The sequence below is a fragment of the Mesoplodon mirus genome (assembly GCF_964341445.2).
Source record: "Mesoplodon mirus genome assembly, chromosome: 2".
Classification (NCBI taxonomy): domain Eukaryota; kingdom Metazoa; phylum Chordata; class Mammalia; order Artiodactyla; family Ziphiidae; genus Mesoplodon; species Mesoplodon mirus.
In genome coordinates this window covers 173,248,395-173,536,752 of record NC_138977.1, presented here as the reverse complement: position 1 = coordinate 173,536,752, position 288,358 = coordinate 173,248,395, and the positions used below count along the sequence as shown (strand labels likewise).

The following is a 288,358-nucleotide window of genomic DNA, read 5'->3' as shown; positions in this document are numbered from 1 at the left end:
TGCTCCATCTTTCCTTAGGCATCTTGTTACCTGTATGATTGAAGCTGGGTTTCTACCAAATCCAGTTTCCAGCCATCAGGAAGCAGATGGAGAACAGGGAGGAGGCATACTCACATTTCAAGGGCAAGAACTTTGCCATATGAAAAAGTGTAAGTAACTGGTCATCCACATATCCAGATACAACTTAGTTACAATGAAAAAGATAAAAGGAAACATTGACTAGAAAACTAGCCATCTCCCCGACAAGAGACTTTTAGAACCATTTGCTGCTACTTTTTTTTTTAAGAACACAAGCACAGGTCATAAATGTGAAATGTGTTCCAAAAAATTAAAATAGAGATAGTCCAACATTCTAAACGTTTTCTATGTAATAAGTTTACATAGGTTAGAAGTTCTAAACCAGAGTGAAATAATACACTGGGACATCTTAAATGTTTGTGAAATGTATCATAAGGAATCTGTTAGTAATAATCTTCAATGTATTAAAAGTTGAAAAGAATTTATTTTTGAAAAATTAGAGCCAATTCAAGATTATTCCTATAGCAATATTTCCTAAACTTCTATCATTCAATTAGTACTATCAGGATTTTCTCTCTAACTATATTATTATTGTAGCATATCTGCATTATTATGCATTATGGGATATATCTTTACTGATATTTACTTAAATCTTTTTCTTTAAATGGACTCACTTTTTGACTTAAATAAATGTATTTATGAAGGAAACTTTATGTCACTAATATAAATGGAAAACCAGTATCACTTGCCAAAATAGAAAATAAAATTTAAAATAAATAAAATTAATTAAAAATTAATAAAATAAAATAAAAATTAAATTAAATTTAAATTAAAATTAATAAAATTACCACACAATGTTGTTAAGTTTTACTTAAATACTGTTACTCACTAGAGACTGCTGCTATCTGAGAACTCTGAGTCAGAGCTGGGTTTTGATCTGTTCAAAAGGGAGATAGTAAAAGCTGAGATGTTTAAAGAAACACTGGTAACAAATTGAGTTTTTCCCCTTGATGTAATCTAAGAATTGAAAGAGAATTTAAATAGGGTTAAGTGGCTATTTGTGTCAATATTATTTGATTCCTATCTATGAACTACCTAAAATCACTCTTTGCGAAACCTGGCCCTAAGGAAAATGCCACTTTTACTCATTTGCACATGGATACATTTTGTGTGTGAGAGAGAGAGGTGTGAAGTTACAGTTAGCACACAGAAGTTCTATAATAATAATCCTGCCAATGCCATGGGTTGTGAACATCATCATTCACCTGTGTCCAGGAGTAAGAGGAGACAAGGAATTTCTGTCCTAAATCCAGCTATTGTCTCAGAACCATGAACTGGCAAAAAAAGTGCCATAAAAGATTAATCATTCATACCCATGGTCCTCATATATGAATGGCATCCCAAATACCATTTGGATGAAGTTTGACTTCCTGACTTCACAGGGCTGTTTTCCACTACCAGATCTCCTTGACATGCTCTCTGGAATGTTTGTGTCAGATGCTGCCTCAAATGTTTTAATCAACCACACACTCCTCCCATGAAAAGAAGATGATTTGAATATCTGGTTGGCAAAACTAACCTATAATTATGCTGAGTATCTGACTGCCTTTGATATTCCTAAACTTATACTGCACTCTAGGAAAACATTTTCCTTTTAGAAACAGACAGTCATGAAGCATGAAAATAGTTGTGGCAGCCAGTCTGTCTCTTCAAGTGGCATCCAGCTATTGCTAGTCATCAGGGCTACAAAAGGGAAAGACTTCAACTCTCCAAAAAACTGGAACAATGGAACACTATGGCCGCAGGTAGACTAGACAATGCAAGGAAGTGTAGCAGGATATGCCACCCCAAAATGTGTCACTTTGACATAAGGATTATTCTGAGCTGAAGCCAGTTGAGAAGAATCAGATACTAGAAAAGCTCTCTGATCTCCCTCTATTTGCCTAACAGTGGGACATAATTTGTAAAAGTGTCCCTTCTTCCCTATCAGGAGGGACAGAAGTAAATCACTGGAGACAACTCTAGGACTTTACCAGCCCAGACACCCATCAGAGGAAGCTACATAACAAACCTCCCTAAAAGCAGCCCTCATCTACCCTTAGTTTCCCTATATATTTTCTTTCCCACAATGTGTCACCCCTAGAAGATCAAAGTCCTTTTTCTTTGTCTTGTCACTTCTCTACAAAATTATTATTCTTTGCTAAGATGCTACATAAGCTCAAGTTCTAATGATTCCCTTTGAGTTACTCATCACTGAGGGCTCCCATGTATGTGTGACATACATGTTAATAAACTTCTGTTTGTTTTTCTCTTGTTAACCTGTCTCCTGACAATCTAATTTACAGGGCCCCAGCCAATGAACCTAAGATGGGATAAAGAGAAAAGAATTTTTGTCCTCCCCTACACAGAGATGCAAAGACTAGATGTACAATTTCTCAGCGATAGGGATCAAGATTTAACTTAAGTATCTGGTTACCATAGTGAGACACCAATTTAAATGTGACATTGAGATGCATTCAGAGATAACTGAGGAAACAGTATTGATGATGGGGATAAAGGGACGTATTCTAGTCATGTGTTATGTACATTATAAAGGTTAGTTCATTTGTTTCTCCTAATTCTTTGAAGATTTGCAGAAGAATATGAGAATAATTTATTGCAATTTTTCTCCCTAGTGGTAAGCCAATCAGACACTCAGCATCAGCAAACTGCAGGTTCAGGAATTATCTCAATTTCAATCATCTATCATTTGCTCCCTAAACCATTTATTCTCAACTTGGAAGTGATGAGGTATAGTGAGGGAGTTACTATACGGGAGCTATAACACACTCCTCCAAACCCCCAAGATTTTGATATTCCTAAGTGTTCCCTTTCCACACCATTGAGAAACATTGCCTTAGTAAATTACTCTTACTAAGGGTAATTTAAAATATTCTTCAGGTAAACTCTGCAGGTAAGTTGAGAACTATTTCAATATCTCAATTATAAATGGTCCCTGAAGATCTTATATTTCAGAGACTTGGGCTACATGTCTAAGACTGCTGCTTACAACTAAAAATAAGAGAGAAACCATTTTCAAACCATATTATGCTCTCTATCTTTCCCTGAGTAGAGCCCAATGCTCCAAATTTTGTGTCTCTCCATTCCATCTAAAGTAGTTTTCTTGGTGTCCCAGGGACATGTACAGGAGGACATTTCAACATGTCCTCCACCTTCAGATATCTATGATCCCATAATATAATCAGAATAGAAAACATCATTAATATCTGTCAAGTAACTGAACCCAAATATCTCAAAACTTTAAAGAATCCTATTATAGCCTTCCCAGTATTTCTCAAATGAGAAGAAATGGACCTTATTTGGGGAATTATTTTCAGCTGCAATTTTTAGCCACTATAAACCAGGCTCAAAATCCAGAGCGGTTGGATAAACATTCTTAATTTACATTTGGAAAAATATATTTAAATCTCTTCACACATGTGTATGTATTTATTGTGTATAACTAACTTATCTGATAAGAGAAGGCTTACCAAATGCTAGCAGTGGGGAAGAGTTGTAAGTGGAAAAATGTTGCATTAGTCTGGTTCTTTAATTACAAGCTGTTTGCACTGTGGGTTGCTTATCGATGTATTTTTGTTTGTGTATATATAGGTTGATCCTGGATATTTGCAAATAAACTTGTGAATAAGAATAGTAAAGATGGTTTTGTTATTCCTCCTAAAGGGAGTCTCATGATTTGATCCTTTTTTCCAAAATCACAAAGATGTAAAAATTTCAGGGGTAGAGAGGAAGTTATGCAATCCAATTATTTATTCAATTTTCTTCCTACAATATGCTTGACAAATAGTCATTCAACCCCCATCCAAGTGCTTTGAATCAAAAGGAATTCCTGGAACAGTCTATGCATTTGCAGCAGATGACTAATGTTTTAGCTCTGCATCTTGCATTTCTTCTTCTTCCAAAGGATACACCTTGGTTTTCCTTTGGGGAATTGTCCTTCTGCATTTAATGTTGTCTTAACAGTACCATCAGCTGTGGTGTTCTCTTCTCTGTTAGCCAAGGAGTGCTCATGTGATCCAAGCTATGACAATCCAAATCTACCCCCCAGGGATTTAAATTCTGAGTGTAAGGGGCTAAGACAGAAAAATAGTTGGAACCAATTTATCCTAATGGCAGTATCTTGAAGAGCCTGGTTTCCTTAAAGAACAGGTTCTTCAACTTAAATTTCAGATCTGTGAGCAAGCAATACTTTCTCATAAATTTGATTTTTGCCTAAAACTAGGTAAAAATCAATTTATATTATTTTCCACCAAAAAACGTATTTGCTACCCTACTGGTTTATCCACCTGGAGAAATGTAGACAGGCATACTCCCTCTTTAATATTACAGTCTTTCATATGTGTGACTAGTTAGCATGTTCTTCAATCAGCTTTATTTCCTTGTATGACTTTTTAAGAGGCCAACTCACATTTCCTCAACTTCTGCTATGTGTCATATGTTTACTTTTCTGCCTTCATTCTCTCTTTTCTCCCCCACTGTCAGGTATTCCTGAAAATATCTGAAATACAGGATGATAAATGCTTGCCCAATTTTTATTCCAGCACTTTTGCAATGGTTTGTAAATGTTGTACAGGAAAAACTGTAAAACTATAAATACAATAACCAATGAGTTGACATACAGTGAGTGGAGGCTGGATGGAATTCCCCATGCCACAAAATTTCACTGTTCTGTACATCCTTTTTTAACTCTTGGTGACTGAGGTATCTCAAGTTTCCTTGACTTGCTTACACTTTGACTTCCACTGTATACAATGTGGTGTTTCTGGCCTTCATTATCCTTGGGGCTTTAGTCATTGGCATTATTTTCCAAGACTCAAAGAAAATCCCTCCATTTTTGGCATAAATTCCATTGTATGTTTGGATACCTGAATTCCTTTGAAAATACATGGACACATATTGCCAAATGGCTGGGAAGAAGAAAGTAATCTCATAACTTCTTTTTTTTGCATCACATAATTGCTTTATCCCTTTACATATAGCTTTCTCATTCTTGCTCTTGGAACAAGGTAAAGAGTACCTCCCGGCTTCCCCTGGAGTCTCTCTTCCCAGTCAATTTACAGACCCTTTCCATAGTACTTCCTATGAGGGGATGATCTCATCCTCCCCTTCAAGGAAGAAGCCCACTACCGGTCAACTTGCTAACTTAGCATGACCTGACTCCAGCTGGGTTTCAACACGACTTCAAGTCCTTTCACCTTTCTACTTGATCTTCTCCAAACATGCTCCAGCTGGTCTGTTTCTCTCAAGTCCATAAATATGTACTGAGCCCCTACTAAGTGTCAGGGTCTCTGGGTAAAAAATTGAATTAGACCTGCATTCTGCCTCCAGGACAGATGGACACATAAACAACATGGCAATGAAAAGTGATGAATGTAATAGTACAACTGAGTCTGCTCAAGATGGCAGTGATTAAATCTGGTGAGCATGGGGTCAGGAAAAGTGTCATAGAAGACAAGAGGTGATCTTGAGCTGGCTTTGGAAAGATGAATAGGAATCTACCAGGCAGACAAGGGGACATGCCATACACTTAAAAGGGAATGTGTTGCTCCAGGTGTGCAGAAAAAAGGGAATGATCACTTTCTTCTATCCTCTATAATTGCAGCCTATGATCATATTAGTCTTTTTGGCAGCCACAACACACGGCTGGCTCACAGAAGGCTAAAACCACATCTTTCTTTCATTGTTTTGCCATATCAATGCTCATCGTTCATGCCAGTGAGTCATTACTCTAAATCAAGGAAACAAAAGCAAGCCCTGAGCTTCTTTGTCTGTCCCTCCTTGATCACTGCTTCTTGGTTCTGTAAAACACAGCCTCATCTCTTCCACACTCAGTGTGAGAACACCTCCTCCTTCGCCAATTTCCCCTTCCACTCTCCCTCACATGACTCCTTCAGAGATGACATGTTCCGAGCTTTGCAGGAGGCAGAAATCATCTTTTGACAAGTTTTACAGACAGTTAGATGCAGTTTCTACCCAGGTGTTGTCCAGTGTTCTCTGAAACCATTCAAAAGAAAAGAAACCAAAAACATGTTTGCAAAAATCAAATTAGAGCCCAGCTCTGAGGGAGATGCAGCTATCTACGACCCTACAAGCTGCCTGCCAAGGATGTTTTTAATGTAATAATTGCTCATCCATAGACCCATAATAATTGATATTTGCAATTTGATAGTGCTTCTTAACAATTTTTTATTTGTTTCCAATCTCTCTGCTTCTCTCCTCACCTCATCTGCCCAACAACCCCCTGTGTCAGTACAGTCATGGCTCTTAATGACCCTCTCAGCAGCTACTGATCAAAGTCAAATTTTAATTACAAGTCTAATTTTGGAAGTTTGCTTCCTTTTAATCTGAACTTTTAGAAGGTAGTCAAATGTGTGCTTGCAACAACTCACAGGAAAGACATCAAGATCTAGGACTAGTTAATTAGAGATGACCAACTAGTTTTGAACCTCATGCTTCCCAGTTTGTATCTACCAGGTGATTACACATATAGAATGTGAAATACATCACTAATGACTGCAGTATGACCTGGGATATGGGAAGAGTGGAAACAAGATGCAATTGTGTGACCACAGAACTTTAGCCTCATCATTTGAGAATGGCTACTTTTTCTCTAATACTCTTTTCTTTCTCCAGTTTGGTCTGAGCCTACACCAAGCTTTCTCTGCATCTCGGCACTGTTACCACTATCCCTTCAAGAATATCTCACTTCAGCCTTTGGAAATCTTAACAATTCTTACAAGACCACCTCAAAAACTCCATCTTCTGTGCAGCTTTTTTGAGCCCCCCCAATAAAAATGACCTCCCTCTGGAAATCTCATAGCACTTTTGTCATCATCAATATCAAATAGTAATCACAATGATAACTAGCATTCATTGAATGCACACTATATTGGTGCATAGGAAACATTATCTGACTTTATTGTCCCAACAATTCTATTGTGTACTATTTTCATTCCCACTTTCTAGATAAAGAAATGAGTCTCAGACATGTTAAAATATGTTCAAAGTGAAGTAACAATTTAGTGGTAGATTGAGAATTTGAATGCCAGGTCTATCATAGCAAATCACAAGGATTTATATTCCTCCTACATGCACAAAAATAATCATCATTAGAATGTAAGCTTGTGCAAGAAAGAAATTACATCTCATATTTCTTTGAATTTTCTAATGTTCACCCAAGTTGTCATTTAATAAATATTTTTGGATAGGATGACTCACTCTTAGAACAAATACAAATATATTTAGAAACTTGTTCATGAGGGGGAAAAAGTGACTTTTTAAAAATTATGTCTCTGCTTCCCAACATCTTTATAAATTTGACACTTCAAAGAGACAACAGAGGTGATGCCTATACACACCACAGCAAAGCTCTAACAGAAAGATAAAAGTACAAACTATGCATCAATAGTGTCATTATTAGACAGTAGTTATTAAGGACCTAATATGTGAGCAATACCATGCTAAGTACTGTAAAGGACACCAAGATGAACAAATTTTTTTTTCCATCAAAGTAACTTACTCTCTAGTTTAGGGGCACAACAAAGAAGAACAGTATTTGCTTTGGCTAATCCAGATTGCCTTCTGAAAAGGTTAGATAATGATAAAAGCAGAGATTTTTTTTCTAGAGAGTACTTAGATGAATAAGTGGGAGACAGAGGGAGAACTCAATTGCTATGAATAACAGAAGGAGAATTCCAGATAGACTCTGGACTGAGATGAGAAGGCAAGAGAGAAAAACTGTCAATAGCAATGTTTTAGGGGGGGAAAATGTGAGCTGTGAATTGCAAATTGTTTACTGGTGGGTACATAGTATATAGCCCTCCTCTCTGAAATCTTCAGTAGGGTCTACACTGATCACTCATAATCTTAGGTAAGTGAACTTTTCTGGGAAAAAAAAGATGCTCAATTTTACTGCTGTGTCAGAGCAATAGAGTCCAAGAACAGCATGAAGGCTAGAGGGGACCTAAGAGATTTACTAAAGCTAACAGTACAGGACAGATGCTGTTCAAGATGATCACAGGATCTGCCCCCCACGCCCACTCCTTTGTATAGAAGTGCCTGTACTTACTCTCTTCTCCTTGGCTTTGGCTTCCTGCTCCTTTATCACAGGGCCAGTGCCCTGACCCTGGACCCCACTGTTAGAATGCGGAATTGGTGGAATTCTCTTTTAGCTTCTCGGGCTCTATCCTGGGTTGAATAGTGTCCTCCAAATATTCGTATCCCAGTCAGAACCTCAGAATGTGACCTGATTTGGAAACAAGTTTTTTTGCCCATGAAATCAAGTAAAGGTGAGGTCATACTGGATTAGGGTGGGCCCTAATCCAGTGACTGATGTCCTTGTAAGAAGAGAGAAATTTGGGCACTAACACTCAGGGAGAACTCTGTTTAACAATGGAGGCAAAGATTGCAACGGTATGTCTACATGTCAAGCAATGCCAAGATTTCCAGCAATCATCAGAAGGTAGGAGAAAAGCACTGAACAAATCCTCCCTCAGCATTTCCAGGAGGAACCAAACCTGCCAACACCTTGATTTTAGACTTCTGACTTACAGAACTATGAGATAATAAATTCCTATTGTTGTAAGCCACCCACTTAGAGCAGCCCTAGGAAATAATATAGACCCTTAATTTCCTAACAGAGGTTCTGGCAACCCCCAATACTCAACAAGACAATATTTCTCAGTCCCAGGCCTCAGACCAATTCTAGCCAGATCTACCCTGAAAGAATGAGAGGATTCAGTGGAGATCCATACAGAACGAGTTTAGTTTTTTCTAAGATCCTGACAAGGAAAACCATAAGACATATTTTTTTCTATCACAATGCTTTCTGATTCTCTACATAATAACAGCTCAGGACTCTTCAGAGGTTTAGGGCTCTTGAGTGATAAAATCACTACAGGAACTCAATAACCCAGTCATGTTAACAGACAATAAATACAATGTGGCAAACTTCATTTATACTTGAAAACACAGATGATAGGACTGTCACTGTCCATGAACTCACATGTGCTCACTCCATACCCTGCAGACAGACAATAAATGCACACTGCCTAGAGTCAGGATGTTGCTCTGGCATGTGGACATCTCCATAAATGACCTAGTCCAAGAATTGTTATGTGAGATGAGCACAAGATAAATACTATGCTGCTCTGAGAAGTGACTCCTTTCATCCATTTGACAAATATTCTTTTCCTTTCCATTATGGTTTATCACAGGATATTGAATATAGTTCCCTGTGCTATACCGTAGGACCTTGTTGTTTATCCATTCTGTATATAGTGGTTTGCATCTGCTAAACTCAAACTCCCAATCCATCCCTCCCTACCCCTTGGCAACCACAGGTGTGTTCTCTATGTCTGTGAATCTCTTTCTTTTTTGTAGATAAGTTCATTTGTGTCATATTTTAGATTCCACATGTAAGTGATATCATATGGTATTTGTCTTTCTCTTTCTGACTTACTTCCCTTAGTATGATGATCTCTGAGTCGATTCATGTTGCTGTAAATGGCATTATTTCATTGTTTTCTTCTTATGGCTGAGAAGTATTCCATTGTATATATGTATACCACATCTTCTTTATCCATTCATCTGTCAATGGACATTTAGGTTGTTTCCATGTCTTTAGTGCTGCTATGAACATAGGGGTGCATGTGTCTTTTTGAGTTATAGTTTTCTCTGGATATATGCCCAGGAGTGCGATTGCAGGATCATATGGTAGCTCTGTTTTTAGTTTTTTGAGGGACCTCAACACTGTTTTCCATAGTGGCTGCACCAATTTACATTCCTGCCAACAGTGTAGTAATGTTCCCTTTTCTCCACACTTTCTCCAGCATTTGTTATTTGTAGACTCTTTAATGATGGACATTCTGACCAGTGTGAGGTGGTACCTCATTATAGTTTTGATTTGCATTTCTCTTAATAATTAGTGATGGTGAGCATTTTTTCATGTGCCTGTTGGCCATCTGTATGACAAATATTTTTAAGTGCATTGTTTTGGAGACTTAATTCTTTTTTAAAAAAAGACATGGGACTCAAGGTATGGGTATGAAGGAAGAGACACAAACACTCATTTATAACACATGGAGATAAATGCTAGAGCATGGGCTTTGGGAATTCTTAGACTTCACTGAGGTTTCACATATTTAGGAATGAGATGAAGGCACTTTTTACACAAATTTGTATTGTCAGGTTTAGTTGTTTATTTGGTGGGTGAGTCTAGCTAACTGCCCAACATCAGCAACTCAATACAGGTTCACTGTTCTCTATTCATCTTGTGCACATAGTTACTCTAGTGAGTGATAAAACCTTTGTTTCTTTGAGATAAAACTTTGGTGTGAGCTGAAAAGGCGTATAACTTGCCTTGTGCTTCTAAAGATTCCAGAACATCTACAGACATGGAATTTAAGAGAAACCAAGTAACTTATTCAATATTGTCATTGTAGAAACTGAAGATTTTAAAAGACACCATGAGGGACCACAGATAAATGGCAAAGGTCCACTTTAGTGAAAGAGAGAGAGAGAGAAAGAGAGCCTTTGAGTACAATTAAGTAATGAAAGTCTGATGCTCCTTTGTTTTGGGGTAAGAAATCTGTAAAAGGTTCGGAAGAGAATCTCCATCCTCCTGTCCTTGTATTCTCATGAGAAAAATTCAATTAAGGTGAAAATGCTGGTCTCTCTTTCCTGTTCTTATGGATCCTTCAGAAGAAGGACAGACAGGGGATTCATAAATTAGGCAAAGACACTAGGCAAGTGTGGCTTAGTCCTTTCTGTCCTCTGTTTTTCAGAACTGTTTATTTTTAAGATGCACTTCTGCAAGAAACCAGATCCTGGTGAGGCAGAGCAAGACAGCAACTGCCCCCTTTGCCTTCCACTCAGTGGGTGACTGTAATTCAGTAAAAGCAAGTCTTAGGAATTCAGTTGAGGTACAAACACCCAAGCTGCACCACCAATCAGCTTTATCAGTCACAAAGCTGATTCAGATTCTAACTCCTGCATTTCCTTCTCCATTGGCTCCAAACTCAGGAAGGAATATATCAGGTGTGATTTACCAACACCTCAGACAGTCACTCCTTACTGACTCGCTTCTGCACTATCCACTGGGATTGCTCCATGCCTCTTCTTATCTCCTTAACTCTGCAGCCCTCCCTGCCAGGTTTCCATTATGAAACGTTTTTAGGCTCTTTTTAATGCTGGCTTGACATCGTGGCTTGTCGTGAATGTGACTCTGTGGCAGTTTTCATTCTGCTTTGAGTTGTAGTTTTAGAATTTATTTGATCTGCCCTGCTAAACTCGACCCACACACCACCATGCCATCAACTCCAACCTCATCCCCTTCTTCACATGACTGAGCTTCAAGTTCAGGGATGATGGGGGACTCAAATCATCTTCACAGTTCCTACAGTACCTGTGACAAGGTTTGTCAAAAGGGAGCACGTTTCATTAAGAATCTTTATTCTGACACCCCTGTGCCCTGCCTCCCCAATTTCAAGGTACAAATATCATCACACATCCAATCAACTATTCAAATATCCCTGTGCCTATATTAGCAGTGAGTCCGGGGGTCTCCTCTGGAGGCTGTCTTCCACCACAGGCTTCAGTTTAGAGGGATGCACTCATCTGAAGATGTGGGTCAGCTCTGCTTCCAAATGGCAGTGAAATGCAGGCTCATGCCAGTCACATGGCAACACCTAGGCATCAGATGATTCCATCACTCACCCGTCCTCTTTCTTTGTGGAAAATGTGGTCTCTCTGAGGACCTTGGGGCTCCTTTCTGCCAGTCAGTTGGGACTATCTCGATCCATCAAAGAGATTCTAGTTGCAATCTGCTCTTCTAGGAGATACCTTGGCCCCTATGTAAACTTGCCGCCCCACACTTGTCTGATCAACTCTGCATTAGGAGGGGGTAGCCTTGGTCAGGACTCAATATATTCAGTCCCACACAAATGCATCCACACTCATCACACAGTTGCAAAACTAACTCTTCCCTGAAAATACAATGTTGCTCTAAGCTCACTAGCTGGGTCCACCTAACAAAGCACTTCACAGCCCCTATAGCTACAATCTAAAGTTAAGTAAAATAAAATAAATTTTCCCTCACAGGCACATCACCAAAATTACTTATGCCCAGAAAATATGTGTATGTGTCTGTCTGTCTGTTTGTCAATGCAGAGCTTAGACTTTTTTTTTTTTAATACAAATGCCTTTAGGAAGGATATATACACTCTTGTTCTCCATGGGATTCACCTAAACGTGGAAGCTGAGCTTTCGGCCTGGGCTCTGTAGGCATTCGAGTTTGAGCACTCTGCTTTATGAGCCCACATGATTAGTTACACCCCTGGGGCTGTGGGGATACACACACACACACACACACACACACACAAGGCCACATGAGCTGAGAGAAAGCATAATCTTCACAATACTTGTATGTTTCTGCTATTGATCCTGGAGCTCTTTTTAGCAAACTTGTCTTCTGAACAACCACAGGTAAAGGGGTGGAAATTGAAGCTTACCTGCATAGGAAGAGAAGATGGCCCTACAATCACAAATAGGACCAAGGCTTTTCCCAGTCATGCATGTTATTGTGATGGTCAGATTGTCTGTTGGATAGTTTAAAATTCTACTCCATGGGATGTATTGAAGTCGGTCGGTCACTGTCCTGGGGGTGGGCGTGGGCACAAGGGCCATCTGCAAGGGATGTGCGGCCTGAGGGGTGATGAATGGGAGCCAGGGTCCCCACCACCACCTTCTTCTTTGGTGAAGGAAGCTCTGTTTTCATCCGTCTTACCCAGTGATGATCCCACCAGGAGAAAATGAAGCAGACGAGAAAACCACTGGGATAAGTTAAAATAATTTTTTTAAAAACACTCTCTTTAGAAAACCTACACTTCATTTATTTTGCTTAAGTGAAGTTGAAGTGTAGTGATCCTCAACCTTAGAAGTGCATTAAAATCATCTGGAGAGATTTTTTTAAATACTGATGCCTAGGTTCAACCTCCAGAGATTCTGATTTTTAACTCACCTGGTCTGTGACCTTAACAATGAGGTTTTGTAAAGCTCCCAACAGATTCCAATGTGCAGCCAGGATTAAGAACAGCTGCAGGAGAGGGAAAAGACCAGATTTTGGAGTTAGGGAGATAGAGTGGACTCCTGACTCATCTCTAACTGTCTATAACATAAGCTTATTATACAAACTCTCAGATCCTCCATTTTATGCATTGATATATTTATATATGTGTATGTTATTATTCACTAACACCTTTTTTAATCCTCAAAATAGCTGCAGGTGCCTTAAAGAGACACATGTAGTATAGCAAGGAGCTTTGGGAAAAGAAAAATGAAGCAAGAGTAGAATATTCCCTAATGGTTGTCAGATAGACCTCTACACTTCCTAGAGCTTCTTAGCAATGAGGATAAGTAAAGAGGGACACACAACCATTTGCAAAATATACAGCTCCCATAAGCCACTGACTTCTCAGTGAATCACTAGCAACAAGGTTTTATTCTGTGGTTCTCCAAAGGGATCACTGTGTGATGTGATAAACAAAATCCTTAAAGCCACAGTAAGAATAAGAAGGAGGCCTACAGGATGAACTTTTTGTTTCTTACCTACACCTATAAAATGGAGACCATGGCAGAGATTGCTAGTACCTGCCCCATAACCAGTGTCTCCTTCCTTACTTCCTAGCAAAAGAACCATGGTTTTTGGAGGCAACGATGTACCCAGGTATGGAGGAAGAGGGGGAGGAGGAGGCCAAGAACAAGAACAGGAACAGGAACAGGATGAAAAGGAGAAAAAAGAAGGGTAAGAAAAGGAGTAGAAGAATGAGAGGAAAAGGAGGAGCCCTATATCTTCCCCATTTGCTTGCAGATGGTGGTGGCCAATGGGAAGTAAGTAGAAGTCCTTAAAGACAAGCTTATCAAGGATATCTCTTTAAAGGGAGATGCCCTAGGTGGGAAAAGTGCTCTTGGTCTTTTTCCTTTCCATTTATAACAGGGTGTGATGGCTGGACAGCAGCAACCACCTCAGGACTACTAGGAAAAGCAGAAAGGATTGCAGAACTCTTGGTCTTGAACTATGAGCTCGTAAGCGCTAGTCAGTGACACTTGGACTCCTGATGACATTAAGCCTTTGTTGTTGCCATCATTATAGTCAGGTCTCACCAACTTGCAGCCAAACTCAATTCTTAACTAACATAGGGACAATTATATCTTAAGGTTTTGTGAGACTTGAAATGAACATGAGCAGAATTTCTGGAATTTATTTGTGCTAATCATGTTATTTATCCATTCCATCAGAATTTATTAAATGCCTCCCCTGGACCAGACACCATTCTTAGTGCTGGAGAACATGACCCTACCCTTATGGGGATTACATTCTACTGAAGCATTACTTCTGTTTGCCCAGATGTTTCCTGTTTTATCTCTATATTTTTTTTTGGTAAATTTTTGGCTTATGAAAAATCTGGATTTAACTACTTTCATGACACTTTTTTAGCATTAGATCCATTGATCAAATCAGATTTACATGTATGTGTGTCTGTTGCTATGTAGGTATTGAATATTTCTAAACCACACTCTTTATTTTCAAGAATTAAGATTTCTACTGGGAGACATAAGACATGAAGGGATAAAAAAACAAAGCCAGAAGGGCCAACAGACAATAAGTCTAGTTGCTAACATCCACCAACTTAACTTATTATGTGCTAGACATTTTTCAAGCATGTCACATGAAGTATCTCATTTATTCCTCACATCAGTCTCTAGAGAGAGTGACTAATATTATCTTCATTTGTACCTTAAGTGCCTCCAAATCACAGAATTCCTAAGTGGTAGTGCCAGGATTCAAACACACTTAGTCCAATACTGGAACCCATGGATTCCACTGCTACTCTAAACAGTCTCAAGTAACCAGAGATGACAAAAAGAGGTAATGACAGCCATCACTGGAAAGTTTATTCAAACACTATTCGCGGAGCTCCTTCTGAATGCCAAACATTGCTTGGAATACAAACAAGTACATCAGAAAACAAACAAAAATAGAAAAGTAGGAAGGAAAACTGTCCATCAGCGGGATCATCCCTTACACTATCACGATATCAGTAATCACAGTGAGGAAAGCAAAGATTTTATGTGGGGAACAAGAGGGATGCTTTCAGTATTGTTTTTAGTATCTTAAATACCTATAGACAAAAAATTAGACCATGTTCCTCAGTAATCCACCCAGTTACTGAGAAATCTCACCTCTAGTGACTCTCTCCCTCTGCTCTTCCCAGATCACTTGTGGAAAAGTTAATCTTCTGTTCTTTTTCTTTCCCTTCCTGGAGACCTAAGTGATGACTGATTTTTTAAATCTCCTAACATTTCCTTTCCTCTTCTTCCTTAAAAAAATAGGTGTCAAAATGAGAGTCTGTGAGGGCCTGCCCAAATTTGGTGAGATGTGAGAGGCAGTGACCAGCATGACAAACCAGAATGGTATTTCAAGGACGGCTCTGCTAGGAGGGAATCATTTTCAAAGAGTGTGGTCTCCAGTGAGAGAAGGGCCCACAGACTCATCCCTAATAGAAACCCTTAGCCACAGGCTGTGATCATGCTTTTAATCCTGAGGTCTCTTCACTTTCACAAACCCCAGTGAGTCATGTTGAATGACTGTTCGTTTCTCTTTAAGAGTAAAGAATATTCTCAGCTTCACACCTTCACTCTTTAGGAAAGAAAAAAAAATGAAGGTCTCACATCTTTTTTTGGAAGTAAGTCTCTTGGGTAAATATGTTGTATCCTTTACAAATAATAGCCACCATTTATGAGGCATTGACTTCTGGCATGTACCTGCCATTGTGCTAGTGTTCTCTGAGCATTTTCTCATTCAGTCTGTCAGCAACCTTGTGAGGTGGAGTCTTTTGTACACCCCATTTTACAGATGAGAACAATGAGGTTTATAAACTATGAAATACAATTTAGTGGTTCCTGAGAACATTAAACATAAAGTCACCATATGACCTAGCAATTCCACTCCTGGGTGTATATATACCCAAATGGCTTGAAAATGGGTATTCAAACAAATATCCCTACACAAATGTTTATAGCAGCATTATTCACAATAGCCAAAAGGTGGAACAACCCAAATGTGTGTCAATGGATGAATGAATAAGCAAAGTGTGATGTAGCCACATAACAGAATGTTATTCAGTCACAAAAAGGAACAAAGGACTGATACACATGAATACGATATGAATGAGCCTCAAAAACATTGTGCTAAGTGAAAGAAACCAGGTACAAACATCACATATTTTATTACACCATTTATATGAAATGTCTATCATAAGTAAATCCATAACAATAGAAAGTACATTAGTGGTTGCCAGGGGGTTGGGGAGGGGAAAATGGGGAGTAACTGCTTAATGGGTACAAGGTTTCATTTGTGGGTGATAAAAATGTTTGGAACTAGGTAGAGTTGATGGTTGTATGCAAGTTGTGCACGTAATAAATGCCTCTGAAGTATATAATTTTAAATGGTTAATTTCATGTTATGTGAATTTCACCTCCATTTTAAAAATAATAAAAGTTTTTAAATGAGACAGAGTCTGTGGTGGCCATGGAGGTACTCCACTCAGCTCTTGCTCTAAGAGGACTTGCTGCAAGGGAGGTGGTTGGCTGACAGCCTCCAGTTACCACAGTGTTTATGCCCCAACTCCATGCTCTCTGTGGGTTGTTCCCAGTCAATGATGAGGCACAGCAGGGGTACTGGAGCTACACCAGTGCTGCCCAATGCAGGACCCCCCTCACAGGCGAGCTTTGCTTACAGTTGAGCTGCAAGCTGAGGTTCCTTCCACTCACTTTTACTTCCCTCTCTTCTTTTTTTTTCGGTATGCGGGCCTCTCAGTATTGTGGCCTCTCCCGTTGAGGAGCACAGGCTCCAGACGCGCAGGCTCAGCGGCCATGGCTCAAGGGCCCAGCCGCTCCATGGCATGTGGGATCTTCCCGGACCAGGACACGAACCCATGTCCCCTGTATCGGCAGGCGGACTTTCAACCACTGCGCCACCAGGGAAGCCCTTCTCTCTGTTCTTTAACACATCAGATGTGTCCTTCGCTCCTCCACCTACTCCTGCTCCTCATCGCTTATCCATGACAGACACTTCCCCCCAGTGAATCTTTGGCACATCTAATCCCATTTGGTGTTCACTTGTTAGAGAGCCCAAACTGACACAGCAAATAAATTGCCCATAGTTACACAGGTAGCTGGTGGCAAACCCAAGACACTGTATCTACACAACGAATCTTCATCAACTGAACAAAAATACAAAATAAGATATATTTGATGATGAGAGCTACCTCAGAAGAATTTTCATGTATTTCTGGTGGAATGGTTCTGATTCTCTCATTAAACAGCTGTGATTTTGAGCAAACCACTTACCTTTCTGTATCTCTGTGTGTTTTCACTGCTGTGGCCTCTCCCGTTGCAGAGCACAGGCTCTGGACATGCAGGCTCAGCAGCCATGGCTCATGGGCCCAGCCGCTCCACGTCATGTGGGATCCTCGTGGACCGGGGCACGAACCCGTGTCCCCTGCATCGGCAGGCGGACACTCAACCACTGCGCCACCAGGGAAGCCCCTGTATCTCTGTGTTTTAAAACGGAACAATGAAAGGTCACCCACTTACAGCTCGTAAACCAGTTCTCTCTCAGGTGTCCATGGTTGAGCTCATTAATCCATCTCAGCCCTTTCTCACACTGAGCCTCCAGGCAGCTATTCTGATTAATTAGATCTGGGCATGTATATATATGATGAAACACTTGCCTCAGATGAGTAGGGTCTACTACAACTAGTCCAGCCCAACGTGACTAAATCATCACGTTCTTTTTGACCTTGGCACTACCCAGAGCAGTGAGTTCTCTAAGCAAGACCTCCACTCCTTCCTGCCCAGCATCCTCACTGCCCAAATTGGCCTAAACCAGGACATCTGGATGAACTGATCTTACCCTGCATCTGTATTTATGTCAGTCCACACCAGATGCCCCATCTCCCAGGTCATCTTTCACCACCCTATAATTCTTCATGTCTTCTATGTGACTCCATCTACCACTCCTCCCCATGAGCCTTCTAGAATTCATGGCCCATTGTCAGCAAACCCTTCCTTTTATCTGCATTCCTTTCTGCTTCTCTTACTTACTCTAACTGAAATCTTGCTCTTTGCTGAAGACCCCAGCTCCCTCATAACACTCTTTTTTTTTTTTTTTTTTTTTTTTTTTTGCTGTACCTGGGCCTCTCATTGTTGTGGCCTCCCCCGTTGCAGAGCACAGGCTCCGGACGCGTAGGCTCAGTGACCATGGCTCACAGGCCCAGCCTCTCCGCAGCATGTGGGATCTTCCCAGACCGGGGCACAACTCTGCGTCTCCTGCATCAGCAGGCGGACTCACAACCACTGCGCTATCAGGGAAGTCCCCTCATAGCACTCTTAAGTACTTGTTCCTTTCTCTCCCATACTCCTTATACAATTGAACCTAGGGGCAGGCTGCTGTCTTTGTACCTCCTAGCCATTTCTAGAACATTGTCTCTTCTTCTCACTGAAATGCCCAGGTTTGAACTTAGCTCAGTTGGACAATGCTACCACTGCCACCCACCTTCTTAATCACTTCTTAATCACTCGCTCTTAGTCACTCCTCCTTAACAATTTCAGTACCTGACTCAAGATTAGTCTCCAGTATTCTTCCTGTCATGACTCTTGGTGACTTTCCATATCCATTTAGAGAGTTCTTTTATTACTCTAGCCTCTTGGTTAGATGTTTTTTGACCTCCCCTCTCCATGCTATTGTCTACTCAACTTCAGCCATCCAATCCTCAGGCTATTTCCTGAAGTTAGTCATCACCATAGTTTCCATTTCAAGTATCCTCTTCTCATACCACACATTCTCTCTGTGCAGCTTACTCACTCTTATGTCATGACTCAAATAATTAACAACCCCCACAGGAACCAGTAGACTGTCCATCCCAGCACTCATTCTTCTTTTGTCCTCATTTCCCCACTGTCCCCCAACTTAAATTCCATGGTTCTTTGCAAACAAGCTCAAGTCCCTTTCCCTATCTTCCTCCATCATGATTCCCGGGCCAAGCCCCAATCTTGAATAAATGTAATCCCCCACTTTCTCTGTGCCTACACCAGGGTAATTGAACTTAGCTGGAGAAAAACATACACAAATGCTCACTCATGTCACTTACAATCATTACCATGGCTCTCAAGAGGGTCCTTAAAGCTGCCCGACAGGTCCCAATTCGGTTTTCTCTCCCATGATTCTAGGTGACAATTTTATACCTTCTCTTTAAAATTTCAATGCCTCCTTCCTCGTCTTTACTCCCCACAATGATGTCACTTCCAAGTGCACTGAGAAAATAGAAGTATCAGAAGGGAACTTCTTATGCTCCTACTATCACTCTCCTCACTCCTTTTCTTTTATTCCCATGTTGTCCCACCAAGGACCTGATTATTACAGAATGATTATTTATGTCATCATTTCTTTATTGCTTTGTCATCCACTTTCCCCTGTAGAATCTAATTCCCGAGATAGTAGAGATTTGTCTTTGTTCACTGCTATATCCTGAGCACCAGAGTAATGCCTGGCATATAGTAGCATTCAATAAATATTTTCTAATTGTTCAGCCATTATGTTGAACTGACAAAATTTATGTATTCAATCCCCAAACAACCTTGCTTTGTCTCTCATTGCCCTTTTAAACCCACTCTCATGGTTCTAGTCCTGCCAGGAACCTCTGCAGGATTCATGACTTTTTTTTTTTTTTTTGGTCATCCTTCAGTTTATAATTAGTTTTATTCATTTTATGTAACAAAACACTCTCTCAGTTCAGTAATTAAAATGTGTAGTTCCATGTACATCTTCAATTAAACAGTACATCTTCAATTAAAATTAAAGCTTCTCCCTCGCCTCTGCCTCAGACTTTTCCCTTTCACAGTATTTTTCCCTCTTCCCCAATTTGCCATACAGGGTTTTTGATGGCTTCCCCCCAAATCCAACATTTAGGGACGTAAGAGAAGAAAGTAAAGGGAGAAGGACATTTCTTATTAGCTGACACTATCAAGTTGACTTGTCATTGACTCTTTCTGAAGTTGTTAGCTGTTGACAACTGACTCTCTTATGAAGCTCTCAAGAGTCATTTGGTGTCCTTCCACCACTGAGGATCTCACCTGCAGTTCCATAGATGGGGTGAATGTGTTTCTGTTTTAGCTGACTCTTACTCCTTTTCTCAGATCCTAGGAATCCTGTAGCATCTCCAGCTTCTCTCTGCTTAGATCTGCTCACCGCTTTTGGACGAGACTTAAGACGGTTCCTTGCAGATGTCTCTTGTGTGTAGCCACATGGATTCATATAAAATATTAATTCTGGGGCTTCCCTGGTGGCGCAGTGGTTGAGAGTCCGCCTGCCGATGCAGGGGACACGGGTTCGTGCCCCGGTCCCGGAAGATCCCACATGCCGCGGAGCGGCTGGGCCCGCGAGCCATGGCCGCGGAGCCTGTGTGTCCGGAGCCTGTGCTCCGCAACGGGAGAGGCCACAGCAGTGAGAGGCCCGCGTACAGCAAAAAAAAAAAAAAAAAAAAAAAATTAATTCTTCCTTTACCCTCACAAACTCTTAAGTGCCTGTGGCTCAATGCAGCAAACTTGCCTTTGTTTTACCAAACTGATCATTCAGCCAGCAAGCCCATTCTTGCTGGAACTTGACAGCAAACTAGAGTCTCCAAACAACCATGTCATAATAGCTTAATTTGGTATTTAATATATGCCAGCTGCATTTGAAGTGCTTTAAATATATTAATTTATTTAATCCTCTAACAGCCATTAAAGGTATGTATTATAATCATTTCTATCTTACAAATGAGGAACTGAGTCATCCCCTTTGTGGCAAGTCCTGCATGATGGATTCTAGCCCCACTCTTTGGGGTATGATTTCTAGTACCTTTAGCCTTAGCCAAAACAACTCAACTGGTTAACTAATAATTCTAGAGTAGATAATTTCTCAGGTTATTTCCAGTACTTATAATTTAAAATTTTTAATGATATCATTTTCCCATCTATCCATGGTGAGGAATAGGAAAGGGTTTAATTCATGGTGGTGATGATGGTGCTGACAGTAGGAGATTGGAAAAGGATTTTCCTGGCCTAAATCCCTAGAAGTCCCCCAATGTGATTCTGGCTATGACTTTGTAGTTCAGCAGCAGACTAGCATAACATAGAAGGTATTACTCATGGAACCATGGAGTTATAACTCTTCCCTGGTCCTATTAACAGATGTTTAATTGACTATTCAAACTTGCACCAAACTGCATGAAGCAAATGAAAGCATAGTGCCAGAGAGACTAGATACGAAGTCCTGCTTTTTTAAATGTATACACTTAAAACCAAGCTCCCAACTGTTTATGCATCTCTGCCCCCATACAATTGCAACATTCTTCTATTGCAAAGATTTCAGGAGAGTGGGAGCAAAAATTAACTCCATGATAACTAGTTGGAGATTTTCTGATATAGGAAAAAGAGGCAATAAACATGAATTTTATGACAATATTTTGGTACTTGCTGCTGGGGCATCTCCTGCCTGAAAGGGAAGAAACAAGGGAACTTAATTATGCATTCAGAAAGATATTTAATTTGTGTTCCTGAACTTTGGTCTGTGATGATCACAGACCTTAAAACTGTGTAGCTGAAGAGCATCACCATGATGTAGAACTAAGGAAAGCAAGGAAATATTAAAAATTAGAAAGGTCCTATGCCTCATGTCTTGGATTTTGAAGGCTCTTCAGTGCACCTGGAGAGCAGAGTCCCCTGTCTACCACTGTGCAGTTGTAACTGGTGAGGTATCTGGAACTCATAAATAAACGCCAAAGAGAATCCATGAAAGTAAGTATGTAATAATAAGGTGGGTGTAGAAAGAAAATGATACCTGGTTCTTTCCTCAGTATCCCCACTACCATTGTCTTGACATTATCGTTATTGCCTAACTCTTTTCTCTACTTTCAGCCTTCCCTACTCTTATCCAAACTCAACTTCACAGCCAGAGTCATATTTCTAAAATGCAAATCTGATCGTGTCACTTCTCTGCTCAGAAACTGTTGCTCCCCACTGCCTACAGGCTAGAGTCCAAACTCATTAAACTGGAAGTCAATGTCTTGAAAAGCTGACATCCACTTTCTGGCCTCATTTCTTAATGTAACATTTCCAAACCCATCATGCCCTCTTCTCTGTGAACCTTTGCACATGTAGCCCTCCTATCTAGAATTCCCTGCAGTTAGGATAAATCAGTTGCAAGTAACAGAAAACTCAGCTCAAACAGGCTTCAATAATGAAGCATATATATCAGCTCACAGATTGGAAAACCAAGAGGTGGACAGGATTCAAAGTTGGTTTAACCAATGACTCATCGGCATTATCAAGTGTTCATATCTTGCCATCCCTTTTCTCTGTCTTCTACAGTATCTATTTCAGTACCTGGGAGGTTCATCTTGGGGTTACAGGATGAATATCAGCAGCAACAAGGTCTACATGGGATGGAACATAGATACCTTGAGGAAAGAGTGGTTCCCCAGAGAAAAATCTGGATGTTGAAAGGAGAAACAGAGAAATAAATTAAGTGCATCTTTCAAGTCTCAGCTCATCAGCTGTGGGGAATCCCCCTATCCCCCAGACGAAGCTAATAGTTTCCGCCTTAATGCTCATCTGATTCATTATACATAGCTCTTTCCTATTTATTAGTACTCCCACAACTCATAAAAGTTTTCATGTTGGCCTATTATGTGCTGACTATTTGATATATGTTAACATATTTAACACTAATAGTAAAACTTTGAAATAGGTATTGGTATCCATGTTTTACTTATGAGGAAACTGTTCTGAGGCATTAAATAACTCTCCCCAAACTCTCTAACTTCTGAGTTCATATTCTTTGCTCTATACTATGTAAATGAAAGCACATTACAAAATATTCACTACATAGCAGTCATCAGAAAGGTATGTTGAATGAATCATATTTTATCATATCTTCAATTCAATCATATCTTGAATGAATCACAGCTTACCATATTGTCATATATTTATGTATCTCTCTTCCACACCAACCATAAAATCCTCATAAAAAGGGATTATATTTTATTCCATTTGAGAGCTCCAAAGTGTCATGATTGAAATCGTGGGCTTTAAATACAAACTTCCTGGTTTAATACCTGAGTTCCTTCACTTCCTATGAGATTTGGGGCAGATTTCTTTTTCTTTTCTTTTCTTTTTTTTTTTTTTTTTTTTGGCCTCATGGCCTGTGGGAACTTAGTTCCCCCCAACCAGCGATTGAACCCGCACCCCCTGCAGTTGAAGCTCATAATCTTTTTTTTTTTTTTTTTTTGCGGTACACGGGCCTCTCACTGTTGTGGCCTCTCCCGTTGCAGAGCACAGGCTCCAGATGCACAGGCTCAGCAGCCATGGCTCACCGGCCCAGCCGCTCCGCGGCATGTCGGATCTTCCCAGACCGGGGCACGAACCCATGTCCCCTGCATTGGCAGGTGGACTCTCAACCACTGCGTGACCAGGGAAGCCCCTGAAGCGCAGAATCTTAACCACTGGACTGCCTGGGAGGTCCCCCAGGCAAATTTCTTAACCTTCCTATGCCTCATTTGCCTCGTGTAAAATGGGGATAATAGTAGTACCTATATCATGGAGTCGTTATAAGAACTGAATGAGGTACAGAAAATCCAAACAACTATGCTTGAAACATTGAACGACCTCAGTATTACCTATAAAGTATTCCTATTTATCTGTTGTCCCCTTAGGATAATGACTGATACAAGGTAAAATAGTCAATGAAGTATGATCAGTCACGGGTAAGATCCTTACCCTGCAGAAAATGTTTAACCTTCCCTCATATTTTTCTTCCGTCTTCTAGTTTCAAGGACACAGAACTATTTTGTTAACCTGCAAAGCAACCAGGACTTGTTCAGCACTGAACAATGACCTTTTGATGTTCTGGACAACACAACATTGGGGAGAAAAAAATCATGTTACGGTGAGATGGAAATTAAACGTCTAAGAATCAGGAGATTTCAGTTCTTAGAGTTGCTTTTTTTATTGGAGTATAATTGCTTTACAATGTTGTGTTAGCTTCTGCTGTACAATGAAGTGAATAGGCTATACATATACATATATCCCCATATCCCCTCCCTCTTGAATATTTCTGCCACATCCACCGCTAATCCTACCCATCTAGGTCATCACAGAGCACTGAGCTGAGCTCCTTGTGCTATACAACAGGTTCCCACTAGGTATCCATTTTACACATGGTACTGTATATATGTCAATCCTAATCTCCCAATTCGTCCCACCTTCCCTTCCCCCCACCCTCCGTGTCCACACGTCCGTTCTCTACATCTGAATCTCTATTCCTGCCCTGGAAGTAGGTTCATCTGTACCATTTTTCTAGATTCCACATATATGCGTTAATATACGATGTTTGTTTTTCTCTTTCTGACTTATTTCACTCTGTATGGCAGACTCTAGGTCCATCCACATCTCTAGTTGCTTTAAAAAAAAAAAAAAACTCTGTGGGACACAGGTGAAATCAATAGAACCAGATGAATGTTGGGATTGAGAAAGAAAAAGAAAGCATCATTCTCAGTTATTCTGATCTAGTTTGTTCTCTATATCTATGAGTGTGTTACTATTATATTCATTCTTTTATTTTTTAGATTCCACATATAAGTAATAGTATATAGTATTTGTCTTTCTCTATCTAACTTATTTCACTAAGCAAAATAACCTCTGGGTCTATCCATGTTGCTGCAAATGGCAAAATTTCATTTTTTTTTTTTTACCACTGAGTAATATTCCAGTGTGTATGTGTGTGTGTGTGTGTGTGTGTGTATCACATCTTTTTTATCCATTCATCTGTTGTTGGACACTTAGATTGCTTCCATATCTTGGCTATTGTAAATAATGCTTCTATGAACATTGGGGCGTATGTATCTTTTCCAATTAGTGTTTTTGTTTAATCAAAATCTTATTTAAAATGGAGGCAGGAGGCCAGAAAAGAGAGTTGTCATGCCCTACCACTCCACCTCAATTGCAGACCCAATAGGAGGAGATATATTTTGCATCTCCAACAAAAAGAAGGTTATTACTTAGCAGGAGGAAGGAAGAATTTCTTCTTCCTTAGCAACACCCCAGCCAGTGAGAGACTGTCACAACTTTAGATGAAAAGAACAAGTAGCAATAAAACATGTTATAACTCCATTTGTTTACATTTCAAAACCCAGCAAAACTGTAATAGAGCCAATTCTTGGTATCCACTGAGGATTGGTTCCAAGACGTGCCTTGGATATCTAAATCCAGGGATGCTTAAGTCCCACAGTCTGTCCTCCTCTCTCCGTATCTGTTGATTCTGCATCTGAGGGTTCAACCAACCTGGAAGGGATTGTAAGCATAGCACTATACAATTTGTGGTTGATTGAATCTACGAATGCACAATAGCTAATAGGGAGGGCCAACCTTATAACACAGTTGACCTTTGAACACCATGGGTTTAAATTGTGTGAGTCCACATACATGAGGATTTTTTTCAAAACATACTACTATGTTTACGGTTGGCTGAAACCCTGGATGCAAAATCCCTGAATAGGGAAGGCAGACTATGGGACTTGAGCCTCCACAGATTTTGGTAACTATAGCAGGTCCTGGAACAAATACCCTGCCAATAGAAAGGGATGACTGTATAATATATTGTAAAGATACATATATATGTGGCAGAACTGTAAAGAAAAAAAGGGGATCATTAACAAAATGCAGGATAGAGGTTTTCTCGGGAGGCAGGGGCTCATGCAATCAACATCTTCAAAGATGTTGGTGATTCCAAAACCTTAAACTCGTTGATGGATACAGGGACGTCATTTTATTATTATCTTTTAAACAATACATTTAAGTCCTCTAAGTTCTTCTATTATATAAAATAGAATGTGTGTATGCTATATTTCACAATGAAAATGAAGAATTAAAAAAGAGTCTATTGTCTTGGTCCAGTGATTGTGGCTTAGTCCAAGCTGGTGGAGACTAAAATATGGGGTCAGATTGGTAATATATCTTAGAGGCAAAAGGGACAGGACTTTGTGATGGTTTGCATGTTAATGTTGGGGGTGGGAGTGTCAAAGATGACTCCTGAGGATTTGGAATGAAGACTGGGTATACAGGGCATTAGGCATTATTTCTTAAAATGAGACGACTTGAAGTGAAGCAGAGTTTGGTCCTGAGTAAATTTGGGATGCCTGTGAGATACCTGGGTGGAGATGGCTTTAGGCAACTGAGTATGTAGGTCTTGTTCAGAAGAGAGACTGAGACAGGAGGACTCAGTAGGGAGTGGTCAGCAAGAAGATGACATGTCGTGCTGTGGGAGTGGATGGGATCAGCGGGTACTAAGCACAGAGGAAGGCTGTTTGTTCAGTGGTGAGTGCCTAGGTCTCAGAGTCAAATCCATCCTCTGCCAGAACGACTTGGGAGAGTTACTAAATACTCTCTGGCTTAGTTTCTTCATTACATGAAGACAAAGGCAATTGAGGCACATTGCTGGTGCTTGATTAAAGGTAGCCCTTAACTAATATTATTACTCATTAAGGTCACAGAAAATGTTGACCCAATGAACAAGTAAGGAGACTAGAGAAAGCGACCCTATTCAATTCTGCCCTTTTCATTCTTGCTGGAGAGAAACATCCACCCTTTTACCAAAACTGTACCTTTTATTCCCAGCCTAAGGCAAGTGGAAAGCTGTGGGGAGAAACCAAGGAAGGAGGAAGGAGGGAGGAAACACTGGCTCACTAGATTATACTGCATTTTAACACAACATAAATCTCACGGAACTTGTTTCCTGCCTATTAACATTGCATCCTGCTCTCTCTCTGAGTAGGCTGCCCAAGTCTGTAAATGTATCTGAACCATGCATAAACTTCATTTTCCCTTTCTCTTTTCTTTACTTTTCATTGAGCTCATCCACCCACATCATTTTCTCTCGATGAAAGCCACCATTCTCATCTAGAAAAAACATTAAGCTCTCAGTATTGTCTGTCACTGGGAAACATTTTCAGAAATTTGGTACGAAGATTGCTGAAGAAAAACAAATTCTCTCCAACCTGCCAGAATGACTGTTGCTATATCAAAGTTAGTGAAAGATTGCCATCAGGTGTCTAAATGCTTAAGCGACCCAAAGGTCAGAGGATGCCTTTATCTGCTGTTGCAAAACCTAATGCAAATTACAGACTCCTAGAATCAAGGGAGGGGGAGTAAACAACAGATACAATCATGAAACTCCTTCTCCTTTGTCTTGTCCATATGTTCATGCAAATTTTCAAAAATATTAATAATATAAAATATTTTCTATGAAAAATGTGAAATTAAAAGCTCACCTTTTCCATTACTGCAATGTGTTGCTACATCTTCTGAAACTTAAATATTTTCTAAAATTATTATTATTAGGAATGAGCTCTTTAATTGTAAAATTATTAACTGAAAACATCATTCTTTTTGAGTGAAAGTGAAATGATATAAAATATTGAAGTGGTTTTAACTCTCAGGAAATTACAATGCTATAATTCAGTTTGAAACATAGTAATCCATTCATTTATTCAACCACTATTTAATGAGAACCTACTAGGTGTTAGAGACTGTTCTAGACTCCAGGAAGAAGCAATAGAACTAAATAGACAGGGTCTATACAGGCTTAGAGTTTGCATTATAAATGGGGGGCAGGGAGTTGAAGTAAGAGAGGCTGACAATAAGTACAAACAAATATACAAACAAAGATTTTGATTTCAGAGCATGAGAAGTGCTTTGAGGAAAAAACAAACAGGGTAGGGACTCAAAGACCCCGGGAGCAGAGCGTTCAGGAAAGGAAGCAAACCCTCTAGGAGATGGTTTTAATACCAGAAGGATGGGAATAAGCCATTCAGGTGATGATGGGAGTGAGGGAAGAATCTTCCAGGCAGTGAGATTTGGAAATGCAAAGGCTCTGGCTGGGAGAGTACTTGGAATGTTTACATATCACAAAGTAAGCCAGTGGGTGGGGTATTTATGTAAAGAAAGTGACTGTAAGAGTGCATCTGAAAAGCCTCATGGCCAATGAGAGGGTTATACTCAAAATCAATCCATTACCTTTGGACCCAGGATTCTTGCTATTGACCTAAAACAATAAAACAGCCAGGTATTTTAACCAGCAAAATGGGTTTATTCAGCAACAGCAAAGAATTGCAATTCGGAACATGCAATCTATGGCGAACCACAGGCAAGTCTGGAGAACAAAGGAGAGGAACATTCTTTACAGAGGAGAAAGGGGAGTTGGGAAGGGTTATTATAAGTCCATTGGAGGAAACTGAGAGTTTGAAGTGTAGTGGCTTTTCAGTGGCTGAGATGTGACAGTCTCTCATTGGCTGGGGTCTTGACAGGCAAGGGAAATTCTTCCTTCATCCTGCTGAGCAGTAAAGTAGTAACCTTCTTTCTGTTGGAGATGCAAGATATATCTCTTCCTGTTGGGTCTGCAAATGAGGTGGAGTGGTAGGGCATGACAGCTCCCCCTTCTGGCCTCCTGCCTACATTTTAAATAAGGTTTCTGTGAAGCAAAAACACTAATTGGAAAAGATACATACACCACAATGTTCATAGCAGCATTATTTATAATAGCCAAGATATGGAAGCAACCAAACTGTCCATCAACAGATGAATGGGTAAAGACGATGTGCTATGTACATACAATGGAATAGTACTCAGCCATAAAAAGGAATGAAATTTTGCCACTTGAAAAAACATGGATGGAGAGTATTATTCTTAGTAAAGTAAGTCAGACAGAGAAAGACAAATACTGTATGTTATCACTTATATGTGGAATCTATAAAATAAAAGAATAAGTATAACAAAATTGAAACTGACTCATAGATATAGAGAACCAACTAGTGGTTACCAGTCAGGAGAGAGAAAAGGGAAAGTAGGGGATTGAGAGGAACAAAATACTATGCATAAAATAAGTAAGCTACAAGGATATATTGTACAACATAGGGAATATAACCAATATTTTATAATAACTTTAAAAGGAGTATAATCCATAAAAATATTGAATCACTATGTTGCACACCTGAAACTAATATAATATTGTAAATTATAATATTTATAATATATTGTAAAATGTACTTCAGTTTTTAAAACTGTATCCACAAAAATAAATAAATAAGGTTTCTGTTTCTTAATTTTCACATTACCCACTTGTGATCAATCTGAGGAGAAAACTACTACGAATCTAGCAGCTGTTTTGATTTCTCCTTTTTTGTCAGCTCTGTCTTATGGCTGATCAGGTTTACTTATGCAATGTTTTACAAATCCCACCCAAATCTCCTGGCCTAATTTAGGTCTTCAACATTTTTCGCCTGGCCCATTGAAGAAGCCCTGGGCTCTGGCGTCCTGCTGTCACCCTCTCCTGCTTCAGCCTAAAGTTTTTCCACTCTGCTGCAAAGTTAGCTTGTTAAGGTACCTCTAACCAGGCTACTCAGCCTCATACAACCTCAGAAGCTCCCAGCTGCTCAGACTGCTGGGCACACAAATGAAGGGCTCTCACAGCCTAGCCCCAATTTACATTTCCTGCTTCACCTCCTGTATTAGTTTCCTAAGGCGGCCCTAACAAACTACCACAGACAGGGTGGCTTTAACAACAAATTTTATTGTCTCACAGTTCTGGAGGCTAGAAGTCCAAAACCAATGTGTTGACAGAGTTGGTTCCTTTTGAGAGCTGTGGGAGAAGGATCTGTTCCAGACCTCTTTCCTTGACTTATAGATGCCTGTCTTCTCCCTGTTTCTCTTTACGTCACTTTCTCTCTATGTGTATCTGTGTCCAAATCTCCTCTTCTTAGAAGCATACCAGTCATATTGGATTAGGGCCCACCTTAATGACTTTGTTTTAACTTGATTGCCTATGTAGGGTTCTATCTCCAAGTAAGGTTGCTTTCTGAGGTACTGGGGCTTATGACTTCTGCATATAAATTGGGGGGAAGACACATTTCAACCCATAACACCTCCCATCTCCCATTCAATATTTTCTTATCCTATGCTCTGACCCCATTTAATATTCAGGTCCCCAAATCATCCTATACTCTTTAACAGCACCAGGGGTTTCCCCATTCTTTTCTCTCTGCATATAGAATTTCCTTCATGTCTTATTCAATTTGGTGAAATCTTACTCACCAAAAAAGCCAATCTCAAAAGCCATGACCTCTATAAAGTCCTTTATCTCCCCCAATACACACATATCTACAATTGGAAGAAATGGCCTCACCCACTTGTGTTTTTGTAGCAATTTGTTTATAAGTTGACATGACTTGTAATGCATTGTATTAATTAATTTGAGGCTCATCCATATCCCCAGATAGAGAGTGGTGAGCTGCTCCATGCTCTACATGTAGTAAACCCTCAATAAATGCTTGATGGACCACACTGCATGGCACTGCTTTTACTCTTACTTTTTTGGTTTTCTTTTTAGAAATATTTTTTTGGAGACAGTGACAAATGGCACTATCAAAATGATAATGGAGACAATGTGATGAATCATGTTGTCAGACTCTACAGTTTCTTTTATATATGAGGTATTGACCAGCTGTGTGATTGAAGGAAAATAAAAGTATTATCCATTGGATGAGTGGTTGGACTTGACAACCTTTAAGCTCTCTTCCATCCCTGCCATGTTATGATAGAAATTTCAGTTGGATATGAATATGTAGCTGTTTAATTACTAACCCATCCCATAACCCCCATAAGTAATACTTTATTACCCAGCTTTTAAACATGCATGGCAATGAATAATAATCCAAACCATTAGCCAATGAATAAAGGTGTTCCATGGTCAAATGAGTTTGACTAAAGTTAAATTCCAAATCTCCCTCTTGAAGATGAGAATGATGTCAACATATTAAAGACTCTGAAAAATCCAGCATCAAAGAAGATTTTTTAAATGTATTCCAACATTTCTGTCATGTATTTGATTACATAAAATTTTGTATATATAAATATATATATACAAATATAAATAATGCATAAATTTATAAAATGTTTATTTGTATGTAAATACATACACATGCATTTACCTATATTATAAAATTCATGTTTTGTATGTAAATGCAGATATAAATGCAGATAGATATATAAATAACAATATTGCAAATAGACATTTCATCTTAAGAAACTAGTGCTCTGGATTGGTTCAAGATGGCAGAATAGAAGGACGTGAACTCACTCCCTCTTGCAAGAGCATCAGAATCACAACTAACTGCTGAACAATCATTACCAGGAAGACACTGGAACTTACCAAAAAAGGTACCCCACATCCAAACACAAAGGAGAAGCCACAGTGAGATGGTAGGAGGGACGCAATCACAATAAAATCAAATCCCATAACCACTGGGTGGGTGACTCACAAACTGGAGAACAATTATACCACAGAAGTCCACCCATTGGAATGAAAGTTCTGAACTCCACATCAGGCTTTCCAACTTGGGGGGTCCAGCAATGAGAGGAGGAATTCCCAGAGAATCAGACTTTGCAGGCTAGCGGGATTTGATTGCAGGACTTCAACAGGACTGAGGGAAATGGAGACTCCACTCTTGGAGGGCACACAGGACCCAGGGAAAGGAGCAGGAGACTGAACCAGACCTACCTGCTAGTGTTGGAGGGTCTCCTGCAGAGGCAGCATGGCTGTGGCTCACCATGGGAACAAGGACACTGGCAAAAGAAGTTCTGGGAAGTGCTACTTGGTATAAGCCCTCCTGGAGTCCACCATTAGCCCTACCAAAGAGCCTGTAGCCTCAAGTGCTGGGTCGCCTCAGGCCAAACAATAAACAGGGAGGGAACTCAGTCCCGCCCATCAGCAGAAAAGAGGATTAAAGTTTTACTGAAGTCTGCCCAGCAGAACAACACCCAGCTCTACCCACCACAAGTCCCTTCCATCATGAAGATTGCACAAAACACTTAGATAGCCTCATATAGCAGAGGGCAGACAGCAGAAGTAAGAAGAAGCACAATCCTGCAGCCTGTGGAACGAAGAACACATTCACAGAAAGACAGACAATATGAAAAGGCAGAGGACTATGTATCAGATGAAAGAACAAGATAAAATCTAGAAAAACAATTAAATGCAGTGGAGATAGGTAACTCTCCAGAGAAAGAATTCAGAATAATGATAGTGAAGATGATCCAGGACCTCGGAAAAAGAATGGAGGCAGAGATCGAAAAGATGCAAGAAATATTTAACATAGACTTGGAAGAATTAAAGAACAAACACCTAGAAGAATTAAAGAACAAACAAACAGAGATGAACAATACAATAACTGAAATGAAAAATACACTAGGAGGAATCAATAGCAGAATAACTGAGGCAGAAGAACGGATAAGTGACCTGGAAGACAGAATGGTGTAATTCAATGCTGCAGAACAAAATAAAGAAAAAAGAATGAAAAGAAATGAAGAGAGCCTAAGAGACTTCTAGGACAACATTGAACGCACCAAGGTTCACATTATAGGGGTCCCAGAAGGAGACGAGAGAGGGAAAGGACTGGAGAACATATTTTAAGAGACTATAGTAGAAAAAGTCCCTATCATGGGAAAGGAAATAGCCATCCAAGTCCAGGAAGTGCAGAGAGCCCCAGGCAAGATAAACCCAAGAAGAAACACACTGAGACGAATAGCAATCAAATTGACAGAAATTAAAGACAAAGAAAAATTATTAAAAGCAACAAGGGAAAAACGACAAATAACATACAAGGGAACTTCCATAAGGTTAACAGAGGATTTCTCAGCAGAAACTCTACAAGCCAGAAGGGAGTGGCATGATATATTTAAAGTGATGAAAGGGAAGAACCTACAACCAAGATTACTCTACCCAGCAAGGATCTCATTCAGATTCGACAGAGAAATCAAAAGCCTTACAGACAAAAAAAAAAGCTGAGAGAATTCAGCACCACAAAACCAGCTCTACAAGAAATGCTAAAGGAACTTCTCTAGGCAAGAAACACAAGAGAAGAAAAAGACCTACAAAAACAAACCCAAAACAATTAAGAAACTAGGAACATACATATTGATAATTACCTGAAATGTGAATGGATTTAATGCTCCAACCAAAAGACACAAGCTCAATGAATGGATACAAAAACAAGACCCATATATATGTTGTCTACAAGAGACCCACTTCAGACCAAGGGACACATACAGACTGAAAATGAGGGGATGTGAAAAGATATTCCATGCAAATGGAAATCAAAAGAAAGCTGGAGTAGCAACACTCATATCAGATAAAATAGACTTTAAAATAAAGAATGTTACAAGAGACAAGGAAGAACACTACATAATGATCAAGGGATCAATCCAAGAAGAAGATATAACAATTCTAAAGATACATGGACCCAACATAGGAGCACATCAATACATAAGGCAAATGCTAATGGCCATAAAAGAGAAAATCAACAGTAACACAATAATAATGGGGGATTTTGACACCTCAGTTACACCAATGGACAGATCATCCAGATAGAAAAACTAATAAGGAAATACAAGCTTTAAATGACACAATAGACCAGATAGATTTAATTCACATTTATAGGACATTCCATCCAAAAGCACCAAACTACACTTTCTTCTCAAGTGCAAATGGAACTGTCTCTAGGATAGATCAAATCTTGGGTCACAAATCAAGACTTGGTAAATTTGAGAAAATTGAAATCATATCAAGCATCTTTTCCGACCACAATGCTATGAGATTAGAAATCAATTACAGAGAAAAAAATGTAGAAAACACAAGTACATGGATGTTAAACAATATGTTACTAAATAACTAAGCAATCAATGAAGAAATCAAAGAGGAAATCAAAAAATACCTAGAGACAAATGACAACAAAAACATGATGATCCAAAACCTATGGGATGCAGCAAAAGCAGTTCTGAGAGAGAAGTTTATAACAATACAATCCTACTTCAAGAAACAAGAAAAATCTCAAATAAACAATCTAAAATTACACCTAAAGGAACTAGAGAAAAAAGAACAAACCCCAAAGTTAGAAGAAGGAAAGAAATCATAAAGATCAGAGCAGAAGTAAATGAAACAGAAACAAAGAAAAAAACAGCAAAGATCAATAAAAATAAAAACTGGTTCTTTGAGAAAATAAACAAGATTGTAAACCTTTAGCCAGACTCATCAAGAAAAAGGTGGAGAGGATTCAAATCAATAAAATTAGAAATGAAAAAGGAGAAGTTACAACAGATACCACAGAAATACAACGCATCAGAAAAGACTAATACAAGCAACTCTATGTCAATGAAATGGACAAAGTGGAAGAAACAGACAGATTTTTAGGAAGGTATAAACTTCCAAGACTGAACCAGTAAGAAATAGAAAATACGAACGGACCAATAACAAGTAATGAAATTGAAACGGTGATTAAAAATATTCCAACAAACAGTCCAGGACCAGATGGCTGCACAGGTGAATTCTATCAAACATTTAGACAAGAGCTAACGCCCATCCTTCTCAAACTCTTCCAAAAAATTGTAGAGGAAGGAGCACTCCCAAACTCATTCTACAAGGCCAACATCACCCTGATACCAAAACCAGACAGAAATACTACAAAAAAAGATAATTACAGACCAATATTACTGATGAATATGATGCAAAAATCCTCAACAAAATACTAGCAAACAGAATCCAACAACACAATAAAAGGATCATACACCATCATCAAGTGAGATTTATTCAAGGGATGCAAGTATTCTTCAATATATGCAAATGAATCAATGTGACACACCACATTAACAAATTGAAGAATAAAAACTATATGATCAGAGACCTTCAGGATGGCAGAGGAGTAAGACGTGGAGATCACCTTCCTCCCCACAAATACATCAGAAATATATATACATGTGGAACAAATCCTACAGAACACCTACTGAACGCTGGCAGAAGACCTCAGACCTCCCAAAATGCAAGAAACTCCCCACATACCTGGGTAGGGCAAAAGGAAAAACAGAGACAAAAGAATAGGGGCCTACACCTCTAGGAGGGAGCTGTGAAGGAGGAAAAGCTTCCACACACTAGGAAGCCCCTTCACTGGCAGAGACGGAATGTGGTGGGGGGGAAACATCAGAGCCACGGAGGAGAGCACAGCAACAGGGGTGCAGATGGCAAAGCGGAGAGATTCCCATACAGACCAGTGCTGACCAGCATTCACCAGCCCGAGAGGCTTGTCTGCTCACCCGCCGGGGTCGGTGGGGGCTGGGAGCTGAGGCTCCAGCTTCGGGGGTCAGATCCCAGGAGGAGGATTGCGGTTGGCTGCATGAACACAGCCTGAAGGGGGCGGGTGTGCCACAGCTAGCTGGGAGGGAGTCCGGGAAAAGGTCTGGACCTGCCTAAGAGGCAAGAGACAATTGTTTCAGGGTGCACAAGGAGAGGGGATTCAGAGCACTGTCTAAACGAGCTCCAGAGACAGGCATGAACTGTGGCTATCAGCATGGACAAAAGAGACAGGCCTGAAATGCTAAGGCTGCAGCTGCATCCACCAAGAAGCCTGTGTGCAAGCACAGGTCACTATCCACACCTCCTCTCCTGAGAGCCTGTGCAGCCTGCCATGGCCAGGGTCCTGTGATCCAGAGACAACTTCCCTGGAGAACACACAGAATGCCTCAGGCTGTTGCAACATCACCCCAGCCTCTGCCACCACATGCTCACCCATCATTCGTACCCCTTCCTTCCCCCTGGCCTGAGTGAGCCAGAGCCCCCTAATCAGCTGCTACTTTAACCCTGTCCTGTCTGAGCAAAGAACAGATGCCCTCAGGTGACGTACATGCAGAGGTGGGACCAAATCCAAATTTGAACCCCGGGAGCTGTGCAAACAAAGAAGAGAAAGGGAAATCTCTCCCAGCAGCCACAGGAGCAGTGGATTAAATCTCCACAACCAACTTGATGTACCCTGTATCTCTGGAATACATGAATAGAAAACGAATTACCCCAAAATTGAGGCCGTTGACTTTGGGAGCAACTGTAGACTTCTGGTTTGCTTTCTACATCTAATTTGATTCTGGTTTTATGTTTATCTTAGTTTAGTATTTAGAGTTTATTATCATTGGTAGATTTGTTTATTGATTTGGTTGCTCTATTCCTTTTTTTTGTATATAGATAAAATATATTTTTCTTTTATCTCTTTTTGTGAGTGTGTATGTGTATGCTTCTTTGTGTGATTTCGTCTATATAGATTTGCTTTTACCATTTGTCCTAGGGTTCTGTCTGTCCTTTTTTTTTTTTCAGTATATTTTTTACTGCTTGTTATGGGTGGATTTGTTCTTTGGTTTGGTAGCTCACTTCCTCCTTTCTTTTTCTTTTGTTTCCTTTTTTTACTTTAAAATATTTTTTATTATAATAACTTTATTTTATTTATAGATTTTTTTCTTTCATTCTTTTTTTCTCCCTTTTCTTCTCAGCCCTGTGGCTGACAGAGTCTTGGTGCTCTGGCTGGGTGTCAGGCCTGTGCTTCTGAGGAGGGAGAGCCAAGTTCAGGAGGTTGACTCCTGAGACCAGAGACCTCCACCAGAGACCTCCCAGCTCCACATAATACCAAACAGCAAAAGCTCTCCCAGATATCATCATCTCAAACTAACAACCAGCTACACAGAATGACCAGCAAGCTACAGTACTGGACACCTTATTCCAAACAATTAGCAAGACAGGAACACAAACCCACCCATTAGAAGACAGGCTGCCTAAAATCATAATAAGGCCACAGGCACCCCAAAACACACAACTGGATGCAATCTTGCCCACAAGAAAGACAAGATTCAGCCTCCTCCACCAGAACATGGGCACCAGTCCTCTCCACAACGTAGCCACCACAACTCACTGAACCAACCTTAGCCACTGGGAGCAGATACTAAAAACAATGGGAACTACACACCTGCAGCCTGCAAAAAGGCGACCCCAAACACACTAAGTTAAGGAAAATGAGAAGACAGAGAAATAAACAGCAGATGAAGGAGCAAGGTAAAAACCCACCAGACCACACAAATGAAGAGGAAATAGGCAGTCTACCTGAAAAAGAATTCAGAGTAATGATAGTAAAGATGATTCAAAATCTGGAAATAGAATGGAGAAAATACAACAAATGTTTAACAAGGACCTAGAAGAAATAAAGATCAAATGAGCAATAATGAACAACACAATAAATGAAATTAAAAATTCTCTAGAAGGAATCAATAGCAGAATAACTGAGTCAGAAGAACACATAAGTGACCTGGAAGATAAAATAGTGGAAATAACTACTGCAGGGCAGAATAAAGAAAAAAGAATCAAAGGAATTGACAACAGTCTCAGAGACCTCTGGGACAACATTAAATGCACCAACATTCAAATTATAGGAGTCCCAGAAGAAGAAGAGAAAAAGAAAGGGACTGAGAAAATATTTGAAGAGATTATAGTTGAAAACTTCTCTAATATGGGAAAGGAAATAGTTAATCAAGTCCAAGAAACAGAGAGAGTCCCATACAGGATAAATCCAAGGAGAAACACGCCAAGACACATATTAATCAAACTATCAAAAATTAAATACAAAGAAAAAATATTAAAAGCAACAAGGGAAAAGCAAATAACATACAAGGGAATCCCCATAAGGTTAACAGCTAATCTTTCCTCAGAAATTCTGCAAGCCAGAAGGGAGTGGCAGGACATATTTAAAGTGATGAAAGGGAAAAACCTACAACCAAGATTACTCTACTCAGCAAGGATCTCATTCAGATTCGACAGAGAAATTAAAACCTTTACAGATAATCAAAACTAACAGAATTCAGCAGCACCAAACCAGCTTTACAACAAATGCTACAGGAACTTCTAAAGGCAGGAAACACAAGAGAAGGAAAAGACCTACAATAACAAACCAAAAATAATTAAGAAAATGGTAATAGGAACATACATATGGATAACTACTTTAAATTTTAATGGATTAAATGTTCCAACCAAAAGACATAGACTGGCTGAATGGATACAAAAACAAGACCTGTATATATACAGTCTACAAAAGACCAACTTCAGACCTAGAGACACATACAGACTGAAAGTGAGGGGATGGAAAAAGATATTCCATGAAAATGGAAATCAAAAGAAAGCTGGAGTAGCAATACTCATATCAGATAAAATAACTTTAAAATAAAGAATATTACAGGAGACAAAGAAGGACACTACATATATTTATGCACCCAACATAGGAGCATCTCAATACATAAGGTAAATGCTAACAGCCATAAAAGGGAAAATCGACTATAACACAATCATATTCGGGGACTTTAACACTCCACTTTAACCAATGGGCAGATCATCCAAAATGAAAATAAATAAGGAAACACAAGCTTTAAATGATACATTAAACAAGATGGATTTAATTCATATTTATAGAACATTCATTCCAATACAACAGAATACACTTTCTTCTCAAGTGCTTATGGAACATTCTCCAGGATAGATCATATCTTGGGTGACAAATAAAGTCTTGGAAAATTTAAGAAAATTGAAATCATATCAAGTATCTTTTCCAACCACAACGCTGAGAGTAGGTATCAATTACAGGAAAAATATCTGTAAAAAACCCCAAACACATGGAGGCTAAACAATACACTACTAAATAACAATGAGATCACTGAAGAAATCAAAAAGGAAATTTAAAAATACCTAAAAACAAATGACAATGAAAACACAATGACCCAAAACTAGTGGGATTCAGCAAAAGCAGTTATAACAGGGAAGAAAATAACAATACAATCCTACCTCAAGAAACAAGAAACATCTCAAATAAACAACCTAACTTTACACCTAAAACAATTAGAAAAAGACGAACAAAAAACCCCAACATTAGCAGAAGGAAAGAAATCATAAGGATCAGATCAGAAATAAATGAAAAAGAAATTAAGGAAATGATAGCAAAGATCAATAAAAAAACTAAAAGCTGGTTCTTTGAGAAGGTAAACAAAGTTGACTCGTTAGCCAGACTCATCCAGGAAAAAAAAAGGGAGAAGGCTCAAATCAATAGAATTAGAAATTTAAAAGAAGTAACAACTGACGCTGCAGAATTACAAAGAACCTTGAGAGATTACTACAAACAATTGTATGCCAATAAATTGGACAACCTGGAAGAAATGGACAAATTCTTAGAAAAGCATAACCTTCCAAGACTAAACCAGGAAGATATAGAAAATATAAACAGACCAATCACAATCACTGAAATTGAGACTGTGATTTAAAATCTTCCAACAAACAAAAGCCCAGGACCAGATGGCTTCACAGGTGAATTCTATCAAACATTTAGACAAGAGCTAACACCTATCCTTCTCAAACTCTTCCAAAATATAGCAAAGGGAGGAACACTCCCCAACTCATTCTATGAGGCCACCATCACCCTAATACCAAACCAGACAAAGATGTCACAAAGAAAGAAAACTATAAGCCAATATCACTAATGAACATAGATGCAAAAGTCCTGAACAAAATACTAGCAAACATTATCCAATTGCACATTAAAAGGATCATACACCATGATCAAGTGGGGTTTATCCCAGGAATGCAAGGATTCTTCACTATACACAAATCAATCAGTGTGATAAGCCATATTAACAAATTGAAGGAGAAAAAACATATGATCATCTCAATAGATGCAGGAGAAGCCCTCAACAAAACTCAACACCCATTTATGATAAAAACCTCCAGAGAGTAGGCATAGAGGGAACTTGTATCAACATACTAAAGGCCATATATGACAAACCCACAACCAACATTGTTCTCAATGGTGAAAAATTGAAACCATTTCCTCTAAGATCAGGAACAAGACAAGGTTGTCTGCTCTCACCACCATTATTCAACATAGATTTGGAGGTTTTAGCCACAGCAATCAGAGAAGAAAAAGAAATAAAAAGAATCCATATTGGAAAAGAAGAAGTAAAGCTGACACTATTTGAAGATGGCATGATACTATACATAGAGAATCCTAAAGATGCTACCAGAGAACTACTAGAGCTAATCAATGAATTTGGTAAAGTAGCAGGATACAAAATTAAGCACAGAAATCTCTAGCATTCCTAGACACTAATGATGAAAAATCTGGAAGAGAATTTACGTAAACACTCCCATTTACCATTGCAACAAAAAGAATAAGATACCTAAGAATAAACCTACCTAAGGAGACAAAAACCTGTATGCAGAAAACTATAAGACACTGATGAAAGAAATTAAAGATGATACAAACAGCTGGAGAGATATACCATGTTCTTGGATTAGAAAAATCAACATTGTGAAAATGACTATACTACCCAAAGCTATCTACAGATTCAATGCAATACCTATCAAAATACTAATGGTATTTCTCACAGAAGTAGAACAAAAAAATTCAAAAATTTTATGGAAGCACAAAAGACCCCGAATAGCTAAAACAATCTTGAGAAAGAAAAACGGAGCTAGAGGACTCAGGCTCCTGGACTTCATACTATACTACAAACCTACTGTAATCAAGACAGCATGGTACTGGCACAAAAACAGAAATATAGATCAATGGAACAGGACAGAAATCCCAGAGATAAACACACACACATATGGTCACCTTATTTTTGATAAAGGAGGCAAGAATATACAATGGGGAAAATACAGCCCCTTCAATAAGTGGTGCTGGGAAAACTAGAGAGCTACATGTAAAAGAATGAAATTAGAACACTCCCTAACACCATACTCAAAAATAAACTCAAAATAGATTAAAGACCTAAATGTAAGGCCAGATACTATAAAACTCTTAGAGAAAAACATAGGCAGAGCACTCTCTGACATAAAACACAGCAAGATCCTTTTTAACCCACCTCCTAGAGAAATGGAAATAAAAACAAAAATAAACAAATGGGACCTAATGAATCTTAAAAGCTTTTGCACAGCAAAGGAAACCATAAACAAGACGAAAAGACAATCCTCAGAATGGGAGAAAATATTTGCAAATGAAGCAACTGACAAAGGGTTTATCTCCAAAATATACAAGCAGCTCATGCAGCTCAATATCAAAAAAACAAACCAACCAATCCAAAAATGTGCAGAAGACCTAAATAGACATTTCCTTAAAGAAGACACACAGGTGTACAACAAACACATGAAAAGTTGCTCAACATCACTAATTATTAGAGAAATGCAAGTCAAAACTACAGTGAGGTATTACCTCACACCAGTCAGAATGGCCATTAACAAAAACTCTGCAAACAATAAATGTTGGAGAGGGTGTGGAGCGATGGGAACCCAAATGCATTGCTGGTGGGAATGTAAATTGATACAGCCACTATGGAGAACAGTACGGAGGTTCCTTAAAAATCTAAAACTAGAACTATCATATGACTCAGCAATCCCACTGCTGGGCATAGCCAGAGAAAACCATAATTCAAAACAGCACATGCTCCCCAATGTTCATTGCAGCACTATTTAAAATAGCCAGGACATGGAAGCAACCTAAATGTCCATCAACAGAGGAATAGGTAAAGAAGTTGTGGTACATATATGCAATGGAATATTACTTAACCATATAAAGAAACAAAATTGAGTTATTTGTCTTGAGGTGGATAGACCTAGAGTATGTCTTACAGATTGAAGTAACTCAGAAAGAGAAAATCAAATATCGTATATTAATGCATATATGTGGAATCTAGAAAAATGGTACAAATGAACTGGTTTATGAGGCAAAAGTAGAGGCACAGATGTAGGGAACAAACACATGGACACCAAGGGGGCAAACAGGCAGGGATGGTGGTGATGGTGGTGGGGTGAATTGGGAGATTGAGATTGAAATATATACACTAATATGTATAAAATGGATAACTCAAAAGAATCTGCTGTATAAAAATAAATAAATAAAAATTTAAAAATTTTTAAAAAAGAAACTAGTGTTCTGGGGAACCAACTTTAGGAAAGGTGGACCCTGTAACATTCATTGACTCTAATAACAAAATAGTATGTTTTATTAGAAATAACCATTTATATTTCTTTTTTAATAACATATGTTTGTATTTTTCTCCCACTCTACACACACATGGAATTAAGGGAGTAATATAAAACTCATTTCTCCACCTAATTCCTCCCTAGAGACATACCAGCAAGAGTCCTGAACTTCTGAAGACAAGGTAAAACTAGTGATTGTAATTTCGAGGTAAAATTGTTATCACTTTAGGTAACAGATTCTCATATTTGCTCATCAGTCACTGTGATTTTGCAAGAGCTTTACATTAGATCTCTGATTCATGAGGATTTTGCAAATGATGATTGTGATAATCAATTTTATGTGTCAGTTTGGCTGGCTCTAACCCCAGGTTATTCAATCAAACACTAATCTAGGTGTTGCTCTGAGAGTATTTTGTAGACGGGGTAAAAGTCTATAATCAGTTGACTTCAAGTAAGAGACTTTGTTTCAGGGTGGACTTGATTTAATCCATTGAAAGGTCTTAATTGCAGCTGGGGCCTCCTTGATGAAGTATCAGTCTACCTGTGTCATCAGCTTCACTTGATCCCATGGATTCCAGCAGGCCCTTCCTGATGGCCCATCCTATGCATTTGAGACTTGCCTAGATAGTCTCCACTTCTTCAGAAGCCAATTCTTTGTCATAAATCTTTTAATATGTATCTCCTGCCAGTTCTGCTTCTCTGACTAAGCACTAATTGATATCAAGGTAATGTGTTTTCTGTGGCCACCACCTTACACTTTATTTTGCCTTTTTTGATCAGGAGACTTTGAAGGGTAGGGAGCAAATCTCATTCAAGTTGGTGATCCCAGTACCTATGGGACTTGGCAGACTCTAGCTTAGTAAATGTACATTGAATGAAATAATTAATCAACATAGGCTGAACCCATGACAAAGGCACATTTAAATATGCTTTTCTGTGCCTCTGTGTGATTTTAAAATAACCCACTGTGGTCATATTTTTTCTGGTTTTGCTGATAAAGAAAATAATTTTGTTTTTCTCTATCCTTCTATGGAATGAAAGAAAAATATAAAAGCACTATAAACACAAGCATTGGCTAATTTTTAGGGAAATTATATGGAACAAGCACAACAAAATAGTTTCAAGGGTAATAACACCGTGGCATTTTATATAACTATATACTTTTGTAACGGAAAGGTTTCTTTCCAGTCGTATGATAAAATTCCATAATTTTGTAACTAAGATTAATTTCTTTTAAATCATATTTATCACACTCTAAAATGCAGGTGTATCATAAGGAAAAATACCCAGAGTTTCAATGGGGCTGTGTTGGTGAGAAAAAAAGAAAAACAACATAATTTTCATTGAATGTGTATATGTTAGATGCTGCCCTGGGTCATTTGTATTCCCAGCAAACATGTCCTCCCTCAACAATAGGTCAAGTGATTATGATAAAGTTAAATGGGCTTATGAATGTACAGAAGATGTGTATGTGAGGGGGTGGAAGATAAATAAATGTTACTTGTTCAAGAGAAGAGAAATGAGGAAAATAATTCAAAGTAGAGTTCTACTATATGCCAGCCTTGGTGATATTGAGAGATAATGAAGTTATACATTTTACATCATTTAATCTTTACAATCCTGTAAGATAGGTTTGTTTGTGATATTTCACAGATGAGGCTCAGATAGGTTGAATAATTGGGTAGATAAATGGTTAGGCAAAGAGGCAAGGTTTGAATTCAAGGCTGACTCCAAGGTTGATGCTCTTTTCATTACATAAATGTTTCCCTTGCATTTTATCACACTTTTTTTTTTTTTTTTTTTTTGCGGTACGCGGGCCTCTCACTGTTGTGGCCTCTCCCATTGCGGAGCACAGGCTCCGGACGCACAGGCTCAGCGGCCATGGCTCACGGGCCCAGCCGCTCCGCGGCATATGGGATCCTCCCAGACCGGGGCATGAACCCGTATCCCCTGCATCGGCAGGCGGACTCTCAACCACTGCACCACCAGGGAAGCCCTATCACACTTTTTACTGGACAAAATCTTTATTATGTGTTTGGGTTAGGGTTCATAAATAATCACACCTATTTCCCACATCCATTTCTTAAGAAAGGAGAAGAAACTTTAGGTAGATGGAGAATAAGTATCCCCTTTATTACAGGTAAAAGTGGAAGAGAGAAGCTAGCTTAAATGGGCCTCCACATGAGGGCTTCCCAATACTGACCCCCCAAATCTGGACCTTGGGAAGACCCACCTGAGGGAGAATGTAGACATGCAGATCAGAAACTGTTACTCAGAAACTTTGGACCACATGCCTTTTTTCTTACTAGTAGGAAGAGTCAGAACTCCAGCCCACCTTTTAGAAACCAGGTTTAGCCCTGATTCACATGTACTAGTCATATGGAAAACCAAGGCAGAAAACAGCCAAGCTGTAGGCAGGCAGATCCAAAGGGAGAAACCAGAAATGGATTCGCCTATGCATGTTTACCCTCTTTCCAATCTCAGCAGTCAGAAGAGTCACACTTCTCCAAAGGAGAGGAGTGAGTGAGTGATGGAGAAATATCAGAAGCATACCTTTTAAAATTTTCCCTCTGGCAAGTGTACTGGAACCCCACTCTACCAGCATTCCTCACCCTGCTAGTCACAGAAATTTAAGGAGTGAGAATTGAAGCCCTTTCTCATACCTTTCAACAATGTCAATCGGAATGTAGCTACCTTTCTGGCTGCAGATAAAGGATGAATGGAAGATTAGCATTTTATTTGGAACAAACTTACTCCACTTTCATGAGATGGTTCCCCTCACCATTGCTTCTTTGGAAGAGCAGGAGGACAGCTGAGTTTTTCCTTAGAGAAGGCTCTGAAATATTTCTTTTTTAATTGATTAAACACCAAAGCCAAGTCCCACCCACGGTTGCAAACTCATTTCTTAGTCTATTTATCATCCAAAATTTTGCCCAGTAAATTATTCTGCACGGCTTCCCAGAGCTATACAAAGTGTATTAGTTTCCTAAGGCTGCCAAAACAAATTACCACAGACTGGGTGACTTAAAACAACAGAAATTTCTTTTCTCGAAGTTTTGAAGGATAGGAGTCTGAAATCAGTTAGAGCCATGCTCCCTCTGAAACCTGTACAGGGAATCATTCTTCTTCCAGTTTCTGGTGTTGCTGGCAATCCTTTAAGTTCCTTGGCTTATAGATGCACCACTTCAATCTCTCTCCCCATCATTAAATGGCTGTCTTCTCCATTTGTGTGCTTGTGTCTTCACATGGTGATCTCTTCTCTGTAGTCCCTTTCTTCTTGTTATAAGGACACCAGTCATATTAAGTGCCTAACCTACTGCAGGATGTCCTCTTCTTAACTCAACTAATCACATCTGCAATGACTCTTCCAAGTAAGTTCACATTCTGAGTACTGAGAGAACTTCCACACATATTTTGGAAGTATACAATTCAACCCATAACACAAAGTTATCACATAAATACATAAAGGTAGTAAGATGATGCAACATCAGCAACCTACCCAAAAGAGCTCCAGATTTAAACAAATCTTTCCATTCCTAGAGAAAAATTAAGGCTTCAAGATTAAATGTTCTTGCCTTTCAAGTTAATGTCCAATGATATTACAGTCCAAAAAATCTGAAATTCAGGTCCCAAATTTATCTCATTCTGCTGCATCTCAACCAGAACATCTCTCCATGATTTGTTCCTCCAGGAGTCCTATAGTACTACCTGGAATGGAGGTGATTCGACCATGAATTAGTTCAATACAAAGAATTAGTTCAATACAGTTTTTTGTGTGTGTGCTTTTTTCTCTCAAAAGTCTGAAGAGTCAATAGGGCAAACAAATAATCACAATACCCCTCATGTCCACACAATTTAGAGAACAAGACAATCCCTAGTACCAAAGGAAAAGTTACATTCTTCTAATCCAGCAGTGGGTATAATCCTAGTAAAGGAGGAAATATCCAAATAAGAGAAGACATCCAAGTGAAAGAGGAATGTTAGTGGTAAGATGGTTACTACTATGTTTTATGCTTTCCAGCAGGTCCACTCCTAATAACTATGGGGCTCAGAGCAAGAATATATACAAATGGAAGCCCTCATACCATTGTCTAAACATTCAAAAATTACAGATCAAGTTAACAAACTATGAAATACAATATGTTCTATCCTCCTACTTAGATAAAAATACAACCTGGAAGTCAACTTAGAATTCAGAATTCTCAAACTCTTCTGTGTTCTTCTTCTAGTAACACTTTTAAGAGCAATTAGACCCTGTGGCATCCCCCCTTTTCTCCTGTACCATGTGATCACAGAGCTCTTCTCAGCAGCTCCCTCTATTTTTTTTTTTAACTTTTTGGTTCTACCTCAGTTTCTCTGCTGTTTCCAGAGCTAAACACTTTGCCTGAGTTCTGGTTCTAAGTTCATCTAAAATATCTTCAATTTGGTTTATCTGCTCTCTCAGGTCTTTGCTCTCTTCCCATGTTCACCTGATTCCTGAGAGAAGACATTCCAGATAAAAGCTATCTTTGGTAAATTTGTGGCCTTTGGGTTTGTGATGATCTCATGCAACTCTTTTCCTCCTTTGTTCATAGAAACCTTTCCAGTGGATCAAGAGCACCACTAATCTCAATTTATTTATCAATAAAACACACAACTTTTCCATGATTGAAGCCAGTGTCCAGGCTTCTGGAATAAAAACCATTGTCAGAACTTCTATAATTTAAAAGTCTAGAACCAAAGTGGAACAACGTGATGGGGGGGGGCATGGGGGGAGAGAATTAATGACTCTAGGACTCTGTGAACAATCCACATGCAACCAAGACGTTGGCCCTTCCAGAGTCCTATCATTGACCCTCTTTATTGGTAGTTCACAGAAAAGAGGAAAGAGAGTGCGAGAGAGAGAAAAGAAACAGAATTGGGACAGCTAATTTATTGTCCTTTATACCTAGGAAAAATAATTTAAAGGCTCAAATATAAAATATAGTTTTTTTCTGTTCCAGTGGAACTTAGCTGCCCTTTGCATTTTCAAGTCCTGTTCTGAAGTTCTAAGTGAGAACACAATAAAAGCAACAACAATAAAGATATTGTGACAAATACTGATAGATAAAAAGTCAGCTTGTTGCAGATCTACTCATTTGAAGTGAGCTTTAACAAAAAATAAAAATAGCCTTTTCCTTATAATCTAATCACTGTCTCAGTTAAGCCTGAAAGGTCAAAGTCAGCTTTAAAAGTCAGTTCATTCAATCCCCAGTTGACTAGGCTCAGCACAGCTCAAGTGAGTTTCAACAGCAAAAACAACAACAAGGATACACAATTTTAAAACTTGTTGTTCTCTCTGGGCCTTACTATCACAAAAAAAGGGTCAATTCCTTCCAAAGGAATTAAGATAGGTTGAAGGAAGAGTTAACCTTGTCCACTTTCAAGATGACATTGTCTCTCATGGTTTTACAGGCAAGAAAATCACAAGCTTTTGTTTCACAAGCTGAACACACACTGATTATACTGAGGATGAGCAAAGATCTACACTCGTACCTTGAGCTATACAAGAACAAATGAAAGACTTTTCTTCCTTCAAGAATTATCTTGTGGAAATGACAATACTTCTAAATGATGACCCTTTTTAATTCTGAGAATCTATGATTTTAGGGTTACCAATTTCTATGAACCAAGACAATAAAAAGTAGGTTATGTTGGAAACTTCTTTATGAGTAAGAGAAAATATTCAACTGAAGGAATGGACAAGATATCAGGGAGAAGGAGACATTAGAAATAGGACAGGGTGGATAGAGGTTTACACTCTTTGATGCATGTAACTATCTATAACTCAACTTAATTTGCTCATGAGCCCTAATTCCTATGGTTTTGGTGCCAAAAGACTCAATCATACCATTTCAAGGTTGTTCCATCAGTTTTTATTGAAACAATTTTTTCCAGTTTAACACTTTCTTTTGGTTTGAACAAACTTCAAGGATGGTCTGTTTTGTTGTTTGTTATTTTCTTTTGTTCTCAGCATCTCTGCCCACCATTTTACTTTCTTTTTCCCCTTGGACTTGATCTAAAATCCTAGGAAGTCCAACCCTCATGGTATTACCAGAAGGAGCAGTTGTTGGGTCTGTTTTCATCCACACACTCTCACGTGGTCCAACTATTCCACCAGGCCATGTGATGTCCTGCCCCAGAATCCACTGAGGTGTAGGTGGATACACCTGAATCCTTTTGAAATGGCACTAACACCACCACTGTGGTCCGTGGTCTCCTTTGTGCCCTACACTCAGAGCATCCATCCTCATCCGCACCTCAAGCCCCTCCCACTCAAGCAGTCTTCTCCACATTTCCCTACAACCAAAACAAACTCTGATTTTGCCATGTGCTGGCAACTATTTACATAGCATTTACATTTTATTAAGTATTGTAAGTAATCTAGAGATGATTTAAAGTAGATGCGAAGATGTGCTAGGTTATATGCAAATGCTATGCCATTTTATATAAGGAGTTTGAACGTCCCAGGATTTTGATGTCGGCAGGGGAAACTGGAACCAATCCCCCCAGGGATATTAAGAGACAACTGGATGTGATAGCCTGCCTCCTCTACAAGCTGTAGCCTTGATGACCTCTGAGAGACAGGCTTGCCTCTTCATATGTAAAACCCATCTTTGGCAATAAAGCGGAAAATCACTTTATCTCAGTACAGCCAGGCTCATGGAAACACTGAGCCTCATTGGTGGCAAGGTAAACCAGGAGAATTATAGTTGTCTGGCTGCTTGGGGCTGTACAGGGGTTAGGAAACTTGGAATTGTGTGGGCTTCTGTGGATGCCTAGCCTAACAGGCTCAGCTGAGGCAAGGACTCATTGTAAGGGACTTTTTCATTCCAGTTAAGGCTCCTCTCAAAATGGGCAGAGCTGCTGTATGTTGCCTTTTTGAACACTGTTTTCTTTTTATTTTTTTCGAATGCCACTTTTATTATGTTTCTTAAACATTATTTGAGGCCCCTACTTTAAGTTGCAAAGGGTAGAAAGTGCCACTGGGCTACAAACTACTGGCCTTTGAGGTTTGAGCCTTATTTTAAGGATACAGATATGTAATATTAAGTACTTTCCTTTTTTATATTCTTTTCCATTTGGGTTTATTACAGGATATTGAATATAGTTCCCTGTGCTATACAGTAGAACCTTGTTCTTTATTCATTCTATATATAATAGTTTGCATCTGCTAAACCCAAACTCCCAGTCCATCCTTCCCTCACGTCCCCATTCCCCTTGGCAACCACAAGTCTGTTCTCTATGTCTGTGAGTCTGTTTTTGTTTTGTAGATAAGTTCATTTGTGTCATATTTTAGATTCCACATATGAGGGATATCATACGGTATTTGTCTTTCTCTTTCTGACTTACTTCCCTTAGTATGATAATCTCTAGTCGATTCATGTTACTGCAAATGGCATTATTTCATTCTTTTTTTATGGCTGAGTGGTATTCCATTATATACATGTACCACATCTTCTTTATCCATTCATCTGTTAATGGACATATAGGTTGTTTCCATGTCTTGGCTACTGTAAATAGCACTGCTATGAACGTATGGGTGCATGTATCTTTTCAAATTATAGTTATGTCCAGATATATGCCCAGGAGTGGGATTTCTAGGTCATATGGCAACTCTATTTTCAGTTTTGTTAGGAACACCCATACTGTTTTCCATAGTGGCTACACCAATTTACATTCCTGCCAACCATGTAGGAGGATTCCCTTTTCTCCACACTCTCTCCAGCATTTATTATCTGTGGACTTTTTAATGATAGCCATTCTGACTGTTGTGAGGTGGTACCTCATTGCAATTTTGATTTGCATTTCTCTAATAATTAGCGATTTTGATCATTTTCTCATGTGCCTCGTGGCCATCTGTATGTCTTCTTTGGAGAAATGTCTATTTAGGTCTTTCTGCTCATTTTTTGATTGGGTTGCTTGTTTTTTTATTATTGAGTTGTATGAGCTGTTTGTGTATTTTGGAAATTAAGCCCTTGTCAGCCGCATGATTTGCAATTATTTTCTCCCAGCCCATAGGTTGTCTTTTTGTTTCATTTATAGTTTCCTTTGCTGTGCAAAAGCTTATAAGTTTGATTAGGTCCCATTTGTTTATTTTTGCTTTATTTCTATGAGGTTTGAGCCTTTAACTGATATTTTTGGGGATAAAGAATTGGTGTTAAGTTTGCTGCCTGAAGTTCTGGAACTTTCCATCCCTTTTGAACCACCTGTATACAGGCCCTGTATACAGGGCCAATGAAAGGACTGTGGAGGGGCTACCTGCTCTTTCCATGCCACCAATCCACCCCTTTCCTTGTTCCCAATCACCACATGGTTTCAAGCTGGCTCTGACTGGTCTTTCAAAATATCTTCAAGTCAGACTATTAAAGGGCTTATTCTAGGCAGGAAGAATAAAAGTGGCAACACTGAGTAAACAGTAGTGGGGTGGGAGGAAGAACTAGAACTTGACTAGAACTAGAGTTTGACTTCAGTTTAGGTTTAGACCATACTGTTAAGGCCATGATTACAGAGTTTATTCAATAGACAAGGAGGAACCACTAAAACGTTTAGGTTTTTGAGCAATATAACTAAACCAAGTCTGGGAGAAAATACTTAATGATCTGAAACAGTCCTCTGTAGGAGCTCAGAATAGATGTGACTTTGGGGAAAAAAATCATAATTTACAGACACATTATATGGACAAAGGGGCACTGCATCCTAGAAAATGTCTTTTTCCCAAAACCTGAACCAATAACTTTTACTGAAAAGACCGTAGAACTCTCTCTAGTAAAAATAGTTATTTATATCATTAAGGCATAAACATAGCCTTGAGAAATACAAAACGCATCAAGACACTTTTTTAAAGAATATTAAATATAGGTCACTCACAAATCTCCCTGGCCGATCACACCGAATGCATTCAAATTACACTCTGATGACTTACACTGTGCCAGCCTGGCATGACTTCCGAGTGGCAGCAGCTGAGATGTGCTTTAAAAATAGCTTTTCTTTAATTGGATTCAAAATCAATTAAAATCCCATTAGGAACATAATTGTAGTGATACAAATCATAAAATCATATCTTTTAAAATAAACTAAAAAACGGGGGATGCTGGCATAATTAAGGTTAGGTACCACATGGACAGCATTGTATTTTTCAGTCACCACCTGCCCAGATGCAGGTAGATGCTTCCTTTACTGAAGAAGGAGCAACTGGAAGAGCATGTCAAATGCAGGTGTGGACACCAATAAAAGGTATAGATTCCCACTGGTTCTCTTCTGAGAGCCAAAAGCCTTATGTATATCCCATCATGGTTCCAGACACATTCTACATCTTTTCTATCAACTAATTAACCAGTTAAAACATACTAAGCAACACTCCCTTCTATTTACTTTATTCAAGATCCAACTCAAATGTTGTTCTTTTGACAAAGCTAAGCCCGCTTCTCTCAGCTGCAGTTACTAGTTGGCTTCTTAGAACAACCATAACACAGTCCTTTGGCATTTATCACTTCAAAATTGCTTCCAGTATAGACTCTGTCCTTGTTCTCAAAGGGTTGTCTTCAAACCAGTAGCATTAGCATCGCCTGGGAATCTGTTAGAAATGCAGAGGCTCAGGACACACTCAGACCTGCTGAATCAGAATCAGCAGTGTGACTAGATGCTCAGGTAGTTTGCCTAGACATTCAAGTTCGAGAGACAGTACACTTTGCCTTGTTCTTAGGAGAGTGCCTTGGAAAGAACTAATTCTCAGTGTACAATTTTAAATAAATTATTTAAAAATTTTGATGTATTAGCAAAATTACATTTAAAAATTGAGCCCATTTTTTTTCTATATTGAGGGCATCCTTTGCTTCTGAGTGGTAAGAATTAAGTGAGACAATTACATATAATGTGCTTATACAAGGCAATTACATTTAAAGCACTTAAAGTGTCTATCATTGAGCTTATTAAATGCTAGTTAATAACATCATTATCTAGACTATTATACTAATTGGTTTCTTTACCCATATAGGCATGATCTCCCTATTTTGGTCAATGTATTCCAGTATAACTTGGCTGAATTTTGCTTCCATTTTAAAGCTGAGATATGACACAATATTGTAGAATCATTATTTTAAAAACCAGTGGGAAAGGCAATGGAAATGTGAACTTTTTCTCTTGTAGCAGATGACTGTGAGCTTTAATGCGAGGAATACAATTATTGTGGTCATCGTAGAGTACATTTAAGTAGCCACTGAATATCTGAGAAAATTCAGAGCCCACAGAAGATGTATGTTCAATTTAGCGTAGTGCTACAAAAATGGTTTTTGTGGAAGGCGGAGTGGGAGGAATTCTCCTTCAACCAAAATAAATTCTAATTTTCAGTCACTGCCTTGTCAATCTTGCTTTTAAAAATCTTTTTAAAAGAAGATATTTAGAAAAAAAATCTGTGTTAGAAAAGCACATTTCCAGTTTCTGGAATGATCCTTGAAGTAAAAGCCTGTATAAAAATGAAGTACATAGTTTAATTGTCCTTTTATCAGATTGGGGGTGGGTGTGCCTGATAAGATTCCCTTTAGCAGACTATTGACTCTTTCAACCTTGCCTCTTGAAACCTTTCTGAAAACAGGAGCTGATACTGCAGGTTTTATATTTATAATGATTAATTAATTCTGCGCTAAGCAATGTTCTTGACTGCAAGAACAAAATCCACTTTAGAAAGTCTAAATGACAGCTTGCCTAAAATAATTAACACCCATCCTGATAGAATTGAAATGTTCTTACTCTACCCAGGCAGATTTCAGCAATTTAATTACTAGTATTTCTAGTTGTTCTAGAATTATAATAAAAATAAGGAGAGTTTGATAAAGCAATGGTGTAGATGAAAAAAATCAAGCAAGGGATAGGAAATGAAGAAACAACATTTAAACGAGGATACACCTAAAATTATTACATACAACCCAGGCACAAACAGGTATTTTGGTTGGGTGAACTATAGACATAAAAATGGAGCTGATTATGGTCCAGGTTTGTAGAGAAAGCTCTGAGAACATCATTGTAGCTCTCTGGAACTATTAAATACCCCAGTGAAGTATTATGTAACTGTGGCTTCTGAATGTCAGAAGTTTAGCATTTTCTTGAAACTCCTTGGCCCTGTCAACTTTATTATGTAGTTCATCGGGACTTAAAAATCTCCAAATTTAAGAGTTCTGACGTCTGGTTCATGTGACATAAGTAAATAAAAGAGGCAGAATCATGTGATATTGCCTCTTGCCTTTTCCCATGAATTTCTGAGTATAGTTCATAAAATTACCTTACAAGTGGATGCTTTCAACCAAAGCAAACTCAGCTTAGGGCCTGTCAGATTATGTCTCTACAAAGTGACAGCTTTGCTGATAAAAGACTTTGATGGCATCCTCACAGTTTTCATTCTCCCATCTCACTGTTTCGTATTGCCTGAATATCCGGTAAATGAATTCTAAGTGGAGCTTCCCTGGTGGCGCAGTGGTTGAGAGTCTGCCTGCCGATGCAGGGGACACGGGTTCGTACCCTGGTCCAGGAAGATCCCACATGCCGTGGAGCGGCTGGGCCCGTGAGCCATGGCCGCTGAGCCTGCGCGTCCAGAGTCTGTGCTCCGCAACGGGAGAGGTCACAACGGTGAGAGGCCCGCGTACCGAAAAAAAAAAAAAAAAAAAAAAAAAAAAAGAATTCTAAGTATTTCCTCCTGTTCCACATAAAATCCTCACTACCTTTTTAAAGTTTGCTTTTAAAAAAGTAAAAGCAACCGAGTTCCTATTCTGAATGAACAAATCAGTTTTATTTCTTAAGAGCAAAATAAGTTAGACTCTTCTTTTCTTTGTAAATTTAGCGAGTGTAGTCCAAAATTTCACTGACAGGATTGATTCATAAAATCTTTGATCACATTTTCCTTTTTGTTAGTTTTACTAGTTATACTGTGACAATCTTGCTGTGGCTACCAACTTCAGTGCCTTCCATAGCTTGGAGAATCATCCAAATTTACAGAGCTGCTGTCTAAAGCTACCCTATCCAATGTGGTAGCCACGAGCCACTTGAGGATTTCAATTACTATTTGAAATGTGGTTAGCCGCCCCTGAGATGTGTTGTAACTATAAAATACATAATGGATATCAAAGACTAAGCACAAGGGGGAAAAACAGAATGCAAACACCTCATTAGTCATCTCCATATTGATTGCGTGATTACATGTAAAAATATTTCAGATATATTAAGTTCAATAAAATATATTAAAGTTAATTTCACCTCTCTCTTTTTAACTTGTTTTAAGGTGACTACTAGGCAATTTTAAATCACATCTGTGTCCTGTTTTTGGGGCTCACATCCTATTTCCATTGGACAATAGTGGTGTGCAGAGGGCTATACACTCAACATTTTACAAAATACGCATCTGTGTGTTCTTTTTATTAAATAAATTTATTTATTTATTTATTTATTTATTTATTTATTTATTTTTATTTTTTTTTGGCTGTGTTGGGTCTTCGTTGCTGCGCGTGGGCTTTCTCTAGTTGCAGCGAGCAGGGGCTACTTTTCATTGCGGTGCGCAGGCTTCTCATTGCAGTGGCTTCTCTTTGTTGCGGAGCATGGGCTCTAGGTGCACGGGCTTCAGTAGTTGTGGTGCATGGGCTCAGCTGCCCCGTGGCATGTGGGATCCTCCCGGACCAGGGCCTGAACTGGCAGGCGGATCCTTAACCACTGCGCCATTAAGGAAGTCCCTGCATCTGTATGTTCTCAGTATGGAAAGAGAGTAGGCTTTGGAATCTGAGAATTATGGCTTTAGATCCTCTTTCGGGGATTTTCTATAAATGAAAAGCAGAATGCCTATGTCTCAGAGTTATTGTAAACAATAAATGAATAAACTATTAAAGAGTCAAAGATGATGCCTGGCAATGCTGTAGAAGAAAGGGCTTGGAACATCTTTGAGTACGTGTCTCTCCCAGCATCATGGTTGTGGGTCAGGTAACCTCCAAGCATCAATTTTTTTTCACACACAAAGGAAAGGGATGACACAGCCTTGCCATGTCATGATGGTGACAACGAAGCTCTCAACAAGTAGAGACCATTATCAATAGTCTCCATAAGCACAATTATATTCCTTTTTCTTTCTACCATTTACGGCTTAGCAGGTGCCAGGTATTGTTTTCAAGAATTCAGATACATTTTACCATTTAATCCTCACCACTACCACCACAATAATAATACAGTAACAGCCAATGTTTGTAGAGATTTGACCAGGTGCTGAGCAAAGCAGCTCATCTGTGTCATCTTACAGCATCACGATGGAGTGTGCACTCTGGTAAGGAAAGTGCAGACACCAAGCATTATTAGACACATTTTATGGATGAGGAAATTGAGGTTCAGAGAGGCTAAGTAACCACCCAAAGTCACACAATTAGTAGGAGACAGAGCTGAGAGTCCAATACATTGGTTTTAAGTCATTCTCTTAATCACCACCAGCATCCTCTCTCCCTTCTCGACTTTGTTCCTTTCTGCCTTTTTCCCTTTCCTGTCTTTTCCTTTCTCCTTCCCATCCTACTCTTCCTTCCTTTATGTCTCATTTTCTTTTATTCTTTCGTCTCTCCAACCACTTTTAAGATGTCAGTTTACATGTAAATACAATTTTTTCTCTCCCAGTAACATGTAGTTCAGTGCATCAAATAACTGTTTTTCAACTTTTTTAAGCATCTCTGCCAAAACTGTCTCTGCCTGCGATGCGGGGTTTGCACTTTTAGTTGTAAATTAAGATCTGGTTACTGCTCCTCTAACATATTAACAGTGGATTCATGCAGCCTCTTGGAGTTGCAGTTTAGGACTGTCAGATGTCCCGGCAAACCAGTCACATAGCACTGCTGCTGGGTTCCAAACTGTCAAGAATATATATGATCTCATAGTATAAATCCTAGAATTTAGTACTGATCAGCATCTTGGACGTCATCTAGTTTCTCCATTTTACATCACCATCATCATCATCTCTATATTTTACAAATAAGGCAATTCTACCCCAGAAAGAGTTTGACTTGATTTTATTTTTCACATAGCTATTTAGTCATTAAGGTCTACAGCTAATCCTGGGTTCTTTGTATTATACTAGTCTATCTCCAAGCTTATTTACCTTTTAAAAAATAGCTAAAATTGTACTTTTAGATACAAAGCTCCATTTGAGAAAGAAAATTCAGGGAAAGCAAAGCAGTATTAAAATTTTTGTGGCTGAATCCCATTATTACTTTTTTACCTATATTGCTCTATTACTATATTATCTATATTACTACATAATTATCTATATTACTGTTTATCTATATCTCTTGACCCTATTTTAAACTGTATCCTGTCCCATAGCCAAGCTTTCCTTGGCTCCAAACTTCAGTGCACAAAAGAGCAAGCAACCTGACGTTTCTCCGATGCTTGACCTTCTAGCATCCAATCGAAAACCGGTTGCTTGGTTTCAGAGCTGCAAATCCACACCTGCCTAGTGTACAATCAAAACAACAAAGGTATCAAGTTTGGCTAATGTCTCATTTGCACCTGTCTCCTTTCACAGATTTAAACCCTCAGTACATGTTAGGTATTATTGTTATACTTAGGACTGGAGTTTTACCATTTTAAGTCTACTCTGGAGGAGATATGGGGATATATGTATATGTATAGCTGATTCACTTTATTATAAAGCAGAAAGTAACACACCATTGTAAAGCAATTATACTCCAATAAAGATGTTAAAAAAAAAAACTACTCTGGGAAAACATACACAGCTGAGTGAAACCCTTTAAGCATTTCTGATCCAACTTTAGTAATCATTTCTCTGTATACCTCTAATAAAGCTTTTCAAACTTGGGAGCATCACTTCCTGTTTATCTACTCTCAGTAACAGTAAGCCATTGTGCAACACTGGGGGGAGGGGTGATTATTTGAAAACGCCTTCACAAGTAGAGTTGTCTCAATCTGAGAGAATACTTACAAACTCGTCGTTGTGGCAGCTTACTCCCTCTGTGTTTCTTACAATACCCCCCCACCACCTCTATGTCTTGTCACCTTCCACAGTCAGTTACTGTCATTATATCTTCTAAGGAAGGTGGCAGAAATGATCGTTTATTGTTCTACATCTTTAATATCCTGATGAGAAATGAACTACAAGTTTATTAACCTTGACCAGACTGTAATAAATTTGATGGAAATAATGTTAATTTGTAGTGACCACAGTACACGTTGACATCCCTCTGATCTCTGAGGCTGGTTACCAGTCCTTCTGATCCATACCTCTAGCAGGGGAATCTAAATCTTTCATATCTCATGGGGTCATTAGTTCTTAGGAGAGTTAGATATATTTTCCAATTGTGCTTTCTGGTGAGTGAACAGAAAGAAATCACCAGCACCAGTAGCTTTAAATAGCATCAATGGAGTATCCATCTACTCCCAGCAGAGCTCTGGGCATCATATAAAACCAGATAAGTAGAGGCCATCCTGCCCTCTAGGAGCTTAAACTCATACCAAGTCTGTGGATACATATAGGCTTCAAGCGTGCACTTCTAGCTCCTATGTGATAGACACAGCACTCAGCTATATAGCATAAAAATATTGGGTTTCAACAGCACTTATTACTGTGGTCTTTACTTATAGCAAATTCTGTAGAAGTGTATTAAGTGCTTTCCTAAGAGAGTATGTTCTTAAAACTTGTGTTGACTACCATTTTGCTTCAAGACTGAGCCATAAATTGAACTTGAATTATAACTCAGTGCCATCTACAGCCTCTTCCTTTCACGTCAATCAAACTCCGGTGCAAAGATGCAGATTTCTGAGCGATGTGGGGTGGATGTCCCAGGGAATAAATACCATACAATACATCAGGCATATCCTTTCTATAATATAGAGAGAATTGTTCTATTATTTCTATAATATAGAGAGAATTAAAATGAAATAGATCCCCATTTCTCCCATAACCCCAAACATAGCAGACTAAGTGTGAATATGTTCCCTTTGAGAGTAATCGTTCTTGGATGCCTGATGACCTGACGTGCATGTAAAAGGTATTTCAATTTCCGTCCTCTAAATTCTCTCTTGGTTATTTCTTGAGGTCTCCCGGATGTGTAACATACCCTCTGAAGCATTTTCTTGCTTCACTCCAGCCCATTACTTGACACCCTATTCTTCTAGAAGCTTCTCCCATTTTCACTTTATCCAGGGTCCTCAGTGGGATCAAAGATGTCCACCTGGGGGTCAGAGTCAGAATGTCCCTCCTCCCTACATTGTGAGCTCAGGGGTCCCAAAACAGCACTGCCACCCTCTCAGGCTTCGCAGAGGTAGAGGCACCAAGCCACGTTTCACACAGAAACGAAGAGAAGGATCACCCACCCAGGTTATCCACGCAAGTGCTGCTGAGACCCCGGCATCTAGAATCCTCTCAAAGTCGACAGAAAGTAGTCAACAGAAAGCATCTGAGGTTTTCCCCGGCCTCCCTTCACTCCCACCAGACTTACCCTCCCACACAAAATTAAATTATGAAAACTAGATGTCTAGCTCCTGAACCCAAATAGAGCTAGGCAGGGGATTCCCAGGAAATAGCAGAGGAACATCTCACCCTTTCTGAGCACCTAATGTAAGCCAGGCATTGTTCCAAGCGCCTGGTGGGTTCAAATCCTGACTCTGCCACTTCTGACTGTGCGACTTCAGGCAAATTTCTAAACTCCTCTATGCCTCAGACTCCTCAGCTGTAAAATAAGGATAATAATAATCGTAATAATGACAATACCTTTATCATAGGTTGCCCTGAGAACCAAAGGAGTCAGACATAAAAGACTTAGAGTAACACCTGACACATAATAAGCAGGATGTTGTTTTTAATTGTTAATCATTCTCACAATAACCCTCCTAGGACTCACATTATTCCCAACTTGCAGATGAGGAAACCGAGGCCCAGAGAAGTAATGCCACTTGTCCAGAGTAACCCAACAAGTAGGTGACAGACCTGGGACTCAAAGTCAGAGATTCCAGAACCACAGCCCAAGCTTTTAACCCCACCTTCCGGACCTGTTGTGTGCAACAAAATTCAAACCTGCAGATTACCTAGCAAGAGTTTTGTAAAATCCCCATTTTAGCGCTTCTGCTTGATTATCTCCAGTTTTTGCATAGTGGTGGCAACAAGGAATAGTAAGCAAAGAGCCCTCAAGCACCAAATACCCTAGCAGTGCCCTCTGCAAAGACGTCTTTTCCTCTCAAATGCAGTCAGTATTACATCTTTAACACCTGGTGCCACATCACTTCAACACCAGTAATCGCCAAACATTCCTCTCTGATTTTTGTCTTGTGTTGTCTTGTTTTGTTGTCCTCCAGTACCAGCACTGCCTTCACTCCCCCACTTCTCCACTGCAACTGGGCATCTGCCCTGAACTTTTCTCTTTTGCACTTTATTCCATCAAATAACCTATAACCAAAGTTCTGAAGCAGAAAACTTGGGCAGTGCAGCCCTCCCCCTAGTGGTGATGCAGGAAATATCCTAAATTTGCCTGCGTTACAAATGAGTTGTTTTGTTAAAACCTACCTACTTCTTTGAAAGATATTAAAAAAAGAAGCAGCAGACGAGTGTGGAATGTCAAATGAGGATGAAACAGGTTTCTGAGGCACCCTAAAAACATAGGTACTTCAGTCATCTGGAGGCTAAGTGGAATTCATAAGTTGGAGTAGGGGGAGGGTAAGAAAACTCAAATTTACAGGGGAGGCCCTTATGGTGCATTCAAAGTCCCTGATGCAAAAGGGAGTAAGCTATGTGTGGGCCGGAGGAGGGAATAAAGGAAGGCCAGTGAGGCTGGAATTCACAGAAGAAAGAAAATTAGCAGGGCCAGAACATGCAAGCTCTTCTAGGCAAAGTTTAGGATTGGGGAGTTTTGTCTAAAAGCAATGGGAAGCAATTAAAAGTCTTTAATCAAGGAAGGAGCATGCTCAGACTAGAATTTTTAGCCAGTCCCTTACATCATATCTATGCCAAGTTAGAGCTGGGAGTCTTTCCCAATCCAGTGATTTTGTGATCCCCATTATCTTCATTTCATATTCCTTGACATGAGTGAGCCTAAACCAATAGCAGTTGAGACCTGCTCGCTTAACCCAGACTGTAGGAGAGACGCTGTCACTGGGAAGCAAGAGATATTTATAAGTCAGTGTTCCCTCCTGGGCAGATGTCAGCTCCATCTGGAAATGGCTAAACTTATTTGTTGGAATAACAAGTGTAATAATTCCTTGGCAATCTTCCCCTCAGTGAAAGGAAAAACTGTTCAATATAAATGCTTCTCTGTGGTTATAATACATTTGCTTATCCCTTTACTTATCCAAATGACAAGGGAGTCCCAGAGAAGCCTGGAATTTAATATTGCCAAAACTCTACCCATCCTCGAGGCACTTTTCCATGAAACCTTTCCGGCTATGATCTGCCTCTTTCTTCTGTGCTCTCCTGAAGTGACTGGCATCACTCCTTGGAATCGAGTAGTCAAACCTTTGTTAGCATAGTCAAAAGAGAAACTGTGAGATCTCCTCCCTGCCCCCAGCCTGCTAATGCCATATGGAGACAAATGCAGAGATAGGGAGATGCATCTACAAGCCAAGGAACACCAAGGATTGTCAACGAACCACCAAAAGCTAGGGGAGAGGCATGGACCAGATTCTCCCTCACAGTTCTCAGAAGGATCCATCCGTACCAGACTTTGATCTAGGACTTCTAGTCTCCAAAACTGTGAGACAATACAGTTCTGCTGTTTAAGGCACCTGGTTTATAGTACTTTGTTAAGACAGCTCTAGCAAACTCATACAGATTTTTGTCTCAGTCTTGCATGTCTGAGGAAACATCACCCGTATTTCCCAAAAACCCAAGGTCACAAAGTTAAGAGTCATCCTTGATTTGTTCATTTTCTTCAACAACTCCCTGTATTCCAACCACCAATCAATAAGTAGTCCGTCAGTGAGTAACATCACCCCCTTTCCTCCATTTTCACTGTTATCTGCTAATCTAAGCTTCCATTACTTCTTGTCTGGGCTGTTACAAGAGATTGTCTTATTTTCCTATTTAAAACCTTCCAGTGGCTTCTATTGCATTTCAAGTAAAATCCAAACTCTACCCAGTGGCCTCCTGGGCGTCACATGACCTTGCCCTGCCCACATCTCTGGCCTCCTCTCTTACCCACCTTATACCTCATGCTTCAGCATGCTCACCTTTTTCTGTTGATAAAAAATCACAAAACCTACTCCCATTTCAGGACCTTTGCACTAGCTGTTCATTTCTGAATGGAACGTTCTTCGTCCAGGTATTTGCATGGCTGACTTCCTCTTGCCTTTCAGACCTCAGATCTAATGTTGAACTCTTCAGTGAAGTACTCCCTGACTAGCTAATCTGAAATAATCCCTCAATCCCCCTCGATCACATCTTGATTTTGTTCTCTACTTGTTATATTCTATTACTTGGTAATTTATTTTTGATTAATTGAGAATACTGATTGAACTCTTACTCTGTGCTGAGAACTCTTCCAGGTATTATGGAATACTGTCGTGGACTGATAAAGTCTTTGTTCTCAAGTTTACCTTCCAATGGGGAAAGACATATAAGTGACTTATCCCTACCTGATGTTTTTCTGGTTTATTCATTTCTTAACTGTCTGCCCAGCCCACTGCTCCTCCCACTAGAATGTAAACTATAAGACATCAGGGCACTCTTCTACCTTGCTCATTTCTGTATCTCCAAGGCCTTGAAAAGATCCTGGAACAGTTTTATTTAGATAAAAGTATTGAACAAATAAAAGGAAAAAAAAGAATGAATGATACAGTACTTGCAACATTGCATTGCAAACTTAAATCCCAACTCTATCATTGAGCATGCCAGTTCGCATAACTGAGTCTCAGTGAACTCACCTGTAAAGATGGGAGCAATGATAACTACCTTCAGGGTTATGTGCATTAAAGAAGATTCTGGTTTGTAATATTTTGCACAGTGTCTCATACATAGGGCATACACAGTAAATGCTTAATAAATTAAAATTTATGAAAGTAATTAGGAGCCTTTCTTTGAAACCTAAAAATTATGACTGGCTTCCCAGGTAAATTTTTAGATTTTACTAGTACCTTAATGCTGCAGTCATCTTCCCTTTCTTTTTACTCCTATACAATCTCTTTCTTGCAGATCTTGTGATTTTTTAGTTTAAACCACAGGTATTCAGATACATGCTTCATCATAATAAGCAACGCCACTTATTTTTAGAAAGAATTACACACAGCCTTGTATTAATTAACAATTCCTGTTGGTTATAGGCCATCTCTTCAACTCCACTGCAATTCTCTTGGGAAATGGAAATGACTCACACTCATCTTTTGGCTGCCATAGAGCCCACTCATCACTGCCACACAAAATCTCCTTATCTATTGGGTAGCCCTAAGGAGAGGCCCACATGGCATGGAACTGATGTCTCCCATCAACATCTAGGACCTGAGGCCTCCTCATGGTCATGTAAGTGAGCTTGGCAGTGGACATTCTTGAACCTGTCAACAGCCATGTGAATGAACCTGGAAGTGGATCCTTCTCCAGCTGAGCCTGAGAGGACTGCAGCCCCCAAAGATACCTTCATTTCAGTCTTGTGGGAAACCCTGAATCTGGGGCATCCAGCTAATCCACTCCTAGATTCCTAACCCACAGAAACTCTGAGATAATGAATACGTGTTTTTTTCAGCCACTAAGCTTGGGGATTACCTATTACACAGCAATAGATAACTAATACACTGATGTAGGGCACTTGGTAGTTGCTCAATCAATGTTCTTCAAGTAACCAAATGAATATCTTCTGACTCTTGATTGACAATTAAGACATATGAATTCAGAGATTTATAAAAGCAATTTTTTTTACTTTACTCTGCAATCTGAAACTACAAAAATATAAGTATAGAAATCAGAGATTCTTATTCAATTAACAAAATTTTTGAAGGCGCTAAGTGTTAGAAAGTGAATACGATACATTCTCTGACTCCAAAATGGACCTTCCAAACTAGAAGGAACACAACAGTCTTCTTATCACTCCATATAGTGGCACCCTTTATAGAATTCTGAGCAAATGAGAACTTAATAAATCTGATAATGATTTTAAAAGAATATTGAACCAGACAAGCCTGTATATAAGACTTGACTCTCCACTGACTAAAAAAGATATCTGGAGGAAGTGAATAAATCTCTCCAGGGCCTCAACTTCCTTATTTCTTTCATTGTAAAATAGGTATCATGATATCTACCTTTTTAAAGATTTATATGGTCCAAACCCCAGGTTCAGAATTTCTAATCCAAAGAAGCAAACAAAAAAAAAAGATTTATGGCCTCATTTGCCATAAATAAAAACAGTATCGTCAAGTAGGAAAAATAGGATCCCATAGAAAAGCAAGTGACTCATGTTGGGAGATCGAAAACCTATAGGCAGGAATTTCTGACCAAGCATGACTGTAACTAAACCTTTAACTAAACCTTTAAAATGAATTGGGATACACTTAGATCTCAGACTTTTCTCCACATCCTCCAAGCCCATATGGAAGCAGGAGTCACTTATTTTCAGAAAAATAAACTTTAAAAATGACTGTGTAAAATAGGTAATAAACATAAGAAACCAGTAAACCTGAGAAATGGCATGGGATGAAATGGAAATTCAGAAATATAGAACTGAAAGGGGATTTGAAAACGCAGAGCTTATCTGAAAATCTTAGAAAAAGAGAAGAAAAGTCCAGTAAAAGAAAGAATGTGTCACAATGTTTATTCATGAAAATTTGTCACTTTTAGTGTCTTGGTGCCTGTTTAGCTTTTGTTTACACACAATTCTAACAAATATGGAAATGTAATTTTTCAATCCTCTCTAGATTAGGCTCAGTTGCATAGTCAAACAAGCTAGAAGTACTGGGAGGCACTAGTCTGACAGAAAGAAGACAAAAGACCAAAAATCAGACAAAACCTGAAAAACAACAATGAGAGCACTCCGAGGCCATTTAATGAAGAGGAAAGAAGTCCTACTTAACACATAACATCAGTGCATCTCTATTTTATAGAAGTATATAAGTATTCTGATTAAACTGAATCTTTCCAAAGATGAAAAAAATTATGTTTTGCATTTTCTCTCTCTAAACGTGAAAGTGTGCCATAACTTAAAAAAAATTTTATTGTTATTTTTCATTAAAAATTATATACAATGCCACATTTCAGTCATCCAATGAATTCAAATATAAATCCCCCTAACTTTGTGACAGCAGGTAAATAAAATATTAAATAAATGCATTAAAAAAAGATCTCAGACATCTAATGAATCACTGAGGGATGCTAGGCTGCATGAAGTAGCCCCTAATGTTTGATTTTGACATCCAGAAAGATGGGCACATCTATGTTTCACATGTCCCTTGGGACTATCAGACAGAGGGTTCTGCAGGTGAGAAAGAAGTTTCAAACTATGATGCCTGGATTTTTCTTTCTATGTGCAGTGATGGGAAATACAGAGGCACACCATGGATGACTCTTTTACAATATCACACTGTATTTTCCTGGTATAGACAGGGTCCCTCAATCAATTTACCCTGTATTGTCAATTGTCCCATTTGCAAGTCATTTAACCAAGAAGTATTTTCCTACCTAACATTTTTCTCCCCAGTGGTTCTTCAAGGATCTCCCATGGCATGAAAACATCCTGTGCTGGATATTCTCCACTTGTTCCTACGGATCTCTCCCCCACCCTGCTCTGGGCCCCAAAAGGCTGACCTCTAAGCCCTGCCTCACTGAACTTCTGGTCCCCTGGCTTCTGGGAAGCTACCCTACCTGTGAGAGATGATGGGAGGGGAGGAAGATTGTATTTTATCCCCCCAGTTTCCTTTCTGCTGGACCTATCATTAAATGTGGCTTCCTTCCTTCCTTCCTTCAATCCTTCCTTCCTTTCTCACTCTCTCCTCTCACTTTTTTCTTTTTTCTCTCTCTCTGTCTCTCCCTGTCTCTCTCTTCCTTTTTATCAGCTTTATTTGCCTGTTATGAAACCCCTTTCACTTGTACTGTTCAATGCGTCTTAACAAATGTGTAACTACCACCTGTGTAACCACCACCGCAATCAAGAAAGAAAGCCTTCCATCACCACAAAATGTTATGTAGTCTCCCCTTGCAGTCAGTCCCTGCCTTCCTGGGTGCTGGTGACTATGGATCTGATTTCTGTCTGTATAGATTAGTTTTAGCTTGATTAGAATTTAATGGAAATGGAATCACAGAGTACGAACTCTTTTGTTCAATATAATTATTTTGAGATTTATCTACGCTGTTGAGTCTATCAATAGTTCATTACAGGTTATTGCATTGTAGTATTCCATTTCAGGCCTATCGCGACAAAGACGGACATTGGCTACTTTCATATAGGTTCTCCTACAACTGATATTTTCCCTGGTTCCACCACCCTTTTTGGTTTCCCTTAAGTCTTCTGCCATCTTTTTAAAGAACCACTTTATGAAACTCTTATCAATGATCCCCTGTGGCTATGCCCTCTGTCTCCTGCTGGGCCTCTAATTGAACCACCATCACGTAGGAAACACGATATGAAAAGAGCATATACAACGTTCATAGCAGCACTGTTTACAATAGCCAAGACATGGAAGCAACATAAGTGTCCATCGACAGGTGAATGGATAAAGACAACATGGTACATATACACAAAGGAATATTAATCAGTCATAAAAAGAATGAAATTATGTCATTTACAGCAACATGGATGGACCTAGAGATTATCATACTAAGTGAAGTCAGAGAAAGACAAATATCATATGATATCACTTATATGTGGAATCAAAAAAAAATGACACAAATGAACTTATTTACAAATTAGAAACAGACTCACAGACATAGAAAACAATCTTATGGTTACCAAAGTGGAAGGCGTGGGGAAGGGATAAATTAGCAGTTTGAGATGAACATACACACATTACTATATATAAAAGAGATAAACAGCAAGGACCTACTATATAGCACAGGGAACTATATTCAATATCTTTTAATAACCTATAATAGAAAAGAATCTGGAAAAAAATATATATATATATCTGAATCACTTTTTTGTACACCTGACACTAACACAATATTGTAAATCAACTATACTTCAATTTTTTTAAGTGAAGAGAAAAGAGTATATAAACTTTTGTTCTCTAAAGTTGTGAATGTTTCGATAGACATCATTTTATCATCCTTCATTGTGTCCCACTATGGCAAAGAAAAGTAGATATCAGCCTTTTTTAACTGCAAAGAGAAGAGAAATGTAGAGATATCCAGCTCCTTGCCTGTGGTAGGTCAAGAAATAGTAGGTAGAAAAGGGTGAGAGCAGAAGAGTCTGGAGCCCTTAAATTTCTAAACCTTGTGTCCCTTTAATTATTTAAAAATAGCCTATTTCTTCAGCTAATAGAGATATGGATGTCAAATAAATTTTTGAAAAATGTGGGAAAATATAAAGAAGTAAAATTTTAAAAATTCATAATCCCACTTTCCTAAAATAACATACCTTATTTCTTTCCAGCCTTTTTTTCAGGTGTTCCATATGCAGCTGTTTTAAAGAAACAGGGTAGTTGGTTTTCTGCCTTTTTGCATCTAACTATATATTGCAGTATTTTCATTATCATTAAATATTATATGTAGAGATTTTTTTAATGGCCACATAAATCTTATATTGTATAGCACATGGGTTCATCTTCTTCCCTATTGTTTGTGATCCTTGGCTTCTAGCAGGGAACTACACTTTGCAGAAAGCAAACCAAGTTTCAGTCCACTCTTTGGCCATTGTGATGGTGTTCTTTGACATTTAGGGCCAGCCTCAATCCTAAACAGAATTTAAAATCAAGGGACTTAAGAACTAAGAGAAAGGTGCTTGACAGCTAGTGGAGGCATTTGGGGAATATTCACTGTGTCTAACAAGAAAAATGGTGGGGTTCTCAGTCTCCACCTCCAGATAACTTCAAAAGCCTGCCCTGCTGAGGTTCAGTTAAGATGAGAATGATCAGGTAACTTCACAGGAAGACCATAATTCCTGCAATAACAAATGCCAAATTCTGCCATTTTAGCAGTTCTGAGTGACTGCCTTGTTATTTCTAAGGGTTTTAAGGGTAGTATTTGTCAGTGGTAGTCACACTGACTTTTCATAGTATTTAACTTTGTATCCAAAAATAAACTTAATTGTTTAACCACTGATGTGTCAGGCACCAAGGGAGGGATGTACCACTTTCTTTGGAAATAAATCTGATTCCTTCAGCCTCTCAATTTCTTTCTCCGGGAACCATGTTATTGTCTTGTAAAATGGGCCACCCCTCCCATTATCTCCTAAGTAGCAGCTAGGCTGGGGAGAAAACAGTTATACTGATATATGAAGTTGGAGGCAGATGCCAAGCTAATTGATTAATTGAGTAGGTTAAATGGGAGAAAATACTTCCAAGAATCAATAGAGGTGCTAATTCGGCTAATTGTTGGATAGTGTTCCTTTTTTAAGTGAGTGATTTTCCCAATTACTGTTTATCATGTTGATTTTTTGTTTTTACCCTGAGTTTATCAGCTTTAACTTTACTAAACCTTCTATGATATTGGCTTCCAATGTGTCTTGTTCCCAAAGTTTTTATCTCCAACCTGATGACAGGTAGTTTTCCTGGATGTGCTGCTCTTACAGTGCAAAAACCAGGCTTGGTCTTTTACCAAAATGACTCCAGCAGGGACAAGTTTCTTCTAATGGCATCTAAAACAAAAACAAAAGTCCTGGGCTTCCCTGGTGGCGCAGTGGTTGAGAGTCCGCCTGCCGATGCAGGGGACGTGGGTTCGTGCCCCGGTCCAGGAAGATCCCACATGCCACGGAGCGGCTGGGCCCGTGAGCCATGGCTGCTGAGCCTGCGCGTCCGGAGCCTGTGCTCCACAACAGGAGAAGCCACAACAGTGAGAGGCCCGCGTACCGCAAAAAAAAAAAAAAAAAAAAAAAAAAAAGTCCCTGTCTCACTAGAGTGGATGGACCAGGAAATAAATGATGAAGCACATTACTTAAATTTGCAAAGGTAACCAATAGACAAACTGAAGATGAATATCTTACTAATTAAAAACAGGGAAGAGAAATACAGAGGGAATGGATAATAAACCAATGTCTTGCCTTTCTAAAGGTGTTGGGAAGGGGGTTTCAATAGATTTTGCTCAATATTGGTAGTTCAAGACTTTGGTCAACAATGGATACAAAGAGTGGACATAGGGAATGGAGTGACAGGACAAGAAGAGAGAATTTTCCCTCTTTTATTTAACCTTTCTATGTAATAACTTAAAATTAATAATAACATGACCACAAAGGTGTTAAGAGTTTGGAAAGAATAGTGAGCAGATAAGAAGGGAAGAGGAAACCTGGAATCCTAGAATGTCAGTGAAAGAAGGCAGGACCTTTTGGTCCTCGCCCTCCATGTCCTCTGCCTGCCTTTTGTCTGTGGAAAAACTTAAGCCAAAGAATAAGTTTAATAAGAGAAGTGAGAAAATGCAGAAGCAAAAGAAAGCAGTCAAACTGGACAAAATAATAATAGTGTAGTCAGTAAGCAAAGTCAAGGATGTTTAGTTCCTTCTCAAGGGCTGTAGATAATATTCTGAGCCATATCCTATTCACTTGTGAACTGTCTAATAGATGCTGAAACCCCCATCAAGTGGAAGAAGTTAACTACATGATCATCAGACTGTAGCCATGACCTAAGATGCCACAATTCTGAGAACTGGCCTCAAGGAAAAGGGAACAAACCGACCCTGGAACTGAAGATTAACTGTACTTACAACAATCAAGATGACACTGGTCAGACCACTGCATGACCAATTTCAAGATGACTGTCAGAGCTGACTGTGCTGTTTCTGCATGTAGCCCCCTCCCTCCATCTATAAAAGCTCTTGCCCACTGGTTGTCAGTGAGGGGGAGTGAGCCTTTGGACAGGATTCTGCCCTCACCCCACCCCCTGTGGCCGGCATCCAATATAAAGCAAACTTTCCTTTCCACCAACTTGCCTCTTTAATGGCTTGGGCAGCAAGCAGCAGGACCCCACTTTCGGTTACATCAGGACTAAAAGAGACCCAGGAGAACAGTCTTTCCCCTCTTACCTCCTTTACAAATGACAGACTGAGGGACAGATGGTTGACTAACAGAGATTATTACAAACTTTGAGATGCAAAAATAACAAAGCAGAGTATAGTCTATTGATACGTGTGATATTTTCTTGGAATAATACTTGGAAAATTCTCCTTGCTAATCCCCACTCCCAAGCCTGCTCACTAATGCCTGAAATTCTTTTAAGACAGGACTAAGCCTTTCATTCCAAAATGAGGGATACACTAGGGAGAAATTTACACATTAACTCAGGGTTCTGCTTGAGTGATTCTGACCTAATTTGAAACAAAGGTTTAATGTCTGCTATTAGAAGAGTACAAAACTCTGAATGCAGAGACAGAGGAAGCCCTATCAACATGAGCTCAAAAAGGTATGACCAGAGGCATCGGATACAAATATCTTACATCATAACTGTTTCCTGCTGTCAGCTCTTTCTCCAGCCTCCTTCTTTCTTTCTGTGCAATGGCCCATGATATTGGAGTTGTTTTTTATGGCGAAAATCAGCATTAGAACTGGAATTTCAAAGAGTTACTGTCAAGAGTCTGGTTGGCATCTTTTGGCAGATCTCCCTGCTGGAGTGTTCACTGTCATATCAGGGTGGTAATGATAAACTGGAACCAACATATCAGCTGGTGGCTAACCTGGAGCAGAGAAGAATTTTTCAAGGCCTTTCTCAGGGAAATTGGAGTTCACTGATTAAACAAATTCACACAAACATCAAGGCACCACGACACCACCACCAGGTGTCTCCTTGCAAGTAATGCGGAGACATCATCACCATCATCACCAACACTGCACTTGGGTTGCCATGTGACCTAGAACTTATTTCACTTCTCTGAGATCAGCCCGCTCATCTATAAAATGGAGATGTTGACCATGGCCCCGCCCACCTTGTAAAGAGACATAAATGTGGATAAATAAATGAGGCAAAGATGCATAAGAAAGCCATGAGAAAGCACTAAGCAAATCTGAAAATAAACAGAAATGATTCCAAGGTCATGAGCTGTTTGAGGTCGGAGACACCAAAGAGCATTGCATGGAGTGTTGCACATTGTAGATATTCAAATGTGTTTTATGCACATGTAACAGAGAAAACAGGGCAAAAACAGACAAGAATGTAAATGATAATATAACTGATTCTAAAAGGTGGCATATGATTAGTGAGGGGTATGAATAGTCAGTGCTATAACTTTAGAGGATACTGAGCCCTCCCGAAGGATTCTGGAGTGAAATTATGGAAGAGAAACTTCAGCTGAGCTTTCAAGGACAGATCAGGTTTAGCTAGCTATTGAAGAAAAGAAAAGATGACCAATGGTAGGGGCAACATATAACTGGCAAATTAATCCAGTTCTTATCATATATCCAGATATGGTTACATATCACAAATTCATTTACTGGGTTTGCTAACTCCTCTTGGGAATGAAATTGAAGTTGGAGGCAGGGATAGAGGTGAAGAATGGGATGGACGGACAGTGTCCTGAACTAGATGGACAAGCATAGATGGGTTAGCACAATAGTGAGGGAGATGGTGTCAGGCGGAGCAGCTAGATAGAGTCGGGTGTGTGAGATTCTGAGTGTGAGACACTCTAAAAGGAAGCAAGGGGGGGACCAGTGAGCACAAGCTTCCACTTCTCATTACTTTGTCTTTGAAAGAAGGACCACTGTACATAGCTGTATGGGAAGTGGCCATTGCAGTCAGTAGGAATTATGCAACATGACCACCCTCTCCCTGAAAGCCTAGTTAACTCTCCAGTTTGGGCTTACAAGCTCTGCAGTCTCCTCTTCAATATCTTTGGCTGAGATTTGCCCATCCCGGTCTCTGCTTCTAAACCATCCCATGGAGCCAGTGCCCATCACGTCAAAGGAATGTCTAGGCCTGGAGATTGCCTGAAGCCACCTATCATCAAGGTTCAAAGCTTCTTTGAGGGTTTATGTTTTATCATGGAAATTCAGAGACTCGGGTGAATTTTGTGTTACACTCTATAATGGACCTGTGCCTATGAGTGCAACAAAAAACTAACAAAAAATTAATATTTTAAGAATAATAGTTAATCTGTATGCAACACTGATCATGAGCCAGGCTCTGATCTATGCCCTTTACTTTCATGGTCTTTTTTAATCCTCACAGTATGAAACAGTATGATTATTATTGTCATCCTCCTCCTTTTACAGGTGGAGAAATGAAGGCTTGGAAAGAATAATTACTTTACCCAAGCACACTCAGCCAATCAGTGCTGGAGACAAGATTGAAACCCAAGCTGTCTCACTCCAGAGCTCAGGTGGATCCTTCAAGGCCCAAGCAAAGTTTCTCCTCCTCCACAGATCTCTCCACATCCCATGCACTGAGCTCAGTGTCCTCTGAAGTCACTTCATTTATCATCCATCCTCTTCTGTAATCATATACCCCTTATGGTATTAAGTATATTGTCGTTCACATTTTTATGTCAACCTGCCTACCCCAGGGTCTCTAGAACTCCCAATCCCAAGACCTCAAGTTTGAGAAGGACAGAGCTACATGACTAGGCCTGCCAGGGAAAGTCTTAACATTGTCTGAGCTAAGCAGTAAGCTTCAGCATGTGTCACAGCCTGAAGGCCTCCAATGAGGGGGAACAAGATAAAAGAGGGCAAAAGAAAGTGGTGGTGAGGGGAACAAAATTAAAAGATTTAAAAAATCTAATAGAGGGAAAGGAAAATGGGATAGAAAGAAAAATAAATACAAGTAGTTTATTAGCTGGGTGTGTTAGAGTGAAAACAAGAATGAGAAAGGTGTCTGCTACCATGCATATCCTATGGGTTACCCAACTCACATGGGCTGGCCCAAGCTCAAGGCTAGTCATTAGAAAACAAGAGCTCTGACCCTGCATTCACTACTAATTAGTTAGAAAATCTTTAGCAATTCAACCAATTTCCAATCAACCTATCTCACTTAATCTCAGTCTCTTCTACTCCATTACCTCTCCTGACAACTGCATTAGATGACTGGAAGACCCAAATGGAATTATGCAACATGTGAAACGTTGTGTGAAAACATTTTGGGAGAAAAATGTGTTCGGCAGAATATTCCATTGCACTTCTAGAAAGTAATGTACATCAGCCATGCTCCATGCCGAGTGTTAGAGATCCAGAGATGGGCAAGACCTCATCTCCACCTTCAAAGGACCCACAAGCCAGGGACGGAGACAAGATGGATTAACAAGTGTACTACAAAACATTATGACAGGTGTAATAAGAAAACACATTCCAAGAGTAGGGAATGGTTAACTCTATCAGAGGATGGCAGGGAAAACATCATAGAAGAAAACACAGGCATCAGTATTTGTTTTATGGGAAAAAAAAAGGAAAGTGATGAAAGAAAAGACAAGAAGTAAATAAAAATGTCCAGCTTTAAACCCACCTGATTCAGTATCAGAGTAACAATGTATTTATTAATGTCCGACTTTTTTTCTCTGCAATTTTAATCAAGTCTTAAAAGACACTTGTGAGATTAAATCACCACCCACAAGACCTTGATTTATCCAGGGAAAGTGGACTATTTCAGCCTCCATTCCCTGAGCAGAACAGACAAGCCAATTTTGCCTTAAAAAAATCAACAGGTAGGGCCTCCCTGGTGGCACAGTGGTTGGGAGTCCGCCTGCCGATGCAGGGGATGCGGGTTCGTGCCCCGGTCTGAGGGGATCCCATATGCCGCGGAGCGGCTGGGCCCGTGGGCCATGGCCGCTGGGCCTGCGCGTCCGGAGCCTGTGCTCCGCAGCGGGAGAGGCCACAACAGTGAGAGGCCCGCGTACGGAAAAAAAAAAAAAAAAAATCAACAGGTAGAGGTATAACAAAGGTCGTATATTATGAGGCTGCAGATGGAAATTCAGCCCCAGCAGTTACATCGACACAGTTATTACTGTTATTACAGCTAGCCCTCCTCATTCCACTGACATCATTAACCAAGACAAACATGGCCCTGCAGCTTTATTTCATGGGGAAGATCACCTGTTAAACCAAGAACAATATCACTGTCTTTTGTAGCCCTTCCAAATCTGCTTCCTGCCTCTAAGAGATTTCCTGGGCTGTTTTTCCCTTACCCTCAAAATAGACACCATCTATCTTGTACGTGTTGTATGGCCAGAATCTGTTTTGCATACCCCCGTATATCCCCATGATATTCAGTCAGGTAAAAGATGTGCAATTGTTGGGATCATTTGTGAAACCATCAACATGCTCTCTGGTAATATTATTTAGGTGCTTACCAAGTGAATCCACCCCTTAAAAAGCTCAAAATTTATCAGGGTATTTTTTTCTCCTCTAACCAAAAATGCACATTTCAGAATCCATGAGAGAAATTCACCCCAGAATTTGAGAGTGCTACGTTCGTCTAGAGGAAGAAACCGTGCCCCAGACAGTATAAATGATTTGACCAGAGATACACAGCTATATGTGGCTGAACAGGGACTAAAACTGAGGTCATATAAAATGATTTTTGCCTATTTAATCTAGGAAAATTGGCTACTCTTTTGAAACAGGACCACAAATCCTTATTTGCTATGTGGGTGATAACTAAAATTCCAACCACCTTTATTTGGCTGGTAGGGTGGGCTAATTTTTGCATGGAAATATCCCTCATTTAATTATACTTTTTTCACCTTACTTAATATATTGAGTAAATCATTCCCACACTCCATGTCATGTGCCTCAGATTTGTTTCAATTTGAGCATGGTCCCTTCTTGTCAAAGGGGGAAAAAGTCCCCTCCAAGCACTGATGATCCTGGAACTGACAATACTGACTATTTTTGATGTAGCCCTAGGTGCCCTGTATAATTGTAAATAAAAACCCAGACAGAAATAATTACAGTAGTCACTCAATAGCATCCTTGGTTTTCTTATGAATGGTACCCTCAAGAGGCAGAGTCCAGCAAGAAGTTTAGGACAATGTGATCCTTAAGAAAGGGGAAATATCTTCTTGGTTTTGTAACTCCAAATGACCAAACCTTTCCCAGGAGGTTTGCCATATGGCTTGGGCTTTTGCATGTCTTTTCTTGAATTTTCTTCTCTAATAAAACACACCAACATGTTGCTGTTGAACGACAACAAAATAGCAGGACTTGATGTTCCAGTCGCGTCAAGGTCGGAAGCCTGAACTGCGAGGACCTCTGCCTTGGCCTCCACTCTCCCTGCCACGCTGGCTGCCAGCAGACAAGCGGGATGAGCGGGGGCAGAGCCTGTCGCCTCACTGGCTCCTCTGGTCTGTGTGCAGCCAGACTGATCCAGGGCCAGACCTGGCTCCCCAGCTCTCTGCCTTTTGGCAACCAGCCACCTGGAGTCTGTTCAAATGAACAAGCTGCCTTTTCTTCCTACATATTGGTTTCTCCTCCATTTGAAAACAAAACTCTTCCCCATCTGCTTGCTTCTGGGATCGCCATAATTGCATGGATAATTGGCGGCAACTCAATCTGAGGAAAACCCTGTTGATTCAAAGCACAGTCTCCATAAACGTTTGTGTTTCATCGTTTTGCTAAATGGAGCCTGTGTCCCAGCCAGCTTTGCTAACGCAGGAGAAGAAATTAATGGGAGGCATATGAAGAGGAGGGGGAGCATTGAGCGATATTCTACCATGATCTCTTTGTTTCTAAGAATTCTCAACTATCAGGGGATCCGCTGATTTGTCTGGAACGTGCCCCGCCTCCAACCCCATCCATAAAGCACCAAAGTAAATGACATCAGAATGGAGCCCTAAAAACAATGGCACTGCCAAGAATAGGGCTATTTTCCTGACTCCATGTACTAAACTGTGACCCTGGATATAAGTACTGAGCCAGTCAACTTCCATTAAAAAAAGAAAAATCATTGCCTTAATACCTAACATTTGCTTTCTGAAATAGTCCTTGATGCCGTGAAATAAACCTCTCAAGTTTGTGCATAGTCCAAGCGGGGAGTACAAGAGAATAAACTTGTCATTCATGAACCTGGGTTTGAGTCTTGACACTCACCAGCTGTGTGACCTTGAGCATGTCCTTTAATCTCAGCCTCAGGGTCTCATCTCTAACATGGGAGTGAAGAATAATTTCAAACTCACTGGGTTGCTGTGAATGGGATCGTTCATGTAAGGATTACATCAGTCTCTGATGCATAGTAAGCTCTGTAACACTGGACTATTATTGCTTATTACATTTGGTGTTCATTCAACAAACCTGTACTGAGCATTTCCTATCTATCAGGCACTCCTTTATGTTCTGGAAATACAGCATAGAAAAAGATAGACAAGGGTTGGCAATCATGAATCTTAGAGACTTGGAAGGGAGGCAGGCAATAAAGCAAGGAAATAAATTAGTAAAAAATATTGTTTGAAATAGTACAATTTCTATGATGAAAATAAAACAACCTAAATATCCATTGACAGATGAATGGATAAAGAAAATGTGATATACACACACACAATGGAATATTACCTAGCCATAAAAAAGAATGAAATAATGCCATTTGCAGCAACGTGGATGGGTCTAGAGATTATCACACTAAGTGAAATAGACCAGACAAAGGAAAATATCATGATATCACTTATACATGGAATCTAAAAAAAATTATATAATGAGCTTACATACAAAACAGAAATAGATCCATAGACACAGAAAACAAATCTATGTTTACCAAAGGGGAAAAGATGAGGGAGGGATAAATTAGCTGTTTGGAATGAACATATACACACTACTATATATAAAATAGATAACCAACGAGGACCTACTGTTATAGCACAAGGAACTATACTCAATATTTTGTAATAACCTATAGGGAACAGAATCTGAAAAAGAGTCTATATAACTGAATCACTTTGCTGTACACCTGAAACTAACACAACATTGTAAATCAGCTATACTTCAGAAAAAGAAAAGAAAACAAAGTAGAGGAGTAGAGAAAGACTAAGACAGGGAGACAGGGACTACTAGTTTACATAGAATATTTAGGAAAGACCTCCCTAAAGAGGAAATATTCGAATTGCAACTTGAATGCTTAAGCATAGGAAAGAGTTACGATGAAGGTCAGTAGTGGGAATGACCTTGACATGTTCAAGGGGAAAAAGGTAGACCAGTGAGGCTGGAACATAGTGAACAAGGGACGAGAGACATGAGATGAAATCAGAGGATTTGGCAGGACCTTGTAGTTCAAGGTAAGTGTTCTTTTGTAAACTGTGGAAGGCTCTGGGAGGAACTGGTGTTTTGTGATTTTTCATGTTTAAATGCTTACTTGGCTGCTTTGAGAACAGGTCATGGACAAGAACAGGAGCACACCAATAGGAGGCCGGTGCTGTGAACTTGTTGGGATGTGATGGGGACTTGGACCAGGTGGAAGCAGCAAGATGGAGAGAGGTAGACAGCATTCAAGCCATATTCTAGAACAGCAATCTCTATCAGCCTGGCACTTGCTTACTTTCCCTGATCTGATTACACTCAGGTTCTGAATTTCAGTCATGAGATCACCTGTCCAGCAGCATTCACACAGACATAGAGAGAGTTGAAAAGAGGTATATTCAAGGGACTTCTTTTTACTATGCCAAGTAGGCACCATAGGGTAGAAGAAAATACCCTGGGCTTTTAGTCAAAAGAACCAAGAATGAGCTGGACTCCACCACCTACCAGCTGTGTCACTTTGATCAAGACAGTCAGTGTCCAGCCTCAACTGTTACATCATCTGTAATATGAGGGGGTCATACCAAACTCATGGAATTGTGGATGATAATGTATGTGGAAACTGTTCTGTGAACTTTAATGTGGTATTAAAATATAAGAAAGTATTTCCAAACAGAAAGCTGGAACAGATGGTTTCTGCTTTTCTTGATGTTCGGTGCCCAAGCGTAGGGCCAACTGGGCCCCCATCTTGTTTGAGTTTCTATATGTGTTTCCTACGCCTGCAGTAACAAATTAACACAAACTGGGTGGCTAAAGATAAGAGAAATTTATTCTCTCACAGTTCCAGAAGCTAGAAGTCCAAAAACAAGGTGCTAGCAGTGCCATGCTCTCTCAAAAGACTCTGAGGAAGAGTTCTTCCTTGCCTCTTTAAACTTCTGGTAGCTCAGGCGTTCTACACTGGTAGAACACCAACTAATGCTGGTAGTTTGGAGCAACATTACTCCAATCTTTGACTCCATCTTCACATGGCCCTCTCTCCTCGATGTCTGTGTATCTCCGTCTTCACAAGGTGTGCTCCTTGTGTTTCTGTTTTCTCTTCTTATAAGGACACAGTCATAGTAGATTAGGGCCCACCTTAACCGAGTATGACCTCATCTTAACTTGATTACTTCTGCAAAGACCTTATTTTCAAAGGGTACCAGGTATCAGGGAGTAGGACTTCAACATATCACTCAAAGGAACACCAAAAAGGAAATATGCAGATTTGGACTATCTTGGTATCTTGCTAAACAAGAGAGCAATGCCCAGTTTTGAGTTGCGGGAGATAGCTTGGCAAGAAGGCAAAATCAAGAATCCAGGGTATAGGACCATTGGTAGATGGGATAAATGGGATAAGTTTGATGTTAAGGTTAAAAATTAAGCTGGAGCCATCTGGTGGCCCTAAGGAGGGTTGTCAAGTTGGAAGAACTGAGGAAAAGAGGGACCAGAGAACATGCCAGCATTGTTATGGGGAAAGGAAGAGTTGAACTGGTACAACTGGGGTCTGGGGGCAGTTGCCACACACAATGGACACTGCCAAGGCATTCCATTTGTCAGGAAAAGAGTATGTTACCCAATAAGAAGCAAAATGATTCAAGGAAAGCAGGTTTCAAGTTCTGCAGTTCATTAATTGAGCACAGGTGGAAGCCCTAAAGAAATTAGACTGTAAGTCACTCTGAATTGTATGTGTGTTAGATGGTGGCTCAGTCTGGCAGGTAGCCCTGTTCCTAGGCAGACAAAATGGAGAATTAAAAAAAAAAATTCATCCTTTGTTGGTTTCCTTTTTGGTTTTTGTTTTACTAAAACTTCAGTTTAAACCTTTCATGAATATATGCTTAATTTCACTAAACAGAGACAGTAAGCAATAATCCAAACTTACTAACATTTTCCCTTTCTCAGCTGGGGGAGGGCCTCTAATCCTGGAATTAACTAGATACATTAAAAAAATATTCAGATGGAGCTTCATGTGATGTCTTCTGAAAGAAATTAATTCAAGGAATGTCAAATTTTATGTAGAAAAGAAAGAACTGGAATATTCTCTTTCCACAAGAAATCATAGTGGCTTTCAGGGATCAAACAGTAGGCAAATCATTATCCTAGTGCCCCTGAAATGAAGCGTGCACTTTGAATCCATAAAGTGGAACTGATAATGTTTCTTTCACGGCATCAAGTACTGCCATGTGAATTTCACTATATATAATTTCACCCACATATGTCATATCAAGCCACATTAGCAGACATTTAGAAGCACCAACACTGTACCAACCTCTGAGATTCAATAAGCTAGTGTAGTTGTATGGCACTGTTATATAAAACATAAATAAATATATGTGTTATATATTTACTCACCTATCTCCCACCGTAGACTGAAAGCCCCCTAAAAGCAGGGGCTGTCTTTCATTTCCATATCTCTGGGCCACTGTTTAATCAAAACACAAAGAATGAATTTACCTGGCACACAAATATCTCACGTCCCCCTAACTCTAGGAGAGAAAGCTCTTGGGGAAGATAACATCCAAATTGCGGTTTGAAGGAAGAATAAAAGGACATTCCAAGCAGAGAAAATGAAATGAGCAAAGGCACGGAAGTAGGAAATCATGATGTGACGATTAGAAGAATATAAATTTGGGGCCTCCCTGGTGGCGCAGTGGTTGAGAGTCTGCCTGCCGATGCAGGGGACACAAGTTCGTGCCCCGGTCTGGGAAGATCCCATATGCCACGGAGCGGCTGGGCCCGTGAGCCATGACCGCTGACCCTGCGCGTCCAGAGCCTGTGCTCCACAACGGGAGAGGCCACAACAGTGAGAGGCCCGTGTACTGCAAAAAAAAAAAAAAGAATGTAAATTTGATGTTAAGACCAAAAAATTGTCTGGAGACATAGAGTGGCCCCATGCAAGTGATCCCAGACTGTCTTCCAGGCTTCAATATCAGTTGGAGTTCCATCTAGAAAGAGAAAACACCCTAGGTGTTTTAGTCAGGGAGGGATTTAACATAGGAAATTGGGAGTTTATAGGATTCTTGGAGCTGCTGGACTGTATCTCCAGGAACATCTGCTGATCTATACAGAATTAGCCACCAGGAAAGCTTGAATACCTGAGAACCCTGGAGCTATGCCAGAATCAGGAAGCTGGAACTGCCTCTCATGCTCCACCGTGATTTCCTCCAAATGCCCAGGAAGCTGATGGTGGTCAGTGGAAAGTTTCTGCAGAAACACCCACCTATCCAGGCCCTTGTCCAAGAAGGGCAGGAAGATAGCACCTTCCAGATACCGCACAAAATCACTCATTGGTAGCACCTAATTCAAACCCAGAGCCCTATCCATAAAGAATTCTAGGAAATGTAATTTTAATGTAGTTTTCAGCTTTTTAACCTCTTCAACTAGAAGGTAGCTGGTGGTTTGAGTGATCAAAACCACAGTATTCAGAAAATCTATTACAGGATTAAAGTGCTGATGATAAAAATGATGGTTTGAGAAATTTTTCCAGGATGAATTAAACAGAGTCTGAAAACAGAGAAACCAACATGAACAAATGAAAAGACTTATTTTACAATGTGAACTAAATATTAATCAGAGATTTTGTTGATGACAAAAATCTTTTTTAAAAGAATATCTTTCCTGCTTTGGAGTGTGTGTGTGTGTGTGTGTTTTAAGGAAATTGTTTTATGACTGATAAGGGCATTTATCAGTAGGGAACAATGAAATGCTGATAAGGAAAAAGCGTCCCTCAGCTCAGAAGGACTGCCTACTGTTGTCATCTTACACTGTAGCTCACTGGATCCTGGAGCCATCCACGGGATTTCTTGAATTCATTTGGCACTTCAAATATCAGCTGCAGTTTTAGGTCAAGCGTTGGCTTCAGTTTCTATGGGGTTTGCTCAATGTGGTGTCTCAGGTTTGGGTATTGGCGAACTGTCATTGTAATTGTGCATCTAATTTGATGTGACTTCAGTAGGTACCTTTCACTAAAATCTCCTGAGCAGCTTTTAGAATCCCTGATTAGTTTAGGGAAAGAAAAAAGTTTCTCCATTAAAAGAAAGAAATAAAAATGGCCACATTAGTCACGAGGCTTTCAAGATTTGTAGTTGTGAAAGAACAAAGTTTCCATCACTTCACAGCTACTTTCCAAGTAAGCTCCTCTCCAATGCACCATCAGGCAGTGGGGACGCATGTATTCAGCCTGGACTGAATCCCAAAGCTGCTCTGTACCAGCTAGTTATTTAACTACTCCAAACCTCAGTTTCATCTTCTGTAAAATGGGCATGACACTTATTTTATAAGATGGTTGAGGGATTAATATGATATATAATTTCTGGCATATAGTACATAGTTTATACTATATACAGTTATAGTTTCAATAAATGTTAATGCATGCTTTCTCTCTCTCTCTCTCTCCTTTTCTACTTAACTATGTGCTTAAAGAGCATACTGTGTGTCCCCTTGTTCCTAGTACCTACATATATACCTGGCATATAGTAGGTTTTTGATAACTGGTTTTTGGATAATTAGTTAATGTTAGGATGGACAGGTGGGTTGCTCACAGCAGCCACTCATACCATGAGCCACTGTTAGTTGATTGTCCGGGCTGTACCTATATCTCTGTAATGCTGGGTAGTGAGCTTATAGTGCAGGCTCCAGCCCATGCTAAGCACAGAAGTAAGAGTCAAATTTACTCCTGACTAGAACTGAACAGGACCCTCCCCTTACTGCCTCGGGAGGCCTGACTTGCATTTGAGGCCCCAGGAGTAATTGTCCTTTCCAACAGGCTTATTTCACAGTCGATTATGCTGTGGCAGCCCCAGACATCCCATTTTAAACATGTATAGTATGTCCTTGAAGAACCCAATTGCTTCAACAAGAAGCAGTCACTCAAAATATTAAATATCACTCCATCTTCAAAGCAACTTATCGTATCATCCAGCCTATCCTCTGGCAAGATCTCCTACTATCAAAAAATAAAAGAAAAAGAAAAAATACTAGGCTTGGAGATGCAGTCAGACAATTACCGAGCTATGGTAGCCGTAGTGCTGGACATCATCAAAGAAACGTCACCTGGTGAAAGGCTCAGATATAGCCATTTGGCCACGAATATCCAAACTAGTACTTTGCGCCAAATAAACACAGGGCTCCGATTCGCCACAACATGAAAGAACTTAGATGTGCAGCTCCCATGGTCCTGGTGGGAGTTCCATGACTTACTCTCACCTCCCGGAGCCTCCAAGGGGTTATTTACCTTGGCTGCCTAAGCCACTGCTTGTATCACTAGTGACTGCAGAAAGAAGTGCCAAGTCTACTCCGCTGCTTCCAAGTCACTGTGAACCACAGAGACAGGGTGGTTTGGATAACTCCTGAGAAGCAGGCTGCTAGATGAGGTTTTCTCTCCTCCCTGAGAAGTGAAATTATGCGAGCCTTTGATCTTACTTTATTTTCTTTCTCTGAAGTGAACTTTTTTGCCTGTGGAAAGTGCCAGACTAACAGGCCAGGAAAATGAAGGACTATACTTGCCAATAAGAAAGGTCAAAGAGGAGGAACAACCTTGCTGTCAATGGTCAATTTTGCCTGCTCCCCACCCGCCCTTGTCTAGGGAGTTTAGGAGAAAACAGTCCAAAAATTAGATGGTGTCTTCTCCCTGTTTCAGTCTAATTTGAAAGCTTGGCCAACTTCCTTGCTCCCCCTCAATTTTCCTTTCTGTTGAGTGGGCAGAGTCACTCAGATTTTTATTCCTAGGAGAGATACTCGAAAACAAAGGTGCTTTCAGGTTTGAAGTACTTCTGAGTTTACCAGAGCACAAGCAGGACAGTAACTCAGTCAGTGAGGACCGGGTTTGCTTCTGGGCTAGGAGGAGTGTACACAAGGGAAACCATTCATCTGCTGTGTTCATCAAGTTCCCACTCTGTTCCCCAGACTGTGGTTACCTCTACATGGAGTAGACAGAGACATAGGAATGGAATCCTGTCCTCAATCAAGGATTGTCTCTGCAGTTTCTTGATTTTTCTGAAAATGGAAATATAGATCTAACCAGAAAAATAAAACGAAGCCAATGAATAACTGAAAAGGAAAAATGTTAAACCAGAACTGACTTAGCATAACTTAAAAACTGTGAAGTATCGTGGAGGTAGCAATTGCACCAAGTAACTACCACCCATCGGGATGGGAAAACTAAGGGAACAGATTAGCATCATTAAAACAGAACAAAGACCCAGTAAGGCTGAAACTCAACTGAGACTTTCAAAGAGGGAGTGCTGCGCAGCTAGAGCTGGTGTCTCTGAGGGTATGTGACGGGATTGGTCCTACAAGGGTTTGAAAATTTTCAACATGCTTTCAGCTGCTGGGGTGAAGCAGCATCCCCTGAGTGATACAGACAGGGACCGGAAGGTGAATAAAGCAAGCAGGAAAAAAACAGGAAGTAGCAGGTCCCTACACCCCTCCAGCCTTGCTCACAGTCTCCCTCTAGTGTCTCCTTTTGGCAAAACAACAGAGAGGAGAGAGCAAAGCAGAAATGTGGTTGCAGAGCCCCAGTGCCAGCATGACAAAGAGGAAAAGATAAGGGTCAGTTTGGAGTGGAGAGACAATTCCTTAATAACTGGCCCTCGGAAATAACCAACGAGAGAAAGAGATATGTACCATTTGGGGGGCGGTGCTATAAAGACAGAGGGTAGAGAATGAGACTCAGGAGAAGCAAAAAAGTGGAACAAGAGGTAATTGGTAAAAAATGTAAGCCTTTGGATTTCACAAGCAAAATCTGAAGAGAGAGTAAACATAACACAGAATGTAAGATTAGGGCGAGGCCACTGGGGCGGGGACAGGTGGCAGTGAGACAGATGGATCTTAACATCAGAGGCATGAACTTTGATTTAAATACAAGTTCCATCAATTATTCAATGTAGGACCCTGGGCAACTTGCTCAAACTCTTTGAGTTTCTTTGTCTACACCTGAAAAGTGGGGATGATAACACTATCTATGTTGTAAGGTTATTGTGAAGGGCGAATGAGATAGTTTTGCAGAAGAGCTTAATGGAGTGAATGGCATAAACCAAGGTCTCATTGTTTTGTTTTGTTAACATATTTCAAATCTATTTACATTTATTATTCTCTTTAGTGATGCTATGGAAGAAACGGTTATTTGTGTCCCAATATCCACTTTTCTTTCAGTATGATAATTTTTTTTTTTTTTTTTTTTTGCTGTACGCGGGCCTCTCACTGCTGTGGCCTCTCCCGTTGTGGAGCACAGGCTCCGGACACACAGGCTCAGCGGCCATGGCTCGCGGGCCCAGCCGCTCCGCGGCATGTGGGATCTTCCGGGATCGGGGCACGAACCCGTGTCCCCTGCATCGGCAGGCGGACTCTCAACCACTGCGCCACCAGGGAAGCCCCAGTATGATAATTTTTAGCTGGGCACATGGCTATGCAGAGTAATGAGTTCATCTCTCATCTGTCTTATATCTGTACCCAGTAGACTAAGTTCTGACCAATAGGATAATAAGTCAAGTGATGGAGCAATTTCCAGCTAGTGCCTTTAAAAGAACAGGGCACCCTCTCCTCTTCCCTTTCTCCCTTCTGCTGGCTGGAATGTAGACATCACGGGGAGCCAGCTTCAACTTTATGGATGAAGGCAGCACCTTCAGGATGGCAGAGCAACAACATAAAAGAAACCCACATGACAACATAACACAGCCGTCACAACAGGTCAGACTTTGTGTAAGAGAGAAATAAACTTCCACTGTGTTAAAGTCACTATAATTTGGAGTGAACTAGACCTGGTCCCTGTCTTCACTGGGCTTGCATTCTAAAAGGAAAGTATAGCTGTTATAAAGTTGTATCAGAGAAGATACTTTTAGTTTCAGCAAACAAAATAACCAGAAACTAAAATTTTGTGAAATAAATGTTTGTTTCTCTCAAACAAAAAAGAATTCGAGTGGTTCTGGAGTTCATTCAGTAGCTCAGCAATAACAGGGCTCTGTGTCGTCTTCTCTGTGATGCTCTTGCACCTGTCCTCATGGTGTAAAGATAGCAGCCACACCACCAAACATCATATCCTCACACACAAAAATATGTAAAGCAAGAAAAATGGAGAAAGATGTACTCCCTGTTTGTCTTTCTCTTCCATCAGGAGGGAAAGTCTTCGACAAGTGTCCTTATCAGGTCCCATTGGTCAGGATTGGAACACATGCCAATGCCCTAGCAGCAAGGGAGGCCAGGCAAGCAAGGAACTGATATTTTAGGCTTTATAAGCTTTGGAAGGTGGGCTCTGCAGGAAAGGTGGAAGTAGGGTAGCAGTACTGTTAGGCATCAATCTTTATAGGAATGCTTCTTTGCTTTCTATAATTTTCATGTGGGCAGGTTACTGCTGAAATTCTTCTCCAAATGTGTTTATTTATACCCTACCTTCTTGTTGAGTTGTCCCCTTGAATTGTAGAGGAAATAGAGTAGGGTTAATTACTTTTTAAAAAAAAAATCTGTAACTATTTTTTAATTCAATTCTACCATGCATCAGGCCCTGCATTGAATGCTTGATACACATTATATCATTTAATAAAGCATGCTTTCTGAAAATTGCTGGTCATCTGCTTGTTACCTTCCAAAGCACTGCATTTTAGTATGAATAACAATAAAGCTGGATGATAGAAGGCACTGTGAATCAATTTTCAATATGTTCAAGAATCAACATTGCAGAAAACAGACATCTTATTACCTTAGCCAAACTACATAAAGTGTTGGCTTAGCTTTTAGCTATGGCTTCAAATCAATTCTGATAATGGTGACAGAAAACACAGTGAAAAACTAAAACATATCCGGAATTTTCCTGTCAAACATACCAACCACTCCTTGGGAAATGAGACATTGGTTAAGAATTTAGACTGACTTACCAGGGTCATTCCAGGAATTATCAAAAAGTCTCAAAGTTCTTCTAATTTGCTTAAATATTTGCTGCAGTTTTGCACTCTGCCAGTTACTTGCAATGCGTAAATTGCTACACATTCTCCTGTAGATTGTGAGCTTGCCTTTAAATCTGCTGAGTTTAAGGAATTAATGCTTGGAGACTTTATTAAAACTGTCACTCTTACATCCCATCACCCTCAAACAAATGGTCAGATTGCAGATATGGTAGAAGCTACTACACATGCAATGAAGAAACTTGTAGAAAGAATTGTCCAGTGAGACTAGATGGATTCCTCATCACGGAGCATGGCTCGAGGGTGGAGCCAGGCCTGTGGTTTAGCCAGCTGTGCAGAATCTCATGCCTTGGCTACATCTAGACTTCTATATGTATAGGCTCAACACAAACATAGCCCAGAATCATTGGTTCTCAAACCCGTGTAGTCATAATAATCACATTAAGGAACATATTAAAAATATATATTCTTGTATCTTATCCCAAACTGTGTATTGTGTAGATCTGGGCTAAAGTCAATGAATCTGCATATTTGACATGAGTCCCAGGTGGTTCCTATGCAGATAGAGTAGACCACAGACCATAATTTGAGAAACATGTTCTAGATGCTCCTTGGTTGGCATCTACTATTCCAAAGTTGAGTTATACAATTTTAGTCTTTGTAAATAATTATGACGTTGGCCTAAAGTGGATTCCTTTAAAACTGAAATCACGTAGGCCAATGATTAGACATCAGAAAAATCAACATGGCATTACTATGTTGACCAGCATGAGGTCTGTATATGTGTGTACACACACACACACACACACACACACACACACACACACACCAGCCCAGTGACTGACAGAATCAGAGCTATTAATGCATCTGATCTCCATCACTTAGCAAATAAACTATCAAATCTATAAGAAATAGAATGTAAAGAACATGATAATTATTTTAAGACTACCACAAACTGCTATAATCAGTCATCTGATAGTTTTATATCTATTGGTACAAAAAAGATCAACTTGAGGTGTCCTCTTCCAGGATAAACACTTATATTAATGTTAGAGAATAAGAGTAAAGATTTGATAGCCAAGAACTTAAGACACCTCTAATCTTACCCTAACAAATATACTTATCTCCCCATAAGGTTCCCAGGAGAGATCTATGCAAAATATAGAAGCAGGACATTTAGAATAAAAGAACCACTAAATTAATAGCAGCACAAGAGCCTCCTACCATTTTACTCTGTTACGTGGCAGAATTGGAGCAAGTTTGTTTTTGTCTAGAGACCCAAGAAGGGCCTAAGATTCCCTCCCTCTTCCTGCAAATCTAACTTCTGAGGCGATTATACAAAGTCAAATCTGTGTGGAGGGGAATGGAAGACAGGCACCAGGATACAGAGAAGAGAGAAAGAGTCAGTGAATGAGGAGTAAATACAGAGGGCGGGCCCTGGCCTGAGTCACCTGCCACATCATACGCTGAGAGAGACTGAAAAATAGTTAGCCATGGTTCTCTAGAATGGCAGGCTCTGCCTAGATCTGCTTATTATATGAAGAGATATCACAAGGGAGAAGGAACTAAGCCATTCCCACCTGTAAGAGCTGGAAGCCTGCCTGTAACAATGGTATGGCCCTAAGGAGCACTTTCACCTGACCAATCATATTAACAACTGCTTCCTCGCAGCCAGAACAGAGGGATGGGGCAGGGGCAGCGGAAGGGGAGACCAAGTTCGTTCTGGCTGTGATTCACTCCACAATTGGTTCTGATGTCAAAATGGAATTGTCAACCTGTTTCCTCACTCCTGCCCACATTTCTAAATCTTAACCAACTTTTAGGATTCAGTTCAAACACGTTCTTTTCCTGACACCTAGGCAGGCAATTCTTCCCCTGTGATCACATGGCTCACAGCCATACCATCCGATATTTGCCAGCTCACCTATTGACAGATCATGAATGACTACACTTATGAGAAAGTAAGTTAACGCTTGTATGAATTCATAGAATAATCAAGAGGGATCTCAGAAATGCAATCATGCCTCATCTCAACTGGATTCTCTATTCCTCAAACAAAGAATTTCTGTTTCAAATATTTTTGTAATCTTTGTATTACCTGTAATGTATAATCCAGAAATCCCCTCACTTATGAACAGTCAATTTACAAATTTTCATAGTAGCAAAGATTTTCACTCAGGCAAAAGTGAAGCAATCTGCTGGCCATCAACAGATGGTTGGACATGGTCCCCTGAGATGTGGGGACCAAGTCTTTCATTAATTAATGGCATGTCTGAAGCAGTTATCATGTTATCAACTTATTTTTGATAAAAAATGAAAATGCAAGCATATTTGGAGAAAATGTTTATGATGGTTTTAAAAATCAGAGCTGTCAAATAATCACAGTTCTTCTACAAAACTTGACAGAAATATGCTGAGAGATTGCTTGTCAGGTATCCTGGGACTTCTGAACAAATAAGCTAATCAACAGCCTTTTGAATCTTGACTTGATCATAAGTTAAAGATGATTTTGGACTGGCATGTAGTAAGTGCTCAGTAAATTTATATCTGATTTTAATTTCTTTGACTTCAGAACTAAATTTTAACCTTCTCAAAGGCAAGAGCCTTATCAGCTGCTTCTTTTGGATTCCCCACAAAAGACGAAGCACAGTGCTAAACAGCATTGCCCACCATAGAAAGAGAAAAAATTTTTAAAAATCATCATCCAAATAAGTCCATAGTACATACTTGTGTGTGAGATTCTACATGCTAACCCATAACTTTTCCTCCAAGAAAGTATCCCAGGAAAAGAAGGGAAGGGAAAGAATATGGAGAAGATTTTCAGACACTTGTGTGCAGCAGAGTATGTAAGTTCAGGTCAAACAGCTTGGTTTCTTCAGATGGAGGCACTCATTAAGTATTCAGCTTTGGGTAAGTTACCTAGTCATTCTGTGCCTCAGTTTACTCTTCTGTAAAATGGAGGTGACAATAATAGCAGGCCCTATCTCATACAGACACTCTGAGGCTTAAAAGAATTAGGGGTTGTCAAACTACCACCCACAGCTGAAATCTGGCTCACTATGTGTTTCTTTTGTAAATAAAGTTTTATTGGAACACACACACAAAAGAGTTAATGCATGTGAATGCTTAGAGACTTCCTGCCCTCTAGCCAACGCTCAGTGAATGCTAGCCATTGTTTTTGTGGTGTCAGGAGACCTAGATGGTAGTCCTAGCTCTGCTGCTACTGAGCCTTTTGATTCTGTTTCCTTGTCTAAGAAATGGAAATATTTAAATATTTAAACCAGATGACCTCTAGCACTAATTCTAACCTGAGTTTTTCATATTCATATTATTTATTCAGTAAAGAAAATGTATATGGTACTTGAAAGAAAAATATAGACAAAGAAAAAAAACTGAGGAGAGTAAATTATTTGACAGAAAGCATCCCGCCTCCTGCTCTCACACCCAAAATAAAAAGCAGCTAAGAGAAGGAACAGGATACAAGAAGAGCTAGTGACACTATTAAAAAAAAAAAAAAGAGGCAATATTTCACTCAGGGCTCTATTGCTTTTATTAACTGGGAGACAAATTCACTTAGAACTTTTAATTCTTCAAATAACAGGCATCATAAACACCATTATCTGTTTGCTTGTGCCTGTAACATTTACTGTAATTCCTCAGATGAAAACCTCAGCTTCTAGTATTACTGGACAAGGACGGAGTGGGGAAGGCTTAATGTAATTCAAGATATTCAAAGGTAAAAAGCTTCAAATGAAAATTATCACAATGAGCAAGAATAAAATTATTATAAAACTGTCACATTTCTAATATTTCCTATCACTTCTGACCATAAGCTCTGCAGCTATAAAAGCAATATCTTTTACTCCCCAGTGTGCAGTCGTGATGGTTCGCATTCTTCAAGGCTTATGATGTTAAAAATGCCTTTAATTATGTTCCAGATAGCTATTCGTAATGCATTCTTAAACCACTCCAAGGTCAGCATCTTCCTTCTCACTGATTCTCAGATCATCACTCTCTGATTCTAGCTTCACTGACACAATATTCATTTTATCCTGGGGAAAGACACAACTGCTGAATTGGTCACACTGGCATCCGGGACGGGAGCAAGATTGTCCCAGAAGGTGCCTTTGCTGGGCACTTGACGTCTGCATCGGTCTCCTCTGCCATTCTTTAGAGGTCAGCCAAAGAGAAAATTCAGACGGGTACTTAATGCAATTCAAAAGACTGAGCGCTGCAAACAGCCACCACCTTTTGAGGCCATTTGGAGACCCTGAGTATCAAGCAGATGGTAAGCGGCACAGCCCCTTATAGATTTGTGTTTCTGGCAACACCTTGTAATGGGGAGCACGAAAGCAACTTTGAGTTGCCCATTGCAGTGCTAAGTGGGCACCTTGAAAATTGAAAACCTAAGTCTACCCATAGTTTATCCTGAATTTAAACAATCACTGGCTATCCTGCATACAGTAATAGACTTTGCTCCCAAACCATTCATTTAAATGCTCAGACACTAAAACTCAAAAAAGAATCAACTTCATGGATGGCTGGCCTTGTTAACAAGTAGCGACTGGGGTATGTTATATTTCAGGAGCACTGGCTCACCAAGTTCTTGTTAAGGGCATGGTAATTTTGGAAATGTCCTTGTTTTCAGGGATTTTCTTTTCATTTACACACATACCTACCCTCACAGACCCACACATCTGTTTCCCCTATGTGAAAGTTCAGAAAGCCTGTGAAAAGTAAGTAGAAAGGGAATCCAAAGCCCAAAGCCATGCAGAAGAGAGACCTAGTACAGACTAGGATACGGAGTCGCTTCGAGGTGCCAGCCAGGTAATGGAGAATGCCTCATTCTCTTTTAATAATTTTTAATAATAACCTTACTGTGGTTTTTTGGCTTATTGAGAGAAATCTATGCCTGTTATAGAAAAGTTGGAAAATACAGAGATGTCACGGAATAAGTTCTACTACTCAGGGACCATCACTGATAAGATTTTGATAGAAATTTTTACCAAGTTCTTTTTATACGCATAATTGCATTGTCTATTTGTTTTATACCTGTTCATTTCTAACCTCTACCTAATCACAACATTTAATGACTTTGCTTATTTGTTTATTGTCTTTCACCACACCCCTGTCTCCAAATGCTCCTTCTGCCCTGGAAAGTATGTTTCTGAAAGGGAAACTTGTGTCCTATTCTTTCCTTTCACAGAACCTGGGACCTCTTGGGTACCCAATAGATTAGTGAATGCACCAATTCATTAAGATCCTATTGAGCAAGTAACTTTAGGTCTCATATTTCTCTCCCAACACTGCAACAGTGTAATAAGCACATCCTGTACATCACTACACAATCCCTCCAATCTCTCCACTTATCCAAGTACTACAGGAATGGCAGATCCCTGCAGGCCCTGATGAAGCTAGAGAATGCCTCCCACAGACTTTTGCTTCCAGCCTGAAGGCATCTCTCATTCCCCAGACAGGGAGACTCATGGGAACCCTATGCATAACCTGGAGGTGTGCCCATAAGCCATGCCTGACCAATGACAGCCAGGAGCCAGTGGATAAATCCTCTTTTCATCCCTGATGAAGATGGTTCTTAGATATATTTCATAAACCTCTCTGAAGATCCTGATGGTTTGAGTTCATCAGCCATGGACAACATGAAAACTCATCCTCATTTTGTTTCTCCCTGTTTTCCTCTCCTGTGCTCTGTAAGCCTGTTCCATGGAATCCCATCCTAAAGATCCTACTGGCACAAAGCCTTCATCTCAGATTCTGCTTCACAGGAAATCAGCCTAAGAAAAATAGAATTTTTATACATTATTATAAATTATTGAAGACAAATTTAATGGCTGTATAGTATTCTACTAATATAAATTACTATAGATAGGTAATAATTTTAATATTACTGAATGTTTAAGTGGTTCGTTGCTTTTAATCTTACAAATAAAGCTATGTAGAACATCTTCACATGTAAAGCTTTTTCCTCATTTAAGAAATGGAATTAGTGAGTCAAAGCTAAGAATCTTTTTTTTTTTTTTTCAGTTTTAGATCATATTGGCCAATTTCTTTCTGGAAAAGACTGTACCATTTTATAGTCCCACTAACAATATATGAAATTGTTCTTTCATTGAAACATTGTCAACACTGGATATTATCTGTACTTGTATTTTTGATAATTTGGGAGTTGAATAGATTTTTTACTCTAATTTGCATTTCTTTTATTTATAGTATTTCCTCTTTTGGAAACTGTCTCTTATGGAAGAGCAATACTTTTCAGAATTTTGTGAAGCTCTGGGTTAGACATACCCTACAGCATAAGCCAAATCCCCCTACAAGATGGCCATTTGGGTAATGAGGGTGGAAAGCAATTCAGAGGGAAGATTTGAGTTGGAACAAGAGGGAACTCTTAAATTGAATAAATATGGTGCCTGCTACCTGCTGGGTGCATTAGAAAATATTGAAGATCCAAAGATGAAAAAGATAGAAAATGTCATCTTGGAGCTAATAGTCTAGTGATCATGCTGAAGAGGAAACTAAATGTCTGAAATAAAGTCATCCTAGAGGATGGTTTGACTGGAAAGGGCAAAAACTAGTTCAAAATCCTCTCATTTTAGATTAAGACAAATAGATTGTTTGGACTGCATTTAGTTTGGCTATGAAAGAAAGTAAACAATGCTTATGGTTTAGAGCTAGACATACTGGATTAAGCTCAAGTGATATCAAAGGGGGTAGATGGTAATGTGATACTATAATAAGAAAACCTGAGCATAAGAATCAGGCAACCCTGGTTTTAAAACTGAATTCAACCACTTCTAGTTTATGGCCTTGGGCAAGTTAGCTTCTCTGGATCTCTATTTCTTATCTGTGAAATGAAAATTATAATACCTTCCTGACAGAGTTGTTATGTGACTTCAAATAAGATCATGTATGGAATAGCCTAACAAATTCAATGGCACAAAGTAGAAAACCAATAAAAATCATAAAGAAAAAAAGTAAATGCTTTTTTAAAGTCAAAGGCAAAATTCCTCTGAGGATGAGAATTGTATTTTGTTACATAAAATAGATCAGTGTCACATTTCACTGTGAAAAGATAGACCGGAGACCAGAGTCTGAAAATGAAGGAAAGACTCTAGAAGATAGGAACTATGAAGAAGGTAAAAAGTAGTAACCAAAAAAAAAGGGCTGATTAAAGAGAAACTGTTCCAACAACTTTTTCAAGAATGAAGGATATGAAACATCCACTCAAAAGTTGTTTGTTGCATGGTGACCAAAGTTAATGATAACTGAGGGCTTCCCTGGTGGCGCAGTGGTTGAGAGTCTGCCTGCTGATGCAGGGGACACGGGTTCAAGCCCTGGTCTGGGAGGATCCCACATGCCGCAGAGCAACTGGGCCCATGAGCCACAACTACTGAGCCTGCGTGTCTGGAGCCTGTGCTCCGCAACGAGAGGCCACGATAGTGAGAGGCCCGTGCACCGTGATGAAGAGTGGCCCCCACTTGCCGCAACTGGAGAAAACCCTTGCACAGAAACGAAGACCAACACAGCCAAAAATAAATAAATTAATTAATTAATTAATTAATTAAATGATACCTGAAATTTGCTAAGAGTGTAGTGAAATTTGCTGAGAGTCTTTTGTGTTCTCAACACCCAAACATGTAAAAGGTAACTATGTGAGGTGATGGACATGTTAATTAAAATGATTGTGGCATCATCGCACAATGTATATGTATATCAAATAATTATATCATTCACCTTAAATATATGAATATTATCAATTATACCTCAATGGAGCTGGAAAAAAAAGTGACTTTTCTGCTCACCAAAATTGGGTGTTATCATCTTCAATTTTGACAATAAGATTTGTGAATTGTTTTTATTTAATAATTGTTTTAAGTTGCATATTTTATTTTTAGTGGAGTCGAAGACTTCCCCCACATTGAAATAGTAAAAATATTCTCTTGAAAAAAAGTTATTTGCTGGGCAATGCTGAGATGTAACCCATCCTTCTATTTCTAGAACTACAACAAAACAAATACCTCTGTGATGAATGTGTTAATTAATTTGATTGAGGTAATCTTTTCACAAGGTATACATATATCAAGAATCACATTGTATACTTTAAGTATATTACAATTTTATTTGTCAATTATACCTCAATAAAGTTAGAGAACAAAAACAAAAACCTCCAAAAATCTTTGCTGTACACATAGTCTAGTATCAAGTGTGTTAACTGATACACATATATGGGTTTAAGATTACTAGCAGCTCTTTTCCTTCCACAGTCAGGACTGGTTTGTTGAAAAAACGTGTTAGATATAGGAATTACAAAAAATGATGCATACATATCTAAAATATTTTTATCTACTAATTTTTGCATGTGAATCTAGTATCTTCTACTCAAATAAAATTCTCTCAGTTGGCTTCCCAGCCATCTTTCTTGCATAAACCATACCTATAATACAGCAGTAATTTCCATTTTGGTTTTGCTAAAGTGGAACAAGAACTTAAAGACACTTGCAAAATAATCTGAGTACAGAATCCTTCTAAAGTCTTCTAAATTTTTCCAAATCTATTACTGTTATTTTCCCCAGTTTTAATTTAATGCTGTTTTTAAACAACTCATCTTTATGGAGACTTGCTATTATTATTTCATAATAGACAAAAGTTTTCTTACTCAATTATTTAATCAGTTAGGATAATATTTCTATAAATTAATTACTTATACTAAAATACATATGTAGTAAGGCAGTTTGGTAACAGACATCTCTAATTTTGCTAAGCATACAACCTGACTGGTAGAAGTGCATGTGCATGAGTGTAGTTCTAGAGGGTGGCCTATAATGACTTCTGTTTCTAGCAGTATGGCAAATGAGGGCTTTCTGAACAACCTTCTTGACTGGCACAGTTAAATTGTTGGATAAAACATATATATTCAATCTTCTAAAAAGAACTGCTGAGTCAGCATAAAAGGAAGTCCTTCACAGAGGTCAAAGGAAAAGTGGAAACAGGAACCTTGAAAGATAAAAGATACCAAAATCAAGTTATATATAGAGGTTTCTAGTAAACTCTGGAGTTCCTGAGCTCTGCTTTGATGCTGTAAAAGGTAAGGGGACTTGAGTTAAAATCTAGGATTTGCCCAAGGATGGGGCCTGTGAAGACAAACTCCACTAGGCTCAGCTTCCAAGGACTGCTTACTCAAGGTAAAAAGAGACACAAGGAAAATTGCATTTATCAGTTCATTGCATTTATTGATTTTATGCTGAGTCGAGAGAGAAAAATTCTCATTTGAGAATTTGTTACCAATAAGCAATCATTATAGAAGTTTACAATCCAAATCCATGCTACCATTTGAATAATAATTTAAAAAATTCTAAACAAGTAGAGTGATCCTGTGTTAGTAATGCTACCAAATATCCTAAACAAACACAAATGTAGTTTGGAGGGCTCCAACTACAGCCTTGGCCTCAAGAAATTGTCACAAAGTGCCAAGGAAAATGAGCAGACCACAGCCAAAAATCACAAAACACAAAAGTGATAGCCAGCAGAAACAATGAGATGGCAAATCAGAACTGAAAGTCTTCAGTAACTGCAATATCAGATGCAGAGTATAAAATATAAAAATTCAATATGTTTAAAGAAATAAAAGAGGAGCTTGAAAGTAAAACAGAGGGAAAAGACTCTAAAGAGCAACTAAATAGATTTGGAAAGACCTAAATTACACTCCTAGACATGAAAAATGAATTAATTAAAATTAAACATAGAATGGGTAAATTAAACAGCAAATTGGAGACAACAGACAAGAGTGTTAATGAGCTGAAAGATCCAAATAAATTATCTAGAATGCATCCCAGAAAGAAAACTGATTGGAAACATAAAAGGGGGTAAGAGTCATAAAGAACAGAGGGAAAATGTCCAGCATAAACCTAATTGGTGGTCCAGAAAGAGAAGGTATTAGTCAAAATAGGCTAGTCTTTGACATAGCAACAAAGTAAGCCCCAAGTTTTAATGGCTTAACGAAAGTAGTGTATTTCTCACTCACTTAAAGTCCAGTATGAATCAGTCAACTGTTCAGGGAAATATTCTCCCGTGAAGAGCCCCAGAGATACTGTGGATCTTCCATCTCAATGAGTGGTCCCCACAGTTTCTGCCAAAGGAGAAGAGAAAGCTGAAAGGTCACAGAATAATCAAAAATGATAAGGTGAATGCATAGCATTAGCTCTGCCTCTGTTTGCCCATCAGTCATGAAACCATTCCATTCTTCCACCCACACATAGAACACACTCAATCCAAACCCAAAGTCCCATCTAGTTACTACTCTCAGCTCAAAATCCAAAGATTTTGATAATCATATTAGTCTCTTCAAACATGGGCTCTCTCTTCATGAGATCTGTGAAATAAAAAGTCATCATTATGCTCCATCCTATCAAATCAACAATGATGAAAGGGAAAAAATTGCAATAAATATTTCCATTCTGAAAGGAAATGAATGAAAGATATAATATAACATAACATAATATAATATAATATTTCACTAAAATCCACTGGGCAGACATAGTGCATGCTCCTTATTCAAAGGAGATTTTCCTTGAGTAAGCCCTAATTTTCCTATTTTAAAATCTTTTTCCGTTGGTCTTATGCCCTGTGGTGTCATGCTGTAAATTATTCCTTTTTACTTACTATCATTTGCCACATCTAAAGAGGGCTTTGGGAGTCAATCACTCTTGTGGTCTGCACAGATTTCACAACTGATTTTCTGTTTATGAAAATTTGGAACCCAAAAGTTGGTTTAAATTGTAAAAGTCATATGCTTTTTAAAAATCCAGGCTAATAGTTTCTTTGTCAATATAGGTTTTCTAAAAAATTAAGTTTCTGATCTATCTGCTTTCAGTCAGTTACACATGCCCATAATGATATCAGAAGTACCCTGAGAGACATCATCTTCAGATATGATTTATTTCTTTGCTTTTTTGTCCCACATACCTCTCTCTCTCAATTTAATGGTAGATATTTTTAGGCTATTTGGAATAATGAATGAAGTGGCCAAACCTATAATGTGATGTTATCCTGGATCATTTTATCTGTTGATAGGGTTTTTTTCATCTTTATTGGATTATAATTGCCTTACAATGTTGTGTTAGTTTCTGCTGCACAACAAAGTGAATCAGCTATATGTATACATATATCCTCTCCCTCTTGAACCTCCCTCCCATCCACCCCATCCCAGCCCTCTAGGTGGTCACAAAGCACCAAGCTGATCTCCCTGTGCTATGCGGCTGCTTCCCACTAGCTATCTATTTTACACATGGTAGTGTATATATGTCAATTCTACTTTGCTAGTTGCCACTTTTAGATCTTTGGCTTTTTCAATTTTGCAAGGTTTTGAGTTTCTAGATTCTCTCTATTTTCTTTTATTGTACTAGCAAACTGACCCTACCTCTCTTGAACAAATCCCATTTTTATAACATTGTCACAGGTTGGGTTCTCCAGAAAGCAGATTTCAATAGGAGTTTAATGTACAAGATGATTATTAATGAATGGCCTTTGAATCAGCAACTGTGAAAGAAAAGGAAAGACAAGAGGGTTAAACAGAGGGAGAAAATGAAATATGAAGGAGGCCCATGAAAGCCTCAGTCTACCCCACAGCAAACTCTGGAACTAAAATAGCCCAAGAAAATTGACACATACTGTGCCAAAATGACTGGGTGTTTATACATCAATTTTAATCAGTCAGTAGATATAAGCCACTCCAGGAAGGTTGTGACTTTGGGCAAGGTGGCTATCTCCAGGCAAGAAATTCTGTGAAAAGACTGTTATCTAAAGGATCACTGGTAATAGAACTTCCAGACACAGGGGAGTGAATCCTGTGAAGAGACATCTAAGCAAAACATCTTCTTGTCCATCACATTCCACCCCTTGTGACCCTCAACAATACTTCTTAGCATGTTTGAGGAGTAGTTTCTCTACAACCCCAGTAGGCCTCTTTTCCTGGAGGAAACTTAGAAGAGGAAGGATAGTGGAACAAAAAGACAGCCCCCACTGCTGCAGATGGTTTCTGGGCCATAACTAATATTCAGTGTCTCCATCCTCCACTATACAATGCAATCCACAGATGTCATGTTTGTAGGCCCACTTGCATGTTTATTTGCTATAAACTGGCACAATATTATGTGGATGGACCAGTGAGTCAAAGATCTGGAAGCCCTTCAAAAGTGGTGCTGGTTGAGCCCCTGAAGGCAGGAAAAAGAGAACACATACATGGAATATGTATTTATTCCTGTGAGACTCAATCACTAGACTTTCAATGGTAGAAGGAACCCAATGCAGTCAACTTACCATCACTTGGTTATTGGTTTATTCAAAGAGTGGTGCTGTATTAGGGTCTCATCATTGATATCTATTATCAATCAATTGATCATTCAGCAGTGGCAACAGCACTATCAGCCTTGATGAGTGTAAGCCCATGTTGTTGAAGCCATTCATGGTCTCCATCTCTGTCACCATGGATATCTCATTCATGTGCCCATAATACCAGCAATGGGTGGCCAAGGACAGATGCTGGCCAATGACAACCAGCCAAGTCAGTACCTCTTTCATGGAAGATGCTCTCTTATGGACATTAACATCTTATAAAGATCTTCACACTTAGCATCTATTCCCGTGTATTCACCTACATGCCTCTATACCAGATCACCTTGTCACGAGACTTCTACTATTTCTCCTTTCAGATGTCTGATCACCTGTTCAGGACATTCACATCTTCCCATGAATCCATATATATTTTATCCTGAGGTGGTCCCTCCTCTGGTCGCACAAAATGATAACCAGGTGCACCATTTGTATATCTGCCAAACTTGAGTGGAACCAGCATCCCTTCCACCCACATTCCACTGGCCATAACTCCATCTCTTTAAACTCTAACTGAAAGACAGCTAGACAAGCTAATATTATTCTATGCCTGAATGTTCAAAGCTTTGCCTCTGCCACAGAGATAATAGAGAATACAGAAAAGGTAATGTTCAAAAATTGTTGAGAATTTTCCAGAACTATTTAAAGACACCAATATTCAGGTCTAGGTATTACAATAAATCCCAAGAAGATTAAATTAAAAGAAATAGACACCTCAATCATCATCATAATACTGAAGATCACCAAGAAAAGAGAAGATCTTAAAAGACAAATCGCCCACAAAGAAATGGATATTAGACCAATTTATGGCTTTTCAATAACAATAATGAAAGGCAGAGAGTAATGGAATAATACCCTCGATGTTATGAGAAAAAAAGTTTAACTATTGTCCAAGAAAAAGGGTAAAGACATATTTATACAGATAATATATGAGAAGCTCAACCCAGCTTCCCCCTAGAGTAAAGTCTATGGGATGTACTTTAAACAGAAGGAAAACAATCACAGAGTACCTGAGATAGAATGATAAGAAAAAAATAGGAAATGTGGGTGAATTTAAATCAAATTACTGTTCAAAATAACTATAAGAAATTTTAGTTTGTTGTGGAAAATAAAGGAGAATTAAAATGCATAATATTAAGACTTAAATTGGAAAGAGGAGTGATCAAGGTTAAAGTATTTAAGGTCCTTGAATATCTTGCAGGTGGTGGTGATTGGTGGTGGTTGTTAAATAAACCTGTTAAAAGTGTTTGAGTAACAAAAAATAATACACTGAGCACATAACATCCAACCATATAAAGGAGAAAAATAAAACAAAGAAAAGAAAATAAGACTTAGCCAAGTAAGTATGTCACAGAAGACAGATATAGACAGAGATACATCATATTATTTTACTTATGGATAGATAAAAATAAGACAATATATTTTCGTGTGTACATATAAAATCATAAAGGAAATTTAGAGAGTAATTTAGAGAAAATTCAAGGCAGTGCTTACCATGTGGAGAGTTCAGGAGGGGGGAGAACAGTGAGAGCGTGCCGTGAGGGAGGGGCATAAACGTTTCTACTTTTAAGCTAGAGGGTGGGCACTCAGGTATTTACCTTATTATTCTCTTTTAAAGGAATCATAAATGTTTTAAATACTCTTTTGCATGTGTGATATATTTCATCAAAAAATATACTTAAAAAAAACGTGGACTGCTAACTGAGTATTCAAAGTGCCAGGAGTGTTAGTCAGTATGAATTGTCAGCACATATATTTTAGAGAAGGAATGGAGAGTGTCAATTAAAGCAATAAATCAATCCAGAAAAGCATTAATCCAGCAATTTGATTAAGTAGAGATCAGATAAGAGTGAATTCACTCTGGGTAAATACAACTATTTAAATGTGCTCTCCCAGGGGAGGAGAGAAGAGGAGAGAAAACCTAGTAGAACTCAGTGCTCTTGGTTTGGTTTCTTGGAGACTGCTCTGGATCTTGGATGTGGATTTAACTGACTGTGATGCTTGTTTCAGTAGGACTCTGTATGTGTTAACTGCATTTGTATTGTGTGCCTACTGAATTTCACTTCTTAATGGGCTGTATCTTTCTATACTGCATTTTCTCCTCCATGAAAAGCACAGCAATAGGTTACTGTTCAACAAAAAACGATGATAGTTTATAAGGTTTGTGTTTCTTATAAAGTTGCTTGAATAGTGTCTGCTCGGCTCCCTGAAGGAACTGGGATGAAATAATAGTATACATTTTAATAAAATATGCAAGGAGTTTGAACACTAAAACTGCTGTTATCAGTATTACCATTATCAGTAGAGAAGTTGTATACCTAATTCTCCATACATTGTACTAAAAAATTAAAGCATTATTATCTAATACAATGTCAAAGACAACATTAAGGCAAAAATTAACTACAGGAATGCACAAAAGTGAAAGAATGGAATTCTAAATGAACAGATTAGAGAGATGGTAGCATTAAGATGTCTTCAGTTTCACCCAACACAGCCATAAATAAATAAATAAAATTTAAAAAAAAAGCAAAAGAAATCTGAATGAAGTATGGTCTAAAAAAAAAAGATGTCTTCAGTTTCTAGAATAATACAGAGAGTTTTCTAACGTAGTGCTCTGAAAAAAAATATCATTCATGGAAGTTCTACCTATAGTCATTTACATTTTCATAAATGATCTGTAGCATGACTAGTTGTTAACATGCAATATTGACTTTAGGTAGATAATGAATTGACAACCAAGAAATGCCCAAAAGTGAATTCATCCAAACTGTCATCATTAGCCAAACACTGTTTTGTTAGAAGTACAAAGACAAAACAATCAGGATTCCTGCCTAGTCAGGTGAGTGAAGCAAACAAGTCAAGAGACTCCATGCTCACATAGTGAGTCCCTGGTTTCCTGTTCTCTCTTAGTAGATGCTTACTGAAATGTTATTTAAATGATGACTATGTGGTATGTTGCGTCAAAGTGCTTTCAGAATACCAAGGAGTTGGTGATGTTTGAGCTGAATCTTTAAGGAAGGACAGGGCATTCCCAAGAAGAGAAATATTCATCTGGAAGAGATCAATGGAAAGAAAGATTGTTTTTTTCCATTTAAAATGTAAGGTAATGTAGGGGTAAATGGACACGTAAGCCCTGAAAGGTTCAGAGGATGAGGGTAGAGATGAGACTGGGAGGTAGAATGGGCCATATAATAAAAGACATCTATTCCAAACTAAAGAGCTTGTAGTTGCTCCTACAGAAAATGAGACCTCAGAGGTTTTTCTGTAGGGGAGTATGTATGCAGGCTTGTTTCTATAAAGAGGAGATCTCCTGTAGCATAACAGTTGCTGGATTGGGAGATGAATGCCATGTCTTAGGCCCTGTGTTAGTGGCCACACAAAGATAAAGAAGATGCTGTCACTGCCTTCCAGGTGGTGGACACCTAGTGAGGGAGGCAGGTAAAATCAGGAGACAGATAATAGCAAAGGCTAAGTGTTGTGATGAATTTATACACAGTGGTGCTTTGGAAGTACACAGGAGGACTACCTACCTCATGGTGGAGAAGTCAGGGAAAGCTTCTAGGAGGAAGTGTCAGCTGAACTGAGCCTAGAAAATCAGGACATAAAGGCACATATGCTGTACTTTAACTCACTGCTCAAGTCACACCATAAGGTTAAGAGATCATAACTGATTCTTATCCAATCACATGTGTTTTGGGGAACATGGCAGGGTATAAATATGAAAGCAATTAATTTAATAAATCAACAAAATAATAAGAGCAGTATTTAATCTTATTAAGCACAAAGAATGTTTCATTGATCAATCATGCACAGAGAGTGTTTATCAAGGTCTAGGCACCAGAAAAGCTTCAGGAGAATTTTCAGAAGTACCAGAACTATGACCAATGGGATTCTCACAATGGGAAAGGGCTTAGAATAGGTCATATTCCACTATGTCCCTTTGAATACTGAGGTTCCATTTCTTCCACCATTAAGAAGCTTATAACCTAATAGATGAAGCAGATTTTTTTCATGCCAGAAAAAATAAAGGTATAAAACAAGGCTTATAAAAATGTAAGAATGAGTGGTACGATACAAACAGAAACTTCCATGGGGATTATGAGAGATAAACTGAGAAATTCCAGACAGAGGAAATACTCTGAAAACAGTGTCTAGGAATAAGCAAAAACATGGCATTGTATTTTTCCTTCCTTCCTTCCTAACTTCCCTTCCTCCTGCCCTTTCTTCTGCCCTCCCTCCCTCTCTCTTTCCTCCTTTCTTTCTTTCTTTCTTCCATAGATATTTATTGAACCTAAAATTATTTTTAAAATCAAAAACATATTCCCTTACTGCAGATTGCTTACAGTTCAGTGAAGGGACACCAAGAAAAGAGAACATAACTGGCTCTCCTTCCCCTCTAAATCTAATTCCATCTTCTGGAGTCAGAAATAAGGAGTTGATCAGGGAATACATCCCAAAGGAGCTGATGCCCAAACTAAATCACAAAGGAGCCCAGAAGGCAGGCAAGGCAGAAAAATAGCTCATGCCAAAGCAAAATATGGAGTGTGGTATATTCAAGGAAATACAAGGATTTAAACATAGCTGAAACGGGACGTGCTGGAGAGGGATGAGGGGTAGAAACTGAGGAGCAGTGCGGTGTTGACTCACAGGACAGGAGACTGACCCAGCTGGTGGTTGAGGAACAGTAGGAGATAAAGTTGAATAGGTCAAATAAGGTCCTGCCAGCTAGAGGAGAGCAGATGGACATCACATAAAAAAGGTTTCTAATAGTTCTGCAGAACTGTGTTTGTTAAGCAGTTTTGCACACTTGAAAGCAATCTGGGTACATTTAGGCCTTACAACTACAGTTTGTGTTACCTGTAATTATTAATTAAGGCAGAGACTGGTGTATATGAAAGGAGTGTGGAAATCTGCAGGGTTCATTTTTGTATTTGTCAACTTTTATTTGAAAACAGCAGGTGAAATCCTGATTTGAGCAACATTTAGCCTCAAACTATCATGCAGATTGTTTTGGTATCTATATAATTGCAAAGTACTGCTTTGGTCAAAGCTCCTGAACACTTTTTGTTGCTAATTTTGGCAATAAACCTGTTAATTAGTTAATTATAAAACGTTAGTGAATCAAGCAAAAAGAATCCATCTGTTTATAAAATTTCATCTCTTCGGGGCATAATATTTAACAACAAGAGCTGGCTTGCACTGTATTGCCTACTAACTACAGACGCTGTCTGTGAAATATTTGTATAGTCCCCACTTAGGGCTAAGAGGTGATATTTTAACGTAACCATTTGCGGTATTTGAAGGTAAGTTTTAGGTACATGGTGCTGCATACAATTTGTTTCAGGGGCTGGTGGAAACTGAAAAATTGGTGAGAGATATATGACTTTTTCCTCTATATCCCAATCTGAACTTAGAAATAATTAGCCAGGCAGGAAAAAAATTCAGAAGGGCATTTCACACAGAGACACACAATTATAAAAGCAAGGAGAAAAACAGAAAAAAAAACCAAAAAAACAAAAAACAGAGGACGGCAAAAATTCCTAAACAAAGAAAACTTGTAGTGCACCTAGAAGAAGGGCCAGAAAGAACACTGGTAAGCAAGGCAGGGACCAGACTGTAAAAAAAAATGTGTTTCCATAAAGAGGGATTTCTCTGCAACTGTACCATCAAGTTATGGGAATACATTGAAAATCCTCCATTTGAAGAGTCTAATGAAATATTTGTTTTTAGGAAACGTTGACAATCATCCCCTTGGAAAGCTGGGGCGATTCCTAAGGCCCTCCTTTTCCCAGCTCCCAGGGGGAAGTGTAGTGAGAAGCCCAGGAAAACCCAGGCATCCAAGAATGAAGTAGGGAAAATGCCACCAGACTGGGAGCCAGAGACGCGGGTTCTAACCCTAGCAGTATGCAGACTAGCGGGTGAGCAAAGTCATGTCATTTGGCTCCCTGGGTCTCTCCTTTTCTTAGTAAATGGGAAAGTTGTTTGGGGACACACTTTGGGTTTAGGAGGATGGGTTTACATAGTTCTATTCACAGTCACTTTCATGTATAGCTAAGTTATTGATAGCCACAGGGATGTAGGGATGGCTTTAAGGAACTTCTACCACTGGGAATTGGAGTTAACCTGCCTCCTGACATAAAGATGCAGGGCAAAGGGCCAAATTACAATATGAACTCAGGCTCCCATAACTGGAATTATGTAGGTTTTGGGGAAGAAACAAAGTTTGAAATATAAGATACCAGAAGCTAGTCCATTGTCCAAAATCATAAACAGAGGATGTAGATTTGATGGACACCTAATCATAATGGAAGTTACTGCTTTGGTTATCATCTGAATTTTTGATTACAATTTACCTTTTGATATCAGAATGATTTCTATTGATTTTTTATTGCTGATCATCATAGATTTTGTTTTGTATCCCATTAATTGTCTGAAGTTTCTTTTGAATCTTTAATACTAAATTTAAAGATAACAAAGGAAGGTACCCTTCAGATATATTGACATCCAAGCCACTTGTTTTGTTTCTTTAAACATTCAGAACATCTTAAATCTCTGTGTAAAATGCGACGAAAATGAAATACAGATTAGGCCTCTGAAGAGGAGCATCAGAGCATCTAAAACTCCCAAACATTTCACCTCTCATGTATGCTTTCCCTTTCTGTGGACTTTATTCTGTCTTGATGCAACTAGTCATTTCAACACTAAGGGAGACCCACCCACTAATAACTCCCATGCTCATATTTCTTCCTCCACCATAGATTACCTAGTTGTAAGTCAAAATTCCATTTATTATATTATTTTAAGGCCTATCTTGCTTTGATATTCCACTTGGGGGTCTCAGTGAATGTCTGTTGTTAACGACTCTGATTTGCTCATGAAGTCTTCACTTAAATATTCAGCAAAGCTGATGAAGAGAATGTACCATGATATGAAGTATGTAGAGCCAAATTAGTGGAGTCACTTATGTCAGAGACAGAATGGAGATGGTCAGTGCAGGCGCATAATGGAACCTTAACCTAACCATACAGGAACTTACAACTCTTCTCAGAAATCAGCAGAGCAAGTCAGCTACTCCCCAAATGCCATGTGTGTTCATGCTATCTCCGGACTTCCTTGTCCTCCCAACTCAGAGTCCCTAATCCAATAGGGAAGAAGACCTCTAGGCAACCAATAATCTGAAAAAAAAAAAAAAAAACTAAATGACTTCTACATTTACTGCGTAAAAATCCCCTAGTCTGTGAGCAACTTGGAACTCATTGCTCCCATCGTCTTGAGTTTCCTGGCTCGTTGATGGAAAGATTTGCAATAAACTCATCTTTTCCCTTTGTTTTATTCAGTGTGCAGAGATTGGTTTTTGACACGTAGAAAGAGCCCTGAGTTGGGAACCAGAAAACCTAGTCTCCAGTCTAGTCTTGAGAGCTGTGTGGCCTTTAATAATTCATTTAATTTCCTTTAGCCCCAGTGTCCTCAACTATAAAAACAGAAAGTTGGACCAGGTATCATTTTAGATTCCTTCCAGTTAAAACATTCTGGAATTTCATTTCCCAGGCTAGTTTGGGGGGCATCCATTTGCTTCCAGCCCTGGTAAACAGAGGCCAATGCTGTTACAACCTGACAGCTGGAGAGATAGACAAAGAATAAAAGTTTCCCTAAGTGCTCCTGTTCCTCCTTTTTTGTAAATAAATGAAAAGACTTCCATTTTCCAGAGCAAATCCTGAGTCGCAAATGCCATTTTTTTCTTCATGGGGAAGTGAACAAAATTAGCATTTAAAAATATGCAAGCAAGTAACATTTCGTTTGTTTCCCTAATGTCTGATTTAAGGATAAAGATCTTTTTTCAGCACTAAAAGCAAAACCACCTAATTCATCTGGCTCAGAGGATCGTTTACATATCCAATGGAACATTTATTTTATCTGACCAGAATTGAAGATGATACAACATTCTTGGCTGAGATTAAAAATATATAAGGTTGGAATATTGATGGCAATACGCAGGATAGAGAAGAACAGCCCAGATGATGCACTGTGGATGATAAGAATGAAATGATTCTTAGCTAAAGTGAAATGATAACCTCAAAAGATATAGATTAATGACAGTAGTTTCTAAGATTGAAAAAGGAGAGGCAAGGATAAAAGAGGAATAAATTTAAGCATTTCAACAAAGGATGGAGAAATTTAAAGGATAATGTTAATTGAATTATGTGTTGTAACCAGATAACACTCTATTATACAAAGATGAAAGCCACAGTCGTATCAAACCATCTAGTGGAAAGACATCAACTGAATCTGCAAGGGTTATTTTTAAAGTGGCATATTCTAATATGGCGCCAAATTTCTAGGGTACAAGTTTAGTTTAAGCTTCTCAATTTATAATGGTGATAAGTTTAGTTTGATTGCTCAGGAACATATGTGGCAGATGTATGGCAACTTCAGGATGACTGAATGCATTGTTACTTTTCGTCCAGAATTCATTGATTCATTTTATATACATTTATTGAGTTCTTCTATGTGTCCATAATCCCAAATGACTCAAAAGGCACTGTTTCTTAATCTTCATTCATTCAACAAACCTCTCCTAAGTACCGTCTGTGTGAAAAGCATTGTGCTAAAGTCCAAAGGTTAGAATAAATTAACGTGTTTTTTGAGGACAAGAGCTATATTACCTTTACCTTTCCATGCCTGCCAAGAGGGCCTGGCCTGATATAAGTAGTTGATAAATGTTAAAATGAACTAAACCTTTTAGGGAAGCAGATATACATAAAACTATAAGCTAAGAGAACTAAATATTATCTTACAATGTATAGAATCATGAACTAAAAAAGTTGGAGGAATATACGGAAGCAACCTAAGTGTCCATCAACAGATGAATGGATAAAGAAGCTGTGGTATATATATTCAATGGAATACTACTCAGCTACAAAAAAAGAATGAAATTTTGCCACTTGCAGCAACATGGATGGACTTGGAGAGCATTATGCTAAGTGACATAAGTCAGACAGATAAAGACTAACATTGTGTGATATCACTTGTGTGTAGAATCTAAAAAATACAACAAAATAGTAAATATAACAAAAAAGCAGCAGACTCATAGATATAGAGAACAAACTAGTGGTTGCCAGTGGGGAGAGGGAAGGGGGGAGGAGCTATGTGAGGGTAGGGGATCAAGAAGTACAAACTATTAGGTATAAAATAAACTATAAGAATATATCGTACAATGTTTATTTATAATAGCCAATATTTTATAAGAACTATAAATTGAATATAACCTATAAAGATGGTGAATCACTATATTGCATTCCTGTAACTTATGTAACATTGTGTATCAATTATACTTCAATAAAAAATAAAGAAAAAATAAAAATTAAACATTAAATTAAAAAGTTGGAAGAGATCATATATGTCATTGAACCTTATGGAACAAATCTAGGTTTGTTCCATGGAATAAAAGTAATGGATGTTATTAAAATTAAAGGGGGTGGGAGATTCCTTGGTCAAATAATTTCAAAGGAAACAGAATCAAACAAGTTTCTTTACTTCCCAGAGACTTTGATGAGCTAAAATTTTGTATTTCTCTCAAAATCGGATAGAGCACATAGCATTTCCAACCTTATTCATCCAGGGGCTTTTTTATTGTGAAACTAATGTCTGACTTTGGTAAGGCCTCAACTGGTCCATTTTCCTTGCTTTATCCCCCAACCTCACCACTCTTAACCCAGTGAGAGACAACTTTGTAACTCTGCCTAAACAATTCAATAAGTGCTCATCCAATTTTTTGAGCAAACGTTCTGTTATTGGTTCGCCTTAATCGTTGGAAATCTTTAGAATTTTGAGCTGAAATCTACCTCAGTCTACTAGAGCATGTGTTAGCAAACAATGGTTGGAAGGAAAAATCTGCCCTGTGGCCTATTTTTGTCTGGTCCTCAAGCTAAGAATATTTTTTAAAATTTTTAAAGACTAAAAAGAAGAATATGCAGTAGTGATCATATATGTCCCACCCAACCTAAAATATTTACAATCTTGACTTTTACAAAAGAGTCTACAGACCTGTGCTCTAAAAAAAATTGTCTCCAGAATATTTGATCATGCCCTCTGTGGCAAGCAGTCTCTAAGGTAGTTTCCAAAGACCCCTACCTCTTTGTATTTAAGTCCTTGTATAATCCCCTCCCCTTGAGAATAAGCTAGATTTAGCAACTCACTTCTATTCTATTCTATTCTATTCTATTCTATTCTATTGAACAGACTTCTTTCTATTCTATTTCACTGAATAGAATATGGCAAAATTGATGGAATGCCACTTTTAAGATTAAGTTGTAAAAGACTTTGGCTTCTGACTTGGATACTGTCTCTCCCTCTCTCATTCAACTGCTCTAAGGAAAGACAGCTGCCATATTGCTAGCTACTTTATAAAAAGGCAAGGAAAGTAGAAAGGTCTCCAGCTAACAGCCAGTGAAGGACTAAGGCCTTCTGGCCAACGGTCTGAAAGGGACTGAATTTTACCAATAATCAGGTGAGTGAGTTTAAAACACTCTCCTCTAGTTCAGTCTTCACATGTGACCACAGCCCTGGTCAACAGCTCTATTTCAAATTCATAAAGAGACCTTGAGCTAGAGGCAGCCAGCTAAATTACCTCCAGATTCCTGACCCATAAAATGAGATAATAAATGTTTGCTGTTTTAAGATGTTATGTTCTGGGATAATTGTTATCCAGCAATAGATAACTAACATATACTCCCATTAGTAAAAATTTTCAGGGCATGTAGTCCCAATATATGTATATTTACATATGAATTATAAACATCTCCTACTGCAAGTTTTTACTTTAAATTCTAGTAAGGCTTACATTTTTTTCTTAATTTTTAGATAAAAATAAATATAGAAGGAAGTTTTAATAACTCATTATGGGTATGGACCCTGTGGATTGGTTTATCCATTCCTTGATATGCTCACTTTTCATGCCTACTTTGCAGAACACTGCGTAAAGTAACATATAATATCATAATAACACAAACACTCCCCAAAATTATAGACATAGAATTTTATTTGATCACTTTATCCTTTCAGTAGAATCAGATCATTCTGTCTAAAATATTTTATTTGTTTAGAAATGTTAGCTCTTCATTCATGTTAATCAATGGACAACTCATCACAGATGTCACCTTGGAAACCTGTACTTCAGTTTGTAGGAAATTTTCAGACGTCTAAGAGAGTTTGTTCTGTCTTAAGGGTTACTTGGCCACTGAAGAGGAATGTTAACAGCTGTGGGAGAAGCAATTAGTGTACATTCTATCCTGATTCACAATTCTGTAAAATGCCTGGTAGCATTTTCTATGGTTTTACAAAATGGCGACCTTCTGTTTCAGACTGGTGGGTAGATTGAGTTCTGTATACCATTATTATCATGTGGATGCCCCATGTAGCTTCCAGTTAGGAAATCAACACTAATTTCACTCCCCAACCAGATTGAAATATAAAAGAGACAGATAAGACCTTCATAGTGAGGTAGGAACAGAGATTTCAGGCAAGCAGAATTCATGAATATCATCTTTTAGGAGCATTCAATTAAAAATGCAAAGGCAGAGCTCTCTGAAAAACTGGAAGGCTCTGGATGAAAGGAGAGAGATTAGTGAGAACCCTGTGATGAATGTACTGTTTTCATACAATGCCCTAATCAGGAGGCGAGTGGTAGTTGTTATGAAGCAGTGAGTTGGGAACAATGCCTTTCCCAGGGAAGTAGTCACTACAAAACAAGGGCTGCAGTAGGACGGTACTGACTTGTACACATGAAAGAGAATAATTACTTTCAGACGTTGTGTTTGACATCTGGTGAGCTTCCTTGGTCCCATACCAAAAATACCTGAAACTGGAAAGTAGTGGGTTATTTTTCCCTTGGCTTCCAAACTTCCTATTTTTCTCGCTACACATTTCATATTATCCCAATTATCTAAGTTGATGCATTAATATAGAAATACTATGATCTTCCATTTTCCCTAATTAAGACTATTAGGAAGACATTTTATGCTCTTATTTTTTTAATGAAACTCAATCTAAAGTCACTATATCAGATCTTATTAGCTGCTACATTATAACATACAATATTTCATTGGGGGCAAAATGCCTAAATCAAAAATTAGATACAAACTTCAAGAATGCAAACTATGATAGTAACATAGTCATGGTCTTTTGCATATATTTTATCCCATATAAAATAAAACGTCCCTTGTGTCAAGTTTTAATCAAGCATGTCCCCAGGAAAAACTGTGACACGGGAGACATGGGAAGACATTTTACCATTCCATCTTTTCAATAATAGGGAGTCCAAATTAAAAGTCCCATGTATTTTAAGGAAGATGTGAGAGGTGAATAAAGAGTTGACCCACACTAGGTCATATTTTAAAAGAGCAAAACAGGAAACTTTCATTCAATTATTTCAGGAAGTATACTTAAGTGTTAACTGCTTTGTGAGCATGAAATTAATCACAATGGGATGCGGTAACATACTGGAGAAAGATGTCTCCACTGCCCAGCATATAGTAGTTGCTCAATACAATAATTTTAAATAAATTTATTCTTTTCCCTAAAGAAACATGCAATCTAGGTGAGATTAATAGACATCCTCTCATCTAATGTTCACCATACTTCTGTAAGGAAGGAAATATTTTTAAGCTAATTTTGTACTTGGGGAAACAGGGGTTCTGAAAAGCTAATTTGTCCAACCAAGTTCAGAGAGTTAGAAAGTGTGGAGCAAGGAATTCAACCCTGTCTGTCTCTGGAGTCCAGACTGTTAACTTGGACTTGCATCTTTCAGCTGCTGATGTTTCACTCTTATGAGAACTAAGAAGTGCCCTCAGTGATCTCCTGCTAGTAGTCCTTCAGTCCTGGACTCTTTTTACTATGGTTTCTTCCCTTCTCTATTATTCTCCTTTAGAAATGTTATAGTAAGACTCTTCAGCCTCCTACAGGAAATCTTCCACCCATAATTATTAAAACACAAGTAAACATGTACCCCCAAAGCTTGAGGGAAAAAGCATATTTCAAGTAAAACTTTCAGGACTTCCTGGCAAGCTGCTTTGCATGTGCCCAGGGCTCAGAACAACCACCACTAGGACAAATGATACTCAGGGATGTTTTCTTTGTCATTGCTGGACAGGAAACACCTTTCTCAATGATTTTCTGTCACCACTTGAAAGTGATAAGTTCTATGAACAGTTTAACGGCCAAATAAAGGATTTCTGGATACCCCATGGAGGGGATTCTCAATTTTGCTGTGCTCCCAGTACATCTCATAGGTATGAGTTGAGGACACGTTGATGTTCAAATTTTCACCAGGGCTCAGAGTCATCTATTTCTCTTGGAACAGCTTGCACTGGCAGAGCTCAGCTGAGACTAGAGATAAAGAATCTTGGGAAGCTGACAATCAATATAATACAGGCCTCAGTTTTAGCTTATGGGGACAGAAAGCTTTTTCGTTTAAGGTCTAAATTTTTTAAGCCTTTATAAATTTGAATAATAGGTACTGTACAGTGGGGAAATACACCAGAAAATAAAAATGACATGTAGCTTTCCTCAACTAACAGGAATGAGTTGCTTCATGCAGCCAAGATATCGTGTTGCCTGTTTTCTGGCTTTTTTGTTTGTTTGTTTCATTTTTTACAGCATTAAATACTTAAACTATAGCATTCTTTCCTTACACTCTATTACTCTTGAAGTAGGTATAGCCCCTCTTGGCCAAAAGGCTTCATCCATCCACCCAGAATTGGAACCAACTGAGAAAAATGGCAGCTCTGATTCCCCCCGAAAAATGACAGAGTGCCAAAACACCATAGAATTGTTCTCACCCAATTTTTCTGTAAAGTCTGATTTGTGGCCTATCAATAGTCTGTACTGCATTCTTCATGTCACCGAGATTATTGGAGGTCAGAGATTTGGTCTCTCCTCCTTCTGGGAAGCCTTCCCCAATCTTTGGGCATCTGTTCATTGGACACACTAGCTAGAGATGGACGATCATGATGAGAGCTGAGAAAAAGTTTTAGGTCTCGGAGGGTTTTTTTTTTCAGTTTACAAAATGCTTTCAGATATATAATTTGATTTGTAACAACCTTGTTATAAGAACACGCATTCTATAATGAGGGAAGAACTTTAGAGCAGTTCAATGGCAAGACTAAGATGATCAAGGCATTTAAACAGTAGCACTGGAAGCTCTACTTGCATCTTCTGATTCTTAGGCCAGTGCTCTTGCCACCTACCTTGCCACCATTAATGTTAGTTGACTCACTGGAATATACTAAGGCCTCTCAAAGTGGTCAGCATCTGGCAACTCTTGAGAAATCCAAATTCTCAGGGCTTTCTCTAGACGTGCTGAATCAGAAATTCAGGGATGGGTCCAGCAATCCATATTTTAACAAGACCTGTAGGTGATACTAATGCCCACTAATGTTTGAGAACCACTGGCGTTTGCTAAACATTGTAGCCCACATATTACTATGATTGCTGTATAATTTTCCATCAAACTTATTAAGGATCAAGCAATATGCTCGTACTTACAGTAATCAGAAAGCCATCCCAGGAAATAGTCCCTATATCAATAGTTTTTATATTAAGCCTCCAGGAAACCTCAAAGCCACGAGGAGAAGAATGTTTAAAGCTTATCCACACAATGCAGGTGACATGGCCATTATTTGTAGCTTCCCTTCCCCTTATTCCCTACCATTTGGAGATAAAGAAAATTATTTTTATCTCTTGAAGTCAAGATCATCCAACTATTCAATTTTGTCAAAGTAAAAAAATCTTTATCCTAGCTATGCAAATTATTTTTCAAGGGTCTTCAATTCTTTCTCAGTCTGCCCAGAACTGTGTTTTTATCCAATTCATAGGCAGTCAGAAAGAGTGATTACTTCTCCCCACCCCTTGCCCACTTCAGGGGCACTGTAAACACAAACTCTTTCAAGGGCTTTATTCCACTGTAGTTTGAAATGTTCATGCCTTGGATTTCATCAAGAAAAAAGAAGGGAGGTTAGGCCCCCCTGTCACATGCTCCATAGGACTCTGTGCTTCTCCTTTACAGTCCTCATCACACTTCTAATTACTTGTTCAATGTCACTGTCTAATTACTTGTTCCCCACATGTTCTCAATTAAGACTTTTAGAGGCCCTAAGCTCTGACAGGATAATGGTGTCTACTCCAACACCATATGGATTTTGAAATTAAGAAAAAAAAATCAAAACTTTCAAATAAGTTTAAGATGTCCAGCAAGGTTTTATTTCCCATCATGACTTCTTTGATGCTTTGCTCCAAATATCATATACCAAGCTTAATTTTTAAAAGAGTGCCAGAAGGCAGCTCCTTGGCTGGTGCCCTAAGCATGTATTGGTCTTCCTTTGGAAAATCCCACACCATTTCCACATAAACTTTAAGTTTCATGAGGACCAAAGCTGTATCTGTCTTGGTCACAATGTAGTCTTACAATGCCTGAGGTAAGATAGGTTCTTAATAAATATCTGATGAAAGGATACAAGAATGAGTGAGTGAGCAAGTGGGTGAGTGAATGAGTGAGTTGAACAGAACAGTAGGAAGAGAATAAAGTAGAAAAAATAAAGTGACAGGGAGAAAAGGAGGAGGAAAGGAAAAGAGGGGGGTGAGGAGGCAGAAGAGAGAGAAAGAAGGCAGAAGAGAGGAAGGAAATAAAAACAGTTGGTTACTATCTTAATTCTGCTATAGTTTACAGAAAAGGTGTACCGGTACTAGACACTCTAGTCCATTGTTAGAGCTCGAAGAATTATCTGGTTCACTATTGCTTAATTCCAGAATAAATGTTGCCCTCATCCTTTTATAGAATTATGAACTGGGTATTTACTTGCATGGCATAATTTTCAAATACGTGACAGCCCGTTGCTCACATTGCCTTTGTCATGGAATTAAATTTGCAGCTGCCGTCCAATCAGTGAGGAGGGCCCACTGTGCAGATAGCGCTGTGATACATAAAGTTAGCTATTCAGCTGTTACAGTCCTTGGCACTTTTGATTTCTGTCACCCTGGAAAATGAACAGCATTTGTGCTGACAGCTTTTTTTTTCCCCAATTCATCCCTTACTAATGAAGCTATTCCAAACTGAGGTGTGCATTTAAATAAATTTTACCAGCCATATCAAAACAGCAATGTTAACAGTACTTGTTGCCAAAAAACCCCAAGCAAATTACAGGGAACTTACACATGCAAAACATTTAGCCAAAATGGGGCTTTTAGATGACATCAATCTTATAAGGTGTAAATACACAGCAATGATATTCAGACCTTGTTTTTCTCCTTTTTCTTGATAAGAACAAAAGTATGCTTTGGCACAGCATTCAAATTCATCAGATAAGCACCCAAGAATGGTTGTATTGCACAGTCTAAAGTTTAGTAGGGAAGGCCCATATGCTGTAGAAAAAAGCTCCTATATCTTTAGGTCCCCAGGTCCTAATGTGACAAGGATATTATTATCCACTAGTCAAAAAGCCTTTTATAGAGATATTTTCCCCCTTATCCTTGTTATTTTAATTTGTGCACAGATTTTAGCACAGGCAATTTCCCCATGCAAGGGCTTTTCACTAATAGAACTATACTATCTTAGCTCAGGATGGCCTTTGGTTCTTAGTCCACTGGGTTCAAAAGATTATTTCCTTGTGCTGGAAAGTTTTCCACACCACCCAGGAGCCCACCATTATCTGCACGAAACACCCCCAACCTGCTACATCCTCCAAGAGGCTACACAGCTGGGCCCAGCATGAAAATGACAAGCATTAGAAAACTTCAAGAGTTTATTTTCCTCTGGCTGGGCATCTTGGCTTCTGGACTCCCATCAATGTCATCACAATGCATGCCTTTCAATAAAAAGTGATCTTAACAGGATTAAATGTAATTTAGAGTCAATAAGAAGTTTGCCATCGGGCAGAATTATAATAGACAGTGTGATCAGAAGTAAGAGGATCTGGAAGGTTTTCAGAGCCCATTCTACTGTAAAAATGAAACACAGAGAAGAGAAAAAAATTTTATTCTCAGCCAAACCCTTTCACTAGTTCCATCTTGCACACAAATCAATTCACCGTCTATTAAAATAGTAAGAACCGTGTATTGTCATTTATGGGGAGGAAAAGAAGAGAGAGAGAGGAAAAAACAAGAGTGATTTCTACACCAGTCTTCTTTGTTGCTACGCAAGTGGTAAATCAAATGTTTTTGGTTCTGCCTGATGTGTGACCTGAACCCACAAGAGGCCCCTGGAGCCCAACACAGAATTATATTTGAAGCAGGACAGTTCTCAAATCATCACTCAGCAGCCAGCAGCTTTAGGAAGTCAATTCACTCTTCTGGAAGGCAGCCCCCCATCCCCTGGGCAGGATGGACCTGGTAAAGTAATGGAGGAATTGAGCACTGGATTGGAACTCTAGCCCAGGGAAGGATAACCTTCCTCTGCCAGAAGGATGAGCTTTTGCTTTCTTGGAGCTGCCAATGGATGCCCTTCACTGAATCACTGCTCTAGTACACATGGAAGGGATAAGGAAGCAAAGTAGGCATGTAGCAAGAGGTGACTGCCTAAAATTATTTCCCTAACTTTCGAGTCTTTGCACTAATATTAACAGAAAAAAATAATAATAGCTACCACTTAATGGACATTGTAATTACCCCTTAGTGGAGGGTGTCCTAAGTTATCTTATTGTACCACCTCATTTAAATTCTCACTACAGTCCTATAAAGTAGGTAGTTTTATTTTAATTCTCACTTTACAGATGAGGGAAAGAAAAATCAGAGGTCGGATTTAGTCACTTGAGGGCATGTGTTCCACAAACGCTGGGGCTGTGATGAAATCCTGGGTTAGCTGGTGTTATCCATGCATTTAACACATCTGCTCAACTGGCAACTGGAAATGCAGCAGTTTTATCGTGGGAATAATTTTGGTTTGGTCAATGCCATTGCTGGGAAGAGTAACTAATTTATTAAAAGAGATTCAAAAACAAAACAGCCTGCATGAGTGCAGAAACAAAGAACATAATGTTTGGTATAAACAATAGAAGTCTTAGGAAAGAAGCTACACATCTACTACTTTGTGAAATGACTGGCCGTGAAATATGGAAAATCAACTAAAGCTTCAGAGACACAGAAGATCTTATACTGAAATGTTATGGTTTGGCTAAATCGTGTGTCGCTGAAAATAAATGGGAGCCAAAAGCCCCGGTGCCAGGCTTGATTCTGCCACAACTTTATCATTAAAAATATGAAGTAGCATTTTGATGTTTGGAAACAGACTGTCTGGTTGCAACACTGGCTCCACTACTTACTAGCTCTATGGTTCAGGCAAGTTACTTACCTTTTTTTCTGCCTCAGTTTATTCATCTGCAAAATGAGGATAATAGTTGTAGAATTTGCATCATAGTAAAGGATTAAAGGAGTTAATCTATATCTTAAGTTTCCATTGCAAATAAGAATTTGCCTAACATCCATTACATCACTGATTTAATACACATTTATAAGTTGCTTAGCTATGCCAGATATCATGCTTGGTACTAGAAATATTAAGACCTCAAAGTTGTTTGCCATCGAGAAGGGCAAACAAAAAGCATTACATGTGACAGAGATATAATAAATTGATGAGTATAGACTAGTGGTAACAATTGGTTTATAAATATCTAGAAAGTGTAACAAGTACTTAAAGAACAGTTGTTGCCATGATGTGTTTAAAGTATCACCTAGAAGGAGTGAAGTGTATACTTGTCAATTTCTATCACTTGTATCATTGTTTCCTTACAGAGCCATCACTGGCTTATCTATGTCCATTACTCCAACACCCAGTGAATCATCTGACCGCTGACATTTGTCTTTAAAACTATGTTCTAATAGGGCTTCCCTGGTGGCGCAGAGGTTGAGAGTCCCCACCCTGCAGGGGACACGGGTTCGTGCCCCCGTCCAGGGAGATCCCACATGCCGCAGAGCGGCTGGGCCCGTGAGCCGTGACCACTGAGCCTGCGCGTCCAGAGCCTGTGCTCCGCAACAGGAGAGGCCACAACAGTGAGAGGCCCACGTACCGCAAAAAAAAAAAAAAAAAAAAAAAAAAAAGTTCTAATAATAAAAGAAAACAGAAGCTAAGGAAAAAAATTTAGAAACAAATTATAAAGAAGGAAAAAATTTCACACCACAACCCAGAGAGAGAGATAAAAGGAAATATCAAGACATTAACAGTGGTTATTTCTTTCTTATCTTTTATTTCCATCATCTCCATATACATTGATTATATTTCTATAGCTAATATATACTCTGAATATATTAACTCTTCCCATGTACAATTTTAAAACTTTTGGCGAGGGTGGGGGGAGGGAATAATTTTAGATTTACAAAAGAGTTGCAAAGAGAGTCCAGAGAATTTTATATTCTTCACCCAGCTTCCCCTAATGTTAACTTCTTATATAACCATGGAATATTTATCAAAACTAAGAAGTTAACAATGGTAAAGGTACTATTAATTAAACCGAAGACTTTATTTGGATTTCCAGGTTTTTCCACTAATGTCCTTTTTTCTGTTCCAGGACTCAATCCAAGGGACCATGTTGCATTTCAGTTCCTGAGTACTTTTGATACATTAATTATAATTATACATTAACTGTTCATTTATGCACTTCCCACCTTAACCAGGGCCCTTAACACATCAACTGTATTCTTCTGCAAAGAAGCTTTCTATCTGGTTCCTACATCCCCAGTTCTGTGCCATCTTTCAACATGTTGCTTTTAAATCATCACCATCCTGTCCAGAAATCTTTAGCCTTGCTCTACGAGGAAACCAGAAAGTCTTTAAAGAACATCAGAGACTCTCCACATTCTGGTCCCAACCTGCCCATCCTCTCCCCTAAGGATAGCTGGAGTAGACCCTGCCTCCCACCTCCAACAAGCTTTATGCTTTCCACCTCTGTATTTTTACATGTAATATTTATATTATATTATTTTTATATTGTTATTTTCCTTGCCCATGGAGTCATATCTGACCACGCTATGTAGCAGAGAACTCTCTTCGCTCTTAGCATCTGGAAAATTCACCCAGCATCATTTGTTATCATTTCATGTCCCTCTCCTAGTTCCCAAACCAGACCATGAGCTTCTTTTAGAGAAGAACTGTCTTGTCTGCAGTACTGCATCTCTACAATGTACTGCACAGTTTAGTTTAACAAATATGTACTGATTAGGCTGTTAGAAACCTTCACTTCTAATAATTATAAAAACAATGGCAACTGGTTTGCCATTCTAATATGTTGACTGGCTTCCAGTCCAATACGTAAGGAGCTTGCAAGTCATTGTTCCCATCCTAAGGACAAGAAGAAAGTCAAACAAACTGAAACTTAACAATTCTTCTTAGATCCATCAGACAGTTGAGGTAACAGGGGAAAGTGTTGCCACAAAAAATTGGAGAGACGGTGAATCACAAGTTCCCAGAGCAGAAAACTCTGCAGGAACCAGAGGGAGTGAACAGGTATGAAAGTTAAACATAATGGCACACACTCATTGTGGCCAACCTCTCTGAACATGTGACATCGATCGGCTTGTTTAACTCTTACAACAGCCTCATGAGGAGCCCGTGTTACAGATAGGGAAACTGAGGCTCAGGGACACCCAGTAAGGTACTTACTGTCACTTGGCTAGTACATGTCAGAACCAGGATTTAAATGCGGGTGAATTGGCTCTTAATGATTACACTATATTGACCTCGAAACAGGTACCAATACCATCACTCAGGCAAAATCACAAAAGACAGTCGTGGGTCAGGTGACACTTAGAGACCCTGGGAAATTCTGGGACAATGGGCTCCATTTACTCTCTGCAAGAGACACTCATTAACTCTCACCATTGGGAATCTAACCCAGTGCTTCCACCATCTCCCCATCTCATCTACTGCCACAGTCTATAAGGTTTCTTCTCCCTTCCTGCTGCCATAACCCATAATTCTAAAGCCCACCATAAAGTGTCTCCATGTCAAAATGTCTTCTGATTTCATTCTTTAAGGCTCACCATGCTTTGTGCTCTGTACTATATCCCTCCCAGGACAACTGCAGCCTAAAATATCATGATCAGTGATGAATATGTGTTCTCCAGGTAAGGAGTATTGCTAGTAATTAAACAGTATTAATTCCATCAGTTTTGATTTATTCTGCTCTTTCCATAATGAAGCTCAATCTTCTATTTTCTTTCTGCCTTGCTCCAAGCAACAGAATCGATGTTTGAGGATTATCATATAAATCTACTTTTTGGTCAGCCAGTGCTGGGGAATTTTTTCAATATATTACAAATGTATTCATTACTCTCTCGTTCATAAAAATAATTAAAAACTACAGGCAGAATACAAATTCCCAGAACACAAAAGCCTGACTGGCACTCCACTGCCAAATACCAGGGTTGTCAGCATCTTAGTTTACAGGTTTCTTAACGAGAAATTGTACTGCTCATTCAATAAAGGACTTAAGTGGACATTTCCTGGTGTTGTTTGCAGGAGTTACAAAAGTCCTATACATCAAACTGAAAAGGGACTACTATTACTTTCTGCATGTTTTTAGCAATTCAGAAATGACTTACACTAAAATGAAAACTATCAAAAAAAATTCTTTAAAAGTGATCCCCAGGATGTTAATAACATGTGTTCACAATGCCATTTTTTTAAAAAAAAATCAAGGAAGGAAGGTAGAGAGAAATATAAGTAGATCCAATCCATCATTGTGATATCCAAGTTTCTTCTTAGATAAAACAGACATAAAAAATGTGCTATACAAACCTCAGATGACTTTCAAAACATCTAAGTACAGTGTATATGGATTTTTAAGTATAATTAACAACTCTTGTTTTTCCATTTAAAGAATACAAGTTCTGTTTCTTTGACAGGCAATAGCAAATCAATTCTGTTCTCAAATGCTAAAACAAGGATTTAAAAATAAGATTAATTAAAATACTACAAGGTCTGATAGGGTTTTGGCTGGTGGACTTTTTTTTCCTCACCTTAACTTACGGCAATTTTGTTTTGTTTGTTTTGACACTTTTTAAATTAATTAATTAATTATTTTTAACATCATTATTGGAGTAAAATTGCTTTAAACTGTTGTGTTACTTTCAGCTCTATAAAAAAGTGAATCAGCTATATGTATACATATATCCCCATATCTCCTCCCTCTTGCATCTCCCTCCCACCCTCCTTATCCCACCCCTCTAGGTGGTCACAAAGCACCGAGCTGATCTCCCTCTACTATGCAGATGCTATCCACTAGCTATCTATTTTATATTTGGTAGTGTATATATGTCCATGCCACTCTCTCACCTCGTCCAGCTTACCCCTCCCACTCCCCGTGTCCTCAAATCCATTCTCTACATCTGCGTCTTTATTACTGTCTTGCCCATAGGTTCATCAGAACAATTTCTTTTTTTTTTTAGATTCCACATGTGTTAGCATACAGTACTTGTTTTTCTCTTTCTAACTTACTTCACTCTGTATGAAAGACTACAGGTCCATCCACCTCACTATAAATAACTCAATTTCATTTGTTATTATGCCTGAGTAATCCATTGTATACATGTGCCACATATTCTTTATCCATTCATCTGTCGATGGACACTTGGGTTGCTTCCATGTCCTGACTATTGTAAATAGTGCTGCAATGAATATTGTGGTACATGACTATTTTTAAATTATGGTTTTCTCAGGGTATATGCCCAGTAGTGGGATTGCTGGGTCCTATGGTAGTTCTACTTTTAGTTTTTTAAGGAACCTCCATACTGTTCTCCATAGTGGCTGTATCAATTTACATTCCCACCAACAGTGCAGGAGAGTACCCTATTCTCCACACCCTTTCCAGCATTTACTGTTTGTAGATTTTTTGATGATGGCCATTCTGACTGGTGTGAGGCGATACCCCATTTTAGTTTTGATTTGCCTTTCTCTAATGATTAGTGATGCTGAGCATCCTTTCATGTGTTTGTTGGCAATCTGTATATCTTCTTTGGAGAAATGTCTATTTAGGTCTTCTGCCCACTTTTGGATTGGGTTGTTTGTTTTTTTTGATATTGAGCTGCATGAGCTGCTTGTATATTTTGGAGATTAATCGTTTGTCAGTTGCTTCATTTGCAGCTATTTTCTCCCATTACGAGGGTTGTCTTTTCATCTTGTTTATGGTTTCCTTTGCTGGGCAAAAGCTTTTAAGTTTCATTAGGTCCCATTTATTTATTTTTGTTTTTATTTCCATTTCTCTAGGAGGTGGGTCAAAAAGGATCTTGCTGTGATTTATGTCATAGAGTGTCCTACCTATGTTTTCCTCTAAGAGTTTTATAGTGTCTGGTCTTATATTTAGGTTTTTAATCCATTTTGAGTTTATTTTTGTATATGGTGTTAGGGAGTGTTCTCATTTCATTCTTTTACATGTAGCTGTCCAGTTTTCCAAGCACCACTTATTGAGGAGGCTCTCTTTTCTCCACTGTATATTCTTGCCTCCTTTATCAAAGATAAGGTGACCATATGTGTGTGGGTTTATTTCTGGGCTTTCTATCCTGTTCCACTGATCTATATTTCTGTTTTTGTGTCAGTACCATACTGTCTCGATTACTGTAGGTTTGTAGTATAGTCCGAAATCAGGGCGCCTGATTCTTCCAGCTCTGTTTTTCTTTCTCAAGTTTGTTTTCACCATTCGGGGTCTTTGGTGTATCCATACAAATTGTGAAGTTTTTTGCTCTAGTTCTGTGAAGAATGCCATTGGTAGTTTGACAGGGATTACACTGAATCTGTAGATTGCTTTGGGTAGTAGAGTCATTTTCACAATGTTGATTTTTCCAATCCAAGAACACGGTATATCTCTCCATCTGTTCATACCATCTTTAATTTCTTTCATTGGTGTCTTATAGTTTCCTGCATACAAGTTTTTTGTCTCCTTAGGTAGGTTTATTCCTATATATTTTCTTTGTGTTGCAATGGTAAATAGGATTGTTCCCTTCATTTCTCTTTCAGATTTTTCATCATTAGTGTATAGGAATGCAAGAGATTTCTGTGCATCAATTTTGTATCCTGCTACTCTACCAAATTCATTAATTAGATCTAGTAGTTTTCTGGTAGCATCTTTAGGATTCTGTATGTATAGTATCATGTCATCTGCAAATGGTGACAGTTTTACTTCTTTTCCAATTTTGATTGTTTTTATTTCTTTTTCTTCTCTGATTGCTGTGGCTAAAACTTCCAAAACTATGTTGAATAATAGTGTTGAGAGTGGGCAGCCTTGTCTTATGCCTGATCTTAGATGAAATGGTTTCAATTTTTCACCATTGAGAACGATGTTGGCTTTGGGTTTTGTCATATATGGCCTTTATTATGTTGAGGTAGGTTCCCTCTATGCCTAGTTTTGGAGAGTGTTTATCATAAGTAGGTGTTGAATTTTGCTGAACGCTTTTTCTGCATCTATTGAGATGATCATATGGTTTTTCTCCTTCAATTTGTTAATATGGTTTATCACATTGATTGATTTGCATATACTGAAGAATCCTTGCATTCCTGGGATAAACTCCACTTGATCATTGTGTGTGATCCTTTTAATGTTTGCTAGTATCTTGTTCAGGACTTTTGCATCTATATTTGTCAGTGATATTGGCCTGTAGTTTTCTTTCTTTGTGGCATCTTTGACTGGTGTTGGTATCAGGGTGATGGTGGCCTCATAAAATGAGTTTTGGAGTGTTCCTCCATCTGCTATGTTTTAGAAGAGTTTGAGAAGGATAGGTGTTAGCTCTTGTCTAAATGTTTGATAGAATTCACCTGTGAAGCCATCTGGTCCTGGGCTTTTGTTTGTTGGAAGATTTTTAATCACAGTTTCAATTTCAGTGCTTGCCATAGGTCTGTTCATATTTTCTATTTCTTCCTGGTTCAGTCTTGGAAGGTTGTGCTTTTCTAGGAATTTGTCCATTTCTTCCAGGTTGTCCATTTTATTGGCATGGAGTTGCTTGTAGTAGTCTCTTAGGATGCTTTGTATTTCTGAGGTGTCTGTTGTAACTTGTTCTTTATCATTTCTAATTTTATTGATTAGAGTTCTCTCCCTCTTTTTCTTGATGAGTCTGGCTAATGGTTTATCAATTTTATTTATCTTCTCAAAGAACCAGCTTTTAGTTTTAATGATCTTTGCTATCATTTTGTTCATTTCTTTTTCACTTATTTCTGATCTGATCTTTGTGATTTTTTTCCTTTTGCTAACTTTGGAGGTTTTTTTGTTCCTCTTTCTGTAGTTGCTTTAGGTGTAAGATAAGTTTGTTTATTTGAGACTTTTCTTGTTTCTTGAGGTTGGATTGTATTGCTATAAACTTCCCTCTTAAAACTGCTTTTGCTGTATCCTATAGGTTTTGGGTCATCGTGTTTTCATTGTCATTTGTGTCTAGGTATTTTTTGATTTCCTCTTTGATTTCTCCAGTGATCTCTTGGTTATTTAATAGTGTACTGTTTAGCCTCCATGTGTTTGTATTTTTTACAGCTCTTTTCCTGTAATTGATATCTAGTCTCATAGCATTGTGGTCGGAAAAGATACTTGATACAATTTCAATTTTCTAAAATTTACCAAGGCTTGATTTGTGGCCCAAGATATGATCTATCCTGGAGAATGTTCCATGAGCACTTGAGAAAAATGTGTATTCTGTTGTTTTTGGATGGAATGTCCTATAAATATCAATTAAGTCCATCTTGTTTAATATATCATTTAAAGCTTGTGTTTCCTCAATTATTTTCATTTTGGATGACCTGTCCACTGGTGAAAGTGGATTGTTAAAGTCCCCTACTATGATTGTGTTACTGTTGATTTCCCCGTTAATGGCTGTTAGCATTTGCCTTATGTGTTGAAGTGCTCCTATGTTGGGTGCATAAATATTTATAATTGTTGTATCTTCTTCTTGGATTGATCCCTTGATCATTATGTAGTGTCCTTCTTTGTCTCTTGTAATAGTCTTTATTTTAAAGTCTATTTTGTCTGATATGAGAATTGCTACTCCAGCTTTCTTTTGATTTCCATTTGCATGGAATATCTTTTTCCAGCCCCTCACTTTCAGTCTGTATGTGTTCCTAGGTCTGATGTGGATCTCTTGTAGACAGCATATATACAGGTCTTGCTTTTGTATCCATTCAGCCAGTCTATGTCTCTTGGTTGGAGCATTTAATCCATTTATATTTATGGTAATTATCGATATGTATGTTCCTTTTACCATTTTCTTAATTGTTTTGAGTTTGTTATTATAGGTCTTTTCCTTCTCTTGTGTTTCCTGTCTAAAGAAGTTTCTTTAGCATTTGTTGTAAAGCTGGTTTGCTGGTGCTTAATTCTCTTAACTTTTACTTGTCTGTAAATATTTTAATTTGTCCATCAAATCTGAATTAGCTTCTTGCTGGGTAGAATAATCTTGGTTGTAGGTTTTTCCCTTTCCTCACTTTTAATATGTCCTGCCACTCCTTTCTGACTTGCAGAGTTTCTGCTGAAAGATCAGCTGTTAACCTTACGGGGATTCCCTTCTATGTTATTTGTTGCTTTTCCCTTGCTGCTTTTAATATTTTTTCTTTGTATTTAATTTTTGATAGTTTGATTAATATGTGTCTTGGTGTGTTTCTCCTTGGATTTATCCTTTATGGGACTCTCTGCACTTCCTGGACTTGATTATTTCCTTTCCCATGTTAGGGAAGCTTTTGACTATAAGCTCTTCAAATATTTTCTCAAACCCTTTCTTTTTCTCTTCTTCTTCTGGGACCCCTATAATTTGAATGTTGGTGTGTTTAATGTTGTCCCAGAGGTTTCTGAGACTGTCATCAATTCTTTTCATTCTTTTATCTTTATTCTGCTCTGTGGTAGTTATTTCCACTATTTTATCTTCCAGATCACTTATCCGTTCTTCTGCCACAGTTATTCTGCTATTGAGTCCTTCTAGAGAATTTTTAATTTCATTTATTGTGTTCTTCATCATTGTTTGCTCTTTAGTTCTCTTAGGTCCTTGTTAAACATTTCTTGTATTTTCTCCATTGTATTTCTGAGATTTTGGATCATCTTTACTCTGAATTCTTTTTCAGGTAGACTGCCTATTTCCTCTTCATTTGTTTGGTCTGGTGGGTTTTTACCTTGCTCCTTCATCTGCTGCATATTTCTCTGTCTTCTCATTGTGTTAAACTTACTGTGTTTGGGGTCTCCTTTTGGCATGCTACCAGTTCGTAGTTCCTGTTGTTTTTGGTGTCTGCCCCCAGTGGATAAGGTTGATTCAGTGACTTGTGTAGCCTTGCTGGTGGAGGTGACTAGTGCCTGTGTTCTGGTGGGTGGGTGTTGGATCTTGTCTTTGGGGTGGGCAGGACCATGTCCAGTTTTCTGTTTTGGGGGTGTCTGTGAACTTAGTATGATTTTAGGCAACCTGTCTGCTAATGGGTGGTGTCGTGTTCCTTTCTTGCTAGTTGTTTGGCATGGGGCATCCAGCACTGGAGCTTGCTGTTGGTTGGGTGGATCTGGGTCTTAGCATTGAGATGGATATCTCTGGCAGAGCTCCGCCAATTGATATTACTATGTGCCGTGAGTTCTCTGGTGGTCCAGTGTCCTGAACTCAGCTCTTCCACCTCAGAAGCTCAGGCCTGACACCAGGCCAGAGCACCAAAACCCTGTCAGTCTCATGGCCCAGAAGAAGAGCAAGAAAAAAAGAAAGAAAAATAATAAAAATTTATTTAAATAAAAAATTTTTAATTAATAATAATAAAAGAGAGCAACCAAACCTATAAACAAATCCACCAGTGATAAGAAGCGCTAAAAGCTATACTAAGATAAACATAAAAATCAGAAACAAATCAGTCGCAGACAGCAAACCCTATTCTACAGTTGCTCCTAATGTCCACTGCCTAAATTTTGGGATGATTCATTTTCTATTCAGGTATTCCACAGATCAGGTTGATTGTGGGAATTTAATCCACTGCTCCTGTGGCTGCTGGGAGAAATTTCTCTTTCTCTTCTTTGTTCTTAGAGCCCCTGGGGTTCAGCTTTGGTTTGGGCCCCACCTCTGCATGTAGGTCACCCTTAGGCATCTGTTCCCTGCCCAGAAATTAGGGGGTTAAAGCAGCGGCTGATTAGGGAGCTTTTGCTTGCTCATGCCCGGGGGAGGGAGGGGTACAGTAGTCCTAATTGGAATGTGGGGTGAGCCTGTGGCAGCAGAGGCCAACATAACAGTGCAACAGCCTGAGGCATGCCATGTGTTCTCCCAGGGAAGTAGTCCCTGGATCACAGGACCCTGGCAGTGGCGGGCTGCACAGGCTCCGTTTGGCAGCGGGTCGTGGGGGGTGTGGATAGTGATCTGTGCTTGCACACAGGATTCTTGGTGGCTGCAACAGCTGCGTTAATGTTTCATGACCGTCTCTGGTGTCCAAGCTGATAGCTGTGGCTCACGCCCGTCTCTGGAGCTCATTTAGGCGGTGCTCTGCCTTCTGTGGGCAGACAGGGAAGGAATCCCCTCTCCTTGTTCACCTTGAAACAACAGTCTCTTGCCTCTTAGACAGGCCCAGACTTTTTCCTGGACTCCCACCGGGCTAGCTGTGGTGCACTAGTCCCCTTCAGGCTGTGTTCATGTAGCCAACCCCTGTCCTCTCCCTGGGATTTGTACTGCGAAGCCTGAGCCTCAGCTTTCAGCCCCCACCTGCCCCAGTTGGTGAGCAGACAAGCCTCTCAGGCTGGTGAGTGCTGGTTGGCACCAATCTTCTGTGGGGGAATCTCTCTGCTTTGCCCTCTGCACCCCTATTGCTGTGCTCTCTTCCATGGCTCTGAAGCTTCCCCCCCCACCCAACCCATGTCTCCTCCAGTGAAGGGTCCTCCTAGTGTGTGGAAACTTTTCCTCCTTCACAGCTCCCTCGTAGAGGCCCAGATTCTGTCCATATTCTTTTGTCTCTGTTTTTCCTTTTTTCTTTTCCACTACCCAGGTATGTGGGGATTTTCTTGCCTTTTGGGAAGTCTGAGGTCTTCTGCCAGCGTTCAGTAGGTGTTCTGTAGGAGTTGTTCCACATGTAGATGTACTTCTGATGTGTTTGTGGGGAGGAAGGTGATCTCCACATCTTACTCCTCTGCCATCTTGAAGATCCCCCACCTATGACAATTTTAATTTACAGGGCTAATTAGAGAAGTACCTTTGGTTTGATCCATCTCTTGGAACAAAGAGCTGGCCTTTCAAATGCAGCAGAGGTCTGTGGAGGCCACAGCACTGTGAGGCAGCCCAGCCACTGATGCTAGATTGTTTGTTTCAATTGGTAGACCAAATGTGACAAATTGTTTTATTTACAGCAAGAATATTAATTTTCCAGTTTTGGTAACAAAAATACAATGCTCATTTGTATTGCTGTAAAACTTGTAAATATGCCCTGCAGGATAAGTAGTATTCAAAGCAACATCCTAATTAAAAGGAAAACTCAGTTGTCTTGCAAGATAATATAAGGAGGGCATAGAAACTGTAAATAAGATGCATGGTAAAAATGAAAAAGACAGGCTAGATAGGAGAAGAATGAAATAAGATTTGGAAATGTGCTTTTAATATGAACACAAATTGTGAGATAATGTTTCATTAAACAATAAAAATAACAAACGAGTGGCAAAGATGTAATAGAAATTCCTATGTATACCATTTTAATTTTAATATAATTTTCCCCAGTGCATCCACGTTTATTGAACTACTATGACGGTTTCTTTCTCACTCTGTCCAAAGTTACTGAGAGAATGTACTTTGCTGTAAATAATTCCCTGATTATGAACATGAAAACAATCCAGAAACTGACCACAGTGTTTTTTAAAAATGGCAGAGCATCCGCTCGGGGCCAAAGCCTTAAGAGAATGGCAAAGTATGTTCCATTTCCTCAGGCAAGCAGGAGGAGAATATAGAAAACCACCTTTCCTATGTCTTCCTGCATAAAGTAACTCCACACACTTGTTTCTTTTTTACTTTTTAAAAAATGCAGAGAAGACTTCGATGACACCACAATCTACACTGTGCTGGTCATAACAGAGCTGATGCCAAGGAGGTGCCAGGTCCAGTAAACAAGCATTGATGTGACTTGAGGAAGATGCACATTAGTGCAGCCTCAGTTTCTCAGTGTGCAAAATGGGGTGATAATACTTACCTCTTCTCTTCAAGCCTGATAGACACATGAAAGTTTAGTAAATATTACTTAAATATGGATGTGAGGGCACAAAGTCCACATATGTGGAAGATGTGATGGAGTGAAGACAGGAAGTCCAGAGGGAGCCCTATATCTCTTCCTGACCCCCCACTGAGGAAGCTGAGTAAAATGTCCAAGTCCAAGCAACCTCACATACACCTCAGGCATTTCAACCACCGAGGTAAGAAATCCTCCCCTCCTTTGCTTACACTCATGTAAGTCAATTAACTCATGTATTTATTTCCTGGCTGTCATCAATGTTCTGACAGATCCTTAATTTTTTTTAATATAAATTTACTTATTTATTCTTTTATTTAATTTTTGGCTGCATTGGGTCTTCGCTGCTGCATGCAGGTTTTCTCTAGTTGCTGAGAGCAGGGGCTACTCTTTGCTGCGGTGCGTGGGCTTCTCATTGCAGTGGCTTCTCTTACTGTGGAGCACAGGCTCTAGGCACGTGGGCTTCAGTAGTTGTGGCACACGGGCTTCAGTAGTTTTGGCTTGCGGGCTCTAGAGTGCAGGCTCAGTAGTTGTGGGGCATGGGTTTAGTTGCTCTGTGGCATGTGGGATCTTCCTGGACCAGGGCTTGAACCCGTGTCCCCTGCATTGGCAGGCAGATTCTTAACCACTGCGCCACCAGGGAAGCCCTGGATCCTTAATTTTTAAAAATATCCAAAAGTAGACACCATGCCCTGCTCATTCTTTTGCTTTTAATCTGGTGTGGTTATAGAGTAGGAATCCAATTTCTTTAAACATCAACGCTCAAATACTCTTTTTTGCCATTCACATTCTGGTTTGTTTTATTACTTTCTTATTTTCCAAAAGTTTATCAGGCAAGAGAAAGATGTACTTGTTCATGCATAGGTAAACTATGTGCCAAATATATCAACCAATCCATTTTATTAAGTCGGTTATCAGTTAATCCCTTTGGTGAACAGAATGCATAATGATACAATGGGACTAACTTTTAATTTTGATTTTTATACTAGATTAAATAGTAGAAAGTTATGGAACACATGACAATGGACCTACAAAAGCAAAGAACAGCTTATGTAAATAGAAAAAAATAGGCTCATAAACAAGTATTTTTATAATAAGTGTTCTGCCGTTAGAGTTGCAAATCATGAGCACACTGTGTTTATAAATTTTGCATTATTTTTCTAGAAAAATTCTAAGGATTTAAATCGAAGTTTCCAAGTCCATCTGATTTCTTAATATAAAAATCAATTGCAGCAGTTTTCTAATCTATTTTTTTAAAAAGCTTCATTGATCAACTACAAATAGAGTAAAAGCCATCATTAAATACATCCCCAGGGGTTACATATTCAGACTTCATGATCACGGATCAGCTGGTAGGACCTATTTATTACAAAGGCTTGAGGATGTCTGAAGGATCTACCAAAACAGATTTCCTTTCCGAGAGCAGAGGCCCCTTCTCCAGGTGAAATTGCCCAGACACCCTTCCTATAGAGGTCCCTCCAGGCCATTGTTTCGGATAATCTTAGCATACTCCTTGGCTGACGTGTGAGGCACTTGGCGTCTTGCTGGATCTTCAAAATCAACGTGGAAGCGACCAAACCAGCTGCTGTACCCGTGGGTCCACTCAAGTTGTCCAGAAAAGACCAGGCACAATATATTTAAAGATTGACTTTATCGGGCTTCCCTGGTGGCGCAGTGGTTGGGAGTCCGCCTGCCGATGCAGGGGACACGGGTTCGTGCCCTGATCCCGGAGGATCCCACATGCCGCGGAGCGGCTGGGCCCGCGAGCCATGGCCGCGGAGCCTGTGTGTCCGGAGCCTGTGCTCCGCAACGGGAGAGGCCACGGCAGTGAGAGGCCCGCGTACAGCAAAAAAAAAAAAAAAAAAAAAAAGATTGACTTTATCAAGTTGGATAGCTAAAATTACAAAAACAAAAAATTACCATTTCCCCAAAGGTTTTATGAGAACACAAAATCACTGATGACCAGTGTAGATGGGTATCCTTCTCCTGCAGAGGATCACAGTGGGAACAGAAAAAGCCTTGTCTCAATCCCCTTTTTAAATTTCCTGTTTTAACCAAGCAAGGGCTTCATTCAAGAAGTTAACTTACATGCCTTTTTATTTGTTGCCCCCCCTTCTTTAGATTGGGGAGCTCTTTAATCTCTGAATTTCAGCCAAGGTCCAAGAATATAATAGGCCCCAATTAATTTTTATTAAAATTGTAAATAAATGAATAAATAAATTATGACAGTAAAAAAAGAAGTTAAATTACATAATTCTAAATATTTGGTTATTCATTCATTATTACATTCATTTTATTCATTGTCTTTTACTCAGTACACATCTTTTCAACACCTACTATTCTTCAGACATGAAGAAACACACACACACAGAGTTTCTCCCTAGTACCCTAGAAATGTATTCAGTAAAAATACTACCCAGATTCTAAATACAACTTCAAGATAATCAAGAAAGCCCATTGTTAAACTGGAAAAAAGTGATAGAAACACAGCTGAGGAAGTCCCAGTACTTACCTTGTGACCAAACTGAGGTATATCTTATAATTCTGGAAATAGAATCTCCAAAATGAAAAGGATCAGCACAGGTTCTGGCTGTGCCTTTATCCTAGACTGAGTAGGCACAGAAATGCCACAGCATCTTCTCTACCCCACATCTAAACTCAGAGTAGTGCTTAAGCCCTAAGAGCCAAAGCACTAGACCACTTCCCCTCCAAATGCATATATGCACAAACACAATATTCTATATAATTTCATCTGTGGATGCCCCAGACACCATCCGTGGACTCCGTATTAAGACGCCAAAGTGTGGAGAATTCTTTAAGTAGTTTTACACTAATTTCTCTCTTTTAGTCAGGGAATTGAGCTCATTTTTTAATTAGTATTTTAAGTTTGGCAAAAGCTTTAGGTTTCATGAATCTTTGCATTGAGCATTTTCTTTTTTTAAAACCATAGCAAGTAAACCTTATCTATGGGATGTACTTAAATCTGTTTCATGGTGCAGAAATTAAAGTAAAAGGCAAGTTTTCTTTATAAGGTAGACATAATCCTAAATAAGTTAGGTGAAAATGAACATTTATATAATAAATCTAATTTTATTGGGGCTTTCTTTCAATGTAAATGACTCTTCTAGTTTCAGCAAACCAAGATCCACTTTTTAATTTTTTCTGCTATAAAACTGTATTTTTCAGGTCTCTCAAAATTACTACACCCATATACTATTACACATGTGTTGACTGCCAAATCTTACAATTTTTTTTTAACTATGGATAGTCCATAGACAAATGGATTTTTTTTTTTACTATGGATATTCTGTACACAAATGGAATTGCTTTTAGTATGGATATTCTATAGAAAAATGGAACTTTTTTTTTTTTTTTTTTACTATGGATAGTCCATCGACAAAAGTTTTCTGACAGGTTAATTGATGCATAAGCCCTCTACCTTTGTGCATGGAGGCATACAAAGTGCTTTACTTAGAGAATGCCCTGTGAATGGCCTCAAGGCACAAATTAAACCAAACTGGATTGATTCTTTTTAAATAAAGTCTTATTGGAAAATGAAATATATACCATTCAAGCACACCAAGCTTTACAGGAGTTAAAACACTTACTCGGTATTCCTTCTCCTCCCACTTGACTACCTTGTCACATGTCTACTCCCCTCTCTTGTTAACCACAATCTGCAAAATACCAATATTTTTAAATAATCTTTTTAAATTTAATTTCTGGAAGGAATATATCTAAGAATGAAAATGACTAAAACCAAATACCAGGCCATAAAATGGCAATCTTTTTTGACTGCCTTATAATTCAATGTGGGGACATGTGAAAATCTGCATATCTTCTTTCTCATTTGCAGAACTACTTCTCAACAAGGCAGTCTGCCAGGTATAAAGCCAGACAGTTTCTGAAAACATGCACAGTCCCACGAATCATGTACAAAAGGATTGATTCATGTGCTAAACCAGGAGATAAAAACAATGCCCTGCCTGCTTGGAAGGGAGCAAAAAGGAAATCTTGACAATTTCATGGTTAACTGCCAGGAGTTCCATAGCAGGTACTAAACGGCTTGAGTGATACTGGTGGATGTCTCTGAATTTTCATTGCAGGAACATTCAAGTAGAGAATTACCTGGTTAGGGCTGAGGAGCTAGCCTGCTGGAATCCTTCTGATGGTGCTACCACTGGTAAAAATTATAAAACCGTATCTGAACCTGCATGCTTCTCCTGTTCCTACCTCCTCAAGAACAGAAAGAGACCATCATCACATTTCTTGTCACCATGATTTATGGGGTCCCAAATCTTAGTAGGGAAAAAACATTTCTGTGAATTCACTCTCTTTAAGCAGAGTTGCAGGCAAAGTAAACACAGACTGACAGGAACTGCAGATGTGTACAAAGTACACGGGGATGAATATGATACCCATCCCGGGGTCAGAGTTTGGTTTTGGAATAAAAGGTCAGTAGGAAAGATCTCACAGTCAGCAGGTTGAATTTAAAGATGCAAGGAGAAAACTATCTAAGACTTATTAATATACTATATCCTTCAGCTGTTCTCTTTATCAGAAATCCATGTCAGTGTTGTACTATACACACACACATACACACACACATACTTATGCATGTACACATACATTTACTGCCCTGTGTTGGCCAAACTGAAAAGGTTGAGGAAACAGTCCTTCACCAGACTGTTCTCACTGCATGCTCAGTTTCAATTTTTTGCTAGAAGAACTCTCAGAACTCACAGAAACCTCTTATAGTCACAGTTATGGTGTATTACAGCAAAGGATACATAATAATATAAGCCAAAGGAAAAGACACATAGGTCAGAAATTGATGTCTTCAAACACAAAGTTTACATTGTCTTTTTCCCTAGGAGTCAGGAAAAGTTGTCCTCCTGGTGTTGACATGTGACAACACACACAGAGTATTGCCAACCAGAGAAGGTCACCTGAGCTTTGATGTCCAGAGTTTTTATAGGGACTTTGTTACATTGGCATGATTGATTGATTGCCCATGTGGATGTCTCAATCCCCAGGTCAAGTGACAGCATGTGACCCAAAGTCCCTCGCTCAGTCACGTGATTGGTCTTCCTAATGTGACTAGCACTCACCCTAAACAAGGACATTCATCAGGTTGGAATAGATTATTTTCTCCCAGAAGCTAAGGGCAAAGGCCAATCCATGCTTTGGGCAAAACCAAACCCTTTACTACACACACACATATGAACACACATATTTTAGAAACACCTTATTTCATGGTATTGGGCAAATTCCTCTCAATTTACTGACTTAACGAGGTGTCGTGATTATGCCTCTGTCTATCATGTTAGAAAGGTCTAGAAATGGGGCACTCAGCATCAGTAGGATTTATTTCCCCACAGTTTATAAACATAGATAATCTGTGTTTTCAAGATTGCCTAGGACTTATATAAGACATCCATGAATGTGACATAACTATGAAGCTATAAAACATACCACTAATCCACAGACCCAAGCTGCCAGGACATGAAACAGTGGAAAGGTCCAGGACAGTGTAAAAGGCAGCACCTCACAAAAAAAAAAAAAAAAAAAAAAAAAAAGAGAGAGAGAGAGAGAAAGTGAGAGATAAACCACCATGAATGGATAAGAAGAAAAATTGTAGGCCCTTAACTCATGACTCTGGGGGTGAGTTGGACACCAGGCAGGGCCCAGGAGCGACCTGACTGCGAGACTACTTTCCTCCTGAGACATCTCTGTGCTGCTCTTTTTAAAGGCATTTCTTGGTTGATTAGAAACATGTTTCCATCAGACCATTTTAGGTTCAACTGTTTAGTGCCCAAGAGAATAAATCTAAAACTTCTCATCCAGAGAAAGGCAACAGTCAGGCCTTCAAGTTCAGGTCACTGCAGATATTTACCAAGACAGTTCACTTATTCATTGAACAAGTGTTCATTAACTGTCTCCTATGTGCTGCGTACTGTTCTGGCTCTGAGGTTACAGCATAAGAGCTGTGTGGCTGACAAGGTCTTGGTGCTCTGGTCTGGTATCAGGTCTGAGCCTCTGAGGTGGGAGAGCCAAGTTCCAGACATTGAACCACCAGAGACCTCCTGGCCCCACGTAATATCAATCAGCAAGAGCTCTGCCAGAGATCTCCGTCTCAATGGTAAGACCCAGATCCACCCAACCAAAAACAAGCTCCAGTGCTGGACATCCCATGCCGAACAACTAGCAAGACAGGAACACAACCCTACCCATTAGCAGAGAGACTGCCTAAAATCATACTAAGTTCACAGACATGCCCAAAACACACAACCAGACATGGCCCTGCCCACTAGAAAGACAAGATCCAGGCCCTAACCACCAGAACACAGGCACCAGTCCTCTCCACCAGGAAGGCTACACAAGCCAGTGAACCAACTTCACCCTCAGGGGGCAGACAAAAAAAAATGGGAACTACGAATGTGCAGCCTGGAAAAAGGAGACCCCAAACACAATAAGGTAAACAAAATGAGAAGACAAAGAAATATGCAGCAGATGAAGGAACAAGGTAAAAACCCACCACACCAAACAAATGAAGAGGAAATAGGTAGTCTACATGAAAAAGAATTCAGAATAATGATAGTAAAGATGACTCAAAATCTCAGAAACACAATGAAGAAAATAAAGAAAGGGTTAACAAGGACCTAGAAGAACTAAAGAGCAAACAAACAATGATGAACAACACAATTACTGAAATTAAAAATTCTCTAGAAGGACTCAATAGCAGAATAACTGAGGCAGCAGAACGGATAAGTGACCTGGAAGATAAAATAGTGGAAATAACTACCACAGAGCAGAATAAAGAAAAAATAATGAAAAGAATTGAGGACAGTCTCAGAGACCTCTGGGACAACATTAAACACACCAACATTCAAATTATAAGGGTCCCAGAAGAGGAAGAGAAAAAGAAAGGGTCTGAGAAAATATTTGAAGAGGTTAGAGTCAAAAGCTTCCCTAACATGGGAAAGGAAATAGTCAATCAAGTCCAGGAAGTGCAGAGAGTCCCATAAAGGATAAATCCAAGGAGAAACATGCCAAAATACATATTAATCAAACTATCAAAAATTGAATACAAAGAACAAATATTAAAAGCAGCAAGGGAAAAGCAACAAATAACATCCAATGGAATCACCATAAGGTTAACACCTAATCTTTCAGCAGAAACTCTGCAAGCCAGAAAGGAGTGGCAGGACATATTTAAAGTGAAGAAAGGGAAAAACCTACCACCAAGATTACTCTACCCACCAAGGATCTCATTCAGATTCGGCAGAGAAACTAAAACGTTTACAGACAAGCAAAAGTTAAGAGAATTAAGCACCACCAAACCAGCTTTAAAACAAATGCTAAAGAAATTTCTCTAGGCAGGAAACACAAGAGAAGGAAAAGACCTACAATAACAAACCCAAAACAATTAAGAAATGGTAATAGGAACATACATAGTGATAGCTACCTTAAATGTAAATGCATTAAATGCTCCAACCAAAAGACTTAGACTGGCCAAATGGTTACAAAAAAAAAGACCCATACATATGCTGTCTACAAGAGACCCACTTCATGCAGAATGAAAGTGAGGGGATGGAAAAAGATATTCCATGTAAACGGAAATTAAAAGAAAGCTGGATTAGCAATTCTCATATCAGACAAGATAGACTTCAAAATAAAGACTATTACAAGAGACAAAAAGGACCCTACATAATGATCAAGGGATGAATCCAAGAAGAAGATATAACAATTATAAATATGTTTGCACCCAACATAGGAGCACCTCAATACATAAGGCAAGTGCTAACAGCCATGAAAGGGGAAATCGACTGTAACACAATAATAGTAGGGGACTTTAACACCCCATTTTCACTAATGGACAGATCATCCAAAATTAAAATAAATAAGGAAACACAAGATTTAAATGATACATTAAACAAGATGGAGTTAATTGATATTTATAGGATATTCCATCCAAAAACAACAGAATACACATTTTTCTCAAGTGCTCATGGAACATACTCCAAGATAGATCATATCTTGGGTCACAAATCAAACCTTGGTGAATTTAAGAAAATTGAAATTGTATCAAGTATTTTTTCTGACCACAACACTATGAGACTAGATATGAAATACAGGAAAACAACTGTAAAAAATACAAACATATGGGGACTAAACAATACACTACTAAATAACTAAGAGATCACTGAAGAAATCAAAGAGGAAATCAAAAACTACCTAGAAACAAATGAGAATGAAAACACAATGACCCAAAACCTATGGGATGCAGCAAAGGCAGTTCTAAGAGGGAAGTTTATAGCAATACAATCCTACCTCAAGAAACAAGCAAATCTCAAATAAACAGCCTAACCTTACATCTTAAGCAATTAGAGAAAGAAGAACAAAAAATTCCCAAAGTTAGCAGAAGGAAAGAAGTCATAAAAATCTGATCAGAAATAAATGAAAAAGAAATGAAGAAAACAATAACAAAGATCAAGAAAACTACAAGCTGGTTCTTTGAGAAGATAAACAAAATTGATAAACCATTAGCCAGACTCATCAAGAAAAAAAGGGAGAAGACTCAAATCAACAGACTTAGAAATGAAAAAGGAGAAGTAACAACTGACACCACAGAAATACAAAGGATCATGAGAGACTACTACAAGCAATTATATGTCAATAAAATGGACAACCTGGAAAAAATGGACAAATTCTTAGAAAAGCACAATGTTCTGAAACTGAACCAGGAAGAAATAGAAAATATTAACAGACCAATCACTGAAATTGAAACTGTGATTAAAAATCTTCCAACAGGGCTTCCCTGGTGGCGCAGTGGTTGAGAGTCTGCCTGCTGATGCAGGGGACACAGGTTCGGCCCCGGTGCAGGAGGATCCCACATGCCGTGGAGTGGCTTGGCCCATGAGCCATGGCCGCTGAGCCTGCGCATCTGGAGCCTGTGCTCTGCAACGGGAGAGGCCACAGCAGTGAGAAACCCACGTATCAAAAAAAAAAAAAAAAAAAAAAAACCTTCCAATAAACAAAAGGCCAGGACCAGATGGCTTCACAGGTGAATTCTATCAAGCATTTAGACAAGAGCTAACACCTATCCTTCTCAAATTCTTCCAAAATATAGTAGACAGAGGAACACTCCCAAACTAATTCTACGAGGCCACCATCACCCTGATACCAGAACCAGATAAAGATACCACAAAAAATAGAAAGTTACAGTTCAATATCACTAATGAACATACATGCAAAAATCCTGAACAAAATATGAGCAAACAGAATCCAACAGCACATTAAAACGATCACACACCATGATCAAGTGGAGTTTACCCCAGGAATGCAAGGATTCTTCAATATATGCAAATCAATATGATACAGCATATTAACAAATTGAAGGAGAAAAACCATATGATAATCTCAATAGATGCAGTAAAACCTTTTGACAAAATTCAACACCCATTTATGCTAAAAACTCTCCAGAAAGTGGGCAGAGAGGGAAACTACCTCACCATAATAAAGGCCATATATGAAAAACCCACAGCCAACATCGTTCTCAATGGTGAAAAATTGAAAGCATTTCTACTAAGATCAGGAACAAGACAAGGTTGTACACTCTCACCACTATTATTCAACATTGTTTTGGAAGTTTTAGCCACAGCAATCAGAGAAGAAAAAGAAATAAAAACAATCAAAATTGGAAAAGAAGAAGTAAAGCTGTCACTGTTTGCAGATGACATGATACTATACATAGAGAATCCCAAGGATGCTACCAGAAAACTACTAGAGCTAATCAATGAAATTAGTAGAGTAGCAGGACACAAAACTAATGCACAGAAATCTCTTGCATTCCTATACACTAATGATGAAAAATCTGAAAGAGAAATTAAGGAAACAATCCCATTTACCATTGAAACAAAAGAGAATAAAACACCTAGGAATAAACCTACCTAAGGAGACAAAAGACCTGTATGTAGAAAAGTATAAGACACTGATGAAAGAAATTAAAGATGATACAAACAGATGAAGAGGTATACAACATTCTTGGATTGGAAGAATCAGCACTGTGAAAAATACTCTACTACCCAAAGCAATCTACAAATTCAATGCAATCCCTATCAAAATACTAATGGCAGTTTTCACAAAACTAGAACAAAACATTTCACAATTTGTGGAAACACAAAAGACCCCAAATAGCTAAAGCAATCTTGAGAAAGAAAAACAGAGCTGGAGGAATCAGGCACCCTGACTTCAGACTTTACTACAAAGTTACAGTAATCAAGACAGTATGGTACTGGCAGAAAAACAGAAATATAGATCAATGGAACAGGAGAGAAAGCCCAGAGATAAACCCACACACATATCGTCACCTTATCTTTGTTAAAGAAGGCAAGAATATACAATGAAGAAAAGACAGGCTTTTCAATAAGTGGTGCTGGGAAAACTGGACAGCTACATGAAAGAGAATGAAATTAAAACACTCCTTAACACCATATACAAAAATAAACTCAAAATGGATTAAAGACCTAAATGTAAGGCTGGACACTATAAAACTCTTAGAGGAAAACATAGGCAGAACACTCTGTGACATAAATCACAGCAACATCCTTTTTGACCCACCTCCTAGAGAAATGGAAATAAAAATAAACAAATGGGACCTAATGAAACTTAAAAGCTTTTGCACAGCAAAGGAAACCATAAACAAGATGAAAAGACAACCCTCGTAATGGGAGAAAATATTTGCAAATGAAGCAACTGACAAATGATTAATCTCCAAAATATACAAGCAGCTCATGTAGCTCATTAGCAAAAAAAAAAACAAACAACTCAATCCAAAAGTGGGCAGAGGACCTAAGTAGACATTTCTCCAAAGAAGATATACAGATTGCCAACAAACACATGAAATGATGCTCAGTATCACTAATCATTAGAGAAATGCAAATAAAAACTACAATGAGATATTACCTCACACCGGTCAAAATGGTCATCATCAAAAAATCTACAAAAAATAAATGCTGGAGAGGGTGTGGAGAATAGGGTACTCTCCTGCACTGTTGGTGGGAATGTAAATTGATACAGCTACTATGGAGAACAGTACGGAGGTTCCTTAAAAAACTAAAAGTAGAACTACCATAGGACCCAGCAATCCAACTACTGGACATATACCCTGAGAAAACCATAATTTAAAAATAGTCATGTACCACAATGTTCATTGCAGCACTATTTACAATAGCCAGGACACTGAAGCAACCTAAGTGTCCATCGACAGATGAATGGATAAAGAAGATGTGGCACATATATACAATGGAATATTACTCAGCCATAAAAAGAAATGAAATTGAGTTATTTTTCATGAGGTGGATGGACCTAGTGTGTGTCATAACAGAGTGAAGGAAATCGAAAAGAGAAAAACAAATACCATATGCTATCACATATATATGGAATCTAAAAAAAATAAAAAGAAAGAAATGGTCATGAAGAACCTAGGTGCAGGATGGGAATAAAGACGTAGACCTACTAGAGAATGGACTTGAGGACATGGGGAGGGGGAAGGGTAAGCCGCGACAAAGTGAGAGAGTGGCATGGACATATATACACTATCAAACATAAAACCGATAGCTAGTGGGAAGCAGCCACATAGTACAGGGACATCAGCTCAGTGCTTTGTGACCACCTAGAGGGGTGGGATAGGGAGGGTGGGAGGGAGGGAGACGCAAGAGGGAAGAGATATGGGGATATATGTATATGTATAACTGATTCACTTAGTTATAAAGCAGAAACTTACACACCATTATAAAGCAATTATACTCCAATAAAGATGTTAAAAAAAAAAGTCATGTACCAGAATGTTCATTGCAGCACTATTTACAGTGGCCAAGACATGGAAGCAACCTAAGTGTCCATCAACAGATGAATGGATGAAGGAGATGTGGCACGTATATACAATGGAATATTCCTCAGCCATAAAAAGAAACGAAATTGAGTTTTTTGTGGTGAGGTGGATGGGCCTAGAGTCTGTCATACAGAGTGAAGTAAGTCAGAAAGAGAAAAACACATACTGTATGCTAACATATATATATGGAATCTAAAAAAAAAATTCTGATGAACCTAGGGGCAGGACAGAAATAAAGAGGCAGATGTAGAGAATGGACTTGAGGACATGGGGACAGGGAAGGGTAAGCTGGACGAGGTGAGAGAGAGGAATGGACATATATACACTACCAAATGTAAAATAGATAGCTAGTGGAAAGCAGCTGCATAGCACAGGGAGATCAGCTCGGTGCTTTGTGAGCACCTAGAGGGGTGGGATAGGGAGGGTGGGAGGGAGACACAAGAGGGAGGGGATATGGGGATATATATATACATATAGCTGGTTCACTTTGTTATACAGCAGAAACTAACACAACTTTGCCAAGCAATTATACGCCAATAAAGTTGTTTAAAAAAAGGAAATTATAAGCCCCTAGATTTCTGTGTTCAGGTAATGGCAGATTACACTATTCAATCAAGTAATGAAAATAAGTAAACATGCTGACTAAAATTTTTTAAACATATCTTCAAAACAGTGGAAAGCTGTTAATTTCATAGGGAATTACCAGGCCAAAGTAGGAAGTGGGAACTGAGATTCGTGGGCATGGCAGCTATTTTTGCCTGATGGAATTTTCCAGTCTTAGGAAATCAGAAACATTTTCTATTTTCTGGGGTGAGAATAAGTGTCAAAGAAATCTACTATGAGACCCCACACTCAGAAAACTAAGATCCCAAAAGACTAAACCCTGAGTGTAAGTGTGAGCCAGAAGAATACCAGTCACTGGAAAGTCTTAAGTCACATGGTGGTTCAGAAAATGTTAAGTCTGGATCTTGGATTGAGGTGATCCCAGACTAACAGTACCCAGATACTGGAAAGATACACATTCAAATTCTTTCTAAAGGGAGATACCTATATTCTAAACCTCAAATTATTATTACAAACATTTTAAAGTATAATCATCAGCACATGTATGACCATACAGACTGCTGCAAAATAATGACATAAAAAAATCACCAGAATCAACAGACAATAAGAAACAAACCCAGAATGATCTCAGTTATTAGAATTGTCAGACAGACTATAAGATAACCATATTCATTATGTTTATATCATAGAGACCAACTTGGAATATCTTTTGAAAAAGAAACCTCTGCAAGATTGGGTTTGCACCTCAGGTCCAGCAGTCACTAGCTGAAGGGGACTCTCATTTCTCCTGAGTACAGTGGAGACACTAATACTTACTCCTAGGACTATTGTAAAGATGAAACAGGATAGTGTGGACCCCAGCACAATACCTAGCCCATGGTGGGTTTCTGTTCTTTTCCTCTGGCCACCCCTTAGAAGAATATAGAAGCCAAAGTAAAAATACACTTTGATGTGCCCTCTCCCCACCCCAAACATTTTGATAAAGTAGAAATTGTGTTTAATGAACATCTGCAACTGTGTAAAAGGGAAAAGGGAGTCACAGGGACAATATTCAGTCTGTGAAAGGTGACTGTAAGGACAAAGGGAGAGTTACAGGCTGTGTAAATCTGAACGCAGGGCTCTTTACATCAGTTGACAGACTCCTTTCTTTGCTCCAGGGTGACATCTCCAAGTCATTTCCTGGCTTCCTTCCTTCCTGAGCCCTGAGAAGCATTTCTAAGACCCCCGTAAAGCACTGAGTTTCTGATGTCCAAGCTCTCAAACTCGTGTGTTAGTTGAGCAGGTGCATCCTGAGATTTACTTCTCGAGCAGCAAATCCTTTCCGAGATGTGAAAAAAACTAGTAGAGTGGGTCTGAGTTGAAACCTTAAATACTATGTGGCTAAGTCAATGTCATAACAAGTCCAAAAGACAGGATGCAAAACCACCTCAGATTCAAGGTTATTGAACTAGAATGGGAACAGGTCTCAGACAGACACCAGAGTTGGGGAGAGGTCTTGGGGAATGTTCACAGAGGATCATGGAGTATCTTCTATTTGCATTAATTTGTTGCTGCATATGGAAAAAAGCAAGAAAATATAAAGACATGGAGCCAAAACAAATGTCAAAATGATTACCAGTCCACCAAGGAATTTTCTCAAAATGTTGACTCTGACCACCTAAACCAGTTAGATCTTGGGGCATAGCTTTAAAAAAGTTTGTTAGCCTCATCCCAAACCCACTAAAATCAGAGTCTCTTGGGTTGTGGGTTATGGGCTAAATTATGTCCCCCATAAATCCACATGTTGAGGTCCGAACCCCTAGTACCTCAGCACATGACCTTATTTGGACATAAAGTCTTTAAAGAGGTGATTAAGTTAAAATGAGGTCATTAGGGTGGGCCCTAATCCAATATGACTGGTGTCTTCATAAGAAGAGAGTCACTAGGGGTGCATGGGCACAGAGGAAAAACCAGTGAGGACACGGTGAGAAAGTGCTTGTCTGAAAGCCAGAGACCTCAGGAGAAGTCAAACCTGCTGATACCTCAATCTTGGACTTCCAGCTTCCAGAACTGTGAGAAATACCTTTCTGTTGTTCAAGCCACCCAGTCTATGGCATTGTGTTACGGCAGTGCTTAGCAAACTAATACAGGTTGAGAACTGAGAATTTCTATTTTCAATAAACTCCCTGAGTGATTTTTATACTTAATCAAGTTTGAGGCAGATAAGCCTAGGATAAGTTCTGATGGTCAACTACGATTTTTTAAACACAGCTTGCAACCCCAGAGGCATCCCTCTGGAGGCTTATAAGTGTAAGAGAATCACCAGCAGCCCCTCTCCCCAGTAGTCATAGGTAGAGGAGCTCTGTGCAGAGACACAGCTATGTGCAGGCCAAGTCACAGCACCTTTCAGGCATGAGGACCACAAGACACTAAGGGAAAGATGCTGCATGCTCAGGAGTGTCAAAATGCCTTTTCATCCCACTGCTTAGTCAAAGCCCACACTTATCCCAGTGGATCATGAGAAATCCTCTCAGTTCACCATGTGTAATGGCTTGATTGGAGGCTCCTCTAAAAGATTTGTCCATCCAAAACCTGTGAATGTGTCCTTATTTGGAAAAAGGGCCCTTGCAAATGTAAGTGAAGGAGCTCAAGATGAGATCATCCTGCATAACGGTGAGTCCTAAATCCAATGACAAGTGTCCCTACAAGATAGGAGAAGGAGAGAAGATATACAAGGAAGAAGTCAATGTGAAGACAGAGGTAGAGACCGGAGTGATCTGCCTACAAGCCAAGGAATGCCAAGGAAGCCACCAGAAGCTGAGGGGGGCATGGAACATATTCTCCCTCAGAGCCTCCAAAAGGAACCAATCCAACTGATAAGCCTTCATTTCAGACTTCTGGTCTCCAGAACTCTGAGAGAGTAAATTTCTGCTGTTTAAGCCACCAAGTTTGTGGTAATTTGTTACAGTAGCCACAGGAACGAGACGGACCAGATTCTTTGGTGTGGATGCCAACCGGGCTCCAAGTCCCAAACCACCCATCTGAACAGGCTGAATGCTTATACTAATCTCTATCAAGGCCTGAAAAGCTGGAGAGAGAAAGCCTTCCGGGGACACAGTTTGAAGTCGATTTTCTGGCAATTGCCCCCACACTAACTGAGCCTCTCTGAGTCTGGAGCAAGTGCACAAGAGCACTACAACTGGAGGACAGCTTTAGCTGTATAAGAGTTCCTAAAAGAGAACTGGCATGCCTGCTGTTTCCCCTTTCTTTCAAAAAAATAAAATAAAACAACATCAGGAAGATTTAAACATAGAAAATGCACAATAAGCCTACCCCCCTAACAACTCCAGGTGAATATCAGTGGCTGGACAGCATCTGCGAAAATGCCCAAATAATCCCAAAGCAGGAGGCCCCACCGGCACATGGGAAAACCCAGAAGCAAAAACTATGACTCTCTGAAAAGAGAGTCTTTGAAAAGCAAAGGCTAATGTATAAATATTTTATAGGAAAATGGCAATTAACCAGAAATGAGCTGTAAAGTTTTCTTAATTATCTGCATCATTCCTATTACTTACATTAGATTGGGGGAAGGGGGGTGGAAGCTGTAAATAGCAGATGAAAGATATCATATAAAATCGTATTTTTATTTAATTATAAAGCTGATTGGAGGATAGGTACACATTCATTGTCATCTTCTATAATTTCTACATCAATATTATTTTTATGGTTACTTCTGCTACAGTGGGAAGTTCTTATTAGAACCAAAGTTCTCAGCAAATAAATCTGTCTTCTACCAGAAAATCTTCCTTCCTTGCCCCATTCCCTCCTTTTCTCCCTTCCTTCCTTTCTTTCCTTCCGAGACTTACTTTTTCCTTCTGTAAAATGGGGGCAATAGCATCTTCTTCCTAGGATTGTTGGGGATATTAAATAAATTAATACATATGAAGCTCTATGAATAATGCCTAGTTTATAGTAAACACTCAGTATACACTGCTTGTTGGTACTGTTGTTCTTGTTATTTCTCTCAGAGTCTGGAAGGGCAATGAATGAAATCTGTTTTTTCTCTTCTTCCCATCTGGCTCCAAACAGATTTCAGAGGGTGTACAGTCAGCACAAAGTGCTCAGTGCTGAGAACCAGAGAAATCAGGGCATCAAGGGAAAGTGCAGCATCTGGGGCAGGGTTTGTGCTCAGTCAGAAAGGGTCAGTTGTGGGTCATGAAAAATAAATTACTAAAGACAAGGATCTTGGGGTGAGGCTGCCAGGAACACCGAGTGTTGCTGAAGCCTCCCTGCCCTGGGGCACTCAGAGCTGGGAATGGCATAACTTAAGGTTTCTGGGATCCTGCATCCATCCTACACTTATTCAATAAATATATATTGTGCTACAAATTGGGACTATAATGGTGAGCAAAATAAGTGGCCTCTCTTTTTGAAGAGCTTAACAGCTTATATGGAAGACATATCTTAATCAAATTACCACCCTGTGAGCCTTTAATTACAATCCGTGAAAAACATTATGAAAAGAAAGACATGGGAACTGTGGGTAATAACAGCATATTAGCTAACATTTATTGAGCACTCAGGTACCACTTTACAGGTTTCATGTATGCATTAATTCATTTAATCTTTACAGTAAATCTGTGAGTTAGATGGATATTACCATTGTCTCCATTTTACAGAGAAGGGAAGGGATCACAGAGAGCAAATATCAGGTCAGTAGGAGCATTGAGACTGGAACTCAGGCAGGATACCAGCAGAGACTGTATGCCAAGCCAGGACACTATACTGAGTCGTTTGTTTCTTTGTTTGTTTGTTTGTTTTGCTTACAACTCCAAGATTTTTTTTAAATTTTTAAAAATTTTTATACACTTTTTAAAGGTTACTTTCAACTCCAAGTTTTTTTTTAATTTTAAAAAAATTTTATACACTTTTTAAAGGTTACTTTCCATTTACAGTTATTACAAAATATTGGCTATATTCCCTGTGTTGTACAATACATCCTTGTAGCCTGTCTTTTTTTTTTTTTTTTTTTTTTTTTTTTAGCTGTACGCGGGCCTCTCACTGCTGTGGCCTCTCCCGTTGCGGAGCACAGGCTCCGGACACACAGGCTCCGCGGCCATGGCTCGCGGGCCCAGCCGCTCCGCGGCATGTGGGATCCCCCGGGATCGGGGCACGAACCCGCGTCCCCTGCATCGGCAGGCGGACTCCCAACCACTGCGCCACCAGGGAAGCCCTGTAGCCTGTCTTATACCCAATAATTTGTACCTCCCACTCTTCCACCCCTATATTTCCCCTCCCCCCATTGGTAACCACTAGTTTGTTCTCTATATCTATAAGTCTGCTTCTTTTTTTGTTATATTCACTAGTTTGTTGTAATTTTTAGATTCCACATGTAAGTGATATCATACAAAATTTGTCTTTCTCTGCCTTATTTCACTTAGCATATGCCCTCCAAGTCTATCCATGTTGCTGCAAATGGCAAAGTTTTGTTCTTTTTTATTGGCTTAGTAGTATTCCCTTGTGTGTGTGTATGTGTGTGTGTGTGTATATATATATATATATATATATATATATACACACACACATACACACACACACCCCACATCTTCTTTATCCATTCATCTGTTGATGGACACTTAGATTGCTTCCATTCTTTGGCAATTGTAAATAATGCTTCTATGAACATTGGGGTGCATGTATCTTTTCAAATTAGTGTTTTTGTCTTTTTCAGATATATACCCAGGAGTAGAATTGCTGGTTCATATGGTAGCAAGACTGTGGAGAAAAGAGAACCCTTTTACACTGTTGGTGGGAATGTAAGTTAGTGCAGCCACTGCAGAAAACAGTACGGAGATTTCTCAGAAAACTAAAAATAGTACTATATTGAGTCTTGACAACATGCTGTAGTGAAAGATCTATCTAAGTCAGCAAGGGTTGGAGAATGGGGTAAATGGAACAGTTTCCTAGAGTGAACTAGAGCTCAGAGCCCAAGGATTAGTTGGAGTTATTGAATGCTACCAGCCAGGGTTCTTTCTTACTTGTAAGTAACAGAAGCTGACCTTGACAGATGAAGCAAAAAAGGTGTCAAGCTGGAAAACTTGGCTCAAACAAAGCTTTCAGAAACAGTGCCCAAAAGCATACCACGGAACTGGTGGGTGGAAGAAACTTCCTTAACTGCTAATGACCTAATGGGCACTAAGTCCCATAGTTCATGTTGCTGTCAAAACCCAACTTTCTTGCAGCCACACAGCCACAAGCATCTCAACTACTTCTGAACCAGAAACTAGACTTTATAACCACTGTCATTCTCAAAAGCTGGATACCTCTGTTGCTATCCTCACCAGCACGTGATAGGTTCTGCCTTCTTCAAGCTGTTTACTTTCAGGTTAAATTCTCACATGAGTCAGTCTGATTGGTGGAGACTACATCACACGTGAATGCCCTTGCTCCAAAGAAACCTGGGGAATGTCATTCTCTACCTTGACTAGACACAGCTCTTAAGACTGGCTATTCCTCAAATGTAGCAAGTGTATTCAATAAGTGTTAAGCAGTCAGAAAACCTGACAGATGTCCACTTCACTAAATGGAGAAGAATAAGAAAATCCAACAAAAATAAACAACATATGTCAAAGATCAGGCATGGGAAAGTTCACAGCACATTTAAGGAATTTAAAGAATATAGTTCAATGGATCATAAAGAATTATCAGGAACTCATAGAAACGGAGACTGGAATGGTGGTTACCAAGGGCTGGGGAGTGGGGGAAATAGGTTGACATTGCTCAAAGGGTACAAAATTTCAGTTATAAAATGAATAAGTTTGCAGGATCCAACATACAGTATGCTAATGTCAGTTAACAATACTGTCTTATGAGATTGAAAGTTGCTAAGAGAGTAGATCTTAAATGTTCTTGTCACAAAAAAGAAATAATAATTATGTAAGGTGATGGAGGGTTTAGCTAATGCTATGGTGGGAATTATATCACAATACATAAGTGTGTCAAATCAACATGTTGTATACCTTAAAGTTACACAATGTTGTATGTCATTGTATCTCAAAAAAGCTGTAGGGAAAAAATAATTAGAGAGAAAGAGAACACGCACTCCAGGAGGCAGGGATTGAGACATGCAGGGCCTTATAAAGATTTTAATCTTTATCTCAACAGCAATGAAAAGTCATGGAAGGAGTTAAGCAAGGGAGTGAGTTTAGCTAATTTGCATTTTTAGAAGAGAACTGTGACCTCTGTGGAGAATAGACTTGAGTGGAATCCAAGAGAGCATTTAGGAGTGATTGCAGTAAACCATGAGGGAGATGATAGGAGCTTGGTCTGGGTTGGCATAAGTGAAGACAAAGAATCAGATGGATTCAATAGATACTCAGATAAAATCAACAGGACTGAACAATTTATTGGAAATTAGTGGTGAAGGAGCTAAGGTAATAAAGTTAGCACAATTTAATGGATAGTATTGTCAGTCTCTAAGTTAGGAAATATTGGGCATAGACAAGTTTTGGAGAAAAGGCAGGGAAGATAATGAATCAAGCTTTGGTTATGATGACATTAAGGTGCTTCTTTGACCTCTAAATGAAAAGTTCAACAGGTAGTTGGACAGACAAATTAAAGAGCTCAAAGTAGGGTCTGACATGGAAATGTAAATTTTGGAGTCATCATGTAAAGATGGTAATTGAAATCATGGCTGTTGAATAGAATTTAGAGAATAAGAAAACAAGACTTGGTACAAGCCTCATGTTATCCCAACATTTAAAGATAAGCTGGAAAGAGAGATTGATGAGGAGGGCCAGAAATGCCCCATGTCCTTGACCTGATACAACCATAGGTGACACTTTCTGTGGATGTAATTTGACCAAAGTCACACAACTAAAAGGGGAGAATTTGGAAATGAATACTAAAACTGTCTGCCTCCAAAGTCCATTATCCTTCTATAAGAATAACATGGAAACATTGCAAATCAAGAAAGATTGCACATCTAGGACTGTGGGTGACACGCAAGGGTCAAAGCCACTATGGGAATCACATGGCCAGAGCATAAAAAGCATGTGGAGAGCATAAAGCTGGGGGTGACACCTGTAGCACTGACTCCTTAAGAGCAAAAATCTAGTGCTTGTAATGTAGGGAAAATTCTCAAGTCTCCTCCACCGCTTTTATAATCCTCTTATACCTCTCCAGGGAAAATTCAAGATCAAAACCAAAAAACTAGCACCACTGAGAAAGAGAAGTACTCAGTAATTGGTCCAAGTTTTTCTGGGGTGAGTTTTTTGTTTGTTTGTTTGTTTGTTTGTGGTACGCGGGCCTCTCACTGTTGTGGCCTCTCCCATTGTGGAGCACAGGCTCCGGACATGCAGGCTCAGCGGCCATGGCTCACGGGCCCAGCCGCTCTGTGGCATGTCGGATCTTCCCGGACCGGGGCACGGACCCACGTCCCCTGCATCGGCAGGCAGACTCTCAACCACTGCACCACCAGGGAAGCCCAGGGGGTGAGAGTTTTAAAAGGGATCACCTTATGGAGTTATAGCCTGCATGAGTAGGGGTCTCTCCTTCATGTACCTTTAAGTCAGAGCGGTCAGATGGCACAGATTCTTTCCCCCTGGAGCACACTTGGCCAATGTTCAGATTTTGTTCAAAGTCTCTCTTTTTGCTACTTGAAAACAGAGTTTCTGGGCTTGCTTAGGCCCAGGACCGAGGCAGGCTTGTGGGGTGGGGAGAGTGGGCAGGGAGCACTGGGAACGCACTCTCTCCTGCTGTCTGTTGCACTGCTTCCATTTCCTAGGGTGTGGAACAGTCGTGTGTTCTTTTTTTTATCCTATTAGAAGGATAAGTTCAGAGATGCTCAGACAAATTTAGGGGAAATTATGGCCTTTTCAGCCTATTTTAACACTGGGTTTTAGACTAACTCTAACCCACCTCTACTTAGGCAAAAACTATGTCATGTGGCTCAGCTTAGCTCATTAGGCTTCTAAAAAGAATTGGGGCCACAACCTAATTTGGTTCATGGATCCTCTGGTCAAATACTATATGATGACACCAAAATTTATATCTCTAGCTCTAGCATCTCTCTTACCTGCAAGATCTATATATAATTCATGACTTTACTTCTGCTCTTGTGATCTAAATGACATTTAAAATTGAACGGTGTATTTGTACACTAATGTTTGATGTAGCATTGTTCACAATAGTCAAATGATGGAAACAATGCAAATGTCCATCATTGGATGAATGGATAAACAAGATGTGGTGTATACCTACAATGGAATATTATTCAATATTTTTAAAAATTAAAATTTTGATACATTCTACAACATGGATGAATGTTGAAGACAGGCTAAGTAAAACAAGCCAAACTTAGAAGACACATACTGTATGATTCCCCTTATATAAAGCACCTAGAATGTCAAGTTCACAAAGGCAAAAAGTAGAATAATGGTTACAAGGGATGGTGGGGAGGAGTGACAGGGAGTTTAATAGGTACAACAGGAATATGAAAAAGTTCTGGAGATAGATGGAGATCATGGTTGCACAACAAGGTGAACTGTAAATTTAAATTTATTTTAAAATTTTAAAATAAATAAATAAAATTTAACATATATAGAATAGAACTCTTGATGTATAACCCATTCCTCAAACCTGCCCCCACTCTATTTTCAAATCTCAAAAAATGGCATCACTCAGTTCTTCACACCAAACGCCTAGACGTCATGCCTGCTTCTCCCTTTTCCATATCCTTTTCACCTGCCCATCTGTAACAGGCTCTCCCTCCACCCACCTCTTGATCCCTCTACACCACTACAATAGCTTCCTTACTACTCTCCCTGCCACAACGCTTGCAAACAATGTAGCCAGAAAGTGTAAATCTTCGAAAAACCAATTTACCTTATGTCCTTTTCTAATTCCCCCACTTAATGGCTTCCTATTTCACTTAGTGCAAAATTTTAAATCCTTATCTGACCATTAAGGTCCTACATGATCAGGCTTCTGCACAGCTCTCCCCCGTCCTCTCCTTCCTGCTCTCCACTGGCCATTCTCTAGGCACACTGGGCTTCTTTCACTTCCTAAAATGTACTGAGCTGTTTTGCATTTTACTACATTTACACAGACTTCCCTTCTGCTTGAATCACTCCTCTCTGTCTTTACCTTATGGCTTATTTCCATTCAGGTCTTGATTCAAGTTTACCTCCATAAGAGGTCTTTTTTGATGCCTCTATTTATATTCCCAACTACCTCATTCTGTCTCATATTATCCTGTACTGTTTTCTTTGTGGCCCTATTATTAAGTGAAATTGCCTTGTTCATGTACTTATTTTTTATTATTGATCCTACCTGGAAGACTGAAAATCCCATGAGAAAAAAAGGGACCTTGTCTGTCTATTCTTTTCAATGTTCCTAACCCTGAGAATAGTACTTAACACAGAGAAGATGCTAAATAAGTACTTGTTGAAGGAATGAAGGAGAAAGGGAAATGAGGAAGGGAAAAAGATATGGGAGGAAGAGAGAAGAAGGAAGGAAGAAAGGAAGGAAGGGAGGAAGGGAGTCATCTTAATATAATCTTAATAGGACTCTGGTCTCACTATTCCCATCTGGGTATCAGAATCATATTATCTTCAGGCTGAACAGCCAAGATGTCAATGCCATTGATTCCAAGTCCCCATCCAACACCTGAATCCCTGCTACTGCACTGTTGGATGTTCCTGTCCCACGGGAAACCAGCCTCTGCTTCCATTCCCAACCTGGCTATTCCAACTCTCTAGCCATTCAGACCTAAGATTCCCCATCACTTTCCACTGGCCTCTCTTCTCTGACATTTCCCAAAAGCTTCTCTGCTGTCTCAGCTGCTGCTACCACACTTCACTTCTGATTACCAATATCTCTCAAGGAACCCTTTATTTGGCCCTTGGCTGTATTTCTGGGGTACTCTTCTTGAGTGTTTTCCCCTTCTTGAGAATTATCACTGTAAGTGCTCAGTGCTCTTGAGCAATGTCACTACACTCTCCTGGACACAGACTAAGCTTGAGTGGTGGCTCCTTGGTCCCAGAAGCCCCTAGGGTATCATAGTAGAGCTTCAGAAGAAAACATCTCTCATCAAATGACCTTTTCCCTAGGCCTGAGGTACACACTTCGGAATAGCTATTATTTTTTAGATCATAAGAATGCTGATCTACTTGTATATAGAACTAGCCTATTTCTAATAACTACAGTGACCTAAGAACAGCCCTCAAAAAAAGTAGCTGTTTCCCCAGATAGAAATATCAGAGTCCGGTATTTCTATACACAGGTGAAAGGCTAAGTTCTATATTCTAGGGCTCTAGAGGTGGAAAAATAGGCACCATGGGTAAATAAAAAATGGTATAGCTGCATGTGAGAGCAAAAGAAAAATGTGTAGTTTTGCTCTAAAACTAATTTAGAGCTCTAGAATTGCAATTTGTCCAACTGTATTCTGAATAAATGGACTAGTGTTAGTACTTCATTCTTAGTTTCTTTCTTTAATTCCTCCCTTATATCCACAAAATACTTTATACTACATAGCATCTACTATATACAAGTTATTGTCTTAGGCATAGTGATTCTCATTTGGGGGGGCGAGGTAGTATGGAACCTAATGCAGACCTTGCCCTCAAGATGAAATACAAGAGCAAAGACCCCATATAGTTTCTCTGTTATGTGCATTCACTCAACAGTTATCTTCCCTTTTGTAACATGAATAAGACATGCAATTAACTATTTGTTCAGTGTCTGTCTTCTACTCCAGACTCTAAGCTCCATGAGGGCAGGAAGCACATGGATCTTATATTCCCAAAACTTAGCACAGTGGCTGGTGAAGGATAATTGTCAATAAATACTGTTTAAATGAGTGAATAACTACAAATAGATACAGAATACCAAACATAATGTTAGCAAGATGAGAGTAGAGAAAAGGTCATTCTCAAGAAGGCAAGATTATTTACTTGGCCAAAATGACAAAATTCAACTCCAAATTCACCTTGTCCAAATAAAGAGAAAGAAATACCTCCTTCCAATATGATCAACTCACTGCACATTTTGGTTGCTGGAATATTTTTCTGTGGTCACTTGACTTCAGGACCATGTCTCTTGTCAGTTACTAGTATTTCCATACCTATACAATAAATGTTGAATAAATTACATTAAATACCCCTTAAAAAGCCATTCTCAGAGGAGTTAAAGTCTCCTTTTGTTAATGACAAAGGGAGAGAAAGCAAGTGTTAGCATTCTCCACACCATAAAAATACCACAAAAACACAAGTGCTTGCGTTTGGTGGCCACTGTAATTGCTCAGAGTTGAGGGATACAGGAAAGTGAGCAACAGAGAGTTGGGAAGAAAGAGCAGTGGCACATCTTTAAAATGCTACCGTGTACGGTTTCATATTGCTGGCACCAAGTTCAAGCCCAGGTGGATACACCTCACCCAGACTGCCTGTCCTGGCCTATTGTATAAGTCTCACTCGTCTGCTTTTTAAGGACAAAGAAGGACACTGCTTGGTGATGTGGCCACAAGCTGTTCAGGGAAGAGACTTTGCTCAGCACATTTCAGCTCCTGAGCAAGGCTGGGCTCACTTCAGAGAGCCACATAAAATAAATAATCATGCAAAAGCATATTCGTTCTGATAGGCCTCTGACAGCTGCTCCGAGAGGTAGGTGCTTGCAAGCCCATCTTTCAACAATGAACTGACCCAAAGATCCAGGAAAGCTCCAGACAGGACCATATGGCCTGGAATAAAAGCATATTTCAAACTCTGTTTATTATGCATATCTTTCCAAGGTTCACTACTCGGTGATGAAACATTGCACCTGCAAGGCTTTAATAAGCTTCCTAAGCAAGTACAATTATAAAATCCAGGAACCTGAAGAGTTTGTCTTCTCTTACACCCACCCATGCACTGCCCACCAATGACTTCTCTCATTCTTTTTAATTAAATAGGTTTGCAGTATTTTTTAAGCTGCAATCAATACTTATTCAGAAAATAAAACTTCTTACAGACCTCAGAGTGAGGGCCATGAAATATATCTCTGCCTAAATTCTAGGGACTCCAACATTATTGCCTATTGAACCCTCCAGTCTGCCCAAAAATAAAAGCAGCAGTTTAATCATGCAGCCCCTCAAAGACAGGAGAGCACTTGACATAAATTGAGGTAGGGCTTCATTCATCAGCAATGGCCAGAGCAGAGGGGGCAGGAACAGTTTCCCTTCACAAGTGAGCCCTGTGACTCCACAACTGATCCAAATATTTGAAAAGTCAACTTTGTTCATTATTCACTCAACAAATATCCACGGAGCAGCTATTATGTGCCAGACTCCAGGCAGGGTGTGGTGATTCAGAGATGGATAGCATATAGTTTCTGCCCTCAGGAGGTGATGGTCTCATTGGGAAGACAGATCCAAAGAGAACTGGTTGGAGAATACGAAGAGACACTGGCGGCACAAAGAAGAGGTGACTTAGCTCCCCTGGGAAGTTCACAAACAGCTTTCCAGAGGAACAGGCATTTGAATCAAAACTTGAAAGATAACTATGAGTTCACTAGCTACCAAGTAAGTGAAGGTTGGAACTTTGTCCATGTGTCAATTTTAATGGCCTCTCCCAAGGCCACCAGCAAGGTGATAACAGTTTGAGGCCCAGAGTCCTGTTTCTATCTCTGCCTCTAATTAACCTATGCATGAATAAAACGTGTGTGTCTGAGATTGCTCATGTGGTCTAATGACGGGTTTGGAATGGGTGATCTTTATAGGTCTATATGGCATTAGAATCTCTCCAGGGTTCTTTCCAAACTAAAAGTCTACATGAAACTAATAGTCTACCCCAAAATAGTACACAGTGAGACATTTTAGGATTTTAGGAATGGATTTTATGTAAGGCACTTAGCCTAATCATTACGCAGAGTGTTAGAGTGATTGAGTTTTGACTGCTAAGATCACATCTTATTCCATTTGATCACATGGGGCCTATGGATTTGTATCCTAGAAGGATTATATCATACAGACTTTAAAATAAAGAATGTAAAGCTAACGATGGTAGATGATATGAACATTTTTACTCTAGGATTACATGGTAGACCTGAAGTCATATGAAAAAAGTAACTAGCTTCCTAGAGGTATGATGATGCCATCAGTAATTGCAAGAAGATGAGCTTCTTTAACCAGGGCTTGTTATTTGACAAGTGGATAGAGGGCAAAAAAGAGAGAAAGATGGAGGGAAGAAGGGAGAGAGGAGAGGAATAAAGGAGAGAGGAGGCAAAGAGGAAGAGCAGAGGCAAGAGGAAAAGAGGGAAAGAGGGAAGGAGGAAGGACCAACAATTAACAGTATCCCTAAACTGTTGTTATTTCCAGGCTCTCAGCAATGATTCACAAATATATAGCCAGGGCATTAGGTTTCAAGCCTTTTCAGACTCAAGGAGAAGAACAGAGGATTATCAAAGATGACACCTGATACTGTCCAGGCACAAAAGAAAAGGAACAGCTATGATTTATTGCTTAAAACCATGCTGTTCACAACAATTCTTGAAGACTGATGCAATTCTGTCCATTATATGAACACAGAAAATGAATTGCAGGGAAAGTAGATGTGTTCAAGGTGATAAGAGAACAGGTAACAGAGAAAAGATTAAAACCCAGCTCTCTGCCTCCAAAATCCATGTTCTTCCCAAGATTCTATCTTGTCCTCTTCCTGATTCATCTTCATGAACATTCACACCCCTGTTTAGGAAGTAGAAAATAGCCATTTTTTTCTCTATTTTACTTACACTTTGAAAGACTGCTGATCACAGCCGTGTAGGTGACCATAGCAGATGAAGTATCAAAGGAATTCTGGACAGGTGCCTGACACTGAGCATGCGACTGGCTTGGGCCAGGCAACCAATGTCTCTTCATTTGACCTCTCTGTCTCTCATATATCAGTTAATCATTTCTGGTTTTGAGTATTAAAAAAAAAAAATTCCTAAGCGGCATCAGCAGAAACACAGAAAGTGTAGAGAATATGCATGGGAATAGAAACCCTTTTATTTTACTGTGAACTGTATGGCAAAGAAAATCATCAATCCAGGAGAGAATGGGGTCAACAGAGTTTTGTTTTTCTCTTGCTTATGCCAGAACTCTACAAGTCTTTGAACTCCATTGTTTTTCTTGATGATTTTTTTCTTTATTTGGATGATAATAAATCCACTCTTTTATGAGCTACTTCACTGAGGTCAAGAAAACCTACAGACCACCTCTCCCCCCTAAACTTTCATTGACCACCTCCAAGAGCAACTTTCTTGAATGAAGGATGGGGTGAATTCACTTCCATTTGGAACTAATAAGATAGTAGCAATTCATGTTTACTGTGTGTTTACTGGATAACAAGCACCCTTTTAAGAGTTTTATATGCATATTTAATTTGCTCTTTCCAACAGTACTGTAAGGTAGATACTCATTATTCCCCCTTTACAAGATGAGAAAAATGACTTAGGGATACTCTGTCATTTGCCCAAGATCATGCATCTGACAATACATGTCAAAGATGATCTTTGTAAATCTCTTGTAGAGTGGAGTGGATTTGCAACTTGGAGATGATTCTTGAAGGGTAACTACATCATCTTATTCTCATTGAGCATAATATTTATTCTTCCATTCAATCAACATTTATTGTTTTTTTTTTCCCAAGCCACTGGGAATACAAAAACAACTTGGATGAGATCCTAATCCTCACATGTTCATCCTTCTTAGAAGGAAGAGAGATACATAAAGGAGTAGTTGGGATACAATGCAATCAGCGCAAACACTGGGCATCATGGGGGCACAGAAGAGGAATTGTTAACTCAGGGAATCAGGGAAAAGGGATGTCAGAGAAGGTTCTTTAAAGTAGCTGATGCTAGAATGAATAATCTTGAAGGGCAGGTAAGAAGATAATGGGAAGGAAAAGGCCAGAAAGCACAAGAAAAAGGCATGTTCTGGGGAACTATACCTAATTTGATGTGACACAGGCATCGATAAAGGCAAAAGGGCAAGAGTGATCTTGGGGGAATGTGTAAAAAGTGTGTAAAAAGCCATGTCATGAGAGAGCTTGCTCACCATGCTAATAAACTGGAATTTTATGTTGAAGGCAATGAGAAACCACTAGAGAGTTTTAAGTAGGAAAATGGGAAGAATGAATTTGCACTTTAGGACAATCATTCTGGTAACAGACCAAAGAATGGAGCCTGGGAGGCCAGTTAGGAGGATGCTAAAACCTTATATTTGAGGAAGTTGCAGTGGATAGGAGGTAGGGGCCAGATACTAAAGATATTAAGAGAAGAATTAAATCTTACAGCCAACTCATTGAAAGGAAGTGTTTAATATGACTCCCAGTTTTATACCTGTGTCAACTGGGTTAATAAGAAAGAGAATTCAAGAGAATAATCAGGTTTGGAGAATTTAAAATGATAATGCACATGAGGCTTTACAGTATACAAATGAAATTGATAGATAATGTTTTATTATTTCTTTAAACAACCCTATGAGGCTGGTGTTATCCTCATCTCAGACAAGAGCCCTGAATAGAGAGATCAAGTGACTTGTCCAAGCTCTCACAAAATAGCAGAGGGAAGAATTAGAACTTGAACCCTTTCTAAATCTCATTTTCTTTCCACTACAAAACACATGTAATAATAGTAGTAAAATAATAATGACGATAGCAAGTGTGTGTTGAATACCCAGTCCCTCTTCTGAGAACTTCATATTTATCAATTCATTTAATCCCCATGACAATTCTACCCAGTAGGTATTATTGTTGGCTCCATTTTATAGCTGAACCAAATGAGGCGCAAAGAGGTGCCAGCAATAAGTGGTATCCATTGGGGCAAAGAATCTACCTGTTGCCATCTCCCCTATGGGGAGGGTCTAGTGCCACAGCAAACAGAACCACACTGCTGTAAGTCAGTGCCTTGACACATCTTTGTGTTCCTCAACAGAAGCCATGGTTCTTTCAAAGCCTGTGAACTAGGGAAAAATCCAAACACAAGCCCTCATTGTTTTAACCCGATATATGAAAGTTGAGAGCCATTTCCCCCTCTCTATCCTCAGTTTCTTGAGTTTACCAGCACAGATATCCAGGCCCTACTTGCTGGGCTGTTGCCTTCTGAAAGCTAGAGCCAGGCACTGTGGATCCAGTTTGTGTTTTCAATATGGAACCATTTTCCAGCAACTTTGGTGTGCAGGCCTGGGCTATCCTGGAGTGGGATTAACAACCACAGGCTTGATTGCCCAATGCGACAGGCTAGGGAAACAGCCCTCTGGAGAACACTGCTCACCAAAAGCCCATTAGCTAATTACTCAGAGTCCATTTAGTAAATGAACTTTCTGTGGATTAATTGGAGTGCTGTGAAAGTAAACTTGCAGCGAGAAGCTAGTTCTCTGTAGCCAGATTCCTCCCTTGGTGTACCTGGAATCAGGTGTCCTGGAGAGGCAGATGGTGTAGTGGTGCAGCCACAAGCACTCAGCCTGGGCTGCCTGGATTTAAATCCCAGCTCTGGCCCAGCTGTGCAGACTTCAGCAAGTTATTCTGGCCTCAGTTTCCCCATCTGTAAAATGAGGATCATAGGACCTATTTCAGTGGATTTGGAGCTCTCAAATGTGGTAATGTCCCTGTGCTCAGCACATAAGAACAATTCAGTACATGTTAGCTGCTTTTATTTACTGCCCTTGATTATTTGTGTGGAAAACCCCACCTTATTCCAAAGAATACAGTATTAAAAAGTGAGAGGAGGAAGAATAAACTTACTCCAGTTTGATTACTCAGTTGTTGTTTTTTTAAAGTCTTTGGGAAGTGGGAGCACACCGTGTGGCTTGCAGGAGCTTAGCTCCCTGACCAAGGATCAAACCTGGGCCCCCTGCAGTAGAAGCACAAAGTCCTAAGCACTGGACCTCCAGGGAATTCCCTGATTACTCAAGTTTGAGTAAGTAAACTTACTAAGGGCATCTGTGATGTCTGCTACACCCCTCATTTGGCAATTAAGATATACTTTATTATTAGTTTGTATCGCTGTGTTGCTAAGTGACTTTTCTTATACCTAAGCATTAATTATCTCATCAATCTGATTTTATGCTCCTTGAAGACAGGTTCCATGTACCTTCATGTCTGCTCATACCTTCCAAACACTCAACAGATATTTGTTTGCTGATTGATGTTCTTGAGTAAATTTCTGTCATTCCTGATGAAAATCAGCTAGAGTGAATATTGGTTTGTTCGCTTTATTACCATGAATATTTAATTCTTTAAGATTGAAAGATTCCAATCAATTTAACCTCTATTCATGTTGTTCTGTCAAATTAGATATACATATAATCAGACCCATAGAATGAAATGGTAATAAAATAAGCCAAGGCAAGAACTTATACTTCTCCTGAGCCACAGGTAGTTTATTTTCTGAGGACATCATACGAAAGTTAAAGTAGATGAATGCAAAAGCCTTCGTGATCTTAATGCCACTGGAGTTGGTCAACAGTTTAGCCTAAGAAGTAGAAGAGACCCTAAAAAGCAAATTGAGGAAATTCCCTCGTGGTCCAGTGGTTAGGACTCCACTCTTTCACTGCTGTGGGCCCGGGTTTGATCCCTGGTTGGAAAACTAAGATCCTGAAAGCTGCTCCACGCGACCGAAAATTAAAATAAAATAAAAAGCAAATTGAAGTTCTTCATGAATTAACTGTAATTGTCATTGAAGCTGTGCCAACCTGATCAAATAATTTTATTGTCTGCAAAATCTGAACTCTATTTTAGTATAGATGAAAACAGTATGTATCATATTATTGAAAAAACATTAACCCGGTAAACATTTTATGGGTTTGAGTACTTAATGATTACTTATTGAAAATTATAATTGTCAAGGTAAGTATTGAACATAATAACTTCATAATGTTGTAAAAGCCAATTATTGCTATTCAATCTCTTTTATGTTTTTAATTTAATCTCCTTAAAGGCATAAAAATAATATATTGATTTGTTTAAAGGAAAAATAAGAAAAAACATGTCACGTCTTTTGATAAACATAGGTAGCTGCTGAATGGAAAAGTCAGAACTGGATACCTGCAGACCTGTCATTCAAACAGACTTAGGTAAAGAGTTAAATTATCAAGTTTCTATGGACATAACTTTGTGCTTTAAAAAAGAGAAGAAAACCCTGAAGTACCTTCCTTTCTTCAGTGTGGTCATTTTCCTGATTCCACAAGCAGAAGCAAATACAATGTGACCTGCTAATTCCCAGCTGTGTAAAGATTTAAATCCATGTCTGAACATTGGACAATCAAATTATGTAGTAGCTCAGTAGCCAGAAATAAACCCAATACATAAATGCAGTTTATTTAACATTATTAACACAAATAAAATTTACACCTACAGTCCTGTGCATTAAAAATAACTTCTCTCACATCAAATAGCAGTATTGTGCTATACCAATCAAATTAAACCACCAGAAACATAGAGAAAGAAATCAATTCTGTAACAAACCTTTGAAAAGTATGGCGTTCATCATGTTCAAGACAGGTTAATTCCCATTCTAAACAACTTTCTCTTTCCAAGTTGGGGCCTTTGTTTTACATTCTTTTCTTTTCTTTGCTGGGAATGTGCACAACACAAACATTCTGTCAGTCTAGCCACAAAATCCTTTTTCTCCCAGCTACATGAATTAAAAGGAGAAAAAAATAAAAACAACACACACACACACACACACACACACACACACACACACAATATCCTACTAGACCCAGAAAAATTTAACTGTATTGATTTTAGGCAAAAGTGGGACTAAAATCCTATACCAAGAATGAGAGTTGAATATTTTGGTGAGAAATGTTTATAGAAAAAGCTTTCCCCTTGTTTCTTGTCAACAGCTTCAGAAACTGTAAAATCACTTCAGCAAATCTATTTGGCTAAAGGGAAAGAAGCCATTTTTAATGGCCTTCAAAACCCTACACTCCACATAGCTCTACAGGTAGAAACTGATAGCCCCAAGCAGAGCCCTACTCTGAACAATAACTGCATCATCCACACTACCTGAATCATCTTCCTAAATTAGCATCCTCCGCAGCCACCATTAGCTCACATTTGAAAGACACAGTCAGGACCAGTCATCCAAATTATGGACGACAATAACCTCACCTGCAAGTCATGAGCGAAGTAACAATGGCTGCTCAAAAGTGCATGCAGAAAAGAAAGAAAGGCATAAGGTGTACATTTTAGAGCAGAAAGAGACCTTACCAATTACCTAGTCTGGTCTTGTAGCTTCCATTACATCAGAGTGTGGGAGTGAAAATATGGAATGCAAAAACTTTCCCCACTGGCAAAGAAGAAATGAACCTACAGTGCCAAATGCCCACGGGACTTCTCAGCATTTGTGCAGGTACCTAGTTATTCTTCACGAAAATGGAAACAGTCAAAACTACTGTGTCAAAATTAAGAGAGGAGTTGCCTTTTTAGCTGGGGATTTGAAATTTGCATTTAGTTAAAACCAGTCAGCTGAAACATCCAAGTAAGTTTCTTTGTTTTGTCTCAGTTTTACTTTATATATCCTAATTAATTCATCAGGCATTCATTTATTAAGTCAACAAATATTTACTGAGAGCTACCAAGTATCAGGTACTGCCTTGACTGAAGGGGTAGAAAAATGGACCAAGCAGAAAAAGTCCCTGGGAAAGGGCTGTCAATAAACAAGTACAGGCATGTATACATCAGCTGGTGATAGATGATACAAAGAAAAAGAAATCAGGTAAGAGCTGAGACTGTCAGAAGATGCTATTTTATATAGAATGGTCAAGGAAATCCTCGCTGATAAAATGATATTTGAGACAAGATTTACAAAAGAAAGGGAGCAAATCTGAGAGTATACAATATGAGCATTCCAGGCTAAGGAAACAGCAATTTCAGGGCTCTCAGGTGAAAACATTTTTGACATGTACAAGTAACAAGAAGGCCAGACTAGATTTGAATGATCAGAGGAAGAGTGGTAGAGCAAGAGGGAGAGAGGAAATGAGGACCATCAGGTAGGGTCTTGGAGGCCACAGCAAGGAATCTGGATCTAATTCCAAGTGAGATGGAAAGTCATCAGAGTGTTCTGAGCAAAGAAGTGACCACTAGGAAGCAAGAGCAGAGCAGTTTAAAGAACGCCTGTAAGCAGTGGCAGCCCCTTCCCCACAGAGCTTGCTTCATTCAAGACCTCAGTTCATCACCCACCACCACAATCATTACCAACAGTCCACCCAACCCAGGAGATATGAGTAGAACCAGGAAGGGAAAGAGGGCATCTTATTACAGGTCATAGAGCAGCAAATATCCTTTCTTCTTGGACCTCTCCATCATCCCCTTCTGTAATACTGATGGGATCCAAATGTCCTCCCCCACCTCTTCTGAGTCAGCGACTGGTGAGCATTCCTTTGCTCAGGACTAAAGGCAAGAGCAGGATGGCAGAGGTAAGATGGGCAATGGTTGGAGAGTAGCCTGCATCTACCACAGTTTACCATGGCAAAGATATAGAAAGTTCTTATGGGTCGACCAGATGCCAGAAGATGGAGGAATTTAAGCACTTCCAAAAGGGCTGTTCGTTAAATGAGGGGACCCTGCAGCAAGAGTTCATGGTGTGTGAGTGGCCTGCCCATAGTCTGGACTGAAGCTGGCAGGAAGACATCAAGACTGGCCCAGGTCTCCTGGGCCAGGTGACTGTGTAGGGCAAGTATGACAACAGCTCTCCCGTGAGCACCCATAAGAGGTAACTCTTGGGGAACCTGCCACAAAGAAGAGTGAAAAACAGTTGATAAAGGAAAGTAGACTAAAGGGCTCTAAGAAAGCCTAAAAAGCCCCTTACCCTAAAACTGTTGCCATTTATATGATAATAATGTAATTCTGGTGATAACTCACTGAGGAATTTGCAAACACATATGGTTTAAATTGTGAAAACACCCAGTAAAAATTTTCTACATTCAAAAATTCCATAACGAGACTGATTAAATAGAGCTTATACATATATTCTCCTTTTACAGAATTAAATTCAAAACAATTCAACACAGAAATGTTTAATAGTTTTCTCATGAAGTCATATTCACTTGCTCTTGGATTTTCCAAATTTTTGAAATTAGGCAAAAATATCACTTTCAAAAATTGACTATTTTTTAAATCATGTGTATGATTAACTTAAGAAATAGCGTGGTCTGTAAGTAGAGCAATAGAATGATGTGAGCCTGCCTCTACCTTTTAAACTGTGATTCTATGGACAAGTCACATCCTTTTGCAGAGATGATATCCGCATTAAAGAGTTCGCGTATAGAAATACACAGTTCCTAATCTATGCATTTACAGTCCTTTGGGGAGAGTTCCTCCTAATACTTCTTACCTCCCATCCTGTTTTTACTGCAAGGTAGCCTGGAATCCACTGTAAACGTCTCACAGGCATTGGTTAGTTTTGCCTACCTTGCATCTACCTCCCACCAACCACTAGTAAGAACACCTCAGTTTTTCTGGAAAAATCATACTCTCCATACTCAGTGCACATGTTTGGATGGGACTGGCTCCATCCCCTAGATCCAGGTCTGGACACAAGATCTATTTCTGGTCAATCAACCTTTATCCAAACTGAAGTCATAATGATGTTGGCCCAAGGATGAACTCCTGATTCAAGTTGCATAATCAGAGCTAAGCCAAACATTGGTTAGAGAAATGGGAGAATGTTATTCTCTTCTATTTGATCTTTTTTTTTCTCCAAAAGATTTTAATTAGAATAAGTTGATGGGTCTATTACAGGATATAATAGAATATGAAATTTATATTTAAAATATGATTTATATAGTATTATCCTTTTTAATGATAGCTATGAAAATAAGGCAAAATCCAACAATTACTTACATTTAGAATGCTGACCCTGTTGTAGGCACTACAATTTTATGAATATTTCTACTATATACAACATTTCTTCCTGCAGGTGAATATCCTAGACTAGGCTAGCCTAGTTCTTCTAGCCTACATATTTTTTTTTAACATCTTTATTGGAGTATAATTGCTATACAGTGGTGTGTTAGTTTCTGCTTTATAACAAAGTGAATCAGCTATACATATACATATATTCCCATATTCCCTCCCTCTTGCATCTCCCTCGCTCCCACCCTCCTTATCCCACCCCCTAGGTGGTCACAAAGCTTACCGAGCTGATCTCCCTGTGCCATGTGGCTGCTTCCCACTAGCTACCTGTTATACATTTGGTAGTGTAGATATGTCCATGACACTCTCTCACTTAGTCCCAGCTTACCCTTCGCCCTCCCCGTGTCCTCAAGTCCATTCTCTAGGTCTGCATATTTATTCCTGTCCTGCCCCTAGGTTCTTCAGAACCATTTTTTTTTTCTTTTTAGAATCCATATATATCTGTCAACATACAGTATTTGTTTTCCTCTTTCTGACTTACCTCACTCTGTATGACAGACTCTAGGTCCATCCATCACTACAAATAACTCAATTTCATTTCTTTTTATCACTGAGTAATATTCCATTGTATATTTGTGCCACATCTTCTTTCTCCATTCATCTGTTGATGGACACTTAGGTTGCTTCCATATCCTGGCTATTGTAAATAGTGCTGCAGTGAACATTGTGGTACATGACTCTTTTTGAATTATGGTTTTCTCCAGGTATATGCCCAGTAGTGGGATTGCTGGGTCATATGGTAGTTCTACTTTTAGTTTTTTAAGGAACCTCCATACTGTTCTCCATAGTAGCTGTAGCAATTTACATTCCCACCAACAGATAAGGTGACCATATGTGCGTGGGTTTATCTCTGGGCTTTCTATCCTGTTCCATTGATCTATATTTCTGTTTTTGTGCCAGTACCATACTGTCTTGATTACTGTAGCTTTGTAGTATAGTCTGAAGTCAGGGTGCATGATTCCTCCAGCTCCATTTTTTCTTTCACAAGTTTGCTTCAGCTATTCGGGATCTTTGTGTTTCCATACAAATTGTGAAATTTTTTGTTCTAGTTTTGTGAAAACTGCCATTGGTAGTTTGATAGGGATTGCATTGAATCTGTAGATTGCTTTATGTTAGTATAGTTATTTTCACAATGTTTATTTTTCCAATCCAAGAACATGGTATATCTCTCCAACTGTTTGTATCATTTTTAATTTATTTATTTCATTGGTGTCTTAGAGTTTCCTAGATACAGGTCTTTTGTCTCCTTATGTAGGTTTATTCGTAGGTATTTTATTCTTTTTGCTGCAATGGTAAATGGGGTTGTTTCCTTAATTTCTCTTTCAGATTTTTCATCATTAAAGGAATGCAAGAGATTTCTGTGCATTAACTTTGTATCCTGCTACTTTACTGATTAGCTCTAGTAGTTTTCTGGTACCATCTTTAGGATTCTCTGTGTACAGGACCACGTCATTTGCAAACAGTGACAGTTTTACTTCTTCTTTTCCAATTTGGATTCCTTTTATTTCTTTTTCTTCCCTGATTGCTGTGGCTAAAACTTCCAAAACTATGTTGAATAATAGTGGTGAGAGTGGGCAACCTTGTCTTGTTCCAGATCTTAGTGGAAGTAGTTTCATTTTTTCACCACTGAGAACGATGTTGGCTGTGGGTTTGTCATATATGGCCTTCATTATGTTGAGGTAGGTTCCCTCTATGCCTACTTTCTGGAGAGTTTTTATCATAAATGGGTGCTGAATTTTGGAAAAAGCTTTTTCTTCCTCTATTGAGATTATCATATGGTTTTCTCCAATTTATTTTATTTTTTTTTTTTTAATTTATTTTATTTTATTTTTTTGCTTTATAACAAATTTAATCAGTTATACATATACACATGTTTCCATATCCCCTCCCTTTTGCGTCTCCCTCCCACCCTCCCTATCCCACCCCTCCAGGCGGTCACAAAGTACCGAGCTGATCTCCCTGTGCTATGCGGCTGCTTCCCACTAGCTATCTACCTCACGTTTGGTAGTGTATATATGTCCATGCCGCTCTTTCACTTTGTCACAGCTTACCCTTCCCCCTCCCCATATCCTCAAGTCCATTCTCTAGTAGGTCTGTGTCTTTATTCCTGTCTTACCCCTATGTTCTTCATGACATTTTTTTTCTTAAATTCCATATATATGTGTTAGCATACAGTATTTGTCTTTCTCTTTCTGACTTACTTCACTCTGTATGACAGACTCTAGGTCTATCCACCTCATTACAAATAGCTCAATTTCATTTCTTTTTATGGCTGAGTAATATTCCATTGTATATATGTGCCACATCTTCTTTATCCATTCATCCGATGATGGACACTTAGGTTGTTTCCATCTCCGGGCTATTGTAAATAGGGCTGCTATGAACATTTTGGTACATGTCTCTTTTTGAATTATGGTTTTCTCAGGGTATATGCCCAGTAGTGGGATTGCTGGGTCATATGGTAGTTCTATTTGTAGTTTTTTAAGGAACCTCCATACCGTTCTCCATAGCGGCTGTACCAATTCACATTCCCACCAGCAGTGCAAGAGTGTTCCCTTTTTTCCACACCCTCTCCAGCATTTATTGTTTCTAGATTTTTTGATGATGGCCATTCTGACTGGTGTGAGATGATATCTCATTGTAGTTTTGATTTGCATTTCTCTAATGTGTAAAGATGTTGAGCATCCTTTCATGTGTTTGTTGGCAGTCTGTATATCTTCTGTGGAGAAATGTCTATTTAGGTCTTCTGCCCATTTTTGGGTTGGGTTCTTTGTTTTTTTGTTATTGAGCTGCATGAGCTGCTTATAAATTTTGGAGATTAATCCTTTGTCAGTTGCTTCATTTGCAAATATTTTCTCCCATTCTGAGGGTTGTCTTTTGGTCTTCTTTATGGTTTCCTTTGCTGTGCAAAAGCTTTTAAGTTTCATTAGGTCCCATGTGTTTATTTTTGTCTTTATTTCCATTTCTCTAGGAGGTGGGTCAAAAAGGATCTTGCTGTGATTTATGTCATAGAGTGTTCTGCCTATGTTTTCCTCTAAGAGTTTGATAGTGTCTGGCCTTACATTTAGGTCTTTAATCCATTTTGAGCTTATTTTTGTGTATGGTGTTAGGGAGTGATCTAATCTCATACTTTTACATGTCCCTATCCAGTTTTCCCAGCACCACTTATTGAAGAGACTGTCCTTTCTCCACTGTACATTCCTGCCTCCTTTATCAAAGATAAGGTGACCATATGTCCGTGGGTTTAACTCTGGGCTTTCTATCCTGTTCCATTGATCTATCTTTCTGTTTTTGTGCCAGTACCATACTGTCTTGATTACTGTAGCTTTGTAGTATAGTCTGAAGTCAGGGAGCCTGATTCCTCCAGCTCCATTTTTCGTTCTCAAGATTGCTTTGGCTATTCGGGGTCTTTTGTGTTTCCATACAAATTGTGAAATTTTTTGTTCTAGTTCTGTGAAAAATGCCAGTGGTAGTTTGATAGGGATTGCATTGAACCTGTAGATTGCTTTGGGTAGTAGAGTCATTTTCACAATGTTGATTCTTCCAATCCAAGAACATGGTACATCTCTCCATCTATTTGTATCATCTTTAATTTCTTTCATCAGTGTCTTATAATTTTCTGCATACAGGTCTTTTGTCTCCTTAGGTAGGTTTATTCCTAGATATTTTATTCTTTTTGTTGCAATGGTAAATGGGAGTGTTTCCTTGATTTCACTTTCAGATTTTTCATCATCAGTATATAGGAATGCCAGAGATTTCTGTGCATTAATTTTGTATCCTGCAACTTTACCAAATTCATTGATTAACTCTAGTAGTTTTCTGGTAGCATCTTTAGGATTCTCTATGTATAGTATCATGTCATCTGCAAACAGTGACAGCTTTACTTCTTCTTTTCCAATTTGGATTCCTTTTATTTCCTTTTCTTCTCTGATTGCTGTGGCTAAAACTTCCAAAACTAGGTTGAATAAGAGTGGTGAAAGTGGGCAACCTTGTCTACTTCCTGATCTTAGTGGAAATGGTTTCAGTTTTTCACCATTGAGGACGATGCTGGCTGTGGGTTTGTCATATATGGCCTTTATTATGTTGAGGAAAGTTCCCTCTATGCCTACTTTCTGCAGGGTTTTTATCATAAATGGGTGTTGAATTTTGTCGAAAGCTTTCTCTGCATCTATTGAGATGATCATATGGTTTTTCTCCTTCAATTTGTTAATATGGTGTATCACGTTGATTGATTTGCGTATATTGAAGAATCCTTGCATTCCTGGAATAAACCCCACTTGATCATGGTGTATGATCCTTTTAATGTGCTGTTGGATTCTGTTTGCTAGTATTTTGTTGAGGATTTTTGCATCTATGTTCATCAGTGATATTGGCCTGTAGTTTTCTTTCTTTGTGACATCCTTGCCTGGTTTTGGTATCAAGGTGATGGTGGCCTCGTAGAATGAGTTTGGGAGTGTTCCTCCCTCTGCTATATTTTGGAAGAGTTTCAGAAGGATAGGTGTTAGCTCTTCTCTAAATGCTTGATAGAATTCGCCTGTGAAGCCATCTGGTCCTGGGCTTTTGTTTGTTGGAAGACTTTTTATCACAGTTTCAATTTCAGTGCTTGTGATTGGTCTGTTCATATTTTCTATTTCTTCCTGATTCAGTCTTGGCAGGTTGTGCATTTCTAAGAATTTGTCCATTTCTTCCAGGTTGTCCATTTTATGGGCATAGAGTTGCTTATAGTAATCTCTCATGATCTTTTGTATTTCTGTAGTGTCAGTTGTTACTTCTCCTTTTTCATTTCTAATTCTATTGATTTGAGTCTTCTCCCTTTTTTTCTTGATGAGTCTGGCTAATGGTTTATCAATTTTGTTTATCTTCTCAAAGAACCAGCTTTTAGTTTTATTGATCTTTGCTATCGTTTCCTTCATTTCTTTTTCATTTATTTCTGATCTGATTTTTATGATTTCTTTCCTTCTGCTAACTTTGGGATGTTTTTGTTCTTCTTTCTCTAATTGCTTTAGGTGCAAGGTTAGGTTGTTTATTCGAGATGTTTCCTGTTTCTTAAGGTGGGATTGTATTGCTATAAACTTCCCTCTTAGAACTGCTTTTGCTGCATCCCATAGGTTTTGGGTCGTCGTGTCTCCATTGTCATTTGTTTCTAGGTATTTTTTAATTTCCTCTTTGATTTCTTCAGTGATCACTTCGTTATTAAGTAGTGTATTGTTTAGCCTCCATGTGTTTGTATTTTTTACAGCTCTTTTCCTGTAATTGATATCTAGTCTCATAGCATTGTGGTCGGAAAAGATACTTGATACAATTTCAATTTTCTTAAATTTACCAAGGCTTGATTTGTGACCCAAGATATGATCTATCCTGGAGAATGTTCCATGAGCACTTGAGAAAAATGTGTATTCTGTTGTTTTTGGATGGAATGTCCTATAAATATCAATTAAGTCCATCTTGTTTAATGTATCATTTAAAGCTTGTGTTTCCTTATTTATTTTCATTTTGGATGATCTGTCCATTGGTGAAAGTGGGGTGTTAAAGTCCCCTACTATGATTGTGTTACTGTCGATTTCTCCTTTTATGGCTGTTAGTATTTGCCTTATGTATTGAGGTGCTCCTATGTTTGGTGCATAAATATTTACAATTGTTATATCTTCTTCTTGGATCGATCCCTTGATCATTATGTAGTGTCCTTCTTTGTCTCTTCTAGTAGTCCTTATTTTAAAGTCTATTTTGTCTGATATGAGAATTGCTACTCCAGCTTTCTTTTGGTTTCCATTTGCATGGAATATCTTTTTCCATCCCCTTACTTTCAGTCTGTATGTGTCTCTAGGTCTGAAGTGGGTCTCTTGTAGACAGCATATAGATGGGTCTTGTTTTTGTATCCATTCAGCCACTCTGTGTCTTTTGGTGGGAGCATTTAGTCCATTTACATTTAAGGTAATTATCGATATGTATGTTCCTATTCCCATTTTCTTAATTGTTTTGGGTTCGTTATTGTAGGTCTTTTCCTTCTGTTGTGTTTCTTGCCTAGAGAAGTTCCTTTAGCATTTGTTGTAAAGCTGGTTTGGTGGTGCTGAACTCTCTCAGCTTTTGCTTGTCTGTAAACGTTTTAATTTCTCCATCAAATCTGAATGAGATCCTTGCTGGGTAGAGTAATCTTGGTTGCAGGTTTTTCTCCTTCATCACTTTAAGTATGTCCTGCCACTCCCTTCTGGCTTGTAGAGTTTCTGCTGAGAGATCAGCTGTTATCCTGATGGGGATTCCCTTGTGTGTTATTTGTTGTTTTTGCCTTGCTGCTTTTAATATGATTTCTTTGTGTTTAATTTTTGACAGTTTGATTAATATGTGTCTTGGCGTATTTCTCCTTGGATTTATTCTGTATGGGACTCTCTGTGCCTCCTGGACTTGATTAACTATTTCCTTTCCCATATTAGGGAAGTTTTCAACTATAATCTCTTCAAATATTTTCTCAGTCCCTTTCTTTTTCTCTTCTTCTTCTGGAACCCCTATAATTCGAATGTTGGTGCGTTTAATGTTGTCCCAGAGGTCTCTGAGACTGTCCTCTGTTCTTTTCATTCTTTTTTCTTTATTTTGCTCTGCAGCAGTTATTTCCACTATTTTATCTTCCACCTCACTTATCCGTTCTTCTGCCTCAGTTATTCTGCTATTGATCCCATCTAGAGTATTTTTTATTTCATGTATTGTGTTTTTAATCGATGCTTGATTCATCTTTAGTTCTTCTAGGTCCTTGTTAACTGTTTCTTGCATTTTGTCTATTCTATTTCCAAGATTTTGGATCTGGGAAATAGAATCTTGGATCATCTTTACCATCATTATTCTGAATTCTTTTTCAGGTAGACTGCCTATTACCTCTTCATTTGTTAGGTCTGGTGGGTTTTTATCTTGCTCCTTCTCCTGCTGTGTGTTTTTCTGTCTTCTCATTTTGCTTATGTTACTGTGTTTGGGGTCTCCTTTTTGCAGGCTGCAGGTTCGTAGTTCCCGTTGTTTTTGGTGTCTGTCCCCAGTGGCTAAGGTTGGTTTAGTGGGTTGTGTAGGCTTCCTGGTGGAGGGGACTAGTGCCTGTGTTCTGGTGGATGAGGCTGGATCTTGTCTTTCTGGTGGGCAGGTCCACGTCTGGTGGTGTGTTTTGGGGTGTCTGTGGACTTTTTATGATTTTAGGCCACCTCTCTGCTAATGGGTGGCGTTGTGTTCCTGTCTTGCTAGTTGTTTGGCTCAGGGTGTCCAGCACTGTAGCCTGCTGGTCGTTGAGTGAAGCTGGGTGCTGGTGTTGAGATGGAGATCTCTGGAAGATTTTCGCCGTTTGATATTATGTGGAGCTGGGAGGTCTCTTGTGGACCAGTGTCCTGAAGTTGGCTCTCCCACCTCAGAGGCACAGCACTGACTCCGGGCTCCTCAATTTGGGATGATGTGTTGTCTATTCATGTATTCCGCAGATGCAGGGTACATCAAGTTGATTGTGGAGCTTTAATCCGCTGCTTCTGAGGCTGCTGGGAGAGGTTTCCCTTTCTCTTCTTTGTTCTCACAGCTCCTGGGTCTCAGCTTTGGATTTGGCCCCGCCTCTGCGTGTAGGTCGCCGGAGGGCGTCTGTTCTTCGCTCAGATAGGACAGGATTAAAGGAGCAGCCTCTTCGGGGACTCTGGCTCACTCAGGCCGGGAGGGAGGGAGGGGCGCGGAGTGCGGGGCAAGCCTGCAGCGGCAGAGGTCGGCGTGACGTTGCACCAGCCCGAGGCGCGCCGTGCGTTCTCCCAGGGAAGCCGCCTCTGGATCCCGGGACCCCGGCAGTGGCGGGCTGCACAGGCTCCCGGAAGGGCGGTGTGGGCAGTGACCTGCGCTCGCACACAGGCTTCTTGGCGGCGGCAGCAGCAGGCCCAGCGTCCCACGCCTGTCACTGGGCTCCGCGCTTTCAGTCGCGACTCGCGCCCGTCCGTGGAGCCCCTTTAAGCAGCGCTCTTAATCCCCTCTCCTCGCGCACCAGGAAACCAAGAGGGAAGAAAAAGTCTCTTGCCTCTTCGGCAGCTCCAGAGTCTTCCCGGACTCCCTCCCGGCTAGCTGTGGCACACCAGCCCCCTTCAGGCTGAGTTCTCGCCGCCAGCCCCAGTCCTCTCCCTGCGCTCTGACCGAAGCCCGAGCCTCAGCCTCCAACGCTGCACGCCCCGGCGGGCGAGCAGACAAGCCTTTCGGGCTGGTGAGTGCCGCTCGGCACCGATCCTCTGTGTGCGGATCTCTCCGTTTTGCCCTACCCAGGTATGTGGGGAGTTTCTTGCCTTTTGGGAGGTCTGGGGTCCTCTGCCAGCGTTCAGTAGGTGTTCTGTAGGAGTTATTCCACGTGTAGCTGTATTTCTGGTGTATCCGTGGGGAGGAAGGTGATCTCCGCGTCTTACTCTTCCGCCATCTTACCCGGAAGTCCGCAGGTAACTCTCTCCAATTTATTAATATGGTGTATCACATTGATTGATTTGCATATATTGAAGACTCCTTGAATTCCTGGGATAAACTCCACTTGATCATGGTGTATGAGCCTTTTAATGTGCTGTTAGATTCCGTTTGCTGGTATTTTGTGGAGGATTTTTGCATCTATGTTCATTAGTTATATTGGCTTATACTTTTCTTTTTCTGTGACATCTTTGTCTGGTTTTTGTATCAGGGTGATGGTGGCCTTGTAGAATGAATTTGGGAGTATTCCTCCCTCTGCTATATTTTGGAAGAGTTGAGAAGGATAGGTGTTAGCTCTTCTCTAAATGTTTGATAGAAGTCACCTGTGAATCCATCTGTTCTTGGGCTTTTGTTTGTTGGAAGATTTTTAATCACAGTTTCAATTTCAGTGCTTGTCATAGGTCTGTTCATATTTTCTATTTCTTCCTGGTTCGTTCTTGGAAGGTTGTGCTTTTCTAAGAATTTGTCCATTTCTTCCAGGTTGTCCATTTTATTGCCATATAGCTGCTTGTAGTAATCTCTCATGATCCTTGTATTTCTGCAGTGTCAGTTGTTACTTCTCCTTTTTCATTTCCAACTCTGTTGATTTGAGTCTTTTCCCTTTCTTTCTTGATGAGTCTGGCTAAAGGTTTATCAATTTTGTTTATCTTCTCAAAGAATCAGCTTGTAGTTTTATTGATCTTTGCTATTGTTTCCTTCTTTTTCATTTATTTCTGATCTGATTTTTATGATTTCTTTACTTCTGCTAACTTTGGGGGGTTTTTTGTTCTTCTTTCTCTGATTGTTTTAGGTGTAAGGTTAGATTGTTTCTTTGAGATTTTTTTTGTTTCTTGAGGTAGGATTGTACTGTTATAAACTTCCCTCTTGGAACTGCCTTTGCTGCATCCCATAGGTTTGGGGTCATCGTGTTTTCATTGTCATTTGTTTCTAGGTATTTCTTGATACCCTCTTTGATTTCTTCAGTGATCTCTTGGTTATTTATTAGTGTACTCTTTAGCCTCCATGTGTTTTTATTTTTTACAGTCTTTTTCCTGTAACTGATATCTAGTCTCATAGTGTTGTGGTAGGAAAAGACACTTGATATGATTTCAATTTCTTAAATTAACCAAGGCTTGATTTATGACCCAAGATATGATCTATCCTTGAGAATGTACCATGAGAACTTCAGAAGAAAGTGTACTCTGTTGTTTTTGGAAGGAATGTCCTATAAATATTAATTAAGTCCATCCTATTTAGTGTATCATTTAATACTTGTCTTTTCTTATTTATTTTCATTTTGGGTGATCTGTCCATTGCTGAAAGTGGGGGGTTAAAGTCCCCTACTATGATTGTGTTACTGTCAATTTCCCCTTTATGGCTGTTAGCATTTGCCCTATATATTGAGGTGCTCCTGTGTTGGGTGCATAAATATTTATAATTATTATATCTGCTTCTCGGATTGATCCTTTGATCATTATGTAGTGTCCTTCTGTGTCTCTTTTAATAGTTTTTATTTTAAAGTCTATTTTGTCTGATATGAGAATTGCTACTCCAGCTTTCTTCTGATTTCCATTTGCATGGAATATCTTTTCTCATCCCCTCACTTTCAGTCTGTATGTGTCCCTAGGTCTGAAGTGGGACGCTTGTATACAGAATATATATACAGGTCTTAATTCTGTATCCATTCAGCCAGTCTATGTCTTCTGGTTGGAGCATTTAATGCATTTACATTTAAGGTAGTTATCGATATGTATGTTCCTATTACAATTTTCTTAATTGTTTTGGGTTTATTATTGAAGGTCTTTTCCTTCTCTTGTGTTTTCTGCCTAGAGAAGTTTCTTTAGCATTTGTTGTAAAACTGGTTTGGTGGTGCTAAATTCTCTTAGCTTTTGTTTGTCTGTAAAGGTTTTAATTTCTCTCTCGAATCTGAATGAGATCTTTGTTGGGTAGAGTGATCTTGGTTGTAGGTTTTCCCTTTTCATCACTTTCAATATGTCCTGCCACTCCCTTCTGGCTTGCAGATTTTCTGCTGAAAGATCAGCTGTTAACCTTATGGGGATTCCCTAATAGGTTATTTGTTGCTTTTCCCTTGCTGCTTTTAATACTTTTTCTTTGTATTTGATATTTGATAGTTTGATTTATATGTGTCTTGGCATGTTTCTGCTTGGATTTATCCTGTATGGGACTCTCTGTGCCTCCTGGACTTGATTAACTATTTCCTTTCCCATATTAGGGAAATTTTCAACTATAATCTCTTCAAATATTTTCTCAGTCCCTTTTTCTCTTCTTCTTCTGGGACCCCTATAATTCGAATGTTGGTGCATTTAATGTTGTCCCAGAGGTCTCCGAGACTGTCCTCAATTCTTCTCATTCTTTTTTCTTTATTCTGCTCTGTGGTAGTTATTTCCACAATTTTATCTTCCAGGTCACTAATCAGTTCTTCTGCTTCAGTTATTCTGCTATTGAGTCCTTCTAGAGAATTTTTAATTTCATTTATTGTGTTCTTCATCATTGTTTGTTTGCTCTTTAGTTCTTCTAAGTCCTTGTTACACATTTCTTGTATTTTCTCCATTCTATTTCCCAGATTTTGAATCATCTTTACTATCATTACTCTGAATTCTTTTTCAGGTAGACTGCCTATTTCTTCTTCATTTATTTGGTCTTGTGGGTTTTTACTTTGCTCCTTCATCTGCTGCGTATTTCTCTGTCTTCTCATTTTGCTTAACTTACTGTGTTTGGGGTCTCCTTTTGCAGGCTGCAGTTTCGTAGTTCCCGTTGTTTTTGGTGTCTGTCCCCAGTGGGTAAGGTTGGTTCAGTGGCTTGTGTAGGCTTCCTGGGACTGGTGCCTATGTTCTGGTGGATGAGGCTGGATCTTGTCTTTCTGGTGGACAGGACCACATCTGGTAGTGTGTTTTGGAGTGTCTCTGAAGTTATTGTGATTTTAGGAAGCCTCTCAGCTAACATGTGGGTTTGTGTTCCTGTCTTGCTAGTTGTTTGGCATGGGGTGTCTAGCACTAGAGCTTGCTGGTCGTTGAGTGGAGATGGGTCTTAGCATTGAGATGGAGATCTCTGGGAGAGCTCTCACTGATTGATATTATATGGGACCAGGAGGTCTCTGGTGGTCCAATGTCCTGAACTCGGCTCTCCCACCTCAGAGGCTCAGGCCTGACACTGGCCAGAACACCAAGACCCTGTCAGCCACACAGCTTCAGTCCTGTGTTACTTCTCAATGGCAATAGTTTTGCTGGTGATACAAATAGGGCTGGTTTTCCTTGAACCTTCAGGCTTCAGTTTTGCCTTGGTCATAACATGCATGTGAAGAAAACACCCGAGTCCAAGGAAAGAATCAAATCAGGAATCTTCCCTTTGATCTTTTTTTTTTTATGTTTTATTTTATATTGGTGTATAGCCAATTAAGAATGTTGCAATAATTTCAGGTGCACAGCAAAAGGACTCAACCATACATACACAAGTATCCACTGATGCAAGCCTGGATCTGCTAGCACCCACCACAAGGAGAGAGACTGAGAGTTGAAGAAAATTCACCAGAAAAATGTAGAACCAAGAGATGGAGAAGGAACAGATCTCTTTAAGCCTCTAAGTACAATTAATTTTTAAAACTATCCTTGGACATTTCAGCCACTTGAGCAAATAAACTCCCTTAAGTTTTTTGTAACTGAAACCAGTTTCTGTTAAGTTTTTTGTAACTGAAAGAGATGTATCTGATGTATATAGTCTATACATTGAATTATTTATCCAGTCTAATTCAGTGATATACAAATATTTTTATAATATATGTAGATAATGAGCCAAATAAAAATCAGCATAAAAATAATTTTCTACATGTTTTTAGTAGGATTTTCTCAACCAATATATAGTAAAGGTACCATTAGAAAATTTTGCAGAGTCATGGATGGACCTAGAGAATCATACAGAGTGAAGTAAGTCAGAAAGAGAAAAACAAATATCGTATAATATTGCTCATATGTGGAATCTAGAAAAAATGGTACAGATGAACTCATTTGCAAAGCAGAAATAGAGACACAGATATAGAGAACAAACTTATGGCTACCAAGTGGAGAAAGGGGGTGGAATGAATTGGAAGATTGGGATTGACATATATACACTACTATGTCTAAAATAGATAACTAATGAGAACGTACTGTATAGCACAGGGAACTCAACTCAATGCTCTGTGGTGACCTAAATGGGAAGGAAATCCAAAAAGGAGGGGATATATGTATACGTATGGCTGATTCACTTTCCTGTACAGCACAAACTAACACAACATTGTAAAGCAACTATACTCCAATAAAAATTAATTAAAAAAAGAAAAAGAAAGAAAATTTTGGCCATCCTTTCGGGTTCTAAAACTCTATGATGTTTAAAAGTCTTTGCATTACATACATCAAGGTATAAACTTGTTCATAAATGATATAGGGACATTAGTCCTCCAAGATTAATCAATAAGCAGCTGTGTACATTTGCCTGGTATTGTGAAATGTGAAAACTTTGAGACAATGATGTTACATTGTGGGTTTTGCTGATTAGAGTCATGGAAATAAGGTTGTGGATTCTGAGTAAGATCAAAAAAATTTTTAAATCCAAAAGATGCCTTTTGTTTTCATCTTTCTTTTTGTGCTGGTGGAGATTTCACTCTGGGTAATATAAATCACCAACATGCTAATTAAACTATGTTTCTCACTTTAAGGTCTTTTTGTGCTTCCCTCAAAGTGATAACATATGGAACATCATCATTTTCCTTAGATCTGAGATCACAAAGTATCCACAAGCTATATACAGTTGTAGTGATGCAATAGCCAGCAAAAAATAAGGCTTTAAATAACACCCACCACAAAACTTGGAATATAAAATGTGAAATTTGCAGAGGCATGACTAATGGGGTGATTTCTATTTTTCCAGCAACTGAACACCCAGTCCATGAACCATGCACATATAATACTTAGAAAACAGTCTTAGAGAAAACTGACAGATATATGGGGTATTTTATCTTGCATTATGTGATTTGTAGAAGTAATCTCCACTGGAAGCACTTCAAAGGAAGGCATTAAACAAGTTTAAAATAACTAATCTACAAGTATTTATTAAGTGTTTGCCATGTAGCCAGCCAAATCCAAGGTGGCTGAGGAGGAAATAAGGGTGTGAAATCTAAGGACTCTGTTGAGAGTAACCTGCTAACTGTGTCCCCTCTTTCATTCAGCCTCATCCTTCTAAACCACTATACATGTGGCTTCCAGGCTGATTGATTCAAAGCACAGTCTGACTCATTTCATTGACCAGCTCAAGGATCTTCTGTGGCTACCCACTGCCTATTAATTACATTCTGGATATCTCAGGTTGGCACAAGATTAGATATCCTAAACTTTTAGCCTTATCTCCCAGCATTCCTCTTCGGGTGACCTAACACAAATTAGCATTTTTATCTGAGAAGGAATTGGTTCTAAAATGGCTATGACAATGAAGACAACAATGATGATGGAAAAGAAAAGGAGGAGGAAGAGGAGACTGACATTCTTCGATTGGTTACCACGTGCTGAGTATTAGCTGTTGCACTAAGTATTTAATGTCCATAGTCTCATTATAACCCTATGAGGGGTGTACTATTTTCATGTCCATTTTTTTCTATTGAAGTGAGATTCACATAACACAAAATTAACCATTTTTTAAATTTTTTTATTACTTTTTATCAGAGTATAGTTGCTTTATAATGTTGTGTTAATTTCTGTTGTACAGAAAACTGAACCAGCCATATGTATACATATATCCCCTCCTTTTTGGATTTCCTTCCCATTTAGGTCACCACAGAGCATTGAGTAGAGTTCCCTGTGCTATACAGTACGTTCTCATTAGTTATCTATTTTAGACATAGTAGTGTATATATGTCAATCCCAATCTTCCAATTCATTCCACCCCCTTTCTCCACTTGGTAGCCATAAGTTTGTTCTCTATATCTGTGTCTCTATTTCTGCTTTGCAAATGAGTTCATCTGTACCATTTTCTCTAGATTCCACATATGAGCGATAATATACGTTATTTGTTTTTCTCTTTCTGACTTACTTCACTCTGTATGACAGTCTCTAGGTCCATCCATGTCTTTGCAAATGGCACAAAAATTAACCATTTTAAAGTGAAAAAGCAGTTAGTACATTTACAAAGTTGTACAACCACCACCTCTGTCTAGTCTCAAAATATTTTCATCACCCTAAAGGGAAGCTCCATATCCATTAAGCAGTTTCTCCCCCTCCATCCCTCCTCCCAGCCCCTGGAAATCACCAATCTACATTCTGTCTCTATGTCATCCCCACTTTAAAAATGAGGAAATTCAGTCTTAAAGAGGGGAAGCTACTTGTCCAAATTCTCACTGGTAAGAATAGTAGAGCTGGGATTCTGTCCCCTGCCTTAAAACAATTAAGCTATGAGGCTTTTGAAACACATTTACTTGAAGAATAAACTTGCCATGAATACAGGGATTAGAGAGTGGTTGAATGGTGCACCATGGGGAACTAATAACTAAAAAATAGAACAGGCCCCCCACCCACCCTGAAGACGCCACAGGCAATGGGCCAAAGAGACATCACCGGCAGCTCTCAGCACCACGAGGGCCCCCAGAGGTTCATTTCTAACAAGCATCTGCTCCCACCTTTTATGTATTATGTGATACGCATTGAGCACCTACCATGAGCTCAGTGCATAAGTTTCAGCTATAAGCATAGTCTACTTTAAAACCTCCCAGAAGGGACAAGGTTCAAAACAAAATATCTGTAAGTCTGTACATGCCATCCTCCTTAAAATGGGCCATTGTTTTTCTCATGTTGGGATCCTAGTTCTTTTGTAGAATATAGTATGAATATTATAAAATATCTTATATAGCAGATGTAAATATCCCAGACTATAATATGATATACATACTGCAATATTATATTTATATAATATTACATATTATGATAACTTAATCCAAATCTAGATATATTATTATACATAAGAAATCATACATATTAACTCAGTATAGTATTGTAAGATATCTCACTTGACCCTGGTCTAGATGAACCACTACAACAGCTGTCTGACATGTGCCCCTAATCGCAACCCTGCTACCTGTATTAGAGCACTCCAGAGAAACAGATCCTGTAGGATGGAGCGGTGGGGGGTGGAGTGGGGGGGAGTTGGTTGTAGAGAGGCAGATTTATTTTGAGGAACTGGCTCACTTGCTTGTGGGGACTGACAAGTACAAAGTCTTCAGGGCAGGCTAAAGCTGATGTTGCAGCTTGAGTCCAAAGGCAGTCTGGACACAGAATTCCTTCTTCTTCAGGGAACCTCAGTCTTTTTCTTTTAATTTCCTCAACTGATTGAATGAAGCCCATCCATACATTATAGAGGGTAATCTGCTTCACTCAAAGTTTACTTTAAATGTTAATAACTACTGAAAAAATACCTTCACTGCAACATCTAGACTGGTGTTTTATCAAACATCCAGCCACTATAGCGTAGCCAAGTTGACACATAAAATTAACCATCATATTAGTTATGGACTAGATTTTGAATCACTTCCCCACCCCCACCCCCAAATTCATATGTTGAAGCTTTAACTTCCAATGTGACTGTATTTGGAGAATGGGCTTTAAGGAGGTAATTAAGGTTAAATGAAGTCATAAGGGTGGGGCCCTGATCTTATCAAACTAGTGTCCTTATAAAAAGAGGAAGAGACAGCAGAGATGTCTCTCTTTCTTCCTCATCCACACAGAGGAAAGGCCATGTGAGGACACAGCAAGAAGGCAGCTATGTAAGCCAAGGTGAGAGGCCTCACGAGAAACCAACCTGTTGGCACCTTGATCTTGGATTTCTAGCCTCCAGAAATGTAAGAAAATAAATTTCTATTGTTTCAGCCACCCAGTGGTATTTTACTATGGCAGCCCTAGCAGACTAATACTCTACCCAAATCTCTCCCTGATAGAGTATTCAGGGACCCACTGAGAACACACATTAAATTCTCTCCATCCTTTGCCCAGAACCTTACAAGTACTCCTATTTCCATCAAAGTATCAAAGAAGAAGCCAATGCCATTAAAGGCCTACCCTGTCCTACAGGATCTGTTCGCAGAAGTTTCCTCTCTCCCTCAGTGATTTCTTTCCCCTCAGCCATGTCGTTCCAGCCATGTTGGCCCCCTTGCTGTTCCCGGGCCATGCCAGGCCAGATCCCAGCTCAGAAATTCTATGCTGGATCTTCCCTCTGCATGGGAGCTTCTTCCCAAATGGAAGGACTGTTTCCACTCTCATCTCCAAGCCAACCTTCACAAGACCCCTACTCAATGAGATATATGCTGCAACCAGCCCTCGACCTCTACCCCTACCCTCTGCTCCCAGGATCTCTGGTCCCCCTGCCCCTGCTTTACCTCATCAGTCCTCTCAGGAACCCCACGAAGTACATGCTATTATTACCCCCATTTTACAGATAAAGAAACTGAGGAACAGATGGTTTCATTACCATGCCTTTGCCCATGAATCCCCGAAGTCTGAAGAGACCAGAAGAGACCAGAATTTGAAGCCAGGCTGTCTTACTCTAATTCCAAACCCTTAATCATTCAATTAGACTGTCTCTAGATGTTTGTGGGGAGAGAAGGAACTGCCATTTTTTCCCAGCTTTACTGAGATATAATTGACATAGAACATTGTGTAATTTTAAGATGTACAATGTAATGATTTTATATATGTATATATTATGATATGATGACCACAGAAAATGCTGTTTTCTGAGTGAGCCATGCATTAGGCACAGCCCACAGCCCCACGCCAGTGCTCACCCTTAGTACATTGTCTCATTTAACTGCCAAACAATTCTGTGAAGTCAGCATGGTTCCCTTTATACAAATGTGGGCGTGGCTTTTTAGGAAAGACTGGGTAACAGCAAATGAGAGAATTCCAATCTACTCTCCAAAATATTTATCTGCATGCTCCAAGGATCCGGGTTCTCTCCATCTGTCTATTCTGACATCCATGATATCTGCTGCAGTTTCAGGATTCTCTCAGTGCCCCCAAAGCTCCAGGCTCTCCTCTTGTGAATGTAACACAACAGCCAGAATTTAGACTTCCCTTTCTCACACCACGTGAGAAAGACCAAGCGTCTCCTTTAAGTGCTCCAATGGAAGGGACAGAAACCATCTCTGTAGAAACGCCAACCGATATCTTCCTGCATCCCTTTAGCTCTGTTTGGGTAACATCCCTTTCCATGCTCCAATCAACAGTGTCTCAGGAAAGGGATTCTCTTATTGACTTGAACTAACTAGAGCTCATCTCTGAAGCTAAGATGGAACCATTCTTGCCAAAATTAGGGGGTTGAAATGGGGACCAAATGAATTGCTCAGGGGAAACGTGGGACAATGTCAGAAGTAACACATGTCCACTGGGAAAGGGTAAGGTGTAAAACCATTTCAAGTTTTTAATACTTAATCAGGGTATTGGTGCTTTCACTGATTGTCAGTACAAGCCTGGTACAAGGAAAGAAGAAGAGTGTGCAAGGGGGTTAGTCTGTGTGGGAGTTTGGGGGGTTGTGGGATAAAGGGGGTGCATTTCATCTCCTACAGCAGGAAATTGGTAGAGCAAGCAAATGCAAGAACCGGGTCAGACCGAGAGGACCCAGTGCCTTAGGTCAGCCGTGAGCATCAGAATTTACAAGGCAGAGCAAGAACAGGAAGGCAGAAAGGTGAAGGAAAGAGAAAGAGGTTTTGCCTACATGACAATTTTGCCTTCTCTGTGAGGCATGAGCTATCTATCGGACAGGCAGGCTACCAAACAAGAAGAGATCGACTCTGCAAAAACAAGCATACATTATAGAAATTCTCAGATGGGATGATCCTCCTGAGAATTCTGTTATGTCCTAGCTAATTAGCCAAGTAGATAATTCATTTTACTCTTGAGAATCCAGTTTTCCCTGAGGGGGGAAAATATTCAAGGACTGCAAAAAGAGAGTCCGATATGACTATGAGTGTTGCTAAATACCAAGCGTTCGTCCTCCAGGGCTGGAGCCCAGCAAGGGCAAAGCAAAGCCAAATTATCTGGCTTTGGCAGTAGCCACTCCCCTCATCCTTCCCATCACCCCCTCCCATCTCATTTTCCTGTCCCCTTCCCTAGCATTTAGGCCTGGAGATATCTCATGCCATGGGAATGCAGATCCTGGAGAGAATTCCTCTTGTTACTGCCAAAATATATAGTAGGGAGAAGCACACAGTATGATGTTGGCAGAACACAGGGGGAATAAAAAGTGTACCCAGTGCTCAGTGAGTTAGAAGAGCACCATTAGGTAAACATGGATGAGCAAAGACAGCTGCAGAAATTCTCTTGAGCAACACAGTTCCCCCTTGCCCCCATGCTGGAACAGAACAGGGCTGATTAAAGCCATAATGAAGGTGTGGCTACATCTAAAGACAGAATGGAGCAAGAGAAAAGAGAAGTTTAGCTATGAAAACATAGGAAGTTGGGCAGAATTTATCAATATGTGTCCAGCACATCCAGGGATTGGTGCCCTGGGCAACAAGTACAATTTTTGTGCCCCCATGTAGGAATATTATTATAATAGATGTGAATGCATTAGGCTAAAAGATGATGAGGCTGTTAGTCCTTGCCCTGACATGACCATCTAGCTACCTTTTAAGCTCTTCCTATGTTTTACTTATAGCTTTTTTCCAGAAAGAGAATGTGCTAACTAATTGACACAAATACCTTATGTCCTCAACAGTTGTATTTCAAGTCATAAATTAATAAATCAACACTTTGGTTTATATATCAGTGTCTTGCAAGTTGTTAGCTACAAATCTATTCCATGAGAAACTGCTATACTCTGGAAATGCTGACACTTTAGTTTCTGAACAAGCAAAGCTGAAGAGCATGGCTATGGCCGTCCTCCAACTAACTGGCTGGATTCTGTGGGTCTCCTTCCTTTTGTTCATGCCTTTCAAGCTACAATAGCAATGCAGGGTCATCAGCAAGGTCAACTTCATCGCAAAGGATTAGCCTCCGCTCTAATTAGAAATATGAGAGTTTTGTAGGTTGGAATTTTGTGGCCACCTTATTCAAAGCAGCCAAAAGGCAAAACACCCTACAGAATTTAAGAGCTGTAATGAGTCCTCATTTCACAAGTGATGACAAAGAATCTCAGAGAAATCAAATGACTTGTATATGTCCACACATTTTTGGCAGAAACAAAACCGAAGATTCTTGGTTTAAATCTAGGGTTTTTTTCCATTGCAGCACAACGGTCCCCAAAGACCATCAAGGTTATCACCATATCCACCAAAAACCGTGTTTCTACAACATCATTTGAATTCATAATTATTCTTGAGTGAATTAAATTTGAAAATATAGCCAATCCCAGTCTATGTCCTCAGTGTAGAAATTTGATTGCATTTCAAAGGTGAAATACTCTGATTAGTTTGTAACCAAATTATAACTGCTCTTATGTCCTCCATTTCCTTACTATAATGATCCTAAGATTTTATATAAAATTTCAACATAGATCAAGTGAAATCTCAATCTCAATACATTGTCAATTAAACGTGAGTTCTAATTCTTACATACCACACAGTGAGTTACTGATAAAGTCACAGACTGTCAAGTGTTATTTATTTTGTTATCAGGAGATAATACTATTTAGCATCTTGAAGAACTCACATGCACCCTTCCACTGGGTGAAGAAAACAATGCCGTCCATAGTATTTTTCTTTTCGTCCTGGCTGATAGGTGACTCAGCAGTAAAGATAATGCTCAATCACAGGAACTTTGCTAGACCAATGTTTTGGTATATTCATGCCTTTCACTCTAAGCCAGACATGCTGGGCTCAAGCCACATTCAGGCAGAGCTGCCCAAGAAGAAACTACATAGCGGTCATGAAAACTGTAGAGTTTAGTGATGGGTCACCTATGTTATAGGATGAGCTAACTAACTAAAAATTTAGCAAAATGAAAAGCCAGGGAATTAGAATAGTGTTTCAGACTGGAGAAAGAAACTACAGACAATAAAATAGAAGTAAAACATATGGTGCCTAGAGATCATGAAATCTAGAAAAGAAAGGAACTGGTCAGGGCAAAACTCCTGTGAATTCAGCACAAGTGCTCTGCCATCTTCCTTGTGATTATATTGATTGGTTTCCTAGACCAGCTTAAGATTCCTAAAGGGTTACCTTCCTTTAGATTTTCACTTTTGTTACTAATCTAATTGTATGTGTTAATTTTGTTTTAAGCCCTGTCTATTCCTATATGAAAGCAAGTAGCCAAAGTAAATTAGCTATTTTAAAAATCTCTGATGATTGCAGGAGCTAACTGGTAATGCACAAACTATATGTGGATGGGTTAGCAACCATCTTTCTTTTAAAATATGACTCTGATCCTAACTCTGGACAGTCATATGTCTGGAGTGTTGAGAAATAGAAAGAAGGCAAGTGTGGCTGGAGTGGAATGAAGCAGAGAGAGTAATGGGAGATGAGGTCCAAGAGTCTGAATAAGAAGGGGACTGTGTAGGACCCTGTCAATCAGTTAAGCATTTTCACTATTACTCTGTGTAATGTGGAAAGCCATTGGGGAGCTCTAAGCAGAGTATTTATATGATCTGACTTACACTTTAAAAGGATAATTCTGGCTTCTGTAAGATGGAGAAATGAGAAACCAGGTAAGAGCCTGGTCCATTAGCCCAGGCAAAGATAATGGTAGCTTAAACCTAGGTGTCTGCAGATTTATTGGTTGAGAGGGCACAAAAAAAAGAGAGGAGACAAAAATGACTCCATGATTTTGAGCTCAAGTCATTGGAAGCTGGGAGTTGCTGCTAAATGAGACGCTGTGTCAAGGCATTAGGCACACAGACATGAACAAGATATGGGGGCTTTGAGAACCCACTGTCCAGATGAGGAGATGGACAAGAAAACACATGTCAATAAAAGTAATTCCATTTCTTAAACACTTACTTTGTACCAGACACTGAACTAAATATTCTACAAATACGACATAATTCAGTCCTCATAATGACTTCATGTGGTTGATACAATTCACCCTATTTTATAGATGAGAAAACTGAAACTCAGCAGAGTAAAATGACTTGTCAAAGGTCTGAGAGCTGAAAGATAGAGAATTGGTTTGAACCCATATCTTCTTAACCTCAAACTTATGCTCTTAGGTACTGTACTTGAGCCTAACTCTGGCTTGTCCTAATCTGAGGAAATAAGAGAGGCAGGCTATATGAAGCAGGCCCATGAGGACAGGGAGCTGTTTTCCTATGACAGAATGATTGCACGATCGCTTTTTTTTTTTTTTTTTTTGCTGTACGCAGGCCTCTCACTGCTGTGGCCTCTCCCGTTGCGGAGCACAGGCTCCGGACACACAGGCTCCGCGGCCATGGCTCGCGGGCCCAGCCGCTCCGCGGCATGTGGGATCTTCCGGGATCGGGGCACGAACCCGTGTCCCCTGCATCGGCAGGCGGAGTCTCAACCACTGCACCACCAGGGAAGCCCTGCACGATCGCTTTTAATCCATGAAACAAGAAGGATGGACTCGACGATTTCCATGGTTCCTCTCAGCTCTCAAAGTCTGTAATTTTAAAACATGGTGATGCTTCTTTTCAGTCAAGTGAAAGTCATTTTTATTCCTTAAGATTGAACAGCATATAACACAGTTCTCTTATTTATACAAAGCTATTTCAAGCCGGGCTGAACTGAGCCTCAAACCTTACAGTTTGCCCATTTTGAAGTAGAAAGACTATTAATGGTGAAAGAATGGCAGTAAACACAGAGGGTAAAGAACAAGGCACAACAAGGAAATAAAGGCCTTGTCATAAAATAAGCAAGGGATATAAAAATGAGGTTTGGAAAATTGTCATTTTCCAGAAAACTGAAGGACTTTTACAACTTTTATACAGAGATCTTGACTGTTGACTAAAAAGTTCAGTAACAACTAAAAAAGCATCTTGCATGTTAACAGAAACTTTAATTTTCATAGTCTTTTTTGCTCCAAATCCTAGTTTGTAATATCACACCTTCAATGTATCACAATAGCAAAATCATATGAACATATTTTCACCCAGAAAGGGCATAAATCATAAACAGCCAGAAAAAGATAATGCAGTATATTTGTTTGCCTTCAGTATGAGATATGTCTGTGAGATTAAAGTGTGGCCTAGATTTAAGGAATCATAAAATTAACTTTGGGTTTAATCAGGATGTAACAAGCAGCATGTTTTTCTCCATCATCATCATCACTAAATTTATGATAGGCATCCGTAATGTAGGTATCCCTGTAGCAGTAGGCAGCTAGGGGGATATGTCACTTGATTTGCTGACATTGAAGGCAAATGAAGTTACAGTAAAATGATACCAAAGTGTTTGATTAGCATAAACAGAAAAGGAAAAGTTCTAAACTTTGGTTTTTAAACTACGCTTCATGGAACTAGAGTGTCATATCCCACAGGGGAAACTCTCCCTCTCCTCCTCTCTCTCCCTCACTTTATCCTCTTTTGGACACTTACATATGATGTCATTAATATAATTACATCTTAAAACCTCATTTTGAGCTTTAAAAAATGTGTAAAACTGCATCTAAGACTATAAAGAATGGATTCAATGTTAAAAAATATATAAAGAAAATTGAAGACTTTACCACATATTTTAAAATCATCATTCTCTACATACTTTCTGGAGACTGCTAGGGGAAATGACAATCAGCTATTATAATGGCTGGTATTTTCTTAAAACATATGCTAAACATGAAAACCACAATAGAATGTTTAGAGGACTTGAACAGAGGCCTTACAGAAGAATTTCAGATAACTAATAAATAAATAAAACATTGTCTTCTCTAAAATTAAATAAATGTAAATGAAAACAAGAGAAATATACATGCAAATGTAAACATCATTTCAAATTATCAAATTGTATGTTGTGTGTATGTGTGCATTTTAAAGACAATATCTACTATTGGTGAAGATGTGGCAAAATGGGTATCCTAATAAGTCTTAAGAAAAAATTTAATTTCTGCAAATCAATTTGAAAATATATATTTAAACACCTTTAAAAGTTCATACTTTTTGACTCAGTAATTTTCCATCTCGAATTATATTTTAAGTACATAAACAGAAGCTGGATCAAAAAAATATTTTCCAATGATTTATCATGATTTTATATGAGCTGTCAATATGAGCACCTAATTCTCCCAATTTCCATATTCCTATAAACATTTTAAAGTACACAATAGGTAAAACCTGCATTAATTCTGGAAACCATACAGGATTTGCTCCATTTGCCAAAAAAACTAAGTTTTCTGGCTTGTCTGCTGGAGAGAGAGGGCAGATGGCACCAGACTGAAGGAAGAACAGAGGGTAGATGGATGTGGACAAGAAGTAAATACAGAACACCCTTGTGGAAGATGAACACCCCAGCAGGAAGACCACAGCCTGAATTCCACATAAATGAGGAGGAAAACAATTAGACCCTTGAAAAGTTATTGCCTTTCATAAGAAAAGAACTACCCCTAAAAACTATAGAAAATGCTTTACTCTAAAAGAGACTTATTGCAAGAAAAGTACACATGTTTAAAACATTTCTGTCCTTTTGTCTCAAAATTATACGAGCGTTTATTGTATCTATGAAACTAAAGTAAGTAGTCATGAGATCAGGAAAGAACACATGGAAAAAATAAATTACTGAAGAACACATGGAGAAAATAGATTACTGAATCAAAAATCACCAGGGTGGTAGAAATCAGATAACCAGACATAGTCAAAAATTGAATTAGTATGGTGGAAGACACAACTGGAAATCTGCCCAAATCTCACCGAAGGGCAAGCAGATTTAACTATAAGGGAAAAAATAAAAGACATGGAGAACAGATTCAGAAATGCTGACATTCTATCTGTAAAAATTAGAATCTCAATTAGAGGCTATGGTACAGATAAGACAGACCTAACTCTCAAAGATACAATAGCATAAATTTTTTGAGAGCTTAAGAAAAACCTGAAACTTTTATTGCAAATGGCTTATTGGCAGACTACATTAATGAAAAGACAGGAATCATGGGTTACATACCTCAAGAAAAAACAGCTATTCTCATAAGCATCCATGCAGATGCTTGATCATCTACAAAGAAACACAAATCAATTTACAAACTTCGCTTCCACAACAGTAACATCCAGAAGAAAATGGATCAAACTTTTAATTTGGAAAAGAAAGAGGAGAAGGAGATTTTTAGAGGCATACACATTGCTACTCATGTGTAAGTGCAACGGAAATGCACTCTCAAACAGTAGATGTCGGAAATGCTCTGAAAACATTACACCTGTATAAAACTCATTCCTGAGTAATTTTCAGAAAGATCCTACCACTTCACAATAGCTCAGCATAAATGAGAACACTGGTCTGAAGTATCTCTTAGAAACTAGGTCTTTTTCAATTCTCAGATCCACAGAGAGTCTATGTTCTATGCAAATGATGCTCCACAAATAATACCATGGAAATTTTTAGATTTCTCTTTAATATAAGGAGATCAAAGCCCCTAAATCAGTGATTCTTAGCATTATCTGCACATTAGAGTCTCCGGGGAATTTGTAAAATCCCTAATGTCCAGGCCACACCCTCCGCATTTAAATTAGACTCTCTGTTTCTGCTGTGTATTGCAGCATTATTCATAATAGCCTAGAAATTGAAACAACCTAAGTGTCTGTCTACAAATGAATGAATAAAGAAGATGTGATATAGATACAGATCTCACATATATGTGCATATGTGTATATAATACACTATATATATAGAAAATATATATATACACACACTATTATATATATATATATATATAAATATATTATACATATACATATAATATATATTATAATATTATTCAGCCATGAGAAAGAAGAAAATCCTTCCATTTGCAACAACATGGATGGACCTTGAAGGCATTATGCTAAGTGAAATAAGTCAGAAGGAGAAAGACAAATATTGTCAAGATCTCACTTATATGTGGAATCTAAAAAAAGCCTAACTCACAGAAACAGAAATAGAATGATAGTTGCCAGGGGCAGGGAGGGAGGGGATGGAAGTTTGGTCAAAGGGCACAAACTTCCAGTTATAAGATGAATAAGTTCTGGGGAGTTAATGTACAGCATGGTGACTATAGTTAATAACACTGTATTATATATTTGAAAGTTGCTAGGACAGTGGATCTTAAATGTTCTCACCAAAACACAAAAAAAGGCAATTATATGAGGTGATTTAAGTGTTAAGTAACTCTACTGTGGTAATCATTTTACAATATACATATGTATCTAAACATCACCTTGTACACCTTAAAATTACACAAGGTTATAAGTCAATTATATCTCAAAAAATGGGAAAAAAATAAATTATAATCACTGGGGTGGGGGGGGAAACCAGGTAGAACTCACTATTTTTGAAATCTCCCCAGGCTATTCCAGTGTGCAGCTGAGATTCAGAAGCAGTGCTCCAAATGTTTGCTCTGTATATAGCAAAAAATAGAGTAATAAAAAGAGAGTAATGTCAGAATATGCAAACTTCTATTTTAATATTTTTAATTTCCCAAATTTTTTTACTTTTCCAGCTAAGATCCTTTAAAAATACTTGCATATCATCCTAAATGGAAGCTTTAGGCCCTGTTGGCTGATCATTCTTAGCCACTCCAAAGCAAAGGCTTGGGAAAGCTGTCTCCATCACACACTCCCTCTGTACTATATCTGTTACTCACAGCACTTTAATCTAAACTACATTGGGAAAACATAATTTTAAACTGGATTAATTTCAAGGTCAAAAAATGGAAAAGAGACACACACAAAGGGACACTCTCCAATAGAGGAAGTAACTAGGTTCCCAGACTATATGGCAAAGGAATATTTTTAAAGCCTTCCCAAGTATCTTGCATATTTACTAACACAGTAAGGTAAGCAAACATTAAAGATCTGAGGCTGTAATCTACTCAGTGTCAAAGTGGCTCCCAACATTATAAGTAGCCTAAGGAAGTATGTTCATCTCTTAGGTCACTGTGATAGCATGTGGACCAGTCACTGCAGGAAATATGTTAATCAGATTCTAACACTCCTTTCTGAAGTGTGTGAAAGACAGAAAGGCCAGATCCATGCAACAGCCAAGGTCAGGTCTTTGGCACAGCACAGAGAATTCAGACCAAAATGTTAGGTTCTTAATGTGATATCCAAACATAACCCCCCAAAACTGTTCCATCCAGACATTTATTTATTAATGTTCTAGTGCCCTGAAGGAGGTTTCCAAGTCAAACACGTTGTGATTGATTGAGGCAGACTTGACTTTAAAGAATTAAGTGTGCTTACTTATAATTCCATGAACTCTCTGCTTTATAATTCATGTTTTTTACCATCAATGAGAATTCCTAAGATCCAATTCTAATGCAAAAATATCTATCCTGACAGAGTTTGATTAAATAAAACCAACACACGTCATCCTGAGCTCGGGATTCATATTAACTTTAAAGACCAGAAGAGATATGAACCAAAGGAAAGAAACTCACTTTTCATATGCTATAATCTTTCATGTCATGAAAGAAAAGCTACTAGATCTTAATTTTTCCAAAAACTAAAAAGAAATAGTTATGTGAGTTGATAGAGGGTGCTAATTATTGCTACCCTGGCAACTGTAGTACAATATATAAATGTTTCAAATCATTGTTGTGTTGTGCACATTAAATTTACATGATGTTATATGTCACATAGACTGCAATTTTTTTAAAAGAAAAACCAGCAAAGTGAGAGCTTAAATTCAGGGACAGTAGTAGGACTTGGCTATATGAAGTGGTTCTCCGAACCGTGTTCTTCCCTGCTGGGCATAAGTTTAAGTATTACTGGTAGGTTGGTGGTATTTTGAGACCTCATAACTTTGGACTGCTCTAATGTGGAATTTGTGAGAATGACATCAGGGCCTTGGTTAAAACTCCCTGAGATTCACAGAATTCAGGATTGGCAGGTGATCACATCTAGACAGCAGCTGTGTCTTATATATTTCTGCATTCCCCACAGAAACAGGCACACCATGGGGACTCAATAAATATTAGGTGATTACACACACTTGTGGAATGACCATCCCACATGGGGAAGACATCCTCTGAACGACATCTTCGACGGATGGGCATCTAGCATCTGTTTTCATGCCATCTATTGACAGGTATCTAATGAACTCCTGAGGACATCCGTTCCCTTACTCAGTCCCACTAATTGTTAGAAAGCCCTGTCTTATGTTGAATCGAAACTTGCTTTCATGTAATGGGCCCCCGCTGGCCTGACCTCTGCCCTCTCCAACAGCACAAAATGAGTCTTTTTAGTCTTTTATGTGATAGCTCTTACACAATTTTAACAAAAATTAACAGGCCTCTCCCTACATGAGATTATCCTGGGTGTTCTCTTCTGGGTATGATTTAGATTGTTAATATTAACATTAATGCTTAATGGTGCCACAGATAGAAGATAATATTCCAGGGCTTCCCTGGTGGCGCAGTGGTTGAGAGTCTGCCTGCCAACGCAGGGGGCACGGGTTCGTGCCCCGGTCCAGGAAGATCCCACGTGCCGCAGAGCGGCTGGGCCCATGAGCCATGGCCGCTGAGCCTGCGCGTCCGGAGCCTGTGCTCCACAACGGGAGAGGCCACAGCAGTGAGAGGCCCGTGTAATGCAAAAAAAAAAAAAAAAAAAAAAGATAATATTCCAGATATAAACTGAGAGTGAGGCTATTACATCTTATAATCAGGAGATTTGACACTGCGAATGCAAGTGAAGCAAAATTTTAAATGACTAAAACATGTATGTTTAGTATACATGGAGTATATTCAACAATTTCTATCAAGCTTCTAGATTGACTCCTACCAAGTTTCATTTCTAAACCAGGAATGTGATCATGTCATTTTATTGCCTAACATTCTTTGATGGTTCCCCCAACTTTCTTTCAATCAACAGAAATTTATTAACTTCCTATTATGTGCCAGGAACTATTCTATGTCCTGGGTTGTCAGAAATGAGCAGGGAAGCCCTGTCCCTTCTCTCATCAAGCTTATAGTCTATGAAGATGTGTTAGGAAACTAGTAAACAAATAAGAAATACAATTTCAGGTAAAGAAAACAGGTAAAAATTGATAGGAAATGGAGGCCATATATTAGTCAGATGCACAGGGAAAACTTCTGTGAGAAGGTGAAATTTAAGCCAAGACCTATTTGATGAAAAGGAACAAACCATCATAAAAGGAGCAGCAAGCGTGTTTTTGCTCACTCCTAATGAGATTTTTGTCATCTGCAAATTTTGTCATCTGCAAATTTGAAATGCATTCCCTCAACTCTTTACCCAAATCATTGGTTAAAATGTTGCATGGGGCAGGGTCAGGAAGTGAGGTGGATGGACCTAGAATCTGTCGTACAGAGTGAAGTAAGTCACAAAGAGAAAAACAAATACCGTATGCTAACACACATATATGGAATTTTAAAAAGCGGTATTGATCAACCTAGTGGCAGGGCCAGAATAAAGATGCACATGTAGAGAACGGACTTGAGGGCACTGGGTGGGAAGGGGAAGCCTGGATGAAGTGAGGAAGTAGCATTGACATACACACACTACCAAATGTAAAATGGATGGCTAGTGGGAAGCTGCTGCATAGCACAGGGAGATCAACTCGATGCTTTGTGACGACCTAGAGGGATGGGATAGGGAGTGTGGAAGGGAGGCTCAAGAGGGAGAGGTTATGGGGATATATGTATACGTATAGCTGATTCACTTCGTTGTACAACAGAAGCACATTGTAAAGCATTTATACTCCAATAAAGTTGTGGGAAAAAAATATGTTCATACTATAGTGTAGTCTAATAAGCATGCAATAGTATTCTGTCTGAAAAACAATGTACATACATTTAATTAAAAAATAGTTTATTGCTAAAAGAAAAAAAGAAGAAGAGAGAAGCTTTAGGCACCTCCAAGTTTCCTGTTAGACTGTTTTGTAGCAACATCTAATTACAAGGACTTCGTAAAGCGAATAATAAGCTTTCAGGATATCCAAAGCTGGGCGGAATTCCTCTCCTACTAAACTCCCATCAATAATAGAGAGAACATCGTACTGCCTGTTGTGGGATTGTTTCCCTCTCCAGGCAAAGCCACCTAGTGAGGACCAAAGGAACTTTAGATGAACGCATTTCAAGGTATTGATACTTGTAGCACCAGCCTCAGTGGGAGGTTCACAGCTTGGTACCTCAGCCTGATACACTTCAAACTTCCTTTCCCAGAGCAAAGGCAGATACACCTTTCCTGCACAACTTGCCTGCCTTAGTAGCACACTGTTGAGTTAGCAGCTGAAGCCTGGTAAAAGCCTGCACTGTATATGTGTTTACACTGAAGAGGCTTGAGGGCAATATTCTAGAAAGGGGGAGATACGCACAACGCCGCCACACATTATCACTTGTCCCGGCCACCAGTCCTCTGTGACCTGGAAAAAGCGAAAGGCTCGTACATCTTCCTTGTGTTCTCCATTTGCAACACAGCATCTCCAAAGAAGGTGCAATTTTCCCCAGTCCCCACCTTTAGCTAGAAAGACCTTGAGGAAATACTAAACACAAATCTTCTATTTAGATTCCAGCTGTAAACTCTTAAGCACACTAACTCACCCAAACTCTACACATCCTACAGATTTTCACACCTATAGCATCCCCTACATAAAGGACTGCTGCTTATGTTTACACACGTTGTACTTTGCACAACTCTAGAGAACACCCTTGACATAAAGCCATTGTATATTTGTTTAGTCTTTGCGACCATTTTCCAGAAAACGTTTTGAGGAAAGGGAGCCTTATTCTAAATGGTACAAAGATACCATGTGGTCTAACCATGGGGCTGCTTCCTAAACTCCCATGTAGGAAATGCCTTTTAAACATATGAGCTACTCAAGGACATCCACGGCAGCACTGTTTGTAAAAGTGAAAAAAATATCCATCATTTGGACCCCAAGGTCTGTCAGCAAGCAAATGGATACATAAATGTTGTCTGGTTACACATCAGACTATCATAGGGCCATTTAAAAAAATGAATTCAAGCTAAAAGTATTGACATGGATAAATTTTAAACAATGTAATGTTGAAAACAGCTATGTCTACTGTGACACCATTTATATAAATACTAAGATGCACAAAACAATGTACAAATAGGTTATGGGTAGATGCATTTTGTAGCAATATGTACATCTAGTGCACAAGTTGATACCCATCATCTTCAGAAGCAGGGTTATCCCAGGTAAGGGATGGAAGACAGGAGATCTGGGAAGGGCACAAAGCGGTTTCACCTGGGTCAATCATATTTTATTTCTTTTTTTAAAGTAGAATATATGGGGCAAAATATTAACATTTGTTAAATCTGGGTCATAGTTATATGTGTATTTGTGTTTTTCTGTATATTTGAAATATTTTTTTAAGTAAAAGAGAAAAGAAATGAAGCCTCATTTCCACAAACGAGCTACTGTTTTTTGTTGTTGTTGTTTTTGTTGTTTTGGGGTTTTTTCTGGGGGGGTATTGAATTTTTAATTTATCTTATTTTTATACAGCAAGTTACTATTAGTTATCTATTTTATGCATATTAGTGTACATATGTCAATCCCAATCTCCCAATTCATTCCCCCACCACCACCGTCCCCACTGTTTTCCCTGCTTGGTGTCCATACCTTTGTTCTCGACATCTGTGTCTCTATTTCAGCCTTGCAAACTGGTTCATCTCTATCATTTTTCTAGATTCCACATATATGCATTAATATACAATATTTGTTTTTCTGAATTACTTCACTCTGTATGACAGTCTAGGTCCATCCATGTCTCTACAAATGACCCAATTTCGTTCCCTTTTATGGCTGAGTAATATTCCACTGTATATATGTACCACAACTTCTTTATTCATTTGCCTGTCCATAGGCATTTAGGTTACCTCCATGAACTGGCTATTGTAAACAGTGCTGCAATGAACAGTGGCGTGCATGTGTCTTTTTGAATTATGGTTTTCTCTGGGTATGCCCAAGAGTGAGACTGCTGGGTTATATGGTAATTCTATTTTTAGTTTTTTTTTTTTTAACATCTTTATTAGAGTGTAATTGCTGTCTGTTAGTTTCTGTGTTAGCTTCTAATTGGTGTGTTAGTTTCTGCTTTATAACAAAGTGAAACAGTTATACATATATATATATGTCCCTATATCTCTTCCCTCTTGCATCTCCCTCCCTTCCACCCTCCCTATCCCACCCCTCTAGGTAGTCACAAACCACCAAGCTGATCTCCCTGTGCTATGCGGCTGCTTCCCACTAGCTATCTATTTTACCTATGGTAGTGTATATATGTCCATGCTACTCTCTCACTTTGTCCCAGCTTACCCTTCCCCTTCCCTGTATCCTCAAGTTCATTCTCTAGTAGGTCTGCATATTTATTCCCGTCTTGCCACTAGGTTCTTCTAACCATTTTTTTTCTTTTTTTGGATTCCATATATATGTGTTAGCATACAGTATTTGTTTTTCTCTTTCAGAGTTACTTCACTCTGTATGACAGCCTCTAGGTCCATCAACCTCACCACAAATAACTCAGAGGCGTTCCTTTTTATGGCTGAGTAATATGCCATTGTATATGTGTGCCACATCTTCTTTATCCATTCATCTGTTGATGGACACTAGGTTGCTTCCATGTCCTGGCTATTGTAAATAGAGCTGAAATGAACATTTTGTTACATGACTCTTTTTGAATTAAGGTTTTCTCAGGGTATATACCCAGTAGTGGGATTGCTGGGTCGTATGGTAGTTATTAACTTTTTTAAGGAACCTCCATACTGTTCTCCATAGTGGTTGTATCAATTTACATTCCCACCAACAGTGCAAGAGGGTTCCCTTTTCTCCACACCCTCTCCAGCATTTACTGTTTGTAAATATTTTGATGATGGCCATTCTGATTGGTGTGAGATGATATCTCATTGTAGTTTTGCTTTGCATTTCTCTAATGATTAATGATGTTGAGCATGCTTTCATGTGTTTGTTGACAATCTATATATCTTCTTTGGAGAAATGTCTATTTAGGTCTTCTGCCCATTTTTGGATTGGGTTGTTTGTTTTTTTGATATTGAGCTGCATGAGTTGTTTCTATGTCTTGGAGACTAAACCTTTGTCAGTTGCTTCCTTTGCAAATATTTTCTCCCATTCTGAGGATTGTTTTTTTGTCTTGTTTATGGTTTCCTTTGCTGTGTAAAAGCTTTTAAGTTTCATTAGGTCCCATTTATTTTTGTTTTTATTTCCATTTCTCTAGGAGATGGGTCAAAAAGGATCTTGCTGTGATTTATGTCCTAGAGTGTTCTGCCTATGTTTTCCTCTAAGAGTATGATGGTGTCTGGCCTTACATTTAGGTCTTTAATCCATTTTGAGTTTATTTTTTTTATGGTGTTAGGGAGTGTTCTAATTTCATTCTTTTACATGTAGCTGTCCAGTTTTCCCAGAACCACTTATTGAAGAGCCTGTCTTTTCTCCACTGTATATTCTTGCCTCCATTATCAAAGATAAGGTGACCATATGTGCGTCGGTTTAACTCTGGGCTTTCTATCCTGTTCCATTGATCTACATTTCTGTTTTTCTGCCAGTACTATACTGTCTTGATTACTGTACCTTTGTAGTATAGTCTGAAGTCTGGGAGCCTGGTTCCTCCAGTTCCGTTTTTCTTTCTCAAGATTGCTTTGGTTATTCGGGGTCTTCTGTGTTTCCATACAAATTGTGAAATTTTTTATTCTAGTTCTGTGAAAATCGCCAGTGGTAGTTTGTTATAGATGCATTGAATCTGTAGATTGCTTTGGGTAGTAGAGTCATTTTCACAGTGTTGATTCTTCCAATCAAAGAGCTTGTTATATCTCTCAACTATTTGTATCATCTTTAATTTCTTTCATCACTGTCTTACAATTTTCTGCATACAGGTCTTTTGTCTCCTTAGGTAGGTTTATACCTAGATATTTTATTCTTTTTGTTGCAATGGTAAATGGGAGTGTTTTCTTAATTTCACTTTCAGATTTTTCCTCATTAGTGTATAGGAATGCAAGAGATTTCTGTGCGTTCATTTTGTGTCCTGCTACTTTACCAAATTCCTTACTTAGCTGCAGTAGTTTTCTGGTAGCATATTTAGGTTTCTCTGTGTAGTATCATGTCTTCTGCAAACAGTGACAGCTTTACTTCTTTTCGGATTTGGATTCCTTTTATTTTTTTTTTTCCTCTGATTGCTGTGGCTAAAACTTCCAAAACTCTGTTGAATAATAGTGGTGAGAGTGGGCAACCTTGTCTTATTCCTGATCTTAGTGGAAATGGTTTCAGTTTTTCACCATTGAGGATGATGTTTGGTGTAGGTTTGTCATATGTGGCCTTTATTATGTTGAGGAAATTTCCCTCTATGCCTAGTTTCTGGAGCGTTTTTATCATAAATGCATGTTGAATTTTGTCAAAAGCTTTCTCTGCATCTATTGAGATAATCATATGTTTTTTCTCCTTCAATTTGTTAATATGGCTTATCACATTGATTGATTTGTGTATATTGAAGAATCCTTGCATTCCTGGGATAAACCCCACTTGATCCAGATGTATGATCCTTTTAATGTGCTGTTGGATTCTGTTTGCTAGTATTTTGTTGAGGATATTTGCATCTATGTTCATCAGTGATATTGGCCTGTAGTTTTCTTTCCTTGTGACATCTTTGTCTGGTTTTGGTATCAGAGTGATGGTGGCCTCGTACAATGAGTTTGGGAGTGTTCCTCCCTCTGCTACATTTCAGAAGAGTTTGAGACGGATGGGTGTTAGCTCTTCTCCAAATGTTTGATAGAATTAGCCTGTGAAGCCATCTGGTCCTGGGCTTTTGTTTGTTGGAAGATTTTTAATCACAATTTCCATTTCAGTGCTTGTGATTGGTCTGTTCATATTTTCTATTTCTTCCTGGTTCAGTCTTGGAAGGTTGTGCATTTCTAAGAATTTGTCCATTTCTTCCACGTTGTCCATTTTATTGACATATAGTTTCTTGTAGTAATCTCTCATGATCCTTTGTATTTCTGCAGTGTCAGTTGTTACTTCTCCTTTTTTCATTTCTAATTCGATTGATTTGAGTCTTCTCCCTTTTTTTCTTGATGAGTCTGGCTAATGGCTTATCAATTTTGCTTATCTTCTCAAAGAACCAGCTTTTAGTTTTACTGATCTTTGTTATCATTTCCTTCTTTTCTTTTTCATTTATTTCTGATCTGATCTTTATGATTTCTTTCCTTCTGCTAACTTTGGGATTTTTTTTTCTTCTTTCTCTAGTTGCTTTAGGTGTAAGGTTAGGTTGTTTATTTGAGATGTTTCTTGTTTCTTAAGGTAGGTTTGTAAAGCTATAAACTTCCCTCTTAGAACTGCTTTTGCTGTATCCCATAGGTTTTGGGTCATTGTGTGTTCATTGTCATTTGTTACTAGGTATTTTTTGATTTCCTCTTTGATTTCCTCAGTGATCTCTTGTTTACTAAGTAGTGTGTTGTTTAGCCTCCATGTGCTTGTATTTCTTACAGATTTTTTTCTGTAATTGATATCTAGTCTCATAGTGTTGTGGTCAGAAAAGATACTTGATATGATATCAATTTTCTTAAATTCACCAAGGTTTGATTTGTGACCCAAGATATGATCTACCCTGGAGAATGTACCATGACCACTTGAGAAGAATGTGTATTCTGTTGGTTTTGGATGGAATGCCCTTAAGTATCAATTTAGTCCATCTTTTTTAATGTATCATTTAAAGCTTGTGTTTCCTTATTTATTTTCATTTTGCATGATCTGTCCATTGGTGAAAGTGGGTTGTTAAAGTCACCTAATATGATTGTGTTACTGTCGATTTCCCCTTTTATGGCTGTTAGTATTTGCCTTATGTATTGAGATGCTCCTATGTTGGCTGCATAAATATTTACAGTTGGAGTATCTTCGTCTTGGATTGGTCCCTTGATCATTATGTAGCATCCTTCTTTGTCTCTTGTAAGTCTTTGTTTTAAAGTGTATTTTGTCTGATATGAAAATTGCTACTCCAGCTTTCTTTAGATTTCCTTTTCTGTGGAATATCTTTTTCCATCCCCTCACTTCAGTCTGTATGTGTCCCTAGGTCTGACGTGGGTCTCTTGTAGACAGCCTATATATGGGTCTTTTTTTTTTGTATCCACTCAGCCAGTCTATGTCTTTTGGTTTGAGCATTTAATCCATTTACATTTAAGGTAATTATTGATATGTATGTTCCTATTACCATTTTCTTAATTTTTTGGGTTTATTATTGAAGGTCTTTTCCTTCTCTTGTGTTTCCTGCCTAGAGAAGTTCCCTTAGCATTTGCTGTAAAGCTGGTTTGGTGGTGCTGAATTCTCTTAGCTTTTGCTTGTCTGTAAACTTTTAATTTCTCTGTCAAATCTGAATGAGATCCTTGCTGGGTACAGTAATCTTGGTTGTAGGTTTTTCTCCTTCATCACTTTAAATATGTCCTGCCACTCCCTTCTGGCTTGCAGAGTTTCTGCTGAAAGATCAGCTGTTAACCTTATGGGGATTCCCTTATGTGTTATTTATTGTTTTTCCCTTGCTGCTTTTAATACTTGTTCTTTGTATTTAATTTTTGATAGTTTGATTAATATGTGTCTTGGCATGTTTCTCCTTGGGTTTATCCTGAATGGGACTCTCTGTGCTTCCAGGACTTGATTAACTATCTCCTTTCCCATATTAGGGAAATTTTCAACTATAATCTCTTCAAATATTTTTTCAGTCCCTTTTTTTTCTCTTCTTCTTCTAGGACCCCTATAATTCGAATGTTGGTGTGTTTAATGTTGTCCCAGAGGTCTCAGAGACTGTCCTCAATTCTTTTCATTCTTTTTTCTTTATTCTGCTCTTCAGTAGTTATTTCCTCTTCCTTATTTTATCTTCGAGGTTACTTATCTGTTCTTCTGCCTCAGTTATTCTAATATTGACCCCTTCTAGGGAATTTTTAATTTCATTTATTGTGTTGTTCATCACTGTTTGTTTGCCTTTTACTTCTTCTAGGTCCTTGTTAAACGTTTCTTGTATTTTTTCCATTCTATTTCCAAGATTTTGAATCATCTTTACTATCATTATTCTGAATTCTTTTTCAGGTAGACTGCCTGTTTCCTCTTCATTTGTTAGGTCTGGTGGGTTTTTGCCTTGCTCCTTCATCTGCTGTGCTTTTCTCTGTCTTCACATTTTGCTTAACTTACTGTGTTTGCGGTCTCCTTTTTGGAGGCTGTAGGTTTGTAGTTTCCGTTGTTTCTGGTGTCTGTCCCCAGTGGCTAAGGTTGGTTCAGTGGGTTGTGTAGGCTTCCTGGTGGAGGGGACTAGTGCCTGTGTTCTGGTGGATGAGGCTGGATCTTGTCTTTCTGGTGGGCAGGTCCACATCTGGTGGTGTGTTTTGGGGTGTCTGTGGCCTTATTATGATTTTAGGCAGCCTCTCTGCAAATGGGTAGGGTTGTGTTCCTGTCTTGTTAGTTGTTTGGCATAGGGTGTCCTGCACTGTACCTTGCTGGTCGTTGAGTGGAGCTCGGTTTTGGCGTTGAGATTGAGATCTCTGGGAGATTTTCGCATTTGGTATTACATGGGACTGGGAGGTCTCTTGTGGACCAGGGTCCTGAACTTTGCTCTGCCACCTCAGTGGTACAGCCCTGATGCCTGGCTGGAGCACCAAGAGCCTGTCTTCCACATGGCTCAGAATAAAAGGGGGGAAAAAAGGAAGAAAGGAAGAAGAGAAGAAAATAAAATAAAGTAAAATGAAATAAAGTCTTTAAAGTAAAAAAATAATATTAAGAAAGAAATAATTTTTAAGTAAAAAAAAAAAAACAAAACAGACACAATCCTAGGACAAATGGTAAAAGCAAAGCTATACAGACAAAATCACACACAGAAGCATATGCATACATACTCACAAAAAGAGAAAAAGGGAAATATATATATATATATATATATATATATATATATATATACATATATATATATATATATATATATATATATATATATATATATATCACTGCTCCCAAAGTCTACCTCCTCAATTTGGGATGATTTGTTCTCTATTCAGTTATTCCACAGATGCAGGGTACATCAAGGTGACTGTGGAGATTTAATCCACCGCTCCTGAGGCTGCTGGGAGAGATTTCCTTTTCTCTTCTTTGTTCGCACAGCTCCCAGGGTTCAGCTTTGGATTTGGACCCCCCTCTGAGTGTAGGTCGCCTGAGGGCATCTGTTCTTCCTCAGACAGGATGGGATAAAGGAGCCGCTGATTCGGGGGTTCTGGTTCACTCAGGCCAGGGAGAGGGAGGGGTACAGATGCGGGGCGAGCCTGCGGCAGCAGATGCCGGCATGACTGGCCGGTTGCACCAACCTGGGGCTCACCGTGCGTTCTCCCGGGGAAATTGTCCCTGGATCACAGGACCCTGGCAGTGGCGGACTGCACAGGCTCCCGGGAGGGGGGCATAGACAGTGACCTGTGCTCGCACACAGGCTTCTTGGTGGCTGCAGCAGCAGCCTTAGCCTCCCACGCCCGTCTCTGGGGTCCGCGGTGACAGCCGCGGCTCACACTAGTCTCTGGAGCTCCATTAAGCAGCACTCTTAACCCCCTCTCCTTGTGCACCAGGAAGCAAAGAGGAAAGAAAAAGTCTCTTGCCTCTTTGGCAGCTCCAGACTTTTCCCAGACTCCCTCCCATCTAGCCGTGGTGCACTAACCCCTTCAGGCTGTGTTCACGCAGCCAACCCCAGTCCTCTCCCTGCGATCCGACCGCAGCCCGAGCCTCAGCTCCCAGCCCCGGCCCATCCCTGCGGGTGAGCAGACAAGCCTCTCAAGCTGGTGAGTGCTGGTCGGCACCTATCGTCTATGCGGGAATCTCTCCGCTTTGCCCTCTCCACCCCTGTTGCTGTGCTCTCCTCTGTGGCTCTGAAGCTTCCTCCCTGCCCACCCCCTGTCTCCGCCAGTGAAGGGGCTTCCTAGTGTGTGGATACCTTTCCTTCTTCTCAGCTCTCTCCCAGAGGTGCAGGTCCCGTCCCTATTCTTTTGTCTCTGTTTCTTCTTTTTTCTTTTGCCCTACCCAGGTACGTGGGGAGTTTCTTGCCTTTTGGGAGGTCTGAGGTCTTCTGCCAGCGTTCAGTAGGTGTTCTGTAGGAGTTATTCCACATGTAGATGTATTTCTGATGTATTTGTGGGGAGGAAGGTGATCTCCGTGCCTTACTCTTCCACCCTCTTGAAGCTCCAAGTCTATTTTTAGTTTTTAAAGGAAACTCTATACTGTTCTCTATAGCGACTGTATCAACTTACATTCGCACCAACAGTGCAAGAGGGTTCCCTTTTCTCTACACCCTCTCCAGCATTTGTTGTTTGTAGATTTTCTGATGATGCCCATCCTAACTGGTGTGAGGTGATACCTCATTGTAGTTTTGATTTGCATTTCTCTAATAATTAGTGATGTTGAGCAGCTTTTCAGGTGCCTCTTGGCCATCTGTATCTCTGGTGGAATGTGTATTTAGGTCTTCTGCCCATTTTTGGAATGGGTTGTTTGTTTTTTTAATATTCAGCTGCATGAGTTGTTTATATATTTTGGAGATTAACCCTTTGTCTGTTGATTCATTTGCAAATATTTTCTCACATTGTGAGGGTTGTCTTTTCATCTTGGTTATAGTTCCCTTTGCTGTGCAAAAGCTTTTAAGTTTCATTAGGTCCCATTTGTTTATTTTTGTTTCGTTCCATTACTCTAGGAGGTGGGTCAAAAAAGATCTCTTTTTGATTTATGTCAAAGAGTGTTCTTCCTATGTTTTCCTCTAAGAGTTTTATAGTGTCTGGTCTTACATTTAAATCTTTAATCCATTTGGAGTTTATTTTTGTGTATGGTGTTAGGAAGTGTTCTAATTTCATTCTTTTACAAGTGGCTATCCAGTTTTCCCAGCACCATGTATTGAAGAGGCTGTCTTTTCTGCATTGTATATTCTTGTCTCCTATGTCATAGATTAGTTGAGCATAGGTGCGTGGGTTTATCTCTGGGATTTCTATCCTGTTCCATTGATCTATATTTCTGTTTTTGTGCCAGTACCATACTGTCTTGATTACTGTAGCTTTGTAGTATAATCTAAAGGCAGGGAATCTGATTCTTCCACCTCCATTTTTTCCCCTCAAGATTGCTTTGGCTATTTGGTCTCCTTTGTGTCTGTAAAAAAATTCCATTGGTAATTTAATAAGGGTTGCATTCAATCTGTAGATTACTCTGGGTAGTATAGTCATTTTCAGAATATTGATTCTTCCAATCCAAGAACATGGTGTATCTCTCCATCTGTTTGTGTCATCTTTGACTTCTTTCATCAGTGTCTTATAGTTTTCTGAGTACAGGTCTTTTACCTCCTTAGGTAGGTTTATTCCTAGGTATTTTTGTTCTTGTTGTTGCAGTGGTGAATGGGATTGTTTCCTTAATTTCTCTTTCTGATTTTTCATTGTTAGTGTATAGGAATGCAAGAGGTTTCTGTGCATTAATTTGGTATCCTGTAACTACCAAATTCATTGATTAACTCTAGTAGTTTTCTGGTGGTATCTTTAGGATTCCCTATATATAGTATTATGTCATCTGTAAACAGAGAAAGTTTTACTTCTTCCTTTCCAATTTGTATTAATTTTATTTCTTTTTCTTCTCTGATTACCATGGCTAGGACTTCCAAAACTATGTTGAATAATAGTGGCAAGAGTGGACATCCTTGTCTTGTTCCTGATCTTAGAGAAAATGCTTTCAGTTTTTCACCATTGAGAATGATGTTTGCTGTGGGTTTGTCATATATGGCCTTTATTACGTTGAGATAGGTTACCTCTATGCCCACTTTCTGGAGAGTTTTTGTCATAAATCGATGTTGAATTTTGTCAAAAGCTTTTTCTGAATCTATTGAGATTATCGTATGGTTTGTATTTTTCATTTTGTAAACATGGTGTATCACACTGATTGATTTGCATATATTGAAGAATCCTTGCATGCCTGGGATAAATCTCACTTGATCATAGTGTATGATCCTTTTAATGTGTTGTTGGATTCTGTTTGCTAGTATTTTGTTGAGGATTTTTGCGTCTATATTCATCAGTGATATTAGCCTGTAATTTTCTTTTTTTGTAGTATCTCTGTCTGGTTTTGTTCTCAGGGTGATGGTTGCCTTGTAGAATGAGTTTGGGAGTGTTCCTTCCTCTGCAATTTTTGGACGAGAAAGATGGGTGTTAGCTCTTCTCTAAATGTTTGATAGAATTCACCTGTGAAGCCATCTGGTCCTGGAATTTTGTTTGTTGGAAGATTTTTCATCACAGTTTCAATTCCATGACTTGTGATTGGTCATTTCATATTTTCTATTTCTTCCTGGTTCAGTCTTGGAAGGTTATACCTTTCTAAGACTTTGCTCATTTCTTCCAGGTTTTCCATTTTATTGGCATAGAGTTGTTTGTAGTAGTCTCTTTGGATGCTTTGTATTTTTTGTGGTGTCCGTTGTAATTTCCTTTTCATTTCTAAAATTATTGATTTGAGTCCTCTCCCTCTTTTTCTTGATGAGTCTGGCTAAAGGTTTATCAATTTTGTTTATCTTCTCAAAGAACAAGCTTTTAGTTTTATTGATCTTTGCTATTGTTTTCTGTGTTTCTATTTCATTTATTTCTGCTCTGATCTCTATGATTTCCTTCCTTCTACTAATTTTGGGCTTTATTTGTTCTTCTTTCTCTAGTTCCCTTAGGTGTAAGGTTAGATTGTTTATTTGGGATTTTTCTTGTTTCTTGAGGTAGGATTGTATTGCTATAAACTTCCTTTATAGAACTGCTTTTGCTGCATCCCATAGGTTTTGGATCATCGTGTTTTCATTGTCATTTGTCTCTAGGTATTTTCTGATTTCCTCTTTGATTTCTTCAGGGATCTCTTGGTTATTTAGTAACATACTGTTAAGCCTCCATGCATTTGTGCTGTTTACATTTTTGCCCTGTAATTGGTTTCTAATCTCATAGCTTTGTGGTTGGAAAAGATGCTTGATATGATTTCAATTTTCTTAAATTTACTGAGGCTTGATTTGTGACCCCAGATGTGATCTATCCTGGAGAATGTTTCATGCACACTTGAGAAGAAAGTGTAATCTGCTGTTTTCAGATGGAATGTCCTATAAATATCAATTAAATCTATCTGGTCTATTGTGTCATTTAAGGCTTGTATTTCCTTATTCATTTTATGTCTGGATGATCTGTTCATTGGTGTAACTGAGCTGTTAAAGTTCCCCACTATTATTGTGTTACTGTTGATTTCCTTTTTTATAGCTGTTAGCATTTGCCTTATGTATTGAAGTGCACCTATGTTGGGTACATATATATTCATAATTTTTATTATATCTTCTTCTTGGTTATTATGTAGTGTCCTTCCTTGTCTCTTGTAACATTTTTATTTTAAAGTCTATTTTATTTGTTATGAGTATTGCTACTCCAGCTTTCTTGTGATTTCCATTTGCATGGAATATCTTTTTCCATCACCTCATTTTCAGTCTGTATGTGTCCCTTGGTCTGAAGTTGGTCTCTTGTACATGGCATATATATGGGTCTTGTTTTGTATCCATTCAGTGAGCCTGTGTCTTTTGCTTGAAGCATTTAATCCATTCACATATAAGATAATTATTGATATGTATGCTCCTATTACCATTTTTTAAATTGTTTTGGGTTTGTTTTTGTAGTTCCTTTTCTTCTTTTGTGTTTTCCATTTAGAGAAGTTCCTTTAGCATTTGTTGTAGAGCTGGTTTGGTGGTACTGAATTCTCTTAGCTTTTGCTTGTCTGTAAAGCTTTTGATTTCTCCATTGAATCTGAATGAGATTCTTGTCAGGTAATCTGGGTTGTATGTTCTTCCCTTTCATCACTTTAAGTATATCATGCCACTCCCTTCTGGCTTGTAGAGTTTCTGCTGAGAACCTTATGGGAGTTCCCTTGTATGTTATTGGTCATTTTTCCCTTGTTGCTTTTTGTTTTGTTTTGTTTTGTTTTGCGGTATGCGGGCCTCTCACTGTTGTGGCCTCTCCTGTTGCGGAGCACAGGCTCCGGACGCGCATGGGCCCAGCCGCTCCGTGGCATGTGGGATCTTCCCAGACCGGGGCACAAGCCCATGTCCCCTGCATCGGCAGGCGGACTCTCAACCACTGCGCCACCAGGGAAGCCCTCCCTTGTTGCTTTTAATAATTTTTCTTTGTCTTCAATTTTTGTCAGTTTGATTACTCTCTGTCTCAGCATGTTTCTCCTTGGGTTTATCCTGCCTGGGACTCTCTGCACTTCCTGGACTTGGGTGGCTGTTTCCTTTCCCATGCTAGGGAAGTTTTCAACTATAATTTCTTCAAATATTTTCTCGGGTCCTTTCTCTCTCTTGTCTCCTTCTGGGACCCCTATAATGCGAATGTTGTTGCATTCAATGTTGTCCCAGAGGTCTCTTAGGCTGTCTTCATTTCTTTTCATTCTTTTTTCTTTATTCTGTTCTGCAGCAGTGAATTCCACCATTCTGTCTTCCAGGTCACTTATCCATTCTTCTGACTCAGTTATTCTGCTATTGATTCCTTCTAGTTTATTTTTCATTTTAGTCATTGTATTGTTCATCTCTGTTTGCTTGTTCTTTAATTCTTCTTGGTGTTTGTTCTTTAATTCTTCTAGGTCTTTGTTAAACATTTCTTGCATCTTCTCGATCTTTGCCTCCATTCTTTTCCGAGGTCCTGGATCATCTTCACTATCATCATTCTGAATTCTTTTTCTGGAAGGTTGCCTGTCTCCACTTCATTTAATTGTTTTTCAGGGGTTTTATGCTGTTCCTTCATCATGTACATAGTCCTCTGCCTTTTCATTTTGTCTGTCTTTCTGTGAATATGGTCTTCGTTCCACCAGCTGCAGGATTGTAGTTCTTCTTACTTCTGCTGTCTGTCCTCTGGTGGATGAGGCTATCTAAGAGGCTTGTGCAAGCGTCCTGATGGGAGGGACTGGTGGTGGGTAGAGCTGGGTGTTGCTCTGGTGGGCAGAGCTCAGTAAAACTTTAATCCACTTGTCTGCTAATGGATGGGTCTGTGTTCCCTCTCTGTTGGTTGTTTAGCCTGAGGTGACCCAGCACTGGAGGCTGCAGGCTCTTTCGTGGGGATAATGGCAGCTTCTGGGAGGGCTCATGCCAGGGAGTACTTCCCAGATCTCCTGCTGCCAGTGTCCTTGTCCCCCCAGTGGGCCACAGCCACGCCTGCCTCTGCAGGAGACCCTCCAACAGTAGCAGGTATGTCTGGTTCAGTTTCCCACGGGGTCACTGCTCCTTCCCCTGGGTCGTGATGCACACACTGCTTTGTGTGTGCCCTCCAAGAGTGGAGTCTGTGTTTCCCCCAGTCCTGTCAAAGTCCTGCAATCAAATCCTGCTAGCCTTCAAGGTCTGACTCTCTGGGAATTCCTCCTCCCATTGCCAGACCCCCAGGTTGGGAAGCCTTATGTGGGGCTCACAACTTTCACTCCAGTGGGTAGACTTCTGTGGTATAATTGTCCTCCAGTTTGTGAGTCACCCATCCTGTGGTTATGGGATTTGATTTTATTGTGATTGCGCCCTTCCTACCATCTCATTGCAGCTTTTCCTTTGTCTTTAGATGTGGGGTATCTTTTCTAGTGAGTTCCAGTGTCTTCCTATAGATGATTGTTAAGCAGGTAGTTGTGATTCCGGTGCTCTTGCAGGAGGGAGTGAGCACATGACCTTCTACTCCACTATCTTTAACCAATTTGCTACTATGTTTTTTCCCCTCTGATAATGAGTTCCCTATTAGTCAGTGGGTATCCAGTTTTTCCTTTTTTAGCAACAGAGTCTTCTTTTCAAATGAAAATTTTCATGGATTTCTGATATATACAGCCAATGAAAACTGATGTGCCCCGGAGCCCTAATTTCTCACTTTCTCTCAATACAATCTAACAGAGTCCCCAGAGATATCTCCACAGAACCCAAGGCTCCACAGCACACATTCTGAATACTACTGCTGTAATGAATGGTGAATCCCTTTGCCAGGAACTATGTGCCAGTTTTCAAGCCTTCTGTCAACATCTATGGTCAGAACATTTGTATTCTCCCTTTCCCTCCTGGTTCTGGCTTAATAGCTTGTATTTCTTTTCATCAGGAACCTGAATATATAATAAAATGGCCTATCTTCGATAACTGACAAAAATTAATACCTCTCAACAAGTTAAACTGGCATTTAACTGTCCTCCCTACCATTATTCTGAATAAGAGAGATTTAACAGTGTTTGTGTTATTCAAAAAATGTTTTTCAAAATAGAAATACAAAAAGAAGATTTTTTTAAAGAAGCAGATCTCTCTTAAATAAAAGGAAAGCAATAAATGATTAGATTGAATGCAATTACCCAAATTTATAAGAGAATCCAGCATCAGGAATATCAAGAGTTAAAACATAACTTAGACTTATTTGGGGAATCATTTCACAACATATATACAAATATTGAATTATTATATTGTACACTTGAAACTAATATAATGTTATATGTCAATTATATCTCAACAACAAAAAATTAAGTTAAAGAATAAGAAACTTCATATAAACTTTCCTCAACTACTGGCCAATACAAATATTCAATATGACATTTCTGGAATGTATTGGTACAAAAAAACATTGAAGAGATTTTAACTTCAATTTAATGAACATTCTTAAGTTTTAACACTTTATGTTAACATAAATTCATTTGTTCTGCCAAGGAGCTCTGATTCCATAATTACAAAAATGTCACATTTTCTTAAAGAAGCCTCCTCAGTAAAAAGTTACCATTTTTTTGGTCAATGGTCAATTGATTGCAGTTGACGATTCTAATATACCAAAGTTCAAAATCATGGTTCTCAGAAGATTCAGCATAGCCCTATAATGTAAGTATGGTTTGTCAAACATGAAACATGTTTGCAATAGCCAAACAAATATAAGTTTTTTGTTCCTAGAGAAACAGTGATAGCATTACCATTGAGTTGTTTGTTTTAATATATGTCTATATAAGGAGAAAAAAAAGTCACTTTGGGGTGAAATTACACAAGTAGTAGTAATAGGTAGCTTACCTTATCAACTGATCTATGGTTACCTAGTGTGTTTAGTGTGAGACAGCGCAGGGTTAGAGTGCTAACTGTTGCTTTCTGGCTAGTCACCCAGGCTCCCTGTCTCCACCTGGCACGCACCCAGACATTGCCAAGGAAGACCCCATATTTTGACAGGAGTATTCCTCACAAATCCTGGCTTCATACCAGGACCAACAGTCGCCTGATCTTGGAAAGCAAAATTAACTCTTCACCAGCTACCTGTCCTTGCTACCTATTTAAAGGAAACCTTCAGCCTCCTTCTGCAGCCATCACTGTATTCCCTAAGTACTGGGAATGTCAGCTTGGACGTGAAGGATATTATGGAAGAGAAGACTGTTGGTTGGAAGGGGGATTTCAGGGCAAGACAGAGTTAAAGGAAGGCAGCATGAGGCCAGACAGAGAAGGACAGATGAATACTATGTCTTACAGTGATCAATTAAACCTCCAAAATCAATCTGCTTGCCTGAAAATCCACCTTACTAGCTGAGATCATGAAGAAACTATACATTGATACATTTTTTTTTAAAGTAGTCATGATTATATTTATTGACAGCTTTTCACACACTCATATTCTGGTATGTTGAAATACTTATCTTCATTTTCTGATATCCTTTTATTACACTTTTACATTATTATTGGGGAAAGAAGAAAAATTCTAATTAATATTATTGATCTCTTAGAAAAAAATACATGGACTGTTAGTTGAAAATCACTATCCTATACCCTTTTTCCTGAGTTCCACAAAGTATATTTCCAACAGCCTATTGAAATGTCAAACTTTATCCCACACTGAACTTGTCTTTCACCTACAAGCATCCTCTTCCTCAGGTTAGTCCTCATTCTATAATCCTTATCTTTTAAAATAGTGTACACCATCAATTAGAAGCCCTGAGTCAACTTTAACTCCCATCACATGGTTTGGGTTTTTTTTTTTTTTATTCTCCAACATCAAATCAATTAATAAAAACTGTCAATTAAATCTCAAAATTATTTCTTTTTTTTTTACCCATTTATTGTTTTTTTATTATTTTTTTTATTTTTTTGCTTTATAACAAATTTAATCAGTTATACATATACATATGTTTCCATATCCCCTCCCTTTTGCGTCTCCCTCCCACCCTCCCTATCCCACCCCTCCAGGCGGTCACAAAGCACCGAGCTGATCTCCCTGTGCTATGCGGCTGCTTCCCACTAGCTATCTACCTTACGTTTGGTAGTGTATATATGTCCATGCCGCTCTTTCACTTTGTCACAGCTTACCCTTCCCCCTCCCCATATCCTCAAGTCCATTCTCTAGTAGGTCTCTGTCTTTATTCCTGTCTTACCCCTATGTTCTTCATGACATTTTTTTTCTTAAATTCCATATATATGTGTTAGCATACAGTATTTGTCTTTCTCTTTCTGACTTACTTCACTCTGTATGACAGACTCTAGGTCTATCCACCTCATTACAAATAGCTCAATTTCATTTCTTTTTATGGCTGAGTAATATTCCATTGTATATATGTGCCACATCTTCTTTATCCATTCATCCGATAATGGACACTTAGGTTGTTTCCATCTCCGGGCTATTGTAAATAGGGCTGCTATGAACATTTTGGTACATGTCTCTTTTTGAATTATGGTTTTCTCAGGGTATATGCCCAGTAGTGGGATTGCTGGGTCATATGGTAGTTCTATTTGTAGTTTTTTAAGGAACCTCCATACCGTTCTCCATAGCGGCTGTACCAATTCACATTCCCACCAGCAGTGCAAGAGGGTTCCCTTTTCTCCACACCCTCTCCAGCATTTATTGTTTCTAGATTTCTTGATGATGGCCATTCTGACTGGTGTGAGATGATATCTCATTGTAGTTTTGATTTGCATTTCTCTAATGAGTAAAGATGTTGAGCATCCTTTCATGTGTTTGTTGGCAGTCTGTATATCTTCTGTGGAGAAATGTCTATTTAGGTCTTCTGCCCATTTTTGGATTGGGTTGTTTGTTGTTTTGTTATTGAGCTGCCTGAGCTGCTTATAAATTTTGGAGATTAATCCTTTGTCAGTTGTTTCATTTGCAAATATTTTCTCCCATTCTGAGGGTTGTCTTTTGGTCTTGTTTATGGTTTCCTTTGCTGTGCAAAAGCTTTTAAGTTTCATTAGGTCCCATGTGTTTATTTTTGTCTTTATTTCCATTTCTCTAGGAGGTGGGTCAAAAAGGATCTTGCTGTGATTTATGTCATAGAGTGTTCTGCCTATGTTTTCCTCTAAGAGTTTGATAGTGTCTGGCCTTACATTTAGGTCTTTAATCCATTTTGAGCTTATTTTTGTGTATGGTGTTAGGGAGTGATCTAATCTCATACTTTTACATGTCCCTATCCAGTTTTCCCAGCACCACTTATTGAAGAGACTGTCCTTTCTCCACTGTACATTCCTGCCTCCTTTATCAAAGATAAGGTGACCATATGTCCGTGCGTTTAACTCTGGGCTTTCTATCCTGTTCCATTGATCTATCTTTCTGTTTTTGTGCCAGTACCATACTGTCTTGATTACTGTAGCTTTGTAGTATAGTCTGAAGTCAGGGAGCCTGATTCCTCCAGCTCCATTTTTCGTTCTCAAGATTGCTTTGGCTATTCGGGGTCTTTTGTGTTTCCATACAAATTGTGAAATTTTTTGTTCTAGTTCTGTGAAAAATGCCAGTGGTAGTTTGATAGGGATTGCATTGAATCTGTAGATTGCTTTGGGTAGTAGAGTCATTTTCACAATGTTGATTCTTCCAATCCAAGAACATGGTACATCTCTCCATCTATTTGTATCATCTTTAATTTCTTTCATCAGTGTCTTATAATTTTCTGCATACAGGTCTTTTGTCTCCTTAGGTAGGTTTATTCCTAGATATTTTATTCTTTTTGTTGCAATGGTAAATGGGAGTGTTTCCTTGATTTCACTTTCAGATTTTTCATCATTAGTATATAGGAATGCCAGAGATTTCTGTGCATTAATTTTGTATCCTGCAACTTTACCAAATTCATTGATTAGCTCTAGTAGTTTTCTGGTAGCATCTTTAGGATTCTCTATGTATAGTATCATGTCATCTGCAAACAGTGACAGCTTTACTTCTTCTTTTCCAATTTGGATTCCTTTTATTTCCTTTTCTTCTCCGATTGCTGTGGCTAAAACTTCCAAAACTATGTTGAATAAGAGTGGTGAGAGTGGGCAACCTTGTCTTGTTCCTGATCTTAGTGGAAATGGTTTCAGCTTTTCACCATTGAGGACGATGCTGGCTGTGGGTTTGTCATATATGGACTTTATTATGTTGAGGAAAGTTCCCTCTATGCCTACTTTCTGCAGGGTTTTTATCATAAATGGGTGTTGAATTTTGTCGAAAGCTTTCTCTGCATCGATTGAGATGATCATATGGTTTTTCTCCTTCAATTTGTTAATATGGTGTATCACATTGATTGATTTGTGTATATTGAAGAATCCTTGCATTCCTGGAATAAACCCCACTTGATCATGGTGTATGATCCTTTTAATGTGCTGTTGGATTCTGTTTGCTAGTATTTTGTTGAGGATTTTTGCATCTATGTTCATCAGTGATATTGGCCTGTAGTTTTCTTTCTTTGTGACATCCTTGTCTGGTTTTGGTATCAAGGTGATGGTGGCCTCGTAGAATGAGTTTGGGAGTGTTCCTCCCTCTGCTATATTTTGGAAGAGTTTCAGAAGGATAGGTGTTAGCTCTTCTCTAAATGCTTGATAGAATTCGCCCGTGAAGCCATCTGGTCCTGGGCTTTTGTTTGTTGGAAGATTTTTTATCACAGTTTCAATTTCAGTGCTTGTGATTGGTCTGTTCATATTTTCTATTTCTTCCTGGTTCAGTCTCGGCAGGTTGTGCATTTCTAAAAATTTGTCCATTTCTGCCAGGTTGTCCATTTTATTGGCATAGAGTTGCTTATAGTAATCTCTCATGATCTTTTGTATTTCTGCAGTGTCAGTTGTTACTTCTCCTTTTTCATTTCTAATTCTATTGATTTGAGTCTTCTCCCTTTTTTTCTTGATGAGTCTGGCTAATGGTTTATCAATTTTGTTTATCTTCTCAAAGAACCAGCTTTTAGTTTTATTGATCTTTGCTATTGTTTCCTTCATTTCTTTTTCATTTATTTCTGATCTGATTTTTATGATTTCTTTCCTTCTGCTAACTTTGGGATGTTTTTGTTCTTCTTTCTCTAATTGCTTTAGGTGCAAGGTTAGGTTGTTTATTCGAGATGTTTCCTGTTTCTTAAGGTGGGATTGTATTGCTATAAACTTCCCTCTTAGAACTGCTTTTGCTGCATCCCTTAGTTTTTGGGTCGTCGTGTCTCCATTGTCATTTGTTTCTAGGTATTTTTTAATTTCCTCTTTGATTTCTTCAGTGATCACTTCGTTATTGAGTAGTGTATTGTTTAGCCTCCATGTGTTTGTATTTTTTACAGCTCTTTTCCTGTAATTGATATCTAGTCTCATAGCATTGTGGTCGGAAAAGATACTTGATACAATTTCAATTTTCTTAAATTTACCAAGGCTTGATTTGTGACCCAAGATATGATCTATCCTGGAGAATGTTCCATGAGCACTTGAGAAAAATGTGTATTCTGTTGTTTTTGGATGGAATGTCCTATAAATATCAATTAAGTCCATCTTGTTTAATGTATCATTTAAAGCTTGTGTTTCCTTATTGATTTTCATTTTGGATGATCTGTCAATTGGTGAATGTGGGGTGTTAAAGTCCCCTACTATGATTGTGTTACTGTCGATTTCTCCTTTTATGGCTGTTAGTATTTGCCTTATGTATTGAGGTGCTCCTATGTTTGGTGCATAAATATTTACAATTGTTATATCTTCTTCTTGGATCGATCCCTTGATCATTAGGTAGTGTCCTTCTTTGTCTCTTCTAGTAGTCCTTATTTTAAAGTCTATTTTGTCTGATATGAGAATTGCTACTCCACCTTTCTTTTGATTTCCATTTGCATGGAATATCTTTTTCCATCCCCTTACTTTCAGTCTGTATGTGTCTCTAGGTCTGAAGTGGGTCTCTTGTAGGCAGCATATATATGGGTCTTGTTTTTGTATCCATTCAGCCACTCTGTGTCTTTTGGTGGGAGCATTTAGTCCATTTACATTTAAGGTAATTATCGATATGTATGTTCCTATCCCCATTTTCTTAATTGTTTTGGGTTCGTTATTGTAGGTCTTTTACTTCTGTTGTGTTTCTTGCCTAGAGAAGTTCCTTTAGCATTTGTTGTAAAGCTGGTTTGGTGGTGCTGAACTCTCTCAGCTTTTGCTTGTCTGTAAACGTTTTAATTTCTCCATCAAATCTGAATGAGATCCTTGCTGGGTAGAGTAATCTTGGTTGCAGGTTTTTCTCCTTCATCACTTTAAGTATGTCCTGCCACTCCCTTCTGGCTTGTAGAGTTTCTGCTGAGAGATCAGCTGTTATCCTGATGGGGATTCCCTTGTGTGTTATTTGTTGATTTTGCCTTGCTGCTTTTAATATGATTTCTTTTTGTTTAATTTTTGACAGTTTGATTAATATGTGTCTTGGCATGTTTCTCCTTGGATTTATTCTGTATGGGACTCTCTGTGCCTCCTGGACTTGATTAACTATTTCCTTTCCCATATTAGGGAAGTTTTCAACTATAATCTCTTCAAATATTTTCTCAGTCCCTTTCTTTTTCTCTTCTTCTTCTGGAAGCCCTATAATTCGAATGTTGGTGCATTTAATGTTGTCCCAGAGGTCTCTGAGACTGTCCTCTGTTCTTTTCATTCTTTTTTCTTTATTTTGCTCTGCAGCAGTTATTTCCACTATTTTATCTTCCAGATCACTTATCCGTTCTTCTGCCTCAGTTATTCTGCTATTGATCCCATCTAGAGTATTTTTCATTTCATTTATTGTGTTTTTAATCGATGCTTGATTCATCTTTAGTTCTTCTAGGTCCTTGTTAACTGTTTCTTGCATTTTGTCTATTCTATTTCCAAGATTTTGGATCTGGGAAATAGAATCTTGGATCATCTTTACCATCATTATTCTGAATTCTTTTTCAGGTAGACTGCCTATTATCTCTTCATTTGTTAGGTCTGGTGGGTTTTTATCTTGCTCCTTCTCCTGCTGTGTGTTTTTCTGTCTTCTCATTTTGCTTATGTTACTGTGTTTGGGGTCTCCTTTTTGCAGGCTGCAGGTTCGTAGTTCCCGTTGTTTTTGGTGTCTGTCCCCAGTGGCTAAGGTTGGTTTAGTGGGTTGTGTAGGCTTCCTGGTGGAGGGGACTAGTGCCTGTGTTCTGGTGGATGAGGCTGGATCTTGTCTTTCTGGTGGGCAGGTCCACGTCTGGTGGTGTGTTTTGGGGTGTCTGCGGACTTTTTATGATTTTAGGACACCTCTCTGCTAATGGGTGGCGTTGTGTTCCTGTCTTGCTAGTTGTTTGGCATAGGGTGTCCAGCACTGTAGCTTGCTGGTCGTTGAGTGAAGCTGGCTGCTGGTGTTCAGATGGAGATCTCTGGAAGATTTTTGCCATTTGATATTATGTGGAGCTGGGAGGTCTCTTGTGGACCAGTGTCCTGAAGTTGGCTCTCCCACCTCAGAGGCACAGCACTGACTCCGGGCTCCTCAATTTGGGATGATGTGTTGTCTATTCATGTATTCCACAGATGCAGGGTACATCAAGTTGATTGTGGAGCTTTAATCCGCTGCTTCTGAGGCTGCTGGGAGAGGTTTCCCTTTCTCTTCTTTGTTCTCACAGCTCCTGGGTCTCAGCTTTGGATTTGGCCCCGCCTCTGAGGTCAGGTCGCCGGAGGGCGTCTGTTCTTCGCTCAGACAGGACAGGGTTAAAGGAGCAGCCGCTTCGGGGACTCTTGCTCACTCAGGCCGGGCGGGAGGGAGGGGCACGGAGTGCGGGGCGAGCCTGCAGCGGCAGAGGTCGGCGTGACGTTGCACCAGCCCGAGGCGCGCCGTGCGTTCTCCCAGGGAAGCCGCCCCTGGATCCCGGGACCCCGGCAGTGGCGGGCTGCACAGGCTCCCGGAAGTGCGGTGTGGGCAGTGACCTGTGCTCGCACACAGGCTTCTTGGCGGCGGCAGCAGCAGCCCCAGCATCCCACGCCCGTCACTGGGCTCCGCGCTTTCAGTCGCGACTCGCGCCCGTCTGTGGAGCCCCTTTAAGCAGCGCTCTTAATCCCCTCTCCTCGCGCACCAGGAAACCAAGAGGGAAGAAAAAGTCTCTTGCCTCTTCGGCAGCTCCAGAGTTTTCCCGGACTCCCTCCCGGCTAGCTGTGGCACATTAGCCCCCTTCACGCTGAGTTCTCGCCGCCAGCCCCAGTCCTCTCTCTGCGCTCTGACCGAAGCCCGAGCCTCAGCTTCCAGCGCTGCGCGCCCCGGTGGGCGAGCAGACAAACCTCTCGGGCTGGTGAGTGCCACTCGGCACCGATCCTCTGTGTGAGGATCTCTCCGCTTTGCCCTACCCAGGTATGTGGGGAGTTCTTGCCTTTTGGGAGGTCTGGAGTCTTCTGCCAGCGTTCAGTAGGTGTTCTGTAGGAGTTGTTCCACGTGTAGCTGTATTTCTGGTGTATCCGTGGGGAGGAAGGTGATCTCCGCGTCTTACTCTTCCGCCATCTTACCCGGAAGTCCCATTGATACATTTTTAAAGACTATTTCTAACACAAGTCAGTTGTTAAGCCATCTTTGAAAGAAGCATGTGACATTATGTGGGGGACCAGCCAAATGGGAGAAATGTGGATAATTCCAAGAAGAACCATAAAAATGATTAAATGCACAGCGAAGTTTTCATTTAGAACGTTATGTAGCCTAAAAAGCCCGGTGAAGATGTCTAAAACACGATTGGATAAAAGTAAAGGTTGATGAAACACCAAGACAGATTGGTTACTAATGTTGGTTGAGATGTCCATCTCTAGAAATCCATAGGAAAAGAACGGACAAGGCTCAAGGCTGGAAGATTTAGTTACTCATCTTCACAAAATCAGACTGGATGACCAGTATTATGACCTTGGGATCAAAAAAAGGGCCTTGTGTAGACTCAGACTATTGTTTGAGAATATTTAATGGTTAATTCTAGAATTTCCACCAGGCAATAAAGTCAACACATTGACTCTGAGAATGGATATAAGGCTGGTGTGAAGTGAACCCACATAGCAAATGCCCAGTTGATCCACAGGGCAGAGTTTGGGTTCCAGCAATACACAATAAACTCTTTATTAGTCAGATAGTCAGGAAATGGAGTGCTCCAGCTAATCAAATATTTTCTGTTAATTGTTACCACATGCAGAAGGATTACAAATTTTTAAAGAATGAGAATATTAAAATACACTTAACACTGAAACTAAACTGATTATAATTTAATCTTTCTCTAATTATTCAGAATGCATTTCAGGGTCATCAAGAGAAATATAAATTATCAGTGCTTGATGATTGTGCAGGAAGTCACAGTTTTTCTAAAATCCTGGATAACAGATGCTGGGTAACAAAGAATTCACTGCATTCGTTATCATTTGGGAGACTTATGTGCCAAGCATTTTTCTAGGATATGAAGTATATCATTAATCCCCACCAAAAATAACATTTCACAGATGATGAACTGAGACTCATAAAGTTAGGATAACTTGTCCAAGGTTACAAAACAAGACAGGGTGTCAGAGACAGATTTTGAGAGCAGATCTGTGTCTTTAAGGAATATGTTCTTTCACTATGTCAAACAAGCAAATTCTTGTTATGTAAAAGTAGTCATAAAATTTTCTGCCTGTCTGTATAAAACTTAAGCACAGTCAGTGGGTCATACCCTTTGTTTTTCCAGACACGCTGAAGAATTTTTCTCAGCCATTCTTGAGACTGTTACCATGTATTCATGAGGGCAGCAAACTCTGGGCATGAAATATTTTTGTAAGTTTTTTTTTTTTTTTTAATAAAAGGCCAACTGCTCATTCAAAGCATGAAGAATATAGCCTGAACATCTTTGGAAGAAAATATTTTAAGAGACTAAATTAGCACAGCCTCAGCCACATAACAAAATGATTTACCAATAAATGTATATACTTAATATACATTCATTTACTCATATTTTATTCAGTGATCTAATTTTTGTGTTAATACACTTATCCTTAACTATAAAATACATTGGGTTGGCCAAAAAGTTTGTTAGGGTTTTTCCATAACATCTTACAAGAAAACACGAACGAGCTTTTTGGCCAACCCAATATTTGAATTGCCTCGCAAAAGAACATGGTCATTTAAAAGTATTTAAAACTTTAGGCTGGATTTACATCTATAAAAGAAATGAATTCAACTTGTTAGGGGAGAAAAAAGTTATTTCATAAACAGGTGTGGTACATTCCTTCTCCCATCATCTTTTTAGTCCCAAACTCATTCACAATTTCACCTGAGACATTTATGGCTTCTTGTTCACCCGTATTCACAAGCGCCAATTAGCATTCTTCAAGGCTCAAATGCCTTTTCTTCCTCCACACATAACGGTTTCACTTATCTCAAAAGCAGACAGTGATTCCTATAATGGAATATCACAAACAAGGGGGGAAAGTGGCTAAACTTTAGAAGGGCATGGAATAATCTCCGGCCATGATACTGTTTCATTAGCTAATCTCATTCACATCAAGGGGACATTGCACTTCTGAGATGACCCTCATCAAAGAGACTGGCCTTCTTGCTGAATGTAGCATTTCCAGATAAACCTTAAGAAGCCTTAAAAGGAACTATTTTCATCTCTAGCACCATGCTGATATTTTCATTGTATTGAAGAAAATGCTACCTAAACAGTAACTTGGGGTCAAAGGAACCCTGATTGGAGTTATCTCTCTGCTCAAAAATTCAGAATAAAAAAACAGACTTCCCATATATGAAGCCTCTCCCCAGAATTATGGCGGGAAGGTAATTCTGAAATCTGATCCTCCCTTCTAATTCAGGATCTTGCCCAGAGACAAAAGTTTCATGCTCAAGTTAAATTTAAAGAAAGTTAAAATTACTGCACTGCCTAACTGAATTAAATTATGCATTTATGGTGAAGCTTGAAAATCATACTTAACTGTCTTAAAACTTGATAGATTACATGGTGCTTGCCATGATCATGTTTTGAAGGTGATTTCGCTGCTCATGATTGTAACTGCCATGGAGTTGTTCAATTGAGAATTTTCCTCTAATGCTTTGAATTGATTTGTTCATTCAATTTCCTCTCTGAGATTTTACACTCTCCACAGTAACTTTGTAAAACTTGAATCTGAGGTGACCCTTCTGTTTCTGAACTCCAAGGGATAACTTTCTCAGGGGAAGAAAAGTGAGGTTCATTTTCAATACAAATGAATAAAGGAGGAAACACCCAGATTGAAGGTCAAGAAAATGTTACCTGGAAACTGAATCAATATCAATAGAATCAGTTCATTGGAGAGCAAGGTCTAATTTTATGCCCAGGTAAAAAAGGTGTTCACATTTCAAATTAAGTAGCTGGATAAGAAGAATGAAGAAAATTCTTTTAAAAAGACTATTAATTATAATTCCTTAGACTTAATTTTTTTTAAATAGCCTAAGAAATTATCAAGAGTTCTAATAAAATATGATCCTAGACATACCTGCCTAGAAAGAATATCTAGAGGGTTATATAATTCTTAAACTGGAAGGATCCCCAAAGAATAGCTAGTTCAAGATTTTTATTCTTCAAATGAAGAAACTGAGGCACAGAGAGGTTAAGTGCATTTATAGAAAGAAGGTTAAAAAACTTTAGCATAGATTTCAATTATTGTCACAACACACCCAAGTTTAATGTCAAAAGGGTATAATTAGCACTCATGCCTAATCCTGATGCATGAAAATTGTTCTCATAATAGTAAAAACAATCTACCATTTATTTAAATTCTTTTAAAAAACAAAATGGTGGTATAAATCTAATATTCATTGAAATTCTGGAGAGTAATTCAGTTTTCCTACTAAGGTAGGTTCAATCTCCTAGTCACTCATTAAACATTTACTTAACACTTACTGAATGCTAAGTATAGAACTAAAAACCCCAAAACTGTATTCTGGTTAGAATTTTGTCTGTAAAAAAATGGTGCATAAAATCTTACTACACACTGCTCTTGCCTGTGAATGCTTATACCTTTTAATAACTTCCATTTTCTCCTAAAAATGTTTTTTCCCTTCCTTTCAAGGATTATAATGGGCATTGTCTTCAAAAACCAAAGTGTTTCCCAAGTTCCATCTATTCAGTTGGCTTATTCAACAAGTATTCAATTGTGACAGGGCTGCAGTTGTACGAGGGTCTCATGAATCAGTTTATGGCACCAATGTTTAATGTATTATTCATAATATTGTTGATTTTCTTGTATACAGTGTCAGGCTCAATATTGAAAAAACAATATAGGGTGTAGTTAACCAGGAATTTACTCAATGACAAGCTTGGGAAAGCTGGCAGAAACAATATTTATGTCACTGTAGAGCAATTGTCCAGCATAAGTAATATCAAAGTTATAAATAGGTAAGATAAGACCACAGAGGGGAACGCCATAGAACTGGTGAGATTAACACTGCTTAAGGTCTAATTAGCAACGCTGCAAATCCAGAGACTCATTTGCTTAGTGCACCCAGAGCTAATCTCCACTGATGAACTCACAAGACTTTGATTTAAAAGACATAATGTCAATGTAATAATTTATAGTGGGGAATATCCTTTTCCAAGATTTGGAAAACTCCAAGTTTCCTGAGTTTCCTGAGTAGGAATGACTAACACCTGGCCATCCACTTCTCCCTCTTCCAAGAGCCCACAGCTGTCCAACAGAATCCATCTTAACACAGTTATCCAGGCAATCCCTGCCAATCACACTAAGAGAAATTCTACTAGCCTTGCCCCAAAGCAGGTTCTTAGATAACTAAGAGGCCAGGTGGTAATCAGTTTATTTTGGAGATCAGAAAATAAGAGCTTATGTAGAGAGTCAATTGAGGACAACTTCACCTGGGGAAAACCTGAGATGCTCACCTTCTCTCAACTCCAATAGCCCTCCTCTCAACACCTGAATATTCCAGTATTGCTCTCTCCCCAGACAGGTGAAAAAAGTCATCAACTCTTCAAACTCCTGTTTCCATTTCCTTTGGATATATACCCAGAAGTGGATTTTGCTGTATCATATAGTAGTTCTATTTTTAATTTTTTCAGGAACCTCCATACTGTTTTCCATGGTGGCTGAATCAATTTACATTCCTACCAACAGTGTACAAGAGTTATTTTATCCCGACATCCTCACCAATAATTATCTCTAGTCTTCTTGATGATAGTCAAGAGATATGTGAACTCCTATGTTTATTGCAGCATTATTGACAATAACCAAGATATGGAAACAACCTAAGTGTCCATCAACAAATGATCAACAGATCTACAGATGAATGTATAATAATGAAGTTTTGATATATACATACATACACACACACACACACACACACACACACAAACACCCAGCGGTCTATTATTCTGCCACGAGAAGAAGGAAAAGTAATCCTGCCATTTGCAACATGGCTGGAACTTGAGGGCATTATGCAAAGTGAAAAGTCAGACAGAAAAATACAAATATTGTATAAAATCACTTATATGTGGAATCTAAAAAAGCCAAACTTGTAAAAACAGAGAGTATAATGGTAGTTACCAGAGGCTGGGGGTGGAGGGAGATGTTGTTTAAGGGTACAAACTATGAACTAATAGATAAATAGGTAAGTTCTGGAGAGCTAATGCACAGTATAGTGATTATAGTCAGCAATACTGTATTATAAACTGCAAAGTTGCTAAGAGACTAGATCTTAATTGTTCCTACTGCCAAAAAAAAAAGGAAATAATAACTCTGTAACATATTAGAGGTTTTAGTTAACACTAAGGTGGTGATATTATAATATATATCATAATATATAAATGTATCAAATCAACATGTTGTATACCTTAAACTTATACAGTGTTATATCTCAATTATACTTCATTTTAAAAAGCATTATCAAATCCTTATTTTTGCCCCTTTTTCAAGATTCTATTGAGTCTACTCTTTATACTGGAAAAATAGATTTTCTTCAGATAAATTATGCTTTGATTATTTTACAGGTCTGTTTTACAGTTATAAAAATACAACTGCACTTCTGTTTGCTGCTACATCAACACAAAAACTACTGGACAGATTGTTCTAAAAATGGAGGATGAGTTTGGAATCATCTAAATAAATTTTTTAAAGGCTGTATAGTAGTATTAAAATTCACTGGGTCTGATGTGGTGGAGAACCTTAAGTAATTATCTCCTCAAAACAGTTGGGACTGAATTAAAAAGAAGCCTAAGGGAATGTCCATCTGTGGGGGCAGAGCATATGTATTAGAATGTTATAGAAATAGAAGATAAAGAATGGTTTCTAATCAGGAAGCACAAGGGCAGATGTGTGATTGAGCTGCTTCTCAAATGGGCAACTCCATGAAACCTGTTCCCAGGAAGCAGATGCAACAGGTTCTATGTTTCTAAGAGGGTGTGCCTGTTAAATGGTGTATGTTCCCGATCACATCAGTATGGGCCTCACCTGGATAAGTCTGGTGAAGTATTTCAGCAACAGCAGTGTCTGTGTGTGTGTGTGTGTGTGTGTGTGTGTGTGTGTTTGTGTGTGTTTGATTCTGAGCTTTGCCAAGCACCACACCAGTCACTTGGTCATAGAACACGTTCTCTCAAACCCCTAATCTGATCCCACTGTCATAGCCCTTCAGAAACGTGCAGGAAACTGAAAACCATAGAATATGAGAATTGTAAATGTTGACAGGATCTGGATAACGGGCACCAAACACTTCCCTTTGCAGTGGAGAACACTAAGGTCCAGATTATGTATTTTTGGCCAGAGTGATGATATCCTTAAAGGTATAAAGTAACTATATCAAATATGAGAATAATATCTAACATTTTAAGGTGCTCAGGACATATATATACATAAATTATTTTATTTTCACAACTGACTTTGGGTTAGGCAGGATGGCAATTAGCATCTGTCCCATTTAACAGGTGAGGAGGTTGACATTCAGAGAGTCCTAATGAGAACTTCCCCAAGGGCACACCACCAGAACCCAGGACTTAGTCTGCACTCTTCAGACCCTTCAGACTTTCTACTCTGCCACCCTTCATATGGGAGAATGGAAGACAAAGGTAAGTATGCTACTGAAATTTGGGGAGAAGTAGGGGAGAAGCAATAGGGGAAGGTGATCTGGCATATCTCTGTTTAAGGTTTACTCTGTAATCTTTGGCTGTCTGAGTTTATGTGTGGTCTGAATATGTAGGTTGGTGGGATACAGATATATTGGAAATTGTTTTCTTCATGACTTTTCAAATGCTACAAGTCCGTACACTAGCACACACAAACAATTCTTGTGCACGGCCTTTGAATTTCATTCTTCCTTCTCTATTCCGATCTTGACTCCTCTTCGCTAGCTCCATCCAGTCCAGCCAGGAGCAACAGTATTAAGTTCATCCGACATTCCACCCCACACGTCCCCAAAGCTGTGAGTTCTCCGTGAGCTATGAGATGAACTGCTCCATAGGCCTACGTTGACAAAGGTTTACTTTGAGAAGCAATAAAACAATAGACATGGAGTGATACTCTATATTCAAGTAACTGAGTCTCTATTCTGAGCTTGCAATGGATTTTTAATAGGTTCATTTTTTCAAAAGGTCAATGTGTCAAACTTTGAGATCTTTCCCTAATTCTTAGGATTTTTTAAATGCACATTTAGAAAAACACAGGTGCTTAACACATTTTGTCCAGTTAAATGGGCCTCTGTGGTCTGAAACTGACATAGGCAGGTGGCTGCCAGGTCTGCACCACTTTCAGAAATGGATGTATTTCTCCTTTCCTGGTTCTCCATGGGAAGTGAGGGAGGGAGAATGCTGACAGACAACAGCAGGGTGATTCTGCGCTCAGCATCCTGTCTTGGTGGTATACGCAAGCTGCAAGATTTATAACCTTCTTGTTACAATGCATCAGCTTCAACACTTTCAGTGAAGTCTTCAATAAATTTGATGACATCTTGCTGAGGAGTTTTGTCATTAAAAGCCTAAAGCTGGTCATTAACAAATCTTCTCTGCAATCATCTACTACTGTGCTAACTCAGGCATGGATCTCACTGGAAAGTTGGGCTGGCTCAGAAACTTTCCAGAAGGCTGCATTTTTTTTTTCCTGTGTGGGGTATATTTCTTTAGGGAAAGAAAATACAGTTCCCAATCATTTCATCATTTATTTCTCATTATCCATTGACTAACTCTTCCCCGACAGAAACAACCAAATTCAACAAACGTGTAGAAAGCTACTACATGACAGAAACGGTGCTCTGGGCTGAAGATATAATTATAAAAAAGACACAGCTCCAACTCTCAGAGGGCTCAGAGATGCCCCCCAAAACTAACCATCATTATGGAATCTTTCTTATACCAGACTCTGTATGTAGGCTTTATACGCATTATCTTGTTCATTTTACACCATGTTTTAGAAGACAGATTTTCTTATTATCCCCATTTTGAAAATTAGATGGCTGAAGTATTGTTTGCTTAAGACTTTTCTCCAAATTATTGAACTTGTAAGTGGAAGAACTAAATTTCAAACCCATGTCTTGCCTGACTTCAAGCTAGTTGATCTACTCCAAACAGGACTGGGCCAGGAGGAAGGCAAAGACCATGACATTCCAGTTGAGGAAAGATTGGGAACCAAGCCAAGAACAGGCATATATTCAGTAGGTGTGAGGAGCAGGTTGAACCCAACTGGAATCCCCTTTTAGGAGAGTTTAGGTCATGGGTCAAGTATCGCCCATTGAGAATAACTTCCCCTGATTTCTCACACTTTCTCACCTGCTCAACAACATTCAGATTATTGAGGTATCCCTTTGTGTGTGATTACATACGAACTTAAACTTGCCTGCTGGCTCCAGAGCAGCAAGGACTGGTGTAAATTTTATGAATATAATAAAGATTCCTATCATGTGAGAAAAGCCTAACTCTTTGAAGATTACTGCTCCCTGAGCTTTTCCCAAATTCCTGTGGCAGAACAATTCCAGGTACCCAGTTGATTGACAGTTGTTTCTGCTGCAATGATTTGATTTTTCACATAACCTGGCAACCTCTCCAAAGGAATAACGAATGGAGGGAGGTCCTGGCTGCTTTGTCCTCCACAGGGTTCAATCATAAATAGCCAGAGGGCCAATGTTACAACACCCATTCAGAGGTTTCCCAAAAAGAATGATGGAGAAAATTGCAGACATGGGGGAATGTGCTGCCATAACTTAGAGACTTGAGGGGGAATGGAATTTTTTTTAATGTCTTGGTATTCTATTTCTTAAATAATAAGGAAAATAACTTAGGGTGATAAATATGTTATTAAAAATGCATATTTTGTAATAATAATAATTATACCATTTGTTGAGGGCCTACCATGTGCCAGACAATTGCTTGGGGTGTTTAACACAATAGCTTATTAAACAAAATCTTTTCAACAACTCTGCCAGGGAAAGTGTTATCCCATTTTTATTGCTGAACAAACTGAGAGTTTGGTAGCTTGAACCTTTTGCCCGTCCTTGAATAACTGGAACTGGAATGCAAGCCTAGTTCTATGTTATTTACAGTGTTTTTGTCTCCACTGTGTTGTTTTTCTCTCATCTATATCTGCATTAATTAAAACACAATCTCTTTAAAGGCATTTAAATAATGCAATGATTAAAAAGGTGTTAGCTGATTTCTTTTTCTTGAAATGACATTTTTCCTCTTTTTTTTTTTCTTTCCCCAAAGGAAACAAAAACATTAGCTTTCTTTTTACTGCTCAATTAACTGTTGTGGGATTTTACCTGAAGAGATTAGTAAGACCTCCAGGCAGACACCGCCATTGATCCAACTATGGTGTCATTATGTGCCTGTCCGATGTGTGATGTTGGAGGGAGGGCTTTTTTCATGGGAATCACAAAGCCATAGTCCATCTATGGACTCCCTGGGTTCTGGAGGGCTCCCACCTGCAGCGCTTCCCACAAATGTCTTCCTCGGTCTGTTATTATTTTTAATTGCGCACAAGGTGCTTCTTACTAGTAAGGTTCTCACCAACCAAGATCACTGGCGCTACCTTGGGGCAGTCTCAGGAAATCAATCAGTAACTTCAGCTCTGTGCCTCTGACAACAGGCAAGATACAGGGTGTCTGAGTTTTGTCCAAGGTCGTAGGACCTGTCGGCTGTTGCAGAAGCAGCATGAAGCACTTTCAAAGAATCTGTGCAAGCCCAGGGCACCAAAGGTGAGGAAAAGTTTGGAGAAGTGTGGTGGGACAAGCAAGCACTCTGAGTCAGAAAGCCCAATACCAACAGTAGTGGTAATAATAATAATAATATACACATTCTGCCTTGTTCTAGTAAATACTACTTAGTAACTTTGTGATCTTGAGCAAATGACTTAGCTTCTTTGAAACTCAGTTTGCTCATCTGTAAATTAGGAGCAATAACCTCATCTCACTGTTTTGAAAATAAAATGAGATGATGGCATCAATTAAGACTTTCTTTGTTCCAAGTGATAGAAATCCAGTCAGAAGCAGATGAAGCAGAAAGAGCACTTAGTTGTAAGTAAAAGTAATGTTTCTCAAGAACATGCATGCAACTGGCTCTGAATAAAAACTGGAATTAGAGGTGCAAGTGCCCTCCTGAATCTCTCCCTGTTTCTTGTCTCCATTTCCCTTGGGGCACCTACAGCTCACCTTCTCACTACCCCTAAGCTTTATATGGCAAGGCATAGCCACCAATGGCCTGCCAAGGTCAATCCAAGCTATGAGACAAACAAACTGATTGGTCCAAGTTTTAAATCCTAGGGAAGAACTGGGATTGGCCCAGCTCATGTCATGTGCCTATATCTAGACCAATCAATTATCTATTGACAAACAGAAGTATTTTATTCTACTTACATGGCCCTCGGTATGGTAAGTCTAAGGATGGGGGGAGGTGGGTATTTCATAGAAAAAAATGGATTCGTTACTAGAAAAGAAAGTTTCACTGCAGATGAAAAAATTGTTGTCCACTACAACAACATATGGAAAATAGCTATCACTATACCCAGTCCAGAAAATACACTTAATATAGGGTTTTTGGTCAATGTGTACATTTCTGCACATTTTGGAAGGCTACATATTTTTTTTAAATCAAAATAAATAGAATATTGTGTGTTAATTACACTGAATACAAATTATCTAATGTTAAGAATCAGAAGAGATTGTAGATGCTGTGAAAAATTAATGGTTTAAGTATGTGATACTTTTTACATCAATTCAAAAGTACAATAGAAATTCAACAAGTTCAAAACTAGGATTTTGTTCCTAACCCTATTCTTCTCTCCGGTCGCTCACAAACCAAACCTTCTCACATTTTCTACTCTTGCCTTCAGTAACTTTTCTATTTTTAACTTGTCTTAGTTTGAGGGTCTTAAAGATCTAAGGGACTGTATAAAGCACTTGAAACAATTTCAGAGAGCAATGAAATGTCCTTATGTTAGCACTAAACAGAGCACCAAGCTGGGAATGAAGAAAGCCAATTTCTATTTTTTCTCTCTTTTCCCTAACATGCACAGAACAATCTTGGACGAGTCGTTTGTGGTCCCTATGGCATCCATAAATCTTATGATGGTAACTAGCCTACTTGCCTCTTGGGGTGAAGCTGGGAACATCAGTGTATTAACTATGAATAGGGTCATTTATAGGGAGAAGTGGGGAGAATCTCAGAAACCTAGAGATTTCTTTTTCTTATCAGATGGGGAATTCCCATACAGAGGATGAATCCGTTTTGTCTGTAACACAAAAAAATGATTTTGCTTGGATCAATTTGTAGGAATCCAATTGCCCTCTGTCAATAAACTCCAGGCCCAGGTGAGGGACTGAGTCAATATATTTTAGGTTTGGGAAAGAAATCACTTTATGTCACTTTCCAGAATTCCTTCTGGCTGATTCCAATATGTTACTGATTTATTTTGGAAAGAATCATTCCAGGACCTCTCAAACAGAATGATGAGAAATAACTGTGCCTATCATGGTTAAAAAAAAGGAAATTGTAAATCTAATTTTGCATTGAATTTTGTTGCTATGATATTATTCCTTTATAGGGAGGAGAAATTAAATTTACGAAGCAACAGTGTTCCAAGTGGTAGCTAAAAGGGAGAAATTAACTGGGGTAGAAATGTGTGTTACCAGTTAAAGATTATTCCTTCACATTTGTTTTCAAATATGAAAAGAATCCCATCAGGGAAAAGGAGATACCAGAATAATAATATTGTCTTGAAACAAAATTCACAGATTCTATATGACAAAAAAAAACCTGTTTCTGCTGCTTGGTAACAGTTTAAATGAAACATGCATTGATTGAAGATACATTCCCCTTTAAAGTTTATTTAACAAATACTTAATTTTGGTCCTTTAAGAATTCTGTCAATTCATTTCTTGGTAGTTAGGATATTAAAATATGCAAATAAACATGCTCTAGTTGGTCACAGCTGATCTTTTTGTAATAACTGAGGTTCTCTCCCAACAGCCACCACTCCTTCTATTCATGTCACCTTCACCCAGGAGTCACAAAATGTGGAAGACAGTCGCTTTTTACTTGCTTAAATTTCAGCAGGTTGAAGCTAGACCAAAATCCTCACCTTCCGCTTTCCTAAATACTTTTTTTCTCCCCTCTCTCTTAATTACATGGCTTTACACTGATTTACATGAATTTCAGCTTTCAAAATCATTGGTCTTTGCTGAATGCAAATAGGCACATGGGAAAATTATATTAAGCTTGCACAATTGATCTTTCATCATTTCAAATGGTACCTTTGAACAGTTCCTGAAACGTCTGTCTGAAATACTCCTAGCGCTGAGCATCATCAAAAGATGTCGGGTCACCCTGGGGAAATCCATTCTCTGTGATGTAAATTACAGGGTTATTATACATATCCTGGAACAAGAAAGCAGAAGTTTTATTCCAGACAGATGTTTAAAAAAAAAAAAAAAAAAAAAGCTCATTATATCAGGTGCATTCCCCTCTACCTTCTCTAAACTACAACCCCAAAACTAGTTTTCATCAAATTGCACTGACCCTATTAACTTAATGTTCTGCGTGCTGACCTTCTATAACTAACGATGGAAAAGAAAAACTGTGCAAATATCCATGAAGACAGTCAAATGACTTTTGTTATAATGAGAAGACAGAAGTATCTTTCTTCCATCAGCATCTGCTGACTATCATTTCTCCTTAACCCCTTGGTCCCTCCCAGCAGCTACAGCCTCTATCCCCCCAACACAGCAGGGATCCTAAAAACTGATAACTTAAAATTTTTAATTTCAGCTACCTGGATGCCATCCAGTGTAACAGAGACCCAAAAAGGATCCAGCTATTTCAACCCTTATTATCCCTTTTAGTAATTCCAGTTGTGACCCCAGCCTGAAAAATATGTCCAAGCTACTGTAGCCACAACTGAATTTAATTTAATTTAGCATTTAATTTAATCCTAAGTTTAATAATAGCTTTGAAGCCCTTTATCAGCTAGTTAACCCCCATCGACTTAAATCCTAATCATCTCTTCCCAGGCCAACAAATGTATATGCTATTGCCTAAATCATTCTTTGTTCGGGTTCTTATACACACAGACATGTGCCCGTCTTCCCATCTTCCCATGTTTGAATACACATGGACGCAAACAAAAGGTGCATTTACCTCAATGTATTTCAGTAGTTTACGTATTCCCCATGGCACCACATAGACCCAAGCCAAACTTATACAAGATGGGTCTGGAAAAACTTCAACTTCCTCATCCTGGAGTAAACCCAGTTCTCCTTTCTTGTTCTCCTGGTACTTGACTCAGCAAATCGTATAATTCTGCACAGCAAAGAAATGAGCAGTGCCTTTGATCATTTTATTCTCTTCTTCTGTAAATTCTGGAAGCCTGGACGAAGGATAACCTTGCTTTTTACTCGTGAGGGCAACCTGCGACTTGACAACTTCAGGATAATCGGCGTCAATAAATATGGGCTTAGCAAAGAAATCCAATTGGAAAGCCATGTCTCTTTTAGCTGTTTCCTGGTCAGACACTGAGTTGGGATCTGCTGGTTCCACCCAGCCAGCAAAAATTGAGAGAGACACCATACCTTTCTGCTCTTTTCAGAATAAAGATTCATAGCTGTGCCAGGATCTGGCATGAGCTTAAATCAAATTATGAGCTGCCTGATAAACTTTAGTTCCAACGTAAGGCACACCAGGAGGAAATGCACCAAACTCATATGCCAGCAGGGCAAAAACATTAGGCTCATTTATAGTGATCCACTGCTTGACTCGATCCCCAAATGTACTGAAGCAAAACTGGGCATATTTGTCGAAGGGTTCAACGATTGCCTCTGACAACCAACCTCCTTGGTCTTCCAAGGCCTGAGGCAAATCAAAGTGATAGAGGGTCACTATGGGCGTGACCCCATTTGTTAACAAATCATCAATGATCTTGTTATAATAATCAATTCCTAGGATAAAAATAAAAGAAAGCATAAGAAAAGTTATTTTTAGTACATTGACAATAAATAAGGATTGGGAGAAGATCAGGAATAATAATATCCTAAATAACTTTAAACCAAAATAAGTTTCATTACTTTCTACCTATAATCAACTAAAGGCTGGGAGGAAACATGAAGAAGTCCAAGGAAGACTGGCTGATCAGAGAGGGAAATGTGATGGGGCAACACGATTGTGGAAGATGTATGTTCTGAAAGGGATTCACTTGGGCAAGTCGGTATCACTTAACTTTGTGTTATTGGCATGCTTATTGATATTATTTTATTTGTAGGGGGGAAGGATAAATTAGGAGTTTGGGATTAACATATACACACTACTATATATAAAACAGATAACCAACAAATACCTACTGTGAAGCACAGAGAACTATACTCAATATTTTATCCTAACCTATAAGGGAAATTAATCTGAAAAAATAGATATATACGTATAACTGAATCACTTTGCTGTGTATCTAACACAACACTGTAAATCTACTTCAATTAAAAATTATAAATTTATGTGTTCATATTAAAAAAAAGAAATTATTTTATTTGCTTGTTTGTATGCAGATCAACTCCACTTGAATACAAGTCCCCTGATAATAAGGGCCTTATCTATCTAATTTATCTCTGGATCCCCCAAATCCTGGGACAATCCCAGAAATTTAGTAGAGACTCAATAAATAGTTGTTGAATGAATGAACAGATTTCAAAAGTATTCAATATAAGTAAAGAAATTGGACCCAATGGCTGCCTTAGTGCTTCTCCAGACCCATCAGTCTCACAAGTCTAGGAAAAGAGACCCACTGATCATGGACAAGGGCTCAGCATCAGTCCCAGAGTGTGGGTTACAAGGGCAGTGATCCAGGGGTGTGGCACATTAAGGAATGCTCAGTTGGGGAGTTTGCTCTAAATTTCTGACATAGTCCATGGGAATACACAGCTACCCTTGGCTCTCAGCTGATTCTCCCAGCACTGCATGTGTGAGAGAGAGAGTTTTTGGATGTGGCTCAAAGTCAAAAAATAAAACTGGCAGGTGATGCCAAGAAAGTAGACCTTCAACCAAGAGTGGTTAAAAAAAAGAGGCTAATGTCTTTAGAATCAAGTCATGAACCTGCTAATCTTGCATTGTCCTTATCTGGGGGAGGCTACTTTAAGGCCATGTGCTACGGGTGAGTGCATAAATTGTGGTTCCATTTCACAATGCAGAGATTTCCCCACCTTACAGTGCAAGTGCACAAGTCCACCTAGGAACTGTTATCACAGGTTGTTCTTACTACGTAGGAAATCAGATAACTTACTCAAAAAGAACCCCTCAATATCTATGTCAGCCCTTTGGGCTGGAAGTGCAGCAAGGCAAGCAGGTGACTTCACACACAACCTTGCAGTTGTGAGATGCTGAAAGTACATGCCTCTCAAATTTTCCACGTTAGTTCCCTCCTTGCCTCACCTAGTCCCAACCCTGGGAGTAATGTGAAATATTTTCCAGAACAAAGGAGCCATAACGGTTCTTTATTAAGAAGTCTTTAAATTGTGATGCAGGGGTTACAAAGCTTTTCCTATAAAAGACCACACAGTAAACATTTCAGGCTTTGCACGCTGTACAGTCTTTGCCCCAACTATTCAATTCTACCATTACATTGGGAAAGCAACCAACTATACGTAATGAATGGGCACGGTTGTATTGCAATAAAACTTTATTTTTAAAAAATAGGAATCAGGCCAAGTTTGGCCTCAGGTCATAGTCTGCCAACCCTGTTGTGTGGAAGGAGCTAGCCAGACCTTAGGCTTAAATTCCAGATCCACCAAAAAATACAAATTTACAAAATATCTGGATTTGAACATGCACCTCTGTGAAATGTGATACTTATATCTTCCTCATTGATTTGTGGGGTTTAGAGAAAATGTATGTAAAATGCCTTATAAATAATAGGCTTTGAAATAGGACAGTAGTCTTTTTCATTACAAGGCATAATATGAATAATAACTAACACTTACTGAATGCTTTTACGCTATACCAGCTACTACTGTGTAAAGCACTTTAAAAGATTATTTCATTTAATCTTCCAACAACGCTCTGAAGTAGGAGCTATTACAGTGTCCCTTTCTATTCATGGGGAAACTGAGGCACCAAGCCATGCTCAGGGGATGCTTACATAGATAGTGTGACGTCGCTGGCACTTAATCCCAAGTAAACAGATTCCAGGGGCTCTGGTGCTAACCTCTGTGCTAGTTAATTAGCTCCACTAATTCAGCTTCAATTGAAATGCTCAGAACCTTCTCAAGTTCCGCAAGGCTCTTCATGACTCATCACAGCATAACACAACTGAAAATCGTTTATACACAACTCTTGGAAATTCACCTTCAGGTCAACAGTCAAATAACCTCTTGCATAAATAAAACACTTATTCCAACCCCCTTCCTGCCCATCTATTTCCACCCCTCCCAACAAAGATCTCCAGTTGAGGGAAGCCAGAATAGTCCTGAGAAAGCTAATGCAAACCCATTTCAAAAAATTTATCCTATAATCACTCTAAAAACTTGCAATTTCAAAGCTACACTGCAGAATAGCATCCTGGATTAATTATGCCAGGCTGCAGCAATAACCTTGAATTAAAGCTGCAACCTTCTATTTTTAAGAAACACTTGCCTTTCTGGTTGATGAAACCTGTCGTCCCATCAGGTAACAGACGTGACCAGGAAAGAGAGAAGCGGTAATGAGTCAATCCAAGCTGTTTGATACATTTCAAATCTTCCTCCCACAGAGTGTAGCTGCCACAAGCTATATCGCCAGTCTGGTTCTTGAAAACTCTGTCTCTTCCCTGATGGGTGAATGTGTCCCAGACACAAGGGCCTTTTCCATCTGTATCCCAGCCTCCTGAGAAAAAGAAGAAAATGAAACAGTTACACTCTTGACATCAAGAGGCATATGTGGAATGTAAATATTTGTCACCCAAAGAACATCCCTCATTAACTCAATGTGTCATATTGATAACTTTAAAATATGCCTTTAAAATAACATGCATGAGTGGGTTATGTGTTCAGCTGTCCTTGATCCCTGAAGCTGACTGGTGGCAAATGAAAAATTGTTGCATAATGCCGTGGCATAGCAGGCTTTCACGGTTCATTATCTGAAGATCTCCCAGCTGGTAGACAGAGGCAGGGCTCAGCTCATGAGTGTCTGAATTGAAAACATCTACTCCTTGTGAACATTTCTCCTGGCCATGACTGACATGCCTTGTCCTTTTTGTGCACAAAGCAGTCTTGGGACATTATCTTTGACCCTTGACACCTGAACCCTATCCTCCTGTCATCTGACCATGGAGCCTGAGATGGTCTAGTCAACTATTGTGGAGAGGAGATTAGTTTTTGCCATGGTTGGGATGATATTGGTATCCTACACTCATTCCTTCATACCTCTCTTAATTCAGCAAATGCAATGTGTCAGGCTCTATGCTAAGCACGGTGGCTATCATGGTGAACTCTGCTGTGCCTCAGGTCCTTGGAGAACTTACACGCGATTATAAAACAGCCAACGTAAGGACCGTTTCATGAGAGCCAGGGAGGGGCGTTTATCCAGATGTGGGCAGGAGTCCGAAGCCTCTTAGAGAAATGGCTTCTAGACTGAAATCTAAAGGAAATGTTGACTCACCAAGGTGAATTTCTCAGAGGTGGGAGTGGGGGGGAAATTTTTAAAAAGAGGAGCCAGGGTCAGAATAAGCCCAGAGGTAAGAGAGAGTGCCACACATTAAAGGGACAGAAGGTAAAAAATTACATTAGATTTGAAATCCCTGTTCACATAGAAATTTTGTTTAAAATGGTAGTCAGAATCCATTTTATGGTATAAAGGAGTAATGTTAAAAATCTCATGACTCCCTAATTCTACTTCTAAGGGCATATGTTAGAGGAACGCTCATGTATTTTCACAAAGAGATTATATGAGATTATTGAGGCAGAGTTTTCTGTAATAACAAAATCCTGGAAACAACCTATTTCCTATCAACAATAGAACGGATCATTAATTTTGGGTATATCCATAGAGAGGAAACACTAATCAGCTGTTGAAGTGAATGAATCAGAGCATACATACCCCTCTGCTCTGGTCTGAATGTCTGTGTCCCCTCAAATCCAGAGGCTGAAATCCTAACACCTAATGTGATGGTATTAGGAAGTGCGGCCTTTGGGAGGTGCTTAAGTCATAAGAGTGGAGCCCTCCTGAATGAGATTAGTGCTCCTAAAAGGAGACCCCACCAGGTTCCCTAGCTCCTTCTGCCCCATGAGGATACAAGAAGTCTGTAATGTGGAAGAGGGCCCTCACCTGGCCATGCTGGCGCCCTAATCCCCAATATCCAGCATCCAGAACTGTGAAGAATAAATGTTTGTTGCTTATAAACCCCCTAGTCTATGGTATTTTGTTAGACCCATCCAAATGGACTAAGACATCCTAGAAACTATAATATTAAACAACAACGAAAAATCAAGATTCAAAAGAATGTATACAGGAATGAATACATGGAGCACAGGAGATTTTTAAGGAAGTGAAACTACTAAAACTGTATACGGATTTTCCACTGTGCTGTGGGTCTGCTCCCCTAACCCTGACTTGTTCATGGGTGAACTGTATGATACTGTAATAGTGGATACATGACATCATACATACAAAACCCATAAACTATGAACTTTATTTAATAATAATGTATCAATATTCGCCCATCATTTGTAACCAACGTCCCACACTAATGCTAGATGTTAACAGTAGGGGAAATTGGAGGAATGTGATATATGAGAACTCTGTACTTTCTGCTCAATTTTTCTATAAATCTAAAATTGTTCTAAAATATAAAGGTTATTAATTTTAAAAAGAGTATATACAGTACTTTTATCATGTTTTATGCAAAATATGTAAAACAAAACATGGATGTTCTGAACATATACATATGAGGTAAACATACAACAGCATGCCTGGGGATGATCAATTCAGGCTGGTGGTTGCCTTTGGGTAGAAAAGGGAGAGAAAGGGAAACAAGGAGGAGCCTGAGGGCCCTTTGCATCTCTTTTTTTTTTTAAATTTATTTATTGTTTTTGCGGTACGCGGGCCTCTCACTGTTGTGGCCTCTCCCATTGCAGAGCACAGGCTCCAGATGTGCAGGCTCAGCGGCCATGGCTCACGGACCCAGCCGCTCCACGGCATGTGGGATCTTCCCGGACCAGGGCATGAACCCATGTCCCCTGCATCGGCAGGCGGAATCTCAACCACTGCACCACCAGGGAAGCCCATCCCTTTGCATCTCTTATGTTTCACTCCTTAAGCTGGCTAACAGGTATATGAGAGGCTGTTGATTACATTATCCACAATCCTTTTTATATACCTAAAATAGTTCGTAATGACTTTCATGTAAGAAAGGAAGTCACAGCTAGAGTAAATAGACTTAAGCAATTATAGAAAAGTTTTTTAGATCCTCATTTAGCATTTACTTACTCATATTTTTTGCACGATTCTAATAGGATTAGATGTAGTCTCCAGACCAACAAAAAGACAACCTGGGCTATAACTTATGGGAGAGAACCATGAGGAGACAGGAGAGGCTGCTAAAAGAAGGAGCTCTGACAAAAGCAAAAATGACAGTTGATATCAAGGCAGGGTACTAAAGATCTATACAAAGAAATCATGAATATTAAAAATTGTACTCTGGGGGCTTACCTGGTGGCACAGTGGTTGAGAGTCCGCCTGCCGATGCAGGGGACACGGGTTCGTGCCCCGGTCCGGGAAGATCCCACATGCCGTGGAGCAGCTGGGCCCGTGAGCCATGGCCGCTGAGCCTGTGCGTCCGGAGCCTGTGCTCTGCAATGGGAGAGGCCACAACAGTGAGAGACCCGTGTACTACAAAAAAAAAAAAAAAAAAAATTGTACTCTGGAGCCATGTCAAATAGAGGCAAAAAGTTTTATACATCCCAATGGCTCTCAAGTTACGTCTGTATATAGGGTTTAGAGGAAAGAAGAAAAAGAATACTGGTATTCAATCTTAGAATGAAATAGGTATGAATATTAAAATGCAATTTTGGTCAAGCATGGTGCTTATAGTTTGGGTTAATAGATTTACAATAAATGAAGAAGCTTAATCTCAGAGAGTTTGGGCATAGTGTATTGGTAAATATTAACAAGTGGCTATATGTTAAAAATGTATACACCTATATGTATATATGTTTATTATAAATTTTATTGATATAAAGGATGTGTAATACACCATCTCCAAACAATAATATGCAATGCTCTTTACTGTAAATTCCTTATAGCCAATTGATTCTCATACAAGTCTTGTTTAGATTTTTGCCAAACTCTTGTATCGGGAGCCAAACTGCAACATACAATCTGACAAATGTGAGTAGTCCTCACATGACTGTTGACTGATATCTTTGCTTAAATTAACAAGCACAATGAAAGGAAAATAACAAAGATGTACCAGAATTTCACTTGTTCATTAGTGACATGAGCAGCTTCTTTGCTGAATTGGATAATAGTTTTCAAACAGCGGAAGAATATTTCCTTGAATGTTTTGTCCTACTCACAATGTAACAGTTACAGACATGACACAGTCATTTACTCTGTATTATTAATATTTTTTCTATAACTTTCTTAGGTCCAGACAACCAACAAAACAATACATCAAATATTGACTTGTAGCACTTGCCAATATCTGTGGTATAAATACTTACACATGACCAATTTCAAGCAACCAATGTGACAGCACTGAAGGCAGAGTTGCAAAAAAGATGGGCAGTGGCACATCATTATATAGTATTTCTTCTACACAGATACAAGAAATCTAAACAGCTTCAAGGGCATAGCTAATAATAAACATAGTAAAATATTGAGGAAGTAAGGATTTTGAGTATTTATTACCCCTTTTTAATATAAATCATTTACTTATAAGTTTATATAATTGAATTTTTAATGCTGGCTGTGTTTAAGAATTAGCTCATAAAATTGCTGAAAACTTAACAGTAGGCACTGGTGAGCCAGTACAAGCTGGCTTTGCCACATCACTGATTGTGACTTGCCTAAGATCACACTCTTAGTAAGAAGTAGAACCAAGATGTGTCTCCAGATCTGTCTGATGTTGAAGTCCAAATCCTTCCATTGGACCACACTGCTTTTAGTAATAATGACTGACTAATGAAGGGAGAGTCAACTGATGCCCGTGCTACTCAATTTATGAAGCCTAAGAAATGCATAACGTGACTTACACATTTTGGAAAACAGTCCATCTGAAGTGCTTAAAACAAGTTTTGACAATTTCAAGAGGTAAATGTCATTTAGCAGGAAAATGTACTTATGTAGAGTAGCTCATTCTAGATGTATACTAGATGAAGCATAGGTAAACAACATTGTTTCTATGAGAACTAGAATATGAATTGCAAATTAACCATTATAAGTGAAATTTTGATTTAAAAATATACAGTGGCCTTTAAAAAAATAAAAAAATTTATATAGTGGCCAGTACTCATTAGTACTTGAATGTAAATTTTCCTGAATGAATGATATTAATAACTCATTTGCTCATTAGGGATCTTCTCAAGATGTAATTATGTCCACATATTAAAAGTTCATTGTTCTTTATGAGGAACAAGACTACCATTTCCAGGCAGACTACATATCCTGAGCTATCCTTCAAACAACAATTGCCGGATGGAATATGGGAAATGTATTGTTAAATGTGCCATCGATCTGGCAGGATGTTAGGGAACCCAAAATCAGAGTGAGAGGTAATTCAGAAGCGTAAGTGAGTAGCGATACAGGCTTTTGTCCTGAGAGCATCTGAGTAGCCCAGATGATGTAAGCTTGCATTTTAATGGCCTGTGGGACAAGGGAGAAAAGAGACAAAGTCTAAAGCTCACCAAAATGGGAAGCCTGTGGTAAGATGCTCACATAGGTATGATGATGCAAGGTCTTCACATACAGTGCCAGAATAAACAACAAGCTCTGCCTAAGAAACAACAAAGCAGCTAGCCTGTGGGAGAGAAATTACTCCTCAATATTTGTAACCACAACTCAGCTCTCAAACCATTAATTAAGTGTGAGAATGGAAAAAGATTTTAGCAGACATACGAGCTCTCACAGGACACTGGAAAAAATTTTTCCTCTCATTGGATATTACTGGAGGATAAATTTCTCCAAAACAATGATGTAAAACAAGAAAGAGAAAGATCCAGGATCCAGGAAATGAAGAATCTTGCAGAAGAAATCTGTGGAATGATGTAGCTGTGCAGCAAACCCAAGGAGTAACCAGTCCATGGGAAAACAGCCTATTTCCCATAGGCTATGGGAAATATTTCTTCAAGAATATTATACTACTAGAATATTTAGTTTGATTTTTTCAAATTTTAAAAAATTTACTAGAGAATTGTCAACATGCACAATAGTACAGTGAAGCCCCATGTACCCCTGGTTCAGCTTCAGCAGTTTCCAACTTTTGCCAACCTTGTTTCATCTTTATCCCACCCACTCTTCTTCATTTAATCTACACACATTTCAGTATACCCTCTAGCTGACAAGAATATTTCTAATTGGGGTAAAATACACATCACATAAAGCTTACCACCTCAACCATGTTTAAGGGTACAGTTATGTGGCATTAAGTGCATTCACATTGTTAGGCGATCATCACCATCCATCTCTGGAACTCTTTTCATTGAGCAAAACTGAAACTTTGTAACAACTTAGCAATTATTCCCATTCTAATTGTGCATGGGGGTGGTGAAAGTGGGAAGGGAGAGGGAGAAAAAGTGGACAGATGGGTAAATCTTCATCTTTCACAGGGAGAAGTCAATAGATTATGCCTACAAGAGGAAAAAAACTCAAAAACTAGTAATATAAGCATGATATTTAAGATATAGAAGTCAATGCCAAAAGGATTAACCAAAATAATTAAAAGGGATTTCTTCTAGAGAGAGGAACATGGAAGAGAACAAGGGATTAATGGTTTCTGAAACAGTCTTGTTATGACTCTTTAAATTATTTTGCTATATTAACTTTAGTTAGCATGAAGATGAATTTAAGAAATTATATTAAACATTAGAAAAGATGGCATAAAAATAGACATTATTAAATATGTGGATAATCTAAACAAGCTATTAAAGTATAAAACAATAATAAAATGTCTGTTTGTGAGAATTAAAAAGAATAACTAGATAGAACTAAAATGCTGGGCCCATAAAAAAGAATATATATATATATATATATAGATATATATAGATATAGATCTAGATATATGAGCACCAAGGTAAGAAATCAGAGTTAAAGTGTTCTCAGATTCATATACTGTCTAGAAGGGGACTAAAGATATTGATTAACATTTTACTTTGTTATATTTTATATTCAGGTTAAAATTTCTAGAGTAAGCACTTAAAGAAAAAAAATGTAATTTATTTTTAAAGACAAGTCCAACACATATATATCAAGTCTGTGCCAGGCTCTGTTCTAAGCATTTTATATATATTGATGCTTCGCAACAATATTATGAGTAACTGCAATTATTATCCCCATTTTTGGGTAAGGAAACTGAGAAATGAAGAGGTTAAATTAATTTGCCTAGATCAGTTTGTACTAAAGCTGAGATTCTAACTCAGACAGTTGAATTCCAGAGCCCATGCTCTTAAACATTATGCTAAATGAGGAAAACTAAATACATTTAAAAGAGGGCAGGAAAATAATAAAAAGTAAACAAAGAAATAAGAAAAATAAAAGCATAAAATAAGATGGTATGACAAGATATATAATCACTTATAACAATATGTCAATGGGCTATACACCCCAGATAGAAAACAGAGATTGTCAGACTATATATATATTTTTTAAATTCAGTGATATACTGTTAACCAACACACCTAAGACATAAGAATATAAAAACATTGAAAATCAAAATATAGAGAAAGATATCCACCCCCCAAAAAAGCAAAGGACTTCAAGGAGGGAAAAAAAGCACTAGAGATAAGGTGGGTCACCACATAATAACAATGCTGTTTTAAATATGTACACATCTAAGAATCTGGTTTCAAAACATGTGAAGCAAAAATTGACACAACTGAAATGTAAACTTGACAAATCCACCTCCATAACCCAAAACTCCACCTTGGGTTTTAATCAACCCAAGTTCTAGCAAACATTTAAAGAACAAAACCAATAAATTCTACTCTTTCATGAATTATTCCAAAAAGTAAGAAAGAATTCTTCAACTCATTTCACATGGTTAGAATAACCTTGATACTAAAACCTCTCTCAGCAGCTGAAACAAGAGAGAATAAGGATAGCATTTATTAACAAACTTGATCTAATTGATATATATGACATTGCACAATAATGAATGCTACAATTGAAAAATATACATTGTTTTCATTCAAACAAAAACATCATGAAAGCTGAGCACAAATTGGTCCATAAATAAAGTTGCCATAAATTTCAAAAAGCTGGAGAAATACAGACGGCAATCTTTGACCAATAATGTTAGAATTCAATAACTAAAGAACATTAGCTTTTTCCTTCAAAAATCTGAAAAGGAACATCAGAATAGCTTACAATCAAAGACAGCATAATAGGGACTTCCCTGGTGGTCCAGTGGTTAAGACTTCACACTTCCACTACAAGGGGCAGGGATTCAATTCCTGGTCCAGGAACTAAGATCCCGCGTGCCGTGTGGCAAAGCCAAAAAAATTTTTTTCTTAAATGCTGGGGCATGCTAACACACGTATATGAAATCTAAAAAAAAAAAAAAAAAATGGTTCTAATGAACCTAGGGGCAGGACAGGAATAAAGATGCAGACAAATGTAAAGAATGGACTTGAGGACATGGGGAGGGGGAAAGGTAAGCTGGGACGAAGTGAGAGAGTAGCATTGACATATATACACTACCAAATGTGAAATAGATAGCTAGTGGAAAGCAGCTGCATAGCAAAGGGAGATCAGTTTGATGCTTTGGGACCACCTAGAGGGGTAGGATACAGAGGGTGAGAGGGAGGCTAAAGAAGGAGCGGATGAGGGGATATATGTATATGTATAGCTGATTCACTTTGTTATACAGCAGAAGCTAACACAACATTGTAAAGCAATTATACTCCAATAAAGATGTTAAAATAAATAAATAAATAAATAAATAAATAAATAAATAAATAAATAAAATGTAAAAAATGCTAGTGCTAAAATAATTTTTTAAAAAATAATTAATTAAAAAATAAAGAAGGCGGGCTTCCCTGGTGGCGCAGTGGTTGAGAGTCCGCCTGCTGATGCAGGGGACACGGGTTCGTGCCCCGTTCCGGGAGGATCCCACATGCCGTGGAGCGGCTGGGCCCGTGAGCCATGGCCACTGAGCCTGCACGTCCGGAGGCTGTGCTCCGCAGTGGGAGAGGCCACAACATTGAGAGGCTGGCGTACGGCAAAAAAAAAAAAAAAAAAAAAAAAGAAGGCATAATAGTGGTCAACAGAAAATACTAAAAACTAAATCACAAAAAATAGTAAAATATTGTGATATCTAGTTAATGCATATATTAGAAAAAAAACAAGACTTATAGCTAAAAATTTAATAAAAGTTATAGCTAAAAGCCAAAAGAATATATAATGGAATTATAAAAAATAATCTGTAAAAGAGATAAAAAGAGGGGAAAGAGAATAAAGACAGATGAGACAAATAGAAAACAAATAGCAAGATGGTAGATTTAAACCTAACCATGTAAATAATATCATTGAAGATGAATGAATCTAAACAACCCAATTGAAAGGCAGAGATTATCAGATCAGTTAAAACACCAGACTCAGCTATATACTGACTATAAGAAACCCACTTTACATATAAAGACAAAAGAAGGTTAAAAGTGACAGGATTAAAAAGATGTACCATGCTAACACTAATCAAAGAAAACTGGAGTAGCTATATTAATACCAGGGTAGATTTCAGAGCAAGAATATTACCAGGTATAAGGAAAGCCATTTAATAATATTAAAAGGGGTCAATATATTCAGGGGATTTACAATCTTAAATGTTTATTCACCTAATAACAGAGATTCAGAATACATGAAGCAAATACTGATTGAACTGCAAAGATAGACAGATCCACATTTGTATTTGGATAGTTCAATTAAAAAGACCAATAAGATTATAAAAAAAATGGACAAAAGATGTGAATAGTTCCTTCACAGGATGAGAAAAACATGGCTAGTAAATATTTAAAAACACATAGGAGATCATTAAAAAACAGGGAAATGCAAATGAAAACCACAATGACATACTATTCTACAACCACACAGTTCGCACAAATTTAAAAGTTGGGCAATATCAAGCATTAGAGAGACTGTTGCAAAGCAAGAATGTTTATACAATGCTGGTAGGAGAACAATAAAGAAATATCTAGTAGAGTTGAAGAAGCACATATATCAAAACCCCATAACTCACATACCACCATATATCCTGTTTCTACAAATGTAGACCAGGAGACATATATAACCATGATTGCAAAGCAGCAACAAAAACCATCACTGGAAACAGCCCAAATTTCCTTTGTCAGGACAACAAATCAATGAACGAATGAATAAACTATGGAATAGTCATACAATGAAAGACTATACAGGGGTAAGAATGAATGAACCACACCTGTATCTACATGCATAAATTTCCCAAATATAATATTGAGAGGGAAGAAGCAAAAAATACACACAATGTATTTCCATTTATACAATGTCCAAAACATGTAAAGCTAAACAAGAAATTGTTTAGCTAGTCTCCCATGCTAAAATCATAAAGAAAAGGAAGGAATGAATAAATGCAAAACTCATCTTAGTGGGTACCTCTGGGAAAAGGGATAGGAGAAAGTACTGAAGGGGGGTCCTAGAAATATGATGAGTATGTGGATATCAGTTTTATTTTTGATTCTATACACATAAATTATAAACTTTTTGGCTATTGTTTTTTGGGAAAAGTTTTCAATTAGCAATAATTGTGCCTCGGATAAACATCATTGGCTACGATACTGCCACTGCACAAAGCCTGCTATTGTTTTTTGAACAAACAAATCTTATAATACATTTCATTGTTCATAATAAGGGCCATTTACTGAGCCTTAGCTTTCTATCACTCCTATATCAAAAACTTACATCGGCCATCTCATTCTTCCCCTCACGACAACCCTTAGAAGATGTACTACTATTACTAATAAGAACAAAAGTATAAAGATTAAGTAACTTTCCAATATCATATAGCTAATAACTGTGACTATCAAAACATGATACCCCAGTCCTACCCTTATTGACATCAACAGTTTAAACTCCTTCATTACTTACAGCTTAGGTGAGTCTTAGACAAAATGAAATCTTTCTTTGTGAATTAATGTTTTGTTCCACCTCTACACATTTCCCAAATAATAACTGCCATATCTACCTTCCTTTGAGGATCTCACAGTCTAGTAGATATCAGACAAATAAAGTCTTAGACTACATTAAGATAAGAGCTATATTAAAATCATGTAAAAGCACTACGGGAGAACCAAGAAGCAAGCACTCAAGAGTTACTTCCGTCATTGGGAGGCAGGTAGACTTGCCCATGAGAAAACATTTTAAGGCAGGTGCTGAAAGATGAGTAGGAGTTATAACAGTGGCTCTGATAAGGGAAAAGCAAACGCATAATTCGGTGGCAATGGCGGGGGTGAATTGCAGAAAGAAGGCACTAGAAGCCCAAAGACCAGTTATTAGCAGGTTGTTGCAATATTTTTGGCAAAAATGACAAATTCCTGTATTTTGTTTTTTTAGTAATTTGGAAGAAAATAAAATTGCCTCTGAAATTCTTACCATATGAGGACATAGAAAGGATTCCCACAAAAAAATGTAAAATATTGACATTACCTACAAATCAAAATATCAAACACTTCCAAGGCTGCAAAGGATTATGGAAAGAGCACAGGCTCTAAAGCTGGCATAGAGGAGTTTTAGCTCCATCTCTACTTGACTTCTCTGTATATGAAGTGAGAGGATAATACCCACTTTGTAGGGTTCTCATAAAGATCAACTGAGCCAAAGCCAAAGTGTCTACAGAGTGTGTGGCAGACAGTATGTGTCCAGCAAGTGTTAGTTTTCTAGCCTTCTAGACTCAATGCAATAAATATTAACTAAAAATTTACACAAAAAGCAACCATTTGCTCTTTTTTCTTCCTTCTGTGGCCAGCTCTTGATGCCAGAGCACACATGTAGGAAGCACTGTAACTCATATTTGCAAACTTGCCTGTGATGAAGATTCAGTGTCTGGACCTGCATGGTTGGGTCTGTGGGGTCCTCAGCTACCTGGTTTAGAAGCCGTCATTACAAATGGTGTCATGTCATTTTCACTTTTTCCATGACAATGCCCTTTGTGAGGACATAGATCTATACAGACCTCAGTCCTCTGCACAAAGGAAATCACATCAAGCAAAAACTAAATAAGTGTCTGACGTGTGTGTGTGTATATATACTTTTCCTTCAAAATCCCAAAATGACATTACTTTACAACCTCTTCTCAAGAGCATTCTCTAACTCTTCACGATCACACCCTCCTCAGGGTACACACTGGACAAGTAACACATAGTGTCGAGTCAACATTAAAAACATCTTTTGCCTCCTTTGCACTTTGAGCTCTGTCAAGGCAGGGTCCAGGTGTCACTCACTTATTTTTGTTTCTCCAGTAGCAAGAATGGCATATGGGAACAGTGTGTGCTTAGGAAAATGCTTTTTGTGTGGCATGCTTAACATAAAATAGGAATATTGATGTTTGCTATGTCATTGCTTCACAGAAATGTGGAAAAGCTGTCTCCCTGTTTGTAAGTGATTGCAAATTCTTTACTTGAAAGAGGATATATAGGACTTCCCTGGTGGCACAGTGGTTAAGAATCCACCTGTCAGTGCAGGGGACATGGGTTCTAGCCCTGGTCCGGGAAGATCCCACATGCCGCAGAGCAACTAAGCCCATGAGCCACAACTACTGGGCCTGCACTCCAGAGCCTGCAAGCCACAACTACTGAGCCCGCGTGCCACAACTACTGAAGTCCGCGCTCATAGAGCCCATGCTCCACAACAAGAGAAGCCACCACAACGAGAAGCCCACGCATGGCAACGAAGAGTAGCCCCCACTCGCCGCAACTAGAGAACGCCCGCGCGCAGCAGCAAAGACCCAATGCAGCTGAAAATAAATTAATTAAATTTTTTAAGAAAGAGGAGACATAGTTAAAAATTCAAGTAATTGCCATTCAAAAATTGTGACCTGATGTACTTTCAAATGAAAACATTTATACATTTTTACAACTAACATTCATTAAGAATATTAGACATAACTATTCTATGTGAAACTTTGAGGTTGTAGGGAGCAAAGATTCCCTGATCTAGAAACAGTGCCCTGTGCCTGAAGCTAATTCAGAAGGGATGAGGGCCCCAAAAGTGATAAGAAAAACCACCATACCAAGTGGAAACGCATTTCACTATCACGGCACAGGAGGATGGAGGGTTCCAGAAGGATGTCTCCAAGAAAATAAAAACAAAAGAAACGGATGAAGTATGTGATGTGTTTGAACATGTCAAGAAGTAATTTACATTTCTGGCAGACAGTGTGGGGTGAATTAGTGAAAGAATCACAGAATAGGAAGCCAACAACAACAAAGTATTAACTCTCAGGCAAAAATAAAAACTGTACAAGAAAAGAAAGTCATAGTATGTTAGGCTCACTTACACACAATATTTACATATTTACATAAAACTGTGATGCAAAAACTAAATGATAATTTAAACAAAATTTGTTTAATTCCCAAATACTCACATTAGAAAATGGAGAAGAGAAAGTTTGCTTTGTGAGCAGATACTGTAAGCAGGCCTAAAAAAAAAATCTAATCTGACATAATAGAAAGTCAATATGTTATATTTTCAACTAGAACATCAAATAATAGCTGTATAGGCATGCTCTTTAGAAACATAAAGTAAATCCTAGAAAAAGTGAAAAGACTCAAAAGCATTGGCTTTGGGGAAAATAAATAAGAAGCAGAGAGGAGTGACATAAAAGACCTTTTTTGTTGTTGGGTATTATAACTCTCACAGTACTATCTGAGTTTTTAAACTATGCACGTATGTTACTAAGATAAAACTAAAAGTTAAGTTAGAAAAATAAAGATAATAAAGCGAAGGAAAATGGTAGACCTAGGTCCCAAACTAGTCAGCACCTGTTTGCAGGTAGGAGGGCATGTCACGGAAGGAGGCATGTGGAAACATGCACGTGTGCTTTTGACTGTGCCAGTGACTGGGATGCTGCTGATATTTAGTGACAGGGCCAATAAGAGGTCCTGCTAAGTACAGAGCAGCCACACACACAAAGGAATGGCCAGAACAACTGCCAGCGGCACCTCCACTGGAAAACAGTGCAGGAGATGGGAAAAAGAGTAAAGAAACATACAATGAGAAGGGGAAAAGGACAGAAGAGAGGGAGGACAAAGCAAAAGGAAACTATCACATTAGAAGACATAAAATAATAAAATGGCAGAAAAAAGTTGAACCATATTGGTAATCATAAAAATTATAAATCCAGGGCTTCCCTGGTGGCGCAGTGGTTAAGAATCCACCTGCCGATGCAGGGGACATGGGTTCATGCCCCGGTCCAGGAAGATCCCACATGCCGCGGAGCAGCTAGGCCCATGAGCCATGGCTGCTGAGCCTGCGTGTCCGGAGCCTGTGCTCCGCAACGGGAGAGGCCACAACAGTGAGAGGCCCGCGTACCGAAAAAAAAAAAAAAATTAGAAATCCATTAAACAGTCCTGTTTCACCAAAGGTAAAGATTAAGAGGAAAAAAATATTTACATGTAAGTACTGATAAAAATAAAGTAGATTTAGTAATATTAATATGATATAAAAATGAATACAAGGAAAAAGCATCAAATAAGACAAAGAATAAGCTCATATTAATAAAGCTTATAGTCCACCAAAACTATAATCATGAACTTTTGTGCATCTAACAACAGAGTTTTGAAATATACAAGAAAAAATCTGCTACAAATACTGGGATATATTGAAAACTTAATTAAGACAGTGAGAAACTCTCTCAGAAATTGAAAAAGAAAGAATTTGGTTAATATAGTTTATAAGCTTATTCTCTTATGGATAGAAGTCTATGTATGACTTTACACATATAGGTAAATATGCATGTGTGTGTATATATACATATGAAACACACACATGAACGAGAGAAACAAAGATTGGTAATCAGCAATAGAAAATTATTTTCAAACACCCTTAAAGTATTCACAATTAGAACTCATGCAGGCTACATTCTCTGACAATTAAACAAAAAAGAAAAGAAGGAAGGAAGGGAGGGAGGGAAGGAAGGAGAGAGGGAGGAAGGGAGGAAGATTTTTAACAACCAAAGAATAAGCCAATCTATCCTCTTGGATTTTATTTAAAATTCTAACTAAATCTTGGAGTAAACAGAAAATAAAGCAGAATGGATTTTGAGGAAAAATGTGTTATTAAAATTATCTTAAGAAAAGGCAAAAACCTGAAAACAAACATCTTTAATGCAGCTAAATGCTTCTATAGAGCAGACGTTTCCTCAACAGATGGGAGCTGAGGCTGAATAGAGAAAGTGATGGGCTGGGGAAGATATGCATTTGTTGTACTCAGATACTGCCCAGCATGGGGAGGTCTCTGGAAGCCACAGATGTGTCCATGAGAAAAAGAATCATCTAAATATCTGTCAAAATTGGATGCTGTGAAGCCAACCTCAGAACTTTCCTTTTCATTACCTTGCCTTCAACCAGGTCAACCAGGTTTAACTAGGTCAGAAGCTTTGATAAACAATTGGAAATCAGAGAAGCAGGGAAAAAAAGAAGATGAACACACCCTCTCCTCCAATAGAGCTAAGAAAGGGACTTAACCTTAAATCCGATTTGGAGTTTTAACTATTTCATAGATTAATTATTCTAAATACCAAAATGAGACTATGTGTTGCAACTGAAGTGGCCATATGTATCAGCCAGGGTCCCAGCAAGAAACAGATGGCGCTCAAACTGGGTAATTGAGGAGAGTTTTATACAGGGACATTTTACTATGGTGTGAGCAGGGTCTGAGGAAAGCAACAAGGATGGCGCAGAACCTCCAGGCTTGCAGCAGCAGGAAGTCAACAGCACCACAGAAGGAGCTGGGGCAGAATGGGCTTCCAAAGCATGTAGAGAGTAGTGGCTTGTGGAGGGCTGCCTGGCAGGAGAGGGGTTCTTTAGTAGAGCCAACCCACTGCAATCCAGTAGATGGGGGAACAGGAAGAATAAATACTTTGTCTTCTCCCTCCTCCTACCCAGACTCTACCATCTCCTGCTAATGCTTCCTGTTGATCAAGTCCAAACTGAAGCCAAAGGACAATGCCATCCATATAGGTCTTCTCCCAGGGCCAAGAGCAGGGAAAGGTGGAGAGTGGGTCCCAATGGACACATAGAAAATATCCAGTACAATAGATAAGCAACAAGGTCCTGCTGTAGAGCACAAGGAACTATATTCAATATCTTGTAGTAAACTGTAATGGAAAAGAATATGAAAAACAATGTATGTATATATATATATAGAACTGAATCACTTCGATGTATACCAGAAACTAACACATCACTGTAAATTAACTACACTTCAGTTTAAAAAAGAATATATCCAGTACACAATAAGACTTAAGGCCACCAGACAAACAGAGCCCACCTGTGTTTTCTTCTAAAGAGAAGGGAAAAACTACCCCCACTAGGTACGTGTAAAGGTACAGTGGGGAAAATTAAGAAGTTACTTTTATGAGCGTGCCTGAGTGTTGTACTTGTGGACTGTACAAATATAATGTATAACAGAACATGATTATAAGTTAATTACTGACTTAATAATTCAGGGAAGTGATAAATTCTTCTAGGAATAAATAGTGAGAGGAAATTTAATCCTGGTTCTGGGACTTGACTTTCTGGGCTCCAACCCTGTACTTGTGTTGTTTGTTTTCTGATAATCATAATGTCTTCAGCTACAAAGACTCCTGACTCCCTCTTCATTCACTGTAGTCCTGTTTAACACCTGTCCTTTTTGTCTTAACTGCTTTTGCCTCTGCTATTCTACTGCAATTATTCTTTAATCTTTCAGTTAAGTCTCTCTGCATTCAGGCATTTATGCACAGAATTCCTCCGTCTACTGAAAGACACTTTTCTCCGCCTTTGAAAGAAAACCTCTCCTCTTCTTTTCATCCATCACAGCACTGCATTCATCTAGGCTGGCTTCAGCCTCTGATTGTCACTATGCTAATCTGAGCCCCATTTGGGAGGACGGAATGGTATACTGGAAAAAGCATCATGAGGATGATAATAGCTATTATGCATTAAGCCCTCAGCAGGGGGTAGGCATTTTGCTGAGCACTTTACATGTGTAGGGTAAAAAATTTTCCTTGACTCTCTAAGGGTCCCTGGCTGGGCCTGAAAATTAAACTGACAAAGACAGATTAACAAGAGAAAAGCATGCAAATTTATGTGATATAAGTTTTACATGACATGGGAGACTTCGTAAGGAAACGAAGACCACATAAAATGGTTAAACCTGAGTGTTTTTATGCTGGGTTTGATGAAGAGTAGACAGTTGTGGAGAAATATGATAGGTCAAGGAGTATGTGCTAACTTGGGAGAAACTTAGCAAGGCCTGCTTATTCAGATTCTTCTCAAGATAAGAATGCGCCTTTCCTCCAGGTATAGGGAGAACACCTCTCACATGAATGTTTTATGACCTGTTTCAGGGGCTGAGGATCAGAGAGACCTTCCTGTTTCTGCCACTTTCTCAAACTCCTTCAGTTTCCAAAGAGCCATGTTTTGGGAGAGCGAGAACTTGTCCTGAACCCCATCACATGCTTTCTGCCTTCTGATTCTACCCCTTTTAGCCATGAAGAATCTGAGGTTTCCTTGAGTTTAAGAAGATCACAGAGCTGGTAAGTAGTGAACCTAAAATTGTAAGCTGGTGTAACTGATCCAAGACTGCTCTGACTACGCTCAATGGTCTTTCAATTCATATTTTCTTTATGTTAATTTATCTCTACACCTCACTACCTTTGTGACCTTAGAGAATTCACTCAACCTTTCTATGCCTCAGTTTCCTTATCTGCAAAATGAGGATGATAAAAAACCTGGGTCTTCCTGTTTGGCAGTGTTGTTGAGAAAATTTCTTGGATGTTTATGGGATTTGAGGCATTTAAAACTGACTTGCTGGGAGGCAGTGTTTCATTGTTGTTGTTGATAAACAGCATTTGTACCTACGACTCCAGGCTACACTCTCTCCTACGAAGAGATCTCAAAGTAAATAGTCCTTTTAGGAACGCACCTTGACTCCCTGCCCTCCTTGATGACTACAGGGCTGGTTCTCTTTTCTGGAGATGCATTTCAGCATCATCTATCCTCTCAGTACCGTGAGAAGGACATTCATCCTGTTCCAGGACTTTGGGGCAGGGGGCAATGGCTCCTGGACAAAATGCACTATGAAAGCTCTTCCCCTAGAGGCAAGCATTTTTTTCCAGTGGCTTTTTTTCTGTTTCCCTTTTAAAAGTAATAATAATAAAGTTCTCTTATTACATAACTATGGGACAAGGGATCAAACAGTGCTTAAAATGCAAAAAGTGCCCTACATTCAAACTGCTGTTGCCCAGAAGAAACACCCTTTGCAAGACTTAAATAAACCCTTTAACTCTTACCTGCCTCTGATGCATGAAAATTACAAAGAGCACCATGCCTTTATTGGTTATTTCCCAGTGACATCATGTGATACGCAAAATACCCCAAGTCCTGGAATTCTGGCCTAATTCTAGGAACAAATCAACCCAAGAATTTTATAAACACTCATTTGATTTTCATTATTTTCTTATCAAACACAAATTACAGATTTTCATTGTCCAACATAACTAAGCAAAATAATGGGCTCCCTAAATATATTACGAGAATTAGGCCTAGTAAATCAATTCTGTCAGTTTAATTTAAATGTCTTATTTAAATTAATTCCATTTTGATATATGCTTTTAAATACCTATTTAAACCTAGCACTCATGAAAATGGGCTAATGGCATCCTTTTTTTTTTTAATTTTTACTGAAATATAGTTGATTTACGATGTGTAAGTTTCAGGTATACAGAAAAATGATTTGGTTATACATATATATATTTTTTTCACAACTTTATTGGAGTATAATTGCTTTACAATGGTGTGTTACTTTCTGCTTTATAACAAAGTGAATCAGCTCCACATACACATATATCCCCTTATCCACTCCCTCTTGAGCCTCCCTCCCACCGTCCATATACTACCCCTCTAGGTGGTCACAAAGCATCGAGCTGATCTCCCTGTGCTATGCAGCTTCTTCCCACTAGCTATCTATTTTACATTTGGTAGTGTATATATGTCCATGCCACTCTCTCACTTCATCCCAGCTTACCCTTCCAGCTCCATGTGTCCTCAAGTCCATTCTCTATGTCAGCGTCTTTATTCCTGTCCTGCCCTAGGCTCTTCAGAAGCTTTTTTTTTTTTTTTTGATTCCATATATATGTGTTAGCATACGGTATTTGTTTTTCTCTTTCTGACTTACTTCACTCTGTATGACAGACTCTAGGTCCATCCACCTCATTACAAATAACTCAATTTCATTTCTTTTTATGGCGGGGTAATATTCCATTGTATATATGTACCACATCTTCTTTATCCATTCATCTGTTGATGGACACTTAGGTTGCTTCCATGTCCTGGCTATTGTAAATAGTGCTGCAATGAACATTGTGGTACATGACTCTTTTTGAATTATGCTTTCCTCAGGGTATATGCCCAATAGTGGGATTGCTGGATCATATGGAAGTTCTATATTTAGGTTTTTAAGGAACCTCCATACTATTCTCCATAGTAGGTATATCAATTTACATTCCCACCAACAGTGCAAGAGGGTTCCCTTTTCTCTACACCCTCTCCAGCATTTGTTTGTAGAATTTTTGATGATGACCATTCTGACTGCTGTGAGGTGATACCTCATTGTAGTTTTGATTTGCATTTATCTAATGATTAGTGATGTTGAGCACCCTTTCATATGTTTGTTGGCAATCTGTATATCTTCTATGGAGAAATGTCTATTTGGTCTTCTGCCCATTTTTGAATTGGGCTGTTTGTTTTTTTGATATTGAGCTGCATGTGCTGCTTGTAAATTTTGGAGATTAATCCTTTGTCAGTTGCATCATTTGCAAATATTTTCTCCCAATCTGACCGTTGTCTTTTCGTCTTGTTTATGGCTTCCTTTGCTGTGCAAAAGCTTTTAAGATTCATTAGGTCCCATTTGTTTACTTTTGTTTTTATTTCCATTTCTCTAGGAGGTGGGTCAAAAAGGATCTTGCTGTGACTTATGTCACAGAGTGTTCTGCCTATGTTTTCCTCTAAGAGATTTATAGTGTCTGGTCTTACATTTAGGTCCTTAATCCATTTTGAGTTTGTATCTGTGTATGGTGTTAGGGAGTGTTCTAATTTCATTCTTTTACATGTAGCTGTCCAGTTTTCCCAGCAACACTTATTGAAGAGGCTGCCTTCTCTCCATTGTATATTCTTGCCTCCTTTATCAAAAATAAGGTCACCATTTGTGCGTGGGTTTATCTCTGAGCTTAGATCCAGTTCCACTGACCTATACCTCTGTTTTTGTGCCAGTACCATACTGTCTTGATTACTGTAGCTTTCTAGTATAGTCTGAAGTCTAGGAGCCTGATTCCTCCAGCTCCGTTTTTCTTTCTCAAGATTGCTTTGGCTATTTGGGGTCTTTTGTGCTTCCATACAAATTGTGAAATTTTTTGTCCTAGTTCTGTGAAAAACGCCATTGGTAGTTTGATCAGGATTGCATTGAATCTGTAGATTGCTTTGGGTAGTATAATCATTTTCACGATCTTGATTTTTCCAATCGAAGAACATGGTATATCTCTCCATCTGCTTGTATCATCTTTAATTTCTTTCATCAGTGTTTTATAGTTTTCTGCATACACGACTTTTGTTCTTTAGGTAGGTTTATTCCTAGGTGTTTTATTCTTTTTGTTGCAATGGTAAATGGGATTGTTTCCTTAATTTCTGTTTCAGATTTTTCACCATTAGTGTATAGGAATGCAAGAGATTTTGGTACATTAATTTTGTATCTCGCTACTTTACCAAATTCACTGATTAGCTCGAGTACTTTTCTGGTAGCATCTTTAGGATATCCTATGTATAGCATCATGTCATCTACAAACAATGACAGCTTGACTTCTTCTTTTCCAATTTGGATTCCTTTTATTTCTTGTTCTTCTTTGACTGCTATGGCTAAAACTTCCAAAACTATGTTGAATAATAGTGGTGAGAGTGACGATCTTGTCTTGTTCCTGATCTTAGAGGAAACGGTTTCAGTTTTTCACCATTGATAACGATGTTGGCTGTGGGTTTGTCATATATGGCCTTTATTATGTTGAGGTAAATTCCCTCTCTGCCCACTTTCTGGAGGGTTTTTGTCATAAATCGGTGTTGAACTTTGTCGAAAGCTTTTTCTGCATCTATTGAGATGATCATATGGTTTTTCTCCTTCAATTTGTTAAAATGGTGTATCACATTGATTGATTTGCGGATATTGAAGAATCCTTGCATTCTTGGGATAAACCCCACTTGATCATGGTGTATGATCCTTTTAATGTGCCATTGGATTCTGTTTTCTGGTATTCTGTTGAGGGTTTTTGCATCTATGTTCATCAGTGATATTGGCCTGTAGTATTCTTTCTTTCTGACATCTTTGTCTGGTTTTCGTATCAGGGTGACAGGGGTCTCATAGAATGAGTTTGGGAGTGTTCCTCCCTCTGCTATATTTTGGAAGAGTTTGAGAAGGATAGGTGTTAGCTCTTCTCTAAATGTTTGATAGAATTCACCTGTGAAGCCATCTGGCCCTGGGCTTTTGTTTGTTGGAAGATTTTTAATCACAGTCTCAATTTTAGTGCTTGTGATTGGTCTGTTCATATTTTCTATTTCTTCCTGGTTCAGTCTCAGAAGGTTGTGCTTTTCTAAAAATGTGTCCATTTCGTCCAGGTTGTTCATTTTATTAGCATATAGTTGCTTGCAGTAATCTCTCATGATCTCTGTATTTCTGCAGTGTCCACTGTCACTTCCCCTTTTTCATTTCTAATTCTATTGATTTGAGTCTTCTCCCTTTATTTCTTGATGAGTCTGGCTAATGGTTTATCAATTTTGTTTATATTCTCAAAGAACCAACTTGTAGTTTTATTGATCTTTGTTATTATTTCCTTCATTTCTTTTCCATTTATTTCTGATATGATCTTTATGATTTCTTTTCTTCTGCTAATTTTGGGGGGGGGGTTGTTCTTCTTTCTCTAATTGCTTTAGTTGTAACTTTAGGTTTTTTATTTGAGATGTTTCTTGTTTCTTGAGGTAGGATTGTATTGCTATAAACTTCCTTCTTAGAACTGCTTTTGCTGCATCCAATAGTTTTTGGGTCGTCGTGTTTTCAATGTCATTTGTTTCTAGGTATTTTTGTATTTCCTCTGATTTCTTCAGTGATCTCTTGGTTATTTAGTAGTGTATTGTTTAGCCTTCATGTGTTTGTATTTTTGCAGATTTTTTCCTGTAATTGATATCTAGTCTCACAGTGTTGCTGTCAGAAAAGATATTTGATATGATTTCAATTTTCTTAAATTTACCAAGGCTTGATTTGTGAACCAAGATATGATCTATCCTGGAGAATGTTCCATGAGCACTTGAGAAGAAAGTGTATTCTGTTGTTTTTGGATGGAATGTCCTATAAATATCAATTAAGTCCATCTTGTTTAATGTATCATTTAAAGCTTGTGTTTCTTTATTTCTTTCATTTGGGATGATCTGTCCATTGGTCAAAGTGGGGTGTTAAAGTCACCTAATATGATTGTGTTACTGTCAATTTCCCGTTTTATGGCTGTTAGCATTTGCCTTATGTATTGAGATGCCCCTATGTTGGGTGCATATTTATAATTGTTATATCTTCTTCTTGGATTGATCCCTTGATCATGATGTACTGTCTTTCTTTGTCCCTTGTAATAGTCTTTGTTTTAAAGTCTATTTTGTCTGATATGAGAATTGCTACTCTAGCTTTCTTTTGATTTCCATTTGCATGGAATATCTTTTTCCATCCCCTCACTTTCAGTCTGTATGTGTCCCTAGGTCTGAAGTCGGTCTCTTGTAGACTGCATATATATGGGTCTTGTTTTTGTATCCATTCAGCCCATCTATGTCTTTTGGTTAGAGCATTTAATCCATTTACATTTAACGTAATTATTGATATGTATGTCCTTATTACCATTTTCTTAATTGTTTTGGGTTATTGTAGGTCTTTTCCTTCTCTTGTGTTTCCTGCCTGGAGAAGTTCCTGTAGCATTTGTTGTAAAGCTGGTTTGGTGGTGCTGAATTCTCTTAGCTTTTGCTTGTCTGTAAAGGTTTTAATCTCTCCATCAAATATGAATGAGATTCTTGCTGGGTAGAGTAATCTTGGTTGTAGGTTTTTCTCCTTCATCACTTTAAATATGTCCTGCTACTCCCTTCTGGCTTGCAGAGTTTCTGCTGAAAGATCAGCTGTTAACCTTATGGGGATTCCCTTATGTGTTATGTGTTGTTTTTTCCCTTGCTGCTTTTAATATTTGTTCTTTGTATTTAATTTTTGATAGTTTGATTAATATCTGTCTTGGCATGTTTCTCCTTAGATTTATCCTATATGGGACTCTGTGCTTCCTGGACTTGATTAGCTATTTCCTTTCCCATATTAGGGAAATTTTCAACTATAATCTCTTCAAATATTTTCTCAGTCCCCTTCTTTTTCTCTTCTTCTTCTGGGACCCCTATAATTTGAATGTTGGTGCATTTAATATTGTCCCAGAGGTCTCTGAGACTGTCTTCAATTCTTTTCATTCTTTTTTTTTTTTTTATTCTGCTCTGCTGTAGTTATTTCCACTATTTTATCTTCCAGGTCACTTATCCGTTTTTCTGCCTCTGTTATTTTGCTATTGATTACTTCTAGAGAATTTTTAATTTCATTTATTGTGTTATTCATCATTGTTTGTTCTTTACTTCTTCTAGGTCCTTGTTAAACGTTTCTTGTATTTTCTCCTTTCTTTTTCCAAGATTTTGAATGATCTTTACTATCATTATTCTGAATTCTTTTTCAGGTAGACTGCCTATTTACTCTTCATTTGTTAGGTCTGCTGGGGTTTGCCTTGCTCCTTCATCTGCTGTGTGTTTCTGTGTCTTCTCATTTTGCTTAACTTACTGTGTTTGGGGTCTCCTTTTCACAGGCTGCAGGTTCATAGTTCCCATTGTTTTTGGTGTGTGTCACGAGTGGCTAAGGTTGGTTCAGCGGGTTGTGTAGGCTTCCTGGTGGAGGGGACTAGTGCCTGTGTTCTGGTGGATGAGGCTGGATCTTGTCTTTCTGGTGGGCAGGACCATGTCCGGTGATGTGTTTTGGGGTGTCTGAGACCTTATTATGATATTAGGCAGCAAGCATGCGGCCGAGGCCAGCATGACATTGCAACAGCCTGAGGTGCGCCCTGTGTTCTCCTGGGGAAGTTGCCCCTGGATCACTGGACTCTCGCAGTGGCAGTCTGCACAGGCTCCTGGAAGGGGAGGTGTGGAGAGTGACCTGTGCTTGCACACAGGCTTCTAGGTGGATGCAGCAGCAGCCTTAGCATCTCAAGCCTGTCTCTGCTGTCCGCACTGATAGCCGCTGCTCACGCCCATCTCTGGAGCTCATTTAGGCAGTGCTCTGAATCCTCTCTCATCCCGCACCCCGGAACAATGGTTTCTTGCCTCTTAGGCAGGTCCAGACTTTCTCCCAGACTCCCTCTCGTCTAGCTGTGGTGCACCAGCCCCGTTCAGGCTGTGTTCACGCAGCCAACCCCAGTCCTCTCCCTGGGATCTGACCTCTGAAGAAGCCCGAGCCTCAGCTCCCAACCCCCACCCACCCCTGCAGGTGAGCAGACAAGCCTTTCAGGCTGGTGAGTGCTGGTCGGCACCAATCCTCTGTGCAGGAATCTCTCTGCTTTGCCCTCTGCACCCCTATTGCTGCACTCTCCTCCGTGGCTCCAAAGCTTCCTCCCTGCGCACCCCCCGTCTCCTCCAGTTAAGGAGCTTCCTAGAGTGTGGAAACTTTTCCTCCTTCACAGCTCCCTCCCCAAGATGCAGGTCCCGTCCCTATTCTTTTGTCTCTTTTTTTCTTTTTTCTTTTGCCCTACCCAGGTACTTGGGGAGTTTCTTGCCTTTTGGCAAGTCTGAGCTCTTCTGCCAGCGTTCAGTAGGTGTTCTGTAGGAGTTGTTCCACATGTAGATGTATTTCTGATGTACTTGTGGGGAGGAAGGTGATCTCCATGTCTTATTCCTCCACCATCTTGAAGGTCTCTCTTGGTATCCTTTTGTAACAAGTAAAAAAATCACAAACTTCAGAGTCAGCTGGATCTTTCTTTGCCCATATCAACAAATATTTATGAATCATACAATGCTTCAGATACTGAGGCACGACTCTGGGCTTTCATTCTTAGTTCCCATTTCCCAGGAGAAGAGAGAAGAGCTGGGGGTAGGTAGACTTAGAGAGCTAGACCTGAAGAGAGGTGGGTCATATCCAGATATTAGCATCTAAAGAATGTCAAACCCACAAATTAATGGGCAAGAATTCCTTACAATCTGCCTAAGCAGGAATGTGGGTTTATTTTTTTGTCTGTAATTTAAAAAAAAATCTAGAACTCCCACATACTAGTTTGCCCTGGACAACTTAACTTCTTTGAATCTCTTTCCTTATTTTTTAAAAGGGAAAGATTATATAGGAAATGTGTTAAATGTCTGGCGTGGTGGCAAACAGTATTTGTTTTAAAAATGCACATATTATTGCTATTGCTGTTATTCCCATCATTCCCATGATAGCAAGCTCTTTCTATGTGATTTTTATGTTTTCAAATATCTCATTAAACTTGCAAACGTATATTTAGATCCATGCAATATTTCCAAGTGCATTTAATGACAGGCTGTGTCATAAGGTAACTCTGCTGTGGTTTTTGTCTTTTAGAAAAATGCGGTTCAGAATCAATGTATCATAGAAATTAAAAGCCCAACTTGAGGTAAAATTGAGTCATAGTCCATTGCCTTAGGCGAGTAGAACAATCCATCCCCCACAGACAGGTCTACACTTGGTACTGACGGGTCTTACTGAATCTTTATGTAATCTAAGTTTTGTTATACTTGAAATGGTTAATTAAAAGAGGTAGGGGAGTCTGAAATGTCACAGCAAGTTCCTCTTGGCCCACTGTCACGTTTCATGAATTCTTGTGCTGAACCCATTTGGATTAAGCAGTGACCCAATCCAAATAAATTGCTTCTGTGCCTCTTATCTCCTATTACCTATTTATGTCCCAATACATCTGCATTGCGTGGCTCAGTAAGATCCATTAAGTCCTTGGGCAGTGTTTACAGCTAATTTTTTTTTTCTTTAAGGCTCAGATTTATCACAATAAAGTGATAGAATACTGTGCAGACAAGTGAGTCAAACCCTTTTTAAAAGAAAGGAAAGAAAAGAAGTATAAGATATGCAATTTCAGTCTGTGAATTCTCAGAGCAACTCTGTGGGTGAGAGACAATCATTTCTTGTAGGTTTTAGGTAAAGATATAATTTACCTTTATTTGCAGACAAAAAATTCTGAGAAAACATTACTTGCATCAATTCCTCTGGCTTTAAAAATATTTACAAAATTGAAACAGTTACCTGGAGGAAGACATTTCATTCAATGTCAAAGGTCAGGCACACTGACTAATACCCCAGATACTACTGATGTACTTTCAAATTTTAAAATAATGTTTTTACCATTTATTTATTCATTCATATATAGAGCACCCATCCTGAAGTATCTGGGACACTGAACAAGGTTTACATAAATCTGACTGTTTTTCCTCTGGGCCATTTGGCTCAGTCTGGTAGACCATAAATATTCAATAATACTTTACAATGACAAAGCATCTTTTATGCAAACATCTCTAAGCACATTATTCACCAATATTACAACCTCCTTTTTAACCTACCGGTAAAGTCACAGAAACTAATTGACTTTCTTCAAGGTCCCATCACAAATTGTTTAATAGAGTCCAGGTGTCCTGAGTCTAGCTATAACTAAAGGGAGAAAAAAACAAACACATTTTTTTTAGGTGCTTAAGCTGATGACCTACACTAAATATTTCTAAATTGAATCTATTAGGCAAAACGTCCTCCTTAAAGATGTTAAATGTTGTGATGCATCCAACTGAATTTTACAACTTTTCTTCCAATTTGCTCAAGGCCAGTTACCATTTTCAGAGCCCCAAGAATGACCTATTTTAATTGAATCCTGTTACAAACACTTAAACTTTCACTCTTTCATCAAATCAGTTTTCTAAATAGAAATTAAAGTTGAAGAAGAAAAATAAAACTTTTCATGGAAAGATCCAGTTGAAGTAATAACATAACTGTACCGAAATATTCAAGTAAAGTCAAAGCTTGGAATTACTGTGAGATTTGAGCAAGTCTAAAAGAGTTCAGGTTACCCAAGCAAAAGGAAATATTTTAAATTCTTTATTTTACCTCTTCTACCAAATGTTACAGTAATGAAGGTTAAATATAAAATATTAATAAAATACCCCCAAAATGGGAAGATTGTTTAAATCACTCACAACTGTGACTGCCATAATAGCACATTTTGAAAACCCGCAACTCCAAGGAGTGTAATTGACTGAGGGCCCCAGCTACTGAGCCCTGAAATCCATCACGTGTGCTGGAGTTGACACTGAGGTCCACTTCCCAGGGTTGGTCCCAGCCAATGATGAGCATGGCAGGGTTATGACAGTCCTGGACCTGGAACATGTGGGACTCTCTGACAGGAGACTTTGCATCAAGGACTCCCCAAAGACCTGGTGAATTTTCTTTGAACTTCACTTACTTCTAAATGCTTCACTCAAACTTCCTTTCTTCCTTCCCTTACTCTTTGACTCATCAGACCTGCATCCCAGCCTCTCCTGGCTCCCACTCCAGTTTCTCTCATGGGTGTTTCCCCTAATAAAATTCTTGCATGTTCGATACCATCCTGGCACCTGCTTCTTGGAGGACCCAGAATCACACATCATCTGATGGTGATGGTGATGGTGATGAAGACAATGATGATAAGGACTAACATTTAATGAGTTCTTTAAAAAAATGTCAGGCCCTGTGCTAAGAGATTGCCTAAATTATTTCATGTACTATTCCCAATAACCTCCAAAAGGTAGATATTACTCACCTGAGGGAAGTAAGTCTTAAAAGGTTAGGTAACAAAAACAAGACTACATTGCTTGTGAAAGTCTAATTTGAATGCTTGTTTTTCCTAAGCCAGTGAAGTGTAGAAGCACTGGTGCCAGTAACTAGCACATTATATCACTTCTCTGTATTATTATTTTGCAGTACAATCTTCTAATCCTTTTTCTGGATAGTTATTACACAGTTATAATTATACTCAAAATAATAAATGTAATAAGTTAAACTTTTTTTGTAAGAAATTGTATTTTTACTTGAACTTTCTGATTCCTCTAAAATTTTCAGTTAGTCTGCTTCATTTTGGTTACATAGACCTGATCCAATCATTCAAATACTGTTAGTTAACATATTCAAATATTTTCCATATTTGTATCACATATATGTAGAGCCACTATATCAACTCTGTGTAGTGGGGAATTTTTCCCAAGCCATTAAAACAAACAAAGGTCAAGCAAATGAGCCAAGGCCAAGTAACTTAGACAACCAGAACTGTAAAAACATCCAAAATAACAATACCCAGTCTCCAATTTTAGAATTTACTGACAGTATTAAATAGACCACTTTAAATAACAAACTAATAGGCTTTTTCTAAACAAAACAATTGGTACAATAAAATGCACTTAAAAGGATTTATATCCCATAAGCGTCTTTCTAAGAAAAGACAGCAGCTTGTAACTTGTAGCAGCTTGCTAATTACAGAACAGGAATTTCTGATAGCAGCAAGTGTCATTTAGAATAATTTGAGCTTCCTTTGACTCATAAACGAATTGACTTTCCTCAAGGTCCCCCAGGAAACACTGGGTCAGTCTTCAGTCTTGGCAGATTTCAGCTGATACTGCAAAACAACTCCCTGAATACAGAGTATTCTAGAGTTTTCATGTGAAAGAATGATTGTAGTTGCTACAAATAGTTTCTACTATATGCCAGTTGGCAGTATAAAGGGGCGTTCCATCAGCAACCTTACAAAAGAGTCTTCTTAAATAAATATGCATTCTAATAAGAAAAGCATACTTGCCTTGCAAATAGAACTTTAAGGCAAGTTATCAAGATTTCGCCTCCCAACTAGGTTGTCCTCCCAAAGACCCTTCTCCATGAAAGGAAAGCTACTGCTGCCCTTCACTTCTCATCCCATCATTGAAGTTTCACTTCTACTGGAATTTGGATGGGGTCTGGGCTATAAGTGCAATGCAATGTCTATGATAACTGCCTCAGTATTGTAGAAGTTGGAAAGACCCACTTTCTAACTTTCTCCAACCCAGCAAAAACCTTTAGCTCTGACTCTTAAATGGGCAGAGCTAAAGAAACTGAATCCCTGAATGCTTTCTTTTTTAAAAAAGTATATTTACTTATTTATTTATTTGTGGCTGCACTGGGTCTTCGTTGCTGTGCACAGGCTTTCTCTAGTTGCGGCTAGCAGGGGTTTCTCTTGTTGTGGAGCATGGGCTCTAGGCACGCAGGCTTCAGTAGTTGTGGCACGTGGGCTCAGTGGTTGTGGCTCATGGGCTCTAGAGTGCAGGCTCAGTAGTTGTGGCACATGGGCTTAGTTGCTCCAAGCATGTGGGATCTTCCTGGACCAGGGCTTGAACCCGTGTCCCCTACATTGACAGGCAGATTCTTAACCACTGTGCCACCAGGGAAGTCCCCTGAATGTTTTCTTAGCCTCTCAAAATCTACCACCTCTGCAACTCCTTCCCATAAAATTATAACTCAGAATGTTAACCCCCCATTCCTTGAAACAATGTACTGTCTTCACCACTGGGCTGGTTCCCTTTTGTTGATGTGTTTCTTGTGGGTTTTATCACATTGTGTTCCCCCTCAGTCACTAATGAGTTTCATGACATTGATCATGTAATCCATCATCCAGCCTCTATAAAATAAAGGACGCACATCTATGTTTTAAAAACCATGTTCCCTGGAGAGGAGTCAGGAGTTGACAAGAGGGGAAGAAGTAGTAAAGAAGGGAACACTGGGTGGATAGGCACATGTTCTCCCACTCTTCTCTTCAACCAGATGCTCCGTCTGTATCTGCTTTATTAAAGCCCTGAGTTAGATTTTCCTTGAAAACCAAGTTCTGCCGCATTAAAAAAATGTTTTAACACCACTGGACTGGAAGTTTCCTCAAGTTCTTTCTAGTCATCCTCATATTCTGGAAGAATGTCACATCCTTATGGGCTCTTCTGAGTCTTTTAAATTCTTCTACAGCACATAATCCAGACTTTGCAACCTGCTCCTTTTCTGTTTCCCTCTATAACCCTATTTCAAGAATTCTCTTCCTTTATGACTTGAACTATCAGCTACACACTGATAACTAACAGCAAATCGAGTCTGAAATGGAAGTATGAATCTCCAGTGACTTCCCAGGCATTTCCCTTTAAATACACTAAGGGACTCTCAAATCCAAATTGAACCTATTATATATCTTCCAGACAAATTCCAAATCTGCTCCTTCTCCAGTGTATTTTATTTCTATTCATAGCATCATCAGCCAGAAAGTTACCTGAACTGTTATCACAAGAGTCACCTTAGTCTTCCTCCTACTTCCTTCATGCCCTACATCGTACTTATGAATGTATGCTTTTGGTTCTCCCTCAGTGATGTCTCTTTCTGCTTTTTCTCCATTCTGTCCCCTCCACCCAAATTCAGGACTTCATCATCATCTACCTCATCTATTGCAATAGCCTAACAACTGTTCCTTTGCTTCCACGCCTCCTTCGTCCAGTTCATCCCCCACACTGCAGTCAAAACTCTTCTAATATACAGACTGGATCATAATACTCCCTGTGCTTAAGAATATTTTGTAGGTCCCAAAAACCTAGAGCACATGATCCTAACACCAACTCTTTAGCCTGGTACCTTATGTGCATCAAGACATGGACCTCTCTACCTCTCTGGCTTCAGGTCCTACCATTCACCTGTTATCAGAAAACAGAGCCTGTGGCAGAATTTCTCAAGGCATGAGCCATCCACAACATAATCACACAGAGAACTCACTAAAAAATGTAAATTCCTGGGCCCCATCTGTAAATACCACTATTATATAACCTGGTACTAGGCCCCCAAAGCTACATTGTAACAAGAACTCCAGGTGATTCTAATACATTCTAAAGTATTAGAACTCTAAACCCCTTACCTACTTTGCTAAATGTGACTATATTATTCCCCAAATATAACATAAGCATTCATACTTCTGATCCTTGACTCAAAATGTTTTCTCTGCTAATATGCCCTTCCTTATGTCTTTCCCTGAAAAACAAAACAAACTTCCCCTTAAAAGCTCAATTTAGATGGCATACCATCTTCCCCAGTTTTATTCTTGTACCCCACTCTTCCCACCTATGCTCCAACATCATTGTTTCTTCTACTGCTAGAGTTGTCACATGATATCATAGTCATTTATATGACGCTCGACCTTACTAGAATGTTGGATTCAAATGATCATTCTATTTACCTTTTACACCTCCAGACTCTAGTACCCACAGTAAACAAATATCTAATTGGAAAGAACTACATAGTAATAATTCAAATAAATATCTATTCAATTTAACTTCAATTACTAATTCATGCCAGGGGACCCAGGTCTCCAGGGACAACACGAAGACATAACTTTTCTGAATCTTCTTGCATAATTTCTCTCCAATTATTTCTTGGAGAAAAGAAATCTCTAACAAGAGAAAAGTCATCATCTAACAACAAGCCAACTGTATCATAGGTTTAGTATAGTTGTACCTGGTCTTTCTTTGAGCCACAGAGTGTATTGAGATGACCCTGGAGGATGTTTGGCCCAGCTATATAGTTTCTATGCTGAGAACTCTTCCATCTTCCCTTCATCAAATCAATTGGGCAACAAGAATGTATTGTGTGCCTACATTTGCCAAGTTCTTGGCACTACAAAGAACCAAAGGATACACTAAAGCCCTTACCATCTCCATCCCCATGTCTTGTTCTTCACACAAGCACAGTAAGCAATGGCCAAAGTTGCTTTGTAATATTTCACCTTTCGAAAGAGCCTTAGTCTCTTAGCCTTAGTACACTCTGCTGCAGAGTGGCTGTCGTGCATCCCTAACCTGCGCCTGCCACCTAGACCTGGATGATAATTTATAAGATATATGAAGGAATGGACCATCAAGAGAAAATGTTGCTCTTTCAGAGATCCCCAAGTATGCATCTGTATGAAGGACTACAATGACTCCAAAGGAAGATTATTGTCTTTAAATAATGCACTCTTTTCCCCAAGTCTCAAAGCCTGTATTTAAATGATTATTCACGGGAGCTGTGGGAGACTTTAAGCCTTAGCTTGGCAATTCCCAACATAAAAATGGATAATGTTTCAAAAATCTTGTTTATGAGTCACCTGCCCAGAAACTCACCATTGCCTCTTACATTATGTTCCAAATTCCCAGGCCAACTCCCAAAATCTATTTATCTCATTGTACACCTGAAAGTCATTCAGTGACAACAATCCCTATTTACAACATTGCTCCTTTGAGAACATGTCCTCTAAATTCCCAGTCAAGTAACATGTAAATGCATTTCTCCCTGCATGCAAGGATGCACTGGGAAAGAGGAAAGGATGAAAATGAGAAGGTGAGATTAGATATTCCCAGAAATCAGAATCCTGTTAATCTTACACAAACATTCAAGAAGTGCCCTTCTCTACGTGGTTATTGCTCATTAGGGACAAAGAATTATAGCCTCCACTTTCAAGAGAGAAATTTTCAGAATTTCAAGTAATTCCCACCCACTCCTTTCTACCTAGTTGAAACATAAACATGGTTATAAGAGAATTTGACATTGAATCTGTAACTGTCCAACCTCTTGCCTATATTTTCAATTTTTCCCCTAACTCCATTAAGTACATGCTGTGGTTAGTATACATTTTAAACTAGTGCATCATTGGAAATGTCTCCTATTTTGAATCAATTTAAAACCCAATATATTTACTGTTACAAAATATAAAATAGGCTCTTTTAGATTAAAAAAGAAGAATACCTAGCTTGATTTTTTTTCTATTATCAAAACATAAAGGATTTTAAAAATCTCATTTATTTTGTCAATTGGTTCTGCTTAGCACTCTTCAGCTTGGTCCATTCTCAATTATCCATGGTAAGGAAGGGGGATCAGTAGCCTGGATAATCTGAAACAGCAGACAATTTTAAAAGCCCTTGTATTTGGCCCAGGCATACTTTACAATCAAACTCTGCTTATCCACACTAATGAAAGGAAGAGCAGGCACCTTGAGAAAGATCCAAAGCCAATACAGATCTGCTCAGCTGGTTTAGGGCACCTCAAGGCAGAGGCCCACATAGCAGAATCGAAGGAAAATAACAGGGGCCCAGCTGCTCCCTTGTCATCTGAAATACAAACATTTAACTATAATATCCATCTTAATACCATATCAATCCATATCAATACCTCTCATGATATCAGTCATCCTTAAAAGCATGGAGCTATGTCCAAATGCCCCCAGGTAAAAGACATATTATCCATGTTGTTCCAAATAGTTAATACAAGAATAGATTGTTCATAAGTACTAAAAACTTCTTTGGGGGGTTTCCTTTGCCACACCCGACTCCCAGCCCCTTACTATCTCTACCATGCTCACATAACACCTTAGAAGAGTAGCATAAAGGATGACGATGAAAGAGGTAGTATGCTGCAGTAGGAAGAGATCCAGCCTGGAAGTTAGGAAGCCTGGATCGGTGTCCTCTGTTGGTCTCTGCTCATGCCAGAAGTCAGGTATGCACTCAAGCAGAGGGAACAGTGCGTGCAACAGTACATGAAGGTCATGGCACATTTAAAGAATTACTTGTGCTTCATTTTGGTCAAAGAATAAGATACAAATGAAGAAGAAACAAGGGATAAAACTGGGGAAGTAGTCAGAGGTAAAATTACAAAAGGTTTTTTTTACGCCATGCAGGATGTTCAGAAATAATTCTGTAGAAGGTAAGAGGAAAATAAAAAAAATTTAAATAATTGTTAAAATTTATTGAACACATACAGTTTGCCCAGTACAAATGTTCTAAGCATTCGATGTTCATACACACATTTAATATTTACAATAACCCTGAGACAGACACCCTTACTGTTCCTATTTTACAAATGAGGAAACAAGGTATGCAAAGCTTAGCTATCTCCCAAGGTCACACAACTGATAAGCAGTGGAGTCGAGATTCAAACCTAGTCTGTTTGATTTCAGAGTTCATGCTATCTCTCAAGAAATGGAATGGTGTGGTCAGAATTTTAAAAGACCATGCTAATATACAATGGAATATTACTCAGCCATAAAAAGAAACGAAATTGAGCTATTTGTAATGAGGTGGATAGACCTAGAATCTGTTATACAGAGTGAAGTAAGTCAGAAAGAGAAAGACAAATACCATATGCTAACAAATATATATGGAATTTAAGAAAAAAAAATGTCATGAAGAACCTAGGGGTAAGACAGGAATAAAGACACAGACCTACTAGAGAATGGACTTGAGGATATGGGGAGGGGGAAGGGTAAACTGTGACAAAGCAAGAGAGAGGCATGGACATATATACACTACCAAACATAAAATAGATAGCTAGTGGGAAACAGCCACATAGCACAGGGAGATCAGCTCGGTGCTTTGTGACCACCTAGAGGGGTGGGATAGGGAAGGTGGGAGGGAGGGAGATGCAAGAGGGAAGAGATGTGGGAACACATGTATATGTATAACTGATTCACTTTGTTATAAATCAGAAACTAACACACCATTGTAAAGCAATTATACTCCAATAAAGATGTAAAAAAAAAAAAAAAGACTATGCTGGAGCAGTGTGCCAAAGAGACTGGAGGAGAGGGGAGGGGAGGGAAGGAGAATTTAAGACAAGAGGCGGTGAGTCCTGGAACTAAAAGAAAGGAAGTAGTAATGGGGAAGAGGGGTGTAATCAAGAGGTACAGATGAGATAGAACAAAAAATAATTGATTAAATAAAGGAGAGATTAAGAAGAAGGGTCTAGCATGAGTCCCATACTGTCTGGGACACTGTGTGACGACCTAATAATTTTTGAAGAATTGCTTAAGCTTTGCACCAGTGAACTTACCTGGAAAGCAACCCCTACCAGATGGGCAAGCCCAGGAAGGAACAGCATAAATAATGCCTTTTTTTCAGTACAATGCTGGCACACATTCATCCAAATAAACAAATGTTCCATCCTAACTGATGAATTTAGTGGTGACAAAATAATTTATGTACAGATTTGTAGGACAATATATAGAACCCTACTCCAAACAAATGTTTGAAATGCAGCAAATTATCTCTTATTTTTCAAAGATACATATATTTACTCACATTTAGCTTTCTATGTAACATCCATGTGTATAGAAAGATAGAGAAGGAAGAAAGGGCATCAGAAGAGGAGAAAAGAGGCAGATGTGTTATAGCCTATCAGGATATTTGTAAGGGTCTTACAGAAACCAAAACCATTTACAGGATGTACCTATTAGGGTGAACAGAAGTGCATGAGACTCTGTGAATGTATAGAAAAAGTACATACTCAAAATCTGAAAATACCTCTCTGGCTGATTTTTTATTTTGCTTTTTTTTTTCTTGTTTGTATATTTTAAATATTCTACAATTATTTTTAATACATTCATAGTACAAATAAAAATGTTTTTCCTAAACATATGTGATAAGCATCCATTCTGTACCTAGAACTTCACCTATAGAAAAGAATACACAAGCAGGCAGACTGTTATCAATAAATAATCCACATGTACCAACAGTGATGGCAGCAGATACATTTCAGCACTGCCCATGAAGCCAGTGGAGGTACCCGGAAACTTGGTACATGGAGAATCTGTGTGTCCAGGATAAAGGAAGGTAAGAAATGATGAAAAGTGCAAATGGCTTAGAGCAGCTGACCCCAGAGGCAGGCACCTAGACATATGGCCTTCCTTGGTCATAGTACCCCTCCTCCGCTATGGCTTTCCTCACCCTATCTCAATATTTCACTTTCTCTTGTTACATTGTCTAAAATGCCATCAATTCCATGTTATCTCATCTTCTTTCTAAAAAGCATAGGACTAGAAAATTTCCAGAGGTTGGATGTGTTAGTGATAGAGGAGGATAAGGGTAAGAAGAAGACAGGGAAATTCACTTGTTAACTTTGAATAAAACTGCATGGTTTATAAGGCACTTATAAACACATATTAATAAGCACTTCCAGTTCAAGATGGGGAGTACAGTGGACATACTTAATTCCTCTCCCTCTCACAACCCCATTGAAATGACAGTAAAAATATTTTTTTTTAAAGTTCCACAACAGAGCTGAAAACAAAAAAGCCCCCAAAGAATATCACATTGACTAAAGTATTTCTGGCAAATGGAAAGAAACTAGGGCTGAATTGCCTGAGAAACTAAAGAAAAGGATTGCAACATACACTCACACACTGAAGACGGCTGGTAAGGATTCAGAGGGGTTGCCCTAGAGAATCTGCAGGTCAGCCACTGCAGAGAGCACAGCAGGCTCAGAGCAGTCATCACGGTAATTAATTAAAGGATTATCTAATGTACTATTGGCCTGACTGGTCCTCTCCCCCATAAACAGAGCAGTTAGTGCTGCCTTCACCCCAGGTGGAAGTTCCAAGAAATGATTAATAAAAGTGAGAGATGTGACGGGACAAGATAGCCCTTGCTATCAAGGGCACTGACACAGTAAAGAAAAGTAGAATAAACTCTAGACTAAACGTGAACTTGAAGGGTAGTGTAGATGGGAAACAAAAGTCAAAAGCAGGGGCTTCCCTGGTGGCGCAGTGGCTGGGGGTCCACCTGCTGATGCAGGGGACGCGGGTTTGTGCCCCAGTCCAGGAGGATCCCACATGCCACGGAGCAGCTGGACCCGTGGGCCGTGGCCACTGGGCCTGCACGTCCAGAGCCTGTGCTCCACAACGGGAGGGGCCACGGCAGTGAGGGGCCCGCATACCACAAAAAAAAAAAAAAAAGGCAAAAGCAAACAGAAGAGAAAGACAAATACTGTATGATCTCACTTACATATGGAATCTAAGAAAAGAGAAAAACCAAATTCATAGAAAAAGACATCAGATTTGTGCCTTCCAGAGATGGGAGGTGGGGGGAGGGGGAATTGAATGAAGGTGGTCAGAAGGTTTAAACTTTTAGTTTATAAGATAAATAAGTACTGAGGGTGTAATATAAAACATGATGACTACAGTGAAAACTGTTGCATGCTATATTTGAAAGTTGCTGAGAGAGTAGATCCTAACATTTTGCATCAAAAGTAAAAAACTGTTTTCTTTTTTTCTTTTTGTATCTAAAGGAGACAATGGATGTTAACTAAGCTTCTTGTGGTAATCAACTGACAATATATATGTCAAGTCATTATGCTGTACACTTTAAACTTATAAGGTGCTATATGTCAATTATATCTCAATTAAACTGAAGAAAAAGAAATAGACTTAATAAGAACACTTTTAAAAAGCAAGGGACTTCCCTGGTGGTCCAGTGGATAAGACTCCATGTTCCCAATGCAGGGAGCATGAGTTCGACCCCTGGTCGGGGAACTAGATCCCGCATGCATGCCACAACTAAGAGTTCACATGCCACACCTAAAGAGTCTGCATGCCACAACTGAGAAGCCCACATGCTGCAACTAAGAGTCCACATGCCACAACTAAGATCCCTCGTGCCACAACTAAGACCAGGCACGAATTGGGAGATTGGGATTAACATATATTCACTCACTATTGATACTAGGTATAAAATAGATAACTAATGGAACCTCCTGTATAGCACAGGGAACTCTACTCAGTGCTCTGTGGTGACCTAAATGGGAAGGAAATCCAAAAGAGAGGGGATATGTATATATATATACTGCTGATTCACTTTACTGTGCAGTAGAAACTAACACAATATTGTAAAGCAACTAAACTCCAATAAAAATTTTAAAAAATAAGAAAGAAAGAAATGCTAAGTAAAATGTTGGGAAAAAATAAGTATAAATAAATAAATAAATAAAATGTTTTAAACTACACAGTGGTAGTCTCTCAAAGGTTGTTAAAAAAATTAATAAATAAAAAGCAAACAAAACATTCTTTCTTAAAGACCCCATTATCTGGCAATTATTGAGATCTAAATCTTGGCTCCCTTCCTTCATACACATAGTCCATTACTGAGAAGGCTGACTGTCAACAGGCCCCACCCACTTACACAGAACCCTGCTTCTTATAGGGTCAGCACTGTTTCAGTTCAACAGTTACTTAACTTCAAAGGAAGCCTAACTCAGTTACTACTATCAACATATTCTTTCATTCAAAAACATAAACGGGTATTCAAGGATCACCAGTCATTTGACAAAAATGAATAGCATAAAAGATATGGACCCAAATGAACAAATAATCCAAAGATTTCAAATTGATATAAAAAGAAAGAAAGAAAAAGAAAAAAAAGACTTAATTTTTTTAACTAGCATTCTTAAAAAGATTCAAGGGTGACTACATCCGAAAAACAAACTGACTTCCTGGAAATTAGGCAATCAAAGAATAAGAATGTGTTCCTAAAACTTAAAAATATGATCACCATAATTAAATATTCCATAGAGGGACTGATAAATAGAATGAACAAAGCTAACATCCAAATTAATAATCTGGAAGAAAAAGTTGAGGAAATCACCTCAGATCCAAAGAAGTACAAAATATAAGAAAAAGCTCTCCAACACTTATCCAATGAAATTTCAAAAAAAGAGGTGAGCATTAGGAATTTTGCAGGTGAGAAATCTGAGGCTAGAAGAAATTAAATGATTTGACTCTCTAGCAGTTCACAAATAGAGTCTGATATATTCCAGCTGTGTCCCACTCATAAGCCTAAAGCTAAAATTCAGTCAGCTCATGGAAGTGTGTCCCCAATGGTTGATTACAGCTGGCACCCACTCTGATTAGTTAATGTGGGTGCCAGGCTAGTCAAATCAGTTGTTGACAGCTGGCCACTACTCTTAATAGTCAATGAAGATGCTGATGCTGGTCTGTTCCTTACCAGTTGTTTAAGGCTGGCATCTACTCTCAGTTAAGGCAGGTGCCAGTCCAGTCTACACCTATTGTTTACAGTTAACATTGGATTGGCCAGTGTATCAGTTGATGAATATCTGAATATCATCCCTGCCAAAGCCCATACTCATTCAATGATGACTACATAATTTCATGGTACATACAAAAAAAGGGGCAACTTTGAGTTTTTGTGAATCTCAAATTTGAAACTGGGGGAAAGAAATAAGGGTCCTTTCTGTTATCTCAACTTTAATCTGTGAGAAATTTCATGAATAAAGTCTCACCTCTCTTCTTCCTTTTTCCTTACACATCAAGAAATAAATGACCGTGCTTTTAAGCCCGCTCCCACTCCTTTCTTAGGTGGTCCACACAAAGGGCAGACCAATCTGGTGAGCTCCGTTCTAGAAAACTACCAAGGGCAGCCAAGAGATTAAGTCTCAGACTGGAATGTTTCCTCCAAAGAGTTTAGTAGGAACTAGGAACCAAGACACACTACCAAAATTGGTTGAGCAGAGAAAGCAAACAGGAAGCGATCTAAAGAAATATGGGGCTTGTGCTGACATCTATAGCAGGCAGATAAAACATGTCTCTAGCTCAGGTTTGAATGGACCAGTTCAGTTTTTAAAAGGTACAGAGAAGAAACAGCCTGGATAGGATCACTACAAACTGTACCTAAAATGAAGGAATTCAGCTGCTTTGTTTATTCTCCCACTTTTGTAAGTGCAAAAATAACCCCAAGCTTCTCAACTATAACATTCCATCTTTCACACACCAAGACAAACAAATGGCTAAAGTTTGAGGCCAGCCTCAATATCTGCCAAAATAAAGTCAAAGTCCAAGTTAAATCAAAGTCCCAACATTACATTGATATCCAGTTCAGCATGCAGGGGTGACAATAGCATTCATAAAACTGAGGCCTTTGCCTCCTTAAAAACCACAGACTCAGGGTTCAAGATGGCAGAGTAGAAGGACATGCATTCACTCCCTCTTGTGAGAGCACTGGAATCACAACTAACTGCTGAACAATCATCGACAGGAGGACACTGGAACTCACCAAAAAAGATGCCCCACATCCAGTGACAGGGGAGAAGCTGCAAAGAGACAGTAGGAGGGGCACAATCACAATAAAATCAAATCCCCTGGCCGATGGATGTGTGACTCACAAAGTGCAGAACAATTATACCACAGAGTTCCACTCACTGGAGAGAAAGTTCTGAGCCCTATGTCAGGCTTCCCAACCTGGGGGTCCGGCAAAGTGAGGAGGAATTCCTAGAGAATCAGACTTTGAAGGTCAGTGGGATTTGACTGCAGGACTTCGACAGGACAGGGGGAAGCAGAGACTCCACTCTTGGAGGGCACGCACAAAGTAGTATGCACATCAGGACGCAGGGGAGGGAGCAGTGACCCCAAGGGAGACTGAACCAGACCTACCTGCTAGTGTTGAAGGGTCTCCTGCAGAGATGGGGAGCAGCTGTGGCTCACGGTGGGGACAAGGACACTGGCAGCAGAAGTTCTGGGAAGTACTCCTTGGTGTGAGCCCTCCCAGAGTCTGCCATTAGCCCCACCAAAGAGCCAGGTAGGCTCCAGTGCTGGGTTGCCTCAGGCCAAACAACCAACAGAGAGGGAACCCAGCCCCACCCATCAGCAGACAAGCAGATTTACGTTTTACTGAATTCTGCCCATGAGAGCACCACCCAGCTCTACCCACCACAATTCCCTCCCATCAGGAAGCTTGCACAAGCCTCTTAGATAGCCTCATCCACGAGGGCACAGACAGCAGAAGCAAGAAGAACTACAATCCTGCAGCCTGTGGAACAAAAACCACATTCACAGAAAGATAGACAAGATGAAAAGGCAGAGGGCTATGTACCACATGAAGGAACAAGATAAAACCCCACAAAAACAACTAAATGAAGTGGAGATAGGCAACCTTCCAAAGAAAGAATTCAGAATAATGATAGTGAAGATGATCCAGGACCTCAGAAAAAGAATCGAGCAAAAGATTGAGAAGGGGCTTCCCTGGTGGCGCAGTGGTTGAGAGTCCGCCTGCCGATGCAGGGGACACGGGTTCGTGCCCCGGTCCGGGAAGATCCCACATGCCGTGGAGTGGCTGGGCCCGTGAGCCATGGCCACTGAGCCTGCACGTCCGGAGCCTGTGCTCCACAACGGGAGAGGCCACAGCAGTGAGAGGCCCATGTACCACAAAAAAAAAAAAAAAAGATTGAGAAGATGCAAGAAATGTTTAACGATGACCTACAAGAATTAAAGAACAAACAAACAGAGATGAACAATACAATGACTGAAATGAAAAATGCCCTTGAAAGAATCCATAGCAGAATTACTGAGGCATAAGAACAGATAAGTGACCTGGAAGACAGAATGGTGGAATTCACAGCCGTGGAGCAGAATAAAGAAAAAAGAAGGAAAAGAAATGAAAACAGTCTAAGAGACCTCTGGGACAACATTAAATGCACCAACATTCGCATTATTGGGGGGTCAAAGAAGTAGAAGAGAGACAGAGAGGACACAAGAAAATATTTCAAGAGACTACGGTCAGAAACTTCCCTCACATGGGAAAGGAAATAGCCACCCGAGTCCAGGAACCACAGAGTCCCAGGCAGGATAAACTCAAGGAGAAGCACACTGAGACAAACAGTAATCAAACTGACAAAAATTAAAGACAAAGAAAAATTGTTAAAAGCAACAGGGGAAAAATGACAAATAACACACAAGGGAACTCCCATAAGGTGAACAGCTGATTTCTCAGCAGAAACTACAGAAGCCAGAAGGCAGTGGCATGATATATTTAAAGTGATGAAAGGGAAAAACCTACAACTAAGATTAATCTACCCTGCAAGAATCTCATTCAGATTTGACAGAGAAATAAAATGTTTTACAGACAAGCAAAAGCTAAGAGAATTCAGCACCACCAAACCAGCTTTACAGCAAATGCTAAAGGAACTTCTCTAAGTGGGAAACACAAGAGAAGAAAAGGAACTACAAAAACAAACCCAAAACAATTAAGAAAATGGTAATAGGAACATACATATCGATAATTACCTTAAATGTGAATGAATTAAATGCTCCAACCAAAAGACACAAGCTTGCTGAATGGATATAAAAACAAGACCCATATATATGCTGTCTACAAGAGACCCACTTCAGACCTAGGGACACATACAGACTGAAAGTAACAGGATGGAAAAATATATTCCACCCAAATGGAAATCAAAAGAAAGCTGGAGTAGCAATACTCATATTGGACAAAATAGACTTTAAAATAAAGAATGTTACAAGAGACAAGGAAGAACACTACATAATGATAAAGGGATCAATCTAAGAAGAAGACGTAACAGTTACAAACATATATGCACCCAAAATAGGAGCACCTCAATACATAGGGCAAATGCTAACAGCTATAAAACAGGAAATCGCCAGTAACACAGTAATAGTGGTGACTTTAACACCTCACTTACACCAATGGACAGATCATCCAGACAGAAAATTAATAAGGAAACACAAGCTTTAAATGATACATTAAACAAGATGGACTTAATTGATATTTATAGGACATTCCATCCAAAAACAGCAGATTACACTTTCTTCTCAAGTGCACATGGAACATTCTCCAGGATAGATCACATCTTGGGTCAAAAATCAAGCCTTGGTAAATTTAAGAAAACTGAAATGATATTAAGCATCTTTTCCAACCACAAGATTAGAAACCAATTACAGGGGGGAAAACGTAAAAAACACAAGCACATGGAGGCTAAACAATACCTTATTAAAAAACGAAGAAATCATTGAAGAAATCAAAGAGGAAATTAAAAAATACCTAGAAACAATTGACAATGAAAACATGACAACCCAAAAACTATGGGATGCTGCAAAACCAGTTCTAAGAGGGAAGTATACAGCAATACTATCCTAACTCAAGACACAAGAAAAATCTCAAACAACCTAACCTTACACCTAAACCAATTAGAGAAAGAAGAACAAAAAAAAACCCAAAGTTAGCAAAAGGAAAGATATAATAAAGATCAGATCAGAAATAAATGAAAAAGAAATGAAGGAAATGAGAGCAAAGATCAATAAAAGTAAAAGCTGGTTCTTTAGAAGATAAAGAAAATTGATAAACCATTAGCCAGACTCCTCAAGAAAAAAAAGGGAGAAGACTCAAATCAACAGATATAGAAATGAAAAAGGAGAAGTAAAAACTGACAATTCAGAACCACAAAGGATCATGAGAGACTACTACAAGCAACTATATGCCAATAAAATGGACAACCTGGAAGAAATGGACAAATTCTTAGAAAAGCACAGCCTTCCAAGACTGAACCAGGAAGAACTAGAAAATATGAAAAGACCAGTCACAAGCACTGAAATTGAAACCGTGATTAAAAATCTTCCAAAAAATAAAAGCGCTGGGCCAAATGGATTCCCCGGCCGAATCTATCAAACATTTAGTGAAGAACTAACATCATTCCTCCGCAAACTCTTCCAAAATAGAGCAGAGAGAGGAACACTCCCAAACACATTCTACGAGGCCACCATCACCCTGATACCAAAACCAGAAAAAGATGTCACAAAAAAGGAAAACTACAGGCTAATATCACTGATGAATATAAGTGCAAAAATCCTCAACAAAATACTAGCAAACAGAATCCAACAGCATATTAAAATGATCAAGTGGGGTTTATCCCAGGAATGCAAGGATTCTTCAATATATGCAAATCAATCAATGTGATACACCATATTAACAAATTCAAGGATAAAAACCATATGATAATCTCAATACACGCAGAAAAAGCTTTTGACAAAATTCAACACCCATTTATGATAAAAACTCTCAAGAAAGTGGGCATAGAGGGAATTTACCTCAACATAAAAAGGCCATATATGACAAACCCACAGCCAACATAATCCTCAATGGTGAAAAACTGAAACCATTTACAGTAAGATCTGGAACAAAACAAGGTTACCCACTGTCACCAGTATTACTCAACATAGTTTTGGAAGTTTTGGCCACAGAAACAAGAGAAGAAAAAGAAAGAAAAGGAATCACCAAATCGGAAAAGAAGAAGTAAATCTGTGACTCTTTGCAGATGACATGATACTCTATACAGAGAATCCTAAAGATGCTACCAGAAAACTACTAGAGCTAATCAATGAATTTGGTAAAATAGCAAGATACAAAGTAAAGGCACAGAAATATCTTGCATTCCTATACATTAATGATGAAAAATCTGAAACAGAAATTAAAGAAACACTCCATTTACCATTGCAAAAAAAAGACTAAAATACCTAGGAATAAACCTACCTAAGGAGATAAAAGACCTGTATGCAGAAACTATAAAACACTGATGAAAGAAATTAAAGATGAAACAAACAAATGGAGAGCTATACCATGTTTTTGGATTAGAAGAATCAACATTGTGAAAATGACTATACTATCCAAAGCAATCAACAGATTCAATGCAATCCCTATCAAACTAACAATGGCATTTTTTCACAGAACTACAACAAAAAATTTTACAATTTGTATGGAAATAAAAAAGACCCCAAATAGCCAAAGCAATATTGAGAAAGAAAAACGAAGTTGGAGGAATCAGGATCCTGACTTCAGATTACACTACAGAGCTACAGTAACGGTACTGGCACAAAAACAGAAATATAGATCAGTGGAACAGGATAGAAACCCCAGAGAAAAACACATATGGTCACCATATCTTTGATAAAGGAGGCAAGAATATACAATGGAGAAAAGACAGCCTCTTCAATAAGTGGTGCTGGGAATACTGGTCAGCTACATGTCAAAGAATGAAATTAGAACACTCCCTAACACACACACAAATATAAACTCAAAATGGATTAAGGGCCTAAATGTAAGACCAGACACTATAAAACTCTCAGAGGAAAACATAGGCAGAACACTCTGTGACATAAATCACAGCAAGATCCTTTTTGACCCACCTCCTAGAGAAATGGAAATAAAAACAAAAGTAAACAAATGGGACCTAATGAATCTTAAAAGCTTTTGTGCAGCAAAGGAAACCATAAACAAGTCAAAAAGACAACCTTCAGAATGGGAGAAAATATTTGCAAATGAAGCAACTGACAAAGATTAATCTCCAAAATATACAAGCAGCTCATGCAGCTCAATATCCAAAAAAAAAAAAAAAAAAAAAAAACCCAATCCAAAAATGGGCAGAAGACCTAAATAAACATTTCTCCTAAGAACATATACAAATTGCCAACAAACACATGAAAGGATGCTCAACATCACTAATCATCAGAAAAACGCAAATCAAAACTACAATGAGGTATCACCTCACACCAGTCAGAATGGCCATCATCAAAAAATCTACAAACAATAAATGCTGGAGAGGGTGTGGAGAAAATGGAGCCCTCTTGCACTGTTGGTGGGAATGTAAATTGATACAGGCACTATGGAGAACAGTATGGAGGTTCCTTAAAAACCTAAAAATAGAACTACCATACAACCCAGCAATCCCACTACTGGGCATATACCCTGATAAAACCATAATTCAAAAATAGTCATGTGCACAATGTTCATTGCAGCACTATTTACAATAACCAGGACGTGGAAGAAACTTAAGTGTCCATCGACAGATGAATGGATAAAGAAGATGTGGCCCATATATACAATGGAATGTTACTCAGTCATAAAAAGAAACAAAACTGAGTTGTCTGTAGTGAGGTGGATGGACCTAGAGTCTGTCATACAGAGTGGAGTAAGTCAGAAAGAGAAAAACAAATACAATATGCTAAGACGTATCTATGGCATCTAAAAAAAAAAAAGGTTCTTATGAACCTAGGGGCAGGACAGGAATAAAGACACAGATGTAGAGAATGGATTTAAGGACACGGGGAGGGGGCAGAGTAATCTGGGATGAAGTGAGAGACTGGCGTGGACATATATACACTACCAAATATAAAATAGATAACTAGTGGGAAGCAGCCGTATAGCACAAGGAGATCAGTTGAGTGCTTTGTAACCACCTAGAAGGGTGGGATACGGAGGATGGGAGGGAGATACAAAAGGGAGGGGATATGTGGGTATATGTATACATATAGCTGATTCACTTTGTTATACAGCAGAAACTAACACAACAATGTAAAGCAATTATACTCCTGTAAAGATATTAAAAAAAAAAACTATCCAACCTTACACCTAAAGGAACTAGAGAAAGAACATACAAAACCCAAAGTTAGTAGAAGGAAAGAAATCATAGAGATCAGAGCAGAAATAAATGAAATAGAAAGAAAGAAAACAGTAGCAAAGATCAATAAAACTAAAAGCTGGTTCTTTGAGAAGATAAACAAAATTGATAAACCTTTAGCCAGACTCATCAAGAAAAAGAGGGAGAGGACTCAAATCAATAAAATTAGAAATGAAAAGGAGAAGTTACAATGGACACTGCAGAAATAAAAAGCATCCTAAGAGACTACTACAAGCAACTCTATGCCAATAAAATGGACAACCTGGAAGAAATGGACAAATTTTTAGAAAGGTATATCCTTCCAAGACTGAACCAGGAAGAAACAGAAAATATGAACAGGCAAATTACAGGTAATGAAATTGAAACTGTGATTAAAAATCTTCCAGCAAACAAAAGCCCAGGACCAGATGGCTTCACAGGTGAATTCTATCAAACATTTAGAGAAGAGCTAACACTCATCCTTCTCAAACTCCTCCAAAAAATTGCAGAGGGAGGAACACTCCCAAACTCATTCTATGAAGCCACCATCATCCTGATACCAAAATCAGACAGAGATAGTACAAATAAAGAAAATTACTGACCAATGTCATTGATGAATACAGATGCAAAAATCCTCAATAGAATACTAGCAAACAGAATCCAACAACACATTAAAAGGATCATAAACCAGGATCAAGTTCAATTTATCCCAGGGATGCAAGGATTTTTCAATATCTGCAGATCAATCAATGTGATACACCATGTTAACAAATTGAAGAAAAAGCACGTGACCATCTCAATACATGCAGAAAAAGCTTTTGACAAAATTCAACACCCATTTATGATAAAAACTCTCCAGAATGTGGGCACAGAGGGAACCTACCTCAACATAATAAAGGCCATATATAACAAACCCACAGCAAACATCATTCTCAATGGTGAAAAACTAAAATCATTTCCTCTAAGATCAGGAACAAGACAAGGGTGTCCACTCTCACCACTATTATTCAACCTAGTTTTGGAAGTCCTAGCCATGGCAATCAGAGAAGAAAAAGAAATAAAAGGAAGCCAAATTGGAAAAGAAGAAGTAAAACTGTCACTGTTTGCAGATGACATGATACTATACATAGAGAATCTTAAATATTCCACCAAAAAACTACTAGACCTAATCAATGAATTTGGTAAAGTTACAGGATACAAAATTAAGGCCCCCAAATCTCCTGCACTCCTATACACTAACAATGAAATATCAGAAAGAGAAATTAAGGAAACAATCCCATTCACCATTGCAACAAAAAGAATAAAATACCTATGAATAAACCTACCTAAGGAGGTAAAAGACCTGTACTCAGAAAATTATAAGACACTGACGAAAGAAATCAAAGATGACACAAACAGATGGAGAGATATACCATGTTCTAGGACTGGAAGAATCAATATTATGAAAATGACTATACCCAAAGCAATCTACAAATTCAATGCAAGTCCTATCAAATTACTAATGGCATTTTTTATAGAACTAGAACAAAAAATCTTAAAATATGTATGGAGACACAAAAGACCCCAAATAGCCAAAGCAACCTTGATGGAAAAAAATGGAGGTGGAGGAATCAGACTCCCTGACTTCAGAATATATTACAAAGGTACAGCAATTAAGATAACATGGTACTGGCACAAAAACAAACATACTGATCAATGGAACGGGTTAGAAAGCCCAGAGCCAAACTCACGCACATATGGTCAACTAATCTATGACAAAGGAGGCAAGGATATACAATGGAGAAAAGACAGTCTCTTCAATAAGTGGTGCTAGGAAAACTGGACAGTTACATGTAAAATAATGAAATTAGAACACTCCCTAATACCATACACAAAAATAAACTCAAAATGGATTAAAGACCTAAATTTAAGACCAGACACTATAAAACTCTTAGAGGAAAACATAGGAAGAACACTCTTTGACATAAATCACAGCAAGACCTTTTTTGACCCACCTCCTAGAGTAATGGAAATATAAACAAAAATAAACAGATGGGACCTAATGAAACTTAAAAGCTTTTGCACAGCAAAGGGAACTATGACCAAGATGTAAAGACAACCCCCAGAATGGAAGAAAATATTTGCAAACAAATCAACGGACAAAAGATTAATCTCCAAAATATATAAACAGTTCATGCAGCTCAATATTAAAAAAAAACAAACAACTCAATCAAAAAATGGGCAGATCTAAATAGACATTTCTCCAAAGAAGACATACAGATGGCCAAGAGGCACATGAAAAGCTGCTCAAAATCACTACTTATTAGAGAAATGCAAATCAAAACTACAATGAGGTATCACCTCACACAGGTTAGAATGGGCATCATCAGAAAATCTACAAACAATAAGTACTGAGAGGGTGTGGAGCAAAGGGAACCCTCTTGCACTGTTGGTGGGAATGTAAATTGATACAGCCACTATGGAGAACAGTCTGGAGGTTCCTTAAAAAACTAAAAATAGAATTACCATGACCCAGCAATCTCACTACTGGGCGTATACCTTGAGAAAACCATAATTCATAAAGGCACATACGGACTTCCCTGGTGGCGCAGTGGTTGAGAGTCCACCTGCCGATGCAGGGGACACGGGTTCGTGCCCCAGTCTGGGAAGATCCCACATGCCGTGGAGCAGCTAAGCCCGTGAGCCATGGCTGCTGAGCCTGCACGTCCGGAGCCTGTGCTCTGCAACGGGAGAGGCCACAACAGTAAGAGGCCAGCGTACCACAAAAAAAAAAAAAAAAGAAAAGAAAAAAGGCACATACGTCCCAATGTTCATTGCAGCTCTATTTACAATAGCCAGGTCATGGAAGCAACCTAAGTGTCCATCAACAGACAAACGGATAAAGAAGATGTGGTACATATATACAATGGAATATTACTCAGCCATAAAAAGGAATGAAATTGGGTAATTTGTAGAGATGTGGATGGACCTAGAGACTGTCATATAGAATGAAGTAAGTCAGAAAGAGAAAAACAAATAATGTATATTATCGCATATATGTGGGATCTAGAAAAATGGTACAGATGAACCAGTTTGCAAGGCAGGAATAGAGACACAGATGTAGAGAACAAATGTATGGACACCAAGGGGGGGAAGGGGGGGAATGAATTGGGACATTCAGATTGACATCTATACACTAACATGTATAAAATAGATAACTAATAAGAACCTGCTGTATAAAAAATAAATTAATTAAATTAAAAAAAATAAAAGACAAAAAAAAAAGAAACCCACAAACTCAGATCACACCAGGAGGCCTTAACGGAGTAGTTTGGACTTTGCTTATGATTCGCGGGATTTTGCAGAGCACATTCACCCCTTAAGAGATCCTCCGTGAAATCACTGGGAGGTACAAGCTCATAAGAGCTGTAGAATCAGGTTCTAAATGTTATATTCATAGCCCCTCCATGGCCTACTGAGGAAGTAAACAAAATGCCACTGAGCTACCTGCTGTTTTGAGCCTCACATTCCCTGTAGCCAAAAGCATAGGCAGAGTCAGTTTCACAAAGGGTTAAAAATCATGGGAATTTTTCTGTACTTTAAAATATTGCATGAAACTCACTTCTGTATGAATGATGATCATCTGCATTTTCTTCCCTGCCTCTTCATCTAACAAATACATTTTTACAGGTTTTACATATTCTTTACAGCTCACGTAAAACACATACTTTTCCTCCTGCTTATACCACTTATTATTTATTTATTAGATTTATATGGTGCTTTCCTCCAAAAGGCACTACACAGCCAACTCTGATGTAATAAATATTACATTAAACTCTTCTTAAAAACTATAGTCAGTTCTCAAGATTGCTTTGGCTATTTGGGGTCTTTTGTGTTTCCATACAAACTGTGAAATTTTTGGTTCTAGTTCCGTGAAAAATGCCAGTGGTAGTTTGATAGGGATTGCATTGAATCTGTAGATTGCTTTGGGTAGTGTACCAAAATGTTCATTGCAGCTCTATTTACAATAGCCTGGAGATGGAAACAACCTAAGTGTCCATCATCAGATGAATGGATAAAGAACATGTGGCACATATATACAATGGAATATTACTCAGCCATAAAAAGAAACGAAATTGAGCTATTTGTAATGAGGTGGATAGACCTAGAGTCTGTCATACAGAGTGAAGTAAGTCAGAAAGAGAAAGACAAATACCGTATGCTAACACATATATATGGAATTTAAGAAAAAAAAATGTCATGAAGAACCTAGGGGTAAGACAGGAATAAAGACACAGACCTACTAGAGAATGGACTTGAGGATATGGGGAGGGGGAAGGGTAAGCTGTGACAAAGCGAGAGAGAGGCATGGACATACATACACTACCAAACGTAAGGTAGATAGCTAATGGGAAGCAGCCACATAGCACAGGGAGATCAGCTCGGTGCTTTGTGACCACCTAGAGGGGTGGGATATGGAGGGTGGGAAGGAGGGAGACGCAAGAGGGAAGAGATATGGGAACATATGTATATGTATAACTGATTCACTTTGTTATAAAGCAGAAACTAACACACCATTGTAAAGCAATTATACTCCAATAAAGATGTAAAAAAAAAAAAAAAAAAAAAAAAACTATAGTCAGGGAAGTGGCCAGCATGAAGGCCCAAGAGACATGCACAGGAAGAATGAAGAGCCATGGGTCTGGTGAAATATGCAAGCAAGCCGTCAGTATATTAGGAGGTCCAGTGACCGGAAGGCCTGTCCTGCATTTTCTGGTCACTCTACCTTCTAAGACCCTGAGAGTGCCTTTGATTAAAAATGACAGAGCCCAAATATCTCTATTTCTGTGTGGGAGTGGGCATGGGTCTGTAGGGGAATGGGGAGGGGGTGGAGTATTATAGCTATATCTCCGCACTCCGGAGAGGATGTCTGAAAACAAAGATACCTGCACAGACAGTGTGTTCTGAAAATCTCTGGAAAAAGATACCTAGTGATGTTTTATAACAAATCACCGAGATAGATTTTTTTCTGTATAAATACAATTCATGCTCAATCCTCAGTTCTGCTGAGTGTCCATGACTTCCAAAGGCTCTGTAGACGTTCAAAGGCCAGGGAAGCTCAAAAGTGCAAAGATTCTCAAAATCAAAAAGCGACAAGGTGACTTCAGCTTTTAAATTCCAGGCCACATTGATTTGACAAAGCCACGTGTTGACGTCCTGCATATGTGACCCTCGCAGTGGTGGAAGGGGTAGCTAAACAGTAACTCTCCCAGCCGCTGTTGGAATATCAGGACAAGAATGAGCAAGAAGGGAGTATATTCTTACTTGTGGTCCAAAGAAGAAAGGACCATTCCCAGTAAATGGAGCAGATGATGTACCTCTCCTATCAGTACAGAGTGGGAGAGAATCCAGGCAGGAGAAAGAATAACATCATCATCATTATTATTATTATTACTAGTAGAAGTAGCAGTTAGTGCCGTTGTGATTGTTATTTCGTGGCTATTATGACCCAGGCACTCTTGTGCTCCAGTTATATATGCTGCCCTCTTTAATCCCCAGAACAAACATACAGAGTGGGCATGACCGTTTTCCTAGTTTTACAGTAAGGAACCTGAGACTTAAATAAGTTATTTGCCCAAAGTCACTCAGCTAGTAAGTGCCTGAGCTAGGATTCAAACCCAGCACAAAAGGAGAGGTAAGAAAACGAAGGAAACATATAAAAGGCATCTGTGCATTGACAAAAAGAGAAGGGAAGATCAATTTCCCTTCTGAAAGCTGTTGTTAGAGAGTTAACAGCACAATAGCAGGTTAGGGACAACAAATAAAGACCCTACAATAAGGCAGCAGCAAGCCCAGTGCAGACAGAAGAGGTACAGCAATGCGGAGATCCTGTGAAGAGAGGAGCTCAGAAAGGACCAGTAATCTTATCCCCGGGGCTGAGTGAGCAGGATCTGGGAGCTGGGAACTGAAACCCACTGTGTTGTCTTGTATAACTGACTGTGTGCTTCAGCCAAGTTCACTGTGGAGTTCTAAAGTGATTCATTCTTAGTAGCCCGTTTGTGACCCTCCCCCACCTAAATATAAATACGATGCATTCAGCACTTACTGAGCATCAAGCATTTAACACACGTCATCTTATTTAAACAGCAGCACTATAGATACCATAATCACCCCATCTTACCGACAAGGAGGCACAGAGAAGTTGAGTAAATTGCTCAAAGTCATACAGAGTTACAAAAAGGTAGAGATGGACCCCCAGTCTAGCGAGTCTGGCTCCAGAACCCAACTTCCCAGTTTCCATGCTGTGCACCTTCTAGAACCTGATACTGTGCACTGCAACCCCCTCTCAGTTCTGTCTGACCTCTCTCCTGAGAAGGAAACTAGCCAACGTCCTGTCTCTTGTTTTCACTACTAGAAGGCCAGCTTCATCAAGTCACCCACCCTGACCAAGTGAAAATTATCTGGGAACAAATGTAGAAGATACCATAGAGAAAAAAGTGACGTGGAATCCCTATTAACCTGTACATTCCCAGACATTCTTTTGAAAGTGCTTTGTATCACAGAGCATATATGTGTCATAACATACATAGTCCCCATGGAAAATGTCTTCTACATGGCAGTTGTTGCAATTATCATAGCAGATATTCCTCATTCTCATTTCTGAAGGTCTGGGAAATGGCAACTGAAGATGGGAATCATAAGCAGCATGGATTATGCCAGGATCAACCTGCACTCTGTCTAGAAAAACCTTCACCATCTTCAAATGGCTCCCTCCTTCTCGTCCTTAAAGTTTTAGATTAAATGACAGTAATTCACAGAGATCCTCCTAAATCAAAACCTGTTATCACCCTAGCACTTACCATAAGCAGTAATTATATCTTTTATTAATTTACTTGTTTTGGTTGATGTATTTGTTTTCTAGGGCTGCCATAATAAAGTACCACAAAAGGGGTGGCCTAAACAACAGAAACATTCTCTCTCATTTCTAGAGCTTAGAAGTCCAAAATCAAGGTTTCAGCGGGGTCATATTCCCTCTGAGACTCTTGCTAGAACCCTTTCTTGTCTCTTCTAGCTTGCGGGAGTGGCCATCGGCCCTTGGTGTTCTTTGGTTTACAGCTGCATCACTTGAGTCTCTGCCTCTATTGTCACAAGACATTCTCCACATGTGTTTCTGTATCCAAATTTCCCTCTTCTTATACGGACACCAGTCATATTGGATTAAAGCCCCACTCTACTCCAGTATGAGCTTACCTTAATTAGCTAATGACATCTTCAGATGGCTAGTTCTGGCCCCCCGAAGTGTGAGAGAATACATATCTGTGTTTAAGCCTCCCAGTTTATGGTCATTTGCTACAGCAGTTCTAGGAAAATGCTGCCAGAAATTCTCTTAGCTTTATTTATCCCTGGGTTTCCACATTTATTTGACCAAATAAATATTTTCCCATGATAGCTATTAACAATCCCTAATTCCTTAGGTGGAAAATATATATAGGAAAAAGCTAATCTAATCTTCCTATTTTACATAGGAAGAAACTGAGACTCGAGGAGGAGACCAGACTCACAAGCTCATGCCTGGCAGGATGGAGACCAGAACTCAGACCTCCAACTCCACTCTGGGTGCTCTTTGCCATCTCACAGTTAATTCTCAGCCACTCAGGACATGGGGGGGCCTTGAAATAGAACAGGGAATCTCTCCCAACTGAAGAACATCCTTCAGTGATGTCTCTTGGACTCCTTGAAGGAATTTAGTCAACATTTTTCTAACCAATAGGAGAAATTGTTATCATTTTTAGGGAGGTTATGGGAAATGTGTTCAAGAAACCAGTGATGAAAGCAGCTGGTCCAGTGTACACTGATGTCTCAGATGAGCTGGAACGGACCAAAATTACAGCCGCAGAGGGGTCTTCAGCCCCTCGTCACCACCACCCTTGTGCCTAAGGAAAGGGACATGGAAAGCAAGTGTCTTCTATGTGAAAAGGGACAGTTTCATTTATGCAGTTATGGGCTCTTCAGTCCTTTTGCTTCTCTTCTTTTCACCTCCTCACCCGACCTTCTTCCCCAGACATACAGAATCCATGAGAAGTAAGCCATCCCAGCTCTGGAGAAGGGGAAGAAGCTTCTCTTACCGTCCACTTGATAAGCTGAGGTGACTGCCCCCCATCCAAATCCTGCAGGAAAATCCATGCTTTCAGAAGACGGCCGACCGGAACACTCAGGCAACAGAGCTGCACCCTTCAGGCAGAGGAGTCCAGCAGCTGTGCAAACAGTAAGTGAACTCTCACCCTGACCGTAGTCTCAGAATGCAAACGAGTACGCAAACAAGAAGGGAACCTGATTAAAGCATCCCACTTGACTGGCCACAGCCTTGATTTGAAGCCAAGACACTTGGTTCAGAGGGACCATTTATATTGTTCTTCTCCAGACACTCCCCAATTTTTAACAGAGTTGGGCCAGCCTGGGGACAGACCAGGTCCCTGCTTTGGCAGGGCACCCATTCATCTAATCTTTTCCCTTTTAATGAAACACATGGACATTATTTTTAAGTCACATAATCCTACTAGAACTTTCCTTTGGCCAATTCCTCCCAATTCCTTATCCCCATTCCCTAGAGGCCACCATTTTCAACTGTTTCTTGTGATATTTATTCCCATGTTGTCAAATAACAGGATGAGATTGGTGCCTCTTAATTTGTTTTTCAATTTTAGATAGTAACTATTGACTTCTGGATATAAGGGTGGAAGATCTTAGCATGTGTGCTCTCTCTCTCTCCCCTTCCTCCATCCACCCAATGTGGTTAGATTACCTCTTCTGTTTAAATAAATATTCGATATTTACATGAATATGACTGCATATGGCTCAAAGCTGAGCTGTGTAGTATACCATGCTTACAGGCAACTTTTCATTTTCTCCAGGGTTCATCAACTGTCTGGATCTTATATTTAAATTCCTCTATTCTTATCACTAATTTATCCCCAAGCAGTCTGACAGGACTATGAATCTATGTTTAAACACCTCTGTTTGCTTGTTCCACTCTGCAGTTTGTTTCTTAGGCAGCCACAGAGCTATGTAGTCTTTAACTTCCCTCACCAGTCTCCTGGGCTTTTTCCCTCTTTTTTTCCTTTCCCTTTTTAGAGAAACAGATCCTTGAATAACTTTCTGATAGAATGGGCATGGGAAGCACGTTTTTTGAAACCCTGTAGTTCTGCAATTATCTTTATTCTAATGTCACACTTGATATGTAGTTTGGCTACTATGGGATTTTATGGTAGAAATAATTTTCATTCAGAATTTTGAAAGCATCAGTTTACGGTTTTCTAGCTTCCAGTGTGGCGACTGAGAAGTCTAATGACAATCCAAGTCCTAGTCTTTCATATGTCACCTGTTTTGTGCCCCAGCCCACCCTCCCTGCTCCCCAAGCTTCTGTTTCTG

General features: G+C 38.9%; 1 long non-coding RNA gene and 1 pseudogene across 2 annotated transcripts; both read right to left on the bottom strand.

The window, feature by feature from the left end:
• Positions 1–11,487: 11,487 nt before the first annotated feature.
• Positions 11,488–15,407, bottom strand: LOC309795567. Its single transcript, XR_014292278.1, has 4 exons — positions 15,319–15,407; positions 13,097–13,171; positions 12,588–12,762; positions 11,488–11,765 (listed from the first exon to the last, which is right to left on the bottom strand). It is a non-coding gene; the product is annotated as an uncharacterized lncRNA (long non-coding RNA).
• Positions 15,408–129,315: 113,908 nt separating this feature from the next.
• LOC309792785 (cytosolic beta-glucosidase-like) lies at positions 129,316–287,113 on the bottom strand (annotated as a pseudogene). The gene is made up of 5 exons: positions 287,056–287,113; positions 233,003–233,230; positions 229,526–230,322; positions 228,643–228,766; positions 129,316–129,514 (listed from the first exon to the last, which is right to left on the bottom strand). The product of its transcript is annotated as a cytosolic beta-glucosidase-like (transcript).
• Between the last annotated feature and the right edge of the window lie 1,245 nt (positions 287,114–288,358).